At 41.7% G+C, this 288,358-nt stretch overlaps 3 protein-coding genes across 3 annotated transcripts; all 3 read right to left on the reverse strand.

Moving 5' to 3' along the window:
- Positions 1-653: 653 nt before the first annotated feature.
- On the reverse strand, positions 654-142,033 carry PPP2R5E (protein phosphatase 2 regulatory subunit B'epsilon). Its single transcript, XM_080935203.1, has 14 exons — positions 141,903-142,033; positions 139,562-139,725; positions 67,462-67,658; positions 42,896-42,997; positions 35,035-35,127; positions 18,895-19,025; positions 18,676-18,735; positions 17,714-17,822; positions 16,550-16,603; positions 16,389-16,439; positions 14,581-14,700; positions 11,938-12,065; positions 9,492-9,593; positions 654-4,979 (listed from the first exon to the last, which is right to left on the reverse strand). The coding sequence occupies exons 2-14, from the start codon at positions 139,716-139,718 to the stop codon at positions 4,880-4,882; spliced, it is 1,404 nt and encodes a 467-aa protein (XP_080791329.1). The 5' UTR covers positions 139,719-139,725; positions 141,903-142,033; the 3' UTR covers positions 654-4,879.
- Positions 142,034-174,095: 32,062 nt separating this feature from the next.
- On the reverse strand, positions 174,096-211,981 carry WDR89 (WD repeat domain 89). The gene is made up of 3 exons (XM_080910270.1): positions 211,964-211,981; positions 206,102-206,252; positions 174,096-175,992 (listed from the first exon to the last, which is right to left on the reverse strand). The coding sequence occupies exon 3, from the start codon at positions 175,960-175,962 to the stop codon at positions 174,802-174,804; it is 1,161 nt and encodes a 386-aa protein (XP_080766396.1). The 5' UTR covers positions 175,963-175,992; positions 206,102-206,252; positions 211,964-211,981; the 3' UTR covers positions 174,096-174,801.
- Positions 211,982-247,263: 35,282 nt separating this feature from the next.
- Positions 247,264-267,840, reverse strand: SGPP1 (sphingosine-1-phosphate phosphatase 1). The gene is made up of 3 exons (XM_080918762.1): positions 267,124-267,840; positions 255,888-255,977; positions 247,264-249,628 (listed from the first exon to the last, which is right to left on the reverse strand). The coding sequence occupies exons 1-3, from the start codon at positions 267,778-267,780 to the stop codon at positions 249,077-249,079; spliced, it is 1,299 nt and encodes a 432-aa protein (XP_080774888.1). The 5' UTR covers positions 267,781-267,840; the 3' UTR covers positions 247,264-249,076.
- Between the last annotated feature and the right edge of the window lie 20,518 nt (positions 267,841-288,358).

Genomic DNA, 288,358 nt, shown 5'->3' on the forward strand with positions numbered 1-288,358 from the left:
ATCCTAGTTCAGTGATTCTAACTGTAATATGCTCTAATTAGCCAGGAGAGCAAATCCCACAAAAGGCAAATGCTTTGCAAACAACGGACCTCATGGCAGCTTTAGGAGTACAAATGACTTCCCACTCTTCTGAGCAGGCTCCGCGACTGCTTGACCAGCAGGACGTGGTGAAAAGGGTGCTATGAGTTTCTGGAGTCAGGCCTCAAAGAATGGGTAGTTCCCACTTCCGGCTGCCAAGTGGTGGTCCAATGAGGAAGTCCTGTGAATGGGACACCTGGTGGCAGTCCTCGCTCGCTCGGTCAGCCCTGCTGAAGTGACTCTGTTCCTCCTTTAGATATCCCATGTCACACTAAAGGACCCATCTGTCCCCATGCTGCAGACTGGAAGACAGAGGAAGTGGCACACTGTTACAGCGGCAGCTCCTGGGCCACTCCCCACGGTCACACACCCCTAGACAGAACCCTCAAAACTGAAACCTGGTCACCCGCCCACATGCACACACATCTCAAACTCAGTTAAACATATCAGTGTGAGTCAAAAGACCACAGTGACGACAATAAAGACAAGCAGCCAGGCTCCTGCACCCTCCACTGCTTATTTATTAGGGACCCCCCCCAGTACAGAGTCTCACACAGCTGTGAGAGGGAGGGGTACATTGCTTTGGGGAGCACCTTTGCTTAGTCTGTAACCACTTTTGAGAGAGTACATCATTTTCAAAGATGAACACTTTGTTCCAAGTGGGTAAAGCTGCCACCTGCATCCTGCTGTCTGAGAAGTTAGAAGTCTGGTTCGACAGGGGCTGGAAGAGTCTTGGATCTTTTTTACTTTGAAGTGGATCAGAAGGCTTCCCTGCCTGGTTGAGCCAGTCTGTAATTTTCATACGCAACTTTTCATATTGTTTCATTTTTACATCTATGCACAAGCAGATGCTGTTTTGAAAAACAGAGTTAGCACTCACGCACAGCTAACACTGTGGCTTCCTCGCGGGGTAAAAATGAACGTTTGCTGCCCTCTCCTGCCACAACAATGAAATGAGGAGCAGGAGTCTGGAGCGGAGTTGAACTCCTTGAGCCTCAGGGAATGGACATGCCATTCTCATTCTACTCCAATCAAAAACCAGACAGGAAAATGCATTGGTAATATTTATATTTGAAAGTTCCCCATTGATACATGAGGTTTAGATTACAACTTATTTACAGTAAGTGATATTTTTAGAAAAAGGGCTAGGTTGAGAAAGAAAGAAACTCAAGGAGAGGATGGGGAAGAAAGGAGGGAAGAAGAGAGAAGGGGGAACGGAAACCTATACTCGTAGTACGGGGTGTTGGCTTCAGGAGAGATACTACGGCCGCTATGGTGCACAAGCAGCAGCACAAATGAACATTCCTCTAACTCAAGCTCGCTCATCCTCCTCTCAGGATGCACAATCCTTCTCAGGTTCTCAAATCAAATGTAGAGGAATATAAAATGTGTTGCCTATATAGTTATTACAAAAGTCCTTTATGGCTCTTCCCTAACTCTACTCAGAGAAGCAGCTGAGCCAGAATACAAAAATAAAATATTCATGTGCAAATCAAACATCACTGATCATACCTCCTGCCACCTTTCCAAGCAGGTGACCGTCACTTTGTGGAAATGTTGGTTAATAACATCAAAGGATAGAAGCTCTTCCTTTTCTGGGCCAGTGTATTCAGTTAAAAGGGAAAACAAAGCAAGAAGACGACGACCTTTGGACTACTTAATGATGCTAAACCAGCCTCCCACTCACACACCACTCCCCAGCCTCATCCCTACAAAAGCTTAAAACAGCTTTTAGAGGTCTAGGCACACTTTACTTCCCCTTCCATAATGTGACTGAGCCTAGGGTTATGTGTTCAGTATAGGAGGTGTGATTACACGCGCTCCCTAGGTCTGCAACTTCGGCTGTCACAGGCACAGGAGGTACAGAATCAGCCATGACCCTGCCACTCAGGGAAAGAGCCCAAGGAGGAGGAGCTTACCCTTGCTCCCAGTCATATTCAGGGGATTATTCACTTATTTTTATTTTCTTTTATTAAAAAACAGTCAATGTCAGGAAGAACAAAATATAATCAAGATTGCAGCGGACAATAACTAAACAGTGATGAAGGAGCCCTGGGACATGGGCACAGTGATGAGGGGACACTTGATCCAGGGGAGACGGTCACTTAGTTCACACAGCTACTGCAGGCCTGCCGCCTGCAACCTTGGTGTCACTCTAAGTCACAGGATTATATTTTAATTTCTTATTCCAAGGACACTCTTAGTCCCATCCCTGAAACCAATATGGTAGGGATAACGGTTGGAGTGGTCACCACTCTCTAACTATAGTATTTGCTATTGAAAAAATATATTTATATATAGTTCTGGAAACTATGAAGCAAACAAAATATAACACAGAGCTGAGTTTGTCACAGTCAAATCACACTGAGTGACAGCAGGCTTGCCCAGGGGGAGTCAGACAGGGGGCTGCTGCAAATGCAGCAAGTACAACCTTAAATATGTCACATAGTGCAACAATCAAGTTACCCGGGCTGGCTTCTCATCGCCACACACAACATGACAGAGGTCACATTGTCACTTTTGGTTAAAAAGGAAAATGACTGTTTCTTCTCAGAGATTACTCTTTGAGTTCAGATCAACAGCTCTCAGCATGTCTTTAAATAGGCTAAAGCTTAGCTTTAGTCCTCTCAGTTGGGAATGACCAACAGACAAAACTGACAGAAAGAGTGCCAGTGCTGTTCACCCTCAGCTCGAGGACAGGGCGTGGTGCAGAAAGAGGCCCTGACCTTTCTCATGTCAAATAAGCACATGTCACCCCCGGGGATGACAGCAAGCGAAATCTATACTATCAAAGATAAGTGTGATGAAGATGGAAATGGCTAAAATAGAGCTAAAGGAGACGTGCTGTGGGTTTACTTCTTAGCGTCCGTAAGTGACTTGCAGCTCTGTGCCAGCACTTTCCAGGTACTCATATGGAGCACTCCTTAATGCTCCTAAGGACTCCTATTCATTCCACTGAACCATCCTGGACTTGGTGGTATGTATACCTTTAAAAAACAAAAGACAAAGGTACCTAAACGAAAATATCCATAATTAGCTTACTTTTATGTACACATTTGTGACTGACAATTTGGAAACACTTCGTAAGTAAGAAAGGTCAGTGGCTTTTCCCTTCTTTTCCTTAGAAACAACAGAGCTCTATAGATTCTATTTTACATTTAATAGGAAGGAAGAAAATATACAAGCCCGTATTTATACTGTATTTCTACTAAGAGCAACAACAGCTCACGTGTGTTCATGTTAGCTCTAATCACAATTCAACATATGAATACAGAGTCGGCCCTATGCCATGAACACTGTTAGACGGGATGGATCGAGGTGATTGGCTCACTGCTGTCCTGTCTCTACCAAGCAAAAGCTTCCTGGAAATAAACCCCACAACACACATTTGCCAGTACACATCGGGTAAATACATCCTGCCCACCTGTACACTACAACTTACCTACCCATGTGTGGTTCTCTTCCTTTTAACACACAGCAGAGAGCCAGTAAGTACATCTAAGCACAGCCCTCCTTTTCCTTTATTTTTTTCTTAAACAATTTGGTCACGATGCACCTTTGATATAAAAGCATTTTTTAAACTTTATTATTAATACTCAGGACATTAGGAATTTCCAGATTTTTTTCAGTAGCATTTGTAGAACCACTTTTGGTAACAAATACAGTAGTTAGGAATATGCATCCAATTCAGAATGCATAATGTTGATCCTGAATCCTTTCTGACTAAAAACAGGGCTGGCGCTGTGATGAGCTATAGAACAAGAATCTACAAAAAACCACTGGAACATGTTTTGTTTCTCCCAGAGGCTGCATCCTCTTTTGCTGAAATACTTTGTAAGTACACATTAAAAAGTAAGGCAACAACTCCAAACAGTTCATGCTGTTTGCTCAACTTCGTTCCCAACTGGATGCGCAGTCCTGGTGCTTAGCTTCATGGTCCTATCGCTTAGTGTTCTGTCTCTTACTTCATAGGATCCGAAAGGATGTTCTCTGACATTTCTAAGTTGTCTGTGGTCTGGATGCACACTGATGTCTGCAGCCCATGCTGTAGGTGCTGAAGCCTGTGCGTCCCACTGCCTGTTTTCAAAGGATTCAAGACGCTGATTTGGACTCACCATATCTGATACGAAGCCCAACATTCCCTTTGCTACCATGCTTATCACCCCTTATGTTTTACTCCTAATCTGAAAAGTAAAGGAGTACCAGGAACACCTGGTCACTGGGAAGATGTTCGCCCAGCAGACAGACTTTCATCAGGGACCTGTGATTCACAGCCCCATTCCACATGGACACTTGACTCATGAGGATGTGCAAAAGGAAAGGATGTCACATTACAGTCATGTCCAGAGGAGGGCGCTATACAAACTTATAAAGAAATGACAATCTTTCTTCCTTTACTATAAATACATTTAACAGCTTAGCAGAAAGACAAGCTAAATTTAAGATTGTTCACATTTGAAAATTGTATCATACTCTCTGCTAGTGATAAATAAGGAACTCCTGATAATGGAATTTTAACATAGCAATTTCCCCAACAGATCTCTGTAGGCCTTGTTTGTTTGTTTTGAAAGAGGGTTAGAACAATGATTATGTTTGCAAAGTTCTGAGAGTCCATCTACTGTCCACACTTTGAAGTCCTTATGTTTTCCTTTACTTAGAGACAGGTATATACAGTGCTGCTGTAATAATGAGACAAATGTGAAATCTACTGTAAAGTTGCACAATACAGAAAACGGTTGCTCCATCCTTCTACTACATAAGCGTGTGACCCATGGGTTAGTGTGTCGCTGTCAGGTTGTTGTTAAGTTGGAATTATCCCATCACGTCTAAGACCTCTTTTTAACTCCAGATCCTCCAATTTTTTCCACAGTTCTTCACGCTCCTTTTCTTTCTTTTTCTCACTAGAGGAAGAAACAGAAAACAATGTAAACAACCAAGGGGTTTGGTGAGAAACAGCCTTTCCCTCACAGATGCCTGGCAATGGCTGGGAAGCATTTGGCAGACAGCTTCTTGCTGTTTCCTTTTGGGTCTTCCCTTGTATGGCTCTACTCTGACACTCTCTGACATAGAGGCAGGACTAATGAGCAGAGCAGAAAACAGCCTATGTTCTGATTTACATTAACATTCCTTTATCCGTAGATAATATAAATTATAACCCAATGTACAGTTACTAAGAAACAAAACTAGAGATGATTTCTAGTAGCATATCTTAACACACTGTGCTTAGTGGCTTTTAAATGCTCAGGGCCTTGTTAGAACCCAACCTTCTATTTGCTCCCAAATAAACTCTCAAAAGAGAGGTTGAAAACAACACTAACAGAAAATGGACAAGATCCAGAAAATATATTCTCTCCTTTATTTATGTCTATTTCCCATACAATGCATACCGAACTGGTCATTTCTGAAAACACATGATAAAAATGTATTTATGTTTTGTTATATATCTATATATTATAAAAATATATTAATGATCTGCATAAAACCTTGTAGACACTGGTACTATGGTGTATTAAAACTTTAAGTGAGCAAGCATTCAAATTTGGTTAAATACTGATATGTAGTCATTAAATACCAAAATATGGTTCAATACTGACTTGGTTAAATGCCAATACCAGTGCTCTCCAGAATTTCAGACTGCATTGTTTGGCAAAGTTCACCACAATAGATAGGCCAAAACAAGTTCAACAATTTAAATTTGCCAAAGCCATTTCAAAACTTCAGGGTTGTTTTTTTCTTTTTTTTTTTTTTTTTAAGTTTTAATATCAATGAAGTAGGAAGTACATAATCAAAGAACACAAAACTGTATTATAAATTAAACATTCATGCTTATTAAAAATATTTCATCACATAAACTCTCATCTACTAACATAATTCACTTCATTACCTTGAGCTTACTGCAATGAACTGGTGAAAAGATAACACTGTGAATTCACTAGTGAAACAATTCCTAAGCACGGGAGTTCTGCAGCCTCAGACTCCAGGAACTGGTCCTGGCACATGCTACTTCAACAACAGTATGTTCTTTACGCAGAGAAATCCATAAAAGTGTGAACTTTGCATGAAATTCCAATGACAAACACTATTTAGTAATCATCAATACTTTGCAAAGTTATATTAAATTCTCTAACAATAGGAAGAAGGGACTGGAGAGATGGCTCAGTGGTGAAGAGCACACTGGCTGTTCCTCCAGAGGACCTGGGTTCAATTCCCAGCACCCACATGGCAGCTCTAAGTGATTTTTTTATTTTGGTTGAGGGAAGCAAATGTTTGGGAACTTTTTTGACTGAAAGCCAGCACATCCTATGGCAATTCACACTGCCCTAATCTGTAGCTGACACCATGACCCATGACATCATCCTTTTGCCACTGAAGCTGTCACTCAAGTTCACCAGCTCTACAGGGTACGGTAGGGTTTGTCCTGTGCTCAGGCCTTCTCCAGATGAATGTGTGCTGAGTTGCCTCACTGCTTTCATACTGAAACTTACAGTCTCAGACATTCTCATCCTCCCCAGAGAAGAAATCATGCTGCCCACAGCCTCTTCTTCCAGCCCCTGGCAACCACCAGTCTGCTGTTTCTATGAACTGTCTTCTATTGGCCTTTCATATAGATGAAATTGTATGTGAAAGAAAATCTAAACATTACTTATTTTGGTTGATTTTTGGTTTGTGTTGTTTTTTGAGGCAAGGGTCTCAGGTAGTCCAGACTATCCTTAACTCATTAATGATAATCCTGCTCCTGCTCCTCCTGAGTGCTAGGATTACACATGTGCATGCCTAGCTCCTAAGAGTTTACACACCCTGATGTATTTAGTACCGCCATTATTTCTCCCAGTCTCTGTCAGTGGGAATCTTAAGAGCGCAGCACACTGTGGTGCTGGGACTCTTGTCAAAGTCTTTCCCCATTTCCCTGTAGAGCACCAATGCTGCCTTCCCCTGCCCTGCCTGACGATGTTAGAAGCTCACTCCACCTGCCATTCTCATTTATAATACTTTAAAATCTGCTTTGAACCACCAACTTCCTGTCATCATTAACTATAATCTCATATTTGGCTCTTTCATCACAGCTCCAAACATTCATGTTCAATTACTAATTAACAGTTAGTGTCGTTTCTATGAAGAAACCCATACTTTATCTGCTTGGTACAATCTTCTATGTTTATTTGTTTGGCAAAATAGCAACCATGCTTTTTAAAAACAAAACAAACAAACAAACAAACAAAAACTATTTTCATTTAAGGTAGTCCATTCACTACAAGCTACATTAACATTCTAGCTTACGGAGTCAATTTCATTTCTGTCTGTTCTTTGTTCCTTTAGTTAAATCCATTTAACTTTCAAGTGAGTATTTAGCTTAGATATTAAAAGGTTACAAAATAACTTTATTGTGAGAATTTATTAGAAAAATTAACGTGTGTGTGTGTGTGTGTGTGTGTGTGTGTGTGTGTGTGTTGCTCCCACACACTGACATTGGAAACTGAGCATAAGGCCTTTGCATATGCTAGCCAAGCACACCCTACCACTTAGACTGCAGCTCCTTTAATATTCTTAATAAGATTTTGCCTAGATTAACAATCACAGAAATTTAGTCTGCTAACAGACAAATGCTATGACAATTTAATGACTCATCATGGTATTCTAATATACCCTTGGCAGAGCCCTCCAGTTTTAAAAGTGTTTTGTTTTTAATGTGTTTATTTTTGTCTGCATGTATGTCTGAGAATTGTGTGCCTGCCTGATCCTCAAAGAGGCCAAAAGAGCATATTAAATCCTTTGGAACTGGAGGTACAACTTCAGAAGCTGTTATGGGTGCTGGACTTGAACCTGGGTCCTCTGGAAGAACACCAAGTGCTCTTAATGATCCATCTTTCCAGTCTACCTTAGTACCTTAAAAAAAATAATAATGTTTTAAAAGATTTTAATAACTGTAGGGTGAGGAGGGTCATTACAGATTTAGTAATTTTAAACACTTGATAACATGGGTAAATTAACAGTTATTTAGGTTTCAAGTGTAATCCAGAATTGATGTTTACCTCAAAAATGATATTGTAATTACAACCATATTCTGTGATTAAACTGTTCTCCATAAACCACATATCTGTAACTTAAAAACAATCTCTACCATGATCCTTGGTCCTCTGTCCCCAAACTGTCCTATTCTTTGCCCTTTTCCTCAGTAAGATACAACTAACGAATTCTAAATAAGGCAAAGCAAAGAAGCAAGAAAATCATAGCAACTTCCTTCTCATGGGTTCAATAAACCCAAGGCATGGACACCCAACCTGCTTGGGGGACTCTCCATGCTTTATGACATACAAAGTGGGTGTTTGTGTTTATCAGTCAAGCCAGGAAACCAATCCCTAAGAACTCCTGGTGCTTTCCTTAATCTGCATTACGGTCTCTGGTGGTTTGAACAGGAATGGCCTCCATAGGCTCACGGATTTAAATGCTTGATCACCAGGGAGTAGCACTATTAGGAGGTGTGGCCTTGTTGGAGGATGGGCTTTGAGTTCCAAATGCTCAAGCCAGTCCCAGTGTCTCCCTCTGCCTACTGCTTGGGAATCCAGATGTAGAACTCTCAGCTACATCTTCAGTTCTGCCTACACACTGCCGTGCTCCCTGACATGGCAATAGTGGAATAAACTTCTGAAATGTAAGCCAGCCCCAATTAAATGCTTTTCTTTATAAGTTAGTTACTTTGGGGCCTCTTTACAGCAAGAGAACCCCTTTTGTGGAAAGCTGAATATACTGGACAAAAAAAAGTAAAACTTGGGCCACACATGCAGGCTCACACTTTTAATCCCAGCACATGGGAGACAGAGGCAGGCAGATCTCTGAGTCTGAGGCCACCCTGAACTGCAAAATGAGTTCTGAAATAGCCAGGGCCACACAAACCGTGATTATTAAAAAAAAAAAAAAAGACAAAATAATAGTAATTATAATATAAAGATAAAATGAAAGAACCATGTAAAAATAAAGCCTTAAGTACTTCAGTATGTTCTAATACTAGACTATTAAAGTTTATATTCTCTTTATTGCTCTTTCAAGTTATGATGAATCTGTTGGTTTCTAGACTAGAAAATAAGTTCTGGACAATAGTGCCTGGTCTCTCCTGAGCTGGAGTAAAGTACATCAGTCCAATTTTAGTTTAAGTCTGAAGGACTAGTTTTATGCCAGGCTCTTAACCTTGTGGTAGAACAGAAATAAAGAAAAGCAGCAGACTTCATCAAAATCACACCATTACAAAACCATCTAACTTAGTGGTACACTAATGGGGACAGCTAAGGAGCACGCAGAGAGAGCAGGTAAATACAGACTGCTGTTTATGATCTGATGTGCAGATGGCAACTTTAACAGAGTTCAGAAATGATTCAATAGCTTTATGCACAGCAGACAAAAGAGCTTTAAAAAGTTACCGCTGACGATCTGACTTGTATGTGGCTGTCAGCTCATCAAACATAGTGCTGTTCATTTCCATAAATGCTTTCAACACGTTGTACACCAACGCCACAATAGCCCTGTGAGGCAGAGAAGGAGAATGTACCGTTAGTCTTCAAAATGGGATGCTGAGTAGAAAAGCGAAAGAACAGTTTTGCAGGAGTCAGGCCTCCTCTAGTGTATATGCTACAATCAACCTTTTACTGCATTTCCCTTTGACAAAGTCACTCACTTCTAAAGTGCATTCCGATCATCATAACCCTACTGCCCAACCTCTCTCCCAACCTATTACCCTTACTGCCCCCTACAAATCCCTTTCCAACATACATGTAGCACAGGCTAGCCTCAAACTTAATGTGTAGCTGAGGATAACTTTGAAGTCCTGATCCTCCTGCCTCCAACTGTCCAGTGCTGATATTATGGGCATGTATTAGCACACCTGGTTTCCTATTTCCTTTTATACAGTTCATTTCCACATCAAGAGATTTGAGTTCTTTACCATTCCATCTTCCTGAGGGATGGCAAAGTTAAAACCCAACTTTGTTCTTTCAAATTATTGCTGCCCAGAACAGACATGCTTATGGCCAATACATAACAAAAGGCAAGTATAAGATAAAGCTGCTTTAAGGGTAGGAGAGATAGCTAAGACAGGCAGAGGGTGTGTGTGTGTGTGTGTGTGTGTGTGTGTGTGTGTGTGTACACCTATAATCCCAGCATGTGGGACGTAGAGGTAAAAGCACTGAGAACTAAAGGGCACTGTGAACTATATACATATGGATACAACCTTAAGACAAACGACAGACAGACAGACAGACAGACAGACAGAATAGTCATACCCTAAAAACAAGTACCAGTGGCTAAAAAAAATTACTTTCAGAGTAATCATTTAAAATCAGAAGCTATTCCTGTGGAAATGAATATATAGATCACTTGGGCTCAAAGACAGGCTACCAAGCCCCTCCAAGCTGCTCTTCCAGTCTGTCTGTTCCTGCTCACCCTTTCTGCTGACCCAATATTCGTGCTGAAAACTGTCAAGCTGGTGCCAGATGCTCATGGCCGTGGAGCACTGCTCCACAGCTAATGCAGAGCTGCTGGCCGACTCTTACCAAGTACAATACACTCTTGGACAATGTGAGGACTAAGCTGTGACACACATGAAAGATTCAGACTGGGCAAAAAAAGGTGTTTCAAAACTTTCAAGGTTGCTTCCATTTTGCAACAAACTTCTCAATCTACTAAGAAGGCATCACTTAAAACTGAGAGCTTGTGTTAGTAGGAGGGTTCATGTCAGTGGGAGGTCTGGTGTCTGCTTGGTGCCCAAAAGAAGGGAAACTTAAGCTGAGGCTGGAGAATGGCCTTCTTTCCAAGGGCAGCACTGGAGAAGCACTGGATCCTGGGCAGTTACTAACACTGTCCAGAGCTGCTCTGCAGACCCTAGAGAGAGAATCTGCACAATGGGGCTTAACTGTTTTCAAAGTTTTATTAATATAGGAAGCATTATAGTTAGAAATTAGGAAAAAATGTTATTTTACAACTCCATGCAAAAAAATTAAAGCACAGACTGAATTGTACTTAATAATTCTTCAGTGCCACATAAAACTTTATTGCATAGAGAAACACGCAAAGGCATCGCAATATAAAATACTTTAACTCTCCTAGGGCTAAATTAAACTCGTCCTTGAAGATTATGAAATTTATAACTTCAAAATTCCAACAGCTGAGCTGGCTGCTGGGAAATGGGTCTTCCTATCAAATGTAAATCTCTTCAGACCACTTCTTCACAGCCCCCCAGTATTTCCTGATGCTGCCCTTGGTGAAGGCTCTTGGGGGCCCCACTTCCTTTTCTAGACTTGTCTCTAGTACTGTTCCACCAAAGGTCTCTTTTGCCTCCCTGAGCCCGAAGGATTCTGTGTGTCTTTTTACATGGAAGAAATCTGACCCCTGTTTGAAGGGGCTTTCCCTATCAGCACCATCCACCAAACTCCGTGAAGACTATCTGAAGCCAAGCACAGCCATTCCCCAGCACTCAGGAGGCTGAGACAGGAGGATCATGAGTTTCAGGTCAGTATGGCCTGGACAGTAAGATCCTGCCTTGAAAAAATTAACACATTTAATTTGAGCCCTGCCAGTCAACACACATTCTTTGGGACTGCAGCACCTTCCCAAAACACATATGGCTACCTTCAGACAAGTCAGAAAGCCTCTCAAATAAAAAGATATTTTAATTAAACAGCACTACTTTGTTAAAATATTTGTTTGCTTTTCAGAGCCCCAACCTGCACATTTCCAGAGGGATTTTATCTTGTCATGTGTGTACCCTTCACAAGGGCCACAGCATCTGGTGCAGAGTGAGGAAGGGGAAGGGACAAATGGGAGAGTGAGGACAGGAAGGGGAGGGAGGACGGAAGGAAACTGAAGACGTACGGATTCCAATGCTCTTTTGAAATCCTGTAAAGGCTGGAGAACATGATGGGAAGGATGACATTTGAGTTCTCTTCTATCAAACTCATGATGTACTCATTATTCCAATAATAGAGTGCCCTTTCCGCCACCTTCAGGAAAGAGAAAGGACAATTATAACACAAGTTTAATCCTTTCAAACACAAGTATTTTAAAAGGTTCTTTTTAAATCATTCCATCAAAAGTATAATTAAATATTAATAAATCTTTACATTTTTCTAAGATTTATGATCTTTCAAGAAGTTGCCAGGTGGTTCATCAGTTTGGGGAAGAAAAGTTTTCTTGCCCCTCCCAACCTGTTAATTTCTCTTCTCTTTCAGTCTGTGTACATATCTCATCTGTTCCACACTCTTCCCCCACACTCTCATTCTACAATCTCAGCTCTCTACTCTTCCCTACACACAGTAGTCAGCTGAGTTCCTTATTGATCTGGATCCTGTTCTCTGAGCACAATACTCTAACTTCATCATCCTCATCTTGGACTTGCTGAACTCAAATGGCTTATTTATGTGAATTGAGAAATCATGATTTAGGATAAAAGGAAACAAGACTGTACACACTGACCCACTGAGAAATTGGAGTACTTCCAGCTATACCACTTGGCTGGTTTGAAACACTGCTGACTTACTGGTTTCCGGTCCCTGACACTTCTTCAAGGAGCACTCCCACACAGAAGCCACTATGCTGTGTCCACTCATATGTTACTGCTCTTAAACCTTGTAATTGGTGCCATTATTCCAGTTTTATAAATGAGGACTTGGGCTGGAGAGATGGCTCAGTGGTTAAGAGCACTGACTGCTCTTCTAGAGGTCCTGAGTTCAGTTCCCAGCAACCACATGGTGGCTCAGGAGCATCTGTAATGGGATCTGATGCCCTCTTCTGGTGTGTCTGAAGACAGCTACAGTGCACTTACATATAATAAATAAACAAATCTTTAAAATGAATGAGGACTTGAGAAGCTCGGTGGTAAGCCTTGGCGTAAGGTCACATGGAGCAGCCTGCTCTCAACACTTCCCCGCTGTCCCTACAGACCGGATAGCTGGTGGGAATGAAGCGCGTACAGTTTTGTTTGATGTAGACTATGATGGGGGCCGTGGAGCAGAATGAACAACCTGTACATATATACAGGAGCTACCTAAGATCATGGCAGAGTCGGTGTGCATGACTCCAGACTCTTGGCCTCCAGGACTGTGCTGTTAAAACTATTTGGTCTGGAGCATTTTGTTATGTCAATCTGAGCCTACCATACACTCTTTCCCATGGGTGTCTACTTTTTCTTCTTGGTTTGTTTGTTTGTTTGTTTGTTTGTTTGTTTTGTTTTTTGTTAAATCAAACCCAGGGCCCAGCAAGTGCTTGGCAATGCTCATCTACTGAACCTCATCCTCAGTCTAACAAATTACCTTTCTTTCTGTGCACTGAGCATCCAGTAAGCTTCTCTGACACGTTCTTTATGAAAGACCCTTAGTCAAAGAACCTAGTGAAACTAGGTGGTAGATCTTTAGAAACTAAACAGTCCGCTTGTTCGAGCACTATAGATTTAATGTACTGTGCACAATCTCTATACACTGTTCTGAGCTTTTCTATCTGTGTCCAGAATAGTGCTCTACCTACTTTCCCCCCTTTTGTTCTGTGTGTCCTAAGCACTAGCTTAATATACTAGTAAGTCTTTAGATTTAAAACCAGGAACAGTCGGGGCCTCAACCTGGCAGCTTAAAGGACAGTCCACCATCAAATTTGAAGTATGCTTTTGTGCTGTTGATCAGGATCTTCCAACCAGGGGCAGTGTGATGAGTCTGTTAGATTTGCAAGATGGACTTTTGGTAAGACAGCCACCAGGTAAGATAAAGTACTTTGTTCAACTCTGGCCCCTTCTCTCCTGTGTGGGTTTCACAGCACTGCTGTCAGGACTTCCTTGAAAACACCAATTGCACCTCCCCTGTGTTCTCCCTAAACAACCACAAGGAGGCAGAGCGGGCTGTGGAAAGGTCATGGGCTTTGGACTTTTGCAATAAGCCACATTTAAAATAAAAATCCATCGACATGCCTTTGTATACTTGGAACCTAGAGCAAGGCATGTGCAGCCTCAAGAGTGGGACAGTTTGTAGAACAGCACCCAGCCTCTCTCCCCTCCTCCTCACACACTGGAGAAACCCAGCAGCTCACTTCACTTAATTTTACAGCTTATTTTACAGCTTCCAGCTTTGGTAACATATTATGTCTTCTTGCAGGGTATTGTGAGAATTGAAGTTAAAAGATGGGGCCTGTTAGAGGGAGGTGCTCAACATCTGGTAACAATTTGTTAACAAGTAGCAAGGGGCTGGAGAGATGGCTGAGTTACTAAGAGAAAACTGACTACCTTTTGCAGAGTGTCCTGCACCCACACTAGCCAGCTCACAACCACCCAAACTCCAGCACCAGGGGATCTGAGATGCCTCTGGCCTTTGTGCACACTGCACTCATATATGCATAACCACAGACAGACACAGAATAAAAAATAAAAAAAATAAGTCTTTTTTTTTTTTTTAAAGTAGCTAGTCTTCATGAAGTTTGGCTTAATGAGTTCACATGGCACACACCACTCTGACTCATGTTATCTTTACTACTAACCTGAAAATGGGGGCTAGAAACACACTTGGCAATTTGTTTAAACAAAGGTTCTTGGATTTTAACAAATTGTGATGGTTCAATCACATCCAAGATTTCTTCCAGCTCCCCAAGGAACATGACCTATAAATAGGAACAAAACATAAAATATGAGATCCACCACTAAAATTTCCACATGATCAACTTTACTTACAATTTTAAGAAAAATGTATACACATACAGCAAAAAAACAAAACAGAAAAAAAAAAGCAAAACCCAAGTAAACCAGACACTTATTCTATTTGTTTTGGCCTGGGATGACGGTTCAGTGAGTAAGAGTACTTGCTTATGAAAGCATGAAGACCTGAGTTCAAATCCCCAACATCCACATAAAAAGACAGGCCAGACCATATGCATGTCTGCAAACCCAACTGCTATGGAGTGTTGAGGCAGGAAGATCTCCAGGGTTTGCTGGCTGCCAGCCTAGTTCCAAATTTTGTGTCAAGAGTTCTTGTCTGGCCTCCATGTGCATACCATACCCACTGCTATACACAAAGACCTCAACACAGGGCCTTCTGTTAAAGCAAATCACTGGCCTTGCCCTCCAAAGTTCAGGCCTTTGGAACTCTGCCCACTGCTAGCAACCAAGATATTTAACACCTCACCCAACCCCACTTTTAAAAGTAATGGCTGAGACTCCTGAACAAATGTGCATTAGTCCACACCACCACAAGAGAACAGTCACTAGACAGGCAGCTAGCTGTCTTCATTCTGTTACGGTAACATAGTAACCACATCAGCACACACTGACCTGTTTTCTATGCTTACATGCACACACATGCACACATGCTCTTCCTCTCCCCTCTCCCATCTCTCTAGAGCACAGTAAATATCAAGGCCTCGAGGCTGTATGCAAAAGAGAGCTTGAAGATCACACAATGGCGCAAGAGACATAGATTCAGACAGTTGTATAAATAGAATGAAAATGATAAAGATATTACCTATTTATTCACTAAAAATAACATTAGGAAAGCTAAACAGGCAATTAAAATATGAAGGATGACACTTTTTTCGTATCTCAAGGTACAAAGGGCAGTACATATGCCTTTCACCTTATGCTGTTAAGAAACAAAATTTGCTGAAGCTGTATTGACTAGGGTTGGAATGACAGCTGATGTGAGGAAGAGGCTCTTCCTATATATCCCATCCTTTATCAAGATACATACATTCTCTTGGGACATAAAGCTGATAGGTAGCCTCTGTTTCCAGGCTTAGAGAGGGCTTCAGATCTGAAGTGGAGACAGTAACCATTCAAGCTACTGCTTCGGAACTTCCTACAAACACACATGATTAGGTGACTGTATGTGCCTCATTCCTGGGTGTGTCAAGCTGTGCTGTATATTTTGAGACTATACACTGTAAGCCCTCACCTATAGTGCAATTTAACATGGAGACTGGAGCAGGATGCTCAGGAATCTATCTACAATTACAGCAAACCTTCGTGCTATGCACAGCCACTACAAAAGTGACCTCAATAGAGCTAAATAACTGAACACAGGCTTGGTAGGGGTTACAGTGGAGAGAAGCCCAGGTCAGAGTTCAGAAGGCAGAGTCTAGTCTATTGGCACACTCTCATTCAGTGTGCCTGGGTGTGCTACTAAACTTCTTGAAGCCTCACTTTTATTACCAGTAAAAACCGAGAACACTGCCTTGCCATGGAACTACAAAGCCAGGTTTAGATGAGGCATATACTCATGTGTGCTTGGCCTTACAGTGAGAACATGGCAAAGCACTTCCTTCACTACTGGCACTCTTTGATGTTAAGTACTTACCTCTTTTTGACTGCATGTTTTAGGCCAAAATTTCATTAACCCCCTAATAACCTAAAAGAAAAAGGGGAAAAATGGGGCATTTAATGTTTGACATGATTTTAATAAAGATGTTCTTTTTTCTTAAATTTTTTCACATTATAGAAAGGAAAAATAAAGCTTACTGGTTCTGTGAGGGAAGGGTCTTTCTCCAGAAACTGTACTATACAATATGCCAGCTGAACGGGAAGGAAGAGGAAAGGACAGAGCATTAGCTCGACACAATAAAGGAGGAAGCGCACTGTACCACCTCTCTAAAGCTTAACCTCTCCAGACTTGCTTAACCTCACCATCATTTCATCTGAACCCTCAGGAAAAGAACTGGAATCCACCTATGTTGCCCAGGCTAGTCTTGAACTCCTGGGCTCCACATGATTCTCCTGCCTCAGCTTCCTGAGTAGCATCAGAGACTGCAGCCAAAAGCTATGTTTTTCAAGTCAAGGACAAAATAGAAGGCTCCAGAGGAATTTTGTTCTTAAAGAGCACTGAGACTAGATTTTGGAGGCTATTGAAAGGCTGGGAGGTCAGCCTGGAAAGATCTCACAGACATTTAAGACTGGGCTACCTCTCAAGCTCTGGGCTTCAGTTTCTACGGGGAAGCAGGCATTTTGTGAAAACCCAGGCAAGTGCCTGTGGAGGAACCTGAAGAGATCAAAGGTTACACTTGCCAAAGTCAGAATCTGGGGAGTGTTCCCAGTCCCAACAGGAATGCTTTCAAATAACCATGAAATGCTATATCCCGCTGCACAGACTAAAGACAAGTTTTCTAAAGGCCTCAGAAAAATTCCTGAACAGAAAACCTATCCTCTTAAAAACCAAAATTTTGATGGTGTGCTAAATCTGGAACATATGAACTAATTCTTTCCTCAAAATACAGAGTTTCAGATTTAAGAAGGAACTCTGCTAAGAAAAATGTGTTACATTTTAATGCAAACTCAAAAGAGAAGGGAGCCAGAGTCTTAGAATGCTAAACTTAAAAATACCACTCCATCAGCTATGCCTTCCAGTGACACGCTTCCCATACACTGAGTGCAGTGCTCAGGACAGAAGTTACAGTGAGGGTGACACAGGAGCTGTGTCTGTTTGTACTGAGACAACACTCTATATTGTAGGTACACAAACTTATTATTTTGTTTCAGAAGGTGTACTTAAAACTAGGTGTGGTGGATCACCCCTGCAATCCCAGCACTCCAAAGAAATAGGCAGATTTACAAGACTGAAAATTTACAGCCAACCCTGGCCACGGAGGAGACTCTGTATCAAAAACAAGGTTTAGTTGAAAGTTCTACCTGGGCATGGAAGAGTGATAAACTCCTGACAGTGTGTAAAGGGATCAACACTTTCACCAGGAACTGTTTGTGTTCTGCCTTAAGTGGTAAAGCGAAGCCATTGATAATACTGGGAAAGAAGAGAGAGGGTTAGCAATGTTATCCCACATACTGACCCCAGACAAGCTGTTGTTATGAGCTGGCTAACTCTTCATTTATATTTGTCCAAAAACCATAACCAACCCCACCAATGACATTCAAGACTGTTTTTAGTTACTTCAATAGAGATCATTTATTAAGCAGGAATTTTAACAGAAGTAAATTTAATTATGAACATATCCAACAAACAGGCAGATGGTGCCCAAAGCTTCTTATCAAACCCATGTTTTGTCCTCCTTCTGGTCTTCTGAACAACTAACCTTCTCTTAAAGCAGGAGCTGTCCATCTCCAGACTACCTTGCTGACCTGCTCTTCCTATACCAGCCTTGGGAGGTCACTGAGAGGAAGCAGGAGATCCCACCTTTTCCTCCTCTTATTAGAAGGAAGGGCTAAGCAATCGCTCTGCCCAGCGACATCAGCTGATTGGCTCCACCTCCAAGGGCAGCAGCTGCCTACAGCTCCACACCTGGCTATGCAGTCTTTCCAATTCATTACAAACCTGCTTTCAGGAGAACTGAGAAAGGACAGGTGGCCTACATGCTAGGGCTAGAGAATAAGGTGCTTTGCTGCTGTCACTGGCCTAACACCCAATCAGACTCCATCACTGAGTAAGCGGTCATTGAGGGAGAGTTAACAATATATAATTATGGAACAAAGAACAAAGTTAGCCCTTTAGAGTCACTTGGGAAACAGGCTAAGCACAAATGAGAGACCAAGGTACATGGAGCGAGAGCTCCAGGTCAGCCAGCATTCCCTTCTGCATCCTGAACGTGACCTGCAGAATGAGGCTCACCTGAAACCAGCAGTTAATAGCAAATACTTACCTTCCTAATATTTCCAGCAGTTCAGCTACACCATTGAAGTGTTCTGTTTCATAAACAAACCTGAGAAGAGAAAAAAGCGAGAAGAGAGGAGAGGGGAGGAGTAGAGAGAAGGGAAGGGAGGGGAAGAAGTTAGCGCATTGCCTTCAACTACTGCAGGCTTATTTAATGCTTCTGCAAAAACATCAGCTTTATTCTATTGCTTTCCCACCATCAACTTACCTTAGAAAAATATTGTTAATTTGTTTTCGGATAAATGCTCTAAGCCCAAGAAACTTGCCATAAATCCTGTGCAAGACTGTTTTTAAATAGTCCCGTTCTCGAGGATCTTCACTGTCAAATAGCTCCAAAAGCTGTTGTAAACAACAATAGAAGGCTGTCAGAGACGGCTTTAGTAAAGAATTTAGAAATTCTATTGTTCACTATTTACAATCCCTCTGTTTCTTTCTTCCCTTCCCTCTTCAGAAAGCTACTAAATAAAAGTTACATGCAACACAGCAGTAGCCTTTAGGGAAGCCAGCTACACTGAGAAAAGGGTTTTATGTCCAGGAGAAAGATCATGCTGCAGTAGCAATAACAGCAAATGCAGTGTTCATGAGTTTCTAAGCAATCTACACAGGTCAGTTCTGTGAGGTAGTTTTATCCTTGCCTTACAGATAAGCAAACTGGAGCACAGAAAGCTTAATAACTTGCTGGTGATGTCACAGTGAGAAGCATTAGCACTGGGACGTGAATGCCTAAGTCCTCGGCCCTCAACACTACATCACTAACACCTGACTTTTCAGTACAAACATAAATTCAAGTAAAGCCCCTCCACTCTACCAGAATAGCCATAGAATTCTGATAACATGGTCCCAAATCTTATGCCATTAAAAGAGAAAACAAGTTCAGTCTTAAGCGAAGTATCAGGAGCCACTTTGGGTGCAATCTAATTCCTGTAAGAGATCCAAAGTTTTTGTTTTGTTCTTGTTGAAGAGATGAGGATAAAGCTCAATGACAGAGTCCCCCACCACTACACACATATGTATATGTGTATGTATGTGTGTGCATATTCATATATATATATGAACATTATATATAGATATATATGATTAGAGGCATTATAATCCCAGCACTCAGGAAGCTGAAAATTAAAGACCTTAGAGTTCAAGGATAGCTAAATAAGACCTGGATATCAGGCAATCAACAACAACAAAATCAGTTGGTTCTAAAATTTATTTAAGTCACCTAGAAGGGCCAAAGCAATTTTGGTAATAAGATGACTCACAATCTGTTTTAAAATTCAATATAAACCTGTGGTAATCAAGAGAATGCTACTGACATTTGATAGCTATGTAAGTCAGCAGAACAGAGTCCACAAAAAAAAAAATTCAAATTCATGGTCAACTGGTTCCATGGGATGCTAAGACTTTCAGTACAAAAAGAAGGTCTCCAAGTGAAGGTGCTGGGACAAACAGACAGACAGTATAAAATGCTAAGTCAGACCTCTAGAGCTCATACTACATATTCAAATGGACTCAAGATGGATAATCAACCTAAAGATAGGAGCAAATGATAAAGAAAACATAAGAATAATCATCACATCTCCAAATCAAGTGATTCAACTTTGACAAGAAATGAACAAAACAAAATTATCTGAACTGAAAATATTGGGGATAGTTGCACAGTCCTGTGTGTTTACAATTGTTGAAACTGGAGGGCTGGGGAGGTAGGAGATTTTCAGAGCCCATATAAAAAGCTGAATGTTACATGCTTATGATCTCAGCACTGGGAGGAGACAGAAAGATACATGGGGCTCGTTGGCCAGGCAACCAGTGAGCTCCAGGCCAATGACAGGTACTGTCTTCTACAAAAGTGAATAGCACACAAGGAATGAATGACCACCAGGCCTTCACATGCACATACATACATATGTACACACACCTAACCCCCATATATACATTTAGATACATAGATGCAGACCACTGAATTGTAAACTTCAAAAGGGTGACTTTATGTTTCATAAAGTATGATTTCACAAATCTGCTATTTTGTAAAAATTATACTGGGAAAAATTTCTCTGAGTGAAGAACAACAAACTTAGAAACAGTCCTTAACATTATTAATTTTTATTATGTCCATAACAATTACAGTAAAACAAACCAACTCAGTATGCAAATAAAAGCTGCCTGCCTTCATTCTCACAAAAGGCCATACATGTGTGTTTATGCACACATGATTATATATATTTATACATAAATGAGTCTAAGAGATGAAGCTGTGAGGGTGAACCTGACAGAGGAGACAATAATTAAATGGACATCATTTGGTTACATATTTTTGTTTGATGAAAGACATTTTTGGGCAAAATTTGTTAACTAGAAATAAAGTAACTTCAAATATGGCAGGAAGTAAAAATTAAAGAATAGTCTGAACAGTGAAACAGTACACAGTTTAGCTTTACAATGCTCATATTCATCATCTGTTCTGTTTGTTCTAAATTGACTATTTAGTAAATATTTATTGGCGTATATTGAGGGCTAGCCAATGGTCAAGGAGGTGCCAGGGATATAGTGATATGCAAGTCAGATATACTCTGCTTTCAGAGTCTAGTCTAATGAGGATAAAAATAAACAAAGAGCACAAATATCTCAAGATGTTGTACAAATGTATAAGGGATCTACTAACTCCGCTTGGAAGAGGAAACGCAATACATACGGTCTCTGTTTCTGTGTCTCTATCTCTGTCTCTCAAACACACATAGACACACAAACACACACACACACACAAACTGAGACAAGTGTCTATTTATCAGCTTTTGCCACTATAACAAAGTACATATAAAAAAATTAGGTTTTTTTTTTCTTTCAATCTCAATTTAAAGCAGACTGTCTAAATGGTATAACACACACAGCTCCACAGCAAGGTCACCCTAGAGCACACTGATAAGGGGGTGGTCAATTATACAACAAGGAAGTGAATACAACTCCAACCAGAATCGGAGAAAGAGAGAGACTGGTGTCTTACAATCCCTACCAAGAGTATGCCCCAAAGGCCTTGGGGACCTCCCACTCATCTTAAAGGTTCCTTATCATTTCTCCACACTATCACCTTGGCTATCAAGTGTCCAAATGCAAAAGACTGTTGGTGGAAGGCAGATTGGTGGTTCTCAATTAAATCACACCCAAATTAGTACAATGTTCCCAAGGAATATGGAGTAGGCAACAACCTGACAGATGACACTTAGCAATAACTGTCATATCTCTGCCCATTTAGCAATAAAATAAACAAGTATGTACTGAGGTCTTTCCTCATACCATAGATATCCTTGCTGCTGAGCACATAGAGTGCTGGAAAAATTTTCCAGCTAACCATGGGAGGCAACTAGCAAGTTAACAATTTACTTGCACAGGTAAGCATTCTGCTTAGAAAACAAAGACATGTGGCTTTAACAGGCCAGAAAGGAGAGGGAGGGGTATGTGTGCTCTGGACTGACTCATTATCTCTTTATGTAAGAGATACTCAAAATTACACAAGACATCTAACCCATCTACTGCATTCCAGTCCTTGTTTATTGGAAATTATTAACCATTTTAAGTTCTATTTTTAACTGGGTTTCTACTTTAAGTGAAAGGCTTAATGAACAATGTGCAACTGACATGAGAGAAGATTTGTGGGGGTGGAATGTCAGCTAAACTTAAGTCAACTGTGCTTCTTTATTGCTAATCTGAAGTCTAACAACTATACAATTAAACACAGATTATTTAACTAAATATTCCATTAGGTTTTGAAAAACAAACAAACAAAAAGAACAGAAAAGCTGTCTTAGTGAGAACCTTTGCAGAGTCCTGCTAAACACACCATCCTGTGCAACAAAGAAAGATGAGCTTCCATATTCAGCTGCTCCCTGCTGACCTGCCTATACAAGGAAGTTCTGGAAACATTATGGTGGGGCTATGGCATATAGGCCAAAGGGGAGAAGCAGGATGAGGTCTGATTTCCACAACACCATTCTCAACATCTATAGATTACGTCATCCACCATACCACAGTAACTTGTCAAAGAAAACCTAGAGTTTCCAAATTGATTACAAAGCAAAGACAACTATGTTAACATACTGGAGCCAACTTAAGGGGTGGGGGAGCTCCCAGAGTTTAACTTTAGAATGAACATATAAACATCTACCACACCCACTTCACACACACACACACACACACACACACACACACACACACACACACACACACCCCGCCCTCAGCAAAGGGGCCTGGAAAACAGAGCAGACTGTCAGACATTGTGTGGGTTTCCCCAACTTGGAAAATGGACAAAAAGTAGCAACCCCAGTTTCCTCTAGCTCCTTCTAAGGGGTTTCCATCCTCCCAGAGGGAGGATGCTAACAAGGTGCCAGTTTCCAGCAGAGAAGCTACAGGGGCTTAAGAAGGAAGGCACTGAGAGCCAGAGCCGCTTCAAAGTTTGTAGTTGTCAATCTCCTTCACACCCATGTTTCGGTGTTCTAAAGGCTTATGGTCTGTCCAGTTTCAGATATCAAATACTGCTAAATGAAGCATTACTGAAGTAACAGGATTAACCGAAACCTTGCATATGTCAGTGAGGTCTTAGCCAATGCTAAGCTCCCAGTTTGGGGGTAAGGCAGAGATCAGGAGGTCTCCTTTGAGTGACACTTGGATCCTGAGGTAAGACCTATAGGTATAATAATATCGAGGAGTTCTCAGTGGGCTGTCAAGGTCCTGCTCAATTATCCTACTGTGAGCCACTATCCCCACAGAGTGTCACAGCTATAAAGACAACAAGTACACATGCTCACAACCCACAAGCAGGCATTAAGCCCGTCTTGGTAGATGAGCAGGTAATGACAGTTATAAAGAACCAAATGCTGAAGAAAAAAAAAAAAAGGAGTAGGGAAAACTTGCAAAATGACATTCTCAACATACTAGGTTCCTGAAACAAATGAGTAGAACACTATAACACAATAATCACAATATTAGAGAGAGAGAGAGAGAGAGAGAGAGAGAGAGAGAGAGAGAGAGAGAGAGAGAGAGAGAGAGACTGTTTGGAAGTCAAAATGAGAAGAAAATACACATCTTGGTAGAAAGACTATAAATTAAGTGTCAGAACCAGCTCCCTTAGCAGTCAGCAGGGACCGTGGAGGAAGAATGCAACTGGACCACAGGTTCAAAAGCAGAGCAGAGACGAGCAGGCAACCAACCAACCAGCCAACCAGAAAGGCACAAAGACAGGAAAACAATGTGAAGAAGGCAAATTATCTGAAAAAGAACTCAGTGCAATTTTCCCAAGGCATTGTGAGGTGGGGAAGGCATGTGTTCCTCTATAAATATAGTTCATGCACAAGGTATGAAGGTCTCAAAAGTTTCCAGATCTCTTTAAAAAAAAAAAAAAAGACAACAAATTGTACTATGCTCATTTTTTCAATACCAACCCTGGAAGCTATAAGTCAATGAAGCAATTCCTTAAATACCTCAGGATAGATTAGATTACCAAAACAATGTATTCGAGTAGTTAAGGATATGTTCGAAGTGTACATAAATAGTAAAAACTGTTATCAGACAAGTCACGTCCAAGAATTTGCATCTCATGTATGCTTCCCTAAGAAACAGCAAGAGGTGGGGTATAGCAAGTGGGATAAATCGAACTGAACAAACCCATGTCCCCGGAGAAAGGTGAAAGGTGCTCTCAGAATGAGGCCGTGGGCAGAGTTGAGAAAGCAACCAGTACATCACAACAGACAGACTGGCATGTGCACGTGTGTGTCTCCGTGTGTTTGTGTGCGTGTCCATCCTTGGAGAATTAAGGGAGAATTAATTGACCAACAGAAGAAAGAACAGGGTGAAACATCCAGCAATTGTTAATTTTAGGGTTAAAAAAGCTCTGTGCTGGAAAAAGGGGATAGTTTTCTCTCAGAGGGGAGCGACAACTGCACAAATTGGTCTTTATGAGTTAAAGGTGTGGCAGGGAGCTGAAGAAATGGCTTAGTGGTTAAGGCCCTGCATTCCTTGTGTCCACAACATATTCACAATCTTACACAAATATAACGAAATAGTAAAATAAATCCATATTTTAAAATTATTTTAAATATTTTTAGAAGAATACAAAGTTGCAAGGGTGGAGAAGGGATCTGCAAGGAAATGAGATAGAAATATGATCAAAGCACAAAATTCTCAACAAATCAATAACATTTTAAAAAAGAAATACAAACTGATTGTGATGGTGCAGGCCTCTAATCCCAGCATTCGGGAGGCAGAGACAGGAAGATCTACATAGTGAGGCTTCCATACGAGACCTGTCTTTAAAGAAAAAGTCAACCTTACCCTAAAACAAACACAACACAACAAATGAACAATAATAAAAGATAGGAAGGTCACAGTACCTGGATTATCAACAGGACCACGCACACAGTCATACAAATGCAAACAGTATGTTTTGACTTAATTATATTTTATGTCACAACTACAGTGGACCCAGAAGGGGACAAACATACTTTTCCATATAAAGCAGCATTTTTGAGAACAGCATTTTCAAGAAATCTAAGTGTAACTGTCCATGCTTTATAATTTTAGCACTTGGAAGGTGAAGACAAACAGACCCGAGTTCAGAGGAATAGGTGAGATAGGTGGATGGTTGTGGTGACGGCTCAGTGGGTGAAGGTGTTGGCTGCCAAGCCTAAACTCCTGAATTCAATCCCCAGGACCTATCTGGTAGAAAGGAGAAAACTGACTCCAGCACATTATCCTCTGACTACCATGCACTACACGTGTGCATATACAAACTAAGTGTTTTCTATGCATTATTTTACAAAAGAGATGTTCAAGCAGATAATGAATAAGACTGGATGTTCTAAATGTCTTCATCCAAACTGACAGCACCATGATTCAAGCGCCAAGGTTCTGGCTCTACTGGCAATAGCTATTCTAAACTGAAAAGCTTTAGTCCCTGGACCACATGATGTACACAACAAGTGTTGCAGAGCTAGCTCCACCAGCAAGACAAGGTCAGCTTCCATCACTGTCTGTCAATTCTTTTTTATACACCCTCCAAACACTGTGTGTCCTCCATGGGTCTTACCTCAGTACATGTGTCTGTCTCAGCTGACCTCTGCAAACTAGCTAGAGTCCACAGAAGCAGCAAGAACTGCAGCACACCACTAGAAGTTTTTTGGTGTGTTTCTCTCTAGAGAGTCCTGACAAATGAAGCTCAAATATGCAATGTAAGGCAGACCAAATACATGCTCATAGTTAGCAAATAATCCTTCATCACATGTTCTTTCACGTGCTTGCTTTAGCAGAGCATCCTCTCTCCTGTGTCTGCTTCAGCAAAACTTTCCTTCACATGTTTGCCCCAGGAAAACACCATCCAACTGACTTTCCAAAGAACCCTTAAGTTTCCACCTAAAGTGTAGGGTCATCAGGCTTAATAGCAAACCTCACTGGTTCCTTAGAGAGGTCTGGAGTTAAATGCTGAACTAAAGATGAGAAGGAAATGGGCTGGAGAGATGGCTCAGTGGTTAAGGGCACTAACTGCTCTTCCAGAGGTCCTGAGTTCAATTCCCAGCAACCACATGGTGGCTCACAACCATCTGTAATGAGATCTGATGCCCTCTTCTGGTGTGTCTGAAGACAGCTACAGTGTGCTTATATATAATAAATAAATCTTTAAAAAAAAAAAAGGAGGAAATGAGGTGTTCTTCTGTTAAGTGGTGAGGCTAACACCTCAGACAAAAATAAATTCTCTAGTTTTATTTGTTGTAGCCTCTAAGAGAGAAATGTAAACACTCTGAGACATTCAGGGAACTTGTTCGGGAAAATATCTTTGTGTTAGAGTAGGAATTCAAAGTCTCATGGACCTTACTTCAGACAAGAAGCTAAAAGTCATTCACAGCTTGGTTTGGGCCACGTCCAGTTTTATCTTGAGGCTTTAAATATATAATATCAAAAGATCACTTTTGAGGTCAAACTTAATGATTTGTATAATTTGCATAATAATGATGCAACTTTGGTCTAAATATAACTGCAAATGTGAAGTACAAACTGCTAAATAGCTATTTCCAGCAGTAGGTATGTTACGGGGATTCTTGACTTGTGTCTCTTAGCAACCACTGACTGTTTTTGATTTAGAGAGGGTTGAAGGCAATCTTTAGAAACATGCTGCTAAAGAGCCACAGTGATTCACCCAAAGACACAATCCAAGGTTGGCAATCAGCCTGCTTCTAAAAGGAGGGACAGGAACGGCAGTCAGAAGAAACCATTTCCTAAGACCCTTTAAGCAAATGAAAATGATCTTTATTGGTAGCAAATGTTCCATGAGCTGAGGCAGGTCTGCAGGTTACATAAATCTAAAAGCTACACTGCCACAAACATGATGCACTACACAGTAGCCATCTTTGACAAAGATTAGATGATTACATTTTAAAAATGATAGAGATTCTATAAATCTCAACTTTATAAAATTACAATGTTGCTCAAGTAGGGAACTTTCCTGGATGAATAGCAAGGCCCTTCAAATGGAAACACTCAAAGACTCTGCAACAAAACCCAACAAGACAGGCTGTTCTGTCTGGAAATCCATCCATAATCCAGACTTCCAGCTTTTCTTTAAAAGCCCTAGGAGCCTGGACACTGTCTGGCCTAGATGATGCAGGCTAGTGGGAGTGGACAGAAGAGCTAGCACTCCGCCATCACAGCCACACTGCCTCTGTACACATCTAAGCATCCATCCCTGCTCCAAACACACATTCAAATACAACACCAGTCAGTCAGAAGAAATCAGTTGGCAATGTAAAACTGATAAAGAATTTCGAGAGACAGGAAACTACACGTGACATCTAAAAGAAGAAAAAGATGAGCCAAAGGGCATTCAAGAAATTTAGATTAAAAGTCAGATGTCAAATAATCATAAGATGTTTAGCAAATGTAACAGGCTAATAATGGATAACTTTGCAACCTGAAACCATAAAAAAAAAAAAAAAAAAAAAAAAACAATGTAAAATGCTATCAAAACAAAGTTGATCTTCAGTGAATCCGTGGTTGGAGACCGCAGATAAGCAGTGTTCCTGGCCTTGTCGGGAGCGTCACTCATTACATCCTGGCATTGCAAGGAACCTGCTGATAAATATCTGTCTGACATCTACTTTCCAGATGAAGAAAGTGACGGACAGCAAGCGCGGTAGTGCGGCTTGTCCAAGGGCACACAGTGAAAACTAGTAGAGCTGGGCTTGGTGACATGCGTATATTCTCAGCACTCAGGAGGCAAAGGCAGGAGGATGGTCACAGGGTTGAGAACGCCCTGGTCTATCCAGCATGTCCCAGTCCAGCCAGGGTGACATAGTGAGACTCTGAGCTCAAACCAGCCTCTACACTTAACCACCTATCCACTCTGCCTCATGGCAGGGAAGAAGTACTAAACAGAAAGAAAGCTCCAGACTGTAAAGGGGCATACCCAAGTCCTGAAAGAAAGGAAATACAATGTATATCAGTCATAAAATGGCTATAAAAATATAGTTTCAGGAAGGCTAATGTGCAAATAAGCTATGGCTTATGAAAAATGCAAAGAAAATGAGAGTGGACTTGCAGCAGAAACCGCTTTATGTGTGTTATGGCGTATACAGTTCTTTTAAATGCTAACAGGGTAGATGGATCAAAAAACAGGAAAAGACAATCACATCCTTTCCACAATTACCTACAATCTGATATGTTTCCTTCCAGAAGTGTTAATGCATAATGCTATAGTCTAAACATGCCCCCAAACTCAGGTTTTGAAAACTTGCTTTCCAATCCTGCAGAGGTGAAGCCATTTGGGAGGTGTTTAGATCACAACAGTACCCATGAATAGAGTCCTACCACGGTAAGAAGGTGACTTCAGGAGCGCCCCATTTGCACCCTGTACCTTGCAGCCTTCTGTGAGGACACAGCAATAGGATGCTCACCAGATGTCAGCACACGAATTTTGAACTGTCTGATTTCCGGATTTGTAAAAGGGAGTTTCTGCTCTTTAGAAATTGCCCAGTCTCAGGTAAAACTGTTTCTGCCTGAACCACATATCTGCTCTAAGTTTTGCACCAGGATCCAAAAACAATAAAGGGGAAATTCCAGAGTTTTAAACAGTCGTTCTGAGCAGCATAAGAAGGCCTCAGTGTCCCTCTGCATCCTACCCAAACACGAACCATCTGTATCCATGTCGGGGCACTCAGTGGCCGTCGCTCGCCCACCACTGTACCACTGTACTTGGATACAGGGGCCAAGATGCACTGGGAGCTTGAAGCACAACTCTCATAGAAAAGAGCGGTCATTAGAATGAACTAAGACAAAGACACAGACATGCCTTCCCCTAAAATCACAGAGGCAGTCTCAAAAGCTATAGGGCTCTATAATGTGCATGTACCACTTCAAACACATCACAGGTACCAATGTTCTCATTTGTTTTACTAACTAATGAATGTTCTATTACATGAGTGTCTGTAGTTTCGCCAATCAACTCCTTATAAAGACATATTTATTTTTTTCTAACCTTATAATCATCAACACTGAAGCATTTGGTACCTTTGGAGGTACATCTGGCTGGATTGCATTCTTAACTTGACAGAATACTATGAGATTTCCTCTCCAGAACTGACCACTTCAATGAGCAGATGCCATGTGTGCTTGTCCATCACTTACAAGCACATATCTTCTGATGGGCTTCTGACTTACCCAGAAGAGTACCCTCCACCCAAGCCTCTGCTATATCCCTTCTCCTGCCCCAACACCACAATTTAAATTAATATTCCTGAATAGACTTTTTTTTCAGTACTGAGAACTATTTAATTATGTAAAGTACCCTATTAGGTATCTTTCTCAAAAATGTATCCCATGAACTATAAAGATTCTAAATTAAAAAAAAAAAAAAAGAAGAAAAAGAAGAAAAAGAAGAAGAAGGAAGAAGAAGAAGAAGAAGAAGAAGAAGAGAAGGAGGAGGAGGAGGAGGAGGAGGAGGAGGAAGAGGAAGAGGAAGAGGAGGAGGAGGAAGAAGAAGAGGAAGAGGAGGAAGAAGAGGAAGAAGAGGAAGAGGAAGAAGAGGAGGAAGAGGAGGAAGAGGAGGAAGAGGAAGAAGAGGAAGAAGAGGAAGAAGAGGAAGAAGAGGAAGAAGAGGAGGAAGAGGAAGAAGAGGAAGAAGAGGAAGAAGAGGAAGAGGAAGAAGAGGAAGAAGAGGAAGAAGAGGAAGAAGAGGAAGAAGAGGAAGAAGAGAGAAGAGGAGGAGGAGGAGGAGGAGGAGGAGGAAGAGGAGGAAGAGGAGGAGGAGGAAGAGGAGGAAGAGGAGGAAGAGGAAGAGGAAGAAGAAGAAGAAGAAGAGGAGGAGGAGGAGGAGGAGGAGGAGGAAGAGGAAGAGGAAGAGGAAGAGGAAGAGGAAGAGGAAGAAGAAGAAGAAGAAGAAGAAGAAGAAGAAGAAGAAGAAGAAGAAGAAGAAGAAGAAGAAGAAGAAGAAGAAGAAGACTAGGATTTTAATTACAGCTATACTAGCTGGGCATCGTAGTGTCTTTCATCGCAGCACTCAGGAAGCAGAGGCAGGTGGATCTCTGAGTTCGAGGCCAGCCCAGTCTGCCAAGTGAGTTCCAGGACAACCAGGACTAACCAAGACAGAGAAACCCTGTCTCAGAGGAGAGGAAAAAAAAAAAAAAAAAGTATACCAAATATACAAACGAAGTCAGAGATTATATAAACATATTTGTGATGGCAAATTTACTTTAATCTAGCAATATATTGTAGTCCAAAATTCATTCAATGCTCTGTAAAGTTTTACTGTTAAGTTTCACATATATTTAAATTTTTATTTAAAAACGAGGAATATAGTTTAGCAGTAAAACATATGCTTAGCCAATGTAAGGCCTTGGGTTAAACTCACAGCACTAAAAGAGTATTCCAAAGGGTGAAGATCTTTAATTACTATTAGAACCAAGCAGACAGTGAGATGGAGAGGGTCTGAAAGGATGAGTATTTAGTAACAATGAGATTCACTGATAGAAAGAAGCAGCAAGTGAACTGAAGTGTACAAGCCATTCCATAAGAAGCCAACTTGTGACTTAAGAAGACACTGAGTCTCCGAAGCATCAACAATAAGGCGCTCTATATTGAAGGTAACTCTGTATCCATCCTTCCAAATGAACAAAGCAGATCAAGCAACTGCACTGGGCTGTGATGCTGCAGTCTACACAGCATGAATGAGTAACTCGAGCTTAGGAACCAAACATTGTGAGCATGCACAAGAGTCCTTCCTTAGTTCTATGCACACTGCAGAGCAGCTTCCTTCGGACCACTACAGCATGGTAAAGCAGCTCCATTCTTATTTTGTTTTTGTATTCACTGATAGGAAGATAGCCAGGGAAAGAAAAAAGTAAAGAATTACATTTACTTGCAACAAAAAAAAAAAAAAGAAAGAAAGAAAGAAAGAAAGAAAAAAGAAAAAAAAAAGAAAAAGAAAAAACAGGTATAAATCTTGTGGCTAGAATAAGCTTTAACTTAGTAAGTCTCTGGTTGAAACCACCAAAAATATTTGAGATCATAAAGCACCTACAGAAAATAAGGTTTGCTCAAAGAAAACGTACAATAAAAATGTTATTTTGTTTTGTGAAAAATATGAGTATGAAGGCTTTCCACGACCTAAGGCACAAAGCACAGAAGGTTGGACTTTGTCTAGGTGTGAGGAAAGTAAGCAGGGACAGAGGAGGCTGGAGAAAAGACTTGATAGTAATCCCGAGTGGGAAGCACCTACAAGTGAGGGACAGCTAAGGCAAAGCACAGCAAGACAGATGTGGTTGGGATGGGATAATGGCAATTATCAAAGGGTTCCTTAAGCCCCAAAGGTTTATGTACCCTGCCAGAGCCCAAGCTGGGAACAAACCACCAAAGAGCTCAGAAATAGACAAAGAAGTGAAAGGTGTACATTAGTAGACTGGAGAAAAAGCAAGTAGATCAGATCAGGGTGACAAAGGCCAGAAAAATGAAGTGGCCAAAACCTACCAGATACTGAAAGACTCACTGTTTTCACTTAATCTTTTTGTCTAGGAAATAACCCTAGGGAGGTTGGCCAAGCCCTTAGTTTACAAGCACCCAGGCCAGAATCAAACAGCTGCCCTACAAGTTTACTATTTTATGCCATACGGCTAAGGAACAGTATTTCACTGCCTCAAATCCCATCTCCCCCATTTTCCTGAGACAGTCCTTCCTTATGTGTTACTTTCCTGTTGCTGTGATAAAATACTATGACCAAAAGCACCTTACAGATGAAGAGTCTGTTCTGGTTCTAGTTTTAAAAGGATGAGTGTCCATTACAGCAGGGAGAGGTGTGACCACAAGTGGCAGGTGTGGATGCAGACTCAGGAAACTGAAAGGTCACATTATAAACTACAAGTAAGGACAAACTGAAAATTGGAGAGGTTATAAATCTCAAAGCCTGCTGCCCCTGATAACCTACTTCTCCCAACAAAGCCACACCTCCCAAAGGTCCCTAAACTGCTCCACCAACCAGGAACCAAGTGTTCAAATACCAGAGGCTATGGGGACATTTTTCATTCAAACTGCCATACTTCAGCCTGTGAAGACCTCCCAAGGGCTGAGGCTGCAGGTGTGTGGGACTTCTTTAATGATAAAGTTACACAGCTCAAGAATGAGGGGAATGCTATAAGCCCAGGCGTCTAGCCAGTCTCTCTGCCCTCATTATAAACAAAACTGATTTCCAGTCATTACTGATGCATGACTCTGTCACAAAGAGACACTTCCCAAAACCCATTACAGGTCTCCACCAGTCTTGACAAATAGCACAATTCTAATTAATAACTTAAATCAAGTCAAAAGTCAAAAAGGCCATAAATACAAGGCTGTGAATAAAATGGTAATAATAAAGATCCATGAATATCTCCAAACTGAAGAGAGATGATGATACTCCATAGAATGCATGTCCAGTTTCACAATTAGACTGTAAGCTATATAACAAAGACAAAAAAAAAAAAAAAAAAAAAAAGGAAAAAAAAAAAGGAAAAAAGAAACCATAACATGCAGTCTATGAAAGTCAGTCAAGACCAGAAGTTCAACATAAGTTAGCAAAATCATCCAACCTTAAGAAATGTTATAGAAATGTCCCCGTTAAGAAACCGGAGTCATGGGGCTGGAGAGACGGCTCAGTGATTACAGTTCAAATTCCCAGCAACCACATGGTGGCTCACAACCATCTGTAATGAGATCTGATGCCCTCTTCTGGTGTGTCTGAAGGCATTAGTGTACTTGCATATAATAAATAAAATCTTTTAGGGGGGGAGGGAGGAAAGGAGGAAGGAGGAAGGGAGGAAGGAAGAAATCTGAGCCACAAACTTGTTGCCCGGCAGAATGGCTCCCGCAGAGAAAGGTGGCAAGAAGGGCCGTTCTTCCATGTTCTTCCATCAGCGAGGTGGTGACCCGAGAATCCCCCATCACCATTCACAAGCGCATCCATGGAGTGCGCTTCAAGAAAGGTGGTCCTCCGGCACTCAAAGAAATTCGGAAATCTGCTATGAAGGAAATGGGGACTCCCGATGTGCGCATTGACACCAGGCTCAATAAAGCCGTCTGGGCCAAGGGAATAAGGAATGTTCCAAATCACATCCAAGTACATTTATTCAGAAAACGTAATGAGGATGAGGATTCACCAAACTTACGTGCCTATTCAAAGGTCAATGTGGATGAGAACTAACCTGCTGAGTGTCAAATAAAGTGGCAAAACCAAGCTGAACTGGCCTGACCAAGCTCCAGACACAGTGTTCAGAGTTATATTTCATACTTAAAGACAAAAGGACTTCTATAATCTATTGAAGGATTCAAAGTGGAATAAATGAGAAAAGGTTGATAGACTTGACTCCATCCATGATAGAGAATGCACAGGAACAGCTCTAAGTCAATGACACCAATGCAGCGCCAGTGGATTCTATGTGCACAGCAAAACTCAGTAGCTTGCCTGTGTACCCAGAGAAAGAGGTGTACAGTACTAAAGAACCCCCCACTTTTAGAGTGATGATCAGCTCTCCTTCCCTGCCCCCAGCTGGAATCTCAGAACATCCAGAGCACCCACAAAGCCTCGGCTCTCAGCAGCCTGCCTGTTCCTGGTACCAATTGGGTTGGATTCTATGATCCTCCTACACTTTGAACAAAATATTAGCTGTGGCTCAATGAGGATATTCTAAATTCTGAGCCTAGTATAATTAGGGTAGGACATGAGCTCACTATGAACGTTAGTGGCTTTTACCCTGTCAAGGCATATGAGATTAGCTATCTGCCATAATTACGGTTCTTTCTTAAGTTCTGCTTATATGAACATCTTTGTGGAAGATAGGTACTTTCTTCCCTACACAAAGCATCCATATGTCAACCAAAGGAACAGCAGTCCATACAGCACTTTCCACTCTACGCCAGTATCGTATCTACTGTACACTATACCATAGTGCATACATGACTACTGTATACTGTATACTGTATACTATAGTGTCCGGTACATACATGAATAAAGACAACAGGAACAAGGAGGTGCTCATTAAAATTCAGTTTCAGCAAACTATCCCGAATCTCAGGCAGAAAAGAAGATGTAGTTGACACTTTCAAGATGTAAGATGAGAAACCAGGAAACACAGGTTCTCTAGGCTGCCCCAAATGGATAGGCTAGAATTAATCTCTGCAAGGAAATGTTAAAGTGTTGAACTGAGCCATTTCCCAGCAGAGACAGCTACAGTCCTCACACTTTGATTACTTGTGCTCTGCACCCACGAGCACACCTGCTCATTTTGAATAGGAGCCTTTCCTATCCTAGATAGTAAGTTTTAAAGCAACATAAAGATTCACACACTGGGCCAGAAAGATGGCTTAGCAGTAAAGGCACTTGTCACCAAACTTGATGAACTGAGTCCCAATCACAGAACCCACAAGGCAAAGAGAAACAACTCCGGAGGAGCTGTCCTTTGACCTCTCCACTACAGTTCCACATGCACATGAGCAAACAAATACACATACACACAAAATAAATAAACAGATACAATTTTTAAAGGTTCGTACACACTAGTCATGAAATTCTTCTATAATTAAACTTTTACAAAAAAAGAGAACTTACAAAGATTTAGGAATGGCCATTCCTGATGTTTATGGAATGTTTAGTATGGAACTAAATTCTACTACAAATAATTTTTAAAGGTACTGTTACTTTTAATGGGCAATAACAAAAGCTACCATGTAAACATTTATTTAGGATGCAACACAATCTCACCAGCAAAGTTTCTGTCATTTTTAACAATATCCAAGAAAAAGAGATAAAGAGTTAGCAAGCAGATTACATACATACAACTACCAAAAAATTGCTTACCTGTAATACAAATTTCTGATCTATGTATTTTTTGGCAATGCTGGGTTGGAATTCTTGGCTTTCCAAAAATCGTATGAAAAATTCATATACAAGCTGCAACAAAAAGGTTATGGTTAACTTCAAATTAGAATTCATTGAGAATATTGAAAACCATGAAAGCACACTACACTAAAACTGACAGGGTTTAGTTATCCTATCAATCCAGGAATCCTGTCAGCCTTTCTTGTGACTCATAGTCACTGTTATAATTTTAATTTTTAAAACTAAAAGCAAGAAATATAGCTAGACAAAGCAAATAAAACTCTATATTATTGGTGCCGTTTATAGAGAACATTACTGTTAACCCCCCACCCCCGTGTGTGTTGGGGGTAGGGGGTAAAAAAAGTAGGTAGGTAGGTAGTTCTTTCCTTCCACCATGTAGTCCTGGGATTGAACTTAGGTCACCTTGATGGTAAGTACACCTTGACCTGCTGAGCTCACTGTTAACATTTCATGTTCACCCTCCCTCTGAAACATACACCTATTTATATATATATACATATTTGCATTTCTTGATACTTTTGCCACTCAAATAATAAATTATGAATAATCTGTGTCAACAGTATCCAAACCATTTTGGTAAATAAACTGTTACTCATAATTTATACTGAATTCCACTCATAATTATGCAATCTCCTATGCAGATATTTAAGTAGTTTCTATAGTATTTCTCTAGCAAAGTACTCCACAATTCATATCATACAGCACAAATAAATATTTTTAAAGGTAGACTTATCAGATCAAAAGATTCCCAAACACTCTGGACTATTCATAATCACTGCCAGACTTTCTTTAAGAGAGTGTGATTGTTCTTTAAGAGAGATGGTTCAGCGGTTAAGAGCACTGACTGCTCTTCCAGAGGTCCTGAGTTCAAATCCCAGCAACCACATGATGGTTCATAAGCATCTGTAATGGGATCTGATGCCCTCTTCTGGTGTGTCTGAAGATATACAGTGTACTTGTGTATAATAAATAAATCTTGAAAAGAAAGGAAGAGAGTACGTTATCTTCTTCTGAGCACTACAGTGTGTGACACAGTATTCTCATTTGGAAGCAGCAGTCTCACAGACAGAGTCGATCTCAACTGCTCAGATAAACAGTGCAGGACCCATGTTTATTCTCTTTCTTTGTACAATAAACCTACGTTATAGGCCACATCAGACTACAAAGCAACATTACTGAAGCAAAACTCTTAAGAGAGAAAACCTGGGCTCAAAGCCCAGTTCTGTTCCTTCCTGACTGTATAAGTCTAAGAATGTTCATTTTCTGAATTCTTTCTTTCATTTTGCAATGGAATAATGAGATTAAATGTAATGTTTCACACAAAACCAGTGACAAACATGATCATTATCATCTGCCCAAAACAACACTTGCATTTTTCTTACACACTTAAAATTAGCAAACATACCCAAAAGCATTAATTTTATATGCACACACACATACATGTCACATATGTGTGAATATTTGTTTTATATTTTTATAAGGAAAAGCTGATTTAAATAAAAATTAATAATAATAAAATTAAAATATGTATCAATTCATTTTATAGTAAAATGTATGTTAACATAAACATATGTAAATATATTTAGAATAAATGTTCTTTTAGATCTTTATTATAGAGAAAGAAACTGGCACATGCCTAAGATCCCAGCACTGAGAGACTGGACAGGAAGGCTGTGAGTTCAAGGGTAGGCTGTTGACTTGGGAAACCCTGGCTTAAGAAAATAAGATAATACAGAATCATGTTGTTCACATTTTCGGTAACACTCTTTAATACTCAGTATATCAGAAGACAGGTTTATAACCACTTCACTATTCAAGCTGTTGGAATTTATTGTTATTGTTAAAGTATACTTTTTTAAAAATCAAGGTTGGGAGGGAGTACTTTCAAGTCTTCTTACAGAATTATATTCTTCTTTAATACAAACATCAAAACAACCTATTATTTGTGAACAAGAGTTGCAGTGCAGCTTAGAAGTTAGAACACTGAGCAAGAGAACTGGAGCTTAGCTCCAAGGACTTGGGTCAGGATGGGTGGGCACAGCACTCCAACGACAGAAGGTCAAGATGGGGATATCCAGGAGCAGGCTGGCTAGCCAGGCGAGGTGGACCATTGAGCTCTGTTTGACTGAGGGACTCTGCTTCAAAGAATAAGGTTGAAAAACAATGGAGAATGCTTCCCGATTCCAGCCTCTGGACTCCCTGCACATGTATATACTTCCGTTTATATGTATGTGTGTATATAGACATATATGTACATATGCAGACAGACACAGACAGACACAGACAGACACACACACACACACACACAGAGAGAGAGAGAGAGAGAGAGAGAGAGAGAGAGCATAAAAAGTAAAAAAGAAAAAAAAAGAAAAAGAAAAAAAAGAAAAGCCAATGGGTTGTGATAAAGAATCTGAAATGATGCGGATGAACTATCCAACCACAGCACAGTCTGAATGGACCTTGATTGTGTGAGCTCCTAGCATGAGTTATCTTACAGTTAGGAAATACTGGCTCACTGACTCACACAGAGTTCTCAAATATTGACACATTCCATTTCACAATATCTTTATCACATTTTTATTTTCTCCCAAGAACAGTCTAATGCTTGGTATATAACAAATATACTGTAAGGCAAATATATGCTATACTATAAACATATAGACACTATAAGACAGATACAGACTTTCTAAAGCTCAATTTCTCAGTTATGCTTCTAGTATTCAAATTCTATCAGCAATAAAGTGTTATCAATTTGCCTTCATTGTTTTAGAGAAATATCTGACAAATACCTAGGTCTTGACAACCAGTTTCTTATGTGTCAAGCAGCTCGTCTGGCCTGCCATTCAAAGCCATCACAGCATCCTTCCGCAGGATTGCCACGGATCCTTCCACAGAATGTTTTTAAATGTAATTTCAGGGGTCGAAATCTAATAGAATCAGTCACTTTGGGTGTTCTTCAAATGCACTTTTCAGTAAAACAGGCACCTTCAAATTTCAAGTGCAGGCAGGGAATGCAACTGAACACTTGACTAGTCAGACACTTGCCTTTATTTGTGCTAAGTCAACAGCATTTTTAAACACCACTGTTGGACAGAGTGGTAACATACACATCCTGGCATTAGGAATGAAAGACAGATCTCTGTGAGTTCCAAGCCAGCCTGGTCTACACAGGGAATTCCAGGAAAACCAGAGCTAAATAGTGAGACCCTGTCTCAATAAACCAAAACCAGCATCAAAACCCACCATTTTTTATAATGAACAGTACAAACGCTACAATGACTAGTCAACACAGGGACAAGGGCACATACCATAGAACTAAGAAAAAAAGACATAATAGGGACTGGTGGAATGAGTTAGCAAGTAGTGTTTGCTGCCAAACCCATGAACTGAATTCAGTTCCCAGAGAGAGAAGCAACTCTCAAAAGCTGTCTTCTGACTGACCACTCTCCCCCCATACACACAAATAAATAAATGTAATTAAAAACTTTTATTTTAAAATGTGTTAGCCTTTTAGGCCACTAAAAATTAACTAAGGGATCTCTATGGGTCCAGAAATACAACTAACAAATATTCCTATAGAAGCCTGGTAGCTTCAGACTCTAACACTTAAATTTGGTATTCCTGTTAGCATTTTTTTAGGATATATTTAATATGTATATATGAGTGGAAGGCAACTTGTGGAATTAGTTCTTTCTGTTCATCATATTGATTCCAGGATGAAGCTTGGGTTGCAGCTATGGCTGCTGAACCCTCTCACTGCCCCCTTCCCCCATTAGCACTTAATGTTTTTATAAAGTTGCTGTGGTGTGATGCTATGTGCCTGCAGGCCGGTCAAGGAGTTGTAGATGTGGCCTGAGGCGGGGGTGGCATAGAGATATCTCATGTCAAAATAAGGGATGATGGGGAAGACAACTCACAAAATTAGATGGAATTTTTTTCCATCTTGAAACTTTCTAAATTCAAGTAAGAGAGTCTTTCCCAGTGACATGTGAGGGTTCGTGTCACAATATGATTAAATCTTCACTGCCCACACAACCGTACTTCTTCAACACACTTGTTTTTCAACTCTTGTAAGAATTCCAGACTTAGTTAAATGACCCCTTGTCCTGAGGTAAAAAAGATCCACCTCCCAGGCCTGATTCAGCCAACAGGCTTTCTACCTGGACTAACAATTTGATTTCTCTAGTCTGGTCCTGTGAAAGCAGATGTAACATAAAGTAACTTGGAGGAAATACTTCAGATACATTTAGAAATAAGCATAAAGTTGTTCTGCACTTAAGAAACAAACTGACCTTGGAATTTAAAAAAACAAAAAACAAAAAACAAAAACTACCCTCGAGGTTTTAAAGGGAAAACTGGGGTGGTAAAATAAATTACTACTCACGGTCTCATAAGGTCTATGAACAAAAAGCTAACATTCCTGGTTTCAAGTCTCACTGTGATGCACTAAAAGCAATCCTTAACTGTAAACAGAAGTCCTGCAAAATATCATTCTACTGGAAAGGCAGATCTAATGTCAGAAAACCCATAAAACAATAACCATGGCAACTGTGTCACACCAGCTTAAAATACACCAACAAAAGTACTAAAAAAATAAATAACGTGTACAAATAGACTTCTGATATGGTTTAGTCAAATACCTTGTGAACATAGTATTCTGTTGTCTATTTCTAAGTATTTCCAATGATCCATGCATAGAGAGAAGACAGACAGCTTAGTAACCAGTCTTGTGATTCTCTTCTCTACTCTTTTCCAGCAATCACACTTTGCTTTCTCTAAAATGTAGCTCAGAAGCAGCAGCATGTTGTGAATTACAGAATTCACAAAGTGAAAGGATGTATCTCCACACTATGTTTTGGTCAGAAAAGGCCTCAGCTGGTGTAACAATTACAAAGCTGTTAGATGGTGGAGTGGCACACAGCTCTAGAACTCAGGCAGCAGAGGCAGGATGGCCAGTCAGAAGGCAGCCTGGGCTACACTGTGAGCTTAAGGCTAGCTCAAGCATCATGGGGAGACCCTATCTCAAATAAAGGAGGTAGGGGGTGGGAACAGGAGATATAGGCCAAACACTGACAGCTCCCAGCAAGTGCCAAAATCTTGGGTTCGTCCCTAGAACTTCAAGGACAACAAGAAAAATATTGAACTTAGTGCTATGTGATTATGACATCAACAGTCTATCACAAAGGTAGTTTTACTTTCTATGTTTTGTGCCTATGACACACACATTGTAAGGGACTTTGTGAAGAATATTGTATATGGAAGTAAAAGAGTCACTTCTCTGCTTCCCTTCCTGTTCCAGGGAACAATCTTGAATTTCAACAGGTGCAGCAAGCACTTTTACACTGAGCCATCTTGCCTGACTGAAGAGATTTCTTAAACACTCTAAATAATCTTGTCAGTTGAAGCCACGCTCTTGAGAAACGAAAAAGTGACTAGTTACCCAAAGGAAATCAAGGATTCTTGTTAAAGTCTGGAGTCTGCACCAGAATGTCCACACAGCAGGCGAGAATGGAGCAAACCAGGCAAGCACTCTCCTAAGAGTGGGAGGATGTGAGCTGCACCTCAGATTTTTTGCTTTTTGTTGTTTTATCTATTTAGACAGGACCTCACTTAGCCTTAACGGGCCCGGAACATATTTCACAGCTGAGGACAGCCTTGAGCCCGACTGCCCAGCCTCTCTCCCAGAGCGGGATGGCAGGAATGTGCCACCATGTCTGTTTCTGTGATTTTTAAAAGGAAGTTTCCGTCACTTGACCCAACCTTAGTCAGACATATTTCCCTCAGAGCTAAGCATGGACTGGAAAGATTATAGTCTTGAACAAGATGTCAGCACGTATAAAGCCTGCACAGTTTATAAACATCTCTGACTTTGTATCTAAAATCTAAAAGGGCAAAAGTCTCCTGTCACCAGCCCTCACTGCAGCTGTGGCTTCCTATGAGCCCGCAGCCAATATTTCCACAGTAAGGTCCGGGGAGCTGGGATGCAGTCCGAACATTAGTGCAAAGCTTAGAAATTAATTTAGCCTTCCATTTTCTGTCCTTATGTACACTGTTAACTGCAGATTCTTTATAATGACATCTTAACAATTTTTTAAGTTCAGGAAGATAAACTGAAATATTAAGTCTTTGCTGAATTTTAGCAGAACTTTAAGTGAGTGTAGAAAATGCTTTGTGGATGATGAGAATAACCTGATTTTTCACTGGGCTGTACACCACAAAATGGAGGGCATTCTCAGAAAGATGAACATTTTTTCAAAAATTATATTTTCTCTCAGACTAAATTTCAATCAAATTGGCTAGTATCAAGCACTATAAATAAGACACATTTCCTTCAGTGTGCAGCCACTGATAAGCTGCCCTTGACTCATACTCATGCAAGCAACCCTAATTCAACTTAGCAGGTTTAAAAAAAAAAAAAATCAAGCCAAGCAGCATGGCCCATGCCATAATCCCAGCCCTCAGGAGGCAAAGCCCAGCAGATCTCTGGGCTACATACACAGTAGGAGTCTGTTTCCAAAACTGAAAAGAAATGGAGAGAAAAAAATCAGAGTAGTATACAGCCCCGCTGAAACTAAGTCTCAGTAAGAGAAGGAGTAACAGGGTAGAGAAGGGAAATGACAGTTTATTATGCTCATACAAGATGTCATTTAAAACTGTTCTTTATAAAAAGAGAGAGAAAATAAAATATAACAAGATTTCCACCATGGGGGGGGGGGGGCTGATTTGTTCTTTTTTTTGAATTTTGTATCATCCAGAAAATACACATGAAAAGCACAATAGGCCTACAAATCTCTTACAGTATATACACTTCACCAGATGATTAAAGACCACCTAACCCAAGAAATCAAACAGTATTAAAACTGATGTATTTGTGCTACCTTGGTACCTCTAAGAGGACCACACAGTATCTCAAGCCTAAGCACAGGTTATTAAAAATAGCACTGGAAAGAGTCCTGTAACCAGAACCACATACAATGTACCCATAGCAACCTATAGGCACTAACAAAGGACTAGAGAAATCTACACTATAAAACTCTAATGTGGGGAAAACATACACTTGGACCTTTCACCATGTTCAGTGAGTGAGCACCACACACAGTGACTCCCGCTGGGTGCTGATGGACAGGGTTCACTCCTTCTCTTCCACCCTCTCTCTCCTTCCTGGGAGTTTTCACTGTCCTCTGAAGACATTCCAGCTCAATGGAAAGATGGCTTTAGGAGCCAACAAGTTCAAGCATCTCTGTTTTCTTCTTTTAAGGAATGCTGGCCTCAAGAAAGGACACAAAAAATAAGGAGCTGGTATGTGAGTAAACTAAGTAGGCCGCCTAGCACTGGTGCCACAGCTTTCTCTGCTCTTCCTCTTTCTCACTGCCATATGGCTTTACCCTTTGCATAAACTAAGGAAACCCGCTAACTGATATTGCAAAGACAGTTCTACAAAGTCCTCAGGCGCCCACTGATAAAAACAAACAAATAAAACAAAACAAAAAACAACTGAGGTACATACTCTATGACCTAATCACATGTAGCTAACACAAATGTGAAAAGATGGGCAGGATGGTAAAATGGTTCAGATAAGACCTACAGGCTGGACTGCAATACAGAGAGCCTGTGGGTCACAATCAAGCATTCACTGACACCCCCCCCCCCCAGAAGTTCCTCTTTTCTGGTATGCTAATTAGCAAGCACAAGAAACACAAAAGCATTCTTTAGTTTGCCACTAGGTATTCTAATTTGGTCTCTCCAGGAATCCCCTAGCAAAACAGGGAAAAGAATTAATGACGCTTTCTTTGGTAACATAAATGAAAAGTCAAAGTACCTGTAAGTGGGGCCATGATGCCTCGAGGGTAGGTTCATCTTCTTCTGGGTCGAATTCATTGCTGTCACTAGGAGGGAGAGTTCTGAATATATTGCAAGATACCTAAAAATAAACAAGCAGCAATCAGCTCAGCTCCAAGTACCTCTGGCAGGTGCTCTGGGGACACAGTGCATTGGGAAATGCCATGGAACTTCTTTCTACAGGCTCCAGGCTGGGACCACCTCAAGGCAAAGTTGCAAAGCTGCAAAGCCCAAGGGCAGCATATGGCAGTCTCCTGAGCAGGGTTTCTTGTCCTCACTGACATCCCACTCCAGCCCTATGGGGTGTATCCCACCAGAACCCCGCTTGTTTCCACACCAGCCAAGTGTGCTTCGAACAAACCCATTTACACTAACACACAAAGAACTACTAATGGCTTGCAAGCACTTCCTTTCCCTGGCTCATTCACAATTTACACACTTATTGTTAAACTCATAATGAAACTTCTGACATTCACGCAGATTTTTTTTTTAAAATGGGTCTGGAAAGAAATTTTAAAACCTTCTTAATATCCTTTAAAATCAAACCTAATCTTGCCCCAAAGAGTTTACAAATTACTATGGAAGCCATGATGCGCTGTATATGTCTAAATCTCAACAAAACTCACCACTTCTTTGCCATAGGCAATAGCTAAATTAAATGCTGACTGTTAAAACAGCTTAAGGCTGAAAAATGTTGAAGAAGGACAAAGAAGACTCAACGTATCTCCTACTATCACAAGACTGTCATCACAAAACACATTTCTTAAATGCTGCTAATGCTATTCCGGGGTTCCTTTTTCATTTCCTTGCTGGTTCTTCTCCTCCAAACTCACCTAACCTTGTAATAAAACATATTCTCTGATCTGAAGACTCAAATAGGAACAGCAGGGAAATGGATGGAAGGGGAGAAAGGAGAGTGACTGAACATTAGAAGCCACGAAGGACTTTCTACATGGGGGAGAAAATGATGAGCTATACTGCGCTGCTTTAAGTTTTGCTGTTTTGTTTCCCTGTGTAACCTAGGCTGGCCTCAAACTCAGAGATGCACCTGCCTGCCTCTGCCTCCAGAGTACTGAGATTAAAGCACTATGCTGGCTTGCTGTGCTGGTTTGAAAAAGAAAGGAGAAGGGCTTTAGAAGTCCCATAGGGTTGATGTGTTTCCAAGTTCTTATTAGTACCTATGTGTGCATACACTGTTCTAGGCACTAAGAAAATAACAGTGAACAAAGAAAAGCCACCTTTCATGAAAATTCTATTCTAGGTAAAGCTGCAATGTCCCACTTCCCAGTTATGAACACTCAACACAGATGTGTAAGCTATAAAAGGTGACTGGATGTTTTTTTAAGTACAACAGGAGGTTGTAATGGATGGCAAAAAGGGAAGTCACATGACTTGATTTTTCCTTTTAAATCGGTCTAGCAGCTTCAGAGAGTTTAGATAGTATAAGGAAAGAGGTGGCTCAGACTAGGAGATGGCAGAGGATGTGTAGAGAGACAGAAAGGATAAAGAATAGGCAAATGAAATGATAGTTCAGTGGTTAAGCAAACTGACTGTTCTTCCAAAGGTCCCAGGTTCAGTTCCCAGTACCCATGTGGTGGCTCACAACTTTCCATAACTCCAGTATCAGGGGACCTGACATCCTCTTCTGCACTTCACAGGCACCGGGCATATACACATAAATACATGCAGACACACTCCTACACATAAAATTAAATAAATAATTTTTAAAAAAGAAACAAATAAACAAAGGATGGTTTCCCAAGATGAAGACTGGGAAGCAAAAGATGTTTTGTTTTGTTTGCTTGTTTTGGTAGAAGACCCAGAGGTTCAGCTGAAGATGTACTAAAGGCAAGAAATATGAAGCTGGACTTGTAGAACTTATGTGTATGGATACTTAGTGCCATGGTTTGACTGGATCACTTTGGAAGGGTTGCTGTCCACCCCCAACATTTAGAAAGTAAGTACAGCAACAAGTGTACATTTAAAGCAGGGGTAGAAGAATGAACTAGAGGTTGGGGTCTCTAAGCTAAAAGAGGAGACTAATGAGAAGGAAGAGGGAGTAGCAGGAACGCTGTCCAGAGGCTGAAAAAAATGCCATGTCTATGATAGCCAAGAAGTGAGTGCTGTCACAATTCCAACAGAGTCCTGGAAACAGAAGCCCTGGAGCTGAGCTGCTTGTTACAAGCACCCAGCAGTTACAGTAGAACCTGGGGTGTCAGAATCTCCCCAGTGTTCCAGAAGTCAGCTGACAACATTCTATATTTTATCTCAAATAACAGGGGAAATATTAGATTTTTTTTTTTTTTTTTTTTTGCTGTGGGTAATTTTCTCTAGCAATTATGAGATAGATACCTATGCATCTGGAAATCTCCTCAGCCAGCCAGCCACACATATCCCAATTCACGGGGTCCTTTATCCAATAATTATAGCCAGTGATTTTCTTCCCCAAATCATATTTTCATCTGACCTAAGTCACTTACACTTGATACGCTTTGGGGGAACTTTAGAGCTTCAGCCACCACTCAGCAGTTGTCACCTGCAATAACTGCCTTTTCCCTCTCTCTCCATATTTGAGTCAGGAAAGGAAAGAAAGAGGTTAGCTAACTAGACTACTCCTGAGTAGTGTCTACTGGGACATGCCAACTCTGACAAGGCACTGGCTGTGGCCATCTGTTCTTTCATCTGTCTCCCCAGACCTACAAGGAACTCAGTAAGAAAAAAAAGTTATAGGATGTGGTTCTACTTTAACCTAATCTCAATTTAACTTTTCCAGGTGATTTACATACATGCAGGTTATTTGGCAGAACATTAATGGCTGTACAGTGTTCAAAGTCTCTGGTTTGGTCACTTATTTTCTGCTACAACATCAAAAGAACGCCAAGGTGTATAATCATTTCTTTGGTGCTCATTAGCTTACTTCTACATCTCCAGGGAGTTTGATGGTCTGATTGAATAACTCTCCAGCAAAGGAGAAGAGCAGTAATGAATGGCCCAGCTTTTGGCCCAACCTGGAATTCAGTATGTATTAACAAAATGCCATGTACACTGAGAAACAATCTATGATGAGGCTGAAAGGGGTTACATAAAGCTGTCATTTGCAACACTCTCCAAAGTATAAAATTGGAGATAAACTTTCTGACCAGTCAACTAGAAACATACATCAATTCCAGGAAATAGTATGAAACCTTAAATACTGTGTTTGTAGGGAAACATTAAAACTTAGGGGGAAAGTTCCTGATAAGGATTTGAGTGCCTTATGCTAACTGACTACCGCTGTGGCACCAAGAACAAACACGGGTAAAAAGAATACTGTCATCAAAAGAATCAAAAATGAAAGCCTCAGCCCATAAGTGACTCAGGACTGAATGAGTGGGTGGGTAATAGGTAGCTGATAGTTAGGTGGGCGGATCTAAGTGTACAGTTGAGTCCAACAACTATCTGAACATAAAGTCATTCCTGGATGGGGAGTAGAGGTCTCCTTTAAATCACTTGATTTATCTGCAACACTTTGAACATGGGGCCCGATATAGGGAAAGGGTACCTGATAGTCCCACCCCCAAAATGGTGAAAATCATAAATTTGCTTCCATTGAAGCACTTGTGATTACAGTGACTGGCTAATGTCCAGCTGAGTCTTAGCATATGTATACAAGTAGATCATGACCTCCAGCAACCACCAGGATCATGCTCAACCATGCAGAAGTTCTATAGTGAGCTTATGTGGCTAGATGAAAATATACTTATGTATTTCCAAAGGCTCAAACAAACTCCCTCTATATTTAAGATATATGAGGCACTAGATTCCCAGTACCCACTGTGGCTCACAGCCATCCATAACTCAAAGTCTACAGGTTCTGACACTCTCTTCTGGCCTCTGCGAGAATCAGATATATATGCAGTACACACATGCATACAAGCAAAACACATATATAAAGTAAAATAAGCAAATCATATACTAGACATTCTCAGCTTTTTTTATTGTAACTTAAGCTGAAATTAGAATAAAGAAAAAGTGTAAGACAAAAATGTCCTTGAGGGAGTCTCACTTTCATCCCAAAGATATAATGAACACTGAGTACTATAATCCGACTATAAGCTTGAAAGCACTGGCCTGACCTCCAACCTCCAAAGAGAGGAGAACAAGGCTGAGGAATAGAAGGAATGGAAGGAAGCAGTGTAAAAACACATTCAGCTCTCTCAAGGGGCAAGAAAGCAGGGTTAGGAATTAAAGTGCAGACTCTTCCTGTTACGGTATGGAGACTGAGTGTACTGAGCATGGAGATCCTCAAGGTAACAAGAGTCTAGTTCTTACGGTTCCTTCCCTGATAACCTTCCTCCCCCAGGGCCACCCCTGGAGACCAAGGATGAGCCTGACTCATTCCTTCACTGTCCTCTAACTTCCCCTGCCTCTATTACATTCTCGAATTTTCATTACTGTCTCATCTTCTCATTTCCCATCTGTCCCATTCCTCCTGCCCAGCACCCAGCTCCTTCTTGGGTTTTTGGCCTGTCAGTGACACTCCAAGGCACTCACAACTCACAGGCAATGGCTTCCCTGCCTGAACTCCCCAATCCTTGCTCAGATCCTTGGTATCAAGCATCTCCAAACCTCTCCACTCTAATGCTGCCTTCCTTAAATCCCGTGTTTGTTTTTCTGTTCATACTCTGAGACCCTCAAGAACTCCTTACTGGTTTCTGAATGTTTGGCACCTATAAACAGAAATAACTAGGCTTGACAAACAGAAACAGCACATTTAGTTAAGTCTAAATTTCGTAAGACATTTTAAAAGTTGACTGCATGTAATATTTGGGACAATCTTGTTTAAAAAGAATTATCTGAAATTCAAAGTTAACCATATGGTTTGTATTTGCAGTTGCTAAATTTGACAAATGTAAAATTATACTGATGCTAGTCTAGTAAGAGCCTATGCAAAAGAGCCAGTGCAGATGAGGTCTCAGTCGAAGGACTGCTGTGAGGACCTGCCTTTCCAGTAGTTCTTTCGAAACTTAGGCTACTGCTGATCACTGAGAGCAAAACAAATGTCAAAGTCATGGCCAATGAGAAAGAGAATACTACAAAATTCCCATTTATGGCCTGATTAGCAAATGAGGATGTTTCATAGCATTTTTAATCATTTTTGATTAAATAATATTACTCTGAGATTTATAAAAGCAAAATATAACTGTTACTGTTTAAAGTTACTCAATTTATTGTCCCCCCCAACCTCACTGTCCTTACCCTTTTATCATCATAGAAACCTCTAATCTTACAACATGGTTAAGGTTGTTCTTTTGTTATTGTTGTGTCTTGCATATTATAAAAAAAATTTGTGGCTGGCAGAAAGTAACTGCTCCCTAATCAGTCACAAACCTGAATATAAATCAAAAGGGAAGGGCAATACATAGTAATGGTTAATCTTCTAAAAAGAATAAATACTTAGATTTCTTTTAGTTATATGTCTATTAACCCCATTAATATTTATGTTCTGCTAAACTAAGCAGGTGATGGAATCTGGAGACATCACTGTATAATTATAATAAACTGACCTAAATCATTTCTCTGTGCTCTACAATATGTTCTCTGTATAGCTGAGTACCATCATTACTAAACAAAAGCAGATGAACTGGTTGACCTCAGAACATTCTTCCTACTTTAATATGCAAGGCTACCATTTCAAACTATGCAAAACTCAAGCATATCAATAGGAAAAGAAAAGAAAAGAAAAAAGAAAAGAAAAGAAAAGAAAAGAAAAGAAAAGAAAAGAAAAGAAAAGAAAAGAAAAGAAAAGAAAAGAAAACCACAAGAGGCGTAAAGTGAATTCCTGAGATTACATTTAAAAACATTAAGGTTGAAACAGAAAACTCATGCAAACTGTGTCATCGAGGGAGTGTCCACATGATTAAGAGGCATTGCTATTTTTCTGTCACTATTCACAGTAAGACCCCATACAAGTAATCAGTTCAATATCCTGGAGCTTTTTTGCCTAGCTTATTCACTTACTTGATTTCCCAGCCAATAATCTAACATATATTGAAAAGTCACTAAAAGATTTCCTTAGTCAAGCATTCACAATCCAAGTGGGAACCTAGTAATTACAATGTTGAAGCTAAATCAGTACATTATTCACATAACCTTGTATCAACAATGATTAATCCAAATAAATACAGTAATAATGTATCTAGAAGGAAAAAAACCAGGAAAATCTTTGTCAAGTCTCTGTGCAGTCCTGGCTGTCCTCAAACTTAGAAAGATCCACCTGCCTCTGCCTCCCATAGGCTGGACTTGAAGGCATAAACTACCACCACCAGGGAGAAAAAGGGGAAATCTTAACAGTTCATCAGCATTTCTCATAGATGACATTTTAAAAGGCAATTATACAGAAGCAAAAAAATATAAACATGACTTCAATCTCTAAATCAGATTTATCTGAACACATAAAACCATTTTCAAACATACCAAAATGTATACTAATATTGAACTAAGAACTAAAATTCTAACAAATTTTCTAACATTAAAATAATATATATGCATATATAAATGTTTACAGAAAATATACAAAAGTATAAAGTGTTAATTACTTAAAGTAACACCAAGTTAAAGAATTGTTAATGACACAATAATAATGATGAAACCTCTTTTGAATTTTTTTTCTTTTAATTGATTATGGATAAATAGTAAAACAAGAACAAAATACCAAAGCATATTATAATATTGTTTAAAGAATTATCAGAAACCATTAAATATTATAATATCAATGTTAAGTAATATTGCCAGTACACTTATAATTTTCAAGACAAGAATTTTAAAAAGCTACTATTCCAACCATGTTAACTTGAATCAAACAAGACTTCCTAAGTACCTACTTATCCCAGGTACAAGTCTCACCAGCCCAATGACAGAAACACTGTGAATGTGTGTGTGGTCACATCCCAATTTTTAGTATAAAACTACATTTGTGGACAAAGTTCTATGCCTTTGAGGAAACTTCTGCTGACTAAGGCCATTGCATGACTTATGTGACAGAGGGACATGCCTTTATAAGAGTTGTGAGATCTTTGACAACATCCACAAATCTTCAGTAGACTAAAAAGATTTCTGAAGATCGTGTGGTACATCCATCATCATACTTCAAATATGGATTACAGGCTTTCTAGAACACAGCACTATTCTGCTATACATTTTGAAGAGACAGAAAGAACATCCTTAATGATTTTTCAAAAACTCAAAGAGGAATTGATAAAAAAGAAAAAAAACTATTTTTAAATCTCTAAAATTGCCTAATCAGAAAATTTTAATATATAGACATTTCCAAAAGAGTATGAAAGATTTTTTTAAACAAATAAAAACACCACTTAGGCACCTTCTATTTTTCTAGCTTTACAAGGAAGAAATCATTTTTACTTATATTTCTGTTATCAACTATTTCATTTTACCAGGTATCTAGAATATAGATCACCTGGGCTACAGTGAGAATCTATTTTTCAAAAAATTAATTTTTAAAGGTTATTTCTGACTATACTGAGTAAGTTGTACATAATTTTATAGATTTAAAAATATACAAAAATGTGTTTTCATTGCTACTATTTCTCCTGGAAATGTTTAGTAGTTCTTATGGTAAATCAGTACGATTAAATTAAACACATAATTGATTGTTTCTGCAAATAATTTAGCCTCTTTATATACTAAGTATCAAAAGGATGAGAGTCCTGTCAATTACAAAGAAAAGGAGCCATGTCCTGAGAGATCAAGAACAGAAAGCTAAAAACTCAGAATACACATCAAATGTAAGTACAAAAGGAGAAACCGAGCAAAGGCAACAACTGTTTTGCTCCACTGGCCTTGACCTGTTCCATGCTAATAAAATACAGAGACACCCCTAAGACAGGAAAAGAGATGAGATTAGAGGGGGGAAAAGAAAAGATGACATTTAGGTATGACCTTGCCCAAAGAAAGTGATTTTCAATGCCTAATCTATCAAGCTTCATAGAGGGCAATATTTATATAGCAGAAATGGAACAGAAACCCAAGTGTTCATTCAATAGTAGAAAATCTGATCTCTAGCACAAGGCAGAGAAATGTGCACAAAAATTTGGAAAGTATAAACAGTGAAAAAAATAACACATGTAATAATAACTCTCATAAAACTGAAAAATCTATAGCTATTCTTAAAAACTTGGTTGCATGTTATTTACATATTGAATAAAAGCAGACACACTAATATATGTGTGTATACTTATGTATATTTATATGTGTGTATACCATTTAGACAGAGCTGGAAACTGTGTAAAACTAAATAGCGTTATTGTCCGATCCATACCTGTTCTCTAATGCTCTCTGTACCACATCAGTCTTACTTTAAATGGGGCCCCTGAGGTTTGTGGGTTTGTCTGGACGGAAGCTGGCTGGGCTGATTCCTTTCTACCCCAATACCCTGGGAGCTCCCCTTTGAATCTGTTCTCTGGTGCTGATGGTGCTCCAGAGAACAGGGTTCTCTGTAAGCTGGGAAGATGCTTATGGATCCCCAGAAGACCTACTTCTCTCAGCATCGCCTACATTCCCCAACTAATAGTTCTCTCCAGTTCTAGCATCTCTGGGGAGGCTACCTTGTTTTGAGGTAAAATCAGTTCACTACCTGGTTTAGAGAGAGTGAGGCAGAACCAGCAATCATGACTTCTTATATAAATTTTGCTCCAAAAGCACCTGGTTTTACCCCCAGGCATCCTTCTTTGAGATGCATTTGTTTCTGCAGCCTCCTTGTTAAGGGGTGTGACTTAGATCATCTCCAGGGCACCTTTGCTATGGCTTTAGAGCCACCTTTCTCTTCCTCTGATCAATCAAGGTGGTGAAAGAGCTTCATCAGCTACCCAGCTCCCAAATGATGACTCTATGACCCTCCCCATTTTCCATGTTCTCATGTCTTTCTTTTCATAAATTTAGTTGAGACTATAAGTGGTAAAGAAAAGAAACTATGCACATATTCCATCTATTTACTAAAGAGTCAGCAACCAATTTCCTATCAAATTATTTCTTCCATCATCTAATAATTTCTGCTAATTCAATAATTTAATTTCTTTATATATCAGTACCTTTTTTATTGGGAAAGAATCCAATGAAACAGTAAGAAACCCAAATGACAGCTTCTCTAATCTTAGCTAGGGCAAAATGAGAGACACGCATAAGCTCCTGCCCCCCAAGTGAACTGTCTCATTCAGGGTCTGCAGATGAACACAGACTTCAAATGAATGGATTCAAGCCACCCTCTCATTAAATTAAAAAGCACACACATCTTAAGGGGGAGTCAGCACCAGAAGTCAAAGCAGAATCAAGGCTTCATTCTCTGCTTTCTGTCACCATTTCCACCTTGGCCTGTGGATATCCTCAGTTACTCCATTTCCTGTCCAGAACAGCTCTGACATTGTCTCAAACTGGGTCTGCTCAGACCCAAACTGCCTCACCGGCCCCCACTTACACTGGAAGGATGACGTTCCTACCTTCTTACTCTTCCAGTGGGTTGCTATTCTTTTGGCCCTTTGAAGGTGTCCCTGATTTTATACAATTATTAAATTCATCAAACTTCCACTGCCTAAAATGAAAGTATGTTTAAGTCTGAAGTTTTAAAGGAGAAAGTAAAGACTGAGGTGAAACTGGTTTAAAAAAAAAAGTGATGAGTATCCAAACTTAACGATGCTGTGATGAGCATAAGCAATAGGAAGACACTTTCCATAGATGCACTTTTCCATTTACTGTCTCTCTGTATCCATCTGACAAGATCAAAACAACAGAATTCAACTACTCACTCCTACGTGCTAAACTGCTTGCCTCGCCCTCCTTAAACAAGCACAGACCTTCTTCACAGAGACAGAAAAAAGTAAAACCCTATTTCTACCTCACCGGTGACCTCTTGCCCATGTCTGTCTTCCTACCTTGCTCTTTTCTCTGCAATCTAGACCCGCCCCTGACTTTCCTGCTACCCAGGAGTTCAACCACAAACCTTCTGCTATGGTCGGCTTCTATGTCAAGATTAAATTTCATTCAGAACACAGGGCATCTTTTTACCTGATGAAATGGTTACATGGATATTGAATTAATTATCTAGAATGAGATCCTCACACAAAAACATCACAGAGAAATCAACTTCACAGAGATGACTATATTGCATCCTCTGCAGAAATCCAAAAGTAAAAATTGTTGATATTAAATCTTAGAATCCAAAAATAGAGATGTAAACACCGAAGCAGCCAGTGCTCACTCTGTATAAACAAAGCTCAGACCCTTGCACCACTGGCGTCTGCAGACAAGTCCCATCCCCACTGTCCCCAGTCCACCCCGTCAGGCAGCACATGAGATAGGCTTTATTCAACCTGGTCATTTCTGAGAACCAAAACTTACAAACAGAACAACGCTTTGGCTTAAACACCAGGCTCTTTTGAGACCATAAATGCTGAACAACTGCTTTGAACACTAAGATTCAAAACCAGCTTAACACTATAAGAAAATTTTTAAATTTTAAAAGAAGGTCTCTGAAATTTAGAATTGTAAAAAGCACACACAAAACACACTACTCCTAATGTACATTTCTAGCCATGGTACTTGTTCCCACTTGAAACTACAGTGTTGTGCTGGAGAGATGGCTCAATGGCTGCTCTTCCAGAGCACCTGGCTTCAACTCCAAGCACCCATGTGGTGGCTTAGAACCATCTGTAACTCCAGTTCCGGAGGGTCTGATGGCCTCAGTGGGGTACAGTGTGCATGCATAGTCATGCACATAAAATTAAAATATATAAATAAAAACAGTGAAGAAAGGAGGGAGGGAGGAAGGGAGGAGAAACCACTATGGTAATGAAGAAACACTACCAAACTGTCACCATCTCCCCTCTAAGCCTGTGCACCTGTTTCATAGGCTCTGTGACCTTTCATTAGTAAAACAATGTCCTGAACTAGCTTAGGGGTCATCAATACACACCAGACTTAAATCTGACCACATAGATCCTGCCTGTAGATAACAGTTCTCCTTACCTAGAACTACTACCTAGACAGACTAGGAAGAGCTGATGCTGGCTTCATCAGAAGACAGGAGATATTAGCTCCTCTGAAGGAAACCCAGAGAAAGTTCTAGGGTTTACTCATTATTTCAACATCACTACCTTATAATTTTTTCTTATTTCCTACTCTTCTATTAAAAGCATCACAAATTATATATGTATATATGCATATAGCAAGCTCCATTTCCCAGCAACTCTATCACCTAATCTTAACAAACAACTGTTTTTTTTGTTTTTTGTTTTTTTTTTTTTTTTTTTTAAAGGAAAACAACACAGGCCATGGAAAGAAAATGAGTTAGTCCAAACAGTGTCCTACCTCACCCTCCTACAACTTCTGCATGAAAGGCAATTCACAATATTTCAAAACTGTTCTTTAATAAAATCTTTTGTTACCAAGGGCCTAGAATTATCTTCACTATGGGTTGCTCGGCCATTTTATTGAACTCTGCTTGCTCTCCAGCTTATCAAAAGCTCAGAGCAGTACTATTTTTACTCATAAGCATCTTTCTTGTATTTGTGGTCCCATGTGCCCACTCATGCTGGCCTGACATGAAGACACATCCTCTAGCTCTCAGGTGGACACTGGAGCTGTGCTTTCACTCTCAAAGTCACGTATCTTCTGGCCACACTGCAGGGGAACTTAGGGTGTCACTGGATACCACATTTCATCTTGTTTTAGTGTATAAATCAGGTTTGGCTTTAAATATTGGTCAGTAGTTAGCTACGTCCTGGAAAAGACCTGCTCGTTGTTTTTCTGCCAAATTCTTGCCCCTTGCATTACAGTCTCTGAGAACTCCACTCCAGAAGAGAAGTGTTTTCTCTGCTTCTTCTGCTGATCAGCTGTATGCAGGCAGCTTTCTTTTGTCCAATCAATCCTCCCTCCTCTCCTCTCCCTTCGATCAGCCTCTCTCCCATCTCCCAGCAAAGAAATAACCACACTGTAGAAACAAGCTAGAGGTGTTAGAAGGTCTTCATTTAAGACCCTCTTACGCATGCTGCAACTTACCATCTTCTGGATGGCCACTGCTATCCCTGTAAACTGAATATGCACTTTCAAGATTAAATTTAAAAGTTGGAGGGAATTTTATATCCAGCTACTTTGCTGAACTTGTTTATCAGCTGTAGGAGTTCTCTGGTGGAATTTGTGGGGTCGCTTAAGTACACTATCATGTCATCTGTAAATAGTGATGTTTTTACTTCTTCCTTTCCAATTTGTATCCCTTTGATTTTCTTTTGCTGTCTAATTGCTCCGGCCAGGACTTCCAGTACTATGTTGAATAGGTAGGGGGAGAGTGGGCAGCCTTGTCGGGTCCCTGATTTTAATGGGATTGCTTCAAGTTTCCCACCATTAAGTCTGATGTTGGCTGTTGGTTTGCTGTATCTTGCTTTTATTATATTTAGGTATGGGCCTTGGATTCCTGTTCTTTCCAAGACTTCTAACATGAAGGGGTGTTGAATTTTGTCAAATGCTTTCTCAGCATCTAGTGAGATGACCATGTGGCTTTTTTCTTTGAGTTTGTTTATATGGTGGATTACATTGATGGATTTCCGTATGTTAAACCATCCCTGCATGCCAGGGATGAAGCCTACTTGATCATGCTGAATGATCGTTTTGATGTGTTCTTGGATTCGGTTTGCAAGGATTTTGTTGAGTACTTTTGCATCAATGTTCATAAGTAAGATTGGTCTGAGGTTCTCTTTCCTTGTAGGGTCTCTGTGTGGTTTAGGAATAAGGGTTATTGTAGCCTCAAAAAATGAGTTGGGTAGTTTTCCATCTGATTCTATTTTGTGGAATAGTTTGGAGAGTATTGGTATTATGTCTTCAATAAATGTCTAATAAAATTCTGCACTAAACCCATCTGGACCCCACAAATTCCACCAGAGAACTCCTACAGCTGATAAACAAGTTCGGCAAAGTGACTGGATACAAAATTAACTCACACAAATCAGTAGCCTTCCTATATTCAAAGGACAAACATGTGGAGAAAGAAATTAGGGAAAAGATACCTTTCACAATAGTCACAAAAACTATGAAATACATTGGTGTGACTCTAACTAAGCAAGTGAAGAACCTGTATGACAAGAACTTCAAACCTCTAAAGAAGGAAATCGAGGAAGATCTCAGAAAATGGAAAGATCTCCCATGCTCAGGGATTGGAAGGATCAACATTTTAAAAATGGCCATCTTACCAAAAGCAATCTACAGATTCAATGCAATCCCCATCAAAATTCCAACCCAGTTCTTCATTGAGTTGGAAAGATCAATGTGCAATTTCATCTGAAATAACAAAAGACCTAGAATAGCGAAATCCATCCTCAACGACATGAAAACATCTGCGGGAATCACTATCCCTGACCTCAAGCTACAAGGCAACTGTGCTGAAAACTGCATGGTACTGGTACAGAAATAGGCACGTGGATCAATGGAATAGAATAGAAGATCCAGAAATGAGCCCTCACATATATGGTCACCTGATTTTTGACAAAGGAGCTATAAACATTCAATGGAGAAAGGACAGCCTATTCAACAAATGGTGTTTGTCCAACTGGCACTCAGCATGCAGAAGAATGAAAATAGACCCTTTCTTATCTCCTTGTACAAAGCTCAAGTGCAAGTGGATCAAAGATCTCCACATTAAACCAGGTACACTGAAACTATTAGATGAGAAAGTAGGGAAAACCTTAGAACACATAGGCACAGGAGAAAATTTCCTAAATAGAACACCAATAGCTCGAGCTCTAAAATCAAAGATTGACAAATGGGACTTAATGAGATTGCAAAGTTTCTGTAAGGCTAAAGACACTATCATGAAAACAAAACGGCAGCCAACAGAGTGGGAAAAGATATTTACCAACCCCACATCAAATAGAGGCCTAATATCCAAGGTATACAAAGAACTCAAAAAGCGAGATACCAGAGAATCAAACAACCCTATTAAAAAATGGGGTACAGACTTCCTCAAATGAGAAACAAAAATTCTCAATTGAGGAATATCAAATGGCTGAGAAACATCTGAGGAAGTGTTCAACATCCTTAGCCATCAGGGAAATGTAAATCAAAACAACCCTGAGGGCTGGAGAAATGGCTCAGTGGTTAAGAGCACTGACTGCTCTTCCAAAGGTCCTGAGTTCAAATCCCAGCAACCACATGGTGGCTCACAACCATCTGTAATAGGATCAGATTCCCTCTTCTGGTGTGTCTGAAAACAACTACAGTGTGTTCATATTAAATAAATAAATAAATCTTAAAAAAAAAAAAAAAAAACAACCCTGAGATTCCACCTCACACCAGTTAGATTGGCCAAGATCCAAAACGCAGAGGACAATAGATGCTGGCGAGGATGTGGAGAAAGAGAAACACTTCTCCACTGCTGGTGGGGTTGTAAACTGATACAACCACTCTGGAAATCAGTCTGGCGGTTCCTCAGAAAAATGGACATAGTACTACCTGAAGACCCAGCTATTCCACTTCTGGGCATTTACCCCAGAGACGCTCCAACATACAACAAAGATACATGCACCATGACGTTCATTGCAGCCCTATTTATAATAGCCAGAAGCTGGAAAGAACCCAGATGTCCTTCAGTAGATGAATGGATACAAAAACTGTGGTATATTTACACAATGGAGTACTACTCAGCTATCAGAAACAATGACTTTATGAAATTCTTAAGAAAATGGTTGCATCTAGAGAATATCATCCTGAGTGAGATAACCCAGTCACAAAAGAACAGACGTAATATGCAGTCACTGATAATGGGATACTAACCCCAGAAAGCCCTGAACACCCTAGAACCAACCCACAGACTGTGTGAAGATCAAGAAAAAAAGAGAAAAAAAGAATATATTTTAATTAAAATAGAACTGTATCACATCCCCCTTTTTGTCCTACAGCCCCTCCCAGTTTCTCTCCTATCCCCTCAAATTAATAACCTCTTTTCCTATATTATTGTTACATATATACATATGTGTATGTATACAAATACTTAATTACAACCTTATAAAAATGTGTTTGTATACTTTTATGCAAAAATGCTTAAAAATCTGTATATTTATTTTTGTTTTTAAAATAAAGTTAAAAAAAGCTGGAGGGAAAAAGGACACTACAACCTTAAATACAGCGTTCTTACTAAGCACAGCTCTGCTGCCAGTGTCATAAAGGAGGGCTGGAGACAGAAGAGGAAGACGCTCAGTACAGCGGGTGGTTTTGTTGGATATCGATGATTGACAAGTCACACCTTTCAAAGAATATTAAGTATATTAAAAACCCTGAACAACCTTAATTTAAAGCAGGCCAAAAGGAATACGGCTTGAAAACTAAGCAAATAGTTATATCCTAAAAAAAAAACTTTTTTAATTAAAAAAATTGAAATTAATCACAGTTAAAATCCCAATCTCAAACTCCTTAAGAATTCTTGAGGGGCAATAAATTTTTAAGACAGGAAGGGTATGAATACACAATTATATCAAGAAGTATTAATTAGGTGACTTTGGGAGAAGCTGGAAGAAGTAAGAAGCCAGTATGATCAAGACATATTCTAACGATATATGAATTTTTAAAAAATAGTGAAAGTTTTTCCTATTAAAAAGTAGACATTTAGATACTCAATCCACATATCATCTGCCTTTGTCAGAAGCAACCAAATATACAGAAAAAGATTTCAGAATCTTTAGCTTCGGGATTGGAGAGATAGCTCCATGGTTTAGAGCACTGGCTGCTTTCTCCTCCAGAGGTCCTGGATTCAATTCCCAGCATTCACATGAGGGCTCCCAATGGTCTATGACTGTAACCAATCCCCTGTGATCCAATGTCCTTTTCTGGTGTGCAGGTAAAATAGACATACATAAATAAGTCTTAAAACAAATAAACAAAACAAAAAAAAAAAACTTTAGATTTAGAAAGTTCAAGGGGCCAGGCATGGTGATGCATACCTAGCACTCAATAAGAGAGACAGGTGGATCTCTGAACTTGAGGCCAGCCTGACCTACAAAGTGAGTTCCAAGATGGCCAGGGCCACACACACCAAAAAAAAAAAAAAAAAAAAAAAAAAACCCTGTCCCAGGGGGGAAAAAAAAATCAAGAAAGAAAAGTTTAAAAATAAAAGCATAGTATAGAAGCAGCACACACACACAAATAAATATATATTTATATTTAGTATATTATATACATATTTTGAATAAAAATAACTTTATGTAAATATAAATATCAACCTTCCCAAACTGACATTCTGAGCTGCTCCCAGAAGCAAGGTTATTAAATGAAAGTTCCAGTGCCGGGGTGGGCTATGACCCTATAAGCTATTGGTCATGGAGGTACCTGGGACCCCAAAGTAGTCTAGACAACTGTAATTGCTGCTGGTTGCCCATCTGGTAGACCACAAAGAAAGCAAACTAGATCTGGCCTGGAAGCTCTTCCTGCTATCTACCCTTCATAGTATCAGAGGGCATAATGCAGGATAGTAGGGGAGAATTGGCAATAATGGTCTTGCTCAGCTGTAGACCCTGTGTGCAGCATTACTGTCCAGCCCAGAGAAGCCTTTAATGCAATAGTGGCAAGTCTGTCATAATGGTAACCAACTACTTTCTGGTTGGATCTGTTGTTTGCTCTACAGCAAGGAATCCACATCTGGTGCCATAAATCCCAGACAAAAGCCATAGCTGGAGAAGTCATAGGCACTAGAAGAAAGGCATTATTGCTGTTTTGAAAAATGGAGCATGATACGCCTGTTAAACTGCCTTAAAAACAACTGTTTATGCCACCAGAAGCTTTTTAGTCATGGAAGCTTCCATTTGCAGTTATGAGTAGTAAGTAAAGAGATTAATAATTGGTCAAGCATTAAGAATAAATGACTAAGGGCTAATGAGATAGCTCAGTATTTAGAGTACTTGCTGGGTTCAGTTCCCAGCATCTGTATGGTGGCTTATAACCATCTATAACTCCAGTATCAGGGGACCCCAAAACCCTTTTCTGACTTATGCAGATACTAGGCACAAACTGTGTATACAAACATATATATGCAGTAAAACATTAATACACATAAATCTAAAAAAGGGAAGAAAGAAAAAGGGAAAATATACGAGAAAAGAATAAATGGCTAAGACCAGACAGATGGCTCAGTAGTTAGTAGTTTACTCCATTCTTACAAAAGATCCAAGTTTGATTCCCAGCACCTGTGTCAGGCAGCTCACCTGTAACTTCAGCTCCAGAGGATCAATATTCTATTCTGGCTTCCTCATGTGCCTTCATTCTATATATACAAAGCTCTACATGGTCACGTGTGTGTGTGTGTGTGTGTGTGTGTGTGTGTGTGTGTGTGTGTGTGTTTACAATATTGAATACATGACTAAAAGTCTTTCCGTGTGAGCTGTAGGTACAGTTTCAGTGGAGAAAGTTTAACATGCACAAGGTTCAATCCCTAGCAAAGGCAAAGAGAAAGACCAGTTCACAGAGCCAGGCCCAGGTGGTTGCACGGTGAAGACATCATGACAATTGTATTTAACAGCTTCAGTTGCTGATACAAACTGAAAGAGAAAGCTCCTCCCAAAATTCAGTTTTAGATGCTCTCACCTAGACATCTAATGTAGACAGTTAATGTACATATGACAAAATCAAATTTAAGCTATTTGAGACTCTTTCCTTACACACACACACACACACACACACACACACACACAATGCAGTCAAAATCAGAGAGCTCAGTGGCCCTGTGAAATAAATCTGTGTTCTCCAAGTCAACAAATCTTGCTAAGGGAACACTGACCAGACAAGCACAGAACGGCAGCTTAGGGGAACCTGACAAATGGCGAATGCCAACACCTGCCCCTGGCCTTGCCTAGTCAATCTTTCCTGCTCTTTCTAAAATGTCTTTTGCTGATCTTCAATATTTAACCATAAGCTCTCTCCTATGTACCAAGAATTTGTACATTGCTAATCTGCTTCTGGGTCTTCCTTCTGAGGTGTTTCTACACAAGTATCTTGAACTTATTCTCAAAATTTCCCAGTAAGTTCAGTTAGTAAACACCCCTCTCACATACCTCCAAAGTAAACTCTCTTATCAAATGCAAGAATCTGACAAATGACAAGTTCTTACATCCTCCTGTTTCTTACCATTTCCAATGCTGCGTTTAATTAGTCGATGCTACATTAATAACAAGAAGTTCTCTATCATCCAGTCAACAGGATATAACGATAGCAAAGCATCCTAACCTATGTTGAAGCAGACTTTGACGACCTTAATTAAGAATTCCTAATTCTCCATAAAACCATATTATTCTATTAAGAGGCTAATCAGAGCTATGATTTCCAGTTAAATCAAAGAATATATTTTTTAAAATGAGCATTTAGATAACCAAGTAACAGGATATAATGTGAAAGCAGAAAAAAATATTAGCAGTGGCCAAGAAATAATATGAAGGACTCAAGAAAAGATCTCAATAGAAATAAAAGACTTTCCAATATAATTTATACTAAAGCTACATTAATTCTGAAACTTACATAGCCTCAATCACAGTATTCAGAGATTTAACCACTAGGAACAACATAAGCTTAAAACCAAGACTAGTCAAGTCATAAGGACAAAATATAAAATATTAACAGCAGTAACCATATGATAAAGTTGTATAGTTTTTTATAGAAAAAAAAAAAATGGTTAAGATTTTACTCAAATGAAGCCAAGATATTCAAGGTCCTACTGCAGTCTGAGAAATCACTGTGTCACCATGTTCTCAACTTCCTCATCCTGCCCACTTCTCAACCAACTTGTTCCCACCTGGACCATGGCACAGACAGCATGGAGCACATCTCTGTCCCTGTCTCCTGCCTGCCTCCATGTTGACAACAACCAGTTCTACATATACCTTTTTATATTTGGCCTCCATCAACAATAGGAAAAGCTCAACTTCTCAGCTTCCAACCAAAACCTGTTCTCCCTACTGCTGTACCTTAACAGAAGCACCACAAGGACCACAGCTACCTTACACCATGAGGGCCATACACCACAGCCATCTGATCTCCCTCCTCTCCCAAATAAGCACACAGAAAGTGGCTTCCCCTGAAGTTTTCAGTGATCCTCAAAAGTTAACTCTTCCTTCCTTCTCTACCTTTTCCTCCCAGCTCTTGGCTTAGGGCTGCATGTCTTCTTAACATTAACACTCCGCTATTGATCCTGTCTTTACCACACTATCTGTTCTGCTGCCATTAAAATTATCAGTGCAGCATCACTCTTCAACTTCAAGCCGGTAGGGGCCTCTACCGTCTGTAAGGTACCTGCACAAATTGACACTCATTAAACACATTCAGCTGCCAAAACTAACATGTTTTCCATTGTAAGCTCATGCACGCACAGAGAGACACAGGCACACACACAAACACACACTTTTAATGCTATAACAACACAGCACTGTATATCCCCTGTATGTATGTGGTTTCTGAATTCCCTTGTAGCTCAGCCACCTGAAAAATCTTTTTATACCCTACTAAGGCTTTACACATTCTAGATAGTCTGCAAAGGACACCCTACCAAACCTTCTCTCTTCCTTACCTAATAGATAATTCTATTAGTATGACATCTTTTAATTTGTCTACATTATACTTTCTATGATTGGCAGAAAACAACCATCTTTAATAGTCATCAAAAAATAAGCATATAAGCTGGATATAATGTCATATGCACATAATTCTTGGCACTTGCGAAGAAGCTATGGCATGGAGATCATAAACCGAGACTGGCTTAATTTACAAAGTAAGTCTTGGCCAGCCTACACTACACACAAAGGTCCTGTATCAAACAAACTAACCAAAGGCTGGGAATAAAGATCAGTGCTAGAATGTTCACCTGGAATTCATAAATATCATAGGTTTAACACTCAACACCACCTTTTTTTTTTTTAAGTAAAAACATGGCATTAAGTCATTCACTGAATACTACCTAGCATTAACAAAGACAATGCTTTTACCAACAAGAATACATCCCACATTTGGAGTACCCTCCAATAAATTATTTTTTAGAAAAGATATGTGAATATAAAAATATAAAAAACAGAGTTCAAATTTATACATAAATAAAAGTGACTAGGTTATTTGAAGATCAAAAAATTCTAAGGAATATTTTAAATGGATAAATACAACAGTACCAAAAAGATGGATTAGTATCGGTATGGTTTGTATGTATGAATATGTACATGTGTATGCCATAAAGACAAAAACTTCACCCTAGAGACAATACAGAATGGAATACAGCAAGACCCAAAACAACTTAAGGCCCTGACACCTTTTTCCATCAGAGAAGACAGCACAAAAATATAAAACAAACTTACCTATGCAAGCAATTGGTTTGGAAAGTGATTAGTAAACCCTGACAACGTCATTCTAAACAACTTGGGCAGTGTTGATCAAAAGCCATCCTTTTCAAAACTAGAAGGATCTGAGGTATCATCAGCTCCCTCCACTGACAATAGGAGAAACTGAAGCTTGAAAGAAGTCTCATCACTACTTGAGAGGAGTAATAAGTAGAGTAACTTCCACACGTTCTCCCCAAGACTCTTCCCCTATAAACATTCTCTTCTCCACGAGGTAAATTTATGTTATATTGTTGACTGTATTTACACATAAAATGTTTTTCTTTCATTCTAGTAGCCTGTAGGTGGTACCCAGAGTTAGCTTAGATGGTAAAAATAGCTTCCCCAGCTCATATCTTACTTTCTCTCTATTCCATCACCCCTCACAAGTAAACCAACTCTCCAAGAACAGGTCACAACAAGTTGACTGAGCTTTAGGTATGACACCATACCATGTCATTCTGATTCATCCTTGTTTTCAAAACCACCTAGCATATTTCATTAGCATTTCATTAAAAACATTACCACTTCCTCATTCTGGAGAAGTAGTTTCATTTCACAATAACAAAAAAGAGGAGCCAGTAGGGACAATGACTACTCACCAGGCAGGATCATCCTTGAGCTACAGAATTTGAGAGAAACTGAAGCAATGAACAGAATACATCTAGCTGTTAGAGAATGTAAAAATCTACAAACATGGGCTATGCAAATTCAAGCATGTAATAGCAAAGCATAACAAGGCCATTCACTAAACATTTTGCCATGTGTTAAGAGGCTATTCTAAGAGATTTACATACATTATTGCTATCTTCACAACCCTCTCTCTCCCCAAGAGAGTTATGATACAGAGATAAGCAGGACCAGACTTAATACTCATAAGGACCTTAGAGGTAGCAAAATAGGGTAGCCTAGAGGATGGGGGAGGGGGCACCAAGGTAGCCTTTGGTTCTAAGCCTTCTTAAAAAGCAGTATGCAGTTAGTCTGTACATACGTGCTGAAGTACTCAGAACACCAATGTACACACAGAACATCCATTTATTTAGGAAGAGCTCTCAGCATCATTTGAAACTGAAGACCCCAAAGATAAGTAATTCACAGTGATAAAGCAAGTGAGTATGGCCAAAAGTGGCCCTTGAACCCAGGAGGTTTCACTTTCTATTCAAACATAAATTCTATAAATAGCCCAGATTACATAAGTACCATAACAAATGAATAGCTAACAAATTTTATAAATTACATATAAAAATAAATATACACCTGAGAACTCTACGTAAAGCTGTCTTTCAAGAAAGAATGCTACATATTCAAAGCTGCCTAAAGCAAGGCTCAAGAATGTCTTAAAACAAATATAAATAGCTTAAAGACAAAGGGGAATGTAGGCCACAAAACGATGGACTCCCTTAGGAAACTAAAGCTAATTTAGGATAAGCTGATTCAAAAAATGGAAGACTTTTTTACATTATGTTAAATACAAGGTTTACTGACTCAATATAATTGAATAATAGACCATCTTCATGATAATTTTAGAGCCTGAAATCAGTTAGGCTCAGCTAAGAGGCATTCCAGAGCCTACTAAGATATGCAGGACAATTCCTCTCTAGGATACTTAGCTCTTTATTGGAAAAATTAGATGCATGCGTGGAAGAATAAAAGTAGTATATTCCATGAGTCAATTGCCAAGAAGCAGAACTAAAGGAGAAAACCCTGGGTTTGTCAGAAACAGTGGCCCTGTAAGCCAGCCCATTAGGGAAAATGAGAATAAGAATTAGGGGCCAGACCCTACATGAAGGGGCAAAATGGGAAGGGAGGGAAAGCAAATGTTGATAAAGACATGGGGCAATGGGACGATCATTTCTGGCAGGAAGCCGAACAGTACAGCCACTCTGGACATTAAGTTTGTCAGTGACTTACATAAGACCCATGAATTACAGTCCTCAGTATCTATCCAAAGTAGTTGAAAATGTATGCCCTACACAAATGTGCACAGATTTCCAGAGGTGCTTTAGTTATAACTGCCAAAATGTGGGTGAAACTAACTTCGCAGGTAAAAGGCTGTGGCACATTCACACACTGGGATATTACTGAGCACTAATAATATTGAACTGGCTGAGTATGATGGTTCACATCTGCAATCCCAACACTAGGGAGACGGATGCAGGAGTGCTGGGAGCTGAAGGTCAGCCTGGGCTACTAACAAGTTCCAGGCTATCCCTGTGCTAGTGTATTCAACCCCATCTTGAAAATCAAAACAAGAATGAAAGGGCATTAAGGAAGCCAATGTAAAAAAGGCTAATGTGTCCCAGAAAAACTGCTATGAAGTCAGGGACAAAGTCATTGGTTAAGAGAGAAGAGCAGCATGAAGCTCCTCTGTGTGATAGAGTATGATGCTTTTTATCACTGGACTTTAATCCAAATCCAAAGAACATACAGCATGAACCCTGAAGTAAACTACAGTTTCTGGGTGATTACATTGTTCCAATGTAGTTGATAAATTCTGAAAATGTGCCATTTGGGATGGTGATAGCAAAGACCACACACGACTGGAAATGGAGGCAAATAGGAAATCTTTGTATTTTCCTCTCAATTTTGTCGTGAAAAATAAAAGCCCATAATCTTTAAAAAACTTATAAAAGGATAAACTAATGGGTTTACAAGGCCATCTATAGGATAACAGTTAAACACAACACATTTATCCAATAAAATACTGAGTAGCTATAAAAAATGAAGCTCTCTACATACTGAAAACTGCTAAAAGATGGAACATACAGAAAGTGTGTACAGACACAATTAGTGTGTTTACAAAAATAATGCAAATATATCAGTAAATGCTTCCATTCTCACAGAACGTCATAGAAGAAAACTCTAAACTGGGTATCTCTGAACGCACAGGTAAGCTAACATCCAGAGACCATGCTCTGCAAAGCACAGGTTGGCAAGAGAAAATGCTAAATGTTTGGCTGGGAGATTTAGAAAGGACCTACACTCAGAAGCTGGATTGTCCAACAGTGCAACTGCTCATATCTGAGACTAGATCACCTTTCCTTGTATAGCTTTCTTGCCCTCTTTTAAAATGCTTAGCATTGTGTCTGTAGCCTCTGCCCAGAAGATGTTGGACATTCTTTCTTCCCATATAAATGTGACTACCAAAAACAGCTCTGGACACTGCCAAATGTCCTGGGAGGCCTAAGTGCTCCTTGTTGAAAACCGCTACTCAGAAGCAACAATGGAAACAATTAACTTACAAAACATTCAATAATACATTCCTGCAAAATAAAACAAATCCAATACATATATATGTACTGCCATATATATTTGTTTTCATTCCCCTTCAGATGTACATATGGATGCCACATATCAAGCCCTTACAAGCTCATCTGTCAAAGGCATTCCTTGTGCCTGTTCCTCCAATGGGCTCTAAATGATGCTCGGCCCCTTTAAACCTCTGTAGTTGCACTGTTTCCTTTATCCCCCTACCCCATGTCCTCCTGTGAACAACAGCCTCTCAATCTATAATCTTCTAGGATGCCAAGGAAGGCAACCACATCACAGAGACCTAACAGTCAGATTTCAGCTCAATTTTTAAAAAGCTAATGTAATTATTGACACAGTAAGAACATAATTGCTTGCATTATACAAATAATGTTTCTTCCTGTAATTCCTAAGGACCACACACAGTGCTATTGTTCTAACACCATAAAAGGCATTACTCCTGATTTCAAGGAAATTACAAAGAGAACAATTCATTATAAAGCCAAGAGAGGCCTTAACTAGATTTTCTATGTCATAATTTTATTAAGTATGATGCCATTTCAATATGCCACAGTGTAGAGGTGGTGAAAGTTAAGATACTCAACAGGCTTGAATCATTTCAATAAAATCTAAAACTGGTTGATTCTCTTGTGTCTTTGCAGAGATCCACGGCACCCTGGCCTTAGCATCACGCTCTGAGGTCACTCCTTCAACGCTGCAGTCGGTGGGACGGTCTGGGTTTCATCGTCATGAAATCATGCTCTTCAAATCCTAGTGCTGTGCTGACTGCTTGCATCTAGCTCTCAGGAGGCTGGCTTTTGTTTGTGAAGGAGACCTCGGTGACCTCACTGCAATCAATACACCCATGAGTGGCTATAGAAGATGCTTAAAAGTGTCAGCGGCGAAAAAGGAAACTCACCATTCTAACTACTTCAGGGTAAGTCTGCTCTGTCAGACAGCCTCTGCTTATTGTAATGTAGTCCACCAGTTCATTAAGAGTGGAGCGCTTGTATTCTTTCATTTTAAGATCAGATAGCGTGTCCATGAAGTCAAAAATGACACAGCACTGCTGAAGTTTCTTTAGGAACAGTTCAGGCTGCTCTGAGGTTGGAACGTCTAAGAAAAAAAGAGGAAATGGTGTAAGTCTGTCATCAATTTCTAGGCAACAGGAATTCTCTGAAAGTTACTTCAAAAGCAAACTCAAAAGAACAAGACAACAGTGTTCTTTTACCGTCACACACAGGTAGGAGACATGGTAAGCACGTCAGAGGCCTCACTCATGTCTGAAAGCACAACACAAGTGACTCTGTCTGCTGAAGACTGACTAAATCCTAAGAGCCAGCTGCAGGTTAAAGCAACGTTTAGCCCAAAACACCCCAGTGTGTCTGTCCTTATTTCTAAAAAAAAATCACTGAGAAAGGTCAAACGTGCCCTTACAAAGTAAAGCCACAACTTCTCAGTCAGCTTAAATTCCTTTACTAAAAGATTTCAAAGCAGAAATGTCAATCTATTTACTTCATGCTGACATCCTTGGTGTTTAAAGCATAGCTGCTTGTGGGTTTGGTTTCTTATTTGTTATGCTTTTGTTTTATTTTGGTTTGAACCTCTAAGGTTGATTTGTCAAGGAAACTTGGAAAACCAACCAAATGAAATAATGTCAACCACTACAGCAATGCTAGGAGACAGCTCAGCTGGGAAAGTGCTTTCCACACAGCGAGGACCCAGGCTCCAACCCCATCACAGAAGAGCCAGGCATGATAGTGCTCATCTGTGAGTAGCCCCGTGATGGAGAGGATTCCTAAGGCCTGCCAGCCCCCAGTCAGCCTAGTTTGTTGCTGCTCCCTGTGTCCCTTAGGGGATTCTGTCTCAAATAACAGGGTGAAAAGCTTCCGAGGACATACCCAAAGTTGACTTTCTGGCCTGCACATACACAACTACACACACACACACCTGAATAGTACAAAGTGGAGATTGAAGAGACGATTACACTTGTATCTACTTTTGGTCCACGGTCTTCTTTAGCAATTAGGAAAACCTACTAACATCTTTATTAAAATGTTCTCAGAGGACCAGCAAATTAGATGAGGAGAAAAGGGCATTTTCCACAAGCCTGGCAATCATAGTTTAGTCCTTGGAGCCCACATGGCTCTCTGCAATTTGTCTTATGACCTCCACATGTGCTATGGAATGCATATACATGCATGCACAAAAATAATAATAAATATAACTTTAAAACTGTTTAATGTTCTCAGAATAGGCATCTGTTCCCTTTTCAGACAAAGAGCAGCATGGGAGGGGGGGTGCGGTGGATACAGTTCAGCGGGTAGAGCACTTGCCTAGCACTCACTGGGTCCTTGCTCCTAATCCCCAACAGTGCATAAAACAAGTGGTGGCACTAGCTCATTATCCCTGCACTTGGGATGCACTTAGAAAGTGTAAGCAGTGGAGACCAAGATTTCAAGAGCATCCTCAAGTTTGAAGCTAGCATGAGCTACATAAGACTCTCTAAAAGGGGTGTTCGGGTGGTGGCAAGATAGTTAAGCAGTTAAAGATGCTTATTACCAAGCCTGACTATCTGACTCCAGAGTCTAAGATTCACATGGTGGAAGGAGAGAACTGACTCCAAAAAATAATCCTCCGACATCCACAGGTGCTACATGGAATGCACGTGCATGCACACACACTTTTGGTTTTGTTTTTAGTTTAAAAAAACAAAAACTGTCAGAAGTACAGAGAGTGCGTGTGGGATGCTCAGCAACAATACCTATATCAACCTCCCTCCCCAAGGTCCAGGAGATCATTCAGGAAGAGAGGAGGGCAGAAAGATTCTGAAAGCTAGGCATCAGAGAAGACCAGAGCAAAACTGTCTTCTGGACATGGCAGGACCATGTATCCATAAACTCAGAGCAGCTGTGGATATCTGCATAAAACCAAGCCAGTTAACAGTCTACATGGAGTTCGAACCCCTAACAGAGGAGTTAATGGACAGCTGATGGCTTCTAGGGGAGAAAAAGTGGGTTTTCTTTAAGGATAAGGTCCTGGTAGGTCAAGAGTGATTAAGAGGATGGCCCTACACCCAGGAATACTGGAGTAGCACAAACTGAAGTTGACAGAAACATTTTTTTAAAAAGAGCCTAAAGTTAAGGACTGTGTAAACGGGTAGGGATTGATCTGGGAGAACTTGGAGGGAAGAATGTGGTGTGAATATATGTTATGAAATTCTCAATTAATAAAAATACTTTCAATCTATATAGGATAGGTGGAAGTAGTGGCGCACACCATTAGTCCCAGCACTGGGGAAGCAGAGGCAAGTTGATCTCAGTGAGTTCATGGCCAGCCTGGTCTACATAATGAGTTCCAGGACACCTGGGGCTTTGAAGAGATCACACACACACACACACACACACACACACACACACACACACACACACACACACACAGAGGTAAATAGCTCAGACATTTGGCTGAGTGTTGTTTCTAAAAGTGAAGGAGAAATTTGGGGTTGAAATTCTCCAGGTAAACCCTGCCCCTCACTGGCAATAGAACTTGGGAGAATTAGTTGGACCCCTCATCTGCCTTGGGGTATCTGAGTAATAGGGCGAGATGCTCCCCCAGCCCCTCTTCACCTGACTCAGGTGAAAAGCTAACACCAAGGTCATGAAAGTGGGACAACTAGCCCCACCCTTCACTGACTACAGCACCTTGCCTGGACTGCTGTAGCTGGCCCTGGTGGCAAAGGCATTGGGGAACCAGCCCAGGACACGAGCAGAGCGGAGCTGACCCCTGCCCCTTGCCTGCCCTGGTGGTGCATACACAGGACAGCTGGTGAGCTGACCAACTCAACTACCTCCCAGGCCCAAATCCAGGCCGTTGATTGACCCACCCCATTTTCACCCCATCTATGACAAGCAAATAGTAGGGCCAGCCCTGCAAATCCAAAGCTGCAGGATATACATGACACGGAGCAACAACAGGGTGTCCTAGAGGAGTGTCTGTGAGAATCCAGTATGGCTAGGACAGCTGAAGCCAGAGGCTTTGACTCATCGCAATGAACATTTGCAAGTATGTGACACACAGCAGCTTCCATGATAAGATTTTTTTTCTATCCTACTTTATTTTATTAGGGCCAGGGGGGTATGAAGGGACAGAGAGATAAGTGGGATTAGAATGTCTGATATGATACTCACAAAGAATCAATAAAAAGTATTTTAAAAAATATCTCCAACTAGGAAGAAATATGATCTACAATTGGCTAGTCTACTCCCCTCCCCCATTTCTTTCTACTATTTTATCCACCCCACCCAACCCCTATACTGCAGCTTCCCTTGAAAGGCAATGAAAATTACCATCAGTGTGGGGTTTGAATGAAGATGGCCCCAGAAGAACTTCATCTATTTGAATGTTTAGTCCCAGGCGGTTGAAGTGTTTGGAAAGAGTTGGAGGATCAATGTCACTGGAGGTGGGCCTTGAGGATTCAAAAGCCAAAACTATTCTCAGTTCTCTCTTTCTCTCTGCCTCCTACTTATAAAAAAGCTTATTAAAAAAAAAAAAAAAAAAAAGCTGATTGCCGATTGCTCCAGTGCCTGCCTACTGCCACCCTCTGAGACTGTAAGCCCCTATAAACACTTTCCTCTGTAAGCTGCCTTAGTTGTGGTGTTGTCACAGCATGTCATAAGTGACTGACACATTCAGGGTAGGCTCAACTGCCATCTCCAAGTGAAGGACTCATTAACATTGAGAATACATATACAGGTAAGCAGGTGGCATTCTCTTCCATTTAAAAACAGAACTGATTATTGAGATTTCAGATTGAGTTATGCTGCTAGGAACAGCATTTGGGTCTCTATACACACACACACACACACACACACACACACACACACACACACACCACCTCTGCTACTCAAGGACTCCACATAAGTCACCAGCTCAATGGACACTGTGGACCTCAATGGGAGTTTTGGTGCTGGAAAGGGAACAGGAAAAAGGCATGCTCATGTTAACATTAAATGTTAAAATCTCCTGGATGTTTTAATTCATTCAAATTTTGCTACCACAGATTTAACAAAGTCCCAAACTAGACTCCATCTACATGGAGAAAGCTCACAAGTAAATATAAAGTGTAGAGCAACAGTGAATGACAGCTTTTTAAAGAGCAAACTGTTATTCAAGCAAAAACAAAGTTGGGTGGTCACTAAATAGATTTACATATTTAACAATTCAAAACAGTCAGGCAGTTGGCATTTAGAAGCTTTTTAATGGTAAGCAGTTGGAATCCATTCTTTATTCCTGGGAGCTGATCCATCACAGACAAATCTGAAGCAGGCTATCCACGTACTGGAGGAGACATAATAGCTAATACTTAATGGACATGCTGGGTACACTCTTTGTGCTCTAGTCTAAGCACTTAGACACACTAATTCTCATTTAATCTCCACAACAATGTACATAAATACGTGCTATTTTCAACTTAATAAATGAGTAAATCAAGACAAAAATATTCAGTATCTTGCCCAGAATCATACAGCTAAAAACAGTGGAGACACAATTCAAAAGTCTGGCTCCAGAGCCTGGATTCTTCTACACCAGGCAGCATTCATCACAGAAAAAGCCAGAATAAGATACAGCAGCAGGAGAAAGCAGAGAATCACAAATGCACTCCCATCAGCCCCCATTCATGAACTAGCACACTGAGCCCCTCCTTTAGCTGCCTCCAGAGCTTCCCAGGCAGAGAGCAAAGCTTTGCTTTCCATTCTTTATCCTTATTACAGATTAAATTCTTCTAAGAAGGCCTCTCTGCATTAAAGAACGTTAGCAGTCAGAAGAAACCACAAGATGCGGGGGTGTCCTTTAAACAATTTGTATAGTAACAGCCTACAAAAAAAATTTCCCATAACAACTGAAGGCTGAGCTATAAAATCAGTTGAAGATCAAGGACTAAGTCTAACTACAGGAAGACTAAGGAGGGTAACATGAACCCAAGCATTCACAGCAGCCTGGGAAACATGGACTGAGTCTGTCTCTCTGTCTCTCTTTTTCTCTCCCACTCCCATCCCTCTCCCATCCCATCTTCCTGGGTGGGGGTGGGGGTGGGGTGGGGGTGGGGTGGAGTGGGGGTGGGGGCAGGAATGGTCCAAGTGAGGAGCTCTTCCTGTATAAACTGGCACTGGGACTGCACTCTTGAGCTGCCTCAGTCTCCACGCCCTCATCTCCCTAGCCCTGGTGGGTTGTCAGAAGATAGGACTGAGTAAGGACCAGAGGAGTACTGTGTAGTCTAGAAGGTTTCAACAAAGTCGGAGAAGTCTAAGTCTATGGGGACCACTCCCAAAAGCAAATGTACTCTTTCAGGAAACATTTATTTGAAAGAGAGAAGGGGGACTGAAGAGATGGCTAAGTGGTTAGAAGCACTGGCTTCCAGCACCCACATGGCAACTCACAACTATCAGTAATCCTAATTCTGGGGAATCTGAAACCCTAACACAGACATACATGCAGGCAAAACACCAATGCACATGAAATAAAATAAATAATTAAAAAAAGAAGGAAAAGAAGGAAGGGAGGGAGGGAGGGAGGGAGAATAGGTAACCTGCTCTCCTGCACATGAAAAGAGGAAAATCTCATAAATTACAACAAGACAGCAAATAGTCAGTACATTCTGACCACAATGTGTAACAGTTGCTACTACTTCCCGAAACCAAATTACCTGAATATCCTAACACTTCTGAAGGAGCTTAAAACTGAGTGGAAATGTTAGACATTTAGAAATAAATATAAATCATTAAAATATAAGGTCAAATAACTCCCAAGCAGGCAATCAATAGATCCATCCAATGGTATTGCTTGGCCTACGAAATTCATCTATCCTGCCCACAGAAGCACCCCGTGGAATCATAACCAGAAGTAACAAAAAATTAATACATAGTTGTGTAATAGCATGAAGGTCATTATTAGCACAATGACTCTCCCAACCAATGCCAAGGCTTAAAGGAGAGAATAAACTGATACAGTTACAACAGTGTGGTGGGATCCCACCAAAGCAGGTTACATCAATCTGGAAGGCTTATTAGAGTTAAACACATCCTATTGAAGAGGAAAATGCAGTGAGCAGCTAAGTTTGTATACCTTTGTTCATCCTGGATATTCCTACTCTCAGTCCCCCAAAACTTTATAAGAATCAAATCATCCTAAATAAAGTTCATCTGCCTCCTGATAGCTGGTCCCAGTGTGGTTATTCACTGTACATTCTCATAGAATCTCTGAATCCTCCACTTGATGTCTCTGCTCCCACACTGCCTTTGTGGATTGAATCAGCTGATGATCCACAAGAGTGGAGAAACCCACAAAAAATGTCAACTGTCCTAAGGTGTGAACACACTGATAATTTAGAAACCTACAGGATGACATGTAATGAAAAAGTGACCACAATATTCAAAAGAAAGCAAGATGAGATTATGGAATAAGGTTTCTCTTTATATACAGAGTACTCCATAGGATATCCATGGTTACAGCAGCCATAACCACTCTCCTTATCCTAGCCTACAGAAAGGCAAAGACATGAAGAGTTCAAGGTCAACCCCAGTAGCACATCATGTCCCAGGCTAGCCTTAGATGCATGATACCCTGTCTTGACTCAACTGGTAGATGGAAGGGCAAAGAGATAATAAAATACATTAATAAGATCCAGCACAGAATAGACATGATACTTAAATCTGTAGTCTCTGACCCTTCACCCTACCTCTTAAACTTTGTCTTAGAATGAACTAACCCTGATCGTGTATACTATCAGTTTCTCTGGCAACCTTTGATGATCTTCAAAAAATCAGTAAGAATTTTCCTTGTCTAAGGCATGAGTCTACACTTAGAGGAACCTTGAAATAATGTCTCAATTCTAAGAAGATGCTTCATACAAATTAAGTATATTTAACTCTGAAAATCTAATACAAAAATGCACTACAAAGATGATAAAATGCCTAGATATTTGATCCTGGGATCTATCCAAATCATTTTCAGCAATGATACTCTGAACACAGACCCAATCAGCACTTTCTTTGTGTAGCAAGTATTTCAGAAAACCTAGAAAGAATTATATATGTTTCCACTAGAAATTACTTTTGACCTAATAAATCACAAACAGCCAATAATATTTCATCAGAACAAGAAGACAGCCAAGCTATGGTGACACATGCCTTTAATCTCAGCCCTCAGGAGTTTAAGGCCAGCCTTGGTCTACAGAGTGAGTTTCAGAACATTCAAAGCTACACAGGGAAATTTGTCTCAAAAACAAACAAAACAAAACAAAAACAAACAAAACAAGCACACAAGGCAAAATCTAAGAAGACAACTACCAGTTTGTAAGAAGAATCAAATAATAAAATTAGACTTCAGCCTTAGGAACTACAGCAAAATGTAGCATGATCCAGGGTATGTCAAGATACAAAGTAAGGAAGATGAATCCAAATCCAGAATGTTGAGTACTGAATTCTTCACCTCTACTACACTTGTATATTCAAACTGTTTTAATGGGATGGTGACAGGCAGCACAGCACTTCCACTGCTAGGCATTGTTATTCTATAAAAAGCATTTCAAATGATTTCATTGTGTAGCCAAGGCTGAAAACCACAGGTTTTAAAGCAAGAACTTTAAAAATCCTTGCTTCAATCCCTCCACTTCTGAAATTCCTTCTTTCTGTTATGTTACAGCCAGCAGGGAAAACTCTGAGTCTTGTAAGCTAAGGAAGGACCCTGAGAAACATCTATGAGAAGAAAACATTTCTTCTTGGCTTTGGTCATAAAAGCTGAATGTAGAGATAAATGCTTTCAGAACTCTTGTCAACCTAGTGGGAAGCCTACAAATACTCTGTTGATTATTAGTGCCCACTTTTCTATACAGCTTCAAAACATAGCTCGTAGAACAGCTGGTAAAATACAACACTATCAAAACCCTGAGCTCCAAGAAACTGAAATACCTAGACACAATGGAGGGACCAAACAGTAATAAAAAACACTCACTGCTGCAAACATGTACTAAGATTCTAACACTCATTCCCCTCTTAACTCTCAGAATGTCCAGATCCACTATTTCAGTTGAAGAAATTCATGTCCAGAACAGTCAAGTCACTTGTCCAACATCCCATGCTAATTAAAACCTTAGTTCCTCACTGTCTGCCTCCCAAAACAGTCTTATCGAAGGGCCCACAAAGAAAAGGTGGCAATGATGATGACTCTGACGACAGTGACTGTGATAAATGACAGTAACTAAAGAGACTTGTCCACTGTCATGACTAGTGAGTTCTCTAAGTAATCTAAAAAATACCAGTATGTTTTAAAACAAAATAATACAGGTGGCTAAACTTAGTTTTTAAATAATAACATTATCCCTCCCCGTTTAGATAATCACCATGTGTTTATTATTATTCTTTCGTGAACCTCTTTAGTTTCCTTTCCCAAAGCTAACAAACACATGTGGGCTAATTTATAAACAAAACCCAAAGGTCACTACTCTAAGCATACACTGGAGTGGCTTGAACAGCAAAAATTCTGATTTGAGGCTTTTGTGGTGTTCTGACACTATATTTGCAACAGAATAAACAGGAAATAAATAGATACAGATATAAGTCTGTGGACACACACACACACACACACACACACACACTTCTGACAAGTATTTCTGTTTCCAACAGTTTATGAGCTTTACTTTCTAACATCAAGGTAATTACTGAAGCTTGAAACGAAATACTGTTAAGTTCTTCAACCCCTAATTATAGGTATAAATTATTTTCCTGTTACCAGCTCACCACAGGACAGAAGCCACCAAAACCTCTGACTTGCAAGGTTAGTGTTTCTATTACTAATTCATTTCCTGAGAACTTATTTCCAAAGATAGACACCAGCAGCATAGAAGCTTAAGGGCATTTTGCATTTGCTGTGCAATCATGAAAACTGGAGTTGGGATCCCCAAAACCCATAAAAAAGCTGGCCAGGCACAACAGCCATTGGTAATCCCAGTACCCAGAAGACAGAGATAGGGGATCCCTAGGGCAAGATGGCTAGCCAGATTTGAGTATGCATACTGAATTTTATTTCCCTGTGTAAATTAATTTTAAATGAAAATCATATGTCTCTTTAAAAGACACATGAATAGAAGAAACATAAAAAACAAATTTAATTAAAAAAACCACTATTTGTAGTATAGTCCTGAAGTACAAATTTTAAAACTATGTAAAATTTTAGTGATACAAAATTTATAAATGTAAAAAGTAGAGACTGGCTTACATGAAGAGTGTGTGAGTGTCTGTGTGTCTGTGTCTCTCTGTCTGTCTTTGAACCATCTCTTCCTATTAACATCCAATAAGATAGTGCCTCATTTTCTGAAACTGCATTAAAAAAAAATTAAAACACGAGATGCTTTTTAAGATCAACCAGTGGGAGTGCTGGAAAAATATCTCAGTAATTATGATAATTTCCTGCTCTTCCAAGGGACACAAGTTTGAGTCCCAGCATCCACATGGTAGCTCATAATTATCTGTAACTACAGTTCTGTGGGACCTGATGCCTTTTTCTAGATTCTTCAGACACCAAGCATACACGGGGTGCAAAACAACACTCACCAAACATGAAAAGAATTTTTAAAATTGAAAAGACTGAACTGTGAGCTAAGGAAATAGCTGACTCAGCAAGAGTGCTTGCTATGCAAGAGTGAAGATGCAAGTTCCATCTCCAGCGACCACAGAAAAGGCTGGGCCTGACTGCACAAGACATGTACACAGGTCATGAGCTTTGTGCTCATTCATTCATTTGCTCACCAGATAGTCACTGGACAGCCACTGAGGCATATCGCAAAGACCCAAAAGTATAAACAACAAAAACTTCAAAAGTTTACTTTAACAAATGTCACAACTATAAAGTAGAGGGAAAAATGATCAGAGTTAAAGGTTTGCAGGAAACACTTATTCAGTTACATGGCCCAACCCACACAAAATACTTTCCCAATGAAGTAACGCATTATTTTCAACCACTGATTGAGGATCTTTTCTCAGGAGATTATTTCTACAAGGGATAAAAAAGGCCTAAGCATTCCCATTTGTTTTGAGGATTAACATCATTTCAAATCATTTCAGAACGAGATAAACCTGTGTCTGTTTTAACAATGTGAGGCTAGAAACAATGGGAAGGGAGAGCATGGACAGACAGACAGACAAATGGATGGATGGGCAGATAGATGGGTGGCTGGATTACAAGCAGATACCACATGACCATCAATTGAGCTGTTAATTTATATCCTAATAATCCAGACTACCCATAGACACCATAAACTTTAAAAACCGACTTAGAATACCAAGAGGAAAAAAAGCATCAACCTAATGTTACAACGCCAGCTTAGAGATACTCGTCAGCTGGGAGGTTTAAACATTAGACCTTAAGCTCTTAAAAGTGACACAGGACTACGGAGAGTAGAATGACCTCTAATCTCAAAAGTACCAAAGCTTACATTTATAATTAAAGTTCTAATCTGAGCAATGAAACCCAGTAGTGGCATGTAATACGGAACCTAATGATGGAGCTACCCTGTGCTCCACAGGATAACTATTATTTTACATATATTAAATACAAAGGTAAAGGCCTATATTAGTTGACTAAATCCAAAATTACAATTTGAAGTATCAGACTAACAAAAGTAGTATCCACTTGAAATACCATTTTAAAAAAGCATAAAACAGTTTTATTTGAGTATGAAATAGAGAAATTAAATATATGTATTTCAATATGTATGCAAACTATGTGACTGTACCACTCCAAAATAGAATCATAGAAAGCAGTAATAAAAGGAGAGTGCCTGGAAAACACTTTCAGAACAGTAAAATGTGACATTAGCTGGCTCAGATACATGCAGCTAAGTCCCTTCTTTGCTATTGCTTCCTGAGGATAAGCACAGCACTGAAGTCTAGAGCTACACATGCTGATGATGCATCCCTAAGACCCAGTTTTCCCTAAACTCAGTGTTTCTGCTGTTCAATGTTGGACCCTAGGTAGGACCTAGCTAAACATGACACTGGGTAGTTTAAACATTTCCTATTGTTATCCCTAAAACCACTTTCCCTCTTGAATAACTTATTATTGTTTATAACTGCATCTTCCATTGAGGAGCCAAATGAGATCTGAAAAACAAGAGCCAGTTTTATTAAACAGTCAACTAAAGTGTAACTGGCAACTAAGTTCACTATCTCAGAAGTCTGCCAGTTCTAATTCTGGAAACGGATCCTGGAAATGTTTATCATTTCAGACAAGTTAGGCTGAAAACTTGAGGGAAACAAACTTCTTCTGCATTCTTCCAAACAGTCTGAAATTAGAAGACCTGGGCTCAAATCAGATTTACCATGGACCTGCTGAGCAACTGTGAGTACTGCAGGGTGACAGCTAAGACTGCTGAGCCTCTGTCTCTATGATCTCACACATGAATGATAATTACACCTGTCCCTAAGACTAAGGCGGCAGTGAACAAAGGGACACATGAAGCCAACTAGGGCACATAATGCTCAATAAACTTTAGCTTCTAAATTATTACTAATAAACAAAATTAATCTAAAAAAGAAATTCTCAAAAACAGTTCAAAGATTTCACAAAAGATCACAAACCACACAAAATATTTCATATGGTGCTCAATTACAGAAAACTTTAAATGTGTGTTCTGAGGCTTAATGCCAAGTGCTGGTCTACAGAAAGAAAATGGACATGTGAACACTTCTAACCTGTCGGTACAGTTTTCCTTCCCCTTTTTGTTGTATCTAGCCTTTCAAGCCATATTGAAATAAAATAATGTTGAGCTTAGTCATTACAATCCACTGAGATTACTTCAGAATAAAATAATAACTTGGATAGAGAAAGGCGACCGTGAGGAGGCATGTAAGCTAACCCAGCAGTTGGGTGGGCACATGTCAATCGAGCGGGATCTTCTGACACATTTCTTGTCCCACCATGCAGTAAAGGCACTCAGGCTGCATGCACAGATGACAATGTCCCTTGAAAATGGTCACAAGTACAACAAGCTCAGATAGACTGTTCTCAGTGACACTTGTACATGTTAAAAATCCTCCTAGCTTAAATCTGTGCAGCAGACACCAGGCTTACTAGGAAATGGAAAGCACATAAAAATGCGTGTTTCAGACTTGTGAAGTCAGATGCCTTGTGAACAGAGGGCTCGTGGATCCAGAGGGGTCAGAACAGCCTGCTTCAAAAACTGTTCATTACTGAAAATGGCATATCTACACTACATTTAACACTACAAATCAAAGGCACTTGCTACCAAATGAGACACCAAAATAAGCAAGGGTCAGTGAGGACAGGTCAGGTACAGCGGGTGAAGAAAAAAAAAATCCACATTCTAAATAGCCATTTCCTGGTTCAGAATAGTTTCTGAAGGTCCGGAATGAGTCATTCTTTCCCAGTAGTTTCATGTGTATGTAATAATAGTAAAAACTTAGTAAGCATTTACTCTGCTGCAGCCGCCATTCTAAGCAGCTCAGATGTATTAACTCCTTAACTCACTCCACACTGCTATGGACAGATAACATTCTGCATACAGGAAACAGTTACAAAGCACTTCGGTTATTTCCCTACCGACGCACAGCTCAAAAGGCACCCGTACATGGTATACTGCCTCTGCCAAAAGAGTCATGGGAATCATTCTAGCCAGTTTTTAGGATTTTGTTTTTAATCTAAATCTACAGCATAGAGTAAGGGTGGGGGCATGTCTGTGAGAGTTGATGTTTTTAAAAGACTTCAATACAGGATGAAGCAGGCAGGCGGCCATCTAGTTCCTCTCTGAACAACACAGAAAGACAAAATGCAAGGTTGATCAGAATCTCCAGCTGGCTTGTTACTTCCTGATGTTTAAAAGATCTCACTATGGTGTGTTAAGTCTCTCAAAAGATAACCCCAAATTCTCTCTGCCTGCCAGCATTCCCTACTGGCTTGCTTTCAAAGACATTCACAGTCCTTCTTTTCATTTTTTTTTTTTTTAACTTTTCAGAGAAGGGTAATGTCTTATTTCATTTTGTCCTGGAACACCTGACATGTCAGTTCTGCCTAAGTTTTAGTGAGATGAGTCTAGGTGTTCAAGTCTGTTTCCACCAGCATAGCCTAAGGTCTAAAAAGAGACACATAGGTCAATATGTTCAGCTGGAAAAAGAGTTAAAGGAAGCATGAATGAGACAGGGAAGAAGGTATTTAGCATGAATGAGAAAGTGAACACATTACAGGGAACATGAGAAGACCTGCAAACTAAGCATTCTCAATCTGGATTGTGCTATTTCATAATCCTAATAGCCATGTAATTAGGCTAACTAGATTTGATTTCTCTGCAGTAGAGAAATGTAAATTTCAGCAAGGATGCATGATTTCCTCAAAATTGTAACTGGGATCACATTCAAGACATTATCTTATGAATTACTGTTCCTTCCATGCAAATGGACATTATTATATTCCTAAAGAAAGAGATTCCCTGCTAGAATTGGTTCAAATACTAGGACTTCTAAACCAGATTCAACTATTCAGCCACGTGCATCTCTAGATGGTTATCAGTTCAGAAGCACCTTATTCCCTACTCTCTATCAGTTTTATACGGAAGCCATTTTTGCAGCTCATTTATCATAATGTACTCTTTTCCTTAAAGAAAGCACAGATCATTACAGGGGGTGGCACTCATGGTACTTTCAACTTTCCTTAAAATTTCAAGTGCTTTCCAACCTATTAATAACTGAAATTCATAAAGTAATCCATAAGACACTGATAAGTCATGTGGAAGATCGTATTTAAAGCAAAATAACCAAATAAGAAGTTACATTATGATATCTGACCAGTGTCCACAATATTTTAAAATTAAGAACAGAATGAGTCATTATACCAAAATATTCATTTTATTATTTTAATATGCACATTTTCAATACATCTTCATTTTAAATTAAAATGGTTTTTTAAAAGGGCTAATTCTATCAACTCCCATTTAATCTAATGGGGTTATCCTCAGAAGTATTGTTTATGAAGGTACACTAATTACTAAATATGTAGATCAGAGACATGAAGTAACCACACTATCAATAGCATTTCATAAGAAAATCACTGCTGGAGGGCGTGGATTATAACTCAGCAGTAAAGTATTTGCCTCTCATACATGAGCCCTACATTAAATCTATAGCACTACAAAAACAATTTTTAAAAGAAAAACACACACACACAATCATTGTCATTTAAAATAATTAATTAATCTCTTAATTAAATTAAGAGGCATGTAAGTGAATACACACCTAGACTAGGGTAGAAATGACACAGTGGGTAAAGCTACTTGCTACCAAGTAGCAACCTTAGCATAAGAAAAAAGTTGTCCTCTGCCCTCTACAAACATGCCTCAGAACATGTGCACCCACAAACAAACAATAAACTAATGTCTAAAAAACAAAGAAAAATCAAACAACTCCACAACCTTGTTTTATACCTGGTTAGACTGAAATCCCAGAAATGGAAATGGAAATGCTCAAGGTCACAGAGTTACTCTCTTAAGGCTAACAATGAAAGCTGGCCACGGGAGCTCACACCTGCAATCCCACTATTCGGGAAGCTGAGTGAGGCAAGGGAATTAGAAGTATGAGGTCAACCTGGGCTACATAGCCACACTGCAAAACAAAAGCCATGTGTGGAAATGGGGAGGAGGGAGCAGGCAGACAAGCACATCCAGCTCAGGCCAACCTACCCAATACACCATCTAAAAGACAATGTTAGCCGCAGCACTATTAATAACCAGCACTTACTGAGTACTCTCAATACAAGTTACAAATGGCCAACCTGCTTTAATAACAAAAGCTAACAGCAGCTGGCATACATTGAGCCTTTACAATGAGTCAACACTACAGAAATTCATAAAATCACGGTTTACATATGGAGAAAGTAAGGTACACAGAGACCAAGTATGTTACCCAAGGTCACAGCAGCAGTTAGATCAAGAAACACGGAGCTAAAGTCTCTATTCTCACTATCGGCGGGTGAAACGAACTAAATACCTAGAAGCCACCTCAAGCACATGAGAAATACTTTATAAGAAATTGATCCTACAAGTACCACTCAATTTTCACAATAAACATATACATTTAAAAAATTAAAAAGCAAAAGAAAGCTGGCAGTCAGGAGGTGATGGTACATGGTAATCTCAGCACTCAGGAAACAGAGGAAGGTGGATCTATCTGAGTTTGAGCCCAGCTTGGTCTACAATGGAGTTCCAAGACAGCCAGGGCTACACAGTGAAACCCTATCTGGTGGCGGGAGGGGGGGGGTGAAGGGAGAGAGGGAGAGACGGAGGGAGGCAGGGAGGGAGGGAGGGAGACCAATAAATACTGCCATAATAAAAACAGAAAGTATAAGCTTTGGTAAGGAATAGCCAAAGTAGGGGCTGGAGAGAAAGGCTTGTGGTTAAGAATCCTGGTTGTCTTGCAGAGGACCTAAGTTTGTTCCCTAGCACCTGCATGGTAACCCACAACTGTCTGTAACTCTAGTTCCAGCAGATCCAACACCCTCTTCTAGGCAAAATGCCCATACACATAAAATACTTAAAATGAAATAATAAAAATAAATTTAAAAAATATCCAAGTTAAATAATACCAATCGAAGATTTTATTTTAGTTTAATATTTATTAACTTTTTTTCTATTGTTTCACTGCTTTATTTTGAAAGAAGGAAGGGAAAACACCAAGTAAAACAGCAGAGGTGGAGAAAGAGAGTGAATAAGAGAAAGGTGGGAAAGGAGACCTAGACACTGTCTTAATTACTATTCTAACATGGTGGAGAGACAACATGGCCAAGTCAACTTATAAAAGAAAGCATTTTAAGGGAGGCTTGCTTACAGTTTCAGAGGGTGAGCTCATGACCACATAGCAGAAAGCATGGCAGCAGAAAGTATAGGAGCAGTAGCTGACAGATCACATCTCATCCTCAAGTTGCAGTCAGAGAAAGGGAGTTAGACTGGACCTGGAGTGGGCTTCTGAAACCTGAGAGCCCATCCCCAATGACATCAAGGGGCCTCCTCCATCAAGGCCACACCTCTTAATCCTTCCTAAACAATCCACCAATTGGGAACCAAACATTCAAAGATATGAGCCTATGGGGACCAATTTTATTCAAACCAATACCTTATTTATGTAAGTTAGCTGCCAAATAAATGTGTAAACTCAATTTAAGGGAGGTCCCTTCAAACCAACTGGGCAAGTGAGCAGCAATGAGGTTATGGGTCTCTTGTCCATATAATACAGTATCTTACTGGAAAAGCTCTTGGTAAAATGCATTGGGCCTCTGTCAATCTCTGCACTCAGGAAGCAAGAGGCAGGAAGATACCTGTGTGTGTTTGAGGCCAGCCTGATCTACATAGGGAGGTTTAGAACAACCAGAGCTACATTGTGAAACTCTGTCTCTAAATTATTTTAAAATGATTATCTTCATTTCACTTTCATATTGATTACACTTACATTTCAGTGTGTGTAAGTGGGCATGCTCATGCAAGCATGCACGATGTTCACATGGGTGTAGAAGGTAAAATCAATTCTTTACTAAAAATTAAAAAATACTATCACAAATTTTCTAGAAGAGCTATTTCCATTTTTGTGTGATTTGGCTTTGTGCAATAAAGATAAAATATATTAACTAAATGATTTGCACAGAGGTATATCAAAAATCATAATAATTGTCTACCAGACTATTTCTTACTTAGTAGAAAACTACAATCATGATACCCACAAAGTAGAGAGCTGGAAACACACATTCAGAAAGTAAACCACTTAAGTTTTGTACTAGAGAGTTCTGTCACTCTGACAACATTCCTGAGATGGGGATGTGATGGCCCAATGGGAAAGGGCCTGATGCCAAACCTAAGGACCTGACTTCTAACTCCAAGACATGTGTGGTAGAAGGAAGAATCAATACCAATAACTTACCCTCTGACTTCCACATTCACACTACAACATGCTGGCATACATATAATACACACACATATGCACACAAAATAAAAAATAATAATTTTAAAAATTATTTTAGAGGTTGAAGATTTAACTCAATACTCAATAGTAGCATGCTTGCCCAGCAAGTGCAAAGCCTTGGGTTTGGTTCTCAGCTCTTCAAAAAAAAAAAAAAAATCTTATTACTAATAGAAAGAAAAAAGGTTGTCTGAGCTACTTGGCCCTTGTGCTTTGGGCTATAGCAAAATAGTGTACACAGTGGGAGGGCATAGTGGAAGAATTGTATTCTCTTCATAGCAACTGAGAACCAAAGAAGAACAGCCAGTGACCTAACTCCCTGAAGGGAAACCTTTCCTCCTAAAGGCTCCATCCTCTCCCAGCACTGCCACAGGGTGCCAACAAGCCCTCAACACCCAGATATTAAATAACCAGCATGAAAAGCAAAGCAAATACATAAAGCCTTTGGGACTACTCCAGATCCAAATTAATAGCTATCCACACATACATTTACAACGACCATGGTGCTTACTGGGTCTCATAGGACATTAATCCCAGCACTCAGGAGTCAGAGTCAGAACTCTTTGAATTCCAGGCCAGCCAGGACTACACAGTTAAGACTGTCTGCCAAAAGTTTAAAAATGTAAATAAAGTAGTGCTAGGGGTTGAAGTCAGAGCCCTGTACCCACGAGGCAAACATACCACTGAGCCATATCCACAGCCCATATAAGTTTCATTGGAACTGTATTTTAAAATCAAGTTAGTAAAAGTAATTACATCAACTCACACTTTTGTGAAGCTCTTTAATGTTCATTTAGAAAGTACAAGTATCTGAAATCTCAAGCCCACTTTGCCTTCATTTTTGCTGTATTGAAAGCTTCTAGACAACTCCACAGCTTGCTCATGAGAAAATAAAAGCATGTATTGTCAGTACTGTTATAAAAACTGTGACTTAACAGACTGCTGAATCATCTCAGGAACCTCCGGGAGGCCCAATGCAAACTGGATGTCTTATAGTATTGGGGAGTGAATCCAGCCTTGGAATATAATCTGCTCTATTACAGAGCTGTGTGCAGGTCTTCCCAAGCATATACCTGGCTCAGGATCTGGAATATATACAAGATCTGCATCCACTTCTAATTTGCCTCTACAACAGAGTAAATCCCTTCACTTTCCTAGGTCCTAATAAAGTCACCGAAGGAGGAAAAAGCATCTATCTCCTGTCCATCACTCCCTGGTTTCATAATACTGAAGTTGCAGACTTGCACTCAGGGCTCATTGGAAGATTAACTTCTCTTTAAGGGAAGTTCCTAAGTATTACACAGGCGGCAGCTCCTCCTGCCTGCTGCTGAACATGTCCGTCTGTTCACTCGGCACTTGGCTAGAGGAGCCGACTGGTTTGTTGCCCCCACCCTGACTTCCAAGGCTGGTACAATAAAACCAAGAAGTGGCTGTCTACTTAACTCTGTGTAGGCAGCACCCAGCACAGTACTGTTGGCACATGTAAATTCTTCCTGATAAATCATACCCAGAAATGACAGCCCCAGAGAATAGAAAAGCGGAAAGGCTTCTCTGAGTCTGCAGATTACACTCACACTAGTAAAAAGAAACTGTCAGAAGAAAAAAAAAAATTAAAACACATGTACTCCAATATTAAGTTGAGCTGTATGAAATTTCCAATTTTATAAGTCAAGAATCGTCAGATTTTGGTACTTTTCTGTCTCGATTTAACATAATGTTTTATTTTGTTAAGGGTACTGGAACTAGGAGTATTGACAATGACCCTCAAAAACTGGAAGACACAGACAGCACTTCCCAAATGCAAATGTGCCTTGTGCTACTTGGTTGTGTAAATGTTTATACTCAAAAAGCAGAAAAGGATCCCACAGTGAACCCTGACATGCCCACAGCCCAACTCTGGCGATTATCAAGCTTTGCCAATACTGTTCCACATATAACTTTAAGGAAATTCATCTCCAAAGCATTGATTCTGCCATCTGCCTGAACCCTACTTTACCTCTGAGCTGAGTCCTCTTTTTTCAGTTAACCTTTCAAAATCCTCCCTGCTCAAATTTACAAAGAAGACACACAACAAGAACAATGTAATGCCCACCAATCCCCAACCTGAGCACAGTTCGCTTCCTCCCTTCTCTCACCAAAGACAGGACCAGCTGACACCTGTATAAAGGCGGAGAAAATGAATAGCTTACAATTAGAAAACCAATTACTTTGCAAGTCTGGTAGTTTCTCTGCTTTCAACAATATTGAAAGGAATGTCTGTTGTGGTTAAACCTTTAGTCTCTCCCTCCCCCCACCCTCCCTCCTTCTCTCTCTCTTTCTCTCTCTCTCTCTCAGAAAGTTCTGGGACTTTTGAGATGTAGCTGACAGAGGTCACTAAGGCCCTTTTGCTCCAATCTCTCTGGTTTCTGTCTAACAACAGGATATAACCAACTACTGTAAGCTTCCATTATAATGCCTTCCCCACCAAGGTGGGTGGGATCTGCTAAAACAGGGGTTACAACGTTCTGGGGGTTAAATAATCCTTTTATGGGTGTCCCATACCAGATGTTTATACTATGATATGTAACAGTAGCAAAATAGTCAGTTATGAAGTAGCAATGAAAATAACTTTATGCATGAGGAACTATATTAAGTGTTGCAGCATTACCGAGGTTGAGAACCACTACTCTAAACGGAGACAAATAAACTTCTCCTTCCTTAGGCTGCCATTGCCAAGCATTTCTCCCCGGCAATAGGAAAAGTGAACAAGCACAGGGCCCAGCTGTAATCGAAAAACAATTTTGGCAATAGATTTTTTTTAACCTAAGTCCAAGGCCTGAATGACTCTGCAATTGCAGAACTCTTCCCAATCCTGTCTTCTCTCAGTCAGGTCTGTGGTGTCTTAACACAATGCAATATAAGAATTCAAGTGTGGAGACTTCATTCTGAACTGTCCTCTGCCAATCATCAAAACCCATCCATGAACAAAGAACTCTAATTTTAAGGCAAAGCCCTATTCACATCACAATAGTAGTAGAAGCAATTCTATTCAGTATTTTATCATTTTTATCAAAAATTTTAATATCATTAAATCAGTCTGAGTTATTCGGTAATGAAGATTATTTTGTTTATTTCTAGACTCGGTTAACATTACTGCCTTGCTGACTACAGTGGTACGCATGCATAGAATATGCTAAAGCAACAGAGACAGGCAGATCATATGCTGAACCTGGACTTCGTGTTTGGGACAAAATCAGCGTGTAAAGGCACTTGCTACCAAGCTTGATGACCTGAGTGTGATAGGCCAACATGACTGGAGAAAACCAACTCCCACCACTTGTCCTCTGACTTTCACAGATACACAGACACAGACAGACAGACAGACAGACAGACAGACACACACACACACACACACCATGCACAAATATACACACAGAAATACACACATACACTAAATAAATGTAATAAAAATAGTGATCCTTTCAAATCTTTAATTACAAGTTATTTTTATATTATCTTTTTAGATGTAGTGGGCTTCCATGTGGGTTCTAAAAATCGAACCCATGTCCTTTGCAAAAACAAAAAGTATTCTTAACCACTAAGCCAACTCTAGCCCTCTATTTTAATTATTTTTAAATATTAAATAGTTATCAATGAAACTTTAAAAAAGAAAACAGATGATAAAGCTTGCATAGGAAAATTGAGGTAAATCCACCACAGAACCAAAAAAAAAAAAAAAAAAAAAAAAGTGTAACAGGAAACACGTGCTCTCTGTAAATTCAATTGGTTCAATATTCAAGAATAATGAAACAGCTTAATTGGTACATTTCAGTATTTATAACAGACAAAAGCACCATGTTATGCAACACCTGTCTTAGTTAGAGTTCCTACTGCTGTGATAAACACCACGAACAAAAGCAACTTTTGGAAGAAAGGGTTTATTTCAGCTTAGAATTCACACATCAAAGTCCATCACTGAGGAAAACCATGTCATGAACAGAGGCAGAAGCCATGGACGAGTGTTGCTTACTGGATTGCTCCTTATATATCTCCTGGACCACATAACCAGAGGTGGTATATCAATCACTAATTAAGAAAATATCCCACAGGCCTATCTATAGGCTAATCTTAAAGATGTACTTTCTCAATCTCTGATTCCCTCTTCTCAGATAACTCTAGCTTGTGTCAAACTAGCAAAAACAGAACCAGGACACTACCTAAACATGAAAGAAAAAATGTATTTAACAGCAAGGGGTGGGAGACAAATCTTGTTATACAAAATTTAAGTTTATTTGAACAAAACTGCTTGAAAATTGCTGTCATGTGGCCACAAGTGGGCTGGGACTCTGCATATGCCATAATCTAAAAGCATGAACTTTGGGAAGTGGCTAAGCAATTCAACTCTTGAGATTTGATTACTAAAGAAAGGGGACTGGGGATAACTGGAGTGATTTGAAACACAGCTTAAAAATAAGGACATCTGAAACAAGAAAGCAGAGAGTAGAACTGACACTAAAAAGGGGAATTGATCTGAATGATAAAAACTGTTTAACTGTATTAACTAAGGACCAAACAAGGACACAAAGGGCCCTAAAGACCAAAAAGAATCCTGTTATTATCACTTCCCTTACTCAATGACAACTGTGAGCTGGGTCCTGAACTTATAACAGCATACTGTTCTTACATTTTTCTCCATATTTTCTATGTCCTATGCACTGTTAATAGTACCAACAAATCAGCAATGAACAAAAGAGATTCTGCCCTGGTAGAGTTCAGACAGCTAAGTATCAAAAGCAACACTGCAGAATGTCAAAAGGATACAAGAGCAGTAGAGAAAAGGCAAAGGAATGTGGGTGACGGGAGCAGGCTCACAATTCAATACTAATAACACATCAGTGCAGTAAGTACTGGATGAGGAGAAAACTCAGTGGGAATAAGGAGACTCAGGATATCAGAGAGGTGACATCCTAAGCTGACTGTGCAGTGAGCCAAAGAACCTGGCCAGCAGCATAGGGGAAGAAGGGCTTTCTAGGCCGTACAAGGGAACCAAGAGGAGCAAAACCCAGTGTCTAGTAGGTCTAGCTTAGGAGGGGAGTTATAGTCAGTGACCTTGAGAATGGCAGGAAACCCAGAAAGGAAGTTGATGGCACATTCCACCAGCTTCTGTGAAAGGTAACTACAGAAGTACCAGGCTTGGGCAGACTTCCTGGGGGCTCCTGCAATAGGAAGAAAGGGCAGGAGCAGAGTGAGGAATGCAGAGACCAGGACTCAGCTAGGGGCCAAACAGGTGGCATTTGGGCCACAAAAGAGAAGATAGTGCCTTTCCCTAAAATGGGCAACCCTAAAAGAAGAGATCCTAGAGAAATTCAGGACATGCTAAATTTGAAGTGCCTAGCAGTAGCTAGAAATGGAAAACTGAACTGAAGAAAAGCTAAACCTGAAGATGTAGAACGAAGACTATGAGGGGAAGTCGGAAGTCAAGAGTATCAAAATGCATGGGCATTTCCCTCCCTTCCTGACCTGTCTCTGAATTATACCAGTTACAAAGAGCAAAAGAACCTATAGTCATTTCCTTTTCCATAAAGAACTTGCTTATATTAACATTACTATTTTTACGTTCATCTGCCTTAAGCATATATTGAGTCAATCACCCAGAAATATTCACACACAGCTTAAGAATGAGGCAATTACAAGAATGGTGCATTTACAAACTATTTTCAGAAATACAGTTAATAATTCAAGCCAAAGGGGGGGGGGGTTCCTAACCAGGCAGGTCAGACCTAGGGTGTAAATCTAGATCCAGACTATTAGGTTCAGGCCCATCCAGAGTATGATCCAGAAATGAACTCTAACTGGACTATAGGGTGTCTGGCAGTAGGGTAAGAGCCAGCATTCCTGGGGAACCGATTACTCTGGCGAAAAGACATACAGCCCTACACTGACAGGTTCCCACGGTTGCACATCAAAGCCCATGCAGCCACCTATTCACAAATACATTTTCAAGCCCCCTCCTGGCCCTTTCCTCCCCACAGCTACCCACCTTCCTTGTAACCTGCTAGTCTACCATCCCCACTCTGCCACCTGCTGTCCTCACAGGTCCGCATCCTTTCACTCACAGATAGCCTGGGCATGTCCACCCTGTTGCTTTTTCTCTCTGCTTTCTTTATTTGCTATGTAACAGACTTAACCATACAATGAAGTGGTCTTTACTGCCCCTCTCCCACACATGGATTATAATTCCTTCACAATTTTCTCCAACTAGAAAAACACTGTGGAATGACAGCCTTCACTTTTAATATCCTAATATCTCAGTAAGCCACAATAAACATATTTATGTTAATAATTTCTTTGAATTTAAAAAAAAATCTAAGCAGAAAAAAAAAAAGCTACCCACAACAATCTTGTTACTCCACCTTAGAGGTCACACTGGTTTGACCTGGTTTGGGTTTGACAGCAGGATCTCATGTAGCCTAGGCTGGCCTACAACTCTCTATGTAGCCCAAGAATAATCCTGAACTCTGATCCTCCTGCCTCCACTTCCCAAAAGCTAGATTACAAACATCTGTGTCACCCATACCTTGCTTACAGTATTCATTTCTTTTGTGCAGTTTTGGCCTAGATGTTACTCAGTTCACAGAAGATCTGGACTATTATGTTGTTCAGATAAAAGTACACTAGGGCCAGCAATATGGCTCAGTGAGTAAAGACACTTGGTTCTCAAGCCTGATGGTCTATTATTTCTCTCCCAGATCCCATGTAAAGATGAAAGGGGAGAGATAAAGACTTTTCCATACATGTGTGTTCTCATTCTCTCTTTCTCTCTCTCTCTCTCTCTCTCTCTCTCTCTCTCTCTCTCTCTCTCTCTCTCTCTCACACACACACACACACACACACTTTTAAAAAGCATACTAACAACTATGCAATGAGAATACCCTCCTTCCTTGTTTATATGTAGACAAATGATAGGGCATTTCGATTCTGTACCACTTAAGAAGTAATCTGTTACTTCTGTGTGACTGTGTACACATTGACCATATTTCTGATGAAGAATATCCTCAAAGGTATTTTCCTTAAGGAACTGTCCTAATGATAGTCAGTTATAGTGCCTCTCTTCCTAAACCTACTCGACTTTCCTTTCCGCTCCCCCACTTTTCACATATTCTTAAAAAAGTTCTACTAGGAAAGTATTTTTAAAATTGTATTCATGAGTAGAAACATTTGTACAAATAGTAAGTTATCTAACAAATCCTAAAACAAACATTCTGTTCTACAGTTACACACACAAACATGTCTATGCACAAAACTCTACCATGCAGATGAACCAATATTCATATTATGGGTTGCACGCTGTAACATACACATGCATGCACATGCACACTGTGAAAGCCTGGCTAGTGTTCCCCGACAGCACTGCTAGGGTTACCCCAGAACCTCCCATTTTTCCCTCCTTCTTTATCATCCCATAGGCTGATGTGCTAATGAAGGACTACTTCCAGGAGAATGGGTAACCCCCAAAGGCCACACTGCAGTCTTTACCCAGCAGTCTTTCTCATAGCCACACTAATGCAACTCCATGCCCCTATCTACTCCATCTCCCTGCCTATGCTCTAGCCTCTCCTCTGGGCCATGTAAAATTAGGGCAGAACTGCATACAACAGGTGGTGTGGAGTGCATGGACACCAGTTACGGCACCCTCCCCACCTCTTACTCTCTGAGGAGATGTCAACAGACAAGCTCAGCTTGGATGGTATTTCTGTGTTTGTTTACTTACTGGTCTTGGGTGTTTGTTTGTATGAGGTTGTTTGTTTGATTGACTGATTGAGACTGGGTCCCTCCTTGAAGCTCTGGCTGTCCTGGAACTCACTCTGTAGACCATTTTGGCCTCAAAGATCTGCCTCCCTATTCCTCCTAGGTGACAGGATCAAGGGTATGTGCCACTATACTTAGCTTTGAGGTGGTCTTTTTGCAAGCAGACACAGCTGAACTCCCAAAGATGGTCATTGTTTGGTTCAGAGAGGGTGTAGTTCTATACAACAGTGGGGTCCCTGTGTTGCCCAAACTGGCCCTTGAACTGCTACCATCCTCTCACCTCAGCCTCTCAAGTGAGAAATTAAGGAGATGGGTCAGATGCCCAGACTGCTTTAAGTTTTAATTCTTAATGTTTAGGTTCTTAATATTGTTGCTTCATATTCCACAAACTGGTCTTTCAGCTTCCAAACATCTTTAAACACAGCACTAAACCCAATCATAATACATTTTATTTATTATGTCCAAGAATTCTTCCTACAACCATTTACTTTTTGAGACTAGTCTCCCTAAAATATGAGCTAGCCTTGAATTTATCATCCTCTTGCCTCTGCCTCCCAAGTACCTGACGTTAGGCCTGTGTTGTTTGTGTTTGTGGCCTCCATCACATTCTTACTGCGGAGCACTAAAGTAAGACAATCAGAAAAACAAACACAGACACAATATCAAGAGGGTAAACTTCCAGTCGAGACCTGCAATCACACAGAAACTTTCTACTCTGAAACTGTAAGCTCAGTCACTGTCTACTGCTCTGTGGCATGACTCACAGTTCTGAGCACTGCACTGCTGGACCTTCGGACATGTCTATATGAACAGTGCACTTAATGTTTACACTTTCATGCAGACTTTACATGTAACCCAAACCTCTATTGCTTTGGGAAAAGAATAGGATATCTTACTTTCTAACTGGAAATTAATTTCATGAGAAGCTGCCTAAGCAGCTACTGCTTCCAGTTGAGAACTTAAAAATTGCTGTTTCTTTTACATAAATATAAGATGCCCTCTAGAAGTAACCACTAAACAAGCAGAGAACCATGCTATTATGGCTCTGAAGCCTCTTGCAAAGGTTTTTAAAGAGTCATAACAGGTTTAAATTAACCCTATGGAAAGAATCTGGCCTTCTAAAAGGATCTGGCGACCCAAGCCTTTTCTGGACTGCCCAGGTCTCCTTGCTGGAAATGCAATCAGGATGGCCATGGCAGCTGGGCTTTTCTCAGCCAGCCCAGGCCAACAGCAAACATGAACAGTACAACAAGAACAGCTATACAACAGGACCCAGCTCCCCGGTCTTTTGCTTTGTTTTGTGGACTGTTTTGTCGTGTTTTAGATATGGGGTAGAGAATAGGCCTCAGTGTTTGTTTTACTTCCACAATTGGGCAGAAAGGTATTTACTGACTAAGTAATGGCAGCTGATTCTTCCAGCCCAGAAATTACCAGAAGCCTTACCAAAACCTAAAAGTTAAATCTTTAGACTATTTCTATAACCTCAGAGAAAATATTAAGGTGCATTATATCAAACTCTACCTAGCTTTGCCTATGTTAGAGCCAAAAAACAGGGGAGGTCACTGGAAATAGCACCAGTCTCCAGAAGTAGCCAAGGCAGTCAACTGCTGACATAGTAAATGGTAAGTCTGGTCAATAGCCAAACAAAATGTGGTAGGTTGTGTTCAAGTAAAGGCAGCAGACAGCTCTAATGCAGAATGTCCTAATTCCATTCAATCACTATAACCAACACTAAAGGCCACTTATTTAAACAAAAAAAAAAAAGTAAAGTTGCTTCAAAGTTTTGCATGTTTCATTCCATAGCCCACTGACCACACTGCTGTGGGGCACGTGGAGAGGCATCAAGCCACATGCACGGGGAAGCAAAAGTGCTCACTTTTGGCCAGGAGGCAAAAACAGAAGAAAGAAAAGTACTGTGACCTCACAATCTGCTTAGAGGGCACACCAAAATGACCTAAAGGTTCTATCTTAAAACTTCCACCTACCTCCCAGTTGACAATTCTGAGAAAGAAAAGCCTTTAACACAACCTACCTTTGGGAGATGTTTAAGATCCAAACCACAGCACAGGGCTTCTGAACTTCAAGCACTAGTAATAATCTCAACCTAAATAGTGGGAGCCTGCTCTAAATAGTGAGAGCCTGCTCCGGCCTGTCTACTAGCAGATGCCAATAGCACTCCCCTCCTCTCCCACCCTCTGCCTGCTAGCCTACCAGGAATCACAACCAGCTAGACGTTGACAAATGTCCTTTACAGGTCAGAGTAACCACAACAGTCAGTTTGGTCCATGAGTAAAAATGATACAGCAGAAATGCCACAGTAGAATGGACACAGAGGGCCCATCAAGAAGAGATGACTAGTTCTTTTTGGTCAAGAGAATTGAGATTTCTGGCCTTGGTAACGACTCCAGTTGGGCAGGTCAGTAACCTGGCTAAAAGACCACCCCTCAGATCCTGGATTTAAGTAATGCTAAGAGACAGGTAGAATAATTATCTCCTGAATGAAATGATGTGCTTTTCCTTCCCCGAATTCCAACATCCTAGCACAATCACGTAGCTTACATTTGCCTACTTTTCTGAATCACTCAGAAAAGCATGGAGGGGTGCCTGTGTATCTGTGTGTGTCTGTGTGTCTCCCCCACTCCCCTGCAAAGAATGCTTTCTCTAGTACTTTAGGATTCCTTATTCTTTCTCTAAAGCCCCTCCCTGTCCCACCTCATGTGGCTGCTTGTCTGCCATGATGACCTCCATACCAACTTAACAAGCATGGCTCCCCATCCTTTACCCCATCTCTTTCAGATTCACTTCCAGGCAGCTGCTGAAATTTATGGCTTGCTTGGCCTGAGTTGGTGGTGGTTGTTGTTGTTGTTTTAATGCTAATAAATTTGTCCTTGAGCTTCTATAAGTCCATTCTTAAATCTTTTATTGATGATACTAAAAACCCCAAGAAAGGTTTCTGATTTTCCTCGTTATCACTTGACAACCAAAAAAGTACACCCCAAAATTTCCAGTAACTGAGAGAACTGACTCCCAGAGGTTGCCCCTTGATTTACACTTGACTTACACACACACACACACATTAGGAGTTTTAGGTATTTATTCTCATATTTATATGTTTTGCCTGCCATGCTTCGTCTATCTACCACATGTGTAAAGTGTCTGTGGAAGCCAGAAGAGATCCCTGTATCCCCTGGAATGGGATTTACAGATAGTTGTGGGCCGCCATGCTAGAAATTGAACCAGGAACCTCTGGAAGATCAGTCAGAGCTCTTAACCACTGAACCTCCTCTCCAGCCCCCCCCCCCTTTTTTTTTTAATTAAAAAAAAAAAAATCAAAGGTTTGGGGCTAGGTGAGATGGCTCAGCAGGTAAAGGCATCTGACACAAAAACTAACAAAGTTCAATCTAGGAGTCACATGGTCACAGGAGAGAATCAACGGCCATAAATTGTCCTGTATATGTGCATGTATGTGTGAACACTTGTAAGAAATGTTAGTGCATACATGCTACCTAGTGCTTAGGAGTCAGAATAGCGACTTCGGCAAGTTTGAGGCTGGGTAACCTGATCTACATATAAAGTTACACACTAGATTTTTTTTTAAGGAAATAAGAGTAGTCATCAAGATGCCTCAAGTAAAGATACTTGTTACTCAGTACTGGGGCCCTGACTTCAATCCCAGAACCCACGAAAACATGTAAGGAAAGAAGTGATTCCACAAAGTTCTCATTTACCTCCATATGCACATGCTGTACACAGGCCCACACCCATACACCATACACTCATTATAGTAATAAATATCTGCACACAACAGTAAAAACCCCTTTTTAATTTTTTTTTCTCAACAAAAATTAGATGTCACTTTCTAATCTTTCACTCAATCCACAAACCTGAACAAGCCGGAGAGATCAAGTAAAAACAAGCTCAGATACCCCTGCAAACAATAAACTACTCCCTGGTCTTTGTCAACACACATACACACACACACACCAAATTGCTTTTCTAAAAATTTATTCTACAGCTTTTCCACCTATACATACACCAAAACATACATTAAACCATTCCTCCTGATGTTTTGTACAACAGAAACAAATTAGAAATAACCAAATGGTTTTCAGTATGTTCTTACACAGACAAACTATATAGCCACTTAACAAGAAAAAAAATCCTTAAGTGGAATAAAATATCCCCTAGAAGTACTTATAGTGAATATATGACTACCATCTTATTTTCATAAAATATAAGCATATATATAGGGGGAAGGGAGGGAGAGAAATTCTAAAATGGACATTAATTTATTGATGTTTGAACAAACATTTATTTAAGCCATTTGTTTTTTTTCTAAGACCAAACTTTAAACTTCAAACTATCTTCACTGTTCAAATTTGTCTCAGACTTTGATTAGTTTTTGTTATGGCAAGCACCAGGATATGATATCATTAATATCATAATATCCATCATCAATATAATAACATATTTTGGGCTCCCAAAAGAAAGCCTTCTACAGTGCAATTATATATACTGAGTCAACCTCCAAGAACCAAGAACCCTTCCTAGTTGGCCTCTTAATCTTAAGCAACCATCAGCTCCGAATACATACAGAACTTGGGCCTGGCTACATGGCTGGGCAGAGGCCAGCTTGGGCTGCCTGAGAATCAGGCTTTCTCAGTAGTGGAGAGCGGGCAAGCCATGCCTTGACCCTAGACTGAATCCTCAGCATATGTGAGGAGGAGAAGCTTAAAATAGCAGAATGTCTGCATTTCATAAATGTTTAAGAAATAATATATACTTTAATACAATCTTTGCATATGAACTTAAATTTACATGATTTCTTTTTTCTCAATTTACTAACTAAAAGCATCAAAACTGATTGATATCGCTCTTCTTCTCCCACTTAAATCAAAGCCAAATGTCCAAAAGACTGAAAAACCTGACAACAAAAATTTAAATCTCAAGTCTAGATTTGAAATAACTGTTTTATCAAGGCACACAATAAAAACAGTATTCTAAGGGGTTTTTCTGGTTTTAAAATACACACTTGAAAACAAAATGTCAAGCACTCACCATAATAGCTGCGGCCTTTAAACTGCCCAGCACCCCCTCCCTTGCCCCAACTCTAGCCAGTTTAACTGCTTCTAAGTGGAACATTCTAAGCTGCTAACAATGAAATAATCGCTCTCCCTCCTGCTTGTTTTGCTGGTTTTCCATGACATTATGACCTTTATTCGGCTCACAAACATACAATGCCCATCTGACACCATTTAAAGGCATTTTATAGAGATACATAAATATGAACAGCTTCCTTTTCCATTCAAAGAGTGAGGCAAAGGAACTCTGAATACCTCAACCACTCAGAGCCCTGAGTCAGGGCTAGCTCCAAGAGACTGGTGCCCCAACAGTATGCCACAGGCTTCTTCTCTTCCCTGACTCAGCATTATCTCTGTGTGTGAGACACACACACCCAAAAGGAGCTAACAACCACTTAGTGGCATACACCAGAAACCCCAGCATTTGGAAGGCAGAGGCAGGCAGGAGATCAGAAATTCAAGGCCAGCCTGGACCACAGGAAATAAAATAAATAAAAACAAGCAAGCAAGCAAGCAAGCAAGCAAACAAGCAAGCAAGCAATAAATAAATAAATGAATGAATGAATGAATGAATAAATGAATGTATTGTCCTTCTAAGACTAACTTAAACACTGATGTCATTCATAAATTAATGTAGGTATATATAACATAAAAGTAAAATCTAAGGGAATGGCTAATGGAACGGGAAAGGGGAAAGAGGGAGCCAGGGAATATGTTCACATGTATTTACATGCACCTATGAAACCATCCTTATGGAACCCAGGACCAATGCCAACTTTAAAATATAAATTAAAAAAAAAGGGGGGACCTAAAGAATATTGGGTAAGTAACATCTGCTCAGTCTGTAATGGTGAACCAAAAATCAACGCAAGTTATCACAGGACACACTCCTCACATGGCCAGAAGCATTCAGGTACTGCTTAATACTTCCTTTGACATAAACATTAGCAAATATTATTTTTCTGTTTACTTAGAAGATAACACATTTGTTGTTTGGTTAAGTTTTAGGCAACCACTGACTGTGCCAACTTAGTAAGCAAAACTGATCAGCCTATCAGAACAAAGCTACAAATGTTTCTTTCTAACAGCATTTTTAAGTAGGATGAAAGGACTTTCTGTGGTTCGATAGGTTCTTGGGCATTTGAAAACCTATTGGTGGCTGCTTGAAAAGGATCAGAAGATGTGGCCTTGTTAGAGAAGGTGTGTGTGTGAGGGGGGTGTCCTTAAGGTTTCAAAAGCCTTCTGCCATCCCCAGTACACTCTCCAAGCTTCCTTTCTGTAGCTCGGTAGCTCAGGAGAGGAGCAATTTGCTGATCCCCACTGTGATGGTGATGGATTCTTATCCCTCTGGAACTGTAAGGCCCAAATAGTAAAGTCCTCTATAAGTTGCCTTAGTCAAGCCTTGTTTTATCCACAGCAGCAACAAAAGGAACCAATACAGGACGCAAGGGCTTTTTTTTCCATAATTTTTGTTTTGTCTTAGCTCTTTTACAGCAGGCTACATTCTATGAAAAAGCAAAGATTGCTTAAGTTCTCTAAATACTGCTTTCGGTAGAATGACACAGACATGCATACTTGGAAACAAAGGCCTGTCACCACTTCACTGATTTCTTATGTGTTTTAGACAAGGGTGTTTCTTGGACTTTCCAAATGTGAACCTTGAAAATATTTTAGAAGACCCTTAGATTGTAATTCTTATAAATTTCAAGAGTTTTATAAACATAAAAATGTTTTAAAATAAATCTTTATTAATCCCAAGTCACTATATATATTTAAAGAATGGTAACACAGTCATGCTCAACACCTATCATTTATTCAGTCTGTAATTTAAGACTATGTTTTGGATGAATGATGGACCCTTATAAAAATTTTCTAGACCTCTCCAGCTTTTATGGTCCATGACTGACTACAATGTCACAATATGAGATAGAAAACCACCTAGTTACAAGCAAATTCTCTTAAAATATTTGAAATCTTAAGAGAAATTTTATTGTGTCAATCACAAAAGCTTTTCTTCCATAAGACTACAATCCTACTATGTCACAAAAAGTAATTTTTATACTTTCTAGATAATTTAGCACAGGAAGCTTGGGGAGTGTGGGCGGGGGTAGGGGTTGGAAGCAGGGCTGGCTCTGATATAACTCTGACTGGTGCTTGAGAATGCCCTTGACTTCTTAACCCTTATATCTGTCTATATTTCCCAAGTGTGAGCATTACAGCTGTATGCCACCATACCTGCCTTTTGTAAGTCATTTTTACAGAGAAGAAACTACTTATTTTTAAAAGCCTCAGAACACAGAACTGCTAAATTTTTGAAGGTATTGAGAATAAAGTTACCAGAAAAAGAGAATGCACAAAATGTCAGAAACGTAAGAACACACTCCAGTAGGCAACTTGAAGGCTATAGTATCGACAATGAAAAGGGTGCAGCAAACATTTAGATGGCTAGTCCACAGACTTCCCGACTGGCACATGTGGTTGGTAGTACAATGTGCACACACACACATGCATGCATGTCTGTCTGTCTGTCTAGACCTGGAGACAGAACCTAGGGTCTTGCATATTGTAGGCAGATACTCTACCACCATAGCATCTGTATCCCTACCATCACCAATCTTTTGAGACAGGGTCTCAACGAAGTTCCACAGGCTGGCCTAAACCCACTCTAGCTCATGCAAGCCTCCCCAAACAGCTGGGATTCCAGGCACATGCCATTCAGCTGCTTCTTGTCATCACAAGAAATGAACCAAGCAGTTCTCTCTGGATGAGTGCCACAGGTATTCTAGGCCAACTGCCTCCAGTTCCAGCTGTGGAGACTGTGACCCAGAAAGAGTAAACACCACTTACATTTACTCTTCAGAGAAAGCTCAACAGAGTCCTGTTAAGTCCTCATCTCAGATTTGTGGTTCCGAGCTCAGTGATTCCAGTTTTTTTGTCTGGCATGCTGCAATCTATCTTACATGCTTTAATCTAGGTGTGATTCGTATTCATGTTGAACTTTATTTTTAAAATGAATTGCTATTTTCAACAGCTTCTCTGAAGTCTCCATCAATCACTCAAGTGAAACCTTGACCATTTTGAAGGCGATGATGGGAATGTTTTGGACACCATGAATTTTTCTTATAAAACATAAGACATCTTTGATCTTGGAGGAAAAGTATGAAAGAAAAAATGTTTTGTTTTGAAACTACTCTCAAAAGCAACTTTTGAAGAAACAAACTCACTTTAATGAAAGTAAAACCCAGTCTTCAAAAACAAATGCCCTAGATTTACTTTGACTTTAAATCAGATGAGAGCATCATCTCTCATACAAATAAATACACTGAGGTGCCAAATGAGGACACATAATTATACTGCCAAAATGCTGCAGCTTTTTTCTCCAGCTTAAGTCACTGTGACAGAACAGAGGTCTATAATGACTAAATTCTTAACTGGGGATTTAGAACTACAATAGAACTGGTCTGAGTAACTGTTTTTATGTACTTGAAGGTTAATTGGCAACAACACAGAAAGACTAAACATCAACCTGGAAGACCAGGAAATGAATCAATTAGAAATGTCCTAATAGGAGCCAAGGACTGTGGAGTCCTTTCTAAGGTATGAACAGCCCTGAATGCTCTCCGACTCATTTATCTACCACACACACACCTATCATCTCCCACTTTACAAATCAGAGGCAGAGTCACGTTAAATGACAAATGCATCAGTGACACTTACAAGAGGAAAGCCAAGATATAAACCTAGTTACTGCAGCCTGACAGTCTACAGAGAAAAGCCATATAAAGAATGGTGACACTTTTATATAAAATGTGCAGAACATATAAACCTAAGGGTGCAGAAAGTAATGTGGTAACTGCAGAGGCCAGGAATGGGTAGTACTTGATAAACCCTGGTAAACTAACACACACTCTCTCTGTCTCTCTGTCTGTCTCTGTCTCTCTCTGTCCCCCCTCCCCCCGTGTGTGTGTGTCTGTCTGTCTGTCTCCCTCTCTCCTCTCGGTACACCATCAGAGCCTTATATATCTATATGCTACCTATAGCCAGGGCCACAATTTCATTTTGAGATGATAAAAACATCCTAAATTTGGGTCATGATGATGGCTACATTCTCTGAACATTCAAGCAAAACTAAAGAACTGTACATGTTAAATGTACAGTATATGATATATGAACAACATCCCAATTAAATAAAGTAACAATAAATAAAAACAATAATGATTGGGGCTGTGGGTGTAACTTATTCGTTAAAAGCTTGTCTAACATGTGCAAGACTCTGGAGCTGATCCCAGCACTGCAAATTATACTTTTTATATTTTTATAATAGATATATAAAAATGAAATAAATTTAAATATATTTAGAATTATTTACAAGATCATGAGCACATACGAATAGAGACTACTACCACCACAGGAGTAAGAAACTTAAAATACACTACAATGTTTGAAGTGGTAAAATCATCTCTGCAGCTGAGAGGGGGGCTCATGATTGCATCATCTATGGGGCATAAGTTAGGAGGAATGAGAAAGAGGCTGAAGAGATGAACAGCTCAGTCAATAAAATGCTCGATATGCAAGCACAGAGACCATGGGTTGACACCCCCCCCCCCACCAGAATCCACTTAAAATGCAAGATATATGTACTAGTAATTCCAGTCCTGGGTAAGGTGAGACTAGCAGAGCCCTGGAGTTCACTAGCCACCAAACCTAGCCTACTACACAAGCTTCAGACCAATGATAGACCCTATGTCAAAAAACAAAATGGCCCTATAAAATGACAGCATGGTTGACATCTGACTTTCCCACACACGCATGTATAAACATGTACATATATATGTACACGTATATGTACTCACACAGGGGAGGGCAGAGGTTGTCAAAGATGCAAAAGAAATTGTTGCATAGTAAGACGGCTCTCACTATGCACCCCAGGTCAGCCTCGAATTTTAAATGTGGCCCAGGCTAACCTAAACTCATCATTTTATATCACCATCTCAAATGTGAGGACCACAGACTGGGGCCACCATGTCCAGCTCCCAGCGCTCTGTATGTGATGGCACATACCTACAATCCCAGCTCCAGGGAAGCTGATACAGGAGGATGATAAGTTAAAACCCAGGTTGGACTACATAGTGATAACCTGTATTCTGAGGTGGTGGACTACATAGTGATAACCTGTATTCTGGGGTGGTGGACTACATAGTGATAACCTGTATTCTGAGGTGGTGGACTACATAGTGATAACCTGTATTCTGAGGTGGTGGACTACATAGTGATAACCTGTATTCTGGGGTGGTGGACTACATAGTGATAACCTGTATTCTGGGGTGGTGGACTACATAGTGATAACCTGTATTCTGGGGTGGTGGACTACATAGTGATAACCTGTATTCTGGGGTGGTAGACTACATAGTGATAACCTGTATTCTGGGGTGGTGGACTACATAGTGATAAACTGTATTCTGGGGTGGGGGTGGTGTTTACTTGCTTGCTTTGTTTGTTTTAAAAAAGAAACCCTGAGGCTGCTCAGGATACGTAAGAGGGGCACCTCCTCAAAGCTGTCATCTGGTAAGAATTTACCAGAGAGAAAAAAAAGAGAGCCAGCATGCAGGGGGTGACTAACACAGCAGGGACCAGAGGCAGCAGAAAAATCCAGGACACAGAATTGAAGACTGATTTACTCAACAAGATGAATCTCCAGTAAAATAACATAAAATACAGTTTTAAACAACTCATAGAGTTGACCACCACTTGAGGTTCCTGCCAGAGAACTGAGAAAATAAGAAAGGAAATGAGGTAGGACTGTAAATTGTACCCATCACAGAGATGTTTCCATGTTGGGTCTAGTCCCATCTTACTGCTGGACTAATGTGACTCAAAGGGTCTGGCCTCCTGCTGAAGGTCTCACACAGGTAGAAAGTGGCAAACTCCTGAGCCACTTTGTGTGCTGACAACAGTGAGCAGTTATGTTTGCTTGCTTGGAAGCAGGAAGGATGAGAGGATGAAAAGGATGAGAACCTGGCAACTGGAGAAATGTGTGCACATAAACCATTCTCCAAAATGCAGGGGTTGAACACTTTCCTCAAACTACAGCAAAGAAACATTGGGCTCAATTCTTTTAATTTCCCCATAAACAACACAAACAAAAAGCAGGACACCAAAAGAGTTCTCAAACTAGATATATGATTTGGAAGTACTGCTTCAGACCAAGAGTTCCCTGTCTTGGACATCAACAAGGCAGAGTGTGAACCCGAGCTGTGCAACCTACTAGGTAAGCCATCCATCTCATCATGGCCTCACTATCAGTCACTCACAGTGCTGACCTGCTGTTAAGTCTCACCAGGCTACTAAGACAGTTTTGTGGTGATTTAAATAAGAAATGTCCCCCAAAAGGGGAGGCATTTGAATGCTTGGTCTCCCATTGGTGGCACTGAGGAAGGTTTAAGAGGCATGGCTTTACTGAGGGCATCTTAGCGCTGGGATTGGGCTTTGAGAGTTTATAACCATGCCTTACTTCCAGCTGCTGCACTTCAAGCTTGCCTTTGAAGACGTGAGACTGCAGGCTCTTCCTCCTGCGGCCATGCTGCCATTTGCTGCTGTGCCTTCCCACCATGATGGATTCTTGTCCCAGTGGAGCTGTACATCCAAACACACCTTCCTTCTCTAACTTGCTTTCTGGCCTTGGTGTTTCACCACAGCCACAGAAAAGTAACTAATACAACAGTTCATACACCGTGTAGTCTGAATATATTTGGAGGCTGGGGGATAGCTTGGAGATAGAACATAGGCCTAGCATCAGTGAAGCCCCCGGTCTAACTCCAGCACTAAGATGAGAAAAGTGTTTTCAAAATTACTTTAAAGAGCAGGAATTCGTGCAAATGTAGACAACACGCCTTCCTCCACTCCACCTTAAATACACAACAGTGTTTTAATTTGTACTTTTCTGTACTCTCTTTAGGAATGCAAGATTCAGAAAAACTTAGCTCAAAGGTTCTAACTGGGAAGCCTGGGGAATGGCTCAATACCTGCTGCCAACATGATGGTAAAGAAAAGAACAGACCCCCACGGTTGTCCTCTAACTTTTGCCTAAGCATCATAGAATGCACATGTGAGTTCACAAAATACAAGCAAAATGTGATTCTAAAAAGTAAGGTTCTAACTGAAAATTTTACATCAAAATCTTAAACATTTTCATAAGACAGCATTCAATAGCATTTTTATGTCAGTGAGTCTTAAAATATTACTTACAGTTCTAACATTTTATTTTTTTAATTATGTGCCTGTTATGGGCATGTGCATGGGAACGCAAATGTGAGGAAGCTGGTAGTGTCAGATCCCCAGAAGCCAGAGTTACTACAGTTATGAGCCACCTAAGAACCAAACCAAGGTCCTCAAGACAACGGCAAGCAATCTCAGCATTTCTCTAGCCCCTTCCAACACTCCTTGTAACAAAGTCAGGTATGAGACCAAACACCTGTTATCTCAGTTCTCAGGCACTAAGGGAAAAAAAACAGCATTTTTAAGAATATTCTGGAAGGCCAGCCTAGTCCATATACAGGACAACCAAAACTACAGAGAGACCCTATCTCAAGGAAGGGAGGAAAGGAGTCGGGGGGGGGGGGGGGGGTACAGGCTGTGTGTGATATATAGAAATATAGGAAGTTCCAAGTCAGCCTGGGATACATAGTCAGATCCTGTTTCTAAAAGTAGAAAAAGGGAAGAAAAAAATTAGCAACAAATACCACAAATAGCACTTGTAAGGTAGACAGGATATAAGAAGTTCAAGGTTTGTCTGCTAATATTCAGTAAGAATAAGCTACAGGAGACCTTGCCTCAAAATATTTTTTTTGAAAAACAAAGCAACACAGATGGACATCTGTGAGTCTACATAAGGAGGTCCAAGACAGCCAGGGATATGCAGTGACCAGATCTAAAAATAAAACAAAACAAAAAAGCAGTTGAGTGTACCTGTAATCCCAGACAGTCAGTAGGCTAAGGAAAGCAGATTATCTGAATTTATAAGTTCAAGACCAGCCCAAGCAACATCCTGAAGCCTCAGCCTCAAAACACACAAAAATAGCATGCTATCTACAATGTATAATCCATCAATGTTGGGTTTTACTAGTAAAATAGTAAAATGGGGCAATACCTGAAGATAGTCCAACGCATGAACAGACCATAAACCAAGGACTACGAAGTAAATACCTCCAAGAACCACACAGGGAGCCTATCTCTTAAACTGAGCCCTACAGAAACAGAAGAGGGAATTCCTTCTTAGGAGAAATGAGCAGGGCAAAGACACTGAAGCCATCGAGAACACAGGGTGTGTGGCAGCAAGCTGGGGACAGACAGGTCACCTGGTCCATGCAGGATTAAAAAGAAAGCACTGCGGCATGTCCAAATCCATGTCTGCTCTGTGGATCCCAGCCAAGCCATCGGCCGCACATCCCCAGGTGAGATTCCCCCAAATGAGAGCCATGCAGGAGTGCAAAGAGCAACTGAGACCACTTCCCAGGGGATTTTCATTTAGTCACACAGTCATTTAACATCAACTATCCCAGGGCAAAGAAGTGGCATAAGGAATGACAAAAGAAGGAAACTTAAATCCCGTGTGAACACTGCAGGAACCACTACTACTACCCTGGTGCAAAAACACTTCAGCTTACTTACTATATACTACAATGATGTTCATATCTGCATAAATAACATGTCTCCTAAGTGTAATGTAATAATGAGAGTTAGGTAAGGGCCTTATTTAAAGGCCCTTATTTAAGAGGTCCAAGTGTCAGAATATAAGGCAGCCATTTGGGAAAATCCCAACTAACTCAATCAGCATCCTCCCAACACCCCAAAAGTGCTTTGCTAAGAAAGGCCTGCTTTGCCAAGTAAGACCAAAACAAAACAAGCTCTTTGAAGTTCTGATTAAGCATGCAGTTCTGAAATCACTTCAGAGTCCTCTGAGCCCAGATCTGAATACCTCAGTTCATTATTCAGAAATGAGGTCTTTTGGAAGGGCTTCAAGAATAACTCTTCAAGCTACTCTCAAATGAAGAACCTACCACAACATACTACCTGAGCAGACTACTGCACACAAGACCTATATATACTGTACAGAGTCTCCATCAAAGTTCTGATTTCCCTAAATGCCCCTTGGCTTTTCCAGCCAAAAGTTTTCCTTGACACCAACTTTAAAAATTCCCCATCCACGAAGTCCATTAGGTAAGTCTTGAAAACTATTTACTCAGTGTGTAAGGTGCTTGGGAAATATATATGAATGTAGGGGTGTGTGTGCATATTTACTGTTGACTCTCATATCACTGTTACTTAGGCACTCGAGTAAGTCATGCCTTCAGCATTCAGCAAATCCCCAATACAGGGTTACCAGAATGAACAAGTGATACCACACTCTTCACATAAATGTAACTAATGTCAGGAAGCTGGAAAGATTAAGAACTAAAGTAATTAGGAAGTACTTCAGAGGAAGAGGTGAAATCTTACAGTGTTACTAAGATCATCTCCCTGGGTAACTCCCCTGGATGTTTTTTTAAGAAGCCAAAAAGCAGCTTACAGGTGGCTGAAATGAATGGTAACTGCTTGAAAATGAGGCCGGGCATGCACACACTACTATCAAAACACATACACAATAATGAATAAATTGTAACATGCATAAAGCTAGATAACAAGAACTTGATTGCAAATGGAATCCTTTGCCTTTACCTCAGCTCTCCAACCCCTTCTCCACACTCAAGCAGCTACCCAAGGGAACTGTATTCTGGGAACCAGCCCATCGCTGATAAAGCTGGGACTCTTTTCCCGACTGTCTGCAGCACTCCTCTAAGTCGGTCTATGGAAACTGAGACCCAACACTCTAGATCAAATGCCTCCCCTTTAATGTGACAATGGCCACAAAGAAATCCATGCACTGCCTTGGGCATCATTTCTGACCACCTTATACTCAGCCACCATTTTGTGCATGCCAGAAATTCAGCCTTGCGCTAAAGGTGGGAGAAGTATATAAAAAACAGAATGCTGAGTTCAAGGCTAAGGAGACTGGCTCAAAACTTTAAAAGACAAGGTATACTGTAAGGTTAAAAAAAAAAAAAGCTATATACCTTTAGAATCTAAAACAGGAAGCTTTGTAAACTTTGTATAAAAAGCTGCAGGGGGGGGGGGGGAATCCCCACACAAGCATAGTGGTGCACTCTTTAGATCCCAGCACTCGGGGTTGACGTAGGTGGAGTTCAAGGTCAATCTGGCCTATAGCACTAGTTTCAGGACAGCCAGGACTACACAGAGTAACCTTATCTTTGAAAAAAGGAAAAAGGAAAAAGAAAAAAAACAAGGAGAGGAAGAAAAGAAAGGAGAGGGAAGAAGGGAGGGAGGAAGAGAGGGAAGGAAAAAGGGAAGGAGGGAGGGAAAGAGAGAGGGAGGGATAAAGGAAGGAAGGAAGGAAGGAAGGAAGGAAGGAAGGAAGGAAGGAAGGAAGGAAGGGAAGGTATGTATGTATGTATGTATGTATGTATGTATGTATGTATGTATGTATGTATGTATGGCTGGGCTAGTGAGATGGCAAAAGCACTTCTTCATTCCCTGGGACTCACAGCAGAAGAATCTTGTCCTTTGATATGCCCACTGTGGCATGCACACATCTACACTCATGTATCACTAAGCATGTACTTCATACTAGGCAACATACAGCACAATAGACACTTATCTAGACTCAAAATCCAAGGAGGTAATTACTACCTGAAGAGAGGGGTTAAGAGGGCTAAGAAGTAAGGAAGACACTGGGTTAGGATACTCAGCAAAGTGAGGAAGTTACAGGTCTGACTATCTCAAACCTGGGTAACATTCAGCATATGAAAGCTAAGTTAAGGAGGATGTGCTAAAACGCTCTAGGCAGGCATGGTGGTGCACACTGACAATCTCAGCACACAGAAGGTTGAGACGGGAAGAGGATCAGCAATTTAAGGCCAGCCTGGGCCACACAGCAGGATCCTGTCCCAATAAAAAGAAAGAAGGAGGAAGAAAGAGAAAGAAAAAGGAGGAAAGGAAAAAGGAGGAGACAGAAAGGGCCTTCTGTGGCAAAGTTTTAAATGCCAGATTTGTCCTTTACAGAGAGAAAATGGGTGAATGGTTGTAAAGAAGAGCCATAATCATTTAATTTAGGGAACTGCTGTGACAGGGTATGACAACTGAGACAAACCCAGATATTTTCACTCCTCTTACTGTTCGATGTAACAGGGTTGTGGAAGGAAGCCATGGCAGCAGGTACCTGAAGGGGCTGATCATACAGCATCCACACTGTGAGGCAGACAGTGAGGAATGCTCAGCTGGCTTTCTCCTTTCCGTGCCATCCAGTACCCCAGCCCAGATAATGGTGCCACCATGCTTTAGGTGACTCTGCCTCAACTAATCTAATTTAGTCTATTCATTCAGGCTTGCCACTGAAGTGATTCCAGACCCTTACTAAGCATCCAGACTAACCATCAGAGTCCAGTTTAAGATCACTGTTTGAGATTAGTGCTGCAGTAGGCCTTCATCAAAGAGCTTCTTAGGCTGCAGATATGGGTTACAGCACAACCCACAACTACCCAAGTGCCCAAGGTAAGTACAGCCCGCTCCAGGGCTCAGGGAACATCAAGCAAGGTGGGATAGGAAGACTCTACAGAACCAGAAGATGGGGAGACAGGAAGCACGCTTGTGCAACACAGACATCTTCAGGCCCTGACAGAGCCACTGCATCATGAGGTCACTACAGTTGTGGCTACCTGAAGTGCTATACAAGACTGGGACCCAACATTCTATCATAGATGGCTGAGAGGCCCACGAGGCCCACGCCTCCCTATAGGAGTATTACAATTAACAGTCCTTAACTGTGTTGTGTCTTCAGGGGTGTAGCCACTGAGAAGTTAGTTGCCTGTTCTACAACCCCTCACTCATGCTCTGGCAAGAAGATAAACTCAGCAGCCACATACAAAAAGAAGACATTAAAGTAGGAGAAGAACTTGGTGAGAAGGGTTCCAGTAGGAGACAGTGGAGGATGAAGAGGAGAATGTATGTGAAAACAACTAAAATTCCTTATAAAAATATATAAAACTGTCAAAATTTAATAAAAATCACTAACCATGATATTAAATATTCTGTTTCTTAGCCAGCATTCTACAAAAGTTAAAAAATGTTATTAAAAAAAGTGAAAAAAAAATCAGCAAAATAAAAAGTAAAAAAATTAAAAGCCCAAATAGGTAACCTAATAAGTGGAAAAAATTATTTACAAAAAAACAATCTACTCTTATTAGGGACCTGTAGCCAAACATAAAAAGAATCCTGACCCTTGATAATAAATTCAATAACCCATAAACACAGAAGATTGAAACAGATATATCCAAGAAGATACCCAGGTGATTCAGGTAACCAAGAACGAAAAGAAGATGCTCAGCATCCTCAGGGAGTGCCAGTTATCCCAACATGATGGCTAGAAAGGACTAGTTAGAATGAAGAGATAGAATCCCATACATTCCTACTGGTAATGTCAGGTAGTATAGCAGCTTTGACCTGCCTCAAAGGTCCTCAGGTTAGCCAGGAATTCCATTTCTAGGTATTTACTCTCCAAAACTGAAACTATGTGCATGAAAGCTTATATATGAATATTCCTACCAGAATTACTCATAATAGTCAAAAAGTGGAAACAAATGTTCACCAACTGTCATGATTTGAACACACTTGGCCCAGGGAGTGGCACTATTTAGAGGTGTGGCCTTGTTGGAGTGGGTGTGTCACTGTGGGTGTGGGCTTTAAGACCCTCATCCTAGCTGCCTAGAAGTCAGTATTCTGCTAGCAGCCTTCAGATAAACAGGTAAAACTCTCAGCTCCTCCTGCACCATGCCAGCCATATTCCCACCTTGATGGTGATGGACAGAACCTCTGAACCAGTAGGCCAGCCCCAATTAAATGCTGTCCTTATAAGAGTTGCCTTGGCCATAGTGTCTGCTCACAGCAGTAAAACCCTAACTAAGACACCAACTGCTACTATTTTTTTTAAGTGCTACAATAAAATATACTCAACCATAAGAAGGAATAACAACTGTTACAGGGGGGAACCTTGAATTTACAGTGCTAAGTGAAATATGTCAAACACACACACACACACAAAACCCATATTTTACATTATGAAGCCTGTGACACATGCACGACAGGTAAAGCTACATTTTGGAGTGGCAGTGATGGAGATAGCAGGAGGATATAGAACTTTAGAAGAGATAAAAATTGCTTTCAAATTGAGAAGTTGTGGTGATTATACAACCTTGTAAATACTCTGCACAGAGAATATACTTGAAATAAGAATACTGTGTGCTAATAAAGTTTTAACTAAAGAATGTTAAGATAAAAAGCAGCAAAAAAGAAGCCAGAGACCTATAAGATGGCTCAGCAAGTAAAGGTGCTTACCACTAAGCCTAATATCCTGAGTTGGATTCCCAGGACCCACATAGTGAAAGAAGAGAACCAATTTCCAGTTGGTTGTGTTCTTCCCCCTCTCTCTACTCCTCCTCCTCCCCCGTCACTCACATAGATGCATACAGGCACAGCATGTTTTAGAAAGAGGAGAAGAAAGGAGCAGAGGGAGTGGTCGGAAGGAAACTCACTGCCCACAGCAGGACAGGACTAGTCAACAGACACCATCACTTCCTGTTTCGTGTCTCTCACAGAAGCCTGGGAAGGAAACATCTCAGCAGCTCAGAGGAACAAACAGTGGGCACTGCAGGGCTACCACAGGCTTTTAAAAGGTCCCCAATGCATCACAGAGAAGCAAGGAGCTCCCCTCACAGGCCTCACCTGTTAGCCAGTTACCAGCAGAAATACTTTCTGAGCAGAGGACAAACAAGCACCTCCTGCTGGGACAATGGGGGGAGGTGTTGAACACACCAGGCCTTAGAATGAAAAGAAGCTACAGGTTGAGAATCTAACTTGAAAGTCTGAGTTTTTTGTAGAACAGGTTTCACTACATAGCAAGCACTACTTAAGTCTCCTGAATACCAGGATCACAAGTATGTGCCCCCACAGTGGACAATGGAAGTCAAGTCTCTGCAGGCCAAGGTGAATGTTTTGAAATACTGAATTCTGTACAATCTATGACAGGTACTAATCAAAAGCAAGGGCACAAAAAAAATCATCTTTTGTGCATATAAGGTGTGTGTATGACAGAAGTGATGTCCTGTTTGAACTCAGATCCCACCCTCAAGTATCTTATTATGTATATACAGATGTTCCGAAATCAGAGGAGCATACCAAAACTCCAAAAATATCTTAAATCAGAAACGCTTCCAGCCCCAAGCATTCTGAATAAAGGATACTCGATCTGCACTATATTAGGAAATTTCTGAATTTTCTAAATAAAAATAAGTCTTCAAACAAACAACAGGATTACTGTGGCATGTATGAGTCTCTTGTGCCTAAGGGCACTGGAGCAGCTCAGTTGGAAAGGCTTAAAATCTGGGGACTTAAAATGGGAGAACTGCATGCTCCCACAGCTCTAGAGCACTCTTCTTTGAATGATCCTAGCTTGAGTAGCTCCTGGTTGTCCTGGCAATAGCCTGCAAGTATTCAGTCTACTCCCCTTCTCCCCATTGCCCTCTTAAACGTACCCTTAGAGTTCTAGGCCTCTGTTACCAAGTGTGGTGGTTTGAATGAAAAATGTCCCCGTACTCTCAGGCATTTGGACACTTGGTCACCAGTTGGTGGTACTATTTGGGGAGATTATGGAACCTTTATGAGGTGAAGCCTTACGAGAGAAGTTAACATCCCTGGGAGTGAGCTGAGAGTTTATGGCCTGCCCCACTTTGTTTTCTGCTCTGTGGTTAAAGACATGATCTCTCAACTTCCTACTACAACCACCCTATCTTAGGGTTTTACTGCTGTGAACAGACATCATGACTAAGGCAACTCTTATAAGGACAACATTTAATTGGGGCTGGCTTACAAGTTCAGAGGTTCAGGTTATTACCATAAAGGTAGGAACATGGCAGAGTCCAGGCAGGCATGGTGCAAGAGGAGCTAAGAGTTCTACATCTTCATCTGAAGGCCACTAGAAGACTGGCTTCCAGGCAACTAGGAGTAGGGTCTCAAATTATATCCACAATGACACACTTTCTACAACAAGGCTACACTGCTAATTGTGTCACTCCCTGAAGCAAGCATATTCAAACCACCATACACCTGCTGCCATGCCTCCCTGACCCCTCTTACAGATTCTCTCTGGAACCATAAGCCAAAATAAACTCTCCCATAACTTTTGGCTATGGTGTTTTGTCATAGCTTTAAGTGCTGTAGCCTCTTGCTTCTCTGCCTGGTACCAGTCACAATGCCACCCTCAAACACCACAGCATTCCACCTTCTTCTAGGGTCAAGATTCTTAACCTGTAGGTCATGACCCCTTTCGAATAATCCTTTCACAGGAGCTGCCTAAGACATCAGAAAACATATTTACATTATGATTCACAACAGTAACAAAATTGCAGTTATGAAATAGCAACTAAAACAAACTTATGGTTGGGGTCACCACAACATGAGGACTGTATTAAAACTGCCAACATTAGGCAGGTTGAGAACCACTTCCCTAGAGCCCAAAGCATCACCTAAGACTGAGCTCTAGACTGCCCACTTAAGTCCTTGTGAAATCATCACATCTTAATTATTAAGAAAACATGCTCCTCTAAATGTCAGCTACTGTGCAGCTACTACATGCCTGTGGACAGTGGGGCTTTTACAACACCAAGTGCCTGAACTTTAGAACCCCCAGAGCATTGGCAATACCAAGAACACCTGGCCAGGGAAGTTTTCCCAGACAGCACCCTGGGCTACTGAGCCTTCTTACTCACTGTTCTCATCCACCACTCTCAAGAAAAATGGCATTGCTCTCTCTGGTCACATGACTCAGGAAGCTGAGGAGTCCAAAATGACAATTCCCTTTGGTTTCTATGCTAGCTTCAACCATGTCATCAACTGCACACAGCCATCAATTTCCCCATCCTAAGGCACATGACTATGGCAAGGTAGACTCAATGAAGCTGCCAGGTCAGAGTCAGCTTCTCCACAGCTGTCTTCATGTGCATCCTGCAACCAAACACATGAGCTGTGCAAACGGGGTCAAGAGTAAGTCAGGGTCTGGTGCTCATGACACCTTCCAGGCAGAAGCTGACCACATGGCAAGACCTTCATACATCCAAGAAAGCTCTGATGGGCAGGAGTCCTCTACAGAGAGGGATCTAGAATGGCAAGGAAGCAAGCAAGCCACAGCAGGCAACACTCCTGTCTCAGCTCTTTGAGAGTTACACTTCAGACATGAATGTGGATCTAATCAAGAACAATTTAATACACACTTTCGAATTTGCATGTGCTTACATATTAGAGAAATAGTAATATAAAATCAGCAGCATCCAAATCAAAGATCTAATAAATCAAAGGAAAAATTCCTTTGCTTCTTTATAGATTAGCCTTCCAATTCTGAAACAAATAACCCTTCCACTGACTTACACAGAGCCTCAAATCTTTAGATCATCCCAGTGTCAACCAGTTACATTGGCTAGACAAGGTGATATGCCTATAACCTCAACACTTGTGGTGATGAGGCCAAAGAATGCTTTGATTTCAAGACTAGTCTGACTATATAGTGTGTTCAAGACTAACCTGGGATACACAGCATGATCTTGTCTCGAAAATAAAAAGATACCAATAAATGTCTTTATGTTTTAACATTCTGTGAATTGGGAATATCACAAGACCAAGATGCCCTTCTTCCTATTCATTCTCATCCTCTCTTGTTGTTCCAAACAAAACTCTGGCTATTTATTATAAGCACATGCATGCAAGTGGTAATTGCCTGGGGACTAATGGAAATCAGACTTGAACCCTGACAGGCAGCAATGGGAAAACCATTTGAGAAACAAATCACCTTTGAAAGCCAGTACTGTATGCCTGAGCTAGCTAAAGCCCAGAGGAAGTCTTGCCCGGTGTGACCTAGGTGAGTTGGCACACAGCCGAGAAAAGGTGACTTAGGAGCCTATGGGAATTTGACAAGTCCAAGAAGGCATTACTGCAAGTCTGACTTAAGAGCGTCTGCCCATTAGCCACCTTCTCTAAAACATACAACAGATGCACAGCCATGCACTTACATCAGCTAGAGGCATATAATGATTATGTGCCCAAATCTATGAAGGTAATAAATATTTATCAAGAAAAGTCATCAAATTAAAACATTGCTTTACTCTGTCTTCTGGACATAATATGGCTGTTGAACTCATGAACTCACAGCAGCTGCACTTATCTACACGAGACTGGGCCCATCACTCCTTCATGGATGGAGAAGGGGCCACTTCTGTTCCCTGCTTGAATTCATACCATTACAGTAGAGTTCCCCCCTTTTTCACTCTTGAATTTTCAAAGCCCTTGCAGCTTGCTTTGGCTCAAAGACAATGCCAAACATATACATGCAAAATCATGCAAAGTGTTTAGGCCATCTCATGCTGGAAAAGACTAGGCTCATCAACTGGAAAAGGTGATGACCCTCAAAGCCCAGGAATACCTGTAGTCACAGCTGACCAACAGTCACCCACCCATCAGATATTTGGGCAAGACCATCAACTGTCAGCTGGCTGATGTTGCAGGAAGGATCCAGAGGGAACAAGAACACCACACAGCTGGGCCCAGCCCCAACTACCAAGCCCCTGAATGGTGAACTAAAGGAATAGCTGCCATTTTAAACCAAGTTTTGAGGGGTTTGTTAAGCACTGTCACCCAAAAACTGAACATGCCCCAACCTAAGGATAACACCAAGCTGCAAGGGCAAAGTAAGCTGTCATAGGTGGCAATGGTGTTGATGAAGCAATGAGAAATGCAAAACAGCATAGTGCACAAATCACTGCTCAGTTCACTCAAGTGTAGCAGAAAGAAAATCATTAACATTAGAATCTCAAGAAGCAAGGAGAATCAAAATTTTCACACCAAAAGAGTCTATTTTGTCAATGTTCCACACCATTTCTTAAAATAACTAAACACTTTGCCCTCCCAGTGAACACCAAAAGTAATGCCTCTCAGATGGGCATGGTGGCACATGCCTATAATCCTAGCACACAGGAGACAGACAAGGAGAGATCTTTGGGGGCTTAGGGCTAGCCTGGTCTACAGAGCAAGTTCCAATGAGATTCTATCTCAAACTAAAAACAATAATAATAATAGATAAGGCTTCTCTAACTCTATTATCTAGAGGGATAATCAACTAAAGTCTTATGGAAACGGAAGCAATTGTAACAAGCAGGCTTCACTCTGTATTTAGCTTACAGACAGATGAGTAGATGGGTGACAGGTGTTTGCAGGATGGAAAAGATAGGACTGAATACCCAAAGCTCTACAACAGAACCAAGCACTTAACTATACTTAAGTGCTGTGTTATGTCTTACATGAGTCCTACTGTTTGTCTAACTCCTATTGCCAAATATTGCCCCCCACCCAGGTATACTCCCACACTGGGGCATCAAGTCTCTACAGGAGTAGATGCATCCTCTCCCACTGAGGCCAGACAAGGCAACCCTCTGCTACACATGTGCTAGGGTGGAGTGGCTTGTACCAGCCTGTGTATGCTCTTAGGTTAGTGGCTCAGTCTCTGGGAGCTGCCAGGGATCTTTCAACCCAAAATTGTTCCTGTCTAAAAGAAATGCAGAGGGAAAAAATGGAGCAAAAACTGAAAGAATGGCCAACCAATGACTGGCCTATCTTGGGATCCATCCCATGGGCAGGCATCAATTCCTGACACTATTAATGATACTATGTCGTGCTTGCAGACAGGAGCTTAGCAAAGCTGTCCTCTGAAATGCTCTACCTAGCAGCTAACTGAGACAGATGCAGGTAATCACAGGCAAGCATTGGATGAAAGTCTGGGACCCCTGTGGAAGAGTTTGCAGAAGGATTGAAGGAGATGGCAACCTCTTAGGAAGACCAACATTGTCAACTAACCTGGAAACCCTTCTTCTGTTCCCACTCCCCAAAGGAGAGCCCGAGCACTGTTCTTGTTCCCTTCAAACCAGCTCTCTTATCAAAGCTGTACAATACCACACTTCTGATATATATGCATGCTGGGGGAGAGGGGGTTGTCCATCACATGTAAGAATGTATGTGCACAAATTTATTCATCTGTCTGTCTGGGGGCTGGAAGGGTGCTCTACACTGGAGTCTTGCCTACCAGCTGGGTTTGAGCTCCAGCCTCACTGAACAAAACATACTCTTCCAAGCTACCATTATGAACCAAGGAGAATCCTCCCTCCATATGAAATTGTTTGGCAACCACTTACATGAATTGCACCAAGGTCCTTATCAAGGATCTTTCAGTGCCTGCTGTACCCAAAGCACCACGTCTCCTGCTGTCCAGAACATGCCACAACCATAAGCCTATGAAGATTGCATCCATTCCAAATCCTGTAATGACCTAATGGAAAAATACTGAGTTAAAGCAGCATTAGAATGGGTTAGTTTCTGAAACAGCTCACCAGTTATCACAAAAGAGAAGCCAAGAGCTGTGAAAGACCCCACTCTTCAAAAACCAAAGAACAGACAAAAAAGGAAACCTAGCTATTTAATGGCTGAGAGAAAACTGCCTTTTTGGAACCAAAACAGGAATTTTTTGGATGGTTGAATGAAAGTAGCCATCAAAGTTCAGAGACCAGTTTGTCTGACATGTGAAAGTGGGTGTCCAGGAAAAAGGAAAATCCCTGGAGCCAGATTCTGACCAGCACAGCTTCTACAGGTACACTCTCCAAATCACATACACCAGCACCTTCGGGTGCAAAGGACAAGGACAGACTGAAGCTTGTGAAATCAAGCTTCCAGAAAATTAAAGAGCTTTGAAAATAAATGTCCTAGTTTTAAAAAATCTCCCTAAATGCTGTGTAATTTTTTAAAAAATATAACCAAATAAATGTGTCTCTGCTGCCCAACAATGTAGAGAACCCCCTGAGCATGGCAACTTACACCTGTCCATGGTGGCTACGCACAGAAAGATGAGGCAGCACTGGGTGTGTTCAAGGCCAATCTGGCCTACGGAGTGTCAAGTTCCAAACTAGTCTGTGACAGAGCAGAGCCTCTCAAAATGGGGAAGAGGGGACCAGAGAGTGACTCGGTAGTTAAAGCACTAACTGTTCTTCCAAAGGACCTGGGCTCTGTTCCCAGCACCTACAGCTCACAACTGTCTATAACTCCGGCTGCAGCAGAATAACACACCCTCTTATGGTTTCCTCAGGTACTTCATGCACATTTTGCACCAGACACACATGCAAACAAAATACCCAGACCATTAAATTAAAAATAAATAAATCTCAAAGAAAAAATTTAAGCAAACAAAAAATTTGAAACCCCATCAAATCCTTCTACCTAATCTTATGCAAACAAAGGAATGAGGGCACAGATCACTTAAAACTCTTCCTATATAGTAAAAAGTGTAATGATTATGCATCAGCAGGAGACAGGAGACAGAAGAAAGGATTCCTGTAATTGCAAACTCAAACTTTTCCTTTTTAATTGTACCTGTTTAAATCTAAAATTAAAAGCAGTTTTTAAAATTTTCTGAGCTGGGACTAAAAGCTCTGGCTGTTCTTGCAAATGACCTGGGTTCAATTACCAGCACCCACATGGCAGCTCACAAACCATCTGCAACTGTCCTTCTAGGAGATCCAATGCTTTCTTCTGACCTCTGTGGACACCAGGTACACATATGTACTAATAAAAGAGTGGAACCTTTTAGATTCTCAACTTCTATGGTTCAACTGAGAAGGCAGAATAGGAAAGGGGAAGCCAAGTTTCATGGTGGCACTCACCTTTAACCCTAGCGAGAGACACTATGACTTCTAGGCCAACCTGGTCTACATAGAGAGTTCCAGGAAAGCCAGGGTTGTCCCTGGAGAAAGACCCTGTCTCAAAAAGGGGAGAGAGAGAAGGAAACAGAATACCACTCTCCCTCAGGATCCCCTTCCACTCACACTGACTCTAGAGACTGTATGAAGCTGATTCCTTATAGCCCTGTGTCCCATTCCCATTCTCCTCTGGTCCATTTCAAGGAAAGGAGCTAAAAGATTCCAGGTTAGTCCCAGCAGCAATTCTGTGGAACAACAAATCTGTGCCCAGCCTAAGCCACAAATGGGACAGGAAATGGAATTGATTTTATTGCCAAGGCTGCAATGAGGTTACTTAAGGCTTGTATACTGTATCTGCAACTCAGGAAATCAAATAAATGTTAGCTAGTAAAGACCCCACAAGTCTTGATATATACACACTGCCACACTTGTTCATTCAATAAGTGCTTATCCCACATCTCCTACATGTCAGTCTCAGACACAGCTTAAGAGATAGAAAACAAAACCAGAAAAGGAAACTTAGACCCAGGACCTTACACAATGCTTGGCAACCTTTAAGAATCGGGCCTTTCAGAGACTGCACTCTGCCAAAATGTCACCTCTCAGGCTACCCAGAGTAGATCATACTGGTAAACTCCATCTTTAAAGTGACACTCAAGCTTATGGCTCACCTCAGCAGGCACCTCCTGAAGCACTACAAAAATGAATGCATACAAACAGATACTGTAGTAAAATTAGCACTGATTCACACCCAAGAGGGACTGCTTTTCTGCCTCAGCAAGAACAGAGGGGGATCCTTCCCAGGTACCAAGAATACACTGGCAAGAATGGCCTTGACCCTGACCTCGAGGACAGAACCATGACAACAGAACCATGACTACCAAGCACATGCTGGCTGTCAGCTCTGCTGAAGGCACTCTACACATCCCCTCACAGGAGTCCTGCAAGGTGGGTACTCCACCACTCACAGGGGCAAACAGGCTCTGTGGTCACTTGTCCAGGAGAAAGGACAAAATGAACAAAAGTCAATGCCTTTTCTCGGCTTCACAGGAACTGAAGGCAGGTCAAAGATGCATTTATTTTATAATTCTCATTACAAGTAGACATTGTAATAAGTGCAACTTCTCAGAGGGAAGAAAAGACATCTATGTACTTTTGACTAAATGCAGGTTTCAACACTAATCAAAATTACAATGTGCTCAAATCCTACTTTCTCATAAAAATAGCTCTAAGTAAAACTTCACAGATGATGAAAAAGTTTAAAATACATATTCTAGGCCACCTGCTACAAAGATACTTTTGCACAACTCCTAAAAATTTTTTTAAAGATGCTTCAATGTTCCTACTTAACATAAACTGTTAGGATAATAACTATTTCCTTTCTATCAGGATAGCACCCACTAACCACTTAACTATAATTGGCAGCCACCAACAGTGCCCCCTGACATTTCACAATCATGATAACCAGTGTAATGACACACATCTAATTCCCCAGTCTCCACCCACTCCAACGTGCCCTGCCAGCTGGAGAAGACAGGTGAACACAATGCTTTAACACCTGTCGTAACACAGAAAGATTACACTTGGCTAGATTACTCCTTAGGTTCAGTCATGTACTCATTTTGACAGCTTCCAAATGTTACCCAAAAATTCTTTGTAAAGCACCTTAAGCAAATGTTATATAGTGATTTATCATTTTAATTGATGCCGTCAATAAGACTAAATAGATTTTAAAAAGCAAACGCCCACATTTATGAACACAGCACACAAAAAGATATTACTCACAAAATATATATAATGCTTATATATATTACCAGTATTCCTACTGTGAGCTATACTAACTAACTCACAACAATCCTCACAACTGACCATACTCCAGGGGGAAGTTATTAACCACTAATCTTCTCCAAATGAATCAGACAAAATTTCATGACTACCCAACCAAGAGAGACAGCTAACTACTCAGTATTATCACATGTATGGACAGAAGGTAGTCTCAAATAGAAATTATACACTGGGGGAAAAAAGAACATATAAGCAATGGTACAAGCAAGAGGGAGAGAGGGAGGGAGGGAGGGGATATACATTAGCACAAATAAAAAAATAATCATTAACAAAAATTTTTAAGACATATGTTATCCAAATTCAGAAATATAGAAAACTCAGTGGGTAGAACCCTCACAGTCAAAGTCCAACAACCTGACTTAATTCCTGGAGACAACATAAAAGGCCAGATGTGGTAGAGACCATCTGAAATCTCAGCACTCCTACAAGAGATGAAGGCAGAGGCAGATCTGCCTACAGGCCTTCTAGTGTAGATCCAATCAACAGCCTTAAAGACCCTGCTTCAACAATGGGAAAAAGAACAGACTCTCCAAACGTTGTTCGCTGACATCCACACGCACACTACTACACTTACATACCCATGCCCACTAACATGCTTTCTCTATGTGTAACATGTAAAGTAAATGAAATTTTAAAGATTAATGAGTGAATCAACTGATTTAAAAATATATTATTATCAAGTATAGACTCACACTCCCAGGTATGCTATCTGACTAACCATGAAAATGACTAACATCATTCTGAAATCCACTAGCCATGTAGACACAAAAGTGGTCATTTAGACACTGACTATGTCAAAAGATCCAAAAGCTCTAAGGTCCTTTTATTTACCTGGCTAGACTCTTCCAAAGGTTAGAGCTTGAAATGATTTTAGATGATCTCTTTTCCTCGACTAAAGTGTCAAAAATCCAGTTCCATTTCCAGCAGGAAAGCACTCAAACAACGAATACGCACAGAAAAGTCTTGATAATTTTTGTTATAACAGAAAGAAAAAAACTGTAAGAGGTAAGGTGACAGAGTCTCACTATGTATCTTTAGCTAGCCTAGAACTCTCTATAGAGACCAGGATAGCCCAGAAGTAACAGAGATCTGGCTGCTTCTGCTTCCCAAGTGCTGGAGTTAAAGTCATGTACCACAGCTACGACAAGAAAGTGTTAAATCAGCAAGTGACAAGATGAATTCAGTTAACTTAATTTCAATCTGTCATATTTGAAATGTTTCAATTATTTATTTCTAATCTGCACAATAATCTTAAAGCACAAATGTTTACTACCTTGCCTAATTGTCATTTATTGCTGCTTAAGGTCTCACTGAATAAATTTCTGTGGAATCTATTCAGGCTAGTTTTATGTCATCTCGAGGAGTGAACCTCAATTGAGAAAATGCCTCCATCAGACTAGGCTGTAAGCAAGTATGTAAGGCATCGACTAGTGATTGATGGGAAGGGTCCAGGCAATTCAGGGCGGTGCCATCCCAGGGCTGGTGGTCCTGGGTTCTATAAGAAAGCAGGCTGAGCAAACCATGAGGAGCAAGTCAGTAAACAGCACCCTCCATGGCCTGTGCTTCAGTTCCTGCCATGCTTGAGTCCCTTTCTCCTCAACCTGCTCTTTGATCATGGTGTTTTACTGCAGCAATGAAGATCCTAATTAAGACAGTAGCTAACAGGAAATTTAGTTCTTAAAACAAAAGGTGAGTCTAGTTCTAATCCTCTAAACCTTTGCTTTCCAGTTTAATTACTGTATCATGTCCATCACTCCAAGGAGTGGCTCATCAAACAGTGAATTAAAGACTGTGAATGTAGTGTGTGGAGGCTTTTGTCTATAGTTCAGCGCTTGAGAAGCTGAAGTAGAAAAACTGCCAGGAATAAGTCTGAGAACAGCCCAGAACAAGACCCTTTTTCAAACACAAAACAACCACACAAAATCTAAGGGCATATACTATAAGCACTTGCTCTGGGAGCACCAACACAGCATAAAATGGAAACTATAGACTGGATTTAATTTTAGAAAGACAACATTTGTTTGTTTTCAGAATGAAAATTGCAATACTTTTAAAAAGCAAACAACCATTAACTGGCTAGTTTTCAAAGAAACCTCAAGCACAAAAAAAGTGAACAATACAATGTTACCATGACAACTGTTTAAACCCCAACTGTAGTCTAGGGATGCAGCTCAGCAACTACCTACCAGACACGAGTTCACAGGTTTGATCCCCTGCACCATTTTAAAAAAGAGAAAATAGATTTGAATAAATTTCTACCCCAACAATAAGGCTATCTAAAAGAAATATTCCATTTTGTTACTGAACATCCTATCAACCAACTACACACACACACCACACTATAACAAACAAAAGTGAGACACTATTCTGTCTACAGAGAAGAGTCTATAGGTGAGTTAGGCTATTTTGTGGGCATACCCTGAGGAAAAGGGTAGACTCTATAGTCCAGATGATTTGTCACCTGACAACTTTAATAATTTCACCAATGTGGTTTCTGGTCCTAATGGCATTTTCAGAAAACAAATCTCAGGCAAGTGTTGTAATATATGACTATAATCCCAGCAGTTGGGAGTAGAAGCAAGAGGATTAGGAGTTCAAAGCCAGGTTCTGCATCATAGTAAGTTATGAGATCCTGTCTCAAAGAAAAAGAATCTCATCATCTACCTCCATCTTTAGATCTCAGCATAAACATTATGTCCTCCAAGAAGCCCCTTTGTTTTCCAATAGAACTCATCACTGTCGTAGTTCTGTCTGAACTAATCATTACAGATCACTTGCAAGAGCAAAGACACATGCTGTTTTGCTTACCACCGAATTCCAGGAAAATGTCTGGTCCATCACAGGAGTCAACAAAAAATTTTGAATGAATGAGTTGAATTCTACGGTTCACTAAAGTATTTCAATGAGAAGGTAAGGTCTCTGAGAGAAGAGACAGTGAGCTCACTATGCAGACTTCAGTAGTAGCAGCATGACGAGCACGCATCCTGACAAAACTTTTGAAATCTGCTTCAAGGAAGCCTGGCCTTAATTAAGAGTGTAAGTGTAGTCTAGCACTGTAGGGCAAGCAGAGTGACTTAGTGAGGAAAAGCACAAGCCACCAAGCCTGACCAGCCAAATCCCCAGAACACAGGCAGTGAAGAGAGAGATCTACTCCTATAAGTTGTCATCTGATTGCTACATGTGTGCCATGGCACAGGTGTGCACACAAGTTTTTAAAAGTGTGTAAAAATATTAAATATTCTTTAGTGTCTAAAGCATCCATTTCCAAGAACCCTCCACTAAACCAGAAAACCTTAAATTCCATTTTAGCTGAACTAAAATACCAAAACCTAATCTAAATACAATACAGTATAGCTCTGAACAACGGTCGTACAGAACTCAGTCGGATTTTCTCAGTAACCACGTGCTACAATAGGGATCTATCTACTGGAAAAGTTACAGATGATTCTCCCAAGATTCAACTATTTCCCAATTTGAGGCTATTGAGTTTTAAATTTTCATCTTAACTTGCTTTTGACTAAGGTATATTTAAGCTTTCTTAAAACAGCCTACACATTATTCATTTCTTTTTTCAAGTCTTTACAATTTCTTTCATGTATACAATACATTTGTCATTCCACCCATTACCTGTTTTTGTCATCCTCTCTCTCTCTCTCTCTCTCTCTCATTGAAACCTCTTTTCTGGACTGGAAAGACAGACAGATCAGTGGTTTACAAGCGTACTGTGTGGGCGAGGTGTGGTGGCACACACCTTTGATTTCTATGAGTTAAGACTAGACCGGTCCACATAGCCGTGCCAGGACAGCCAGGGCTTCAGAGATGACCTGTCTCAGAAGATTGGGAAAGAAGCCTGTGAAAGCTTGAGGAGCTGAGTTCAGATCCCAAGGTGCTCACATATGACATAAGAGATGGAGACAGGCTCCAGAACAGGCCAGGTGGCCTGATCTACACAGCAGCGAACAAGAGATTCTGACTCAAGATAAAAAGAAAGGACCAGCACCTAAGGTTGTATTCTGACCTCCGCATCAATACATGGCAAGCACAAACCTGCCCTCACAGACAAACACATGGATACACACAAGAACAAAGACTGCAAGTACTATGGTCATGTCTTGTCCAGAAGCCACTATCACATATTAGTTCTAAGTGATACCATCATTACAAACAGTAGCACTTTTGGATGGCTTTGTTAGGATGAGTTCTTAATGACTCTGAGAACATGATGATACCAAGACAGTAGTAAAGCTCTAGGGCAGGGTGCTTACCCAGCATGTATGTAAGATGCTAAGTTCCATGGCACCACAAAAAATACAGTGTTAGAGCCATCCATAAGCTAAAGATTAGTCCCTGGTTTGCTTTCTATTGACGGGACAAAATGCCATAACCAAAAGTAACTTGTGAAGACGAAAAGAGTTTACTTGGCTTACAGGTTCTATCTAGTCCATCACTGAGAGAAGTCAGCAGAAACTCAAGGCTGGGAATTGGGAGACGGGAACTGAAGCAGAGACCGTGGAGGAACATGCTTACTGGTTTGTTCAATCTGCTTTCTTATACAACCCAGGGCCACCTGCCCAAATGTGGCAGTGCCCACAGTGACTGGGTCCTCACACGTCCATCCTCACAGACATACCTACAGGTCAATCTGATGGAAGTATTTTCTCTATTAAGGGTCCCTCTTCCCAGACGACTCTAGCTTGTGTCAGGTTGCCAAAACTAACCAGCATACCCCCAAAGCTGGAGAAGGTGAGCACGAAAACCACAGGACACAGTGGTCAGGCATGTGATGCACACCTGCCATCCCAGCACTAAGTCTGAAAGTTCCAGGCCAGACTGAGATACAGAGTAAAACATCTCAAGAAGCAAACAAAAAAAAAGCCAATGAGATGGCTCAGTAGGAAAAGCACTTGCCAGCCTAATAACCTGAGCTCAAGCCAACATCACTCACTTCTCACCTCCATGTACACAGTGTGAAACACACCCAAACACTAAATTAATTAATTAATTAATTAAAGTTTAATTAATTAAAAAAGACATGAATAAATGTATTCTAATATTCTTGTTGACAGGACAGATGAAGGTGAACTTTTTTAAGATTTATTTTTTCTTTTATTTCCTGCAGAGGCCAGAAGATAACACCAGACCCCCTACAGCTGGTGTTACAGGTGACTGTAATACAATCTGGATGCTGGGACCCCTGAGCCATCTCTCCAGCCACTTATTCTTTCACTTTGGAGAGGCTCCTGTCAGGTATCCAGGATGGACAAGGACTATGTAGCAAAGACTGGTCTCGACTTCCTGATTCTTCAGCCTCATCTTCCCAAGTGCTAAAATTACTTATAACAATAGGAATGTGCCACTGTGCCCTGGGGGAAAGCACAATGATTTTTTAGCACTAACTAATCCTGGAGGCTTTAACCCTCACACAAGGAAATGGAAGAAACTGAGGAAAGCTGGAAGAGGAGAGAGGTAAAAGGTCTTCCCAAGGGAAGAGACAACTGGTTGTCTAGTGCCAAATACTCAGCCCTGAAAACACTGAAAAAGGAATCCTATTGGACAAAAATTCAATTTCAAGCTCCAAATAACTTAGTTCAGCAAACTAAATTACCAACCATACTTGAACCCAAGCCCTTTCCTACAATAAGCTTGTTCCCCAAAGGAAGCAAAGTTGAGTGTTACAGCAAACCACTTGTAGTGTGCCAAGCCTTCCTTCCTGTGTCTGGCACACCTTTTCTAAAACAGAGTAACTCACCTTGGCTTTCTACTTGGCCTTCTTCCAACTCCTGGAATCCTGACCTAGGCCATTCTCCACCACTCTAAGGGCTTTAAAGCTGGCCAAGTCCTGTAATCCCCTTAAAATTTTCAAGGTTCTTCAAGTCAGTAGTAAGATGGCTCACTCAGTGTACCATCCCAACAAAGTACAAGCAACATCTTACATTAGCCCCAGGTCTCACCTGGCTTCATTTATTAATGGCTATAATAGAGAAGGCTGGGCTCCCAAAACACTCACACACACACACACACACACACACACACACACACACACACACACACACACATCCCCCGCCCCCGCCTCAGTAACAAGTCAAAAACAGTATTCCAGCCAAGTGTGAGCTGGTGGATGGCTCAGAGACAGAAAGTGCAAAGCCTAAGTACAGTTTGTAGATATTGATTCTCCAAGTGTCCCCTCTTCCTAAAGGCCTTTGCTTGTGTACCTGCATGTCTGTAGATTTGTCTAGCAGCCAGAATACAAACTGAGTTCTACTTTACTGATGAGAGTAAGCAACTACCAAGATAAGTTTGAGAACCTGCCCAGGTAGACAACTAATTACTAAAATTCATGTACCCATCAATAAGTTTGCCTTTTACCTATAAGTCTATAAATGGAATTACCCTGGAATGTAACTCTGACCACTCTAGGTGCTGATCCTCACAAGCAGTCTGTCTCAAGCTGGCAGTAATAACAATTATTCCATCAGAGCCAGTCCTCCAGTCTGCTCTTAAGCCTAATTCTCACAGCTCTATATGTTCCACTTCTTCCACTTCTTCCTTAAATGGGAATAATTCATATAATGTATTAAAGGAACAAATGCCAACTGAAAAAGACTAATAAGTACTTTCCCATTGCACAGTTTTTCTGATAATTACAACCATTAGTATTCTTCTTTTTCTACAGTATGCCCAGCACTGCCTGAACCAAATACTTCTGGGCATTTTATCTGACTCTCTCAAGTAGGTCCTATTACTTTTCCATTTCAAAGTAGAAAAGGTGAAACACCAGCAAGAAATAAACCCAGATTTCCAAGTACATGTCACAGCCATACTACAATCTTACTACAGGGAAGCACACAAGCAAGAAGGTTTTCATGACGTACTTAGGTCTACTGCAACATGAAAATAAGAACCCATATTCTGAAGAGAAAAAAACCTTCAATTATAAAATATTGAAACAAAATCTTAATTAGAAGGGATAACTTTACAAACCTAAGAACAATCCTAGGCCTTTTCTTAAAAAAATCATCCAAAATTTCTACTGATCTTTTTTCAAGCACTAAAAAATTTAATTTCTAATGATGTCAGTATGTTTTATAATGTAAGTTTTATGAATGAAAAAATTTAGCTATATGAACATCACTTCAAAAGTCCATCGAGTACTTGGATTCACTGTTCTCGACAAGCCATGTGAAGAAAGTTCAGTGATCTGATCAACCCACAGCCAGTCTCAGACCAGCAAAAACCAGCCTCTTTGTACCTTTATCTGCACCTCTGCAGCACAAAGTCATGAACCAAAGACAGCCTCTAAGTCTGTCACAGGGGAGATACAAGTCCTCCTTCCTCCAGAAGACACTGATTCCTTTTGGCCCTGAAACACTTAGATTACCTCAGCACAAGGTCATGTGCAGGACTTTAGATAAGCACTCAAATTTGATCCTTTAAAAATAAAAAGGAGTTGCCAGCACAGTAGCCCATGCCTTTAACCCCGTCTCACAAAAAGAAAAAAAAAAAATAACAACAAAAACCAAAATATTAACAAAAAGGTTTCAAGGCTAGAAAGATGGTTCAATGGTTAAGAACTGTTGAGGACCCAGTTCAGTTCCCAGCACCCATGTGGCAGCTCACAACCATCTCTAACTCAGGTCTCCAGGATGGAGCACTTCTGATCTCCAAGGGCACCAAACACATATATGTGCTTTACATATATCTAAAAGGTTTTATCAAATACGTTTAGAAGTTGGTATCAAGAATAACATAAAATTTGCATTAAATCTTATCTTTAATAAAACTAGCTTTTTCTTTTACTTCACTATTTCAGACAAAAAAAAAACAAGTATCAATCTTACTATTACTTACCAAGCAAACTGTCAGCAATATGTCAACAGGGTACTATTACTAAGAAATAGTTACTGAATGCCAACTATGTAAAATTATTTTAACAGCAATTGATGGAAATAAATAATCTACAACAAAAATTACATTTTAATCATGAAAGAAAATGGACAACAAACAAGGTAACAAAGATCAATTTTCTGATCACAGAAATATTTGGAAGCTGGTAGTGGTGTTCACCTTTAATCCCAGCACTCAGGAGGCTGAGGTAGGCAGGCCACTGTGAGTTCCAGGTCAGCCTGGTCTACAATGTGAGTTCCAGGACAGCCAGGAAACACAGAAACCGTGTGTGTGTGTGTGTGTGTGTGTGTGTGTGTGTGTGTGTGTGTGTGTGTGTGTGTGTGTGAAAAAAGATAGGAAGGTGGATTGTGGGCATGGTGTCTCACAGAAGCAATCCTAACACCCAGGCTGAGGCTACAGGATCAACAGTAGTTCAAGGCTAGCTAGAACTACATGAGCCTGCCAAATATATGTGTGGTGTGTGTATGTGTATATGTATATATACATGTATGTATGTATATATTTTATACATACATATATACACATGAAACATGTAAAGGGTATAAGTAAGAAATTCAAGGTCATCTTCAAGTACATAAAAAGTTTGAACTCAGCCTGAGCTACAAGAGAACCTCCAAAAAGAATGAAAGATAAGGAGGGAAGGCAGGGTAAGAAACTTGAAAGAGGTCTCATTTGAACTAAAACTTGAAGCAGTCAAGGAAGAAAGTTCTACACATAAAGGAACTGGCTCACATTCACCTGGTACTTCAGTATTTATATGACCTGTCTTGGTGACATCCTAGAAAGACCCATGCAATTATTAATTCTTTTTGTAGTTTAAAATGCTTTACACATAAACATGCACGTCACCAACACAATAACAAATACCAAGGATAACTCCTGGCATGCCAGTTTAAGCCAAGGCATTTGTCTAATGAAAGGGAGCAAGAACTGAAGGGATGAGGCTGTGATAACCAGGCAAAAGCAACAAATTCTCTCCTTCAAAATGAAAATCTACACAAGGGAACTTTGCCATTCTAGAAAGCTTTTGAAACTGTGCACAGTGCACAAACTCCCAACTCGAAGGAACCAAAGAACTGCTGCAAATTCTACAAAGTTGGGGGCAAAAACATGATGTCACAAATGGAAATTCCACCTGACCTTATGCAACATTTGGGTTGCAGTCAAAATATGTATATTCTCTAAATATTATCTGAGATTACTCGTGTGCTATATTTATAAGTTATAAATGAAACAAAAGAAATTTATGTTTAGACTTAGGGCTAATTTTCAAGACATCCAGATATAGCAACCTTTGAAGAACACAGATTTAAGCTATATATGTCCACTTAACATGTAGAATATTTTTAAGAAATAAGAAATTTGTAACACTTTTTAAAAATAGGCAAAAAAAAAAAATTCATAGCCTAGAGATACCAAGACCTAAGGAAAAATGTCATGAGTGCATAAAATTTATAATACAGCATCATCTACTTTATTACTCACTACCACAAAATATGCATAAATCCTATACAAAGTTAACATTTGTCAAAACTTGGAAACATATGCACAAATTATACAGTACTTAAACCAGATGAAGTAGTGCAAGCATAATCCCAATTACTAAAGAAGCTAAAGGAGATGATGGATCACAAGTTCGAAGCTAGTCAGGATCAAAAAAAAAAAAAAAAAAAAAAAAAAAAGAGGGGCTGGAGAAATGGCTCAGTGGTTAAGAGCACCAACTGCTCTTCCAAGGACCTGAGTTCAATTCCCAGCAACCACATGGTGGCTCACAACCATCTGTAACAAGATCCAGTGCCCTCTTCTGGTGTGTAAGAAGACAGTGACAGTGTACCCCATATATGAAATAAATAAATAAATCTTTTTTAAAAAAAGTAAAATATCTGAATCTCTGGTGGAAAAAAAACTGGAATAATAAGACCTTGTGTTTAGAGCAAGCAAACCCATTATTAAATCCTAACTACATAAAATTAGCCACAGTCCATACTATATTACTATAATTTCATATGCACCTCCTACTGCTCCTGCTGTGAACTGTGAGTTGCCAGTATGCCAATATCTGCTTAAAGCTGTGACATCTGCAGTAAGTAGTCCATCTTCCTGGTTAATTACAACAGGAATAAATTATGGTCTCCTATGTTTCTCATGCCCTTTGCATCACAGTATATAACTCATACAACTCATAAAAATGTATGACAATCAACAATCTGTGTTAGGACTTCTGGTCAACAGCACACTAATAGGAAAATTTTGGAGAAATGAAATTTACAATTTTGGAGAAATGAAATTTACAGTCAGAAGCAAGAGTAGACCAGAGAGCCCTGAACAACCCTACCACAGTCACATCTCAGAGACAGCCATTCACTACCATCCAACTGTGAGCAACAGGACCAAAACCTAGCAGCCACCAGCCCCAACCCTCAGCACTGCTCACAGAGAGCACCACAGACAGCAGCACAGGGGTAGTGGCTTGGTAGCCTCATGCTGGTAGCACCTGCTGGCAGCATCAAAAGGTTTTATTAAGAAAATATGTAGCATTCATCAACAGAATGAAGCTAAGGCTTCATTTTTGGCTTCAGATATATGTCTACCATACTGCCAGTCTAGAAGAATAATCTCAGAAAATAATAGGGCCATACAAACACTAGCATTTCACATTACTGATGATGGAGAGTGGGAAGATATTCATTTAGCAAATCTTACAGACCATTGCACACGTCCAGTTCAAGCCAGTGACCTCACTGAAGATTCTACCCATGCACAGGGCCAGAAGAAGCACTAGAATTATGAAAGTAGGAGAGAAGAATGAGGAAACTCTCCTAAAGGAAGGAAAAAGGCTCCTACCTTACTATGTGCAGAGACACCCTTCCCATGATGCTCTACCACAGTATCCCAAGCTCTTGTGTTGGGAGAAGTGATGGGCGAAGCTGACAATCAGGCTGCAGGAAAATAAGGTAAACCAGAGAGACAGAATATACAACAAAGGAGAATAGTCTGCAGTTCTGCAGGGGCCATTCATGCCAAAGACAGCCTAAAGAAGGTGGTAATGAAGAAGATAAGGAAAACCAAGATGAGACCCCCCCCCCAAAGTCAACAGTTCCCTCAAAATTCTATCACATCACAATTTCCAATGCAGATACTCTGATAACCTTAACCTACCAACAGCAAATAGACAAAAGCTGAGAACATGTCCAGCTGGGAGGCTGAGAAGAGCAAGGCTGCATAAATGTTGAATCACCACCTCTACCATCTGGTCATCCAGTAAGAAAAAAATAAACATGAAATTCCAGTATCAAGACAAAAGGTTTTGATTATTTTTACTTAAACATGTCTCTTTTTAATAGTAACCATGTTGAAGTCTGTTTTTCCTCAATCCATTTTCAAGGGTCTTTAAATTGTTTCCTATTTAACCAATTTAAAATCTTAAGGTTTCATTTTAGATTTATTGTAAGTGTGGGGCAATGGGCTGTGAAAGGTACCCTGATTCACAGTCCAGGTAAGTGGAAGCCCCAGGGACTCTAAGGAACAGTAGGTAGCTTCCTAATCTCCTTGGAGATCAGGCCCCACTCACCAACTACAGCCTCCCAAAGCCCCCTGTAGAGAGGTTTGAGTAGAGTACATCATGCCCCAAGTTCCTCCTCCACAGGTGAGGATGTGACCACACTTCCCATAGGCTCAAACCACACCCCCAAATATGTAGATGAGGTATTCCCAAGCTCTCAGGCCAAGCCAATAGGAAGTACCTGTGGTCAGACCCTAAACCATCCTAAAACTGTATTTAAGAATCCTATCCAGGGGCTGGGAAGATGGCTCAGTGGTTAAAAACACTGACTGCTCTTCCAGAGGTCCTGAGTTCAAGTCCCAGCAACCACATGGTGGCTCACAACCATCTGTAATGAGATCTAATACACTCTTCTGGTGTGTCTGAAGACAGCTACTGTGCAAAAAAGAATCCTATCCAGAATGATTAAAGGTAGCACTGCAGCTTGGGAAGAGATCTGCTCTCCCAGAAATCGCCACCAGAAGGTAAGGAAACGGGGGCCAGGCAGCACCAGCAGCACAGGCAGCAGAAACGGTTCTCCCCTCCCTGCTCCAGTCCTCTCCCCTTTGCCTGAACCCACACACCTAACCAGAAAAGAAATCTCCGAGTAAGGCCGTCTGGAACACAGGTCCACATAAAAGTATCTCATCTGCAGCAACACAGGTCCACATAAAAGTATTTCACCTGCAGCATCATGTGGCCCACAGGAGTCAGAAGAAGGCACTGGATCTCCTAGAACTATGGATGGTTATGAGCCACTACATGGGTGCTTAACCACTGAGCCATGTTTCTAGGCAGGTTAGGTTAGGTTAGGTTAGGTTAGGTTAGGTTTGGTTTTTGAGTCAGAATTTCACTGTGTGTCTGGAAACTTACTCTGTAGACCAGGCTGGTCTCAAACTCAGAGACCTCCCTGCCTCTGCCTAAAATGTGCTACAATTAAAAGTATACACTACCATGCCTGGCTAAGAATTTCATTTTTAATTTACAATAAAAAGTTTACATTTGGACTTTTCCAAAAAATAAAATTAAATTGCTGAACTACTAATAAATGGTAAAATAAACTTTAAATAAATGTTATACTCAGATTTTTCAAATGCACAGGGAAGCTGGAGATGATAACCTCTAATCACTGCATTCAAGAGATACTGTAGACACAAACATTCCAAACTCCACAATCTGAAACACTTCTGCTCAACTGTATTTCAATGAAGGAATATTCAACCCATACTCATCCGACACCATAGAAATGAGTATGAATTCAATCTGGTTTGAAGTCATAAATTATGAACACTCATTTTCTATGTCTTTTGGCCCACATAACTGTATGATAATCCTCTATGCCACAGAAGTAAATAGTTAGGCTCAGTGGTTAGAGGTACTGTCTGCTCTTGCAGAGGACCTGAATTCAGGTCCCACACTCACATTGAGTAGCTTCTGTCTCAAACTCCAGTCTCATGGAATCTAACAGCCTCTCTGGCTTCTGAATCTTGTGCATAGACACTCACGGACACACACATACACACACACATACACACACACACACACACACACACACACACACGTATATAATTAAATAAACCTAAAAAGAAAAAACACTTACTTAAAAGCAAATAAATTGAGTATAATCTTTCACACATAAAAATACAGTTTGACACTTGGCTTTAAGCAGAATCTTTACCATTCCTTTCCTGAAAGAAAAATATTACCATGCTCCTTCCAATGGTGCAGAACAATTTTAGTGTGTGTTAACTTATACATGTTCTTTCAGCTCAAAGCAAAACTCATAGCCATTTTTTAAACCAAACATACACACAAGTTTAGCTACCTACAGAACACAAACCATCAATCTACGATACAAACAGATTAATGATTCTCACTCTTTTTTATATCAGATTATTTCTTTGAGAACCTGAAAATACTATGAAATTGTCCCATTTAGAAATAGGTAAGAGGGACAGGCAAAATGACTTAACAGGCTTACTGTCAAACCTGATGATCAGAGTTCGATCTGTGGAACCCCATGGTAGAAGGAGAAAACCAAATCCCACGAGGTGTCCTCTCACCTCCACACATAGTCCATGGTACACACATGATCATATATATACATGCACATGCATGAGCAAGCACATAAAACAAAATCTTTAAAAAAAAATAAAAGGCTTACTGGACAAGATGCCAGTATGACGATATAAAGCCAAATGTCCAGAGATGTTCAAAACAGCTACTCTAACAAATTCAAAATATTCACAAATTAAATTCTGGCATTGAAAAAAGTTTGTAAGTGCAAAACTATGTGTTTTGAAACACAAAGTTTGAAAACCTTGATTTTAAGTTTTTGCATCAAGAACATCTTAACACTGACATACTGTTCATACTGCCTTCTGAAATGGCAGGGCTAACAGGTGGTACTCAGTGGACCCAGGGGAGAAGGTTTAAGGAACTCCCTTGTCCAGGTCACAACTAGTGGACAAGCACCAATGCCTGCGGCCTAGCAGAGCCTTTTGCATAACACCCTGTCCAACGTGCAAGTACACTGGCTTTGCTACAATACCAGACTGCAGCCTTAAGGAAACGGTTCTTTTCACAAACACATTTGAGTGTTCCAGCCCATTACCAGACCTGCAATTATTCTGCACATCCTACTCTATACTCATAAGGTAGATGTACAAGATAAAAGAATCCACTCATTAGGAAGCACAAAACTAGCTCTAGATGGTAATTTGGAAGATCTTACAAGGTGTCACTCTAAAAATAAAATATGGAAGCTTCATCTTTGGGACTGAAGTTTACGTTTTTAGGGGGCAGAAAGATGGCTCAGTGAATAAAACACTTGCTAGAACTCCAGCACCCACATAAAATCCAGGCAAGTGGGTGGCCCACCTGAAATCCTAGCCCTCAGGAATCAGAGACAGAGGATCCCTAAAGCAAGCTAGTCAGTCAGGCCAGCCAAAGCATGGAGCTCTGAGCTCAAATGAAAGACCCTATCTCAATACATGCAGTGGAGAACCATCTAACTTACAAGAACTCACAAATACAGATACTGGCACTCGTGTGCAGAAATAAGTGTTTCTGTGAGGCTGGAAAGTGGCTGAGGAGTTAAGAAAACCTGGGTTCACATCTCCACACCCACATGGTAGCTCACAACTGCCTGTAACTTAAGTCCAAGAAGATCCAATGCCCTCTTCTGGTTTCTGTGGGCACTGCAAACACATGGTGCACAGACTTAAATACAGGCAAAACAACCATACACATAAATAAAAAGGAAAGGAGTATTTTTAGAAACTGGGCTATAGCTCAGTGACACAGCACTTGCCTGCATGCTAAGTCACCATCATTCCTGAAATATTTGAAAAATCTGCAAAATACTCTGAAAAAATAACTGTGAATCCAGAAATAATGACACTTTCATTATAATCCCTTCAGAGAGGTAGAGTTTTTCAAAATGATTTCACTCAAATCTAAACTTGTAAATGGTCTAAGGAGGAGTAAAGAAAGAAGTAAAGACGTGGGACAGGACAGGGTGAGGGGAACCAACCAATCACTACTGCTGATTTACCTAAGCTCTTGAGTTTGCCTAACCAGAACAACTGACAGGCCTGCCTCCTGGAGCACAGATACAAAGTGCATCCACTACAGCTGTAGGAAGAGGCTTCTTTCTCTTCTAGTTTTTCTGAAGCAGGGTCACATTGTGTGGGCCAGGCTGCCCTCGAACTCAGCTCTGCCTCAGCCTCCCAAGTGCTGCTACTATAGGGGTATGTGCCACTAGTGATGTAGTTCAAATCTTGGCACACATTTTGACTTTATTATAGATAGATAGGTAGGTAGGTAAGCAAGCAAGTAAATAAACAAGCACTAAACTTTTACTGGGATTTTCTTACCAGTAAAATGGGTCCTTCAAAAGTCTTAGGTCACCCAAAAAAAAAAAACTCTGAGAAGTGTAAAAATAGAGAAAATTTAAATATGTCTAAACGGTCAGGATATCATTTCATTAGACACAGCTAAAGTAAAGGTAAGCCACTATATACATATGCACAGGAGCCCATTCTAATGTTGCTTTCTACAGAAAAAAAGAAAAGAAAAACCACCAAGGACTCAAGCTTCAGAAGACCAACTGTTACAAGAAAGGCAAAACAGAAACTTTCTCTTAGTTTTCCATTACCAAGTAATCATACCCTCCATGTGGTATACACACACTGATTCAGGCTAAACACTCACATACATACAATCAAAATACATCATAAAAACAAAATTCGCAAAATCTGATCACAATGCATAGTATATTCAAGCAAGCCTTCTGAATTAGTCAGGGAAATGCTATAGAAAATTAAGACCATATCTACTGTTTAGTATTTATATACAGTTAATTTTGGTTTATTCTATTTTCTCCTAAAATAATACTTAAAAGAAATTCTTCCTTTATGTTTTTTCTATTCAGTACACTACTTCCCAAAAATTGATGAACACATAAGGCAAAAAAACAGAGCCAATCCACTGTGAGGAGCACAGAATTGGGTAAGTAACTCAGTCACTGCGGAAACCAAGCACACACACTCTCAGTCTACACTTGATTCCACTCTTCTCTGGCATCCTCCAGAGAGACACTGAAGCCTAAGTAGAAAGCCCTTGCTAGGCCATGTCCACATCATGTTAGGTATGCAGCAATCACTGTCATGCTGTCTGGACCTCGATTAGTGAGTAGAGTCTGGTCCAGCTGCTCTCTAATGCTCCTCTGCTGATAAATATGCAAAGGTACAAAACCTATTCTTAGAAAAGTTTTAGTGCTACCAGACATAACTTTAAAAATTCAGACAAAGGAGCTGAGTACAATGGAGCTCAACATTAGAGCACTTGCCTAGCATGTACAGGGGCCCTGGGTTCAACCCCCAACACGGAAGGAAAAAAACTATGCATTTATGTATTTGTCCAATAATCTTATAAAGAATGCTTGACATTACTAAGTAGAAAGTAAATGCATATCAGAACTCCAGTAAGCAATGTCACAACCTTGGTGATGCTAGTAAAGGTGTGTGGGGGGGGGGGTTGATGGTAATCCACTGGCGAGGTATGGAGGAGTCAGAAGTCCTGTACACTGATAATGAAAATATAGCTCATATTGAAAACTACAAAAGCAAGGCTATGAAACCTAAACATTATGAGCCAGCAATTCTATAACTATCTATGTGCCCAAAAGAAAGGAAAAGTAGGGTCCTTCAACAGGAACCTACACACTTATGTTTTCATTATTCCCAACAGCTAGAATGAATGGATGGATAGATGGATGGATGGATGAATGGATGGATGGATGGATGGATAGATAGATGATAAACAATATGTGATAGATAGATAGATAGATAGATAGATAGATAGATAGATAGATAGATAGATAGATAGATAGATACTGCTCATTTTAAAGAAAGTAAAATGCTCATCCATCTATAATGTGAGTTCCAGGTCAGCCAGGGCTATAAAGCAAGACTGTCTCAAAAAATGGAGGAAAAAGAGGAAGAGGAAGAGACAAGGGAGGAAGGGAGGAATAGATGGATGTGTACTGATGAACTAGTAATCCAGGTTGGCTGGTTTCCTCTCATCTACTAAAGATGTAGTTGCTGGGGGCTCGGAGGTAATAGAAGGGTACAGAGAGCATGAAAAGATGGTGGATGAATGGTTGTAATAGATAACTCAACAATAAGAACATACTTCCTGCCACTGAATTGAAACCTTAAAAATGGTTAATGAGCTGAGCCTAGTGGTGCAAACTTTTAATCCCAAGACTGGTTCATGGAGCATTTATGTCTATTTTAACTGTGCATGATTACAGTGGGAGGAGAGAAGATTAAGATAACATGCACTCAGACTTTTCTCCTACAAGCCTCGTTACACCTTTCCATGAATGCACAGTTAATTCGAGTGACTACGTGAGCCCTACAGAATGAATATAGTGATTCTCTAAACCTAAATGTTTAACCTGGGCTTGCTGGAAGTTATCCCCCAACACAGACATCAATAGCTATCCCATGTCTTCTACAGATTAAATAGGTTGAATATGTCTCCCGACCTTTGCATTTATTCCCTAGAATTTTCCTTTATATTTTTTCTATAACTTCATACAAACTATTCTCATTTTTACTAGCAAAATCTTAAGTCAAAAACCTTCTACCCAGGTATGGAGACACATGCTAAGAAGGCAGAGACATGCAATCTCCGATTTTCAGGCCAGCTACACAGTCAGACACTGTCTCAAGAAAGAAGGGGGGGTAGACAGAGAGAGGAAAAAAGTATTCTCTCCCTCCTCTTTCCTACTTGGCAGACAGATCGTCCTTCCCCCCTTTCTTTTCTCAGTGCTGGAACTCAAACCCAAAGACTCAGGATGCTGGGCAAGAGCCCTCCTGCTATGCACCTTCTACCTCATACACCATCCTTCCATTCATCAACATGAATATACTTTCAACCACTTTCAAGTACAAACACTGCAATCTTACTTATGAATTTCTCCTCTTTAAAAAAAATGTTTCCAGTGGTACAAGCCTTGGATCCCAGTACTAGGGAGCCAGAGGCAGGTGAATCTCTGAGTTTGAGGTCAGCCTGATCTACAGAGCATGTTCCTGGATAATCAGGGTTATACAGAGAAATTCTCTCAAGAGAAAAAAAGAAAGAAAAAAGTGTTCCCATAGGAAAATCAGACACCTGAAAAACCCTCAGCCACAAATGAGGATCACATCAGCCATTCTTATACCTTCTGATTCCACACACTGCTATGGAAGTATGCCTTTAGCCAACTGTGATGGCACACATCCGTGATCCCAGAATTCAAGAGAAAGATAATAAGATCACTGCAAATTCAAGGCCAACCTGGTCTAGGCTACATAGCACAACTCTATCTCAAAAATCAGGAGGAAAAGGAAAGGGGAGGGGAGAGAGAGAGGGAGGGTACACTTACCAGGCTCTCTGGTCTCTAAGCTACTAAAGTTCTTTATATTGTTTGTGCCCCCTTCTTTCTTATCCTTAAATACTTGGACAAAAATTCACCTTCAAAGATAGAGTCTGATGTCTATATTATACCAGCTATTAATATATTTCCAATAATTCCTTTTCACCAACAGGAAGCACACATTAAAATTAAAAGACAGAATAACCACATACCAAAATAAAAATAAAAGGTACAATTCAGAGAGAAAGAAGAAAGACTAGTGCTCACATCAAAACCTCACTCTTAAGACAGGCCTGGTAGTACACACCTCTGATCCCAGCACTTGGGAAGTAAAGGAAAAAGATCAGCAGCTCAAAGCCAGTTTTAAGGCAAAGGCCACAGGGTTCAAGGCAGCCTTGGCTACATAAAACTGTGTCCAAAAAAAATGAAAATCGTTCTCTAAATGTACTGTATCATGCAAATACAATCACTATAAACTTATACATGTACTAGGTAAAAATACAAATGCATGTTTGTATTTCCAAACTCCACTTCTTTTAATGCAAGTTAGTACCTGTTTTACTGGGGTCTACTTTCCAACCAAGAAAGTGCAATTAATACATGTCAATAAGCAAATCAAGAACTGAAACAGATACGGTCAATGAGACTGTTCAGCAGATAAAGGTGATTGCTGCCAAACAGAACCACCTGAGTTACTCCTGAAACCCATGTGGTATAAGTAGAAAACCAACTCCCACCAACTGTCCTATGATTGTCACATGTGCATAATGTGCAAGTATACACACACACACTCGCACACACACACCAATGTTGGGAGGGGGAAAAAGACATTTCTGCCACTTAGTTTTCCAGCTGAATTCACCTACAGAATGGTAAGTCTCTTTGAATGAGCCCTTTAATAAGATTGGATAGACCTGGTCACATACCAGGAACCTGTGGGCCTGAAATCTCTCCACCCTTCACAGATATGAAACACTATGAAGATACTGAAGGATGAGGAAGGTAAGAAAATTCACCTACTCATGGTCTTACCTTTCAGCAGTGGCAGAGGTGTGAGCTCAATGGGCTTGCCTTGAGACCTAAACTGGGAGGAGCTTTGCGACCTCTTCTGTCTGGCTTTTCTGACGGACTTCCGAGAAAATCCGTCTACTTTATCCACTGATGGAGGAGTAGTTGGTGCTGAGGACATATCCCTACTGAAGAGAAAGAGATAACATGAACATGCTTCCATGGTGAAAGTATTCTTGCAAGTTATATACATCTTAAAATTCCCATTATACAATATTCGTGAAAATGGGAATATGTACCGAAAAAAATTTAAAAATCAATTACAAAAAGTCTTGCTGCTGGGCAGTGGTAGTGCATGCTTTAATCCCAGCACACAGGGGGCAGAGGCAAGTAGACCTCTGAGTTTGAGGGCAGCCTGGTCTACAAAGTGAGTTCCAAAACAGCCAGGGCTACCTATTGTCATTTAAAAAGATGTTCACCTGGACCTCAAGTCTCTATACTGTCTGCCCATTTTAATTGCATAGCTCTTTCCATCTTGGGATTCCTCAAGTCATTTTGGAGCTACTCTGATGCTGGAAAACATCCACAGAAACATTTTCCTGACATATTTAATATTATGAATGGGCTAAAATCCTCTTGCACTTCAAGAATCTAAACAAATGAAGCCAGGTGTAGCAGCCAGTAACCCCAGCACTCAAAGGCAGGAAAGGTTATAAGTTCAAGGCTAGCCTACACATAACAAGCTCGACTCCAACCCTGGGATACACAGTGAGAGGAAATCCTGCCTCAGGAAAAAAAAACGAGACAAACCACCCCAGTATCTGACAGTAAGGTGATTCCTGACACTAAGTGTACTTTCCACTGACACTTTCTAAACAGGACCTTTGGTGCAATGTGCTGTGCTGGCTGTTATGAACCACCCCGTGCAAATGAGGACAGGCTAGATTGCTTGAATGAGAACGCACAAAAGGCATGATTAAAATTATTTAAAGAAGGCTTTTCAAATAAAGCCATCTGAAGTTATTATAGTTGACTAAACAAAACTAGGATAAAACCCAACACCAAGTTGAACTGAAAACATAACTTCACAGCCTTCCAAGATGGAGTTTAAGTTCAAATATTGTGTTCCATGAAACCAACAGAGCTGACCAAACGTCGCTCTGCAATTTTTTTATATTCTGAAATTATTCAAAGGAAGGATAGATGCTCAAAATCCCAAGCATTTGAGCTCAGTCTCCTTCACCAAACTAAACAGATGCCAGTACCATTCGGGCTCCATACAAGATTAATGGCAGACAGGAGCGACAGAATGCATTCAACACAGTGCTCCGATCAGCTACTCAAGTGTCATACCAACACCTAAGACAATTGCTTTTTTTTAACTTCCACAGAGTAAGTTGTCTCCCCAATATGTAAGACTAAACAGAACCTGGATTACCTGGATTCAATGAAAATAACATAAACATGGGAGGGGGTGGACAATATTAAGATTTAGTCTGGAATTTTGAGGACTTCTTGGTTCTTTCATTAGAAAGTTATTGTTTTCTTTTAACTCTAATTTGGCTTTAAATATAATGTGACATATAAAAAACGGAATAGTAAATTATAAATACTATCGAAAATATCAGACCTCAGCAAGAAGTTCCACATCACACCGGTACGCTGTAAATTTAGGGACGAATATTGCAATCTCATCTGGGAATTATTTAGATTTCATTCTAACCCTAGCAACACAGATTTCTGTAAGCCTCGTTGCCCCATCACTCATTCTATCTCTGTTTCTCTTCTCTCATCTCCAACGATGATCTATAGGTAGCTTTCCTTTTCATCATTTGCCTCTTATGCGCGCAGCTCTGAATAAATGTCAAGGATCTCAACTCTAAAGCATTGCAGAACTGATGATAACCGCGGGGTCCCTGCAAAGCCCAGTGAAACAGGTTTCACCTGGGCCACTGCGCCCAAGGCTTTAGCATTCTGCAAAGAGCAGGCAACTGGGGCTTTTCCAAGGGGAAGGCATGAAATCAGGGAAGTGGCCTGTTTGTCCGCAGGTATGCTCACATAAACCCCAAGCCCTGGAGAAGCTGCGCGGCCACGGAATCTTCCTCCCTACTCCCCCGCCCCCGCCAATGGAAGGGGGGGCAAGAAAACGCCTCAAAAGCGGGAGGGAAAGGGGCTGGCGAGGCCGAGTAGAAGAGAGGTGCTGGCCTCCAAAGCCTCTGCAGGTAGATCAGACAAGTGGGCCGGGCGCTTGCTCCCGCTCACCCCACCCCACCGCAACCCTCGGCCACTCCGGTCTGGCCTTCCCGAGCCCGCCACTCCGCAGGTTCCCCGGGAGGCAAGCCGCCGGACCCGAAGCTGAAGTTACCTTGAAGCTCCTGGGGAAGAATCGGAAGATGATCTGTAGCTGCGCGGAGTGGGCTGCGAGCTAGGGGCCGCGGCGGGGGCGGGCGGCGGCCCGGGACGCACAGGGGGAGGTCCGGGCAGCAGTGGAGAGCCCGGGGCTACTACGGCCGACCAGGGCGACGTCCCTCCGGTTCCGCGGTAGCGGCAGTGTTTCTAGGCCTCTCGGCTGGCCCCGAACCTCGGCGCTCCGGCAGTGGCAGCGGCGGCCTCACGAGCCTTCCCCGCGGGCCCGTCCCATCAAATCGGCACCGACCCGGTTGCGGCTCGGCCGGCGGCTCTTCGTTCACATTCCCGGCGGGCGGCGCCTCTGCTCGTTGCACCGGACCCGGCGGCGGCGGCGACGCGGGGAGGGGGAGGAGGGAGGAAGCCTGGGTTTGCAGCGGCAGCAAGCGCAGGAGTCGGGAGGAAGAGTTGGAGCCGCCTGAGCCGCCGCTGCCAGAGCCGCCGTTCGCTACCCGCGCAGGGTCCCCGTCAATGCCCCTTTCTCTCTCCTATTGTCAATATCACCGGGCGGCTGAGTCCATGGCACAGGCGCAACCTAACCTCCTGGCTAGCAGAGCCCGCCTCTGACGCCCGCCCACTGGAGACTTCAAACGGGAAGCGAGACTTCATTGGCCTCCGCGCGCCTTCACTCCCAGGCTAGCATGTTCGGCTGAGAGCTGATCGGGGATTGGCGGCGCGGGGGGGGGGGAGGCGGAGAAACAGGAGGGTGTGAAGAGACCGGTCCGTGGATTGGGCGAGGCACGGGGGACCCGGATGCTACCGCCAGCTCGGGCGACCGAGCCGCCGCTTCCGCCAGGGCACCTGAACTGGGGAACTGCGGCGTCTGCTAGGCCTGAGGGGAATGCGGCGGGTGCGTCCGAGACTGGAGCTTCCGCCTGACGAGACCCGGTGGACAGCGACCGTCTTCATCCTTGATTCCGAGGGCCACAGTGCGGCAATACCTGTGCCTCAGGGTTCATCCCGCAGAGCCCCACTCAGCACGGAACCCACGGTCCCCTTTGCCCTGTGTAAACGCGGCTCTGGAAGCCGGCCGAAAAACCCTCCAGTGGCCTTCGCTCAACCGGTGGGAAGCCTGGACACTGGTTGGACTCTCACCTGGTCTCCCCTAAAAGTCAGTTTTGAGTATCAGCTCCTTGATGCCCCAGCCAGTCTCCGCAGGGGCCGTGCTCCGGTAGTTTATGCAGATGGCAACCCTGCAGTCCCCCATTCAGAATACCCGCATTCGCCCTTTCAGGACTCCGAACTACCCAGCTCCCAACTTGACAGATTTTAATTGACAGTTTGATTCTGAGTTTAAACAGAAGCTTACCTCTAACTAGAACGAGTACTAATATACATAAATATTTTTGCATCATTGGTGAGCCCTAGGCCAAATGGTACATTTCCAAAGAATATTCTTAGACTATCAATTTGAATGCAGTCTACATAATAGTTGGAGAAAAAAAAAAATCCTTCAGACTAACTACAAGGATCAAAAACCAGTTGCAGTTGCTCAAAATTTGGAAATCTAGGAGGGGATATACAGAACAAATAATAATGCTCATAATCCATAAATCCAAGATAACCACTGTCATATGGATGTAGCTTTAGTATTGTATTTCATATATATATATATATATATATGCTTCATCCTGTAGCTGAGCTTTTCCTCTCAGTATCGAGTTCTGTACAGTTACGGAATAGACATTTATACAGCTCTGTTCCATACCCACGAGTAACAACAATGCATTTTCGTTTCTGGTGTGTTGCAAATTTCTACCCAATTGGGTCAAAAAATAATAATTCTTTGCTATGAAAGAGAATGTTCCTGCCCTGAACTGAAATGGGAAAGATGGCTTAAATAAAAGCAGGCTCCCCCTATTGACTCCAGAAGATAAGCAGCTGGCTGAGTGTCCATCTTTACTCTAATAAAGTTCACTACCCCATACTGAATGATTATATGGGATTCCAGTCTAGTTCCTACTTCAAGTAACGTATATTTCCATACTTCAACCTTTAGAAACGTTTAATAGCCTAACCAAGCAGAGCCTGTTTTCTGATCGGTAAATGCAAAATTAAAACCAAGAAAGATTTTGAAGCCAGCTCAATTTCCCTTGGCAACAGTTGAACCGTTAAAAAGTAGTGCACGTTTGAAATGCTCACAGCTGTTGCTTAGAACATTTCACATTTTGTAGAGTGAAGATTTTGCTTGCAAATTATGGATGACTATGAAGACAATTCATTTCAAAGTCATTTCATTTTCTATAAAATAGCTGAGCAACTGAAATGAGAAGGTCTTTTTTAATATGGAAGCATCCTTGCCTGTGTGAGGTTTGTTCTCTGGGTCAATAATCTCAGAAGGAGATCTATAGATCCCAGGAAAGTGGGGCATTCTCCAAGGATAGTGCAGGGCAATCAATTTGCAATGTAGAAGATAAAATGAGGGCACCTATGCTTAAGTTTAAGAGGCGGCATTAAGGTCAATATTCTATATACAGAAGGAATGGCCCATTGGCTAGAGCACTATAGATGTCCTCAGGGAAAAGCAGGAAGTACCCACCCGCAGAGGATAGCAGAGAGGGTCTCTTCTATTTGTTATGACATTCTGTATGCTAAACAATACATTCAGCAAGTGTATTGTTTAGGTTTAATTAAACTAAACCTACAAAGCAGACAAATGACCTTACAAGGGTCTCACAAGAGAACAACAGAAAAAGCAAATACTAGAAACATCTATTATAAAATCTTTGACAACCCTCCTTCATAGTTAAAGTGACAATCTAATAAGTCCAACCATATTTTAACTCAAATTTCTCAAAATAATTAGATGTACGTTCACATCCACTATTACCAGCAGTGAGCCATATCCTAAGAAAAAGTGTTGTGACCAAGTTAGAAGGTAATGAAGCTGATGTGTGCCTATTTTATGAACAAATGTACATATATTTAGAATATGTGCTCCCAAAAAATGTGTGAAGGACGATACATGAACAAAGAAATTTGGTAACTACTATTTCAGAAATGAACAGAGAGACATTATAGCCATGAGGAGGCCACTATCAAGTGACAAAATTTAGTTCATTGTTACCACATGAATGTATCCACGATCCAGATCTCAAAGCTGAGCTTGTGGAGATCTATCTGTTGGCAGCCTGACCCCATGATTAGAAGGCACAGGATATCAGGTGGTAGCTACGTAGTGACAAATTGAAGCATCATAGAATGGGTTATCCCTCACTCATCTTCAAAGGTAAATTAGTCTCATTTGCTGGGGGTGAGGGGGTGCAGAGGGGGGGAGCAGGAGTCCACGAAGCTGGTTACAGACTGAGATAAGACTGGGAAAGCTATGGCAACAGCTGCTTAGGACAACAGTGACAGGTGTAATCTACACAGCTACTATACTCGAGGAACTAATGTCATGTTTCTTTGCACTGCATTTATCCACTAGGAAACACCTTCAGCAGTGACATTTTCTTGAATTATAATTTTAGTACTGCAATTACATTTTCAGATGTGCTTCAAAAGTCATAGCTCCTTTACAGCTTTCCATGTGGCTAACGTGGCTAACCATGGCTCAAGATGTAAAGGGTTATGTGTTCTCATCTCTACATAGCAATCTGAACTGTAATCCAAACTGATAGGAGTGACTAAGAACCTTTGCACTGTCTCATTGGGAGTTTCTGTGACAAGGAAAAGAAAAAAGAAAAGGAAGCTTTATTATGGCTGGTGGGGGGAAAAGGAGGGAGGGGCTGGGGACATGACTCTATCCATAAAATGCCTGCCCTGAAAGTATAAGACCTGAGTTCAGAGCCTCAGCACTCACATTTACCAAAAAAAAAAAAAAAAAAAAAAAAAAAAAAAAAAAAAAAAAAAAAAAATCTGTGTGTTGTCACATGCATCTGTAACCAGTGCAGGAAGGACAGATTGGTGGACTCTCAGACCTCACTGGCCAGCCAGTATAGCCAGATGGTGAGCACAGGGTTTGGTGTGAGACCTTGTCTCAAAAGATAGGAGGAAGCAGCAGAAAAGACCAAATGTTGACCTCTGGTCTTTACAGACACACACACACACACACACACACACACACACACACACACATGTGCACATAAGAAAACAAGCTTCAAATATACTTTATTTCCCAGAGAATGAATACAAAATAATATACCAAGCAATACTTTTGCTTATGAAGTCAGTTTGCACAATTAAATGACACTGAAGCTATACCAAGTTATAATCGTAATAAGAATACAGACTCTGAGGTCAGACATCATCCAGCTCTGTCCTAGCCTTGATTTCCTCACAGACAGATAAGCAGACTCAGTCTTAACTCTGAGCTTAGTCTCCAGACTTAAATAGTCTGTATTTACTACAGGCATGTTAGCTGCTCAGTTATTATTAACACAGCCATCCTCTTTAGACTTTTTATCCATCTACAAACTTTTATGTTTTCCCCTCCTGCCCTTCCTAATTTTATTCTGGCATTCCTCCTGTGACAGGAAGAAGACAAGGATCTGGGGAATTAGAGAAATGCACTTCCACGCTAAGTGATGGAGCTGTGTGGGAGCATTCATTAGCAACAGCAGGGTTGCACTTTACAATATCCATATATTTCTGAAAGTTAAAAAAAAAAAGAATAGCTTTAAAAAAAGATCAGTTGATCTCTACCTTCATTTCTAGGAGGTTCAAACTACTTTTGCTCTAAACTTTTTCTCTTTCTCACTGCAACTCCAAGAACTTTACTAGGGAGGCTAAAGTGCTGGGCATGGTGACTCGGACCTGTCATCCCAGCCTTTGGGAGGCTGAAGGGGGAGAATGGTGAGTACTGACCAGCTCTGTTACACAGTGAGAATCTAGATCCCATCTGAGATACTGTGTGAGGTTTTCCAGGGGTGGGGGAGGGCATGTGAAAAACTTCACTCCATATGGGGCACCAGGACAGGACAAAGAAATTATTCCAGGGGAGAAAAGAGAGACAGTTCTCTCTAAGGGTGTGGCCCCTGATAGGTCAACCATGTTTCAGTGGTTGACCCCACATCCATCAGTGTAAGAGCAGCACAAGTCAGATTTATTGTGTTATAAAAATAAATATTAAAAAGAGGACATGCAAATGGGATGAAAGGGTAGAGGGTGGGCAGGGGATCTAGAAGGAGATGCAGTGAGGGGGGAGGGGAGTGAGTATCAAATACATGGGGCACGTGTATGAAAGAAGCAAGAAAAAGATCATATTTGTAAAAATCAGTCCATGGTACAAATCAAAGCCTATCTCGCCAGGACCCTTGCACCTCCACCTTTTCATTAAGTCATAAGGCCACGCCAAGTGTTTGATCACATAGCATCTACATTTGGCCACTTATACTCCTTAAGATGTTTGCACCACCATGTACTGGGAAAGGCCCATGGGGCCCCAGTGCTTCTAGTAATTTATATACACAGCTAATGGTTGGTGGAAGAAGGGAGCATTGTTTAGTTTTTAGTGGTATAGTCTCTGCTAAGAAGGCCATACTCCCGTCAATTCATCCTTAATGAAACTCGCCGAGTCCATGAGAAGACAAAACAAACATGAAATTAGAAGAAGGTCTAGTTGGGGAAAGAATATAGCAGGAATGGGGGAGGGAAAGGAAGGCAAGGGTGGGAATGTGTGTGAAAATAATCCAAATACTTTATTCCATACATTAAAATATCATAGCAAAATCCATTTTGTATAATTAATACCTGGTAATAAAACAATTTTTTTCTAAAGAAATCAGTCTGCTCTTTTTCTGGGACATGCCATCATGGACCACATTCATACCAATTGTGAAGAGCCCAGCACACCACTGAGGAGTACTCCCCACATCTGGGTAAATGCCTTCCACACCAAGAAGTGTGTGAGTGAGATCACCATTTTCTCCAGAAAGAATGATTTAGCAGATCCAGGGAGGTCCTGAGAGAGGAGAAGAGGGAGGGGAGATCATTATGTTCCTGAGGTCTCAGCCCTGGGTGAGGAGATCACTGAGGTAGATCCTGACACCAGGGAAGTGCTGAATCTGGCAGTCCCTCCTCTCTGGGGGTCACTCAGCCCATGCTGGGGATGAGTTTCAAAACATGGTGTGGCGATCTCTGAACCTGGTCTGTAGTATTTTCAATAAACGTGCGGACAATTTTAAGAGCGTAAATTAAGTAAAATGTAGAACGAAATTAAGTTTTCCACCAAAGTCTAGCCTAGTAAACTAGTGAGTTTATTGGGGTTACCTACAGAAGTACAGGAGAGGGGTTGTTTATAAGAACTTGGTTGACTCAGCAGCTACATCGCCAAAAAGCCCACCCCAGCATAGGTGACAACACACAACAATGTTCTTAGAGCCACCTGCACAATTTGCAGACAGCTTAGTCAGAAGCTCTCCTCTCTCTCCCCATCAACTGTCTATCAGCTATAACCTTACAGAGAGACTGTGAGTCTCCTAACTTTCAGGAGCTCCCTGAACCTAATGAGTTGGATTTTCTTTCTAGACACTAGCTCTTTCATCCTCTTCCCTCCTGGAGGAAACCTTCAACCTAGAAACAGCTACATAACGCTCAATTACACAGAGACTGTCTCAGAAGAAGAACGAAGACCCTGTTTCTAGGCATACCCTGACCTTTAGCCAGAACTTTAGTCTAGCCTACCTTAGTATGATGGATATCTACTTCCCTCCCTGACCTTTCTCTCCATGTGAGGACCACACCTTCCTTCACTTCATGTGATCTTGGAGGAGTTGTTGACCATAATGCTTGGCTCTTCCCTTCCTCTAGAGAAATGGGTACATGACTCAGACAGCAATTATATTGCCTTCAACATTTGCTTTTTTACATGTTGAGATCATAAACCATAGAAATGATTAAAGTTGGAACTACCTTACAACTGTACCTTGCAGAAAGCCAACCATTTGGGAAAAAAAAAAAAAAAAAAAAAAAACACTTGTCAATCATGTTTTAACATTAGAACTGCTGGATCCAGTCATGCCTGAAGCTCACTTGAGTTATACAGACCAGTAAATTCCCTTGCTTACTTATGTAACTGAGTTAGGTCTTGGTAAGTTACTCCCCAAAAAATTCAGGTTATGGACACAAACAAGGCTGCAAAATACCACAAGCCTCAGTTTACCTTTAAGCCTTAATTGTAAGGTTTTCTGCACATTGAAATAAGCAAAATATTGAGATGAAATCAAATTTTACACATGAGGGAATCAGTTAAAGTGACCCAGCCAGAATGTTTTTCTAGTATAATCATCAAGCCTAATTTACTCACATTTTTTTTTTCAAGTTAAGACTCAAAGCAGACGTCTTAAGAATTATAGACTTGGGGCTGGAGAATTGACTCAACAATTAAGAGTCCTTGGGGGGCTGGAGAAATGGTTCAGCCGTTGAGAGCACTGACTGCCCTTCCAAAGGTCCTGAGTTCAATTCCCAGCAACCACGTGGTGGCTCACAGCATCTGTAATGGGACCTTCTTCTGTCATGCAAGCATATGTGCAAAGAGATTACTCTTACAAAGAAAAAAGAAAAGAGTACTTGTTGGTCTTGCATAGAACCCAGGTTTAACTCCTGGTACCTACATGGTGCCTCACAACCACACCTATCTACAGTTGCCAGGCAATCCAGTGTCTTCTTTTGGCTTCTTCAGGTACCAGGCACACAAGTGTACACATAATCTATACACATAAAATAAAAATATTTTATAAAGTAAAACTATAAAAATAATGCTTATAATTTTGTTTACTTATTTTTTCTGAGACAGGGTCTTACCATGCATGTATCACTCTGCAGATCAGACTGGCCTCAAACTCACAGAAATCTGCCTGCCTCTGATTCCCAAGCACTGGACTAAAGACCTCTGCCACTACACCTGGCTCATGCATATAACCTTGTATGAAAATAGTAATAAAAACTACACATGCATAGCTAATTAGTGTACCTTTGTAGGCACCATTTAATGAACTCTGTTGGTATAATCTTTGCATTTTATCATTTGAAAACTTAGAACCAAGTTACCAATTTTAGAAAACTATTAACCAATAGACTCATAATTGGTACTCTGCTCTTCCAAAGGCCAAACATCTTCCCACTATATCAAATAATCTCTGACTATGTGCAAGTGACACATGCAAGTAACTGAAGAGAAAGCTAACACAATTTTCATCTTATAGAGAAAATACTAAGATATGGAGATGAAAGCCTAAATAAGAATTGTAACAGAAAGAAACTAGAAATACTGGGTCACACCTTCTGTGGTGGTTTGAAGGTGTGTAGCCTTGTTGGAGTAGGTGTTTCACTGTGGGTATGGGCTTTGAGACCCTACTCCTAGCTGCCTGGAAGCCAGTCTTCTCCTAGCAGCCTTCAAATGAAGATGTAGAATTCTCAGTTCCTTCGGCACCATGCCTGCCTGGACTCTGCCATGCTCCCACCTTGATGATAATGGACTGAACCTCTGAACCTGTAAGCCAGTCCCAGTTAAATGTTGTCCTTCTAAGAGTTGTCATGGTCATGGTGTCTCCGTATAGCAATGCAAACCCTAAGACACCTCCCATCAACCTCAACCTGAACTCCCTTATATTCTTTGAACACTATGAGCTAGTGACTTCAGCAGACAATTTACGGTCTTGATGTGCTGGATCGTCTAATAACAATTCAGTGGGTTATTCAAAATTAGCCATGTGAGTAAGCACTAGTGTCCCACCCCAGAGACTCAGAAACAAGGGGTATGTTTTGTTCCTGAGGTCATCTATCTGTTTAGTGCCTGGGCAGGAGAAAGACGTTAGAATCCCCATTTTCTTGCCTCCCCCTCACTAGGCTGTATACAGTCTGCATGATGCTCTCGCAGCTCCTTTCCCTCTATATTTCTTTTTCTAAAACTACAAAGAAGCCCTGTTCTGTCTCTGGTGAGAAGAACTCTCTCGGCTGGTAGGGCAAGATCACAGAATGTGTCCAAATCACCCTCCTTCTGCTGAGTAGAAGATTTTCCCGAGAAGTGGAGTCTAAAGAGCTTTGAAAAGACAGAAGCTGTGGTCACAACCAGTATTTGAAAAATGTTCTTTTTGATGGTATTTCCAGGTGAAGAAAGCATATATTCTCAGATTTGAAAGGTGGCTGACCCATTTAACAAACCCATTGGCCAAAGGAACAAAGCATTTATGAGAAAGTATTTTTAAAATAAGCACAGGCAGCCCGAGAGATAAGGCTCAGTGCTGAAGGGCTTGCAGTGAAACCCTGATGACTTGAGTTCAGTCCCCAGAACCCACCCGGAAGGAGAGAACTGGCTCTGCAGGTTATTCTCTGACTTCCACACACATGACATGGACTCAGACACACATGCACACACATACAAATAGACAAAAACATGCACACACGTGCACACGAACACACAGACACAAATACACACAAACAACACACACAAGTAATCGAGAAACAGACATTGGAAGAGACTCATTGGAAACATAAAATGCTTGCTATCTTGAGCCTGAAGAAGAAAAGAGTTGTAATTAGCTAAAATCTGCTGGCTTCTACTGTCACCAGTAAGCAATGGTCAGCGGTCACTCTCAGGAGTCACTGCCATCCTGAGATGATCAGCACATTTTGACAAGCCCTCTAAGCACTTAATCAAGAGAATGTTCTGCACTAGGTTTTCATGGTTTTTTTTTTTCAGCCGTCCATTGTGTATTCAGTCCAAACGCTTACACGCATGCTCCCTGCTCTTGGGCGACGCAGTTCCGAATGTGACACGTAAGTACCCTCACTATCGTGCATCTAGAGATCAAGGGCTGATGGCTTATGGAAACCCAGTGCAAAACCATCTGAGTCGGAGAGAGAAGTGGAAACAGGACAAAGAGGGAGATAGATCATACAGGCTTGGAACACTTTTTCGTTCTGGCTGGGCTCCACCCTTTGTATTCTGTTTAAGGTTTCTTTTTACTTTTAAACTATTATCATATATTATTTGTACAAAATGATAGGATTCACCAAGCCATTTTCTCATATGTACACAATACACTTCTATTATTTTACCCCCAGTTTCAATTTATCTTCTCCCAACCTCTACCTCACTGGTCCCTCCAGACCCTGATTTCATACTCCCCTCTTTCTCCCTTTCACTCTCAGAATGTTGGCTTGCTTGTTTTTTTTTTTTTTTTTTTTTTTTTTCTTTTTTGTTTATTCAAGAAAAGGTTTCTCAGTGTAACCACCCTAGCTGTCCCGGAAGTCCCTCTGTAGACCAGACTGGCCTCGAACTCACAAAGATCCACCTGCCTCTGCCTCCCAAGGCCTGCACCACCACCGTCCAGCTTCAGAAAATGCTTTCTATTAATTTTAAAAGTTAGCACACCGAACAATGTGTCTCCCCATGACATTTTCACACATGTATCTCACCGTTACTTTTAAATTCCAGATTTCACACATGAGAAAAAAAATTCAGGATGTGTCTGTCTGAGAAAACCATAGAAGGCCTCCCAGATAAGTTCTAGTATCTGAAGGCCAGGCTAAGCTCCTTCAACTCTGTTGGACGCATTTGCTGCTGAAGGGAACATTACCGATCTCTTTAGCATGTACTAGGAACCACACACAAAGGTTCTCACAGAGCGAAGAGCTCCCCACACTAAATCCTCCAAATTAACCCTTCGGTGCTGGGAATGAAAGCCTATTTCCTCACTTCCTATGTTTAGGGCTGTGGAGCTATGTGGTAGAATCTGGTGTTTCTCTCCGCAGCCAAGAAAGACTTCCTTGAGCTGGCGTAAGCAGAAGGGGACGGGTTATGAGAATTAGGAACAAGCAGGGTTCTTGTTCTGGCAGCAGGCTGTGTAACTCCTCGGGCCCCTTTTCTCTCTTCCCCTGGTGTGACTGGACTTCAGTCTTCGCAGCAGGATAGTGTTACACAGCATGGCTCAGCAAACTCTTAACTTCTGCACCGTCTCCAATGCAGACAGCAGCCAGAACTTGCGATGGCGTCTTCTGATACCCACGCCTGACTCGGTCAGCTGGACGAAGGGTATTGGAGTTGTACTGTACAGATGGAGTATTGAAGGGTTTTCTGGGATTCCCAAGTGTGTTGGTGGGTGGGGAGAGAAAAACCAACAGCCCTGAAGTGCACGTGATCGCTGTCTACAACATCTTTATTTCCTCAAATTAAATTTATAGTAGAATGTATGGCCGAAAATATGTTTTAAGTTATTGAGGAGGTTCTGCTGGAATACCAATCTCATAAACCACTTTCTTATTCCTCTAAATCTACGGACCAAAAGTCGGGAACCACTCATAACTCTTTTAACTATACAGGTCACATAGTCAAGATTATCTTTTACATATTTATTAATCTCTCATATTTCTTTTCCTGCAAACTATTGATACTTTTTGCTTATTTTTCTAATTCCAGTTTTATTGTACTTGTGATTTATGTCCACAATTCTTAACATATTAATTTCACATAGAATATACTCTATTTCCTCTGAGACTCTTTTTCATTTTGAAGTACAAATTCTCAGAAAGTCTTTCTTTTAAAAATTCATCCCTCTGGAAATCTTTTATACAAAAATATTTTTTAAGGCTCACCAGGGACATTCATTGTAGAATTTTAATGACAAATAGAAACAATTTAAGTATGTATCAGTTGAAGGGTAGTTAAATTATAGTTCAGCCATACTGTGGGAGGTAGTGCCATCATTAAATATAAGGGCACTCACTATCTGCCATATGGAGAAATGTCGATGATATAAAATGGAGGAAAGGCAACTCAGAATAATGAATAAAGTGGTCTCTTGTTTGTATTTGTGTATGGAGTAAACAAATAGACATTTATAAAAATAAACCTAGATGCTTAAAGGATATTACTGAAAATGTGTAGCAAAGGCTCTGTCTGGATGAATTTACATGGAACTGCTACAGGAGAGTAACTTTGGGAATGGGTTGGAGGTGTTAGTGGCAAAATAAATAGTATTTTAATTGCTATAAGGTTATTACTTTTGTATTTTTTCAGGAAATGACTTTGACTTACAAAAATAACAAGAGCTGTGTTATATAACCCACCATATAGCTCTAGAGATGAACAGGATGTAGTATATAACCTCCCATCATATTCCTTTTCTGCCCCAGGCAACAAAACCTGGATCTGATGCTTTTTATCCCTGTGATGTCATGATTCTACTAAACACACAACATAGAGTTTTTGTATGAGCTTCTGAATTTTGGCTTTCAGTCAATGCAGAGGCTTGAATAGGAATGACCCCCACAGATTCATGTGTTTGAATGCTTGGTCCATAGGGAGAAGCACTACTAGGAAGTGTGACCTTGTTGGAGGCAGCCTGTCACTGCTTTGAGGTTTCCTGTGTTCAAGCTACACCCAGTGTGATACACAGTTTCCTGTCTGTTCTCAGCAGTAAAACCCAAACTAAGACAGTCCACAATTGTTTTGTTTTAGGGCATCAGATCCTCCAGAACCTAGAGCTCCAGACCATTTTGAGCTGCCATGTGGGTGTTGGAAACTAAGAGGAGCTCCTCTGTAAAAGCAGCAAGTGCTCTTAACCTCTAAAGCATCTCTTAAGTTTTTTCCGTTTTGTTTTTGTTTGTTTGTTTGTTTTCTGAGACGGGTCTTCTGGAGCTCTTCTGGAGCTCACTCTCTGGACCAGGCTGGCCTGGAACTTGCAGATCAGCATCCTGCCTCTGCCTCTGGAGTGCTGGGATGATTAAAGACTTTGAGACCAGTGCCTCCACTGCCTGGTCCAACATTGTGTTTTGAATGTAACCATACTAACAAGAACACTAGAGCTGTTCCTTTTGTTGCTACTTAGTATCGGTTCACCAAGGTTCTGCAGTTCACTGGTCTCTTGTTTTGCTGGCTTGGGTATTTCCCCGCATCCTACTGTTCTGAACCGTTATGCTGTCCGAATTCCTGGACTCGTCTCTCAGACCTTGAACTTTCTCGAGAGTTAAGTTTCTAAAAGAAGAAGCAGGAGAGTTGCTTTCCTAAATGATTACACCAATTCAAAATCCCACCAAGATACATGAGATTTATTTTTTAATGATTTATTTATTCATATTTGTATAGCACATATGTGCTTACATGGGTTTATGTGTACCATCTGCATGCAGGTGACCATGGAGGCCACAGGAAGAGAGTAGGTCCCCTGTAACTAAGGTTACAGGTCTTTGGGAGCCACCAGATGTAGGTGCTGGAGACAGAACTCAGGTCCTCACCACCGAGCCTTCTGTCTAGCCCTGATATGAGATTCTATTACTGCCACAACAAAAAATATAAAAGCTTTAAAATAATTCAAAGTAAAAGAAAGTTTATAAGCACAGAAAGTAGAGATAAAGTTATATCATTCTCTGATTTATTTTATTTTTTTATTAAATTCTAATCTGCATTAAGCTAATTTTAAGACACTGTATTGACAAACAATCAGTTGTCACACTGGCGGTAAGTGACCGAGTCCTTTGTTGCATACTTTCCATCTTTTTCTCACATGGTCATTGGTCCAGCCATATTTTAGTCTTATTTTATGGAGTTCACCTTGATAATCCCCTAGGATTTTACAGTAATTGTCTCAGGCCCACAAATGATTTTGGTTTACATGTACATTTAACTAATGAACTCCTATTCTGAGCCTCGGCCTGCCGCTGGTGTCCACGCTGCACCACACCTCCGCATCACCATGCATGGGCCAGTATCCTCCTCCCTGGACCCTAAGCTTTCTTCATTGCCTTTTCCCCCCAGGAACTTTTGTTCATGCATGATGTTTTCTCCTGGAAAATTCTGAACTCTTACTCCCCCCACCACCACCTCCTCCTCTACATTTTCTTCCTCATCCTTATATCGCCGCCGTTGTCGTCGTCATCCGCATCAGTTTCTTCTCCCAAAGGTTGGCTAGGGTCACAGGTACTCCAAAAGTCCTAATCACGAGTAATGTTACTGTCCTACTTAGGGTTTCTATTGCTTTACTAAAACACTATAGCCAAAAGCAACTTGGGGACAAAAGGTTTTATTTCATCTTTGCAGCTTATGTTCCATCTTGAAGAGAAGTCAGGGCAGGAACACAACGGATAAAATCGGGCTCATGGAGAAGCGATGCTCACTGACTTGCTCCTCACGACTGGCTCAGCCTGCTTTCTTGCCCAGCGTGGCACCACCCACAATAGCCTACGCTCTCCCACATCAATCATTGATCTAGAAAATGCCTCACACACGTGCCTATAGGCCGATCTAATGAAGGCTTGTTCTCAACTGAGGTTTTTCTTCACTCAAGGGTTGTGTCGAGTTGAAAAAAGCCAATCAGCACACTCTACCTTGCCCTGGTACTCACTGTTCTCGTGTGGCTGTCTTCCATCTTGCCGACTCTCCGCTTTCTTGTTTAATTCAACAAGGAGAGCGAGCCGACTGCTGCCGACTCAGTAAAGCAGGAGCAGCAGCCTCTCTAGGCATTCCACTCTCGATCTCTGTAATCCGGGAGTGGAGAGAGTAGGAAGGTGAATGAAAGAGAACCAGTGCTGAGGTTTCAATGGCTTAAGAGCCCGGTGTAGCCAGACGCACATCCTCAAAGGCTTGTAACAGAGGAACGCGTCCACCTTGCCCCCAGTGTTCCCTCCATGGGAACTTCTCTGTTGTCGCCGCACTTACACGCACATCACTGTTGGACAACTCTACATTGGCTGGAATGATCTCTATGTTGCAGATCCGGACAAGAGGTTTAGAGGTTGCTGGCTGAAAAGATGGCTCAGTGGTTAAGGGTGCTGGCTTTTGTTTTGTTTTGTTTTTCCCCAGAGGACCCAGGTTCAATTCCCAGCACTCACAGCTAGGCAAGCACTCTATCAACCGAGCTATGTCCTCAGCCTTGTGGCATAATCTCACATTTTTATCTCTATTTTTAGTCACAGTGGGGAAAAGTACGCATAGAGCTATGAACGTAAGTCAGTTCATAAGCCCTGGGTTCGGTCCCCAGAACTGCAAATAAATGAAGAGCTTAAAATGCACGTAAAATGTAATGACTTAACCTTTTCCTTGTAACTAGCGCACATGTCTGAGGCTGACCTCCAATTTGCTGTAGAGCTACAGTGGGCCTTCAACTCCAGTCTTCCCGTCTCCACCTCCTAAGCGCTGGACGCTCCCATTTGTTAAGTTAGTACTGATTAACATGTTAATCACATCGTGAAACAGATAATCTTACAAAGCTAAAACTCCAGACCCATTAAGTATAACTCCCAGTACTTGCCCCAACCCCACCCTGAAAACCAGCATTCCCTGTTTCCACGTTATTGACGGGTGAGGGGGGGATCACACAATATTGTCTTGCATTTGACTGAGTGTGCCTCAGGCTTCATCCATACTGTACCACAGGACAGGACTTCCTCTTTGTGTTTATCTTTTTTTTTTTTTTTTTTTGGATACAGGCTCTCACTACATAGTCAAGAATGGTCTCAACTCCAGGGTCCAAGCAATTCTTCTGCTTAGCCACTCAAGTAGTTGGACTCCCCATATGCTTCGATCTCCCCCTTTTGGAGGCCGAATAATAATCGTCCGTATGTATATATCTCATTTGGTTTCTTTACTCACCCTTCCTTGGAGAATTGGGTCACATCCACCTTTTGAACAGCTGTAAATAAATAAGGCTGCCATAAACGTGGATGTAGGCTTATCTTCCCAAGATCTTGCTTTTAGTTCTTTTGAATAAATGCTCAGAAATGGGATTGTTAAATCATATGGTGATTCTATTTTTAGCTTTTTTTTTTCCCCCTTTGAGAAATTATGTCCGCTTTTAAACAAATAGCCCCATCCCCACAGACTCTCCTGCAATATGTTAACAGACTGCATATTGCCTTCCCTCTAATTAAATTGAAAATAGCAGTCATGCTCATATATAACCATTAAAATATGTTTAAACTTCTTACTTAAGATGCATCAATTACACTGTTGGCAGCTGCAGACGCTTCCATTTCCTCCCAGTCTCGGCTAACAAGCTGTTCTTCACATTTAACAACCCCTTCTCCTGATATCAGGGTCACGGGAACACAAGCCACGGGACAGAAGAACCCATGCTCCGGTGAATGAGATGGTGGCTGGCCTATAATAGGCACGGAATAAGTGGCAGAGCACATGACTACAAGCCCACATTGCTGAGTGCAGCTTGGATGGTTGTAGCTCTTCTTGTTCCAGTAAGCAGGAAGTCGCACAGATGGCGAGAGACGTTCAATGGAATGAGTATTGCTGAAATGACGACACCATGCCTAAGACACACCCAGACTAAAGCTCTGGTACTGTGATGTCATCATCACAACCAGAAGGGACATTAAAGCTTGCTAACATGGTAAATTAGAACGAGAAAGCCAAGAGGATCCAATAAAGGGGCTGGACAGCATTTTTTTTTTCCAGTTTTAGCAAGAGGCAGTGTGGACCATGTGGGAGGTCACTGGATGCAAAGCCACCATCAGACCAAGTGGCAGAGCCCTTGCTGACCAAGTTGTTGTGCACAGGCTGGCTGGAGTGCTCTGGACAAGTGGGGTATGGAGAGAGACAGGATTCCACACACCAGAGTGGCTACAATCTCTTAGGGAGAGCAAGTTCTCCTATTGCCCCTACAGATTTGTACTTGATGAAGAATCTTAAGACATAAAGTAGAGGAAATAAGAATCATTTAAATCATTGATCATCATTAAAAATTAAACTTAGGGACTGGAAAGATGACTTGGCCATTAAAAGCACTGGTTTAATTCCTAGCACCCACAGAACAGCTCACAGTTATCTGTAACTCCAGGGGATCAATACCCTCTTCTTGGCCTCTTCAGATACCAAAGACATGGCATACAAATAGACATGCAGGTGAAACACCCAAACACATAAAATAAAATAAATCTTAAAAAATTCAATTTAGACTGAATTTTTAAAAACTCCCATGGATTTATAAAGGGTGTAGATCCTGGAACAGCATACTTTGTGGAAGTTATACTATAATGTATGTGATATGTCTACATACCCATGTGTGTTCGTGCATACACAGAGGCCCGAAGTTGATGTTGGATGTTTTTCTCAGCTGCTCTGCCCTCCAGTTTTTGAGGTGGGGTCTCTCCCGAAGCAGAAGCTTACAGTTTAGCTAAACTAGCTGACCATGTGCTCTCCGGGGATCTGTCTTTCCCAGCCCCTGGATTTTTGATCACAGACACATGCCAGAACTAGGTTTTTATAGAGGAGCTAAGAAATCAAAGTCAGGACTCTGCTTGGTGCCAATCACTTTACTGACTGAGTTGTTTCCACAGATTTTAACAATTAAATTGCATTCTGCCAACTGAGCTACGAATTCAAACCCAAAAGCAAGTCTTTTCATTCTAATTTTTGTGGAGTTTCTACAAAGCAATATATGAAAGGCCTCACTGTTATTCAGATTTCATAGTGTAAATGTTTGTTTGTTTTAGAGAGATTCTGGCTGTTCAGGGTGGCCTCAAACTCACAATGCCCAGTGTCTTAAATGCACTTCTATTCTTTTTCAAAAATGATTTATTTATGTATATTAATACACTGTAGCTGTCTTCATACACACCAGAAGAGGGCATTGGATCCCTCTTATATTACATTGGATCCCATTACAGATGGTTGTGAGCCACCATGTGGTTGCTGGGAATTGAACTCAGGGAGCAGCAATGCTACTAACCGTTGAGCCATTTCTCTAGCCCTTCTATTACACTTAGCCCTTCTATTACACTATTGTTAGCCCTTCTAAATATACTTCTATTCAAATGAAAAAGCTAAACCAAAGAACATCAAAGGGCTGGAGAGATGGCTCAGCAGTGAAGAATGCTGGATGCTCTTCTAGAGGACCTCAGTTTATTCCCGAAATTCACTCAGGCCATACACACAGCAAGACACATACTCTTACAAATAAGTAAAAAAAAAAAAAAAAAAAACCTTCAAAAAAAAAAAAAGAAAGAAAAGAAAACATTTTAATAGGCCTGTCCCTCCCCTCAAGGAATAAAAGACAAAGTTAGTTTGCTCAGTAATTTATGTGAAGTATTTTCTCATCCCAGGTACTTTATGGTGGCTCACAACCACCTGTAACTTTAGTTCCACAGGATCCGATGCCCTCTTTGGGCCTCCTTGGGCACCAATGCATGCATGTGGTGCATAGATAGACGAAACACCCAAACATAAATGTAAATAGAAAACCTAATAAGCCTGCCAGGTTGGTGCATCTCTAAGACAATGGTGGTACAAGTGACTTGAGGGTTACAGAGATGGAATCATACAAGATAACCAACCAGAAAGTTCCCTGGCACTGGGAAGCATCAGGTAGATGTAGTTGGTGTCATCCTGTCCATCAGCCCTATGTGTGATTTTATCTAGTGGCCACTTGCTATCAAATTTGACCTTAGTGATTGTCTTAGTTAGGGTTTTACTGCTGTGAACAGACACCATGACCATGGCAAGTATTATAAGGACAACATTTAATTGGGGCTGGCTTACAGGTTCAGAGGTTCTGTCCAAATATCATCAAGGCAGGCACAGTGATGGAGAAACTGAGAGTTCTACAGCTTCATCTGCTAGTGGAAGACTGACTTCCAGGCAGCCAGGAAAAGGGTTTTAAAGCCCACCCCCACAGTGACACACCTACTCCAACAAGGCCACACCTACTCTAACAGGGTCACACCTTCTAATAGTGCCACTCCCTGGGCAGAGCATATAGAAACCATCACAGTGATGGTGGGGGGGGGGGTGGCAGCTGACAAGGATCAGAGCATGTAGTAAACACTTGGCCCATCTTGATTCGTTTAATTTTTTTTTAGACACTTACATGGTTATGGAAGATCCATTTTTCCGTTTGTATTTTTGTTTTGGTTTGGTTTTTTGTTGTTTTTGGAGCCAAAAGCTAGGGAAGTGATACACTTTGTCCTTTCAAATGGCAGAAATACTAGGTAATACAGGCCAGGTAGCTCAGCAAGTAAAAGTGCCTGGTGCAGAAGCCTGACAAACTGAGCTTGAGCCCCCTCCCCCCACTCCCACTTCACAGCAGAAGAAGAGCCAGACTTCTGAACGTTGTCCTTGTCCTCCATACACGAACACCAATCATGGCGCACTTGGAACTGCATTTTACCTATTTCCTTATTTGGGTTTTTTCATTTCAAGACAGGGTCTCATTAGGTAGCTCTGGCTGTATTGTGACTCACTCTGTAGTCCAGGCTGGATCTCAAATTCACAGAGACTCTCCTGCCTCTGCCTCCTGAGTGCTTGGAATAAAAGTGTGCACTGTTATACCCGGGCATGCCACACACACACACACACACACACACACACACACACACACACACACACAAAGTCCTAAAGTAAAAAAAGTCAAATCCCAAGCAATCTAGCAACAAATGTGCACCTTTTCCTTCTTTCTTTCATCCCGCACCCACCCTCACCCCACTCCTGACCCCTGACATCCTGGCTCTTGCTCTCTGTCCTGTTTAGTTCTATTGACAACTTGAGACAAGCTGGGTCATTTGGAAATAGGGAAAAAAAACTCATCCATTGGATTGTCCCTGATGTGAGCCAGCCCAGCCCACTGTGGGTGGTGCCACTCCTGGATAGGCAGACCCTGAGTCTATAGGAAATCAAGCTAAGGAAGTCATGGAAAGCAAGCCCGTAAACAGTATTCCTCCAAGGCCTCTACTTCAGTTCCTGCCTCCAGGTTCCTGCCTGGAGTTCCCAACTTGGCTTTCCTCATTCAGGATATGAAAGCCATTTCTTCCCAGGCTGACTTTTGGTATTGTTTTTAGTTAGTTTGTTTGTTTGTCTATGCTTTCTTTTTCTTGAGACAGTGTGTCTCTAGGTAGTCCTGGCTGTCCTGGAGCTTGCTATGTAGACCATACCAGCCTCGAACTCATGAAGATCCTCTTGCTTCTGCCTCCCGAGGGCTGGGATTAAAGGGTGAACCACTATGCCCAGTCCCAGGTTGCTTTTGGTCACAATATTTTATCACAGCGATAGAAACCTAACTAAGATTCCTGCACAGACTGACTTCTCTCATCATGGTCTGTTCTGAGAGGGGGGGGGGTGGGTGGTTCTAACCTAGGGCCTTATTCATGCTAGGCCAGCCATTTACCACAGACCTGCATCTTCAGTCCCAACTCAGAATCAACGGTTGGTGGCTCTGTGACACAGGCAGCAGCAGGCAGCCCGTCCTATCAGGAGGACCTAATTTTAGCAGACTGCAATAGTATGGCTAGACCGGTGGTGGTAAGGCTAGACCGATGGCATGCCTGGTACTGTAATTTCAGTTTATCAGTCAGGACCAAGTAAACTAACTGCCAAGGAGAAAGCAAGCATTCCAACGACAAGCCACACCCTTAATTCAGTTTTTGGGCTTCTTAATTCTTTACCTTTGGCTAACGCTGATGGTGGCCATGGCCTGATGCTCCATATAGAAGAAAAATCAGATGGATATAAAAATGTATATAGCATGTCACATTCATCACAGAGGATATGTGACTGAAGACCAATAAAAACAGAGAAAGCAGCACTAGCCTAGTGCTCACAGATGACACCTGGATCTGAAACAGCCTTTAAGGCTTATTAAAAATATAATAATAACTTAGTGCACCTTTAAAAAGAGTTACTGGGCAGTGGAGATGACTCAGTGAAGCGTTTGCTGCCCAAGCAGGAGGACTGGAGTTCAGATCCTCAACGCCTACATAAAAAGGCCGGCGTGATGATGCGCGCTATAATCCGGCACTCACAAGGCAGAGACCGGAGGACCCTGCAGTCTAGCCAGCGAGTCTAGTAGAAACCACGAGTTTAAGGTTCAGTGAGACTCGGTCTCAAAAAATAAAGCAGAAGATGATGGAAGAAAACGCCCAACCTCTACCTCTGGAATCCACATGCCCCCACACACATGTACATGTGTCCATACACACCCACACTAACAGGTACACACACACACACACACACACACACACACACACATCTAAAGAGTTACCTGGCAGCGAGGCAGAGCTGAAGCAATCCAGTAAACCCATGGCAGCCTCTGCGCTCAGGAATCACACCTACTAGGAGAAAATACCGGGTTAAACCCATTGCAGCTCCGGGTGGAGGGGAGGGGGAGGGGGTATTTGTGTGGTTTTAAAGTCAACTTGCTCCAAATCAAAATCAACCTGAGGAAGATCCTCGCACCAAGAACTATCCTGACTGTCTTGACTGAGGTAGGTCAATATAAATAGGGTGTGGCTACAGGACGAACACCTCTCTCCCCTTTTGCTGGGGTGACCTCTACTGAGTGAGGTGATTTACCCTGTCACTGCCTGCCTGCCTGCCCTCTGCCGCTGCCACTGATGCCGCTCCTGCGGCGGTGGCCACTGATGCGGATTCCTTTACTGTTACCAGAACGAAGTGCCAGCTTTGGACACTAGCCTTGCGGACTGAGCAACTACCTGCCGCCGCCACCCAGTCCCCTCCCCCAACCCCGCAGAGATGGGGAGGGGGGAAGAGAGGGAGAGAGCAGTCAAGGGACTGATGCCGAAGAACTCACCCCCAAGGATCTGGTGTGCTTCTGTGGTCCTGACTCTTTTAAAGCCGAGTTAAGGAATTTCTTAATATGTATTCCATAAATTCTGTCCCTCTAGAGAACCCCAACACAGGTCTCAGGGACAGTCTTAAGTTAAATCGGTAAGGATTTCATTCCGTTCCTGGTGCCTGTGAGGTTTCTCTTCTAGAGAAATGTAGGTACAGAATGCAGCTTCGTGCATACAGCCTTAACTGAATCAGTAAGGAAGCCCCAGGCTCAAGCTGGAGCCACACAGCATTGGCCCTAGACTGGGGAAGACAGAGGGAAAGAAAAGTCCGGCACAGACACCGCTGCAAAATGAATCAACAGGGACGTGGGAACAGGCACCAAAGAGCCAGCAAGCTTCTGAGGGCCTGAGTTGGATCCCTAGGACTCCGGACTCAGGTGGTAGGAAAGAACCAACTCCCACAGTTGTCCTGTGACCTGCACATGTGCACTGTGGTGCATGCTCACACGTGCACGTACACACATAAATAAAAATTTTTTTAAAGAGCATTTTTTCCACAAGTAATCATATGAACAGTTTCGGCAGTTACCCAACAGTAAGGAACTGTGGGGAAACAGCTTAGAGAGGCACTGTCTTCCAAACTCAAACGGTTAAAAATGAAGGCGTTAGAGATGAGATGAGCCGTCCACAGAGGTAGCTCGTTCAGCCTACGGCATGCTTTATGAAGGTGTTTGCAGAGAAACATGGGAAGACCGGAGTCCCAGGGTCAGGCAAAATTAACCACATTCTTGATGCCTCTGCACTTTGCAAGTATCGTCCCTTCTGACTATTTTATTTTCTGTTACCCTTTCCTTCCCTTTCAGTAGAATAAACTGGTTTTTCTCTTAAAATGCAGTCCAAGGGTCATAGTCCCACACTCTGTGCCTGAAACAGAATGAATCGGTTCCTCGTCCCTTCTGCCTGCTTCTCACTATCCCCGAGGACTGGTCCAGCACACTGGAGGGTAACACCGCCTACCCTAGTGCCTCCCCACTATGTATTTGCGCTAGTTCATTTCCAAGGCTATAACAAAATGACTGAGCCTGGGTTATCCTTTTTTTTTATTTTTAAATTAATTTTTATTTATATGAGTACACTGTTGCTGTCTTCAGACACACCAGAAAAGGGCATCATATCTCATGGTTGTGAGCCGCCATGTAGTTGATGGGATTTGAACTCAGGACCTCTGGCAGAGCAGTCAGTGCTCTTAACCTCTGAGCCATCTCTCCAGCCCCTGGGTTTTCCTTTTTAGGAGACCGAAAGGCAACCCTGAGCAAGGCCTTCAGTGTGGCCTCTGGTTTGGATCCTATGGAAGGCAAGATCACAGTGGCAGAGCAGGGCAGGAAGCCATAGAGGACCAGGCTCAGGTTTCTTTCTTTGTTTCTTTTTTTTTCTAAATTCATTTTATTTGCATTGAGGTCTTACCAACATCTATGGCCTGTGTGAGAGTATTGCATCCCCTGGAACTGGAATTACAGACAGTTATGAGTTGCCAAGTGGGTGCTGGGAATTGAACCTGTGAGTTCAGGTCCTCTCAAACAACAGCCAGTGCTCTTAACCTCGAAGCCATTTCTGCAGCCCCAAGGATCACTTTTTAAAGGAACCCACTCTCAAGGACAAAGGAAATGCATTAACGCCCTTAAAGAACTGCCCTGTTAACTAACTAACTAACTAACTAACTAACTAACTAACTAACTAACCCTTAAAGAACTGCCCTTTTATTTAACTACCTTCTGTCAAACTACCCATCAGTCATTTAACTACCTTCTAATCTTTTGAGGCAAGCTCTCATGAACCCTGTAGTCCAACTACCCTGGAATTCACTATGTAGCCCAGGCTAGCCTTGAATTTGCAACTCCATGACTCAGCCTCCCAAGTGAGATTGTACCCTACTGTGGTCTACTTGCTAAAGTTTTCATCACAATGTTAGCTTTCTGTGACTGTAATGAGTGTCTAAAATAACTCGTTTATAAAGAGAAAGGGGCTATTCTGCCTCATGATTTTAGAGGTTTTAGTCCATGGTCAAGGTGGCCTTCCTTTTGGGGGACTATGTGTTGTAGAACAAGCTATTCCCCTCATGGTGGTTGAGAAAAGAGTCAGAAGCACTCTTGGGAAGCAGAGGTAGGCAGATCCCTGTGAGTTTGAGGTTAACCTGGTCTACAGAGTGAATTTCAGGACAGCCAAAGGCTACACAGAGATACCCTGTCTTAAAAACAAACAAGCAAACAAACAAAAACAGCGAGCAAGAGAGAGAGCAAGAGAAGGAAGGAAGAGAGGGAGAGAGAGAGACAGAGAAAGAGACAGAGAGACTAGCATCCACAGTCCCTTTCCAGCACTGTTGCAATAAATGCCCACAAAGCCTGGCCCTGTAAACTCCACCACTTTCAACTAGCATTAAGCTGAGGATCAAGCCTTTAAGGGCATGAGCTTCCGGAAGAACATTCCATCCCAAACTACAGCAGTCGCTTCTCTACACCAACATGCTGAGGAGCGGCTTCCGTACATGAGCCTCCGGGGACACACACCAATATCTGGAGAACCACCGCAAAATTTGTCTCAACAGATCAACTAAGCAGACTGGAAGAGTGGGGCACAGATAAACATGAAATAAGGTGTGCCAGAATCCTCACATAAGAACGAACGGTTTGCAGGATTGGCATACGGAACACTGGAGTAGCTCTGAGGTCACCATCAGAATCTATAAGCCACAGTATTTCTAGGGTCTTTGAGAGAGAACTCCAGGCTGTTTGCTGGGTTGGATTTTGTTTGTCTGCGACAAGGTCTCACCAGGTAGCCCAGGCTGCTCTGGAACTGAAACTACAATGCTCCTGCCAGTTTCCCTGTGACATCACCCTGTGCTTTGTGGTAACTGCTGTTGTTAAATGTAAGACAGTCAATTCGGTAGTGAGGCAAGGGCACAGACAGAAATGTCTGCTTTGTAATAAAAATCGTGTACAAGATTAGGAGCCAACCAGGATAGAACAAAAGAGGAATTAAACTAGGTAGGGATCCAGGAACTGCATGGCAGAGAAGGAAACAGTCCATCTGGGTCTCGAAGCAGAGAGCAGTTCATTTAGTGTCTGTTTGATGAGATTGAGGGTTAGATGGACGCCTAATAAACAGTATTTCTTAGTAAGTTTGCAAGGGTATTTCCAGCAAAGGCTAGCAGTTGAAGGAGCAGAATAGGTATAGAAAATCTGCCCTGATCCAAAATGAACAGAAACGAGGGACAGGACAGAACAAACTGGCAGAAAAGAAAATGTTCCCCCCCTTCCCCCCTCCTTTTCTCCCTCCTTACCTTTTCTTCCCCTCCCTCTCCCCCAGCTCAGAACCAGGACACAATTTTTACTGTCACTTGGCATCAGAACTCCGGCTCCTTGGCCTCTCTGACCTTAAACTACTACCACCACACCAGTTTCTTAGGTTTTGGCTTCAGACTAAGAGTTAGGGCATCACACACACACACACACACACACACACACACACACACACACACACACACACACACGGTCCTCAAGTTTTCATACTTGAAGCAAACCATGCTAGTCTCTGCCCTCCCTTCTAGGGAACATGCTGTTGGTGGGCTCTCAGCCTCCACAATAGTGAGTCAATTCCCAACTACTTATGAACTGACCTGCACATCTACCATCTACCCAGCCATCTATCCATTCATCCTATTGGTCCTGGATCACTCCACACTCCTGATAATACATGACAGGGCCAACGACACTCAACTAGTGTAACTCTCGGTAAGTTCTTACAAAGCTCCACAGTCCTATAACCAGTTAGGTGTGCTCTAAGAGTTTGGGTCCTTTAGAAGAGCAGCATGCTGGAGGCCATCTCCAGCCTAATGTCGTGTGTGTGTGTGTGTGTGTGTGTGTGTGTGCGCGCGCGCGCGCACGCGTGCGTGTGTATCTCTACATGAAGAACATTAACAGGACGGAGCATGGCAAGCACGGTGCTCGCAGGTCCTCCCCCTCCCCTTCCTTCTCCCTTGTTAAACCGTAGATTCATTTCTAAAGCTAGCCACCAAGGTCTATTCACTTACTTGGCCCCTTTCTCGAGGCAGATGACCAAGGTACAACTATCCAAACATCAAGGTCTACCAGTCAAAAATCCCCATTTGGCTAACCTAATTAATATACCCAACCAGAAGTATCCAGCACCTTCTAGCTCATTCTATCATAGACCTCCCTTTCCCCTCTGAAAAGTAACACCTGCAAAACTATTTGCTGCTGTTTGTCTTATTCAGATTCAGTCACCATGTCTCTTCTTTGTGTTTGGAAATGTATGTTTGGGTGTGGTCTGTGCCTAATACTGAGTCCAGAGGGGAAAACCTGAGGTACACGGAGACCTTCACCATGTAGCCCTGGAACTCACTACATAAACCAGGCTGGACATCTCACGGATATCCCCCTGCCTCTGACTCCTGAGTGTTGGGATTTGAGGTATGTATCAGCACCATGCCTGGCACGGTTTTTTTTAAGATAATAAAACTAAGGCAAAAAGTAGCCACACTGTTTTCATGATGTACTCAGGGAAATGTAAGTGGCTTGGTTAGCTTTATTTACAAGGTGTCATACAAGAAGAATGGGGACAGAGCTAGAAAGAAGATCAGATCCCAAATGTATTGCCTCATGCGTTGCTGAGGGTACTCCCACTCTAACTTTATTACCTTATTTATTTACTTGTGTGTACGTGTGCAGGCACACATATCTAGAGATCAGAGGACAACTTGGGGAAGTGCGTTCTCTATGACATGGAGTCCAAAGCACATCACCATGCTGGATGACAAGTGTGTTTTTACCCACTGAGCCATCTCTGGCCACCTCTCTAGCTTTTTAAATCGGCATGTAGTTATACATATGTATGTGTGACAGTGTGATATTTCCATATGGGTGTACATTGTTTAATGATCAAATCAGAGTAATTAGCATATTCATCACCTCATTCATCCTTCTTTGTGAGAACACCCGAAATCTCTCCTAGCGATGTGATTTATTCTCATAGTAAGCTTTGGTTAGCCGACAAGTGATTGGACAGATGGCAAGAAGATGTTACAGGTTTTGAAAAAGCACATAGATTTTATTTTAAGGAACTAGTTGTAAAAAGTATTTATTCTTGGTGATCCTATATAAGTGATCTGGGGATATAGAAGATGACAAAGTTGTTTTGCAATATATCAAAGGACCATCATCAGATAATCTTCATTGAAATATCCACAATTTTACACAGAGTATTAAGAAAAAGAAAAAAAAAAAAAAAAAAAAAAAGCCGGGGAGGTAGCTCAGTAGTAGAATTTCCATAGCCTGTGTAAGGAAAACTGGTTAAGTTGAACTTCAAGAGGAGAGATGGTGGGGGCTGGAGAGATGGCTCAGAGGTTAAGAGCACTGACCGCTCTTCCAGAGGTCCTGAGTCCAATTCCCAGCAACCACATGGTGGCTCACAACCATCTGTAATGGGAGCTGATGCCCTTTTCTGGTGTGTCTGAAGACAACTACAATGTACTCAACACACATAAAATAAACAAATCTTTACTTAAAAACAAAAGGAGAGGAGAGTTCAATGGTTACTAGCTGGATAGAGCGCTGTGGTAGTTTGAATAGGTTTGGCTCCCATAGATCCATGTGTTTGAATGCTTGGCCATAGGGTATGGCACTATTAGAAAGTGTGGCCTTGTTGGAGGAGGTGTGTCACTGTGGGTGGACTTTGAATCAAGTCTCCTCCTTGCTGCCAGCACCATGCCATGTTTCCCACCATGATGATAATGGACTGGACATCTGAAACTTTAAGCCAGCCACCATCAAATCTTTTCCTTCATTAGAGTTGCTGTGGTCATGGTGTCTCTTTATAGCAATGAAACTCTAACTAAGACATTACCATATATCTGTAATCCCAGCACCAGAGAGGTGGACAGAGGTGCATCTTTGGAGCTTGATAATAAAGTAGGTTCAGTAAGAGACCGTCTCATGACACCTACTATGTACCTTAAGCTTCTATGCGCACATGCATGCACAGAAATACACATTTATAAAACCTCTGGGGCCTAGGATATATATAGCTCAGTTGATTCGGTGTTTACTTAGTAAGCTTGAAGCCCTGGGCTCAATTTCCAGTAACCCTCAAAACTGGGCATGGTGGTGAGTGCCTGTGATCCCAACACAGAAGTGAAGACTGGAGAATCAAGAGTTCAAGATCCTCTTCTGCTAAAATATTGCACTCCGGGATAGCCTGGGCTACCAGAGACCCTGGCCTCTAAAGTCAACTTGACTGCTCCAGGTTCTAGTTTGCTCTCTTGCAAACAATGTGTCACTTGATTGCTGAACGGCAGGGTAGATACTCAGAGGCCTGCAAAGCAATGGGCTTCATTTCTTAAGTTTTAGTTCTGATAAATAGAAAATATAAAGCGCAACTCCTAGGAAAGCTAACAGGAGGGGCTGGAGAGATCGCTTAGCACAAACTGTTCTGTTCTTCCAGAGGACCCGGGTTCAATTCCCAGCCCCCATGTGGTGGCTACAGACCATCTGTGTCTCCGGTTCCAGGGAACCCGACTCCCTCCTCTAGCCTAGGCCTCCCAGACACCAGTCATGCACACGCTATACAGGCATACATGCAGGTAAAACACCCATATAGAGAAGATAACAACGATATTTTAAAAGTAGACAGAGAATCTGAGCTCATTTTTTCTGTCCCTTTGGCAAATCTTTCACAGAATTCATCACTGCCATCAATGCTGTGTTCTGTCTTTTCAGTATTCAGTTACCAGCTCACTGGCAACGTCATCTCTCACATCCTCACGCTACACTAATTTACAGGTCCGATCAACTCCACACCTCCAGACAAGATGAAAGAAGGCGAGAAAGAAATAAACTGGATGTGGTTAAACACACCTGTAATCACCACAGTGGGAGAGAGAGGCAAGTTTGAGGAGCCTCATTTACATAGTGAGTTCTGAGCCTGCCAGGGCTACAAACTGAGGTCCTGTCTGTGGGAGAAAAAGAAGGAAAAAGGAAAGAAGGGAGTCAGCGAGTCTGTCCAACGAGATGGCTCAGTGGTAAAAAGCAATTATCACCAAATCTGATGACCAGAATTCAATCTCTGGGATCTACACCAATAGAGAAAACTGGCTGTCCTCCTCAGACCTACACATACACACAAATACACACACCACAATACATAAACAAATAAATGAAACGTATAATAATACAAAAGCAGAAAAGGAAACCAGACAAGGCCACCAGGTTCCTCACCAGACAGTGTAGCTGTGAGGTCAAGGGACATCTTTGTTCTGGAACAGGCAAATCAGTCACACAGCCACCAGCAGTCCATGAGCTTTCCCGGATACCTCCAACAGTTGATAGCAGCTTCCCAATTTTTGTAATTTCAAGCAGTATAAATTAAGCCAGGTGTGTGGTAGTGTGCACCTTTAATTCCAGCAGTTAAGAGGCAGAGGCAGGAGTACCTCTGTAAGTTCAAGACCAGCCTGGTCTACGTGAGTTCCATGATAGCCAAGGCTACATACAGAGTGATACTGTCTCAAACAACGAACAACAAAATACTTCATGTCCTCACTTTTAAAAATTCTTATTTGTATTTATGTAGGTGTCTGGGGTATATACCACATATATATGGCAATGAAACCAGATGCCCTCAGAGACCAGAAGAGGGCATCAGATCCCCTGGAGCTGGAGTTGGAGGTAGTTACCAACCACCCGACAAAGGTGCCGGGAACTGAACTTGGGTCCTCTGCCAAGCACTAAGTGTTTCTAACCACTGACTTCTATTCCCAGCCCTTGTGCGTTTGTTTGGGATAGGGTGTCACTATGAAGCCCTCGATCACCTGGTTTCAGAGTTTGGCCTGCTCCTGCCTCCTGAGCTCTGGGGCTAAAGAGCCGCCATGCCCAGCACTGTCCTTTAATCGCCTGCTGTTTGACTATCTTTCTGGAACTGGCCCTTTCATAGTCTTTGCTTATTTGTCTCCTGGCATTATTTTCTTCACATTAAAGGTAATTCATAAAAACATTAATTATGTAAAGTAACAGGACAATGTGATATTTTGATGTATGTATGCATTGTACACTGTTTTGTTTTTTTGTTTGTTTGTTTTGTTTTCAGGGTAGGGTTTCTGTGTATCCCTGGCTGTCCTGGAATTCTCTCCATAGACCAGGCTGGCCCTGAACTATCCATTTCTACCTTCTGAGTGCTGGAAGGAAAGGTGTGCGCCACCACCAACTGGCATTCTTTTTTAATTTTATTTTATTTGGGTTTCCAAGACAGGGTTTCCTTGTGTAATCTTGGCTGTCCTGGAACTAGCTCTTTAGACCAGGTTAGCCTGGAGGACCATCTACCTCTGCCTTAGAGGTGGAATTCAAGGCAAGTGGCTCCTCACCCTGCTCGTGTTTGGTATTCATTTATGGTGAAATTATTAAAGAATCTTTCTTCTACTTTTTGTTTTTCAAGACAGGGTTTCTCTGTGCAACAGAGTCCTGGCTGATCTAACTCTGTAGACCAGGCTATCCTCAAACTCAAACAAATCTGCCTATCTGCCTCCCCAGTGCTGGGACTAAAGATGTGCATTCCCATGCCATTTTTTTTTTTTTAAAGAAATGATTCTGTGTGTACACGTGCATATAAGATGCCTGTGTGGAGATCAGAGGACAACCTAGGGAAGTTGGTTCTCCCATCCATCACATAGGCCCTAGGACTAGAACTCAGGTTGTCAGGCTTGCTGGCAAATCCCTTTACCCACTGAGCCATTGTGCCAACTCTCTGATTTTTTAAACTTATGTATTTTATGTGTATGAGTATTTTGCCTACATGTATGCCTGTGTACCACATGCTTGTCTGATACCCATGGATGCCATAAGAGGGCATCTGATATCCTAAAACTGGAGTTACAAACAGTTGAGCTGCCATGTGGGTGCAGGGAATTGAACCCCGATCCTCTGGAAGAGCAGCCAGTGCTCTTCAGCTCCAAGTCATTTATCCAGTCCCTCTTCTCTTCAAATCACTCTCTTGTGCAACAGCACACTAGAACTTCTTACCCACCAGTCAACACTACAACTCCACAGCCTCTGGAAAGCCGCAATCTCATCTCAAGCTCCAGAGACGGATGTCTTGAGGTCCACATGAGCCTATGCAATGCATTTCTGAACCTTGCTCCACTCAGCACACTGCCCTCCAGTTCTAGCTGTGCTGTTGTAAAGAACGGGATTTTTCTCTTATGACAGAAAAGCAGCTTTCCATCTGATTTTGTACCATATTTTGTACCCAGTCGGTACTCTGTTTCTTGTGCATTTACATTTTTTTATATAGAAAAGTGTGAAGCTGAAAAACACGCTAAGAGCCGGGAAGGTGTCTCTGCATTCATTAACAGCACTTTGATTTCTTTATGTCCGTCACTGCCACTGACATTCTAATGTTATCTTGACACTCTTGAGATAAACATAATTGGTTATGTTTTTAATACAAAAAGTTCATTGTACTGTAATTATAGATCCCTTTCCAATGTTTACCTCGTTTTGAAGTTAATACAGCCTTAAATTCCATCTTACCAGTTATCAGGATCTATGCTCTAATGCTGTCTTCTCTGCTGTAGTGGTTTGGATGAGAATGGCCCGTCCCTGACTCACCCCCTGAAGCTGTCAGCAAAGACCCAATCAAATGTTTTCTTCTGGGGCTAGAGAGATGGCTGAGAAGTTAAAAGCACTAGCTGCTCTTTCAGAAGTCCTGAGTTTAATTCCCAGCAACCACATGGTAGCTCATAAGCATCTATAATGAGATCTGGTGCCCTCTTCTGGACTTCAGGCATACATGCAGGCAGAATACTGTAAATAATCTAAAAAAAAAAATCTTTAAAAATAAACAAATAAAATGTTTTCTTCTATATATAGCCCTGGTCATGGTTTCTTCACAGCAATGGAACGTCTAGTATATTTTTCCCCCAACAACTGTGAAATATAATGTACATACCAAAAACTCACCCACTGAAAATGGAGGGGAAGAGCTGGTTACAGCTGCTGCACAGATTGTAAGCTGTACTTAAGACAGGAGTAAGAAATTGCTGTGTGCTACCATACAGAAAGGGGCTATGGACAGCAACAGGCCCTACTGTGTACTGTAAGGAATGATAAGTGTTTGAGGCTGTGGGATCCAGAATATCTCTGGGCAGGTTGGGAGAGTGGCACCTTGAAGTGAAAGGTTGCCCCAGCACACGGAGGACCAAGGAAAAGGCAAATGCTGCTGCTATGGTTCTTGCTGGTGAGTGTGCCCATCTCAGTCACAGTCATGCTTTGCTTCTTCTGGCCTCTGCAAGAAGGTTCCAAAATAAACCCTCTTTTTCGTGACCATTTTTCTGGGATGTGTAAAAAGATACCTTTAAGCCTAATACAAGATACCCAAACCTTAGAAGTATTAACTTCTTTTATTAAGAAACTTTACAAAAGATTTTTTTTAAATAAAAATGACAAAATTAGCAGTAAATGTTACCTACCCTGCCCCATGGTAGCCTGGCAAGTGGAGGCTGCTGGGAAGTCTAAGGACTATGATCCCTGGGACCCACAGGAGAGAAAGAGAATATATACACACACACAGGCAGTAAACAGGGCTTTAATTATATAATATTTTTGAAAGGCTATTTTGAATTAAAATAGCCCTGCTGTTGTATTTTCATTTGCCTGTCTTACTTGAAGTCTTGAAATAAATCTAGTACGGTGATTTCTTTTTTGTCAGCAAAGTACCTGGGTGCTGGCTAACCAAGTGTAAATACAGTGTATTGAAGTACAGATGCTCCTGGCTGAGCGACAAAAAAGTACAGATACAAGTAATTACCAAATATATCTTTCTCATTTTAGGAAAATATTATACTTCGTTCTAAAATAAACTTCTGCTCAGACTCACGATAATACTTCACTACCAGTGACCGGAGGTGATGCAGAAAGTATAGTGGGAGGCAAAAGCTCTTCCAGTGACTGACAGTCTGAGTATAAACAGTAAGTCATTTCAAACAGAAGTGACTTTAAAACCCATAACCCAAACCACCCATTTCTTCCCCTCCCCGGTTATCTACTGAAGATTCCTTTTCAGAGCTATTTCTTCAAACCTAACATTCACTAACTCAACAGATGGGTTTCAGAATGTGGCTTGTAAATTCCCTGTCAAGTCACTGATTTTTATACTCAACTGCAGGCTTTAAAAATATTGTAGAATATGTCTGAACCTGAATTAAATAAACCATTCTCAATATCTGTCTGGGGGAAGGGGGATCGCTAACTGTCTGCTTTTACAGGTAAGTTTTAAAAAGATGTGCTAGAGGTAGCAAAAGATGATTTAAAACCGGAAGAGCTTTTCAGAGTCCCAGCATGACGTCACTGCTGTTTCCTTTTCTTGTACAAATCGCTGCCGTGGACTCGAACTCGCTGCTGCACAGAGGATGCAATTTTCAAGCTGTCTTTCTTTGTGGAAGTCTTCTCCACAGCTCCAGGTTTCCAAAGCAACAACTGTGCATCTTCTCCTCCGGTCAGCAAAGAGTCCTCGGACATGTTCCAACAGAAAGAACGGACGGTGGCTGCGTGCCCCCCATGAAGGCTGGTCACATGGGTAAGTCCTGTCTTGCTGCAGCTCAGTAAGTGAACCTTTCCGGTATTGGTTCCTCCAATAACAAACAATCTGTCCATCTTCTCATGATAAAGGCCACCAATCAGGTAGTCCAAACGATCTTCTTTCATATCAGTTATTTCTCTTACATCCTGGATGTTCAAACATGTAATTGGTTCATCTGTATCCAGATGATTAAGATCCCACCAACAAAACCCTTCATCGTGTGTCATGCAGTAAATTTGCTTATAATCTTTTCCACACCAACCAATACAGCTCACTGATGAAACAGAGTTACAGGTGGCGACCAATGCATCCTCTTCATTATCAACACTGAGATCAAACACATTTACCAGACCGTCAGTTGACCCGGAGACAGCCATGTTGGGATCGCTGGGATGGAAACGCACTTGAGTGATATCATCACTGTGTGTCTCTGAATAGGCTCCAAGTGGGTCTCTAGTAGACAAATCCTGAGATGTGAACCTTGCATCCCAAAATACCAACAATGCATCATCATCAACTTTTTCTGCACCAGCACAAATGACATGATCTCTGCAGTTGACATCAAAACTGATAAAACTATTGGAAGAGTAGCCCTTGAACAACTGCACAGGCTTCTTACTGGCTAACCGGGCATCCCAACATTTTACAGTGCCGTCGGTACTTGCAGAATAGACATTGTCACAGGAATTCGCAAATCTGACTCCATTAAGAAGCCCAGGAGAGCAACTAAATTCTCGTAGCAGATTCAGCGTCTCTCTATCATATATTCTTATCGACCCATTTGAACACAGAACAGCAACTAAGCCTCCTTTTTCTGCGTGTGCAATCTTTGATGTGTCTATGCCAAGCAGGTAAGTGGGCTCTTTCGGCTCCGAGGACCGTCTAACAATATGCAGATTAGCAAGCTGGTCCTCAATCTTCTCCATGTCAGTAGAAACATCCACGGATATAAAACTCTGTAATAAAGATATGGAAATTAAAATTAAACCCACAGTTTCTCTAAAAGTGCATCCGAGTCAAAACTCTTTGGAGTATATGCTGCTGAGCTTCTACTGTGTAGTACTAGGGCCTGACTTACTCAGAAAAGCACATCTCCTTCCACCTCTTTTTCCCTCCGATGCTGTGCTGCGTAATCCCTGGGCGTGCTTCTTTTTCTCTGACGCTCCTAACACTAAGGCCACTCTGTTGTGCGGATACTTCACAAGCTCCACTGCAAAGCTGTGGCTTTCTCTCCCCATCTCCTTCTCCTAGGAAGCTGCTGAACATGTTAGTTTGCCTGTCCTTGATAGGTTATGTCTCTGCCACCGAAATGAGCCAATACAAGCCAAATTAGATTATATTAAAGGTAGGTTTATTGGGAAGCTGCTCTCGAGCAAGTTCACTGGCCCCAAGGATTGAAGACAGGGGAGTCGCCATGGGAAGGGGAAGGGAAAGAGAAAAGACACTTACAGGCTGTATGAGAAGAAAAAGAGAAGAGAGAGACACCAAAATGTCTGGATTATTTACGGGGAACCTCTGGAGGAAGGGCAGCCCAACCCCTGGGCTGGAAAGTTCAGGGTTGGGGCAGGGTATGAGCTGAGAGATATTGGGAGAACCTGGAGGCCAGGTCTGCTTTGGTATGTAAAATATGCACCTCAGTCCCTTGCTTGTCCCAGAGTCTGAACAGGGTCTGAAACACTAATATAACTGTCCTGTAACATTTTGGAATGAAACATCTGAAATAATTCTTCTCTAATACTTTAATCAGTTCCCTTCCAGGATGTATAAAACTCAGTTGCCTTTCATCAATCAGATCACTCTTTTTTAATTTTGGATTTTCAAGACAGGGTTTCACTGTGTAGTGAGGCTGTCCTGGAGATCCTTATCCTCCTCCGGATTGCTGGGATTAAACGTGTGTGTCACAACCACGTGGCTCAAATCACTCATAATACAGAACTTACCACATTTTATGCTAATGAGTTAGAAAGCAATAGTTCTGCACTCAAACACAATTACCCCACTCCTATCCGCCGCATTTGGAATCATCTGTCCTCAACTGTTTCATGTGACTTTTAATTTAAATAGAAATGTCTAGGCAAAAAAATAATTCCCCCAAAATATTTATGACTTAATCTTGGGTCCTGAGACCATATTAGGTTACCGACAAAGAAGACCTGAGGTTGCAGATGGAATGAGGGTCACTAATCAACCTAATTTAAAACTGACCTTAAAATAGGAAGATTATCCTAGATTATCTGAGTAAGCCTAGCATAATCACGAGTGTTTGTAACAGTAGAAGTGGGGAGGGCAGAAGTACTTAGGAAGTGGGGAGATACAATAAAGGGGACATACCTGGGCTGGTTGCTGCTGGTTCTGGCTAGTTTGTTTTTAATTTATTACAAGTTAGTTATCTGGGAACAGAATTTTAATTGAGAATCTGTCTCCATCCAAGTGGTCTACAGTCAAGTCTGCAGGCATTTTCCTTTCCAATGATGGATGTGAAAGCGTCCCACACACCCACCGTGACACCATCCCTGGGCAAATGTTCCTGAATGAGAAAGCCATGGGAAACAACTCAGTAAGCAGCACCCCTCCATGGCCTCTGCATCAGCTCCTGCCTCCAGGTTCCTGCTCGGACTTCTCTGATCCGTAGAGGGCTGTAAAATGTTATTTTTGGTCTTGGTGTTTATCACAGCAATAGAACCCTTAACTAAAACTGTGTTTCCAGAGAACTGTTTGGTTTCCTGTACCCACTCAGGACAGCTCACAACCACCTATAACTCATGTTCCAAGGGATCCTATACCTTCTGGCCTCTCATACACTCACACATAGTATATGTGTACACACACGGACATATAATACACATAATAAAACATTTAAAGAGGTAGACACATATGCCAAGGAATGTAGGTGAACTCAAGAAACTGAAAGGAGCAAGAAAACATTTCTTCCCAGAGCTTTCCAGTAGATATCGATCTCAGAATTCTGATATTTGGAATTATAAAACAATGTACTTGTTCTTTTTTGAGCTATCCAGTGTACAGACACTCGTTCCAGCCCTGCGGGAAGCTGAGAAGCATGTTTGCAGTGGAGAGTGCTGGAGAAGTACTTCCAGACAGCAGCAGCTCCTCCATGACTGGGATTCGAACCTAGATGATGTGGCTCCAAAAAACATGCTGTTAAACGCTGCACTGGATTGCCTCTGTAAAGGAGAACAAGCTCAAGGCCTGGAAATACGCATACTTTTTGCTTTTATTTTCTTGTCTATTTTTTTTTTTTTCAACACAGGGTTCTCATGTAGCCCAAGATGACTCCAAACTCACAATGCAGTAGAAGCTGGCCTCTGCCTTCTAGGCGTAGTCCACCACATCTAGTTCTGTCTGAATTTTTCCCATGGTACTTCTCACCAGTGAATATTGTAACTTGTCTTTCAAACCAGCATTTTCTTTTGGTTTTTTTTGTTTTGAAGACAGGGTCTTACTACATGGCCCTGGCTGGCCTGAAACTTTTGGTGAATCCCCGGTCCTGAGTACCACAAAGTCCTAGAATTACAGCAGCCAGTAGAATTCTGTCAATATAGCCAGCTCCCACATTCTCATGCTTAAGATGAATTTTATCTGGTGCTTTGGTGAATGCCACACTTGTCCCTGGCCAGAACCTTTTCAGCCTAGCCTGTCTCCCACATTTTCTGCATGAATCAGTCCTTCCTATTCAGGTCACGGTGTACATAAGTCATCCCCACTGACACCTGCTCATCATCCATCCTAACAAGGCCCCTCTGGTTCCCTAACACACTGCCCATACTATTCAGTTTGACATTTATTGATTTATTAATTTATCTTGAGACAGGCTTAAAAAAAAAGATTTATTTATTATATATAAGTATACTGTAGCTGTCTTCAGACACACCAGAAGAGTGCATCAGATCTTATTGCAAATGGTTGTGAGCCACCATGTGGGTGCTGAGATTTGAACTCAGGACCTCTGGAAGAGCAGTCAGTGCTCTTAACCACTGAGCCATCGCTCCAGCTTCAGAGACAGGCTTTTTTATACTAATTATGTACAGACCTTGTCATTGCTGCTAAGACAATTTAACAATTAATTATATAATATTTATATCCAAAAAGGAGCCATTCTCTGGTGTTGGTATCTGCAAGGAATCCTCGATTACATTACCTCCTACTGAGAGACAGCTATAGTCCCTGAATTCTCAATATAAGAGTCATGAATTAAAGTGATAATTTTATAATTTAGTACTGATACAATCTAATTGTAACAGAATAGGGAAAACAGTGGACAAATGCTCTCGGGCTTGACTGATGTTAGAATAACATGGATGCTGCTGGCTGTTCTTAGCTTCATAATAAAACCAAACGTTTACAGCTGCAAGTCATTGATTTTTAGCTTCTATAATATTAAACTTATCAATACTTTAACACTATTGTAATTTTATTTTTGTTTATTAATGTCAAATTCTTTCCCCCTTTTATTAAAATCGATTCTCATACAATGCATCCTGCTTTGAGATCCCCTTCCTTTGCTCCCCCAGTTCCTTCCCGTCTCCTCTCCCACTCAGACCCCATTCCCACTCTCTCAGTGGAAAAGAACAGGTTTTTAAGAGATCAAAAAATAAACTATAGTAAGATAAAACAAAAACCATCACCCTGAAGTTGGAGAAGGGAACAGAAGGGAAAGAGCTACAAGAAAAGTCACAAGACCCAGAGACCCACTTGTACACATGTACACACTCAGGAGTTCCATCCAACACAAAACTAAAGGCTATAATACACACAGGAGGCCCTGGTGCAGCCCCCTGTAGGCGCTATGCTTGCCACTTCAGCCTCTGTGCAGTTCAAATGAGCTCTGCTCAGCTGATTAAGAAAGACTTGTTTTCCTGGTGTCCTCAGTCCCTTTGAGCTCCCACACTTCCTCCTCTACTTCCTCTGGGCTCCAGAGACAGTCTTTCTGTGTAACCCTAGAACTTGCTATGTAGACCAGGGTGGGCTCAAACTCAGACATCTGCCCACCTCTGCCACCTGTGTGCACCACCACACCCAAGACCTACATTATTCAAGTTTTTTTTTTTAAGATTTATTTTATGTGAGTACACTGTAGCTGTTTTTTTTTCCCCAGACACACCAGAAGAGGGCATCTGATCCCATTACAGATGGTTGTGAGCCACTATGTGGTTGCTGGGAATTGAACTCAAGACCTCTGGAAGAACAGTCAGCATTCTTAACCATCTCTCCAGACCCTATTATTCAAGTTTTAAATGTCTAGTTATAAAATACTTCAAATGTACAAAGAGATGTGGGGAAAAAAACACCCAAATATGTAATACCAGATGCTAATGTCTTTCATATTTGCTTCAGATATCTTAATTATATTTATTTATGTGTGTAGTAGTGGTGGAGTATGTGTATTTCATAGCTCATACGTGAAAGTCACAGGACAACTTGTGACTTCTACCATGTAGGTCTTGGGAATTGAACTTAGGAATGTCAGGTCTGGTTGGCAAGCCACTTTAAAAGCTGGGCCATTTTGCCAGCTCTCAGATTTTAAAAAAAGGAAGAAGAAGGAGGAGGAGGAGGATGAAGGAGGAGGAGGAAGGATGAAGAGAAGGAGAAGGAAGAAGAGGAGGATGAGAAGAAGAAGAAGGAAGAAGAAAAAGAAAAGAAACAAAAGAAAATTTAAATTATTAAATTAAAAAACTAAATCTTTATTCCTATAAGAATATTTTAAGTTCCATTTTTGGAACTACTAGAGGAAGGAGAGAACCAAATCCTACACGTTGTCCTATACCTCCATGAGCACAGCACCACGGCAGATGCACGCCAACACTAATACAGCATAAACAAACACAATGAGCTGGTAGGTGTTTGACTAGCAACCACAAAGCCCTGGTTTCAATCCCCACCAATGTATACATCTCATTGTGGTAATGCATGCCTAAAATCTCAGCACTTGGGAGAGGGCAGCACTCAATGAGCACAAATGATTGAGATGGAGACAGTAATAAAATATCTGTACAAAGCCCCGGTTCCACCCCCAGCTCCGCACATACAAAAAGTCATCAAAAGACTCAATGTATAACTGCTTCAGCTTCCATGTTAAGAACAGTTCTAAAAGGAAAGAAGAAAGCTAAAAAGATACAGTTTGCATCTGTGTATTTGCAGGGAACCTCTGTTCACTGAAATTTACAAAATAATGTTTATAAAAGTATTTTAAATAATGCACAAAAAGGGAAAGGGAAGATTTTAAATGTGGGAAGGACAGTATTACTTAGCCAACTATTTTACCATGGCTGGCCATTAAAGGACACGTTAAAATGTGCATTAATTTAGAAACAGACTGCCTGAAAGAGATGTGGTAGCACATCCTGTTGTAGGGGTGTATGGTGGGGCGTATGTGGCAGCGCACCTTGGCATATGCCGTCCAAGGAATGTCACAGAGGTCACACCCAAGTCAACAGATCAAACGCAAGATCATGAAAGAGATTTACTGGGCAAAGGGCTGCCTTGGAGCAGGAAGAAGAAAGAGACAGGGGTCAAGGGAACAAAAGGACAGACAGAGCAAGTGTTACAGACAGAGAGATAGACAGAGTGACAGAGTGGGACTTGACGGCAGGGACCTTTTAAAAGTGCACATATGTCATATTTAGAGGCTGGTGACGACGTGTGTGCTCGTGCTGAGTCGCTGAACCGGACTGGGGAACACCTGATCTTTAACACCTAATCCCACAATTCTGGGCTGAGGTAGGAGCACCTAGGGGTAAGGACTAGCCTCAGCTACATGGTGAGTTCAAGGTCTGACTGGGTTACAGGAGACCTTATTTCAAAAACAAAAGGGGAGGAAGAGAAAGCAGCTGTTGGTACACTATTAGAAAGAAAACCTTGTTCATTCCAGTGAAGTGGCCGTTCCTGAAGTACCTCACATTACTAAGAGGCTATGTGAAGAGCAGGAATAGTGACTGCCTCTATCATATTGGTCAGCATATTGATTGTTGTATTTAAGAGATCAGACTAGGGCTGGAAAAATGGCTCAGTGGTTAAGAACACTGACTGCTCTTCCAGAGGTCCTGAGTTCAATTCCCAGCAATCACATGGTGGCTCACAACCATCTGTAGTGGATTCTGATGCCCTCTTCTGGTGTGTCTGAAGACAGCTACAGTGTACTCATATACCTTAAAATAAAGAAATAATTCTTTAAAAGAAAAAAAAGATCAAACTAATCCAAAAAATTAGGAAGTTTAATCTACCTTTTGAGCTAACAGCAAATTTAGATTAGGACTACCCACTGCTACATGCAGGCAGGTCAGTAATATGGTATTCCGTCCCTTTTCTGGTCTGTCTGGATCTGTCTCAGTGTATCAGCCCTCTACAAAGAGTTAATGCAAAGGTTCTAAGGCCTGGAGTGGGGAGGCAGGTAGAGAAGGGCCCAAATGGATACTACAGCAAAGTAAGCCCAAGAACTAGCAATGTAGACGTTTCCTATGATATATACATATATGAAAGGAATTTAAATTAAGTCACCATAAAATGGGGGGAAAATGCTCCAAATGGACATCTTACATCACTAAGTAAACCTCTGGTCAGGAATAGGCTCCAGATTATTAAGTTATTGACCAAAGGGGTCCTATGGGCCACCCCACCTTCTCCAATCAGGCTATTGTCAAGGTTTCTGGTTACTCTCCATGCTGGTGTCCAACTAGAAACTCCACCCCTTACTGAGCAGCATTCATGGTACTGAGAGGTACACTACATCATACCAGAAGTGAAAGTGGTCATGAACATTACCCAGTTACAAACCCTGTGACCTACAACAGAGACCTGCCTGCAAGATAGACTAGGGCACTAGTGGCACAGATGCTACCAGAGTAAACAACCACTTTCTGGTTGGATTTAGGGCCTGCTCCATGAGAAGGAAGCTGCACCCGACGCTGCTAACATGGCCAAGAACCTGAGCCTCAGGTCATGGGTGTAGGAAAAAGATTATTAGTACTAGTCTGCTAGAGGAACACAGCAATAAAATATCTCCTAACATGTTGCTACACCTATTGATCAGTGTATTGCTGAGTCCTCATCAAAAAGGCTTCTTGTGGTAGATGGGAGTTAACAGAGAGACCTACAACTGAGCAATGAGAAGAATCTGAGAGACTTTGGAGTACTCAGCTAAAGAAGATGTCTTTGTCGAACCCCTCCATATGAGACTGAAAACTGTGAAAGCAGTGACAGAAAGATGACAAGAGTTAGAGGTGATGGAGACTCCAAGGGAACAGCACCCCAGACACTACAGCTCTAATAAACATACAAGCTCAGAGACTGTGATATTACACATAAGACCAGCACAGGTTCAAAGCAAGCAAAATCCCAGCACTGAAAAGGGAAAGTAGACCAAAACCCTCCCCTGACCCAAGAAACTATATGCTACTTGCTGGAAAAGGGGAAAATATGTTTGCTCCAAGGGAGTGTCACTGGATATATTGACCATATTATTATTATTATTGTTGTTGTTGTTGTTGTTGTTGTTGTTGTTAATATTATTATCAATTGTTTTTCCCAGACAGGGTTTCTTTGTATAGCCTTGGCTGTCCTAGAACTTGCTCTATAGAGAAGGCTGGCTTTGAACTCAGAGATCTGGCTGCCTCTGCCTCTTGAATGCTGTGACTGAAAGCATGTATGCATCTGCACTATTTTTGTTTTATTGGTGTTCTTTCTTAGTTTGTCTGCTTTGATTTTTATTGTTCTGTTGTTTCTTCTGTTTTTGTTGATGTTTCTTTTGGGGGAGGCTTAGGGAGGTTTGAGAAATAGAAAGAATATTAAGTTGGGTAGGTATAGGGAGAATCTGGAAGAAATGGGGAAGAGGCAAGAATATGACAAAAATATATTGTATGAAAAATTTTAAATACAAAATTAAAAGTATACACTGTGTAAAGTTCTCAAATAAAAAATCAAATGTAACAACAACAAATCTCACCTAGTAATGTTGGAGCTCACGGGATATCTCAGTGATCAAGAGCACTGGCTACCCTTCCAGGGGACTCAGGTTCAATTCCCAGCACCCATGTGTCTCACAAATATTTGTAACTTGTTTCACAGGACACAGCATTCTCTGTCCCAGACCCCACAAGTCTCATGATCCACATCTTTACAGGCACCACAACAAAACTTCAGAGTTTGAGCTCAGGGTTTTCTCTTCTCACACATAAGCACAGTAAACTTTGGGGAAAGGTTTCCATGCTGCAATTATCAAGAAGCTTTAGCTGCACTACAGAGAAACTGGCTAGCAAAGTCCAAAGCACCCGTGAGCTGTAAAATAACAGTAAGTTCTACTGACAGATAAATAGTGCTCAGGGCAAGAACTTGAGAGGAGGTTTGTAAAAGGCATAAGGAATATTCTATTGGTGGAGGATGCTAAGTACAAAGGACCTCCTTCATAAGGATGGGTGCCATTCACCAGAGACAAAGCTTTAGGATCTAAACAGTGCTTGGATGTTGGATGTTTGGGGGGACTCAGGTGTAGGCTGGAACCTAACAGAACAGCAAACAATGACCAGGTTTATGACCAGGTTGTTTGACCACTTTTACGGTGGCATTCCAGGTGACTAGACATCATTCAAATAGGCTCCTGTGATTGGCAGTCTTGACAATCTTGGCTTTTCCGATGCTTACTCTAAGCTCTGCATCCTATAATTCTCCACAAAAATCAAGCTACCCTCAAACGTATATATATATATAAAGGAAGTAGATAAGACAAGTGTTAGTGGCAAACTAAGTATATCCAATGGTATTTCCAAGCTACAAAACTTATTTTCACACACAGATACAAACAATATGACAGTTTAATCTATTAAAGGAAAACACATACAAAAAGCCCTTAAGGCTTAACACATAAATAAATATGCAAGTAAGTTATATGTGAGATAAAGTCTCTTAGGACTATATAGTTGATCCTCAGTCATACATACTAAGGAATCATTCCAGAATGAATATATTTACTTCAATTTATAGGTCCCATGGGTTCTTCCCCTATATTCCACTTCCAAGTCCCCAAGAGATCTCTTTACTTCTTACTCTTACAAGTGAACCAAACTCATTCTTTCAAGTGCTCCCTTTAGCAGGAGAACCCTCCTCTCTCTATATATATACACTTATATTTCCAAATGTCTGCACTAATTTCTTCTCATATATGCCCTGCTATGCCTCTAAGTTAAAGTGATCATTTGTTGTCCTTCTAGCAACAATCTGTCTCTCTTTTCTTTTCTCTTCTGAGATAGGATCTCATGCATATCATGGTGGTCTCAAATTTAACACGTAGCCAAGCCTAGCCCTGAACAGCTGAAGCTCCTGTCTGCACCCCCCCACAACTATTCAGATTATAAATATTTGCCACTATGCCTAGCTTCCAAACAAAATTTTTTGAAAATTCTATTCTCCCCATTTTGGTCAGTGATCTATAGGTTATTTAAAGTGGTACCTATTGTAAGGTCTACCACTCATTCAACACCCAAATTACACTTTTGGACCACGGGCTCTTTAAAGTATGAGATTAAGCCAACACATTACACATACTTTAAATATTGGTTTTTATTATTTTGAAGATTATGTGTATATGTCAGTGTATGACTTACACAAGAGTACAAGTGGCCACAGAGCCAGAAGGGAGCACTGGACCCCCTGGAGCTGGAGTCACAGGAAGTTGTCCGACAAGGATGCTTGTGACATACTTGCATCTTCTGTAAGAGCAGGTATGTGTTCTTAAATTACTGAGCCATCTCTCCAGCCCGGATTACATCTACTTCAAAATCACCAAAATGGTCCTGAAATTTTTGCATTGTCCTGCCTTACCTTTTCAGCCCAGCTTTTGGTTGACGGTTCCTTACTAAACCAACCAGCGAGCGAGGAATGTGTATCTTCACAAAATACCGCGGCGGATGAAGAGCCATAAGAATAACAACGTCAGAATCCAGCCAGTCCTTACCTCTGCCACAGAATCAACAACCGAAAATACAAAGACAACCTTCATACAGCGCACCCAACAGCTCAGCTTAACAGAAACACAGTAGCTTAATCGGGCTGGTGACATAGCTCGGTTAGGAGAGTGTCTGTCTAGTTCAAAGCCCCGAGTTCAACACCCAGCAGTGCATTCACTGGCCTGGTGGTGGAGATGGGGACAGGAAGAGCAGGAGCAAAAGATCACCTTCAGCAATAGAACAAGTTTGAGGGAGGCCTAGGATACACAATCTCTGTCTCAAAAAAAATACAATGTTATTTCTTAAAAAAAAAAAAAAGAAAGAAAGAAAAAAGAAAAGAAAGAAAGAAGGAAGGAAGGAAAAGAAAGAAAAGGAAAAAAAAGGGCCACATAAAGAGAATGGATTTCAGGACAGGCAGGTGAAAGCTGCCCCCTGTTCCTTTCCCAGCACTGTTCCGTCCCAGCACGGAACGAGGGACGCACTGAAACGAGCATTGGAAGAGTTTGATTGGCTAAAAGCATCTCTTCTGGACCAGTGAGATAGCTCCGTAGGCAAAGACTCCTGCCACCCAAACTGAAGACACGAGTAAGCTCAGGAAGTATAAAAACAACTCTCCAAGCTGTTTTCGGCTATCCATACACATCCTGCGCCATGTGTGTGCACATACACACACTGCTGTCCACACATACCCTGTGCTGCGTGAGCGTGCACACGCGTGTACACACACACACACAAAGAAATGTATTTTTTAAAACACAGATTTTTTTTTCACCCAAAGGAAGTTGTTTGTCCATGAGCCACAGGATCCAACAGCCAGCTGTTGGAATTCTGTAAACCCCACCCCACAGCTGCCTGGCAACAGCCAGGTATGCTCCGCCCCACCATTACCTGGCACTATAAAAGGGGCTGCTTGATCCCTCCTCTCTCTTGCTCTTTCTTCCCTTGCTCTCCCCCCTTTGTCCCTCCTCTCTCCATTCCTCCCCCCGACCCCCGTCTCTCCACGTCCTCATGGTTGGCCTCTGCTTCTCTACTCCTCTCTCTTCTCTCTCTGCCCCTACGACCCTCTTAACTCTCCTCCCCATGCCCTGAATAAACTCTTATTCTATATCGTCATGTGACTGCTCCCACAGGGGGAAGAGATTTCCAACATGGGTCTCCCAGAGACATCCTCCTTTCCCCCGTGTCTCACCGCACCTCCATAGAGCATATTCATCCCCCCTCATCTTTTTCCTAACACTAGCCAAAACCAATTTAAATTCATGTCTCACTGTACTGGGAATGGAGAGCCAAGACTAGTTCATCTTGACAAATAATTCACTTAGTTCTGATTAAGAAACAGTAGAAGGGCTAGAGAGATTGCTCGGTGGTTAAGAGTACTAGCTGCTTTGCCACAGGCCTTGGGTTTGAATCTCGTGCCCACATGGTGACTCATTACTGTAACTATAGTTCTGGAAATCCAAGACTCTTTAGCTTCCAATGACATCCAGCACAAATGTGGTATACATACACACATACATACATACACACATAAATACATACATACACATACATAAATACATACATACACACATAAATACATACCTACATACACACATAAATACATACATACACACATAAATACATGCATACATACACACAAATACATACACACATACACACAGGCAAAATAACATTCATTCACATAAAAAACAAACGAGCCATTTTAAAAATTAGAAAATAAAAGAAACAGTAGAAACCTAGCAATGCTCATCACAGAATTCTTCTGTCCCAGTAGCACTGAGTGGGTTTGAGCCTCAGGAGGAAATCCATCAACTCATGCATAAAAAGTCCATAGCTGGGCAGTTTGAGGCCCTAGGAGGAACCTGCTGCTGTTCTCTGCTAAATGGACATGTTGCTAAATTGCCTTCTAAGTAATACTGAGTTCCAGGCCAACCAGAGATGCATACTGAAACTCAGAACAACAAACCCAAATGACCAAACACCTCTGTATGAAATGCTTTAGCAGCACCTCCAGGACATGGGGGCACAAGCCTGTAACCCTGACACTTGGGAAACGGATCAGGAAGAACAGGAGATTAAGGACATCCTTGGCTATACAACATATGGGAAGCACATGGGGTCTTATCTTGATAAAACCCGCTGCCTGTGAAATTCATATCTACTATCTGCTAAAAAATTAAATAGATGAAAATGCACATTAGGCTTTGATTCTTTCCAAGTTTTTACTTTTTTATACGTAGAAGTGTTTTGCCTGCATGTATATAAGTGTACCACATGTGTGCGGTGTCCTCAGAAGTCAAGGAAGCACTGGATTCCTTTGAGCTGGAGGCATATATAGATATTAGCCACCCTTGTGGGTGCTGGAAATAGAATCCAGGTCCTCTGGAAAAACATCGAGTATTTTAACAGCTGAGCCATTTTTCTAGCCTCGCATTAGGCTTTTTTAAGAAACCTTGAGTTAATTCTATACAATGACAGAGGAGAAAAGAATTATGACAGAAAACCCATGTTCCAAGGCAAAAATGGTCACTATAGTATCTGCCCTTTAATTTTTTCTTGTGTCCTTACATATTTATTTATTTATTTGAAACAACAGGGTCTTGGGTCTCTCAGGCTGGACACAAACTCAAAATGCACCTTTCATCCAGCACAATCATGGTACTCAACGTTAATAGAAATGGAAAGTCAGCTGCACATATTTTATTTGAGAATGGACAGAATGATGGAGGTCCTCAAATCCCTCCCTCCCACCCTCCATGCAGCATCAGTTTCTGGACTTGCCGCTGGCTCCAGGGCCAAACCCTAATTACCCTAACCCAATACCAGCCATCCCCCTTCTTCCAGCAGTAACCGGCTCAGAGGTTTAGTCTGTACAAGCATCCTCAGCTGACAAGTAGCCTATCTACAGAGCACCACCTCCAACATGAAGTAAAGTCGGATGATGAAAGCAACTTTATAAATGTTCAACGTTTCCTGACTGTTTAGGCCAGCTACCTCGGAATTTCAACAAAGAAAGAAGCGACTTTGACATTTATTATGATGTTGATGACTCAGGAGCGCTGAGCTGGATTCTGATTTCATAGCCTAGATTGGCTAGAACTTGTGATATAGCCCAGGCTAGCCCCACCCTTGAGTTCTGCTGCCACAACTGCCCTAGTATTAGTAATGTTTACAGATAATCCAAGTCTTGGGTATGTTGCTGATGTAAGACAGCTTTTGAAAGAGAATCAGGAGCAGAATTTCCATAAGTCAAACTTAATCACTATTAGAGGGAGGGACTGTGATCTTTTATTCTCCCAATTTCTACTCCTCCTTTAACAGTCTGAAATAAAGGGGGGAGGGAGAGAAGGAAGAATCTTAGAAGGCTCTTTATAATAATGGCTCCCTGGTGCTAAAGAAAAAACAAAAACAAGCCACTAAAATGATATGTTTTTAAAACTTTACATAGAATTCCATCCTGTAAACTTCTGAATATTCTAATATATACATACTTTTTAATATATGATACAATCAACATGGTTCAAAATTCAAGACTCTAAATCTATTGTTTTATATCTTCAAGCCCCTTTCCTTTCCCCAGGAGGCAGTAAGTATCACTAGTTTCTTATGAGTATTTTCAGAAGCTGTCAACTTGGAATTTAATGTAAATATTACAGGGAAGTATTTTTAGCTCAATAAAGACCTGCCAGTGTGTTCCAATGAAAAAGCAACAGCTTTACAAAACAACTTTCAATTCCAACTCTGCTCTGGCACAAGAAGCAAACAGCACAGAAGAATCTCCTTTCCCTAAACACTTGCAGGCATTACTGAGCAAGGCAAAGTAAAACCCCAAAAGTTCTTCCTGAAGAAGTCAGCTGAGGGATAGGTAGGGAGCCCCAGGAAACTCAGGCATAAACATCCACATACCAGGGCGGACCAAAGGGAGGCACTGCAAAGGCTACTGTTTCTTCAAGGCTCTTAGGCAAAAAGTGAGAAATGAGAAGAGGTCCACAGAAAGCCATGACTTGGGACCTAGCAGGGTGAGACACGGTGCAGGATGTTCACTGGGATCTCAGCAGAGACACGGGGGTCCCGGCTGTTCTTAGGCTCAGCTGAGACTTTTCGAGTGGAAAAGATGCATGGCACATCTGTGTCAGATGGTGCAGGACAGATAGGACTTCACCTTCTCTTTGTCTACCTGCTGGTTGGTCACAGAGGACTTAAGAATGATGGCAGAGCCCACAGAAAGCACGAGCCTAACTGAACAGAGCCTAACTTCATCAACTGTGCACATATATTATGTTCAATGTGGTAAAGACAACCAACAAAAGCCCAACCCCAAACTACAACCTCTTTAACTTTTAATAGTACCCATCATATAATATAATTTAGACCCAGGGCTGAAGAAATGCTGGGCAAGGGATGACAGGCTTGGGGAAGCAAAACAGGAAGATACATGGGGCGCAAGGGCCAACCAGCCAGTACAGCCCAACTGGTGAGCTCTGGGCTAGTGAGGAACACTGTCTCAAAGCAGGTGGCTGGTCTTCTCTAACCTCCATATATACAAATACACTCACACACATGCACACACCCTCATAAACATGACTATACATCTATATACAAAGAGACTCGTTTAAAAAGAGAAAAGAAAAGAAAAGAAACCCTGGGCTGGAGAGATGGCTCAGTGGTTAAGAGCACTGACTGCTTTACCAAAGGTCCCGAGTTCAAATCCCAGCAACCTCATGGTGGCTCATAACCACCTGTAATAGGATCCAATGTCCTCTTCTTGTGTGTCTGAAGACAGCAACAATGTACTCATATAAAATATAAATCTTAAAGAAACGCAAGCTTTCAAAAACTACAACCTTGGGTTAAAGATGTAGCTGAGTTGGTCTAAAGTCTGCCTACTGTGAATGAAGACCTTAAATCGTAGCACCAAACATACTTGATGTGCCTGGCTCACAGGTACGATTACTCAGGAGCCAAAGGAAGGAGGACCCAAAACCTAAGGCTATCCTTAGATTATATTGAGTTCTAGGCCAGCCTAAGCAACAAGGCTAGGCAACAAGTCTCAAAACCAAAACCAAATGTAAAACCATATTGTACTAATAGCTCAACTGCTGGTGGCGGAGGTGCAGGCCTGTAAATCCCTGCACTCTAGAACCGGAGGCAAAGCTACAAGTTCCTATGAGTTCGTGTTACACAGTAAGACCCTGCCTTGAAAAATAAGTGGAAGCAAAGCCTAAATGCCAAGGTAGAGTCCATTCCTGTTCTCATGTCCTCTCATCCTCCCTCCCTCCCTCTTATGCACTGGATCCAATTTATTTGAACTAAATACATTTCTTTTTAATTATAGTATTTCTTAGAAAAGGTGTATAACATACTATCCCATCTTTAGGGGGAAAAGTGTTTATGTTAGGCTGATCTCAAACTTGCTAAGTAGCAAGGAAGGCCTTGAACTTCTTTCTGATCCTCCGGCCTTTAAGTCTCTAACAGCTGAGAAATATAGGTGTGGGCCACTACAAGCCAATCAGGTACTACTTACTACCAGCAAAATTATACCATCAGCCCACAGTGAAGTTACTTCTATTCCTACTCATTCAGCCTATATGTATCCATGCAACATATGTATTTCAACATAGCTCAAAGGAATCCAATCCTTTCTCACCTCTAAACTCTCAGCATTCACATAAATGCAAACAAGCAAAACACTCGCATATATGATGTGCTTATAAAAAGATAAGAAAAGATATGTCCCGGGTTTCGGCACCAATGTTAGGAAAAAGAATTAAGAGAGTGGAAGGGTATCTTCCACAGAGGTGAGGTATGGGGGAAGAGGATGCCTCTGGTGGGCCCACACCTATAGTATAGAATAGACTTTATTCAGGGCATGGGGAGGGTGTAAGGAAAAGATGACGGGGCACCAATGAAAGGAAAAGTCATGGGGCACCAATGTTGTGAAAAGATGATGTCCCGGGTTTCAGCACCAATGTTAGGGGAAGGATGAAGAGAGTGGGAGGCATATGGCCCATGGAGGTGCGGCGAGGCCTGGGGACAAGGGAGATGCCACTGGGTGGTCCATGTTGGGAATCCCTTCCCCCTGAGGGACCAGCCACACAACGGTACAGTACAGAATAGAGTTTATTCAAGTCATGGGGGAGTTAAGAGGGTGACAGAGGCAGAGAGAGAGAGAGAGAGAGAGAGAGAGAGAGAGAGACAGACAGACAGACAGACAGACAGACAGAGACAGAGAGACAGAGACAGACAGAGAGAGAGACAGAGAGAAATAGAGGAATAGATAAATAGAGGCCGGCCATGAGCACGTGGAGGGAGAGGGGGGCAGGATAGGGGTGGGAGAGCAAGAGAGCCAGGAAGCAAGAGAGAGAAGAGGGGCCAAGCAGCCCCTTTTATAGTGTCAGGTCACTGGGGCGGAGCATACCTGGCTACTGCCAGGTAATTGAGGGGTGGGGTTTACAGAATCCCAACAGAGGGGATTAAGAAGGTAAGTTAAGAAGGTAGTAGGGGCAGAGAGAGGAGTAGAGGAGGAGAAGAGGCCAGCCAGGGTGGGGAGGGGACAAAGAGGTAGGAGCAAGAGAAGCAAGAGCAAGCGAGTGAGAAGGGGTGAGCAGCCCCTTTACAGTGTCAGGTAACTGGGAATTTGGAGAGGATCCTAACACAATCTCTCTCTCTCTTTTAAACATTTCCCAAGGTATCCAGGTTCTCAAGTAATTCTTCCATACAAAAGTCACCCTTTAAACTAAGTCTACAAAAGCCAGCTTCCTCCAGCAAATACAATTAACTGCATTTTCTTTCCAGAACAACCAGCTGCCTTATGTTGGAAGTTAGAAGTACTACACATTTACTATTTCTTCTAATTCTAAAAAGATGCTTTTAAAAATGAAGCAAATGCCACCTTTAATAACTGCAAAGGACTGGAAGGCAGGAATGAGATAGAAAAAAAACATAGGAAAACTAAAAACTATTCTCTCTCACAAAGTCTGGATACACAAATTTTGTGGCCAGTCTCACTGTATGTTAATGTTATTTTAAAAGCCAGCTACTTAGTACATGTAACAAATAAAATGTTATAGTTAGAAACTGATAAGCTCCAATAACACCATATCATTCAACTTCTAAAGAACTAACTATTCGGTCAGAGAGATGGTTTGGGGGTTAAGAGCACTGACTGCTCTTCTAGAGGTCCTGAGTTCAAATCCCAGCAACCACATGGTGGCTCACAGACATCTGTAATGGGATCTGACACTCTTCTGGTGTGTCTGAAGACAGCAATAGTGTACTTATATAAATAAATAAATAAATCTTTAGAGTTACAGGCCACCTGATGTGGGTGCTAAGAAATGGAGTCCCCTGAAAGAACAGTATAACTCTAAACTACTGAGCCATATATATGCATGCATGTATGTATGTAAGTAAGTAAGTAAAATCATACCCCCCCAAAAAAAGAAATCATGTAGAATGGTTCTCAGCTCCACAAGAGCAAGGTTTGTATCACTAGGGGAAGAGCACACAGAGACACCTGCTTGCCTAAGGTAGCCAGGGCCTGATGGAACTCAGAATGGGACATGACCAATGAGAAAACATCTCAGGCCTGACATTATGTGCAAGACAGAAATAGCCCACAGCTCAAAGAATTTGATCTATAGTAGACTAGGTAACTATAGCAACAGCAAAGCCCAAACCTGATTAGACTTCACAGTCTGACAGAGTACTTAGAAATGTGCATTCCCCAGGGTAAATACTCTTATTATTTTACACAGTGACCAGAATCCGCTTTTAAAGAGAAAATTGATCTTATATGATGGCTCAGGCCTCTAATCCTAGAACTTCAGTGCAGAGGCAGGAGGATCAGAAGTTCAAGGCCAGATGTCTTAGTTGCTTTTTTATTACTGTAATAAGACACCATGACCAGCACAACTCATGGAAGGAGTTTATTACAGGGCTTCCAGGTGGAGGGTGAGCCCATTATCATCATGTTTGGAGCAGGAAGGAAGGCATAGCACTAGGGCAGAGGCTGAGAGCTTGATCCACACACAAGTCCTAGGAAGAAAGAGAGCTAACTGTAAATGGCATGGACTTTTGAAACCTCCTGAAGTCCCACCCCTAGTGACACACCTCCTCCAACAAGGCCACACTCCTAATACTTCCAAAAGAATTCCACCAACTATGGACCAACCATCAAAACATATGAGCCAATGGGGGCCATTCTCAGTTACACCACAACTGAGCAGGCCTGGTTATATATCAAGTCAGAGCCAGCCAGAGTTATGTGAGATCCTATATTTTTTTTAAAAGGACAAAGAAAAAGAAGGGAGTTGAAGATGTGTTTCCAAGGGTAGACCGCATGCCCTGGTTTTGATCCACACTACACCATAAAGCAGAGAGCACTGTGAAGAATGCCTGTAATCTCAGCACCCAGAAGGCAAAGACAGGTGGGCCAGAAATTCAACCCGGCCAGCTAAGCAGACAGAATATGGTGGTTTGTATATGCTTGGTCCAGGAAGCGGCACTATTAGAAAGTGCGTCCTTTTTGGAGTAGGTGTGACCTTGTTGGAGGAAGTGTGTCACTGTGGGGGTAGGCTCTGAGACCCTCCTCCTAGCTGCCTGGAAGCCAGTCTTTCCCTGTATGCCTTTGGATCAAGGTGTAGAACTTTCGGCTCCTCCGGCCCCACATCTGACTGTACACTGCCAAACTCCCACCTTGATGACAATGGACTGAACCTCTGAACTTGTAAGCCAGCCCCAGTTAAATGTTGTCCTTTGTAAGTGTTGCCTTGGTCATGGTGTCTTCACAGCAATTGAAACCCTAAGACACAGGCTAACAGCAGATCTTCACCTCTCCCTCCATTCCTTCAAGTTTAATCCTCCATTCTCACCCCCAGTTGTGTAGGAACCACCTGCTGAGGACTTTCTGACTGCCCCATTCCCAGGGGACTAAGTAGAACCCAGTGGAACACCCTGCTTTCCTCCCTCAACACTCCCTCCTAGCCCATCCACATTCCCAAGTGTAAGCTGCCAATACCTAGGGGTTTTATTGCTGCAAACAGACAATATGATCACAACAACTCTTATAAAGAAGATTTCACTGGGGATGCCTTACAGATTGAGGTTTAGTCCATTCTTGTCATGGTGAGAAACATGGCGGTATACAGGCAGACAGTGTTAGAGATGTAGTTGAGAGCTCTACATCAGTAAGCAGCAGGAAAAGAAAGTGACACCGTGCCTGGCTTGAGCTTCTAAAACGTCAAAGCCCTTTCACTGAGACACACTTCCTCCAGCAAGACCACACCTGCTCCAACAAGGACACATCTCCATTAATGCATTCCCTGTGAGTCTATGGGAGGCATTTTACCTGGAACCTCCAGAGGCCACACATCAGGTAGTATCTCAGAAGAATTTCCTACCAGGAAACACACAGCCACCACACTCTCCTAAGATCAAGAGAAAACAACCGAAACCAAGGAACAAAACACTCAACATAGACAAGGCCAGGTATCAGCACCTAGAATTACAGTCTTCCTAAACCCAGATACCTAGATGCCAGTATGAAAACACAACCAATAACAGACAGGCCAATGTGCCTCCACTACAGTCCAGCAGCAATACAGCTCTCTTCTCTTTTCCACCCTCTCCACCCCTTTTCTATTACCCCTTCAACCCCATAACACTAGATGAGAAAAAAAAAAAAAAAAAAAGAATAGAGGGGGAAAGAAAAGCTCCCAGAATAAAGTCAGGTCAGAAAGAGGGTGACATAGTTAGAATACTTCCTCAACACACAATAATCAAAGCACTAAATGTATACAAAACACCAAACAAAAAGAATATTAAAAGCTGCAAAGAAAAAGGCGGACCTATTAGAATAATATCTGACTTCTCAATGGAGACTTTAAAAGCCAGAGGGGACTGGAAAGATGTTCTACAAACTCTAAGGGACCACAGATGCCAGCCCAGATACTCAACAAAACTTCAATCAAGGGCTGGAGAGAGAGCTCAGCGATTAGGAACACAGACTGCTCTTCCTAGAGTTCAATTCCCAGCAACCACATGGTGGCTCACAACCATCTGTAATGGAATCATGTCTGAAAACAGCTACAGTGTACTCACATAAAATAAATAAATCTTAAAAAAAAACTTTAATCACAATAAACAGAGCAAATAAGACTCATCCATAGCTGGTAGGAGTGAAAACCCGCAAAGCCACTATAAAAATAGGTATAGCAAATTCCTCAGAAAGATGGAAACTGATCTACCTCAAGATTGAGCTAGATCACTCTTGGACATACACCCGAAGCAAGCTTCATCTTGGCAGAGACACTCGCTCAACCATATTCACTGGTGCTCTCTACATAATGGCTAGAAAGTGGAACCTAGATGTACCTCAACAGAAGAATGAATAAAGAAATTGTTACACATTTACACAACAAAGTACTCAGCCTTTAAAAAGGTTTCATAATCATGAAACTCAATAGACAGAACTAGAAAAATCATCCTGACCCAGAAAGACAAACATGGTGTGTATTTTCTTATATGTGAATATAAGCTATTAAATCAATGATAACCAAGCTACAATCCAGAGAACCACAGAAGTTAGGTACAAAATAAAGGACTGGGGGGAGAGGGGAACCAATATATCCAATTAGGAAAAGCTAAATAGACTGGTTAGTTTCTGGAAAAAGAGGGTCAAGTTGTGAGGGGAAGGAATACAAGAAGAGACAGCTAAAATTACAGGCCATTTGAAGGTTATTATGGAGACCTAACACGACAGAAACTTCCTAAAATCTATACATATATGACGGTAATTTAAATAAAATCATCAAATAATGGGGAAGACCCCTAACTGGATATCTTTTGTCATCAAATAAAACTTCTAGTCCTGGAATTGAGTTACATCTAGTTGAATTGTTGGCCATGGAATTCGCAAACAACCCAGGCTGTTGCCAAGACTATAGTCTGTTCTACACAAACTGATGGCAAGGCTCCACTGCTGAAGACAACACTTAGACAATTTCCTGAACATGGAGAAGCTGAGCTGATGCTTACACAGTGAATTCTTATGTTCTAGCATCTATGATACAGAAAGGTACTCTGCATGCTACCTAAAGAGAAATGTAAGTAAGAAGCCAGCCACAAAACTGTGGATTGACAATGATGTCCTGCCTGCAGGATATACTACTGTAATGTAATGGTAGCACAAAGCTTTTGTGAGTAACCAATACCTGATGTATTAGTCAGGGTTCTCTAGAGCCACAGAGCTTATGAAATATACATATATTCCATATAACTTACAGGCAGCTGTCCAGATAACTGGACAATGGCCAGCTGTGAATGGAAAGCCCACGAATCTGGTAGTTGCTCAGTCCTATAGGCAATAGTGTCTCTAGCATATACAGAACTACATGCTAGAATCCTGAATAAGTAGCGTCCAATGCCAGTGAAGGAATGGATGTGCTAGCAAGGCAAGGGAAGCAGGCAAAGAGCAAGAGCTTCCTTCTTCCTTGCCCTTATATAGGTTTACAGCAGAAAGTGTGGCCCAGATTAAAGGTGCATCTTCCCACCTTGAGATCATGGTCAAAGGTGAGTCTTCCTATCTGAGAGGTCTGGACTAGAAATGGATTTGTCCACTTCAAATCAAGCATAAAATCCCTCAAAGATGTGCCCTCCACTTCTGGATTGTAGTTCATTCCAGATTTAAGTTAACAGTCAAGAGTAGCCATCACACTTGATTTGACTTAAGACCTACTTCATGAGATGGAACCCGCACCCAACACTGCTTGGATGACCAAAACCCAGAGATTAGATAGTCTAGAGACCTAAGCCAAATACTACTGGTCTAAAAAATGGGGGGAGGGGTTAGCAATAAAATTATTCCTAATACAGTTTGCCATCCTCGTAGATCAGTGCCTTGCTCAACTATTATCACAGAAGCTTCCTCCTGCAGCAGATGGGAACCCATGGCCAGGCACTGTACAGAGAATCAATGACCTTAGAACACTCAGACCTAAAAGAGATATCTCCATCAAAACCCTCTCCATAGGGCTCTGGGAAGCCCTTAGGAGAAGAGAGTAAGAGCCAGGATAGATGAAACCAAGAAAACAAGGCCTTCTAAATCAACAGGAGCAATGCTCCTATGAACTCAGAGACTGAGGAGGTACGCATGGAGCCTCACCAGTCTAGTGAGTCCTCTGCATATACAGTATATGGTTTAGTTTAGTGTTTTTAAACACTATAACTATAAACTAGAATGTAGATTCCAGTTTAGTGTTTTTATGAGATCCTGGAGGGTGTGAATGAGTGAGTCTGATTCTTGTGCCTTCTCTTATTTCCTTCCATTTTGTCCAATTCCAATGTATTGGTTTTGTTTTATCTTATTATATTTTACTATCACCATCCCTTAGAAGCCTGTTTGTTTTCTAGTGAGAGACAGGAAGGGAGTAGACCTGGGAGAGAGAGGAAGCTCCAATCAGGAAACATTGTGTGAGAAAAACAAAACCTATTTTCAATGAGAGGAAGAAAAAAAGTTTAAGGTCATCGTCAGCTACACAGTAAGTTCAAGGGCTGCCTAAGCTGAGCGCCTATCTCAAAAGCCAGGCTAGGGCAGAGGGCAGTAAGATCATTCAGAGGAGAAAGGTTCTAGCCACAACAATTTAGCAACCTAAGCTGCATCACAAGAACCCACTCAGAGGTGGGACAGAGCAAGCTCCATCGTGGTGTCCTCTGATCTCCACACACGTACAATGGAACACAAGGCCTTTCCCCGTAATAAAAAGTGAAATTGTTCAAAGAAAAAATGTTTTATTTAACTGGTTACAAGGAAAAGTATTGTCTTAATTCTTGTCTAACACCGGAAACTGCTGAATACACAGTTAGAAGTAGTCTCAAGAAAGAACGTTACATAATCCAATTTTAAACTCCTATACTTATATACCAGAAAATGTATTTAAAAAGAGAGATTCAGGGTAAAGGTTGGGAAACACAATCCCATGATAAAGTCTAGGGGCTTGAGAAATGGCTGAGTGGTTAAGGACACTTCTTTGCTTACAGAAGTCCTGGGTTCATTTCCCAGCACCTACATAGTGACTCCTAACTGTCAATAATTTCAGTTCCAGGGAGTCCAAGACCCTCCTCTGGCTTCTGCGGGCACTGTATACAAATAATGCACTTCAATATGTGCAGACAGACATGCATACGCATGAAATAATGAGATATGTAAAAAGTTACTAGAGAGTAACCAGCAGTTAAAAGCACGGGCTATTCTTCCAGAGGACCCAGGAAGGGTATTCCCCATACCCACATGGTAATCAGTTGTAACCCTAGTTCCAGGGGATTCAATGCCCTTTGACCCAGTGATCTGGGCCTTTCTGCATCAATCATCATCAATCATAATAAAATATACCACAGGCTTGCCACCGGCCTATCTGATGAGAGCATTGTCTCAACTGAGTTCCCACTTCCTAGATTACTCCAGTTTGTGTCAAGTTGACATAAAACTACCCACACAATTGGATACTTGCCAGGTGAATTCAGTGTCAATGTTACTCTAAATGTTACCCTCAGTAACCAAGTAGAAAGATGCTGCAAGGCATTTCTGTTGATGGGTACTTAAATGTCCACTGTTGACCAGTGTCAAGGCTTCTGGAAGGGAAGGGACTTATAGTCACGTTACCACCTCTCCTACAATGGGCTGTTTGAGAAACAGTAGCAACATGGGGCGATCACCTCTAAGGCCTGCAACTTGGACAGAACCACCAGTAAGCACGGCTCTTCAGGCAGCGTCTCAAGATATTGACACACTGACAGCTAGTGAAGTTGCACTTCTAAGTAGGATCACTATAACACTCTAAGCTAGGAGAATGTTCTAAAGGAGAACGGAAATCAAAGCAAGAAGTAGGGGGGCTGGAGAGATGGCTCGGTGGTTAAGAGCACTTGCATATCACATGGCTCCCAAGTGTCTGTAACTTCAGCTCCAAGAATCAGAGGCCTCTGGCCTCCATGGCCACCTACACTCCTGAACACACACTTATATATAATTACAAATAATAAAAAACATATATTTAAAAGTTACCTTTAGTCTCTTCTAATATTTGTGCAATAAAGTATTAAACATTTGTGTTATAAGATCAGAATCTAGTAAGTTCCAAACTCATTCCATTTTCTTCTGAACATGGTAAAAAGAACTTAACAGAGAAATAACAAGAGGTGTAATTCTTGAACCATCCCATAAAATCCAGATATCTTTAAAAAAAAAAAATCTTTATAGATCTGATGTGACGGATCCACGTAAAACAATGCCTGCTGACTAACAGTTGCCTGCCCAGCCTGCGCTGCTGGTCACTACTGCCCTTCACTAACATCGCCTGCCCGGCCTGCGCTGCTGGTCACTACTGCCCTTCACTAACATCGCCTGCCCGGCCTGCGCTGCTGGTCACTACTGCCCTTCACTAACATCGCCTGCCCGGCCTGCACTGCTGGTCACTACTGCCCTTCACTAACATCGCCTGCCCGGCCTGCGCTGCTGGTCACTACTGCCCTTCACTAACATCGCCTGCCCGGCCTGCACTGCTGGTCACTACTGCCCTTCACTAACATCGCCTGCCCGGCCTGCACTGCTGGTCACTACTGCCCTTCACTAACATCGCCTGCCTGGCCTGCACTGCTGGTCACTACTGCCATCTAGCAGCAGATTCGATGAGAGAACGTAGGGCTTACTCAGGAACTGGTCTCCAGACAGCGTGTTCAGAGTAACAAGTGTTTCTGATGTGGACTTCGACAACCGAAATTGAACTGAATTTTTCTCAGGAGTTTCTTTCTCCATGGTCAATATAAATTAATTCCATGTGAGCCTCTAGACTTTTTTTTTTAACCTCAATTTCAATCTTTCTTTAAAATTCCAACCCCATTACTCCACAGCAGTGGTTCTCAACCTGTGGGCTGTGACCCTTTGGGGTCCCGTATAAGGTATTGTGCATATCAGACATTTATATTACAGTTATGGAGTAGCAATGAAAATAGTTGTATGGTTGGGGTCACCAAAACATGAGGAACTGTATTAAAATGTTGGACTCTGGGGATGGTTGGGAACCACTGCGCTAGAGCCTGCTTCAATCCCTACAGACACTTGGATGTGCCACCAAATTTTCAAATATATCCAAAATGGGCTTTCCTAGATTTTGTCTCTATTAACTTTAAGTCCTACACATCTAGGCTCAAAAATCAGATCACCTTTGACGAAGGAGAAGACAAGAGTAAACCAGTTCATATCAACATTTACCTGCTGTCATCCTTGCTCAGTCACCTCTCATCTGTAGCAACCTCACTCTAACACACAGGAAGGGGGACAGGAAATACCTAGACCAGTGGCTCTCTCAGCCCACCTAACACTACTGCAAGTCCAATCTAGAGCTCACTCTGTAGACCAGGCTGCCTCCCAAATGTTAAGATTAAAGGCATGTGTCATCACATCTGGCCAACCACCTTGTTTGTTTTTTTAATTTATGTGTATGTATATGAATATGAGTACACTGTAGCTGTCTTCAGACACACCAGAAGAGGGCATCAGATCTCATTACAGAAGGTTGTGAGCCACCATGTGGTTCCTGGGAATTGAACTCAGGACCTCTGAAAGAGCAGTCAGTGCTCTTAACCACTGAGCCAACTCCAGCCCACAAAGTTTTTAATAATGATAAATACCATGATATGTTCTTTGTTGTTTTTATATAACTACAGGTATTAAATAAAAGTTTAAACTCACAAATGACTGTATTTTATAACCATCAACATTCTAGTAGGTAAGATGTGTTACTCAATAAAATATTTTTCCAACAAGAATTACAAAAATGATTGCTACTCTTTCCCAAGAATCCCATCTCCAACCTATACTTCAAGATTCACTTCAAAATCTACTGGTTACAAAAAATTCCTATTAATTCAGCACAAAGTGAATTCCAACTTTCTCTAAATACCAATATATTTTGTGATATTCATGCAGTAATAATTGTATGCCAAGTAAATTGAAGTTATCTGTATTTTACACATTTTAAATTGCTTCTGCCTACTAAAGAGTATAAAAAATAAGAAACACATTTTTCAATCCTTTTTTTGTTTGTTTACAAGGCAGGGTGTCACTATGCAGCCCTGGCTGGTCTGCTACTATGTCCCTTGGCGAACCCTGAACTCACAGCACTCTTCCTGCCTCTGCCTCCTAAGCACGGGGATTACAGGTGTGTCACTTCATCTAACTTCCAATCTTTTTGTATCAGTCATTCTATCCATCTGCAACTAACAACCCTCCTTTCCCAGTAGAGGAGAACAAAGAGACAAAGGTCTACTCACATATATGTAAAACAAAGGCAGATTTAACAGGAAGACCACAAAACCACCCTAAAGACTCAACTCCCTTCCCACCATTTTGTTTTTAAAAAAAGTAGGTTTCTGCACAAGAGATACATGAAAAGCAACAATACTGCTAAGCCATCCACAATCACAGCTTTGAGGACGTCCCTTCGTGCCAGCCTTCATTCTCTTCATTCTCCATGCCTTAGGTTACTATTGTGACCAAACACGGCAACCAAAGCAACTTAGGGAGGACACGGTTTATTTGGCTTATGCTTCCATATTACTGTTCATCAGCAAAGGAAGTCAGGACAGGAACTCAAGCAGGGCAAGAGCCTGGCTAATAAAGCCGAGGCAGAGGCCATGGAGAGGTACTGCTTACTAGCTTGTTCCTCCTGGCTTGTTCAGCCTGCTTTAGTACACAGCCCAGGACCCCCCTCCCAGGGGTAGCTCCACAATGGATTGGATTTCCCAATCAATCACTAATTAAGAAAATGCCCTACAGGCTTGCCAACAGCCCACTCTCACGGGAGACTTTTTCTCAGTTGAGTCTCCTTCCTCACCCTGACTCTAGCTTTCCTCAGGTTTGACATAAACTAGCCAGCACACTCCAGCAAGGCAGGATTGAGGAACTAAGGGATTGGTCAGATTTCAATATTACACATTTCTCTTATCTTAAGAGTGCATTCAAGAAACAAGAATGTATTCTCTAGCCACTTCAAGAAACTCAACAAGTATTCAAAATGCTACTTTTATTTGACAGAAAGAATAGGATAATCTTAAATTTCCAGAATGCAGTAAGTACTTTGACATTATATTTTTATGTAAAACACAAACCTACACATTAATCATTTAAGATAAAAATAGCCCAATGATTCATACAATGTTTTACTGGAGGATGGCTCAGAGGACTGTGTTTGTCTCAAATTCCTTTCTTAGTTCTCAATTAACTGGAAAATACTTCATAATCTCAAAAAGAAAGTTTAAAATAACTTCAAAAAAATAATTCAGTGCTACATTGAGGCTAGAAGCATCACAGATGGGAACATGTAAAGAAAAATAGGCTCAACTTTTTATTTTCTTTCTTCCTTACTGGAAAACAGATTCCTGTTACGAATGCTGACAACTTTAGGTCTGAATAACACAGGACTACAGTTCCAAAGAGAAAGAGGAGGGCTCTAGAGAGACCATGAACACGGGCAAGGGAGAGACGTTATTTCAGTGGTGGAGTGGGTATAACAGATTCTCATGCTCCTGGAAATAATCCTCATTAAAGTCACAGACATGAAACCAGAGGTGGGTCTAGTTGTAAGGAGGGAGTCATCAGGAGTGGGATAAGAGAAGACAATGAGGGAAGTTAAACATGGCTCAGATATGTATATAAAAATGTTATAATAAATCCATCAACTTTCCTAAATATATGCTCACAGAAATATATTAACACAGAAGGAAATGAAGGCACCTCCAAGAGCTCACACCCATGAGCTGAATCAGCAGATAACAGGAGCTGGTTTTAAGGAAAAACGGCTGTACAGGACTTACCCTTGCTTAGTTTTGCTAGGGGGGTAGGGCGGGGGGGGGGGGGGGTGTGAGGATGAGGATGGGGACACCACCATGATGACAACAGGACAACTAGCAGCAATCCCTGGATCCTGTTGGTTTTTTTGTTTTTAATTCCCACACAGGGCTATTTACTGGCTCTTGTGTGTGCATCAGTGATGCACTAAGTTCTTGCTGTACACCACGTGCTGTGCTAAATGTCTTTCATACTTCGTATCTTGGTCAACCTTCTGGCAAGTCCGATGAAGTAAGTACATTTAGTGTGAGTATTTTTCTTTGATCATTTATTTGTCTGTCTTCTGAGACAGGATCACTAACTACGGGCTGCCTCAAACGTGCAGTGATCCTCTTGCCTCAGCCATTCAAGTTCTTGGTTTACAGGTGTGCACTACCACATCTGGGCGTTACATCTGCTGCTCCCAGTTTATAGTTAAGTGAAAGTTAAAAAGTAAAGTGAGGCCGAACATGACCACACACTTTCTGGCATCGCAGGTACTTGGGTGTAGGAGGACCACCACAGTTAAAGGCCTGCCCAGTATATTCAGTACCAACCTGGGCAACTTTGTGATACCCTATTTCATACCCTGTATGAAAAATACCAGATATATGTATGTGTATGTATGTATATATATATATCACAAAGTCCTGGGTTCTAGTCCAGAAGGTTGGGGCACTCAATCACAAATGAAAAAATCAGAATGGAAATGTGATTCTAAGGGCTAACCCTACACTTCTCCCCTCTTAAAGTAGCTACTGGAGTCTGAGCTTTACCCTATACGACAGTCTCTCTACAGTCCCGGCTATCCTGATACTCACTATATAGACCAGGATGGTCTCAAACGCACAGACATCCACTGCTTCTGCCTGCAGAGTACTGAGATTAAAGATGTGTGCCACCATGTCCCGCAATCCCTAAGTTCTTAAAACACTTCCTAATAGTATCTTTCAAATTGTAAATCTTACTTTATTTTTTATATGCCTCAGAAAAAAAATTTTTATCAAATGGCAAAACTATATATAACACAAAAATCAGGAAAACACATAAAGTAAAAGAAAGGAAATCATACATATGGTAAAAGTCATTCTTAAACTGGTAGCTAAACAGCAATAAAATACTATTTTATGACTGCCTAATCCAAACTATCAGCTGTTACCGATAAGTCAATGATGAAATTAGAATACCGCACCAGTGACAGTTCGAGTGGATGCAGCTGCTTTGATCAACAGTTTGCAATACTGGGGAAACAAAGCACTCTACAGGCCTGCTATCTGTGAACTATACTATCATTAACTCAGCACTCACAATGCAGACATGTATTTTACAAAGCACTTGAGTTTGTGAGTACACTGTAGCTGTCTTCAGACACACCAGAAGAGGGCATCAGATCCCATCACAGATGGCTGTGAGCCACCATGTGGTTGCTGGGAATTGAACTCAGGACCTTTGGAAGAGCAGTCAGTGCTCTTAACTATTGAGCCATCTCTCCAGCCCTTTACAAGGCATTTGAAAACGTCCATTCAAAAGTCAGGTGTAGCGGTACACATCTTTAATCCCAGGATTTGGGAGGCAGAAGCAGGCAAAGCTCTGAGATCAAGGTCAACCTGGTCTACATAGAGAGTTCTAGGACAGCCAGGGCTAGAGAGTGACAGTGTCTCAAAAACAAAGCAAAACTAAACTAAAACAAATAAAGGCAAATCAATTTTGAGATGTAATTAAGTCGGAAGGCCAGAGAAGCAGCTCAGGGAGTAAGAGTGCTTCCGACAAGCCCGGTGCCCTGACACAGAAAATAAAATGTGAAAGAAAGGAAACTAAAACCGGCCAGCGTGTGAAGTATTCTCTTCGAGCCACTTATGTCATATTAATAATTAATACCATCAAGTAAGTCAAGGGGGAGGAATTTTATTCAGTTAAGTGTTTGTCAAGTACAGGTTTAAGCCTTTCAAATATTCACCACAAATAAGAGGTGCTTACTGCTATTCAGTCTCACAACTGGGAAACTGAAGCACAGACCGAGCAGTTAAACATAAACAGAGGAGACAGTAATGGCTCAGGAGTGACCCAAGCAGTCTCACTACAGCCCTGTGTTCTTAACCACCAGCTCTGCTGTTCTTCTTCATTCTGGTTTAATTTTTATTTATTTTGAAACAGGGTCTCACTATGCAGCCCTGGCTAGCCTGGATTCAATATGTAGACCAGGCTAGCCCTGCACTCTGGCAGTTATCTCACCTCTGCCTCTGGAGTCCTGAGATGAAATGTATGCGTGACTACACCCAGCCATAAACTTCTTAGAAGGGACAGCAAGGGGTTGGAGATGCAGCTCAGTGCAAAATCACTTATTCAAGCATGTGTGGGACCCAGGATTCCATCATCAGCACATCTAAAAAGACAAGGAACAGAAGGACCGGGATGTAGTGCAGAGGTAGACGGCCAAGCTAGCCCACAGGAGAAGATCTTGGGTACAATCTTGAGCAACAAGAGAAAGTAAGCAAGAGAGAGTGAGAGAATGTGTGTGTGTGTGTGTGTGTGTGTGTGAGAGAGAGAGAGAGAGAGAGCATGCTCACACTGAGGCAGAAGGAAAACAAATCTGAAGCCAACCAGGACTACGGAAAGTTTGTCAGATAAACACCAAATAGAGACCAGCCATCTTTATGCCAATACACACCCACTGAGTCCTTGAAGACAAGTGACTTTCCTCCCTCCCTTTACCTAGCATTTTAAAACCTAAAAACCTACAAAAATTATTAAAATGTTAAGTACTAAATTACTTTTTAAAACTTATAAACATCCAGAATATGTAGCACTGCTCCCCGTTCTTTCATTTTGTGCATCATCTGCCTGGAATGGTGATGTGTGACTTCAAGGAACATGAGGTTCACATCTATCCCTAGGCCAAGGCTGACTGCAACGTTCTAGCCAGAGGGGGAAAATGGAAAAGGGGTCCTGGATGAACACCATCTGCTGAGGAGAGTCTTCCTGCCCATGGTCCCAACACGCCCCCCCCCTTTACTTCAGGGACTCATAACAGTGGGGCTGTTTGTTATTCCAGCACTCCAGAGGCTACCGCAAAAAAAAAAAAAAAAAAAAAAAAAAAAAAAAAAAAAAAAATAGTTCAAGGATAGCTTGGGTTACATAGTAAAACAATGTTTCAAGGAGAGGAAAAAAATAGGAGCTTGATGGTCTAGCAGGTTCAAAGTCCTAGGTTCATTACTCAGAACCGCGTAAAACCTGAAGGGGTTGATGAATGCCTGTAAACCCAGCGGGTCATCCTTGGCTACAAAGTAAGTTTAAAGTCAGAGGGAAAAAAGCAAAAAAGGCCAGGTGATGTTGGCCCACACTCTTAATCCCAGCACTCCTGGCACTAAGTGGCAGATTTAAATTCTAGATTACAGAAAAACCAGGGCTACACAGGAAAACCCTGTCTTGGAACACAAGAGATAGAGGCAGACAGACAGACAAAAGTTGGACTGGGATACACAATCCAACCAGCCTTGATGACACAGGCCTGCAGTGAGACACTATGTAAAAAAATAGTTTAATATTAACATTCTCTTCTGTTCATTATGTCACATTAACAATTAATAACATTGAATAAAGTTATTAATTAAATTAAAAATGAGAAAAACTGAAGAGTCTGATCAAACCACTGGCTCATCAGAACCAAAAGAAAACTGGGACAAAGGGCTAACTGTGGTAACTGTGGTGCCTATTAACATACCAAAGGGCATGCTGGCCTCTAGGTTCCCTCACTGTGAGGCCGGCTCACAATGCTGCCTGTTCTGCTGGGATTAAAGGTAAAAGACTGTGCCCAGCACAATGGAGAATTTAGAGGATTAAGAAACTAAGGCCTCTGAGGGCTAGTTATAAATTGCTGGCTAGAAGGGGCACTGTGGTAGTAGACCGCCAGGATAACAGATCAATAGCTAGGCACACAACCAGGTTAGTTATCCATAGCTATGCCATAGACTTCTAACCAATAGAATGTGAAATAATCTAGGCTATTTCCAGGCCTGACCCACATAAACTTCTCTCACATGTATGTCTCCCCGTCCTTTTCCCCTCCTAATCAAACCAAACAAACACAAACACATGAAGTTTTTATATGACAATTGCCTAAATGAAGCTGAGCTTTCATACATTTATCCCAATGTATCTATACTAATACTTAGCAAAGCAACACACCTGTCCCCCCAAAACTATGAATTCTAGCAAGAGATAATGTCTTTGTGTGAAGTCATTAGAGCAAAGGAAAGAACCCCAGTTCTCCATAAAGCTTACTATATATTCTCAGAAGCAACAGGGCTCAGAGTGGTTGAGTTTTGTTACTGTTGCCTTAACATGGGGTCTCACATAACTCAGGCTGCCCTCAAGTGTAACTGAGACTAGAGTTTGGATTGTATAAAGCTTCTAGCTTCCCTCCTACCCTCAAACTCCTCCTTCTCCATGCAATACACCACCATTCCCAAGTGATCTGGTTGTCTGAAAGGCTGGTTTCCTTATCATAAATTCCCATCACCTGAGACCACACTACGTAAAGTGGGGCTACATACAAACCTATGACTAAATAGAAATACAAACCTATGACTACATGAAACTGGGAAACCACAGATTAGCAAACTTTCCCAAGAACAGCAGTGTTATGATCTCATAAAAAATTCAAAATAGCATCAATCAAAACCATCATGAACTGCAAGTTACATGAATTCTTAAGATGACACTTGGCTGAATGATTTAATTCTAATTTTACAGCAGAGGATTATTCATTCACCTCTGCTGTTCAAGAGAGGTCCAGGTCTTTCACAGCAGTTTGAAGGTCTACCTTACCAGTTACCTAACAATCTTTTTCTCTTAACGTCCCCACTATAGAGTCAGCTATACTACAGGGTATTTCACCCTCCAGAGTCTGTGGAGGGCTGAGTAATGGCTCCCAAAGATACTGAAGTCCTACCTACTCCCTACAACACATCAGCATTTCTCACTATGACAAAAAAGGCTTCACATTTCTAACTAAGCAGAGTGGAAAAAATAAAACCGGTCTATCTGGGAAGGCTCTATACATCAGGTTTCCTCAGAGGAAAGGAGAGGAGGCTTGGTTACAGAGGAGGAGGCAGATGGTGATGGAAGCAGCCACTATTGACTATTCCAAGAGGAAGGAGCTACAAGCTGAGTCCATATGTAATCCCAGGACCTGGAAGCCTAAAACAGGAAGGTTACCATGTATTCAAGGCCAGTGAGGGCTAGAGCGTGAAACCATCTTTAAGAAGAAAAAAGAGCCACAGCCTAACCAATAGTCACTAGAAGCTGGAAAAGGCTAGAAACACAGCTTCCTCCCAGAACACCAATAGGCTTCAGGAGGCCTTTGATACCTTGCCCAGTAACAATTTTTTTAGACCAACTTGAAAGAGAACACATTCATGCTGCTTGTTTTTACCTATGTGCACGTCTGTGTGTGCCTGTGTGCTGGTGCCTGCAGAGGCCAGAGGCAGCTCCAGATCTTCTAAAGCTGAAATTAAAGGCCTCATGAGCTACCCATTAGAGATGCTGGAGACAAAACCTAGATCGGTCCTCGGTAAGAGCGGAAAGCTTTTGGGGGTAGGGAGATAGCACAGGGTCACTCTTTGTAGCCTTGGCTGTTCTGGAACTCACTAGGTAGAAAAGGCCGGCCTCAAACTCAAGAGATCTACCTACCTCTGCCTCTAGCATGCTGGGATTAGAGGCAATACCACCATATCCTATACAGAAAGCATTCTTAATCACTGGGCCATCTCTCTGGCCCCGAGTTTCTTCAGTCTTAAGTCACTAAGTCTGTGGTAATTTGTTATAGCAGTTATATGAAACTAATAAACCCTCTCAGAAATTTAGCAGTACTTACTATGGTGGTGTATGCCTATAATCTTAGCATTTACGGAGCTAGGCACTAAATTTGAGGCCAACCTAAGATAAAATGTTGAATTCAGAACACCCTAGGGTATTGTGTGAGAGCCTGTCTCAAAAATGACAGGGTCAGTGGGAGTACTCATCTGACAACCTAAAGTTGGTCCTCTGGACCTACAAGGGGAAAGTAGAGAGCGGATTCCCAAGTTGTCCTCTGGCCTCCACAGCTGCAGTGCCATGTGTGTCCCGTGCGTTCATCTACATTAATTATGTGTGATTCAAGTAGAAATGTTTTGTTTTGTTTCTTTCTTTTAGCAGAAGAGAGTGGGAAAGAAAAAAAAAACAACAAAGCAATGTCTCACACCGGATGTGAGACACTGGCCTTTATCCCCAGCATGCAGGAGGCAGAGGCAGGTGGACCTCTGAGTTCAAGGCTAGCCTGGTTAACAAAGTTCCAGGTTAGCCAAAGCTAAGTGGGTTGAAGTCCTGTCTCAAAACAAAACCAACAACAAAGATATATATATATATATATATATATATATATATATATATATATATATATATATATATATATATATATATATATATATATATATATATATATATGCAATGTCTTCAGTTCTATTTATAATAAGTAGAAGGTGCAGATTTGGTTGATGTGAGGGCCTACAATTCCAGCACTTGAAGTTGCAGGAAACATAGTCATGATTTTAAATAAAAGTAAAACTCCCAAACTACATTAATGAGAAGTGAAAGAATCCTCAACAGCCATGGGGGGGGGGTTGACTTACTTTTGCTTTCTGTTCTATAAAATCTAAGGTTAAAAATACAAACCAGACACTTCTCCCTTCTGTTCTCTAGATAATACTGTCCTGATCCTAAGATAAGCTAGTAAGTGGTCCATGAAGGGATATCTCACATTTATACTGTTAACTAGAATACATGTTTTTGTGGTCCTTAAACAAGAAGCAGAAACAGGTAGAATTGATACCAATAACATAGACTTCAAGTCCACATCTTCTCTGAATTATCACAACACTAAGCAGCAACTTGGTACTGGTCTTAATTGTGCACTTTAACAACCTGAGGTTCACACAAGCTAAGTTAGGAACCAGACCTTTAGACTGATGCCTTCCTATTAGTTCATCTTACCTGGATAACAATAATCAATTAACCGGTCTCCAGGTATACTGTTTAAGATTTTTAAACTAACTTCAAGTTATGAAAAAAAAAAAATAGGATGGGCTGGAGAAATGGCTCAGTGGTTAAGAGCACTGACAGCTCTTCCAGACGTCCTAAGTTCAAATCCCAGCAACCACATGGTGGCTCAGGAGCATCTGTAATGGGATCTGATGCCCTCTTCTGGTGTGTCTGAAGACAGCTACAGTGTACTTAGATAGAATAAATAAGTCTTTTTTTGAGAAAGACATTTCACAAAAATGAGATGCTGATAGCACTGCCTCTTGGGTGGTTTTGTTGTGAATCAGGGGTTTTTGTGTGTGCATGACAAAGTTTTCCTAGGAAGCACTGCCTAATCTGAAACTGAGATCCTCCTGCCTCTACCTCCCTCCCAGTCAGTACTGGGATACCAGGTGTGCATCACCACACGAGGCCAGCACCTAGCTCTGTGGACAGCTGTGTGGACTAGATAATACGACACGCGGAAGTCACGTTGCATAGAAGCCTGCAGCACAGCACATACTGTACGACTTGGCTTCGCGAACCGAGTGAAAAATCTGCTTTTTGACATGGAAAAAGGCCGGAGCCAGGAGGTGGATGTGGACTGAATGAGAGGAAGGATAGGCAAGAGCGAGCAGGGCCTACCTACCCTTCCTCGAAACTGAAGCAGAGACGTGCAAGTAGCATGGACCACATCCTGACATACAGACACCCACGAGGCCCCTGCGCATGCACGTGCTCCCTCTCACACCACCCGCCCCCCTTCGCGCTCCCCGCCCAGGGTTCTCCACGCGCATGCCACCCAGTGGCCGCCGGTCGAGAGAGCTGCCCGCCCTGGATAACCCGCCCAGCCCAGGAGTACCTCGGCAGCAAACCCCACACTGGCGCTGGAGGAAAAGCACACTCTGCCCACGGCCGGCTGGAGCTCCGCCCTCCAACTATGATTGGATTAAATTATAAAGGAAGCTGAAGCAGATTAGTTCATAGCACAGAGGCGGACCATAACCAGTCAGGCTCCAAAACGCAGGAGCGGCGCACCTTCGCTTTCTACTTTCCAATTGGACGAGAGCTGAAAGTCTACGCATGCGTGAATCGGCCTACGAGCCACGCCATACAACACCGCCCCCTAGGTCAGGTTAACGGAAGTCCCTGGTTCCCAGCTTCCTGGATGTGTTGCCAATAAAAGGCAAGAACTTCCCAGGTCTCGTGTTTTTACGCGGATGTGGCTTTGCGGCTTCTTCCGGCGCTTCTTTCGCTTCCTCAGACTGGGGAGGAAAGTTGTTACGGGAGTGGGGTTAGGCAAGGACTTCGTGGATCTGAAATAATCACACGTGATCCCAAAGCCTAGCGATACAGGCCAGTTTGAACGAGCTGTACCCAGCCTTCACTCCAGCATGAGTATGACTCAAGGTTGGCATGAGCTCAGTTACAAAATCTGGAGAGATAGTGTTGCCTCGACCCCAGGGAACTCTGGGATTTGTAGTCCATAAAAGTTGGGTCCTGTCTCATCTGTTGTTTTGTTGTTGCTTTTAAATTTTAGTTTGATGCAGGGCTGATCTCAATTCCAGTGGAGTCATGACATCTGGCCCTACCAATAGGTGAATGAGCTCTGTCCTTGGGCATGAGGAAGTCCAAAATCTAGTTTAGGTAGATTCTACCCTCTTTGATTATAGATCAATACCTGTGGTATAACATTCATGAGACTGTATGGGTTCTCCTCCAGTGTAAACAATTAAGAAAATATGTACTTGGCTAAGCGGTAGTGTGAGCAAGCCAGATAGTCTCTGGGGCCTGGAAATAAACTTGGCTGTTGGAATTAACATGCTGTGTATGTCCACAGGATTCTGAGTAAGGGGAACTAACTAGGGGATATCTTGGGTTAAACAGGCATCCTTCCCCTGGAAGTCCCCCGGGATGAGTTTAGGTTGGTACCATTTACAGCTATTAGAGTTGGAAGTAGAGATTATTATTTGATTAGTTGCAATTCCTAAGTAATATGGCGTCCAGGCATAGTCAGGAGCCCTGATCTATGGTGGGTTGAAAATAGTTAAGGAACTGATATACTCTTCTTATAACCTGAACACGGAGGAGCTGGGTTCTACTGCTTTCTGGACCTTGGTCTTTGAAGTTACTAAAGGGAATTCCTGGGAAAATTGGAGATTGGGGGCTTGTAACCTGACTCCCTAGGTTTTATGGGTTTTCCAGTAATAATTTTTGTCATGCCCTAATCTTTCTATCACAAGTAGGTAGTAATGGTTCCTTTTTTATGACTATGAAGGGATCAATGTAACCCCAGGAGAACTCAGTTTTGCTATCCATCCAGGAACAATGGCTTGAGGAAAAGGGGCATCAACTGTGCAGCCATACTACTGCATAGATTGGAGCTCCTTCTCTTTACTGGTGAACCCTAGCCAGGGATGTGCTCCTCCTCCCCAGGAGCAAGTGAACCATGCCCCAGTAGCCTCTGGTTGAAACAATTTACAGAAATCTACCTGGAAGGTAGTTTGGGTCTCAGTGTAAAAATTGGTTAAGAGCTCCCTGATTCTGGTCTTTTAACATTTTATACCCAATGCCCTGGCTTATGGGAACTTGGGAACCTTCCCCAAAGGAGAGAAAAGGACAAAGTAGGACAACCATAAGAATAGGGCCTTTGTCAGTCTTTAGGGGTTTGGAGGACCTGGTGACAATCCATTTGTCATTGTTTTCTGTAGCCTCCTTGGGCTGAATATGGTGGATTCATGGGGTGACCTTTGCTGTTCCAGTCTGGATCCTCTTTACCCATATAAGGTCACCAGGCTGGCACTTGCAGGCAGACTCAGACGGGACAAAGAAGCAACCTCTTCAACAGTCTGATGAGTCTTGTGGGGCCTGTAAAAACTTGAGGAGGCAATGGTTAGTAATTTCTGACTTAACTTCTTGATATGGGTGCATCTGGCCCTTAGGAGAGCAAAAGGTAGAAAGAAAACTGGCCTGATTTTTGCCATTAAAGATTTATAAGTATACTGTAGCTGTCTTCAGATGCACCAGAAGAGGGCACCAGATCCTATTACAAATGGTTGTGAGCCACCATGTGGTTGCTGGGATTTGAACTCAGGACCTCTAGAAGAGCAGTCAGTGCTCTTAATCACTGAGCCATCTCTCCAGTCTTCAAAGCCATACTTTAAAAGTTTTGTTTTTATTCTTTTTACCTGTCCTGAGCTTTGTGGCCTGTCTAATTCATATATAATACTTTTCCCAGATTTGGGGATATTTCAGCTATGAAGTCCAGACCTTGTCAGATCCCAGAATATGGGCAATCCAAAGTTAGGGACCAACTCCTGGAGAAGCTTCTTAGTAACTGATGCAGTCTCTGTGCTGGCCGGGGTAGGACTCTATCCACCACAAGAAGTTAGAATGCTCTTGTATACCCAAAGCCAATAGATTTGATTTCAGTAAAGTCCAGTTCCTAGTCCTCTCTGAAGGAGTTCCTGGGCCTGGACCTCACCCTGGGCTTTTCTTCCTCTTGTGACCAGAAGACTGGAGAGGCATGGATTTTAAGTATAAGATTAAAGCTACTTTTGAGAGAGAAGAGAACTCAACAGAGGTGTCAAATACTAAACATTGGTGTGCTGGCTAGCTTATGTCAGCTTGACATAGAGTAGAGTCTTTGGGCAGGGGAGCCTCAGTTGGGAAAATGCCTCTATAAGATGGGCTGCAGGCAGGCCTGTCAGGAATTTCCTCTTAATAGTGATTGATGTGAGAGGGTCCAGCCCATTGTGGGGCTATCCCCAGGAAGGTGGTCCTGGGCTATATAACACTTAGCAAACCATGAGGAGCAAGCCAGTACACAGCACCCCTTCATGGCCTCTGTATCAGTTCCTGCCACTAGGTCCCTGCCCTACTTGAGTTCCTGTCCTCATTTCCTTTGCTGATGAACAGTGATAAGGAAGTGTAGCCCAAATAAACCGTATCCTCCCTGAGTGGCTTTGGCCATGGATTTTTATCACAGCAGTAGTAACCCCGATTAAGATGGTTGGTTCAATCACTGTGCTTCAGTGTCTTGAAATGTATATTAGTTACTTCTCTATTGCTGAGATAAAGCACCGTGACCAAGGCAACTTACAGAGGCAAGGGTTTCTTTGGGTTTATAGTTCTTTCAGCAAACCTTCCTAGAGCTGTGAAACAGTGCCAGCAATTGAAAACCAAATAGTCAAGTATCAGAAACTATCACACTGAAACCACAGCATGTTCCATCTTAAAGCCAGGTGTGGTGGCGCTCACCTTTGATCTCAGCACTCCAGAGACAGGTAGGAGGGCCTCTGTGAGTTTGAGGCCAGTCTGGTCTACAAAGGGAATCCAAGACATCATAAATACAGGGTTAGCCTGAGCTAATAAAACGGGGTTAGCCTGAGCTACCTGAAACTCTGTCTCAAACAGCAAAGCTATGATCCACACTTTAGCCTCAACCTATGGGAGGCTCAGGCAGGAGGATTATTGGGAGTTCAAGGACAGTGTTAAACTCAGTCTTGAAAATAAAAGGGGTAGGGGATGACCTCCCAGTAAAATAATGGTAATATTTGTGTGTGTGTGTGTGTGTGTGTGTGTGTGTGTGTGTGTGTGTAGAATCCAGAAGTCCATCTCAGGCATCCTTAGGTGCCATCCAACTTTGTTGTTGTTGTCTGTCTTGTTTGTGGTGTGGTCTCAATAACTTGAAACTTGTCAAGTGGACTAGACTGACTAGCCAGGGAGCCCCAGGGATCCTCCTGCCTCTGTGTCCCCAATGCTAGGATTAAAAATGCATCCCATCATGCTGACTTCTTTGTGTGTGTTCTGGGGATCAAATCCAGGTCCTCCTGTTGTAGGTCGATCACATCACCAATAGCTATCTCCCCAACCTCGTTGTTCTTTTCGTTTCGCAGTCTCTCTGTCTTGGTGTCTTAAATTCTGGAATTAGAAGTATGTGCTCAAGATGACTCTTGAGATGCAAGAAAATATTTAAATCCATAGGCTGAGCCAGGTGGCCATGCCTTTAATCCCAGCACTCAGACTGGCCATGGTAGCATGTACCTTTAAACCTGGCATTTGGGAGGCAGAGTCAGGAGGATCTCTGAGTCCATGGCTAGCCTGGTCTATAGAGTGAGTTCCAGGATAATCAGGGCTATACAGAGAAACTCTCTGTTTTCAAAAACAAACAATAATAATAATAACAACAACAACAAAAGAGGCTGGGGTATCTCTGAATTTCAGGGTAGCCAGAAGTACACAGCAAGATACTGTCTCAAAAATAAAAATAAACTATATAAAAATATATTAAAATCATATTTGTACTTATATACTTATTGTTGGTATCTTAACATTTTGCTTTTCTTTTTATTTTTTAAATTTAAGTGTATAAGATGGCTCAGCAAATAAAAGCACTTGCTACTGAAACTGAGGGCCTGGACTCTCTCCCCAGGCCTCGAGTGGTGGAAGGAGAGAACAGACTGCTGTAAACTGTCCTTTGATCCACATGTGCACTGTGGCACACAAATGAATGCTTTGGGTTATATATTTATATTTATATGACTTCTTTTTTATTATTTTATTTACATATGTGGATGGATGGATGCCATGTGTGGCTCACGGAGGCCAGCAGAGGGAGTCGGATCTCCAGAAGCTGAAGCTCCAAGCGGTTGTGAGCCTCTCAGTGTGGGCGCCAAGAACCAAACTGGGTGCTCTGGGAGAGCAGCAAAGGCTCTTGACCACTAAGCCATCTCTCCAGCCCCAAATAAATGTAACTCTAAAATACCAATGACATAATAGCAGAAACTTTTAATCTGTATGTAATACAAGATGCCTGTACTAGAGGAAATGATGAAATGTTTGTTTGTTTTGAGACATGGCTGTTTTGGAATTTACTACATAGAGCAGACTAGCCTGGAATTCGTAGTAAAAATCCTCACTGTGCTCCCCGAGTACTGCAATAATACATTTAAACCGCCAACCCTGGCTAATGCTGTCTGTGAAATATGTGACTTGAAAAAGCACTAGAGAGGGCTGGAGAGATGGTGAAGCAGTCAAGAGCTCTTGTTCCTCTCGCAGAGGAAGGACAGGGTTGAATTCTCAGTTCTATGTGGCAGCTTAAAACCACCTATAACCCCAGGTCCAGAGGCTCCACATTCTCTTCTGACCTCAGAAGGTTACAGACATGCATGTTATGTACAGACATGCACCAGTGCAGGGAAAATGTATTCATACACATAAATACATGTTCAAAATAAAACAAAAATACACTGGAAGTCAGTAGTTTGGGTCATGACAACTGCAAGTTAAAATCTCAGGTGGGTGTGTTGCCTCAATTCTCTGGAAGTAGAGCCAAGAGGATCTTGAGTTTAAGGTCATCCTTGTTAACACAATGATTTTAAGGCCAGCCTGGGCTACATGAGTGCCAGTCTCTAAAATCAAAAACAAACACCCTCTTTATCATAAAAAATATACCTTCATATATAAGCACAAAATATTTGTATCTGGTATTATTAAAATAACTATATGAAAACAAAAAGGAACTATATCCTAAAATGATACTTCCAAGTTTTCATGATAAACCAGTGTCAGGACAAAACCAAAGAAATACATCAGTAGGAGATACATAATATTTTTAAAAGAATTTGCAATCTGTTGGAATCTGGCCAGGCTCATCTCAAACTAGCAAAGCAACCATTAGGAACAGGCTGTGGGATTCTTGTGGGTACTGCTACTACATTGTATTATTTTTTGTCAGCTTGATACAAACTATATTATCTGAGAAGAGGGACTGTCACCAAAGACAGTGCCTCCATCAGATTGTCCTGTAGAGCATTTTCTGGGTTAATGATGTGGGAGGGACCAGCTCACTGTTGGCAGTGCCTGAGCAGGTGGTCCTGAGAAGAATAAAAAACTGAATGTGAGCTTGGGGAGGCAGGTTTCAGCATTCCTGCATGGTCTCAGCTTCAGTTCCTGCCTCCTGGTCCTGTCTTATCGTGTGGAAGGACAAGTATTTACACATAGGAAACCTGGTGTCGGGCCATAGACACAACACCAAAATCCTGCCAGCATTTAGCTCTCTGCTAGGTACAGAATTAACAGCTGAAAATACAGAGCCAAGTCTTAATAGAACATGAAAGGTCACCCCAACACCATGGGATTTGATGTCCCCCTCTGGCCTCCATGGGTACCCAAATGTATAAGACTTTCCTAAGTCTGAATTGTTTGAGATTTAACCACATTACAGCCATCTGGTGATGGGCATGTGGATTCATGTCTAGTGACTGAGGATTGTGGGCAGGCTGACACTAGTTACCATAAGGAAGAACTAGTCTTGGAACACATTCCAGAGAACCAAGTTTCACAACCGTCTTATGGCTGTGGGTGGGGCCTCTGGGAAAGTCAACAGGATTGCTCTTGAAACCAGAGATTAGGTGGCAGGAACATGTGTGCCAGGTGCCTGCTTCCTTTGTACTGGTTGTCACTGTAGCAAGGTTCTTTTCAAGGAAAGAATCCAGGAGGTGGCAGTTCCTGAGTGACTTTCAGGGGGGAAAAGGGGGATATATGACCGAGACACATGTTTACATTCTTGAAAATTTCAAACAAGTAATAAAATATATTAAAGTTGGGTGTTTTGTCTTTTTAAAAGGTGGTATTAACCCTCTTCAGTTATAAGGCAAACTTTACCTCATCAAAACTACTTCCTGGAAACCTCCCACAGCAGTTCAAAAGGACTGACTTAGCACCCTGCGGGAGGCAGAGGTCTATGGGGCTTCACAGTGAGACTGTCTTTAAAATGTAAAACTTAACAAATTAGCTGGTTTATGCTTCACTTTCTTTTTCTTTACTGGGAAGTTAAAGAATGAACAAACAGCTAAATAGAGGGGAAAAAAAAGGAAGGGAAAGGAAGGAAAGAAGGAAGGAAAGAAGTGGGGCAGGAAGGGAAGAAGGAAGGAAAAGACCAGAGCACTTGGTATACTAGTGTTTGGTCTGCCCAGTCTATTTAACTAACAATCAGGGATGGAAAGATGGCTCAGTGGTTAATAAGATTGCTTCCTGTTCTTGAAGAAGATGGGGCTTAAGTTCCCAGAACCTCATGTTAGGTGCCTCACAACTGCCTCGAGAGTGAATAAAATCTTAAAAAAAAAAAAAAAAAAAAAAAAAAAAAAAAAAAAAAAAGCCATGAAGTAGTAATGAACACCTTTAATCCCAGCACTAGGGAGGCAGAGGCAAGTGGATTTGAGTTTGAGGCCAGCCTGGTCTACAGAGTGAGTTTCAGGAAGCCTTGGCTAACAGAGAAACTGTCTCAAAAAAGTGTGTGTGTGTGTAAGGGGGAAAAAAAAAGAATCAACCATGGCCACACAAACCTGATGAGCAGAGTTCAACCCCCAGAACCTACCATAGAAGGAGAGACATTCCTCCAAAGACACTGACCTCCACGCATGCTGTGGTACATACGCAGCCCACCTTCAATATAATAATGTTTTTAAAAATGAATCAGAACTAGGCTTGATTGCAGCATTTGAGAAAATTCAGCATCATCTTCCTTGCCCAGTGCAGTATTGTAGACCTTTAATACCAGCACTGGGAAACCAGAGACAGGTGTTCAAAGCCAGCCTGGTCTACCTGGTGAGCTCCAGGATGGAGATACACAGTGAGACCCTGTCTGAACAAAAAGGAATTAATGCCAAATGTGATGGATAACTCTTGTAAATCTAACACTCAAGAGGCAAAAGGATCACTAAGAGTTCAGTGCCAGCCTGGGCTACATTAGTGAATTCCAGACTAGCCTGAGATACAGAGTTCTAGACCAGCCAGAGATTTACAATCTCAAAGCATGTCTCAAAATTAAATTTAAAAAGCCCATGAAGCTTTATTTTAAATCCTAACACAACTCGAAGCTTGTCTTCTGCATTTATATCTCAACCTACATCCTAACATGTCCTATTATGTCATTTATAAACAAACCTCAAATGCTTATCTCTTGAGAAAGAATCTTGGGGACTGGAGAGATGGCTCAATGGTTAAGAATGCTGACTGCTCTTCCAGAGATCCTGAGTTCAATTCCCAGTAACCACATGGTGGCTCACAACCATCTGTAATGGGATCTGATGCCCTCTTCTGGTGTGTCTGAAGACAGGAACAGTGTACTCATATATATATAAATTTAATAAATAATTCTTTTAAAAAGAGAGAGAGAGAAAGAAAGGATCTTTTGTAGCCTATGCTGGCCTCACACTCACAACAGTTTTTGCCTCCTAAGAGTGCAAGGTATGAGTCACCATGTATGCCTTGTTATACGTAGCCTGTATCTCTAAGTGGTAAGTGATGTGTTTATTAAAAAGATAAAAAGGAGGGGATATGTTTTATGGATAGGTGGTAAGTTATGGGGGAAGGGGTTCTTCTGAAGGCCAATGCTGCGCCATCCCTTCCCCCGAGGGACCAGTCACATGACAGTATAGTATGCAATAGTTTATTGGGGCATGGGGAGGAGAGTTAAGAGGGAGTAGAGATAGAGAAAGAGAGAATATAGAGGAGTAGAGGCCGGCCATGAGCATGTGTTGGGGGGTGGGGTGGCGTGGAGGGAGTAGGGGCAGGAAGACAAGAGAGACAGGAGGAGGCAAGCAGCCCCTTTTATAGTGAGTCAGGCATACTTGGCTGTTGCCAGGTGACTGTGGGGCAGCTTGGAGAAAATGCCAACAGTAAGATTGTAACGCAATGAGCACAGGAGTTGGGATTGTGACTGGGTGTAGAATGGCTCGTACCTAATGTTCACAAGAATTCAGTTTCCAATACTGGGAAGAAAAGGAATCAAACAAACATGGCCAGGGAGATGTCTCAGTGGGTGTCTTAGGACTCCCACTGCTGTGAAGAGACACCAAGGCTTACACTCAGAAGAGCAGTCCAATATCATCATGCCAGGAAACATGGTAGCCTGCAGACAGACCGGGTGCTGGAGAAGCTGGGAGTTCTACATCTTGATCCAAATCCAGACAGAAGAGTCTCTCTTCTGCCGGCAGCCAGTAGGAGGGTCTCCTCCATAGTGGGTGGAGCCTGAGCATAAGAGCAGACCTCCAAAGCCCACCCCCACAGTGTCACACTTCCTCCAACAAGGCCACACCTCCAAACAGTGTCATTCCTATGGGCCAAGCATATTCAAGCCGCCACAGCGGGTAAAGGCTACTGCTGCCAAATCTGGTAGCCTCAAGTTCAGTGCCTGAAACTCACATGGTGGAAGGAGGAGGCAAGCCCCTGCAAGTTATCCTCTGATAGCCACGTGGGTGCCATAGCATGTGTGCGCACACTACACTCACACACTAAATAAATACACGTCCAGCTGGAGAGATGGCTCAGCAGTGAAGAGCACTGACTGCTCTTCCAGAGGTCCTGAGTTCAATTCTCAGCAACCACATGAGATCTGTAATGGGACCTGATGCCCTCTTCTGGTGTGTCTGAAGACAGCTACAGTGTACATACATAAAATAAATACATTTTTTTAAAAAATGAATACATCATTTCTTTAAAAAATTGTAAAAAAAAAACCTCACAGTAGTCAGATTTTAAAAAAAACAAACACTATTATTCAAAATGTCATTGTAAACAAGTTATCTCTCTAAACGTCACATTCATAGTCAGGTCACCGTACCTAATAGCAGTGTGAATAAGTTACCTGGTACAGAGGTGGCCTTCAGGATTGTGAGTACACATTCCAACCTTTGTTCCTGCTGTAAGGCTGACTCAGGCTGTACCAAGGGCGACAAAAACAAGCTCATGTTTGCTGCGCTTAACTTCTGGAGTTATTCTCAAAGAAAGCAAAGCAAGTTCAGTGCTTTAGTTAACACTAGAACTAGAACTGCCTTGAACACAAGGAAAAGGAGTGGAGGAAGGGTGAGCGTGCTGGGGGTGGTGGTGCAGCTGCAATCCCAGCCTTCTGTCTTTTGAAAGATTTTATTTATTTTTAAACATGGGCTCTCTCTATATAACCCTGATGGATATGCCTGGCTCTGCCTCCTGAGTGCTGAGGTTAAAGGTGTATACCTCAATTGGCACAAGATTTTTTTTTTTTTAATTTGTTTGTCTTTCAAGACATGGTTATTCTGTGTAACATTCCTGGCTGTCTTGGAACTCACTTTGTAGACCAGACTGGCCTTGAACTCACAGAGACCTGCCTGCCTCTGCTGGGATTAAAGGTGTGCACTATAATACCTGGCTTTTTCATTGGTTTTTATTTTGTGTTCCTGTGTAAGTGCCTGCACATATGCATATGCACCACATGAGACCCGAAGACCAGAACTGGAATTATACATGGATGTGAGCTGTCATGTGGGTACCAAGAACTGAACCTGAGTCCTCTGTAAGGATAGCAAGTACCCTTAACCTGTGCTATTTCTCTAGCCATATATTTTCAGGGCTTCTGATACTTTTGCCCAAGAGTCAAATACCAATGACATTCCATCTATCTATCTATCTATCTATCTATCTATCTATCTATCTACCTACCTACTTACCTACCTACCTATCTATCTAGACAGGGTTTCTCTGTATAGTCCTAGCTGTGTAACTTGCTCTGTAGAAGGGGCTGGCCTTGTACTCAGAGATCCACCTGCAACTGCCTCCTAGTGCAGGGATTGAAGTCATATGCCAGCACACTTGACTTAAAGATTGGTTTATCTATGCATTTTATGTGTATGGATGCTTTCTCTGCTTGTAGGTTTACACACCAGAAGAGGGCATCAGATCCTATCATAGACAGTTGAAAGCCACCATGTGGTTGCTGGGAGTTGAACTCAGGACCTCTAGAAGAGCAGATAGTGCCCTTAAGCTGCCAAGCCCATCTCTCCAGCTGTCTTAGTTAGGGTTTTACTGCTGTGAACAGACACCATGACCAAAGTAACTCTAATAAGGACAACATTTAACTGGGGCTGGCTTGCAGGTTCAGAGGGTCAGTCCAGTATCAGCAGGGTGAGAACATGACAGTGTCCAGGAAGGCTTGGTGCAGGAGGAGCTGAGAGTTCTACACCTTCATCTGAAGGTCGCTAGCAGAGTACTGGCTTCTAGGCAGCTAGGATGAGGGTCTTAAAGCCCACACCCACAATGACACATCTACTCCAACTGGACCACACCTTCTAATAGTGCCATTCCCTGAGCCAAGCATATACAAACCATCATACCACCCTCTCTTTATTTATCTTTTTATTTTAAATGATTTTTTTGTTTGTTTAGTAGGGATTGGGGGTGTTGGGGGTGTTTTGGGTTTGTTTTGAGAAAGGATTCTGATATAGCCTAGGCTGCTCCTGAGTTTCTGACTCTCTGACCTGTATTACTAAATTCTGGGATTATGGGATGAGACTGCTGGCTGATCCTTGCTGGAGAAGTACTTAAAGTAATTATTGGTTGCAGTTTTCTAAGCATTATATTAAATGAATCTGCTTGCCAGACAACAGAGCATCCTAAGATGTGCTGAGCTTCCTAAACCTGGACCTCATCCTGACTGCCAAGACCTTAATATAGGAACAACAATAATAATATCAATACCGCAGCCAAGCTGTGTTTGCTTTTATTCTAAAAGGCATACTGAAAAGTGTGTCTTCTGATGAGAGGGAGGTAAGATCCAGCCACAGAGAGAGCTGACAACTTGAATAAATTTGTAATCAGAGGATCACAGTTGATTACAGGTGATTGCTGTCAGGCTCCGGAAGTGAAAGCTATTCCTAGGTTTGAAAGCCAATAAAGGGACCATTAAGTGCACGCCTGTCTCAGTCCTAAACATTAATCTAATGGATTAGCATTCCCAACCCTTACATTTAAGTATTAAAAATTAATAAATGCTAATTATTGATTTGTGTTACAAAGTGTAGTACCTTTGATAATCATCTCGCAGGTAAACTCACAGCATGCAATGATTTCCTTTCAAAAATTAATCTTCCATGCTTGAAAACTTATTTGACTTGTTTAGAACAAAAGCTGCAGAGAAAAGAGAACCGCTCCTTTCAAAAAGCAAATCGTGATGTTGGGTGTAGATCTCTGGCGGAGCTCATGCCCCATGTGCCAAGACCCTGGGTTCAGCCCCAACTCCAGTAGGAAAAGAAAGCGAAACATAAACACACACTAGGTATAAATGGGCTATGTAATACTTTTTGCTCCCAACCCATGGGAAAATGCCCTGAACAGAAATAAGTAAATCTCAAGTTCTCATACTTGACAGTTGAGATAAGGAACGGGAAAGGATTTCAAAGCTTTGCTGAGTCTTGCATTTGCTGAAGATAGTTCCAGAGATAAATCACTCTGTAAGAGGAAATGGTCAAGATGGTTTTTTGTTTTGTAGTCCCTCCCTAGATAGCCCTGACTGGCTTTGAGTCAAAATCGAGCTTCTGCCTCCTGACTGCTGGGATTCTGAGCCTGTGCCGCCAAGGCTGGCCTTCACTGTTTGTTGTGTGTTTCTAGGAGTGGAAGCCATTGCCTAAGCATACTAGGTTCTACCCAACTTCTGATCTTTTCTAATGTACAAGACGTCCCCTGCTCAGAATTAGGAAACCGGGGGTTAAAAAGAAAAAAAAAAAAGAGGAATAGAAACCAATCTGCAAAAAGAATGTTAACTGCTACTTTTTCTTTTAGAGAGGGCACAGATTGGCCTTAAACTCACTCACTGTGTATGTAGCCCAGGCTGGCATAAAATCACAATCTTGGTTCTGAAGTACTGCATCTTTTGTGTCCAGAAATTTGCAGAAAATGTTGTCTTCCTTAGGGTTTCCATTGCTGTGAAAAGACACCAGGACCAAGGCAACTCTAATAAAGGAAATCGCTTATTTAGGGTTAGCTTACAGAGAGTTCAGTCCATTGTCATCAATGATGGGAAGAATCATGAAGGATGCTTCAATCCAAGCAGACATGGGGTCAGAGAAGGAGCTGAGAGCTAGAAATCTTGATTCCCAAGGCTGCAGAAGATGACTATCTGCTACATTAGGGATAGCTTGAGCACAGGAGATCTCAAAGCCTTCCCCTAGGATTCACTTCCTTCAACAAAGCCACACTTCCATAAAGCCACACCCACTAATGGTGCCAACCTATTCGCCACGCATCCAAACACATGCCTCTATGATGCCCATAACTATTAAAGCCTCCTCAAATATGTTCCATTTGAAATATGTATTAGGCAAGGCATAGGGATATATACCTTTAATCCTAGCACTCAGGAAGCAGAGAGGTGGATCTCTGTGACTTAAAAGCCAGCCTGGTCTATGTAGTAGTGAGTTCTAGGACAGTCAGAACCATGTAGAGAGACCCTGTCTCACCAAAAAACAAAAACAAACAAACAGACAAAGGTCTCAATATGTAGAGGTGTCTCATCAGTTAGTTAAAAGTGTTTGCTGCTTTTGTGGATGACCTAGATTATACTCCCAGCATCCACATGGAAGTTCACAACTGTTTGTAACTCCAAGCCAAAGGAATAAGAGGCCCTCTTCTGACTTCCTTTGACACCACTCACGAAGTGCACATACATATATGTTATGGTTTATATATGCTTGGCCCAAGGAGTGGTGATATTAAGAGGTGTGGCCTTTTTGGAGTAGGAAGTGTTGCCATGGGCTTTAATACCCTTAACCTAGCTGCCTGGAAACTAGTGAAGATGTAGAACTCTCAGCTCCTCCTGCACCATGCCTGCCTGGACGCTGCCATGCTCCCACCTTGATGATACTGGACTGAACCTGTGAGCCTGTAAGCCAGCGCCAATTAAATGTTGTCCTTATAAGAGTTGCCTTGGTCATGGTGTCTGTTCACAGCAGTGTAGCCCTAAGACAATACATGTAGGCAGAACACTCATTCACATAAAATAATAAAATCTAAATATTTTTAAGGCAAGTGTGTGTGTGTGTGCATGTTCAGAAGGACATGTTCAGAAGTCCTCAGAAGAACTATCTACTGCCTTTAAGACAGGAAGTCTCACTGGCTCACCACTTAGGCATCAGCAAGCCACAGGGGTCCTCCTGCCTCCGAGTGCTTGGATTACAAATACCAGTACTGTGCCAACTTTTTAAGTGGGTTCTAAAGATCAAACGCAGATTCTCATGCTTGCAAGGCAAGTGCTTTCCTGGCTGAGCTCTCCCTCCCAGCCCTCTTCCTCCTTACACAGAATCAATTCAAACAGTGTCTACCAGCTATTCTATGCTACATGTATCCTAGGTCCCGGAGAGATAGTGTTAAAGTCCCTGTTCTCATTCCTGAGAACCACATTACATTCAAAGGGGTTTTCTGATTAACTTTGTGATAGTGTTCACTGTCGTCTACACCAGAATCCAGGAAGTATCTGAGGGATCCTGTGATTTGAGAACAGTGGCTGAACTTGGAACCCCAAACAGATTACCATTTAATGGCTGTGATCTGACATTTAGAATCACTGAGAAAACTAATCTCTGGAGTTGTCTATGAAGACTTGTCTGGATTAGGTTCACTCAAGTAGGACAGTACACCCCATGGCTTGGGGTCTGAGACTGAATAAAAAGGGGAAAGGAGCAGAGACAGAGCTGATCTCCGGGAGTTCCAGGCCAGCCAGGGCTACATAGTGATACCCCGTAAAAACAAAATGAGGCAAACAAACAAAAGTCATCTGTCTCTCATTCCTAACTGGATGCAATGTGACAGGCTGCCTCCTCCTATGCCTGCCACCAACGCCCACCCCCACCCTGCCCCATGGTAGGCAGTATCCCTGGAGATACAGTTACTATGTAACCCAGGCTAACTAGCCAAAATAACCCCTGAGTTGCTTTTGTCAGACATTTTGCACAGCAGCAGGACAAGTAGCCAATGCACTTACAGAGAGAGCACTAAAGTACAGAACAATGCAGCACTTACTGTAGACATGCTAAAACACGCTGGCTGGAAATGAGCCCTGGGATAATGACCACTGAGAAGGAAAGTACCGGGCGTGTGGTAGAGCACATCCGTAATTCCAGGAAATAAAGGCAGCTGGGTCAAGAGGTCAAGTTCATCCTTCGCTTTATATTGGCAATCAGGCCATCCTACATAAGACCTTTTGTCAAAAATAAAGTGACACAGAGAGTGAGGGTTTGAAGAGTGATGGAGTAACAGGTTTGTTTTGTGAAAACCCTTAGGAGATCGCATGTTTGTACATGGTGTGTGTGTGTGTGTGTGTGTACATGAGCTTTTATATTTTATATTATATATAACATATATATGGGATGTGGATATGGGGATATTATATACATACAATTATTGTGTGTTTTACCTGTATGTATGCATGATATGTGTATTCAGTGCCTTAAGAGGCCAGAAGAGGGCATGTAACCCCCTGGAACTTGAGTTACAGATGGTTGTATGTTGTCATGGAGTACTGTGAATCAAACATGGACCCTCTGAAAGAACAGCCAGTGTTCTTACTGGCCGAATTGCCTCTTGTGATGGCTTATATATGCTTGACCCAGGAAGTGGCCCTATCAGGAGGCATGGCTTTGTTGGAGTAGGTGTGTCACTGTGGGTGTGGACTTAAGACCCTCACCCTTGCTGCCTGGTAGTCTTCCACTAGCAGCCTTCAGATGAAGATGTAGAACTCTCAGCTCCTCCTGTACCATGCTTGCCTGGACTCTGCCATGCTCCCACCTTGATGATACTAGAGTGAACCTCTGACCTGTAAGCCAGCTTACAATTAAATGTTGTTCTTTATAAGACTTGCCTTGGTCATGGTGTCTATTTACAGCAGTCAAAATAAAATACCTCTCCTCTCCAGTTCCAAACTCTTCAAGTTGTTTTCATCTATCTATCTATCTATCTATCTATCTATCTATCTATCTATCTATCTATTATTTTAGATAGAATGAGTGTTACTGATCTCAGTAATCATCTGTACATGACTGTGTTAAAGCTGGATGCTCACTGTTTTAGCCCAGTTCTTAGGAAGCTATGCTTGAGACGTGGGTTCTTATGCCATTGAAGTTCTTGAGAACGGTCTCGGTTGAAACATTTAAGAGAGAGGAAACAATGGGATGGGGAAGAGACTCAGCAAAACATGCAAGATAAGTCAGGTTTTCTTAGTTAAAGTTCGGGTGCTATGAAGAGACAACAATGACCATGGAAATTCTTATAAAGGACACCATTTAATTGGGGGCTGGTTTACAGTTTCAGAGATTTAGTTCATTATATCCATGGTGGGAAGCATAGTGGCAGGCAGACATGGTAGCTGACAATTCTACATCCAGATCTCTATGCAGCAGGAAGAGAGGGACAGAGAGCAACTAACTGGTCTTGGCTTGAGCCTCTGAAAGCCCAAAGCCCACCCCCCAGTGATACACTTCCTCCAACAAAGTTATACCCACTTCACCAAGGCCACACCTTTTTATCCTTCTCAAGTAGAACCATTCCCTAATGACCATGCATTTCAATATATGAGGGAAGGGAAGGGGCATTCCCATTAAAACCACCACACAGGTCTTTGCTAAATTTGTCCCCAGAAGGTTGGGACTCAGATTTATCTTGCCTTGAGGCAAGCCTCTGCAGTCTATAATCATTCAGTTCTCAATCTATAGGCTGCCAAGGAGGTAGGAAAGTAGAGGACACACAACCTTCCAACTGAGTAGCTCCCAACATTCAAGGTCAGTTCACCCAAGTTGAGGGAGATGAGCACACACTGATACTTACTAAGGGTCACAGTCTGTGGAGACCTGGGTAATGACCATGAAGTGAGATTTGGGCAGAGCACTAACATTGGTTTTGAGAGGTTAGGTTGGTTAAAGCTCGACAGTATAACTGATAAATCTTTTACATCATGCAGTGTGCCCATAACCTGATGGCAAGAAACAAACACAAAACCCTCACAGTCTTACCCTTGGATGCCCCTCACTTGCATAACCAGCTGCATCTAGTGAAGATGCAGGCATCAATCTGAATACTGAATATTAATGACCATTAGTTTTCCCCTTTTACATTTAGAAAGAAAACACAAATAGAAGCTCTAATATTGTCTTGCTGAATCTCAACAAGTCATTTTGGGAACCCCTCTTGAAGGTCAGTATACTACTCTTTAATACTCTGGGAATACAACCTAAAAGTTTGTGAGACTGAAAACGCTGATGTACATCTCTCCACTCTCTCTTCTAATGTTGTAGACAGTCCTTGGCTCCATATTTTCCCAGTGTCCTCACACAACACACAGACACCTCCACACTCACCAGAGTCTCCCTTTCCAGCATTGTCTTCTCACATACAACACACCCACAATCAGGCCAGTGGTGGCAGTCCATTGCCTGTAATCATCGTACTAGGGAGGTGGAGGCAGGAGGTTCAGGACTTAAAGGTCATTCTGAAGCTGTATAACAAGTTCAAGGTCAGCCTAGGCTACATAAAATCCTGTCTCCAAGAAACAAACAAGGGCCAGAGAGATGGCTCAGTGGATGAAGGCACTTTTACCAAGCCTGACAGCCAGCGCTTGATCCCTGGGTTCTACACACTGAAAAGAGAGAACTAGCTCACAAAAGTTGTTCTCTGACATTCACACTTATCACATGTCACCACCCCCACAAATAAATAAATATAACAAATATATAGACAAATTTTTTTAAAGAAGCCAAACAAAAATGTTTTCCAAAATCAGTAAAAAAATAAATATAAAAAAAAAATAAATGTGCCAGTAGTTCATTGAAATGTAAAAACACTCATAACATAAACTAAACTAAATATAATACATAAAACTATACATAACACAAACATAAACTAAAACTATGATATAATACCATGTTTTCATTTGTCAGAGGACAAAGTGTTTTCACAATACATTGTGCTGAATGAATAATTTATGGAGGTTAGTATCAGCAGTAACTATTAAAATATAGAATGCATGTCTTTTTACCTTTTTAAAGATTTTTAAATTTCTTGTTTTTAAGTGTGTATGTGTGTGGGGGGGGTACGTACATGTGGGTGCCCTTAGAGACCAGAGGAGTCAGGTCCCCTTGGAGGTGGAGTTACAGGGAGTACTGAGCCATCTGATGGGACGCTGAGGATCAAAGTCAGATCCTCTGGAGAGCAGTAGGTGCTCATTATTGCTGAGCCACCCTGCCAGCCCCACGTTTATTCTTGGACTCAATAATTGTTTCAAACAACTTAGAAAGCAATATGATTGGATGCCTGCAAAATGAGCACGTAGCACTATTTGCCATGGTGAAAAACTAAACACAGCACTATAAGGAATGCATGCTTTGTATGAATAGATCCAAATGTTTAATGTTAACTGAAGAAAAGCAAATGTAAAGCATTTTTTCTATGTCCCACGCTAGCTAGTAGAACTAGGATCCTTCTGGAAGGCGTGATAAGACTCTGCTAATGTGGTTACCCATTCCTCAAAGAAACTGCTTGACTGACAATTGGGCTTAGAAGGGAGATTTTGCTTTTTTTAACCCATACCTTCTGAATCATGATCTTGAAGTTCTTTCTTTCTTTCTTTCTTTCTTTCTTTTTTTTTGTTTTTAAGAAAGAAGGATGGTACTGAGAGTCCAGCTCAGCTCAGTGATAGACTCCTACCTAGAATGTGTCAGACCCTTGATCTGATTCCCAGCCTTTCAAACTAAAAAATAATGAAGCATCTGGCTGCTGCTGAAAGGATCTGCAACCTTCCATGTTACATACCCAGAATTCTAGTCGTTAGGATCTAGGAACAGAGGCTGGAGAGATGGCTCAGTGGTTTAGAGCACTGACTGCTCTTCCAGAGGTCCTGAGTTCAAATCCCAGCAACCACATGGTGGCTCACAACCATCTGTAATGGGATCCAATGCCCTCTTCTGGTGTGTCTGAAGACAGCTGCAGTGTTCTTACATATAATAAACAAATAAATCTTTTTAAAAAAAGAAATGTCAAAAGTAAATTTAAAAAAAAAAAAAAACCTAGGAACTGAATGGCTTACTACTTCTCCACATTTTCCTCCTCCTCTTTTTCTTCGTCCTTTTCCTCCTCCTCTTTGTCTACTTTCTCCTCTTCTTTCTCTTCCTCCTCTTCAGGTTTTATTTTCCAAGCTGGAAAAATGGCTCACGAGTTAAGAGCACTGGTTGCTCTTTCAGAGGACCCAGGTTTGATACCCAGCACCCACTCAGAGGCTCATAACTGTAGCTATAGGTCCAAGGCATTTGATGCCCTCTTTTTGCCTACGTGGGCACCTCACACATGGTGACGCACAGATAAGCACGTAGGCAAAGCACCTGCGCACACCAAAGAAAAATGATTTTTAAAAATTAAAAAAAGGATTACACTTCTGTTTTTATGTGTGTTCCCAAAGGACAAGAAGAGGGCTCGGATCCCCTCAAAGTGGAATTTCAGGTGTCTCTTGCAGTGCTGGGGATTGAACCCACAGCTTCCAACTGAGCTACACCCACAGTCTCAGCTTCATTTTATCAATAACCAAAAGTTTGCTGAATGTTTAGTTAAGGAGGGGAGTTAGGAGGTTTGTTTTTTTTTCTTTCTGTTGTTGCTATTGTTGGGGTTTTTGATTGTTGTTTGTTGTTGTTTTTTTGCCTGTGTAAAACTTTGGCTATTGTTAAAATAGTGTTGGTGCTAGGAAGACTACAGTGAAGCACTGAGGGTGGGGGCTGGGCATACCTGTAGAAAAAGCACAAATACATGAAAACGCCCTTTCTTCCCCCTCTGCACAGTCTTGTGGGACTGAATGCAGGGAGTTAGAGTTAGTGGAGAAACTAAGGTAACGCCATGTTGTCCTGACTCCATTTTGTGTCTGCTTGGAAACTTCCCAGCCCGCAACACCAGCCAAACATAGCAAAGCCTCCACACCCCACCAAGGCCACACCTACCTTGGCAACATTTTTGGGATATCCATGAACCTGACTGTGGTCTAGATGGATTATTCAAAAATATTTAATGTTTATACAAACTAAACATAAACTAAAATAGCTGAAAGGAGTACGAATGAAAATTGTCATATTGTGCCTGAAATAACTACTGTGCTTTATCTAAACAAATGTTGTAGGGTTACTCTAACCCTCATCTAACATTGATGTAATTATAATTTTTGTGGGTTTACCTTTAAAAACACCACTTAAATTTTGACACTGAGACCCTGAGGCATAACCCTAAGTCTTGGTTGTCAGCCAAAATTAAAGGACTGTTATGCTTTTAAAACAAATTTATGTGTACTAGTGCTTTGCCTACATGTATATGTGTGTACCATGTGCATGCATGATGAACGCAGAGGTCACAAAGGGGTGTTTGACCCCCTGGACCTGGAATTACAGAAGGTTCTGAGCCCCCATATGGGTGCTGGGAATTGAACCCAGGTCCTCAACATGAGCAACAAATGCTTGAAACCACTGATTAATCTCCCTAGACACTTAGAACTCATCTTAAAAGAATTATTTATCTATATTTTATGTGCATTGGTGTTTTGCTTGCATATATACTTGTGTTAGGGTATCAGATCCCCAGGAGCTGGAAATGTAAACAATTGTAAACTGCCATGTAGACCTCCAGTCCTTTGGAAGAGCAGCCAGCCCTCTTAACTGCTAAGCCATTTAGCATCTCCAGCCCCTGGCCTCAGAACTCTTAAGCTCTTTTTTTTTTTCTTTTTTAAGATTTATTTATTTATTTCATGTTCGTGAATACACTTTCTGTCTTCAGACGCATCAGATTTATAGATGGTTGTGAGCCACCACGTGGTTGCTGGGATTTGAACTTAGGACCTCTGGAGGAGCAGTCAGTGCTCTTAACCATGAGCCATCTCTCCAGCCTCAACTCTTATGCTCTTAATTGGCTTCATCAGCATGATTGTATATTTCTCAAGTGGATTGTTTCATTAGATTGCCAGTAAACTATGATAAAGCTTTAATGTGGTTCCCTGTGATGATGAAGTCATGAAAAGAAGGAACACAGAAAGAAGAAAAAATCGTAGCATGTGAAATCTAGTCACAATATTCTTGTTTAATACAGTTTTGTTCATACTAACGTATCCACATTTATCTTTATTGACAGGTTGTAACATGAAGGTTGAAGGCAAACTGCCCATAACAGCACTGAGCTAGTTTTTATTTTTATTTTATGCACATGGGCAGTTTGCCTGCAAGTCCATCTGTGTACTGCTTGTATGCAGTGCCTGTGGAGGCCAAAATAAGGCAACAGACCTCCATAAGTGAATATACAGACTGTTCTAAGCTGCTCTGTAGGTGCTGGGAATCAAACCTGGGTCCTTTGGGAAAAGAACAATTAAATCTCTAAGTATCTGGGCCATCTCTCCAGCCCATGGGTTAATTGTTTTAATAAAAACAATACCTTAAAAATTTGTCAGAGTCCTTGTGTAGTATTCACTATGAAGGGTCTCAATAAATAGGCTGGAATGGCCTATAATTCATTATATAGACCAGGCTGGCCTCATAGAGATTTGCCTGCCTCTGCTTCCTGATTGCTGGGATTAAGGGCTCTAACCACTCTACAACTGGTTATTTTGCAGTATTTTTTAAAATGTGGTTAAAGTCAGACTAAATTGTTTGGGTAAAACAGAGATTAATGGCATGCTGTATTAACACACTTAAAATCTGCCAGTGTGGATATATTATGCAATTTCCTTTTATTAAAAGTGTTTCACACTTCAGTTGGCACTAGCTGTTCCAGGCCTAGCAGTGGCTCTCAGCCATATGCAGTATTGATAGATACTATTTGGGGAACGAAAAAAAAAAAAAAAAAAGGAATGGTTCCTTCAAGGTAATGGTGATCTTTTAGCAACGTGCAGAAAGGTGATTGCTTATCAAAGCTAAGTACAATTAAAATCTTCCCATGGCTCTCTGATCTCATTGCTGAAAGTAATGTGTCCCCGTTAAATAATTCAAGTGGACCCATATTTAGAACCCAAACTGTTGAATTTTCTGGCAATTTTTCCAAATGAACACTAGCATTGAATTTTTTTAATTATTAGATCAATTCATTGAACGTGTGAGTTTTATGCCTGCATGTGCAGCTGTGTATCACATTCATGCTTGGTGATTTCAGAGGTCAGAAGAATTCACTGAGTCCCTTGGAATTGGAGCTACAGATGGTTGTGAGTTTCCATGTGGGTGCTGGGAATCAAACCTGAGTCCTCTGAAAGAGCAGCCAGTGCTCTAAACTACTGAGCATCTCTCTAGTCCAATAAACAAACAAACAAACAAATAAACAAACAAACAAATAAATATTTTTAATTGTATTATGAGACAGAGTCTCAAAGCATAACACAGTGTAGATTCAGACGTGTGACCCTTCTGCCTCTGCCTGCTAAGTTCTTAGATGATCACTGTTTCTAGCTCTGTACCATTTTGAGAAAGGTTTTTTATCTGAGGTAAACATGGACATCAAGAATTAAACTGAATTAAGCCAAACCATCAGAGCCAATGAGATGGCTCATCAGGTAAGGATGCTTGCTGCCAAACTTGATGACTTGAGCTCAATCCCCGGTACCTAGAAGGTAGAAAAAAAAATTGAGTCCTGCTGGTTGACCTCTGATCTACATACACACATATAAAATTACAGAATAAATTAATTAAAATGAAATCAGACCTTTATATAGCTTTATATAAGAGATGTTAAACCAAGAAGTTAAATAAAGTAATAAATTGTTAATATGTTTTAGTGAGAGAAAAATATTTGAAAAATAGGGGATCTGGAGAGATGGCTCAGCGGTTAAGAGCATTGACTGCTCTTCCAGAGGTTCTGAGTTCAATTCCCAGCAACCACATGGTGGCTCACAACCATCTGTAATGAGATCTGATGCCATCTTCTGATGTGTCTGAAGACCGCTATAGTGTACTCAGATAAAGTAAGTTTAAAAATAAAAAAAAAAAATCACAAATACAGTATGCAGAAGCCATCTTTCTTGCTAACTACAGGGATGGGTCACACAGAAGCCATAACCCTTCACAGGTCCAGTCTTCCCAGTGAAGCATGGTAGCATATGCGTCTTATCCCTGCGTCTAAAAGGCAGAGGCAGGAGGATGACAAGATCAAGTGCAATCCTGCTATGAGGGGAAAAAAAGATAATTCCAGAAAGATGAATGTTTTGGCAGATTTGACTGTTGTGTTGTGTTGTGAGAGTTTTGTTTGTTGAAACAGGGTTTCAGTGTGTAGCCCTGGCTGTCCTGGAGCACCTCGTGTAGACCAGGCTAGGCTAGAATTCACAGAGATCTACCTGTTCTAGGACAGCCAAAGCCAGAAAGACCTTGTCTCAACAAACAAACAAACAAGGAAAAAAGAAAGAAAGAAAGAAAGAAAAAGAAAGAAAGAAAGAAAGAAAGAAAGGCAAGAATGGTGAAAGATAGAATAAAAAGAGAAAAGGAAGAAAACAAAGAAACCAATAAAAGTAGCAGGACCAACTCTTAGAAGTGCTCGGGGTCACCCTGAAGCCCTGACTGGAGAACACAGAAGAGGATTTTGTGTGTGCTTTCAAGTCTGCCCAGTTGTCATTTTCGTCTTAAGAAAGAAAAAGAATGTTTTTGGTTTTGTCTTGTTTTGTTTTTTAATATCTCGCAGGCATGGCGGGGACAGAAGAACCACTCCCATTTGGTGATGGGTCTCAGGGTGGGGCCAGCTCGTCTGTCAGGGAGAGCCGCCTTGCATGCCGGTTGCATTTCTGCAGTGTGTAATTCTTGCGGTGTGAATGAGGCAATCCTGGATGTTTGCTGCTTGCTTCTGGGCAGTTAGGATGAGCCACTGTGCCTGTGATTTTCCACCACGCAATTCCCATCACACAACTCTGTGGGACCTGTGTTGAGGCTGATTTGGTTAGCTCCTTCTGCCCCAAGAACTGAACGAAACCTCACGCTTACACCGGATCTTCTTCGGTCTGTTCTCCATCCTGTCTTCCCACAACCTTCCCAGCTAATGGAGCAACAACCTTGGGAAGTTGACCGCAGGCCTCTTTGGTTAACTTCTTCAAGCCGAGTAGGGGTACGCTCACAATATCTAGTTTTTCTTGCTCTGGCAGGGGTTCTGGGGGAGGAGGGTGTTCCTTGAAAAGAGAGCCATGCTTAGGATTTCATAGCGGATCTGAGTCTTCTGACGCAGTGATCTTAAGGAAAGTGGGACGTCTGGTGGAACCTTTGTCACTTGTGATCTAGAACATGGAACGGTTGGACGCCATCTGTTGTTCCAGAGAAATCTTCAGATGAATAAGACGGACGCAGTCAGTCGCCGGAGAGCCAGCTGGAACAGAAGGGAAGAAAATAGAAAGCCTTTTCCACAGCATGAGCAGGTGTGCCTGGAAGCTGTTGCTGCTGCTTGGTGCGTGCTGAGGGCAGAAAGAAGAAACCAGTCTTCTCCCAGGCTGAGCGACAGAGCCAGCTTGTCCCAGGTGTTCAGGTTATACTAAAGTGGTGCCTCGGGCAGAGACCCTCCCTGCAAGAAAAGGCTCTTTCTCCTGACATGTCTGTTTATGAGGCAGGGTCTCTCACAGCTCAGGAATTTAAGAGTTGTCTGGGAAAACAGGAAGGGTTTTTGGATGTCACTGGGGATTTGTTTCAGTCAGAAATAGAGTCCCCAGAGACTCGATGTAGTTCTCCAGGGTCCTGGATAGAGAGAAAATTCCTAGAGAAGGCAGCCCTCTGGCAACACTAGGGCCAGAATCCCTCAGACATGTCCTTGCCTGAGCAGTAAGACTACAAGAATCATGGGGAGTGAGAAGGGTAGAGACGGCCTCTTCCCACGCAGGCTAGTGTGGGAAGAGGTAGGCAGGTGGATAGAAGAAGCCAACTTCTGGAACAGAGTAGGAAGAACACAAGGTTGGGAAGAGAGCGCAGGGCATGGAAGTAGCAGCCTGCCCTGGTGTCATTTCTTTGGGGTACACTGTCTGGACCGTCGGTCAGCAAGTGAGGTCTGGTAAGCCCACCCCAAAATCCCATACCTCACTCTTAGCACCTACAACCTCATAATTCTCTATTTGAATAGTCATCCTCTGCTGCAACTTGTAGATTTCCTAACATGCATGGTGACAGATACATGAGTCACAATGAGTGCTAGCAGAATTCCCAGTGCGCTAGGAAACAAACATATAAATATTTATTAAGTGAACAAATGAATAAATGGTTGAAATATACATATATGTTGTACTGGGTTAAAAAGGTTTCATATGGTAAATATGTATGACTGTGTAGATTCAGCTATATATAGGAAACCAAACAACCTCCTCCCCCCCTTTTTTAATTTGACAAAAGGTTGTTCTGGATTATCTAGATTGTAAAATTAGATGCTGGTGATGATTACACAATAATGTGACTGCCATAAACTGGAATGGATGAATTCAAAAGCTGAGTCATTAGCCAGGCATGAGCACACATGTAACCCCATATCCTTTGGAGGCTGGGGAGCAGGATCACGATTTGAAGCCAGCCTGGCCTATAAATTGAGCTTTAGGCCAGCCTGAGCGTTATAGCAAGAATTTGCCTCTAGCCCTAGTCCCACCTGACTCAGATTGATCTGAGCAAAAGTCATCTAGAAATCTAAGAATATCCACAATATAGTTTGCAAATAGGTCTCAGGCATATTAACATTCTTTACAAAGCTAGAGAGGGTACCTGCAGCTTTTGCAATCAGATGACAAATCAATTAGGTCAGGTTAAAAGGTCTAGAAATAGCCAGGCAATGGTGGCGCATGCCTTTAATCCCAGCACTTGGGAAGCAAAGGCGGGTGCCTCTCTGTGAGTTCGAGGCCAGCTTGGTGTGCACAGTGAGTTCAGGAACTGAACTAATATTCATGTGAGTACATGATAAAGGTGACATCTAACATCAGAAGGAAATGGATTGTACACAGGTACCTTTGGGGATAGGATAATCAGAAAATGCCGAGGGGCTGGAGATTGGCGACTCTTCCAGGGGACCCAGGTTCAATTCCTAGCATCCACATGGCAGCTCACAATGGTCAGTAACTCCGTTCCTGGGGACTAGTCAGGTCCACTTCTGACTTATTCAGGCATCAGGCATTTAGTGGTCCACATACATACATTCAGGCAACACACACACACACACACACACACACACACACACACACACACACACTATATGGTTCTAAAAAGATTCTTTTTAGAAGATCATGGTTTAAAGAAAAACTGAATTTGAATTGTCTGCTTCTTTCAAAAAGTTATTCAACCTGAACAGTCGGTTTCCATTCATGGAAAGCAACAATGTGTGTTAATGCAGTGTAAAAATCTATATGTTGGCAAACTGCTTACCTAACATGCTCAAAGTCCCTGGGGTTAAATCTGCACTAACATGTACACCAGGCAAGGAGGTAAATGTCTGTGATCCCAGCACAGGAGGCAGAGGCAGGAGGAGTCAAAGTTCAAGGTCACCCTCCAGGACTTGGTGAGTTTAAGGCCAGCCTGGGTGGCATGAGACCTTGTCTCAAAAGAGGATGGGAAAAGGTGAGTTCCCTCCCACCAAACCTCTGTTCCTCTTCTCAAATGCACTCCCATTGGTCAGCCTTTCAGACAGCTGTCCGGAAATCCTATTTTTCTGCACACACATACAAATTATAGAGTGAACAATGAATATTTATAGAGATGTGGAAATACACAGCAGGTTGGAGAGCAAAGTAGAGTGGTTTTCCCCATTGGTTTTTCTTAGAAATACTTTTGGAACTAATTTCATGATACACACACACACACACACACATCCCTACTTGTGACTGCATATAATAGTCCTTTAGCCTATTGTAGTAACACATACCTATAAGCCCAACACATGAGAGGGTTCAAGACTAACCTTGGTTACATAGAAAGTTCAGGCAAGACTGGACTACATCAGACTTTGGAGAAAGAAAAGAAACAAAGTTGGGTATGTTGACAGAAGCTTTTATAATAAATTCCAAAACAGCTCTGGCTACATAGTGAGAGATGGTTTAAAAAACAAACAAACAAACAAACAAACAAAAAGACTGGAGATGTAGCTCAGCTGGCAGAGCCTTAACATGCACAAGGCCCTGGGTTCACTTCCTAATACTGCACAAACTGGTTGTGAAGGCACACAGTTGCAATCCCAGCACTTTGAAGGTGGAGGCAGGAGGGTCAGGAGGAGAACAAGGTCATCCCTCAGTGATTGTTAAGCTAATCTGAGATACACAAAACACTGTCTTACCAACAGAACAAGGAGACTATTCCTTTGGAATAATATTATTCAATACATGTCCCATAGAAAGGGACAGTACAATGAAGGAGTTAGACAAAGCAAAGTAGTCATAAGAAAGAAATGAATGGGGCCGGGCAGACAGGCCAGGCAGTGAGGGCCTGCCATGCAAGCCTGAGGACCTGAGTTTGGATCCCAGCACACGTGTAAAACCAGGCATGGCAGCACCATGCGTAACCTGGCACTCTCAGGCGGAAACAGGTGAATACCTGAAGTCCAACAGCCAGCCAGCCTCTCCCACCAGTGAGCCTGCTTCAGAGGGAGACCCCGGCTCAAAACCTGAGGTAGAAAGTGGCACGACAGACCTAATGCCGACCTCTCGTCTCCACGTGCACATAAGTGAATGTGCACCTGTGCGTGTGCATACATGTAGAATTTTTGAAGTAATTTTTTAAAAAATTAATAAAATCATAGTCATCTAAAGCAAATAAAAGAGTAACACTTTGGCAATAAAACAATTTTAGCCTGAGGCATTTTTTAAAAAGATTTATTTATTCATTACATATAAGTACACTGTCGCTGTCTTCAGACACACCAGAAGAGGGCATCAGATCTCATTACAGATGGTTGTGAGCCACCATGTGGTTGCTGGGATTTGAACTCAAGATCTCGGGAAGAGCAGTCAGTGCTCTTAACCACTGAGACATCTCTCCAGCTCAGCCTGAGACATGTTTAACATTAAAAGAAACAAGAAAGTGTTAATACTTTAATTCAACCAGTGTTGGTCATGGATAAGGAAAGCAGAGGTCTCTCTACACCATCATTGGTGCTTTCTGAGTCAGGGTCTTACTCTTTACCTCAGGGAAGCTTAGAACTCACACTAGAGCCCGAACAGCCTCAGACTTATGGTAAGTCTCCTGTCACGAAGCATCTCAAGTGCTGGGATTGCCAGAGCATGCCATGATACTTGGCTTTGAGAAGTTTGTTCTTTGAGAAAAGTAGCTATGGTTCTCCATCCACGTGCACACATCCAAATGAAAGCTCTCTTTGTTCTGTCAAGAACACTGAAATTGAAGTTTTTAGTCTAGAAATGCCATCTATAGAAAAAGAATGAAATCTTTTTAAGACTTGACAGCATCTCTCAAAAAGAGTTTCTAGTGAGTACATATTGAAGAAATATTTATTGGGTGGGACCTTGGAGCTAGTCCCAGCCTTAGCAGAGGCAGGTGGATCTCTGAGTGCAAGGCCAGCCTGGTCTACACACAAAATTCCAGGACAGCCAGGGCTACAAAGAGAAACTCTGCCTCCCCCAAAAACCCCAAAATAATAAGAGTAGTAATAATAATAATGTCTTGGTGTAGTGGTTTGAATATGCTTGGTCCATGGAAAGTGCTACTATTAGGAGGTGTGGTCATTGTCTAAGTAGGCTTTGAAGACTCCTTGTGCTCCAGCACTGTGTCTGCCTGGATGCTGCCATGCTTCCTGTCATGACATCTGAACTATAAGCCAGCCCCAATTAAATATTATCCTTTATAAAAGATGCCTTGGTCATGATGTCTCTTCACAGCAATAAAACCCTAACTAAGCCACTTCTGGTTAATGTGCCACACATATTCCCAACCACACTGGACAGTCCTTACAATGGGAAGGTGCCATCTCAGCACGCCCCACACTTTGTGAGCAGGAAGAACTGGATACCTAGCATCAAAGGTTAATTTCCAAGCTTGAAAGAATACTTTAGGCCGTTAGCACTTGACCTTGGAGTTAATAATTAACAAGTCATCCTCCTGTTATTGACTTATTTCAGACCTGGATGAACTGCCCTCACCTCTGCACAGCCCTAGAGCAGACGAGATTTTGTGTCAACTCAATAGCATAACAGAAGTCTAATTTTACAGTGTTAGTTTACTAACTAGTAACTTTCATTCTGTAACAGAAATAAATATCCTGTCTTAGGCACAAAAACTTTTCTAAAGTCAAACATTTTAAGTCCAATAGTTTAAGAAGAAAATAAACTCGATTGTATATCATTTTGAAGGGGCTCTCATGAGGAGAGGAGCAGTATATACATCTCACATATGGAAATCAGAGGACAGCTTCAAAGTCAGCTCTTCCCTCCCCCATTATGTGAGTTCCACAAGTAAACACTCAGCTCTCTGCCCTTGCCCAGTAAGCACCTGTACCACACTGAGACATCTTAATAACCCCAGGTTCATTTTATTATTAAAAAAAATAAAGATATTTTATTTATGATTTTTTGAGACAGGATCTCTCTATTATGTAGCTTTGACTGACCTGGAACTCACTCTGTAGCCCAGGCTGGCCTCTAATGCACAGAGATCCTCCTGCCTCTGCCTTCCACATGCTGGAATGGAAGGCATGTGCCAGCAGGTACAGCTGGATTTACTCATTTTTATTTTATGTGTATGAGTGTTTTGCCTGTATGGTTGGATGTGAGCCAAGTGTATGCCTGGTACCTGAGGATATCAAAAGAAGGTATCAGATATCCTAAAACTAGAGTTGTGAGCCACCATGTGGGTACTAGGACCAAACCCAGGTCCCCCTGAAGAGTAGCAAGTGCTCTTGGCCACTGAGCCGCTTCTCCAGCCCCATGATGGTTCAATTTGATTTAGAGGAAATTTAACTCATTAAATATACATTATTGATAGTTAATGAGATGAATAAATTTGACCTTGATCCTTGGGATGGCTCCACCTATTCTTGGGTATGTCTTCCTTCATTCGTTAAATATTTCTTGAAATATTCTCATACATCCAGAGGAGTGTTTTCATGATGTTTCTAAACATAGTCAAGGTGACAGATTGATCATTGCAGGGTTTCCTACTACCATCTCTTAAAAACCTGGTTATTCTATTCTTTATCTCAGCCTGGCCTAACCCAAGGTGAACTTTAAATTCCCGAGCTTCCTAGGGATCAATGCTAAGGGATTTGGAGCTTTCAAATGTGCACTCTGGAAGAAAGGAAGGAGGGAGGAGAATTCTGCTGCTGCTTTACAGAAGAGACAGTAAAGGTGATTCATCACAAAGGGTTGCTGAAATTCACTTCCCCTCTGTCATAAATATAGATTAAACTTAAATAAATCTTAGAAGCTTAATAAATAGTCTCGCCTTCTTTGGTTGCTTTTGTTTTTCTGAGATAGGGTTTCTCTGTGTAGCCCTGGCTGTCCTGGAACTTGCTATGTAAACCAGACTGGCCTCGAATGCGGAAATACATCTGCCTCTACTCTCAAGTACTGAGATTAAAGACAGGCACCACCACCGCCCAGCCCTGTCTTACCTTCTTAAAAGCTATTAAAAAGGTAACGTACTTGTGCCTGTTGGATGTATTCCATACTACATGAAATGCTTTGACGACACCATTAACTGAAATGATCTCCGAAGCGGATATTTTAGAGCTGTGGTTCTAACCTTCCTAATGTTGTGACTCTTTAATACAGCTCCTCATGCTGTGATGACTCCCAACCATAAAATTATTTTCATTGCTACTATGATGAAATAATGAATTTCGTAATGTATTTTGAAATAAATCTCATAACTGTAATTCTGCTCTTATGAATTATCATGTGATTATCGGATATGTAGGATTTCTGATAAACGACCCCTGTTAAAGGCTCATTCAGGTTTCAAAGGGGTGTGACATACAGATTAAGAACCACCACTTTAGAAGAAGAATAACAACAAAAGACACCCTACAAAAATAATCTTAGTGAGACTAGAGTGTGGTGGTGGTTCAAATAAGAGTGGCCTGCGTAGGCTGTATTTGAATGCTTAGGGAGTGGCTGGCACTATTTGAAATGATTATCAGATGGAGCCTTGCTGGGGTAGGTGTGGCTTTGTTGGAGAGTGTATCCCTGGGTGTGAGCCGTGCCAGGACCAGTGTCTTGCTTTCCCTGCTGCCTGTGGCTCCCCTGCAGGGTTCTCAGCTCCTTCTCCAGCTCCATGCCTGCCTGTGTGCCACCATTTTCTCACCACACTGATAAACCTCTGAAACTGTAAACCAGCCCCAATTAAATGTTTTCCTTTATAAGAGTCATGATCATGGTATCTCTTCACAGCAGTAGAACGCTATGACATACATATAGTTTATTTAAAAAAAAGTAACCCATCTGCAGTCATACGTTTCCTTTAATTACAGAGGTTTGTATTGGCTATACAGGCTTTGATAAGGGTTCTTTTCAAACAGGTGATGCAAGAACCACTGCCCCAGGAGTGAAAGATCACAGATGATAGCACAGAGGCCTAGAGGGTCAGAGCAATGACTTTGCTCTTTCGAAAGATCTGGGTTCCATTCCTGAATCCTGGCTAACAACCACCTGTAACTCCAGTTCCCAGGCATCTGACACACTTGCTCTTCTGGCCTCTTCAGGCACACACATAATGCACATAAATGCATGCAGGCAAAACACTCATTTATACATATAAAATGAAAATGCCTATAACATTTTGGCTGGGCGTGATGATACATGGTTTTAATCCCAGCACTTGGAGGCAGAGGCAGACAAATTTCTGTAAGTTTGAGGCCACCCTGGTCTACTGAGTGAGTTCCAAGACAGCCGGGACTATACAGTGAGACCCTGCCTCAAGAAAATCCAGAAGAAAAAAAAATAATAATAAAGAAAAAAAAGGAGAGAACATAAAACTTTGTTCATCTAAGTGCATTTTAAAAACACACATAAAAAAATCCAATTGTAACTGCTTTGTGATATTTATGACTTACTTTTATTTCTTGTGTATAAGCATTTTGTCTGTCTGTAAAAGCATCTGGACACGCCTGGTGTCTGCAGGAGTCAGAGGAGGGCCTTGGATTCCCTGGAGCTGGACTTTGCCGAGGATTGTGAGTGAACATGTGCGTGCTGGGAACCGGCCTTCAGTTTGATTTCCAGACAGAAGACATAACTAGGGCATGACAGTTTAGAAATGAATACTTATAACCTCATCGCAGCAGAAACAAGACTCAGAAGTTCAAGGATATCTGCAGCTTCACAGGGAGTAAGAAGCCAACCTTGCCTGGAAACCCAATCTCAACTAAGTAAATTAATAACAACAGGTGATTAAACTGATAGAGTGTTGTTTTGTCAAACATCTAGAAAAATTTGCAAACTGCTTTATGGCAGCAAACATAAAAATCAGATTTAAGAGACGAAAGGTACGTTCAAAGAAAGACTGCCCCAGTATAGGAAGATACTTCAGTTTCTGTGGTCACATAGAAGCACTTATGGTACATGGATCATGATCTTCATGTGGGTACAAATGTGGATGTGTACATGTGGAAGAGAGAGGTCAATGTACTCAGGTGTCATTCACCTTGTTTCCTGAGACTGGGTCTCTCATTGCCTTGGAGCTAGCCAAGTAGGCCAGGGTGGCCAACCGTCAGGTCACAGGGATCTGCTTGCCTCTGCCTTCTCACTGGTGAATTACTCATTTGTGTCACAATATGCATTTTATTTTTTAAGCATGGATTCTGGGGAACCAACTTGGGCAGGTCCTCATGCTTTCACGGAAAGCACTATACCAACCAAGCTTATTTCTCCAGCTCAAAATATACACATAGTTTGTAGTTATTGCAACGGGCTGTTTTGGAGGGAAAGATATGGCTCAGTGGAAAAAGAGCACCTACCTTGCAAGCATGAAGACCTGGATTTGAATTCCCAGCACCTATATAGCATGGCTGCCACCAGTGCCTGGAACTCTTAGCTTTGCAGGGAGAGATGAGAGGATGCTGAGAGCTCAGGGGTCAGAGCCTAAACCATGGGCTTTTGGTTCAGCGAGAGACTCCATCTCATGACAGTGAGTCTCTATGAGTCCAGATGAACTAGATGTATGGCTGGTTTTTACCCCAATGCATGCAGGAAGTCCTGTGGTATTGTAAGTGTAGCATCATAAAAAATAAACCTTAACTTCCTTCCCAGGGCATGCCTGCAAATCCTAGAGGAACCCTTCTTTGCAGAGCACAAGGACTTTTACAGCTGGTTGCAAAGATCCTTAACCTCAGGAAGAAATTTCTCATCCTCTCTGGTTGTGGGTGTGTCTTTGAGTTTCTATCCAACTCTCTAGGAACATTTGAAAGGCAGTGGAGTCAGAGCTTCCCCTCACTCCTCTTCCAAAGAACTGCAGTTACAGCAGCCATAGTATGTCACCAAAACCCAAAATTAAAATAAAATCTTAGTAAATAATACTTAAAACCTGGATTTTTCTCCTATTACAAATCAAAAAACAGAAAATTTGAATGTCTTTTAAGTGATAGTTCTTATTGTCTTCAAATTATAGCTAAGCTAGCTTGACTAAGTATTTTTTAATCAGTATCCTAAGCCATGCACAGCCCTTTGAAGACAGAGGCAGACCTGAGATCAGCCTGAACTAAATAGTGTTGAGTTCCAGGCCAGCCTGGGCTACAGGGGATCATGTACTTATGGATAAACAAACAGGATATTGCCCATGGTTACCTGCTAATACTCTAAAGTTCTTCTAAGCTGCTCGAAGATCCCAAATATCCCTAAAATTCTTCATCACTCTATAACTGCACACCACCTCAAGAGAGTGAAAATGATTTTTAGGAAACTATAATTTTAGCCAGGCCTGGCAGTGCACACCTAATCCTGGAACTCAGAAGGCAGAGGCAGGAGAAGCTCTGAATTCCAGGTCAGCCAGGTCTACAGTACAGCCAGGACTACACAAAGAAAGCCTTTCTTGAAAAACAAAACAAGACAAAAACAAACAAAAAAACCCCAACAAAACAAAGAATAAAATGCTAAAAACAAATTTTATCAAATCTTTGAGAATCTGAAGAATGCTACAAATGTCCCTCGCTAACAAAGGTGACATCATAGGAAAGACAATGAATTGTTTATTTCTGGTTTTTTTAAATATTAGGATTAAACCCCAGGGCCTTATGCAGCCATGCAAATGGTCTGCCACTGACCTGTACCCCACCCCGGAGTCCAAGGCTGGCTTCCCATTTGTTATGTGTTCGAGAACTCAAGTTCCTTATTCTCCTGCCTCCAGTTGCTGACTTCTGGAATTACTGGAAAGGGCAATCACAATTATGTGAGAAATATACTGAATTTAAAAAGTAATAAATTGTGGCTAGAAAGATGACTCAGTAGCTAAGAGCACTTGTTTTGGCAGAAGACTCAAGTTCAATTCCTGGCACCCCCATAGCAGCTCACAACCACCTATAACTCTAAAAGACCTGATAGCTTCTTGTGGCTTCCATAGGCAGGCACTAGGCACACACACAAACTACTGATACACATTTAAAATTTAAAAAATGACAAAGGCTGGACATGGTGGTATATACCTTTAATCCCAGCACTCAGGATGCAGGGACAGTCAGGGTGCTATCTGTGAGGTCAGGCCAGTCTGGTCTACATAGTGAGTTCCAAGATAGCCAGTGCTGAGATACCTTGTCTCAGAGTAAACAAATCAAATAAGATGTCAAAGCCATACAAGACTTAAAAGCATTTTCTTAGAAAAACTGTAGCGGTATCCTGAGAAATAATCAGACTTGCTCTTGTCCCTGGCTGTCAGCAGGAGTCAGCTTTCTAAACATCTGTGCAAGATGCAGGACTGAAGCAGTGAGGGACATAGCCATGGTTCTTCAGGCTGCCGGGTGTGTGAGCCTAAGACAATTCACACTCACAGGGCATGTGAGGATGCTCTCAGTTGGACGCTGCTGGATGCAGAATTCTATATTTGGAGGAAAGGCCAACTGAAGGTGAACTATAAAATTAAATGTTTACTTCCTTAAACACTTTTTGAAAATCTCTTTACTCTGAATTGTTCCTCTGCATGTTTGCACATACGCGTTGTAGAGCTGGATCCAGCAAGCGTATTAATAGCAGAGTGAAGCTCGGAGTGGAGGCGTTACCTGTGGTTCCAGTGCTTGGGAAGGAGAGAAAGGAGCAGGAGCTCCAGGCAGCCCGGGACACATGAGATCCTGCCTCAAAATATAATGAACCATAAATTTAAGGGAAAGTTTGACTCTCAAGAATTGTTCAGTGTACCTCAAGGTGGTGGTGTATACCTTTAATCCCAGCACTCAGGAGGGAGAAGCAGGCTGATCTCTGTGAGTTCATGGTCTACAGAGTGAGTTCCAGGACAGCCAGGGCTACACAGAGAAACTCTGTCTCAAACACCTCCCCCACCCCCGCCAAATAAAATCAACAGACATGTACATAACAGGCAAACGGAAGAAAGACCCTTTCCACATTGGTCTTGGCTTTTATTTTAAAATACATTTAGCATAGGACTGTCATCAAACAAAAACATAAACACAAAGAAATAGAATATTTTCTAATTCTTTTTAAGCTACACACAAATATTAATAGGCTAGCAGACCCAAAGTGTGGGACCCTTTTATAGCTCAATTCACAGAGCACATCTGTTGCAGAGTCCCCACTTCTCACAGCTTCCAAGCTCCCCGCGTACCGAATCTTCTCTGAGCACCAAGCACCCCACTTTCTTCCCCTGGTGGTCAATTGTACTTCAAATGTACTTGCTTAAAGTTGATCGGATTCTGTTTGGGCAAAAACTACCAGGCCCCTAAGCTTTCAATCAGAATTATAAAAAATATGAGCTCAAATACTTACGTTGTCCAAAATAGAAATGTTTTCCTTCTAAATAATCAGATTATTGCACTAAAGTCGTTACCCCCACCCCTGATGTTCATTCATATGGAAAGTTAATTCTCTTCTTTACAAAAAGCTTACCACAAGTAAATGTAATGTTAACTTAATTGTAATCACGCTTCAAAATATAAAGGCACAGACAGGAAAAAAATAGTTTAATACCACACTCAAATTTTCCACTGTAAAAATAATTAGTTGGGAAAATAATAAGATCTAAGCTACCGATCCTTCACGTTTGGATTTTAGAGTCTACCTTAGGTTGCTAAAGAGTAGGGTATTAAAGGTTAACAGTGGGAAATCCAATCCTTCTCAAATAATTTAGAAAAATGGCTTGTGTACATAGAAAGGGTGCATATTGTCTCATCTGTAAATTTCAGTCACATTTCCGCTCACTGGAAATATTTACTTGTACTATATACAATCAAGACAATGCACATAGATATATACTGTTCCTATAACTTGCAACGCACAGAAAAATACTTACAAAAATGGAAATACTTATCCATTTAGCTTTCCAATAAATTAGTGAGAAAAATTAGCGATTCCACGTTTCTTTCTAAAACACGACCAAAGAGTTATGGGCCGTTTACTTCTAATTCTGTTAGTTTGATATATATTTTTAATATATTTGCCTGATGATGTGGCTTAAGATAGAATTAGAGTGTCACTTTTACATCACAGTATACATGGTGTCTCTTAATTCAGGAAAAGAAAGGCACAGTTAGCAAGCAATAAAATTCAGTACCTGAAGTATTAAATTGGTGACCAAAATGGTTGAGGAAACAAAAACGTACATTCAACACAGTGTACAGAACTTTAAGAAAGAAAGAAATCCAAAACAGCAAATTTCCCCCAAAAGTTGGTCCATTAACAATTCCTCTCATGTTCAACATCATGGATAACATGAAGGGAGATGGCAGTGTAGGAAGAGGCAGTAAATCAGTGTGTGGTAGCATATGGGTTTCTGTCTGGTAATTACCAATTCAACTAGGAAATGGCTCCCATAGGAAAGAAACACATTAAGCCTATTTGTTAATAACAACATGCCTGCTTTCATTCCAAAAACCTGGACACAACTGCATATTGTTATTGATTTTTCAATACACCCCACTGTTCTTAGGTAAATAATCGGATATATAATATATAGTAGATACACATTCGCACACCATGTACCTTAATATATATTATATATAACTACAATTTGTAACAGAACAGAACTCTCCAAACATTTTGTGAACATTCTAAATGGGCGTGTTGTTTCTCAGTACTGAGAGAGCTCCGCCCACCTAAAACAGCATCTGATGTGCAATGACAGAATGCACTGGCTGCAGAATTTACTTCTTAAATTCTTGCAAAAGCCTCTGATCCAAGTGTTACCTAGAGAATAGCTTTAGATATAGCTGGTAGCCTCCTTTCTTATCATAAACAGTGTTCCTCTATCAAGAGATACCGATAAAGGAAAATATGTAGGGAATCAAAAACGTGATGGAGAAACCTACTGTCCCGTAGGTAATATACCGGTATGGCAGCTCCACTTCCATGTGCTGCCTTGCTTGGCGAATGTCCTGACAAGAAATATTGAAGAATTTACAGGCTAGAGGAATGGAGATCTTCTTCATGATATCCCTTACGAACAGTACAAATAGCATTCCTATGATGACCCGCAATATGGCTTTTCCAAACAGAGTTATAGTAAGATGGGGTATAGCTAAGGGTAATGTGTGCAGAGAAGGGTCTAAGGAGAGACCCAGGTTATAAGCAGTGTGCGAGCCACATGCAATTCCAGCACCACTTCCCAGAATCTCAGCAGTGTCTCCTCGGGATGTGCTCCAGGTGTCAAGGGTGAAAGAAAAGATGCCCAAAATTAGGTGAAGGCCAATGATGATGAGTGGGGCGTATTTGTAAGTTTGATTGAAGTTGTCAATCAGGTCCACGAATGGGTAGAAGATAAGAAGAATTAAGATGGTGTACAAGAATCCAGCAATGACGTCCTAGAAAGGATAAAAGTACAGTTAGTAGACGTTAAGCCTTACCAACTGACCATATAACAGCACTAGAACGTAGGCTGGGCCTGCAGCCTGGTGGGTAGTGCTTGCCTAGCATTCATGAAGCCTAGGTTTGGTTCCAGAACGGCAAAATACGGCATATTGCTACACACCCATAACCCCAGCACTGGGGAAGAAGAGGCAGGAAGATCAGAAGCTCCAGGGTTATACAAAACCCTGTCTAAAAAACAAAACAAAATAAAATGTTAAAAAAAATATTGCACTGAAACTTTTTTAATAATAAAAAGGATTGTTTATTTATTTAGCTTTTTGAAATAGGGTTTCTCTGGGTAGCCCTGGCTGTCCTGGAACTCACTCTGCAGACCTGGTCTCAGATCTCTGAGGTCTTGAACTCAGATCCACTTGCCTCTGCCTTGTGAGTGTTAGGATTAAAAGTGTGCGGCACTACAGCCTGGCCAATAAAAAGGATTTATTAATAAAAGACTACTTTTATTTTTCTATTTTTCCATTAACTACATATATCATGTATGTGAATTTAGGTTCTGAACAATGTTTGCTACAGTGATGTCGACATGCAGAAAAAAAATGATGTGTGCTGCCATGAAGTTTATGTTTTGGGGAGGAAACCTGGAAATAACAATATTAGCAAGAAAACATTTTTTCATGTTTTAGGGCTGGAGAGATGGCTCAGTGGTTAAGGGCACTGACTGTCTTCCAGAGGTCCTGAGTTCAATTCCCAGCAACTACATGGTGGCTCACAACCATTTGTAATGAGATCTGATGCCCTCTTCTGGTGTGTCTGAAGACAGCAACAGGGTACTTATATATAATAAATAAATACATTTTTTAAAAATCCAGCTTTAGATAGTTATAAGATGTTAGCACTATAATCAAAGTCTCCATCTCCTAATGGCTTTCTTTTTTTAAAAACGAACTGTGAGTTGGAGGCTAGTTTACTACATAAAGAATTCTAGACCACCAGAGAACCACAGCAAGACCCTATATCAAAAAAAAAAAAAAAAAAAAAAAAAAAAAAAAAAAAAAAACAGCTTTAAAACAAACAAACAAACAAAGGGCTGGTGAGGTGGTCAGTGGTCAAGAGCCCCTGCAGCTTCCAGAGGACCTGGGTTGGGTTCTTAGCACCACCACACACACAATTAATCCTTTACGAAAAAATGTGTTTTAACAAATCGAATTTTGGGGCTGGACAGTTGGCTCAGTGGTTAAGAGCACTGACTGCTCCTCCAGAGGTTCTGAGTCCAAATCCCAGTAACCACATGGTGGCTCACAACCATCTGTAATGGGATCTGATGCCCTCCTCTGGTGTGTCTGAAGACAGCTACAGAGTACTCATATAAATAAAAGAAAATAAATTAAAAGGAAAAAAAAATCAAATTTTGGCCAGGCAGTGTGGTGGCTCATGCCCTTAGTTTCAGCACTCAGAAACAGAAGCAGGCAGACCTCTGTGAATTCAAGGGCAGCTTGGTCTACAGAGTGAGTTCAAGGACAGCCAGGCAAGGCAATACAAAGAAAACATGTTTTGAAAAAAAAAGAATTTTGAAAGCTATGTTTGGTAATGACTGAAGAAAAATATAGTAATTTACTTTTCTGAGGACAAGGAAAAAATAATTAGGAAAGCACATGAAAACCAATGGTTTGCTTTTTGACCCATATTGATAACAAAGTATGTCATGTAATAATGAAGTTTTCCTAAAACACCAACTAATGAGTTTGCACGGAGAGACCATGGCCCCAGGTGCACATGCAGCAGAGGATAGCATTCTCTGGCATCAATGGGAGGAGAGGCCTTTGGTCCAGCAAAGGCTTATTTTCCAGTGTAGGGGAAGGCTCTGAGGTGGGAGAGGGTGGTTGGGAGAGGGAGCACCTTCATGGGGGCAGTGGAACGGGGAGGGGGATGGGATTAGGTGAAGGGGATAACATCTGAAATGTAAATGCAGAGAATTTCCAATATAAAAAGGATAATGAAGTATTTCTTATACATTATGTCTAGCACATTATTAGAGTGCTCTTAATACTAATGAAGATAACAACTTAGGCTGTGTTGTATCTGAGTATCTGTAAGGCTTCTGTGGGGTATGCTCTACCTATAGCCCATGATAGTTCATACTTAACAGTGAAGACACCAATTATGTCTTTAAAAAATCAAACAATATATTATTGACTAGTAATGATAGTCATAGTCATTGTACAGAATTATTATTTGTAATACTTGAAAGTGGTACCAGGTGTTACTTTGAAAAGAAAAATTGCCAGGTGTGGTAACACACAACTTTAGTGTCTTTACCCACTGATCCATCTTGCTGGCCCTTGTAACTATACTTATATGTGTGTATGTAGTGTGTGTGTGTGTGTGTGTGTGTGTGTGTGTATCCCTAGGTGCACTACACTCATGTAGGAACCCTTGGAGATCATGGAGGGGCAAAAGACCCTGTGGAATTGAAGTTACAGACAGTTGTAGGTGGTTACATGGGTGCTGGGAATTGAACCCTGGTCCTCTGTAAGAGGAAAAAGTGTTCTTAACCACTGAGCCACCTACCTAGCCCTACCCTGTAGCTATTTTTTTAATGAATTAATTATTTATTTATTATACACATATAAGTACACTATGGCTGTCTTCCTTCAGACACACCAGGAGAGGGCATCAGATCTCATTACAGATGGTTGTGAGCCACAATATGGTTGCTGGGATTTGAACTCAGGACCTCTGGAAAAGCAGTCAGTGCTCTTGACCATGAGCCATCTCTCCAGCCGCAACCCCCCACCCCGTAACTATTTTTAATAAGATAAATCATATATTCTTTGGGAGCAATGTTATTGAACAATTAGGGTTCCCTGCCATGGTAGTACAGGACAGTAATTACAACTACTTGGGTGGACTGAGTAGCTAAGGCAGGAAGGCTGACTGTTCAAGGTTAGTTGTGGTTTATAGGAGTTCAGTTGTGTGGGCAACCTGGCTAAGATGCTATCTCAAAAAAAAAAAAAAAAATCTTGGCATATAGGTATCCTGGCTATGTGTGAGGTCCCTAGGTTTAATTCTTGGTACTGAAATAAATAAAAGCAAAATAAAGTAAAATCAAATACATAAACAATCAGTCCTGCCCATTCAGGAACTAAAAAGCAGTATTAGGGCTGGAGAGAAGGCCCAGCAGTTAAGAGAAAGTACTGTTCTTGCAGAGGACCCAAGTTTGTCTCTCAGCCCATGTAGGGTAGTTCATAACCACCCAGAACTCCTGCTCCAGGGATCTGATGTCTCTGGTCTCTGCAGACTCCCGGAGTCGTTCATACATGCCCTCCCCACGTATACATAAGGAAAATAAAGTAACTCTTAAATAAAACTAATGTCAGTGTTCTTACTCCAGGTGACTCAAGAATGGATGCAATCCAGTGTATAGAGAGTGTTGGGATTCTGTAAACCCCACCTCTCAGTTACCTAGCAACAGCCAGGTATACCCCACCCCTCAATTACCCAGCAGTGGCCAGGTATGCTCCGCCCCAGTGACCTGACACTATAAAAGGAGCTGCTTGACCCCTCCTCTCTCTCTTGGCCTCTCTTGCCCTTGTGCTCTTGCAGCCTTGCTCTCCCTCCCCCGCCCTCTGTCCCACGTGCTCATGGCCGGCCTCTACTCCTCTACTCCTCTACTTCTCTCTCTGCCTCTACCACCCTCTTAACTCTCCCATGACCTGAATAAACTCTATTCCGTACTATACTGTTGTGTGGCTGGTCCCTCAGGGAAGAGATTCCCAACATGGACCTCCCAGAGGCATCTCCCTTGCCCTCAGGCCTCGCCGCACCTCCATGGGCCATATGCCCCCCACTCTCTTCATCCTTCCCCTAACATTGGTGCCGTGACTCGGATCGTTATCCTTTCACAACATTGGTGCCCTGTGACTTTTCCTTTCATTGGTGCCCCGTCATCTTTTCCTTACAGAGAGTAAACTGAACTCAGCAGGAACAGCCAGTCAGTTGCTAAACATTCGGGTTCTTTTCTCTTTTTTGAGATAGGGTTTCATTATGCAACCCTGGCTGGTCTGTAACTCAGGATTCAGACCCGGATGGCCTCAAATTTGGAGATTTCTTTTTTCTGCTTCTACTTCTTGAGTACTGGGATTAAAAGCATGTCTTGGCTTGCCTTCCTCCCTTCCTTTATTTCTTCTTTCTTTTTTTGAGATCACACGTTCAACAATCAGATTCCTATTCCTCTTGGAATGATAATAAACTTAGAGATAAAAGTACATTATTCCTCAAAAGTATTAGCAATTCACTTGTCTTCTTTCTTTACTAAAAATGTATAACCAGGTCTGGAGATGTGTTCAGCTGGCAGAAGACTTGCCTCCAGGACACAAAAAGTAAGATTAAAAACAGTAATTTTTTTTAGATACCATACAATCCCAGCGCTTGGGAAGCAGAGGCAGGATCTCCTGGTTTGAGGCAAGTCAGGATTACATAGTGAAACCTCAAACAAATCAAAACCACACGAAAACAACAGCAAAACAGTGTAACCATTTGGTAGCTTTTTAGAAGTGGGACTGCTAATTGTGGAGGTGGGAAGGAATCACAGGGCCCAGAACAGAGTTCAGGAAGGCAGATATCACATAAAAATTCCGTAGTCTGATAGTGAGAACAATGCCAATATTCCTACGGCCATGAAGTCAGCTCATGAGATGGTCTACAAGTAGAACATTGTCAGAACACAGCCCAAGAATGGAATCCGGTGAGAATCCTGAGTGCTTGTGAGAAAAATCCAAGAAAACAATAGTCTTGTGACCTCAGTTTCTTCAGAACTGTTCATGGAATGTGTTATTGAGCTTCTCCCAGGCGCGGTGGACAGGGGTGAGCTTACTTCAGCCATTGCTGGCCATGTACCTCTATGGAAAATCATGATTTTGCCCTGTGAAATGTTTCCTTGTGATTACATACAGCCTGAACCCCTGAGACTGTTACTTGGGTGTCCTTTCTCAGCCCTCAGGGTATAAACTGCCTGATGCTTTGCGTAAAGTTACCTATTACAAGAGACTTTATTCTGCCTCATTTTCAGGCTTAGTTCTCCCAGATTCATGTCGCCAGCTAGAGCAGTAGGTAAAAAGACTTTCAAGGAAGGAGGAGGAGGAAGAAGAACAACTCAGTTTGACCTATCAGAAAATTGTTAGGATTTCAAACCTTAGTTCACATTTTGCCATCTTTTCTTTCTTTCTTTCTTTCTTTCTTTCTTTGTTGTTGTTTTTTTTTTTTTTTTTTTTTTTGATCCTTTATTTCCAAGCTAACGGTCAATAAATCCCTAGAACATCCTGTGAGATGCTCACCGCTGAGAGACAGGGCACATTTGACCTAAGGAACCCACAGTCCATTGTGGGATGACAGGCAAGAGACAATTCCAGTTTAGGGTAAATGGGGGAAGAGGCACCTGGTCACTCTGGAGAAGGAGAAGGAAAATGTGGGAAAGGTTGTGAGGAACATGTGCAGAGACAGGGAGGCAGGCAAGAGAGAAGAGAGGCAACTAAGCAAAGGTTACAGCATTCCTGAGACTTCTGAGCATCCTCAGCATTAGAGGAAAAGTGAGATACAAGGCCAAGACACTAGTGAGCCACAAATCATTACCCTGTCAGTTCAGCAAATGAGGAAGTCCCACAACTGGATTCTCTTTCAGGGTTCAGGAGAAAAGCTGTTTTCTTTTTCCCTATCAGAGGTAGTTTGCTTATCGGGAGCTAATACTCCATTAATCTCTCTCACCTTGCAAAACTTCTACGTAAATCTTTTAATCTCCAACACTTAGTAAAATCCTTGTTTAGACAAAGCCCTTCCCCAGATTCCTGGAACTTGATGGCCTGGAGGGGCTGACCCCTTCCCAATTTCTTCATTTTCTTTGAACCAGTTCTTTGAAGAAGACTAGCCCAAGCAGAAAGGCTGAGACTGCCCCAGCCAGTGGGGAAAAGACAGACACCATCTACATACATACAGCAAAGTAAAAGCCAAATGAGCTTGCTAGCTGCCTTGGTTTCAGCACACGGTTTTACAAAGAAGCCGCCTTGCCAGGCGACTGTTTGCTTTGTTCATGTGTTCCTTTGTACTGACACTATGTCATACTAATCACTCAATTTCTAAACTTTTCTGCCAGCGTCAGGAAACATTTTTATTTTATAGTTCATATTTTTAGACTTTATAGGTATGTACACACACACACACACACACACACACACACACACACGGATACACTGTTTTCCTTACCAGGATGGAATGCATTCCCATGTAGACTCTACTTAGGCAAACTAGAGAACTCCAGCAGGGAATGAGAATCAGCCCGTATATAAGAGGATACTAAAGGAGAGAAAAGAAAGGTAAGTTAGATACAAACAAGCAAATAAATCACTGTGCTATTAAACCCTATCAAGAAATCTATGCTTTCCCCTCTCCACTGTTTTCCCAGTGCCTAACCAAGGACATTAACAAAACACTTTTGCAAGAATGACTTAAGTTTTTTGTTTGTTTGTTTGTTTCTTGAGACAGGGTCTCTCTGTGTAGCCCTGGCTGTCTTGCTTTCTAGACCAGACTGGCCTCAAATTCACAAAGATCCACCTGCCTCTGCCTCCTGAGTGCTGAGGTTAAAGGTGTGCACCACTGTTAAAATTGTGTGTGTGTGTGTGTGTGTGTGTGTGTGTGTGTGTGTGTGTATACACTTTAACCCAGGGGCAGTTCAGGAGCTCTGGAACATCACCCAAATCCAGTCTTTGCAAGGACTTGGACTTCCCTGGGAGGAAAGACTGGCACTCTCCCATCCAGGAATGGCTGCCATCTGCAATCTGCTGTGTGGTGTTTTTCCTCCCCATTGGAGGAATACTTAGTAATCAGTTTTCTACTTCTGCATTCTCCACTAAATTTCAAATGGTAATCCCACTGAGGAAAATTTGGGTGTGAATGGAGCATGGTGATTGCACAGGCCTGTAACTTCAGCAACAGGGTGAAAGAGGCAGGAGGATCATTATGAGTTTGAGGCCAACATGGCCTACATGGTGACTTTCGGGACAGCCAGAGCTATATGTTTAGCAGAAACATAAAACGGGGAAAGGCACAAACAGGCTGCTCTTGGACTCAGCAATACTAGCAACAGAGCTGGCTTTGTGTCCTGTGGTTGGAGAGAAGAAAAACAGGACTGACAGGGAGCACAGTTCATGTGGGAAGAACATGCTCTGGTGGTGTGTGCCTGATGGTTTCAAGGTCCTGAAGGAAACTGCAGACAAGACAGTGGTTGGAGAAGGACAGGGAAAGAGTAGAATACTCAAAGGACTGAGGCAGGGAGACTGCTGCAATAAGAAGCCAGCTTGGGCTACATAGTGAGATCCTGTCCTTACATTAAAAGGGGGGGCGGTAATAAAGTGCAAATGGGTAAGTGCTCTACATTACTTCTAAGTGCACACAAACATAGCCCAACAAATTATATGATAGCCTAAATGATTTTTTTTTTTTTTATGGCGCTATGGATGGATGGAACCCAGGGTTTTCCCATGCCAGGCACACCTCAGCCTCCCAACGCTGGGATCATAGGCGTGTGCCACCACACCTCCCTCTACAGATACATTTGCTTGTTTGGCTGTTTCTGGTCTTACTCAGCCCAGGCTGGTCTCAAATTCACTGTGTGAGGACCAATAACCTTGAATTTGGTCCCCCTGCCTTTGCCTCACAAGTACTGGGAGATCAGACGTGAACAGCAGCCTGGCTTAGATACTTTTAATCTCATAGCGCTGTTAACTTTTACATGGGTGACCTTGATAACCAGGAGACCCAAGTCAACATTTCCTTCGGTTATTCTACAAAACGGCTCTATTCGGTCTGATATGCCTCCCGACTGCTTATCGTACAGGATCAGAACTGTCTGGTACACTGTGGCGCCTTCCACTCTCGCACATGGGGGGAGGGCACAAAAACAGCTGATAAAATGACTTGCAATTAAAGCAATTTCAAAAACTGTCTTTAAAAATAATGTTTTTTTTAATTCTTTTTTGAGACATTCAGGGATTGAACCAATGGCTAAATGCCAGGGAGTACTCTATCGATGAATTACACTCTGACCTTTTAAGTACAATTTGATCTGTTCCCAATAACTGTAACATGGAACAAACACAGACAGCAGAGGGAAAAAAAATCCATTGTGAATTCCAGTAAGCATATAGCCTCCCACAGAACAGTGCAGTGGTGGCACATTACGGACAGATTTTTCTTGCAAAGCACATCAGTAGTATGTGAGAGATCATACACAATATACATGTTCATATGTACACATATACAATATACATATATACATACACAATATACATACATATTTAATGACTAGGCAAGTCTAGGAGTCCGTAGTTAGCACAGAAATGTGGATAAGGATTCACATATCAAAACTGTCAGAGGTGGTTTACAGCACACAGTGCTGTGAGTGGCAGACACAGAGGGGCTTGGCATCTTTGTACAGAGGAACGATGTCTACCACGCTCACCAGTCACCAACACACATACTCAGACACACTATCTGCCATTTACAAAATCCATGTCGTGGGAGTCTCAAACAGGAGCCACAAAAATCAACTTAAACTGTCTTGGAAGAGAAAGAGGAGTTGTAGCAATGCCAGAGTATCTCAGAGAACCCCAGCGTGGAAGAGACACCAGCTGTGTGTTGCTCGGCCCAGGATTGCCTCCTCCTCCCACATAAACGCTGCCTCTTTTTTTTTTCTTCCAGGAACAGGCTTCTTTCTGGGCTCTCCAGCCCAAAAGGCAGATGATGACTTCTGAATGTTTCTTCACAGGTTCGGGAGACTTACTTATGCGTCCTTATCCGGCCTATCTGACTTGGGGAAGAGATCTATCTACCTGATAGTCAAGCTGGAGGTTTACAGCATTGGAAGCTAGGCTGATTCTGTTTCTGTTTCTTCAGCTGTGGGACCCTGCGCCACTTAACATCCTATTTCAGGTTCCTCCTGTCTAAAAGGAGGTAATTAGTATTTAGGACAGTAAGAAAAGCCTACAGTGTAAAAACCATCATCTACTTGGGAAGCTGAGGCAGGAAGACTGATAGTCAAAGCCAGTGTGATCCACACAGTAAATATATTAGCAAGAACTTGTCTTAAAAAGAAAAAAAAAAAAAAAGAAGGAGGTCACAGGTACCTCAGTAGTAGAGGGCTTGCCTAGCACATGTGAGCTGATTTAGTCTACAGCACCGTGTATGAATTAAGAGTGTAATGATACGTGTCAGCCATGGTGCCCCAGAGAAAAAAATCTATAGAACATGTCTGTACATTATATATAGAAAGAAATTGACATTGAGGAGCTAGCTCGCGCCACTGTGGAGGCTCACAAGAACCAAACTCTCAGGCTGAAGGTCCATGGAAGGACGTTGGTGTCCCTCCAGTCTGAAGGACTCTGTTAGCAAAATTCTCTCTCCTGGGGCAAGCCTATCTACCTGAATTCCAAACATGGACGGATGAAGAGAGCCGACTCTCACCACGTTGTCCTCTTACTCCCACAGACAGACAAGACACACCAAATAAATATTTTAAAAGTGAACCCACTTTTGAATGGCAGACAGAGCCAGCTGGATCTGGATTCCAAGCCTGAGCCTACAGATCAGGACTACTCAGAAAAACCCCTGTATCAAATGATGATGATGATAATAATAATAATAATAATAATAATAATAATAAATTTAAAAAAATTTACTATTCCAACTTCAAATTGCTTTTTTCTCACCTTTTTGCTCTTTTCATTTTGACTTGTCTATGTAAGAAATGTCTTTTTTCCACTCCAGGGTAGCTTCTTCAAGGGCTAATATTTGCTAATAGTAGGCATATGGCAACCTAGCATATGTAACTAAGTCTTACCCACCTTGTAAAACATTTGCTTACACAAATGGTGATGACCTCAGAGCAGCTTTTCTCCTTTCCTTTACTGCCCTTTATTCAGAGTCTTTTAAAACTAGCCAGTCTTTATAACCACTGTGGGTCAGACCCCAGCCAAAGGGGAAAGAAACAACATCACCACCTGCCTTGAAATAAAAGCCAAGTGAAAATGGGCCCTTAATCCCAGCACTGGGCAGAGTTGGGCACTGAGTTTAGAACAGCTGTGAGTTCTAGGCCAGACAGAGTTACATATTAAAACATTGTTTCAAAGAAACCAAAACTGTACAAAACTAAGTGAACTTCTGCATACTTTCCTTTTCTTTGTGTGATTCTTTGGGTAATACCAAGAATATTTATTTCCAACAATTAAGAAATTAAGCATGATTCTTTACCTGGGCATGGTAGAGTTCTTTAATCCCAGTACTCGGGAGACAGAGGCAGGCGGACCTCTGAGTTCAAGTCCAACCTGGTCTACTACAAAGTTCCAGGACAGCCAGGGCTACACAGAGAAATGCTATCTTGAAAAACCAAGTGTGTGTGTGTGTGTGTGTGTGTGTGTGTGTGTGTATAATCTGCTTTAATAAAAGTTTACTAGAAATAAAGGTACTAATTTTATCTAAAAAAAAATCTGCCCATGGCAGCCTAGTAAAAAATAACACGAACATAATATTAAGCAAAGCAATAAGCATGACATATGATGTGGTCTTAATTATATTAGATACAAAGTAATGAACTTGGTATACAATACAGTCCCAATCATTTCCAAATGATAAGAAAACACACATGTCAGACCTCTGCAAAGTCTGAGTTTTCAGTGCTTGTGCTGAATTTACCAATGCGTATGGACTCTCAGAACACGAGCTCTCCTACTTTCACTTCTGGCTTTGTCTAAGGCGTATTCTTTTTAAGGTGTTGTCTCATCTTATTGTGCACAATAAGTCTAGTGTGGACACTTAGCCCTGACCAGGCAGACCTAGCAGCTCAAGACAGTCTCTACTCTCTGAACTTGTAAATAATGCAGAGCCAGGTGAGGCGGACACATGCATGTCCAGGCACAGGAGAGAGGGCAGTATGAAGGCGTACAGTGTGCTTTGAGGCAGCCTTGTTCTACAGCCTGGCCCCAAGCCCTTAGCACTTCCTTATACTTGGTTTCTACAAAACGCTCCAGATATTCTGCAAATCAACTTCCTCCTTTTGCTTAACCTAGTCAAGATGCCTTTCTTGAGAACCCTGCGTGCAAACACTGAGTTTCATACACCTCTGATGCCTGTGCTTCCTCCCTTCCTTCTCTCCAACCCCCCTACCCACCCCTGCCCCTTAAAAGGGACTTCCTAATGTCTAGCACCAAATTCAAAACATCAGCCAGCTTCTGCCTCTTGAGTGCTCGGTTTAAAGATGTGCACGCCTACCTCACCTTAGATATTTCTAATATACCTTCTTTTTTTAAAGTCTGTCTGTGTGGGTGCATGTGCCTATGAGCATATGGAGAGCAGAAGGGAGTGTCACTATCCTCTGCCTATTCTTTGAGGCAGGGTCTCTCCCTGATCCTAGGGCTTATGTTTTCCTCAGTGAAGGCAGAAGCCAGCAAGCCTTGGCAATCCGGTTTCTGCTCCCTCCAAGAGTTTGGGGTTACAGGTATGCTTTGGACACCCAGACTATGATGGGAGTGCTAGGATTCAAAATGTGGTCTTCATGACAAAGTAGCAAATGCTCTGAAATGCTGCACCATCTCTGCAATTCCCTAAGATATCTGCTTACCTCTTACTGCCACTCTTTAAATGCTGATATGTGTGTGTGTGTCTATGTTTCTCTCTGCGCCTATATGTGCATGTGCATCTACATGTGGAGGCCAGATGACAACCTTGGATGTTGTTCTTCAAGAGAACCAGTACATTTTGTTGAGATAGATCTCACACTGGCCTGTCACTCACCAAGGGAACTACAGGCTGGCCAGGGTGTCCCAGGGATCTACTTGCCTGTCTTCACAGGGATTTCTACAGCTTGCACCACTGTGCCTGGCATAGTGTTTGGGCCATTTTTCAAGCCCCTGTGCCTGGCTTTGACACACAGAGTCCTTAAATGTTGGTTTCTTGACAGGTATTTTGCTGGACCTGAAGTTCTCATTGAGTGTCTTCTTTGAGGACAGTATTCTGTTCTCAGGGTTCTACTTGGCAGTTATGTGCTGGTACCAAGTCTGTGCTCATCTTCCATGGCGAGAACTGCCTCCCTCATCGATTCGGGTGGTTGTTTTAAGGATACCAAAGACAAAGACACACACACACACACACACACACACACACACACACACGCACGGGTATGTGTGTGTGTGCATATATGTATGTGTATATGTATGTATTTTGCCTCTTTACAAATTAAACTGGAAATTTCGACATAATCCTTTTTCCTTTTTTCCTCCTTGATGACAGATCAAGACTACCTTTAAAAACCATGAAGTTCCCTAGGTTTGGTACTAGTATACATCTTTAATCCTAGCAAAGACAGAGGCAGGCAGGACTCTGAAAGAGTTCCAAGGCCAGTTTGTGGCAAACAATGAGACCTTGTCTCAAAAGTAAACAAATCTATCAAACTCAAGATAAGTTTATAGAGGCCAGGGGTGGCGGCACTTGCCCTTAATCCCAACACTCAAGGAGGCAGAGGTAGGTGGATCTGACTTTGAGGCTAGCCTGATCTACAGAATGTATTGCAGGACAGCCAGGGCTTCACAGAGAAACCCTGTCTCAAAATATAAAATAAAAAATGTAGCACTGGGGGAAAGTCTATTTATGCTTCATAAGCCATTTTGCTGAAGCTAGTGCACTTCCAGGTCTAGAAGCAGCACAAATAGAAACAAAAAAAGCAACAATAAACAGAGTGGATGTGACCAGTTCCTATAAGTTTTAGCTACAGACAAAATTTTGAGATTCACATAATTTTCCTGCCATAAAATATTCTTTTGGCTCTTTCTCAATTCTTTAAACATGTAAAAATCCATCCATACTTCACAGGCCATTAAAAAAAAAAAAAGACAGCAAACTGCGGTATAGTACAAAACCCATGCTTAGCACATGAGGACCTGGGTTCAGTCTCAGATACCACTTAAAACCAAAACACAACAGAACAAGGCCAGGCAGCAGGCCGCCGTTTGCTCATGAGAGCTGACAGGGAGGCGGATTCCTATTGCCTCTTCCTTGAGTTGGCAAAATGATCTCTGTGAACGGCTCTCCCTGTCCCCAGTGACAGCCATCTAAGCCCCTAGGTAGTGCAGAACAACCACATTTGTTTTCTCACATTCACATGTGCCATAGGAATGATGACATCGTTTGGGGAACCTGAACTCTTCCTCTTCTCCTTGAGATGGATGGAACCCCAGTGTTCCAGCACTGGCTCTGTTGAGGGCTTCACTGCCACTCACACTGACAAGCTGGATGGCTTTGTACTGCACTGTTGCCAACTGAGAGGCGGCAGGCCATGCGTGCTGCTGGACCACATCAGTGACAGCTGGGTATGGTGGCAACTGTCTGTTCAAGTATGCCCAGACTGAACAAGCTTATCTTGCCTAAAGGATATCTATTTTATATTTATATAATGGCTCAGAATGGAAGTGCATAGTTTCCTGCTTCTAATAAAATACTTAAAAAAAAAAAAAGAAAGGAAAAAGAAATGACAAACTGGCAAATTTTTATTTGTTGAGACAAGAGTCATCTTGATTAAAGCTCCTTATTCAAAGGGACAATAAAAATATTTCATTTTAATGAAAGAAGTACAACTGCCATTATTCCCAGTTGATACAATTTCCTGTATCAGGAACATGTGGGAATTTCTGTACAAATTATTAAATTAACAGAAAGTTCAACAGGGATATCTTAAACCAGCTCAATGTGTAAAATAAGCTATTGCATTTTTACATCATGATAGTAACAAAAATGTAAAGTAATTAGAAATCAACCTCCGTGTTTAGCCTATATGAAAAAAACTATGACATTTACTTGTGAGCAATTAGAAAAAAAAATAATGTGTCCGCCATATTCATAGCTCAGAAGATTCGCTACTGTAAAGCAACCGATTCTCTAAATTAACCTACAATTTCATCACAATGTCAATAAAGCTCACAGGTTTTCTACGCAGTTAAAGAGCTGACTTTAATAAGATGTTTACTGAGAGTTGGGTATGGTGGCACAGACATGTAATCTCAACTACAGGGGAGGGTGAGACTGAAGGGTTCCAGGCTGGAGTCCAGCCGAGCTGCAGAGTGAGTTCAAGGCTAACCTGGGCAACTTAGAAGACCCTGTCTCAAAATGACTAAATGGACAGAGCCAAAAGCCTAGGTTTCAGCATTCCGTATCATGGAACAAACAAAATAAGCTAAAAGCAAAGATTCAGATTAGCCATCACAACCTTACAGGCAGACACTTCACGTGAATAGGCTCTGAGATTGGTCTTAAACAGTGACAGGAAGTACAATTACGAGACGACACAGAGCAGACTGTTGTACCAGTGATACACACCGGAACCCAGTCAGAGCCACACACATCAAGGATCCTGATGCACAACAGATGTGGCATTACAAATACATAAAAAATATATGATAGACTACTCAAAATTGATACAACCACAGTTAATTACCTATGTGAAAGAAATTATACTAGATATAAAAATAAAACTAACGAAAGGCGAGTAAATGCTTCCATTTGTAGCTACACGTTCTCTTTGCAATTAAATAGCTTAATTCCTAGAACCAACAATAATGATGGTTTTAGTTGTTTACATTTTTATTATGTTTATCTGGGGGAGAGGGGTACAGTGCCATGAGCATCCAAAAATGGGGCTGGAGAGACGGCTCAGCAATTAAAGAGAATTTACTGCCCGAGTAGAGGACCAGAGTTTGGATCCTTGCACCTAAATCACAAGGTTCAGATAAATGTAACTCCAGAGAATTTAATGCTCCTTTCTGATCACCAATGGGCACCTGAGCACATACATGTACACACACATGTAGACGCGTGTGTATACACATGCTAACACATAAACACAAAATAAATCCTTTCAAGAAATAAAATAAAAATGTAGCAACCCAAGCATTATGACACATACCTGCCTGTATTCAGCACTTAGGAGGGTAATAGAAAAAGATTATAAGTTTAGGAGTGGCCTCCTCTATACGGAATTCTAAGCTAGCTAGGCTACACAATCAATCAATCAATAAACAAACAAAAACCCAAATGGCCATCAGCTGATGGAAAAAAATGTAAAGGTAACACATGCATCTAATGAAACACTATTCACCAATAAAAAAGAACCAAGTCCTGGGTACATACTACAATATGATCTTTACTAAGCTGCTGGGAAAGTAAACTATAAAAAAAAAAAAAAAAATGTGTACCCATGTATGAAACTGTTAAAAGAATCCTTAAGGGCTGGAGAGATGGCTCAGTGGTCAAGAGCACTGACCGCTCTTGCTGAGGTCCTGAGTTCAAATCCCAGCAACCACATGGTGGCTCACAACCATCTGTAATGAGATCTGATGCCCTCTTTTGGTGTGTCTGAAGACAGCTACAGTGTACTTATATATAATAAATAAGTAACTCTTAAAAAAAGAATCTTTAAAATGCTAAGTAAATGCCAGGTGGTGTTGGGCTTTAATCTCAGCACTTAGGAGGCAGGGGAATCTCTGAGTCCCAGACAAGCCTGGTCTACAGAGTGAGAAGTTCCAGGACAGCCAGGACTACACAGAGAAACTCTGTCTCAAAAAACAAAACAAAACAAAAGCTAAGTGAAAAAAAAATCCAGTTAAACTGGCTTTATAGTCCACAGTTCTTCCAGTATGGAATGCTCACAGTAGGAAAAACTATACACAGAGTGGGTGGATAGTTGCCTAGAGATTGGTTTAATACTAGACTTCCATCACCCTGCCTAGCTGCAATCTCAAAGCCCGTTTCAAATATTGAATTAAATAAGTAGGTTATATATAATTCCTGTTTGAGGCCAGCCTGAGCTACATAGTGAGTTCCAGGCCTGCCAGAGCTACAGTGAGATCCTGCCTAAAAACAAAACTAACAAAAACTAGAATATAAGTTTACCCTGATTATTCAAGAGGCCTTGAGATGTTAAAATATTGACAGCTACACCCCATAAACAATTCAGCAGAACTATTTTCAGACTTCCTGTTAGCATGTGTCCTGAATAACTAACTGAAGAGCAGAACCAACTCATTCTCTCTCTTTACTCTCCCACCCCATGACAGCGTTAGCAGCCGCCCATCAGTAGGACAAACAGCAGCACACACACAGTAAACGGCATGCCAAATACACTGGCAATCTCACTTTCTGGAATAGTTAGATCAGATGGGAATTTTTATATATGTTTTTCACTCCAAAAAGGCAGCACTGTTTTTGCAAATGTGAACATGGTTAACCAGGGGTTAAATAGGAAAGAACTTTCTATGTTATTCTCCCCTCCTAATTCCGTCATTCTTCCTGGGTGCATGCCTGATTTCTGTCACTGTAAAAGAGATGAACTGCACAGTAGAGGGGGCTGGGATGATACAGGCAAGTCTTAGCCATACTGAAACTCAACGTGGGTTGTTAGCCTATAATGGAGTTTTACAACAGTTGGCATTTCTAAGTCTTGTGCAATGAAAGGGAGTTAAAAAGAGGCAATTACTTTCCCTAGATTCTCCAAAACTATGCACTTTATTCTTAAGAGATGGTCAGAATCACTAACAAATCATACAATTTAAGATAGATAAAGCAAGACCAGTAGACAAATATATTTTGCTTCAATGTGAAAGGTAATTAAACTGTAAACTCAAGTTATCACTTGCAAACAAACCCTAGGAAGCTCAAATTAGGGAAGCCAAAAGAAGCAAGCAAATGAAAACAATGGCGACCATTAAAAACTCTTGATGGTCAAATTTCCCCCGATGTCATTCGCCATTATAACCAATCGGGCTTCTCGGAAGGCAAAGCCGTGCTAGGTTACAGCTACCGCCCTTAGAAACAGTGAAACAAACTAACAGCTGCTTCTCCAGACCAGAGAGGCAAGCGAAGTCAAGTGTCTCAGCAGATCTGCAATCAATCCTTTATGCACTTATGCACGACCTCACCTAGATTCTGCTCCTTTACCTTTCAGCTTCTCTTAACTGTCCTCAGTTCCGTGCTTAGAATGTGCCTGTGTTGAAATTATACTACTGTTTTGAAAACTCTACCTAATTTAACATCGTAAACAGCATGCATTGCAGTGAAAACGGGTCTCAGTTACCAAGTGTTTCATTTTAAGGAAACCGCATCACCACTGTGCATATTCGAACTAAGTTTAAAAACTCAGTCCAAGTTCAAGGATTAAATGCGCATAAAGTGTTTCCTTAGGCGTGGGGGTGTCTAAGAAACTAAACTGTATTACAAATACAGTTTAATAGTTAAGTAAGACCCTTCATTCTTTAATTTTCTAAAACTCTGACAGGGCCTGCTTGTGGGTACTGTGAGAACCTGTGGGTAGGGGTTTTGGACTGAAAGAACCAATTTTTTTAAGGGTGGGGGGAGTTGAGAGAGCTCTGGAAACTCGTCCGTGGAACTGAGGGGCACAGCGTACCTGCCAGCGGCCATAGGTGAGCAAAACCATGGCGATGGGGATGGCGGTGCCGGACATGGCATGCGTGGAGGGCATGCTGTATTCCGAGTTGTAGAAGACCTCCAGCTTGATGACGGGCGGCGAGGCTGGCCGCGGCCAGCGGATGATGTCCTTGGTGCACTGGCCCAGGTACATGACCAGCACCCAGATGATCACTAGCCTCCGGCCCACAAAGGGGTCGAGATTCCAGATCCAGAAGGGGAAGAAGATGATGTAGAAGAGCTCGTTGCCCAGTTCGGTGCCGAAGCAGAACAGGTAGTAGAGCGGCAAGTTGCTCACTTTGGCCAGTTCGCCCTCCTCGCCCGTCAACGAATTGCGCCGCAGCGGGCCCGCTCGGCGGGGCCCGGTCCGGCCGGGCTCGGCCGCCACCCCGTTGCGCACGCCGTTCGGGGCCCCGCAGCAGTCGGGCTTGGCGGGGCTGGGGCTGCCCTCAGCACCCGGCTGCCGTGCCCGTCTCCTGGGGTCTCCCGGGGTTCCGCGAACCTCAGTGTCTGCATCCTCGCTCGCCGCCGGGCTGCCGAGCGGCACCTCCACCCCACACAGACGCTGGAAGCTCGCCACCCGCTGCGGCTCCTGCAGACGGATGGCCAGCAGAGCCAGTCGCTGCCCTAGGGACATGGTCGCGGGCCACTCGGGAATTGATCCGGCCACGCGCTCCCCGCCAGCCTCAGCAGCCACGGTGCCTAGCTCTACTAGCTCGAGGCTGCCGGCGACCGCGCCAACAGGCCGCAGCCGCCGCCGCGCGCGCCCTGCGCCCCGCGCGCCCCTCCCCTGGCGCGCTCACGGAGGCCCGCGCCGCGCGCGCAGCTCGGAGCTGTCCCCGAAGCCCCGCCTCCCGGTGCTCCAAGCTACAGTGTGAGGAACTGTGCGGTCCTGGGCAGGGCTGATGACCCAAGAGCCGCGTGCAGGTTTTATTAGCCTGGAACCAATTGGGGCGTGATGAGTGGAGGCGAAGTAACCGCCGTGAAAACCAGAATCGTCCGACTCACGCCATTAATTAGCAACTAATTTTATAGCTGTCTCGGATGGTTGATGTCCCGAAAGCCACGTGCCAATTGGCTGGCGGTGGCAAGATTAGAAAGTCGGTAGATAATCCAGGACAGAGCCTGTTTGTGTGACCGCTGACACAGCTGTGGTCTGCAAGAGAAAAGCCAGTCGCCTACAAAGTCAAACCAGGTTGTCACTTGTCACATACGTATCTTAAGCGAACTTATGTGTAAACTTTCCTGAATAAATTCTAGCACCAAACAAGATTGCTCAGAGAGCATGATTAGTGGGAGACTGCAACGTGGCGAATTCTGAGGGTATTTTTTGTTTGTTTTGTTTTTTTCATCGTTTACTTTTCGTGCGTTCCGGGTTTTGTTTTTATTTTTTGAACCAAGGTATATCATTTAGCCGAGATTGGCCTCAACCTTGCTGTGTAGTTAAGGTTGGCCCTGAACTGTTGATCCTACTGGAGCACCCTCCCAAGACTGCGGCACCATGCCAGGTTTAAACTCTGAATCGGATGGCAGATCTAGAATCTTAACATCACTGTCTTGCAAGTCACAGACTTGTCTCTAACTTCTAGATTAAACCGATTTTATTAAAAGATTTCGAAGTTTTAATTCCAGGAAGTTATTTCAGGCGAGGCAAACGAAAGTCTATAATTAAAGACTGAACTACTTCCAAGAAAGAGGCTGGAAAATGCTCCATGCTGGTAAGTCATTAGAAATGTTTTAATTTCCCAAGAAAGACTGCTCCCAACTCCTTTCATCCACTTGGTGCAGTCATAAAGAGGACTAGTCTCTGGGCCTCCGCTGAGGTTGGAACAGTTGAGGGACACAGACTAATCTCAGTGCTCAGAGGCTGACATGAGAAGATTTGGAGTGGGAGACCAGCTGGGACTACATAACAAGATACTGTTTCAAAATAAGTAAAAGCGTTTTCAGCCTAGTAAAGGAGACAATGTCTGGGAAAATGAATACTGGGCCCAAAGAATGGTAAAGTAACCATGGTTTGCTATGGGTGTCACTACTGATCCAGCAAGCAGGAAGCTCCGAGAGTTTAATCCCAGCAGAACATACACAGAGCAATGTGATTAGCTGATCTTTCTGAATAATATAGGCCATTATTATAAACTTTAGCATTTGGTGAAAATAATCTATAATAAAACACACTGTGCTGGCCAGGAAATTGCTGTGTACACCAAGCTGGATTCTACTGGATCTGATTTCCAAGTACTGAGTTAACAGGTGTTTGCTACAACTGAGCATTTTGTTTGTCTTGAACCCCCAGACCAGCAAACTGTAGGGTTAGAGGATGAACCATCACACATAATTTTTTGTATATCCCCACTCCCACCCCTAAGGTCTAATTACATAGCCTGGATGCCCTGGAATTTAGCTGTGTAAACCAGGCTGATCTCAAACTTGTAGCATCCTCTTGCCTCTGCCTCAGGAACACTACCCTTGCTTTCTATATTGCTAGCACCCAATATAAATATTAATAATTGAAAGAATAAACATGAATGCATGAAAAAGAAACCCATGCTACAAACTGGGTATGGTTTTTGCCTGCCTGTAATCCCAGCACTTGGAAGTGGAGTCAGGAGGGTCAAAGTAGTTTCAAACAATAAAAAGGGGAGAAGTGGTCATTTCTAAGATACTCTCCTTGTAGAAGTTGAGATAGAAAAGTGGGTTTTGTGGCACAGACATTTAGCAGGGAGTGTCTCTGCTTTTGGTTAGTCCTTTTCTGATTGTTTTTGGTTTGAGCCTAGTGCAAGGGCCTAAAATAAAGATCTTGTGTAACTTTTCTTTACCTTTGTGCTTGTACACCCTTTTTGTTGTGTCTCAAATACAGTTCTCCAAATTTTATCTGGATTTCTGTGGCAAATCCCACTCCTTCTCTATTAGGAACAAGCACCTTTTGTTACTCCTCTCCTGACCCAGTGCCTTCCACCTCCTTTAGAGCCTTCAAACAAAGGCAACTTTTGTAATCAGGGTCTTGTATACATTGTAAAAACTCTGTGCTCTGTAGCCTCTTTTGGAAGCAAAAGAAAAACACTTGTAGAAATCTGGTGAAACTTAAATGGAAATTGGAAATGTCTGTGTATTCCATTTAGAAGTAATTTAACTCCACAAATGCACACTCTTAGGGTTGATAAGATGGTTCAGAGCAGCAAGGGCCTGCTACCAAACCTGAGAACCTGAGGTCAGTCTCAGGGAGGAGAGAAATGCCTTCTTCGGGTTTGTTCTCTAACCTCTAACCTACACATACAGATTAAATATTATTTAAACATCTTTCATTGACAATCTTTAAATTGCCATGATCTACAGAATGATAGTGGGACTTTTAAACAGCCCAACAAGTCCACCGTTTGTCTATGTAGCCCCAGGGTTTCTCTATGTAGCCCCAGCTGTCCTGGAACTCACTCTGTAGTAGACAAGGCTGGCCTTGAATTTAGAGGTCCACCTGCCTCTGCCTGGGATTAAAGGCAGGTGCCACCACACTGGGCTAAAGAATCACACTTAATTTCTAGGTGTTGGAACCACATATTCTTGGTATCACACAAAACACACACACACACACACACACACACACCTGTCTGGCCTGGAACTCACTGTGTAGCTGCTCTAAACTCAGAGATAGCCCAGCTCTCCTGAGTGCTGGGGTTAAGGGCTTGCTTCAACAAACACAACTTCACTTGGTTTTGTTGTTGTTTTGTTCTGTTTTAATTTTTATTTCAAGGCAGGTAGTGATGTTCTTTTCCCGTGAGCTAGGGTCTGAATCCAGTCTTTCAAAACTGGCTAGTTTTAAAAGAATCTGAATAAAGGAAGTAACGAAAAAGGGGGAAGGGTCCAGCTGCCCAAGGCCATCACCCTTTGTGTAAACAACTGTTTTTACTAGGTGGGGGAGATTAAAAGATTGTTGGGATCTTTTAATTAAAAAAAAAAAAATGTTGAGAATGAAAAGGGTGTTGGTTACAGGTGGCTGTGAGCAGCCCTTTGAATGTGCTGGGAATGAAACCCAGGTCCTCAGCAAGAGCGGTTTTCACTCTCCACCCCTGAGCTGTCTCTCCAGCCTATCATTCTTCTTTATTTTTTAAGTTCGGACACTCATGCTATCCTACCTGCAAGAAAGTCTGAGGATAATTTTGTGGAGTCTGTTCTTCTCTTCCACATTATGTGGGTCCCGAGGATTATGAATTTTGTTTCTTAGGCTGGCATCCTAGGGCTTACCAGCCCTTACCCTGAGCCCTTACCAGCTAAGCCACTTCACCAGCCTTTATTTAAAGTAATAGAAAGTGGTAGAGATGGAATGGGAATTGTCTGCTGGGTATTGGTAGGGTCTTGTTTGCCTTTCCACTCCTGCTGAACAATCAGAACAAAGTTCTAGGCAGAACTGTAAGATCAAAACATTCATAAGATTCACATGATAGCTAAAAGCCTTCTCTTGGAATATATCTGAGCTCTGCATTTTTCTCTCTGTCTCATCTCAAACCGCTCGCTTCTAACTCAGACCTAGCATATGCCAAGGAAGTGCTCTACTAGTATGATAAATCTCTCAGCCCCTGACAGGCATTCCTTAACCATAAACTTCAGAAGCCTCCATTAAGCCTTCCTCTAAGAAGAAATTGAACCCCTAGAAGGTTTGTGGTTTGTTTGTTTGTTTGTTTGTTTGAGACAGGGTTCTTTGTATAGCCCTGGCTGTCCTGGAACTCCAAGACATCTGTAGCCCAGGCTGGTCTCTGCCTCTCTAGTACTGGGATTAAAGGTATGGGATACCACCTCCTGGCCTTTTGTTTGGTTTTGTTTTGTCTTTTTTTTTTTTTTTTAATGTATGTAGCTCAGGCTGTCCTGGGACTCTCAAGGGTCCTACTTCAGCCTCCTCCTGAGCCCCAAGACTGCAGGGATATATACCAGTATATCCTTCTTCCTAAACAGCTTGCAAACAAACTAGTATAAATGGGTTGAATGAATAGGAATATAAGTGGATTAAGGATTAAATAATATTATTGCATGTTGTTGTTTTAGACTAATGATCCACTTGTTTCTGATAGATCAAGCTCAGAATCCAAATTCAATCACCCATATCAAAGTTCCACAACCAAAGAGGAACTAAGTGGTCACCTGGCCTTTGAGGAAATCAAAAGAGAAAGATATCTAAAGGCCTGGATCTCACCTGGAAATGGATCAAAGTTAGAATGATAATGAATTGTCCTGTGCCCCAATCCTTGCATAATGATTGACCAAGCTGGGTTTGGCAGCACCGGCCTTTAGTCCTAGCACTCCAAAGTCACAGGCAGATAGATCTAGGTGAGTTTGAGGCATGCCTGATCTACATAGCAAATCCCAGGCAACCAGAGCCATTCAGTGAGACCCTGTCTCGAAACCAAACTAACAAACTTAAGCCTTTGAAATTCCTTGACACTAGTTGATCAGTTATTTTCCCATTGCTCCCTTCCTGCTGGATAAGGAAAGTAACTTTGGTGCGATTGGTCTGAATTTTACTGGGTTTGATTCAGCTTTGACTGTGAAGCTGTCCTACTCACTGTGACTTGTCAGAACACCTCTTCTGTCTGTGCTGCGAAGCATTTCCGGTTGATTAAACTAAACCTGCCTTTTCCCTTTGGCATCCCATAACTTAATTTACTATTCCATTGTTTTAAAGAACTAAACGGTGGGCTGTATGATGGTGGCACATGCATTTAATCCCAACACTTGGGAGGCAGAGATAGTCCTATCTCTTGATTTTGAGGCTAGCCTGGTCTACCAAATAATTTCAGTTGAGATATAACTTTTACACAGAAAAAAAAAAAAAAACCTGTCTCCAAAAAAAAAAAAAAAAGATGGAGAGAAATAAGAAAGAAAGAAAGAAAGAAAGAAAGAAAGAAAGAAAGAAAGAAAGAAAAAAAGAAAGAAAGAAAGAGAAGGGGAGAGAGGGAGAGAGAGAAGACCAGTGCTAAGACTAGGCCTAGTGGCACAGGGCTTGTAAGTCTTGGAAGGCCATAACATAATGATCCCCAATTCAAGGCCTCTCTAGGCTGTAACGTTCAAGGCCAGCTGGTATAAAGAGAAGGAAAAGGAAGGCTAGGGCTTTAGCTAGGTGGGAAAAAAGGAAGCTAGCATGTGTGGGACTTTGAGTTTAATCAGTACTGAGAGGTGAGGGAGTAAAAGAAGAGGAGGGAGGAGAGAAAGAGGACAAAAAGAACCCTGTGCAGATCTCATCAAGTTTCTAGATGTACCAATCCACCGGGTAATGTTTAATTCATTAATCAGTCACTTGTATTCAATATAATTTCAGAACTATTCACTTACCAGCATGGGGCATAAATTTTACTTTTAAAGTCATGAAAATGCAGAGAATTAAAACTGTGATTGAAGCGCATTTTTGGTTGATAAGTTCAATTTACTTGAAGTCCAAAAAATAAAATTGTATGGAAGTGATGCATGGTGGTATGTGCCTGTCGTCCTGGGTGTTCAAGAAGTTAAGGCCAGGGGAAACTTGAGGCCACTTCTATGTCAACAAGGACATCATAGTGCATGAAAGAGGAAGGAAGGAAGGAAGAAAGGAAGGAAGGAAGGAAGGAAGGAAAGGAAAGGAAGAAAAAAGGCACAGTCAGAAGGAAATAGGAGGGGGGACTAAAGAAATGTCTCATTGTTAGAGCACATGGCTAGGTCAATCCCTAACATCACAAAAAATAAGCAAAAATTGGGATGGCAAACTATTGGTCTATGATGACACTGGCCTATAATCCTAGTATAATAGGCTCCCAGACCTTAGCACAAGTGACACCATGTCAGACTTCTAAGCCCAGCACAGAGGCCCCAACACCTGTCAAAATGGGAACAAAGACCTAATCCATCAAAGATCCAGAATCTAGGAAAGTCCCTAAATGTACTAACCTTGATTTTTGGCTTTAGTGGATCTGTTTTTTTTGCTAAATATTCTTACCAACTAAAGTGTGTCAACCAGGATATGTTATTTTTGTACACAAAAGACAAAAAAAAAACCTTCATGATTTGCTGGCGTTAAGATTTTTATATTCAGCTCTAAGAGGATTCATGTGTGTGTTCTGGTGGAGCTACGTGCAACACTAGCAGTTGGGAGTAAAGCAGGCAGACTGAGTTAGATAGTCCTTGATTATATAACGAGGTCTAGCTTATCTAATAGAGGCCCCTATCAAATAAAAGAAAGAGGGGGAAAGGGTCTTGTGGGAGAGGGCTGGAGAGATTGCTGCTTAATGGTTAAGAGCACCATTGCTCTTATAGATAACCTGGGTTTGGTTCCCAGCATAAACATGACTGTACATTCCCATCACTAGCTCCAGTTCCAGGGAATCCAATACCTTCCTCTGGCCTTTGCAGGTAGCAGGCATGCATGTGGCAAAATACATACATGTAATCAAAATACTCATATAGATATCATAGTTTGTACTTAGAATCCCAAAACTCTGTAGGCAGGACCACTGTGAGTTCAAGATCAACCTGTCTCAAAAATACATAAACAAATAAATAAAATAGAAAAAGGTTAAAAGTAATTAAATATGTGATATTGTGATATTATTTGGCTAGATATATGTAGGCTTACAGTGTTTTAGAGATTCATGTATCCAAAAGCAATGACTATAAAAAATTAAAAGGTATTTATAAAAATACTAACCACACACTACTAAATCAATAAAATAATGAGAGCTTAAACATCTATGTCATATCAATTAAAGATAGGGGATTACAGAAAACATATAGATGTTATCCAGAAGATTTTAGCCCCACGAGCAATTAATTAATAGGGATCCTGCTGAGAGGAGCAGGCGCTGTGGAACCCGAGGCTGCCTGTGGTTGCAGAGCACCGGATATCCGGCATAAAGTACTATCCGCCACGCAGGACAGGAAGGTGAAGTCACGACATCGGTGCAAATATCCTCTTTGGGATGGGAAATCGCTCTTCTTAAAGTCTGAAGCAGACAAATATTTCCCTGATGAGCACTCTTTGAAACCAAATGATCAAATCTGAGCTGAAGACGACTCAAGGGACCAAGTAATGAACTTGCGGGAGAATTTGAAGTTGTATATTGTGCTGGTGGCTCTATCCAGAATTCAGTTAAAGTGGATTTACTGTGATTTCACGAGTGCAGTGGCTGTGTCATGCAGACAGACAGACTTCCTTGTGTTCTGCTTCTTCCTCCCCACCTCCTACACTTCCGTCTTCTGCAGAGGCTTGGTGGGGCAGAGTGACGTATATGGGTCTTATCTGGTGCCCGGCATTCCCCAGTTACCGCTGCTCAGCACTTTCCCCAGTTAGGCGTCTCTGCAGAAACCACTGCATTTGTGTATGAGTAATTCTATATGATGACTTTGTAAGTGAAAAAGAACATGACTGATAAACTCCCATATTAGTAAGATAAGCAATTTGACACACAGTATGAGTTCAAATTGTATGGAATCATCTAGTGTGGTATTTTTTTTTTTTTTTAATCTGTAGAGCTGCAAACTAATTCTTGTAGTAGGTCTGGTCACTAGGAAATAAAACCTGATCTGAAATATGAGTTATATAGCTAATCTTGGTCATTTCTGCCAATCCTTACTAGCATAAGGGCCACCGTGGTTACCAGAGTAAGTTAATGAAACCATAAATGTGTTTTATAAGAACTAAATTTTTTTTTTTTCCTTTAAGAGCTGAGGACCAAACCCAGGGCCTTGAGCTTGCTAGGCAAGTGTTCTACCACTGAGCTAAATCCTCAACCCCTAGAACTAAGTTTTTTTGTATTTTGTTTTTGGACTGGAGAGATGGTCTAGTAGTTAAGACACAAGAACTGCTTTTGCTCAAGATCTGAGTTTGGTTCCCAGCATTAACATCTGGATGCTCACATCTGCCTGTAACCCCAGCACTAAGATAACATTCTCTGTCTTCTGGGAGCATCTTCATTCATAGCATACACACAGAGACAAAAACATAACTTCTTTTCCTTAAAGATCTACTTCTCTGGACTGGGAATCTCAGTGGTCACAGTACTTCTCTTCCATGTGTATTACCCAGAGTTCAATACCTAGCACCACACAAGGAAAACAAACAGATTATCTCATTTAAAGTCTTAAAGTCAAACTCAATGTAATTCTCAGTGTAACCTGGCCTTTATGGCATTAATGGTTGACTGACAATCTGGCTATCTAAGAAGCGTGAGTCATTCATTTGAGTCAGGCACACACAAGAGACCATTATTATATGGCCCAATTTTATGGGAAGTGTTGGGGGCAGGGAAAAATTATCCCTCTTGTGCTTGAGGTCTTCTTGCCTGTGCTCAAGAAATAAAATGTCAGAGGAACAGAAGAAGAGCTTACGCATTCTACCAATTTTGCATGTCTACAAAGGGGAGCAAAGAGACAACTAAGTGACCAGGACAGAAAGTAGTCATATCCTTTAGAGACACTCTAAATAATGAAGACATGACAAGACAAAGGGATTCCAGCCAGGAAACGGTAAGTTGTACAGAAGTCATTGGGCACTAAGGGGAGGGATGGAGTGGGGTGAATGATAAGAATTATTGTGGAAAGTCTGTTTGCTTCCCAGCACGGATTTGCAGTGGCCTCTGGTAAGAGATGTCTTCCTTCCTGCCGGAGAGGACGTAATCTCAAGGGAGGCTTCACTGTCAACCTTAGGAAGAAACAGATAGGGCAAGTCTTCCTTTCTGCACCCGGTGCGTCTCAAAATAACTCAGAGCTGTGTTTGGGGGCATGCCCTTGAGCACGTCCATAGTGTATGTTTGTTTTTAACTGTGTCATTTGGGAGTTAAATGTGTCTTGTCCACACACACACTATTAGTGAGATAATGTCAAATTTGCTGAGCCATCTCCCCAGACTATTTTAGTTTTTAGGATGAGGGTCTTAGCGTAGTCTGGAAGTGTGGTAGCTCACACTTGTGACCCAGGACCTGGGATCAGTTAGGAGTTCAAGGCCAGTCTCAGCTACATTGTGAGTTTGAGGCTGGAGCCACATGACACAGGACTATCTCAGAAAACAAACTGAGGTAGGGGAGAGTCTCTACCACTGGGCAGGCAAAATACCCACACACATAAAATAAAAATAAATCAATCTTAAAAAGCAAGCAAACAAACAAAACCTTAGCCAGGCACCGGTGTGTAGTAGTGAATAATCAGTCTGCTTTAGGCCCGGGTGGGGTGTAGAGCTCTGAACGCATGCTCGCACGGGCCAGTTAATTTTGATATGCCTAGACTAGATCAATGGCTGGGAACTTCTAAACCTCCCATAGCTAGGACACATACCTCTCCAGTATTCCTATATTTCATCTCTGTTACCCCGATACAATTGGGGAAGTGGCCCCTAGGGCCACTTTTCCGGATTCTTACATGTTGGTGGACCTTTAAGTCTGCTCTCTTTGTTCCTCCATCATGGCTACTCTGCCTGTTCTTCTTCCCCTTGGTCCCTTGCTTGCACAATCTAAAAGTCCTGCCTTTGTCTCCCTGCCCAGCCCTCGGCTGTGCGGCAGTTTGGTATTACCAGTCAAAGCCAGCTGGGGGCAGGGACCCTTAGTATCTGGAAGCTTTTGGGAGCCGAATTAAGATGAAGCATTAGAACCAGTTACCAATAGTGTTGGCATACACCTTTAATCCCAGCACTTGGGAGGCAGAGGCAGGTGGATCTCTGTGAGTTTGAGGTCAGCCTGGTCTACATAGTAAGTTCTAGGACAGCAAGGGGTTCCCAGAGAAACCCTGTTTCCGAAAGGGAAAAATAAAATCAACACTAACAACAACAAAAACTCTTCTTATTGCCTACTCCCTTAGCATCCAGAAAGAGTTTATTATGTTGCAGAACTAGGCACCTTGGGCCTGGAGATGCTCAGTGGTTAAGAGCATCGACTGCTCTTCCAGAGGTCCTGAGTTCAAATCCCAGCAACCACATGGTGGCTCACATCCATCTGTAATGAGATCTGATGCCCTTTCCTAGTGTATCTGAAGACAGCTACAGTGTATATAAGAAAGCAAGCAAGCAAGCAAGCAAGAAAGAAAGAAAGAACTAGGCACCTAGTACCCCAGGGGGAAAATTAAAAAGGGATGATTAGCATTGTGTGTTGGTTCACAATGTAGTCCCAGTGGTTGACAGGGGCTTCTGGGCCAACCTATACTACATGAGATAGTCTCAAAATGAAATCAAGAGAAGTAGGAATCTAGTAAAATGATCTAGAAAAAGAAAAAGACAAGAGAAGGACGGAGTAACTAGTTAGACCTGTATACAGAGCAGCTAAGAGCCTGACCTGTGCTTATTGGAGATGGGTCACAAGACCCATTCCTCCAAACTCCAGTCACCATTCTCCGGGCTTGAACTCTTTGTAGTAAGTTGTAGATTTATAAAGGGTGGGTTGTTTCAGCAGCACAGCTACCTCTCAGTCACCTGTTTCGTAAGTGACCCCTCTAAGCCATGCATGGTGGGGGATTACCATGAGTTTGAGGACATCAGGGGACACGGATCGAGACTCTCGTCTAAAAAAATAAAAATCAGGATGAGCCATCAATCAAACCCGACCTATTAAAATATTCACCTGTAACAGAGCCCGACCTTAGCAGTACTGACTCCATGATGGAAGAGCCATTCAGCCTGTAAAACTCAGCACATAGGCAGCACCAACCTGCCAATACTAAAATAGACCTAATCCATCAAGGTCCAGCGATCTGGGAAAGTCTCAAAATGTACTAAACTTGCTTTTTAGTTCCTGTAGCTCCACTTCTGACTAACTAGTCTTGTCAGCTGAAGTGTGTCAAGTCAGAACATGGGTTTTGTGCTTAAAAACTTAACCTTGAGAAAGGTTCAGTGCCACACCGAGGTTCTGAACACTCAGTGTACTTGCTAGCGGGCTAATAAAGACTTTCTATTGGCTTGAACCCATGTCTGAGAAGTCTACTCCGGTGAATACCCTACAACTTTACCTACAGTATGTTTTCTTGTTTTGTTTTGTTTTTTAAGAAAGGGTTGCTCTGTGTAGCCCTAACTATCCAGGAACTCACTCTGTAGACCAGGCTGGCCTTGAACTCAAAGATCTGCCTGCCTCTGCCTCCTGAGTGCTGGGATTAAAGGTGTGTGCCAACACCCCTCCCCCACTTCCCTTCTTGGTTTTCCCACTGTCAATATATATATATATATGAAAAGCTACCAAAGTCTAACCTCAGATGCCATAAAAGGTGCCAGCTTCACTCCCGAAGCTGGAAGCTGCAGGAATAACTAACTTCAGCTATCTTTTGGCAAGTACAGTACTGTGCTCTGAGCAATTTGGGGCAAGTGACCAAAGAAAGGAATCCAGGACTTAAAAGAGGATTAGCTTGGCGGAAACCGTCGGGCTTCAAAGACCTCTTTCATGCCCTTCAGTTCTTGGAAGTATGAGCCGCTGGTTCTGTTCGATGTGTGGAACCTGGACTCTTATTTCTCTTTTGATTCCCTTGCTTTGCAAATGGCAGCCTTTGCTCCCCTCCCTCAGCCCACACAGCAGCCTCTGTCCCTGTCCCCTGCCTCTACTGGCTTGCGTGTCTGGCCCTTACAGGTACGTGTGCTCATCAGGAGCTCCTCACCGCTGAATAATTACGGACAGAGAAAGATTATCTCGGTTCATAATTTGGAGGTTCTAGTTCAGAAATGGGGAGACTAGGCATGCCGGACAGTCATGGTAGAAAGCAGGGCAAAATGCTTACCTCATGAGGAGGAAACAGCAGAAGAGAATGGGGCCACGGTCCCACAATCCTCCTTTCCAGTTTGTTTTTGATTTAACAGGTTTGTTTTGTGTGCTGGTGAGGGAGGGAGCACAAATCTGGAGGTCAGAGAAAAACTTTCCAAAGTCACTTCTCACCTTCTGCTTTGTTTAGATGAGAGCTCCCTCCCTTCCCCACCTCCCCTCCCCTCCCTCGGCCTGACCAAGCCTCTCCTGCCTTAGGCTCACACCTCACCACAGTGGTGCCAGGGTTACCGATATATCTGGCTGATTATCTGGGTTCTGGGGATCAAACTCAGCTTGTTAGGCTTATGTGGCTACTACTTATACTGGTCTCCAGAATTGCCTTTAATGGCGAGCTCCCAGTAACTTAAAATCTTCCCATAAGGCCTGTTCTCCTAATAGTTGCACCATCTGGCCGTTAGCACCAGCCTGAGGACCAAATTTTTAAGACATGGGCATTTGGAAGACATTCAAGATGGACGATGATAACGCCCAGGAGGGCTCCCACACTCCTCCGTCTTTCCTCTCCAGGTCTGTCCTCTTCAGTTCCAGACAGCTACGGCTCTGCACTAGAGACCCCACATTCTGTCCTTTTTGCATCTCATCGACTTCTACAATGCTTTGAGTCCCCTTGTTTTGAAAACACAACTGAGAGCCGGCAGTGGTGGCACATGCCTTTGATAATGGCATCACTGCACAGGGACAGAGAGCAGGAGACACTATGAGAAAACATCAGACCGGTACTGAAATGCTAGTACCACGGGGATTTTTGGTTCAGGGGTAGTCAGATTAGTTTAGTGGATTAAAGTGAATAAAGCTGCTCAGTTGTGTGGCCTTAAAGCTTGATGAGTAAATAGCCAGCTGAGTTAAACACTTATGGAAAAGCCCTTTTTTTCAGTCTGGGCCCCTAGCCCATCGGTGGTGCCATTCACTTGAGGCTGAGCCTGTCCCCTTCAGTTAATCCTTTCTGAAAGCTCACACCTCCTAAGGTGTCTCCCAGGTTATTCTCAGTGCAGTCAAGTAGATAACTAAGATAGACCATCACTCACACCTAGAGCTCGCTGTAGCTAAAGATGACCTTGAAACCCTGACCATTCTGGTTTCGCCTGGAATACTGGGATTACAGGCATGCGCCTTCACATCTGGTTAAGTGGTGTTGGAGATTGAACCCAGGGCTTTGTACATGCTAAGCAAGTGCTCTACCCACTGAGCTATAGACCCAGACCTAATATAATATTTTTTTGAGACAGGGTCTCACTATGTAGCTTTCTAGGTAAATCAGGTCTGTCTCTGTCTCTCAAGTACTGGAATTAAAAGTATGTGCCATTATGCTTGGCCTAACATAACACATTTTACTTTGTTGAACTCCATTTTTAAATATTAGTAATTTTCTTACTATTTAGTAATTAATAGTAGTATTTTTAATAGTATTTTTAAATGATTTTTCCCGTCTTTGTATCTAACTGTTTTAGCTGGGGTTTAGCGCATGATTTTAATCCTAGTTAGTACTCAGGAGCAGAGGAGGTTGGTGGATTTCTGTGAGATTGAGACAAGCTGCTTAACACAGTGAGTTTTCAGGACTACCTAGTAAAACCCTAACTCAAGAAGGAGGAGAAGGAAAAGGAGGAGGAGGAGAAAGAAGAGAAGGGAGGAGAAAAGGAGGAAGAGGAGAAAGAAGAGGAAGAAAAAAGGGAGGGAAAGAAAATAAAAGTTATTTAATTTTTTTTGTAATTTAATTTTTTTATTTCATGTGTGTGCATGTTTTGCCCACACACATATATGCACACCACATATGTGTCTGATGCCTACAGAGGTCAGAGGAAGATCTTAAAGGCCCTGGAACTGGATTTAATGTGTCCCATGTGGGTACTGGGTACTGAATCCGGGTCCTCTGTAAGAACAAGTACTCTCGTCAGCCATTTCTCCAGCCCCAAAAGCTATTTTAAAACTTAATAAGGCAGTTGGATGTGGCTGTGGCAGGACGTGCTATAACACTCCAGAGGTAAAGGCAGGAGGGTGAAGAGAACACAACAAACCTGACTACAGAGTGAGGTAAACAACAGCCGGGGCCAGAGAACACCTCATCCCAACCTTCCTCCCCCGCCCCAGAGTTAATGAAGCACATAATGGAAGCTTATTTTAAAAAGCTATTCTAGAGCACCTTTTAAAATGTGGTTATATATATTAGGATTGTTGTACCCAAAGCATTAGACTTAAGTTTAAAATAAAGAGTGCATTTGTCTCTGAGACTTGCTATTATCTTCCTGACAGATAGGCTTTGTCTGAGCTGAGCATATCTTGGTTTTGCAATATCATCACAGATTTTGGAATCCTGTCCCTCAGAAGACTTTCACAACTATGATATATATCATATCAATGCTTTGTCTGGGTGACATTCTTGGGGTTATCAACTCACACTAGAAGATAGTGTCCTCTTTCACAGGTTAGGAGGCTAAGATAAGGGAGGTCTTATCAGCAAAATAGCTCTAATTACATAAGAAGTTTTAATTGCTATGACAGCTGTTTCAGCCAGCAGGCTTTTGGCTACAGTAACAGAATGTCCTGAGTGACTTTTTCTTTTCTTTCCTTTTGTAGTAACTTATCTTTATATGCATTGGTGTCTGGCATACGCATACACGTCTGTCTGAATGAATGTGTCAGATTCCCCGGAACTGGGGTTACAGACAGTTGTGAACTGCCATGTGGGTGCTGAAAATTGAACATCCAGGTGCTTCTAAACACTGAGCCATCTCTCCAAACCACCTAACCGAGTGGCTTAAATATACTTACATCTCTTACAGTTCCGTAGTCTTGAAAGGCAAGATCAGGTCATGGCCCAGGTGATGCACAGATGTCTCCTCTCTGAGCCCTTGGATGGTAAAGAATGAATGAGAAAGAGGACCCCCTGTTCTTCCCTTCTCTCCTGTCCTCCCCTCCTCTAAAAAACAAAACAGAACAACCTTGTTTCTATACTGAACCCTATGGACTCCCCCAATACCCATTTGATATTTTTTCTTAAGGATGATACAATGTAAAGATATTATAAATAATGGAGAGATAATTTTAAACATGTTATATATGTATATGTTATATGCAAGCATTAGATCATTTGACATAAGAGATTTGAACAGCCTCAGAATTCCATCTTCAAAGAGGACCTGGAACTAATCCCTTTCACATACTAAAAGATGACTGTATTTTGAACATAAAAGAGTTATCAGAGCTGGAGAGATGGCTCAGTGGTTAAGAGCACTGACTGCTTTTCCAGAGGTCCTGGGTTCAATTCCCAGCAACCACATGGTGGTTCACAACTATCGGTAGCTCCACTTCTGGTGTGTCTGAAGAGAGCTATAGTGTACTCATATATATATATATATATATATATATATATATATATATATAATAAATCTTTTTAAAAAAGAGTTATAAGATCCAGGCCTGGTGGTATAGGCTTATAATCCTAGCTACCTGGGAGGCTGAGGCTGGAGGATGGCAAGTTTCAGGCCTGCCTGGGTAGTAGAGCAAGTTCAAGAACAGCTGGAACAACTTAATAAGATCGTTTCAAAATTAAAACTAAAATATAGATCTGGAGATGAAGCTTGGTGGTGGTAGATCACATGCTTAGCATGTGAAAGACCTTAGGTTCGAGCTTCCTTCACCCAGGAAGTGCGCACGCACGCACGTGCACACACACACACACACACACACACACACACACACACACACACACACACAACTATCAGGTCCTGATGTATTCCTGTCATCCAAAGAACTTAACTTAGGGAAGCCTGGGGTATGTGATTCAGTGGTAGAGCATTTGCCTAGCATACACAAGACTATGGGTTTAATCTGCAACACCACAAAATAAAATAAAACTGACTTTACTGATGATGTTTTAGCTAATGAATCTTTGCTGACAATCCGATTAAACACATCTAAGTAAGTATGTCCATGGTGGGCACTAAGGAAATTACAAAGATTAATAAGGTGAGCGTGTAGGAGAGGTAATCTGCTAAGGCTTGAGATCCAGCATCCTAACAACTTTGTTTATGGTCTAAGATAGGAGACATAGCCTTCTCCCCACACTAAAAAGAACACCTAGTACTTTTCCTTCACCATCAAAGCGTTCATAGTGTGTGTGTTAAATTATACACACCAAGCCAAAGGGAACATACTGACCTATATGCCAAGTATTATCTGACACTTACTTGATGCCCTGGTTCATGGGAGGATGGCAGTAACTTTCTGTTTCAATAGTCATCAATTTGATTGAGCTGATAACAGAAGATCTGTGAGTTCCAAGTCACAGTGATAATGCTGATCCCCTCTTCCTTGATAAACAGGAAAATCCAGTTGCTCACCTAGAAGCTTGCAACAAATCAGAGAAACAAATCTCCGAATCACTGCAGCTCTTCTGAGAATGCGCCTGTCTTTCCTTCTGTGTCTGCGCACATGCCTTTAAACTTAAGCAACCTCCCTTGTAAACCGTGTAAACTTCTCAGTAAAAATCCTCCTTTCCTTCCTTTTCTTCTTTTCATATCGGGGAGCAGACACAGGGCCTTACACGTTCTTGGCATAAGTGCTTATGGCATCCTGTAACTACCTACGTAGAGCATGCTGGTCTTGAATTCACAGATACTACCCTGCCTCGTCCTCCTTGAGTGCTGAGATTAAAGGCATAGGCCACCAGTAGTATTTTGTTACTCTGGAAATGTCACCAGGGGTGGAGGTATGTGCTGTTAACCACAGCTCTCAAGATGGGTCTCTGTGGGTTCCAGGCCAGCCAGGGCTATTTACTGAGATCCTGTCTCAAAGATAAGCAAACAACAGAAAACCTTGAAGATTTCAAATCACGTAGACTAGCAATGATGATTCCAAAATCACTAGTAATAGAGAAAGTTATAGATTTGGATTTTTGGGGCTGGTGGAGATCTCAGAGATTTATTACTGATAGGGAATTCTGCCCACTGCTCTAGCACAGGTGACACATTTCAAAGTCCCCTGAGATCTCTGTGCCAGAGATTTCATATATATACGCACATATAAGCATTCTTTCGCAGTTAACCACACTAAAATGTACTAGATCGCTTAAATCTAGAAAACAAGCAATTATCCCAATACGACTGATAAGCCACTTACAGAATTTTTACTTAAGAGATGTAGATATGTTTAGTTTGTGTTCGAGTGCTTTGCCTGCACATGTATATGTGTATCATGTGTGTACCACATGCTCTCAGAGGAAGTTCTCCTTTGTTCCAAACTCAAGAAAATGGGGCTGGGAAGATGAACTTGGTGGCACAATGGCTAATAGCCCTCTGTAAGTCCAGTTCCAGGAGGTCTGAAATCTTCTAGTCTCCTCAGGCACTGTATATACATGGTACACATACATGCAGGCAAAGCACTCAGCCGTGTACTTTGTCTATCCGGGTGGTGTTTGGTGTCACCCACCTGCCTCTGTCTCCTGAGTGCTGGGATTAAAGACTAACTGCCCGGCTAACACTCACACATGTAAAGTAAAAATAAATAAATCTTTTGAAAGGTTGTAGAAAATCTAAGAGCCCACACTTGAGGCTTTTAATACCCAGTAAGGCATAAGGCTAAGAGAATTTACGGCTTACCGTTTCTGATAATCTCAGGGGTTGGCTGACTCCACAATTCAAAGGAGAATGAAATCATATTTTCTCTCTCATTCAGGAAAAAAAAAAAAAAAAATCAGTATTGGTGGAAATTTCTCCAGATCTAGTTAGTATCATTTTCTTACATTTATTTATGCTTGCCACACAGGTTAATTTAATCAATCTTCCTCCTTTCTCGTTCTTTCCCTCTTTCTTTCTTATTTTCTTAAATTCTTCCTTCCTTCCTTCCTTCCTTCCTTCCTTCCTGCCTGCCTGCCTGCCTGCCTGCCTGCCTTCCTTCCTTCCTTCCTTCCTTCCTTCCTTCCTTCCTGCCTTCCTTCCTTTCTTTTCTGGGTGGTGGTGGTTCATACCTTTAATCCCAGCACTTGGGAGGCAGAGGTAAGTGGATCTCAGAGTTCAAGGCCAGCCTGGTCTACAGAGTGAATTCCATACAGCCCAGGCTACATGGAGAAATCTTATGCTCTAGATTTAAAAATTTTTTTTTTAAAAACAAAGTCCAAGAAAGGAAATAAAGAAAGAAAAAAAAAAAAAAAAAAAAGAAAAGAAAATCAGGTCAAGTTAGGCTGGGTAGTGCACACCTTTAGTGCACACTCAAGAGGCAGAGGCAGGTGGATCTCTATATATTTAAGGCCAGTCCGGTGTACATAGGAAGTTCCTGGTCAGCCAGGGTTTCACAAAATTGTATTGTATTTCTCTCAAAATACAATAAGTATATGTTAGTGACTTAAATTTCTGCAGTCTTAAGAAGGTGGAGAAAGACTAGCTGCTGTGAAAGGCTTGGAGATAATCTCCCATTAATAGTGAAATACTTAGTTTTATTCTGTAAGATCTTGGACAAGAGGTCCTTTTTCACTACCCCCCCACCAAAAAAAAGCTACAACTAACCCCCCCAACCAAACAACCAAACAAAAAGTGTGCTGGTGTCTGTCACAATGGTATCTACATTCATAATAATCCCCTTCTTGCACAGTTAAAGGATTTGTTTGTTTGTTTGTTCTTTGTTTCTTATTAAGGAAATAAGTTTTTTTTTTTTTTTTTTTTTTTTTTTGTTTTGGTTGGGTTTTTGAGACAGGGTTTCTCTGTGGAGCCCTGACTGTTCTGGAACTCACTTTGTAGACCAGGCTGACTTCGAACTCACAGAGATCCACCTGCCTCTGCCTCCTAAGTGCTGGGACCACTATGGTTGACTAAGAGCAGTAGTGTTTTCATTCATGGGTTGCATGCATATTTATAAATAACCCATATACATAATTCCGATTATATGGGTAGTAATTAGCACCCTTAGCACAGTGCTGACATGTGGTTATGCAAGGTAAAGGTATTCTTGCCAGGTAGGTCTGCAAGATTGCAGCATACTTTAAGCATGCTGAAATCCTGGGCCTTGATTTGCATGCAGAGAGTCTTTACTGAAGGATTTCACAGAGAGCTACCCAACTCTCCAACTATTGTCAGTTTTCATTTCTCTTTATTCTACTGTTCTTTTCTGCCCCTGTGTTTTCCTCTGTCTGGATCAGCCTTACCTGGGTCAACCTTAGACGGGTCCTGCTTTCATGGCCGTCAGTTCCTCTGGCAGTGTGCACATCTCTCAGCAGTAGATCCTGTGGCACAGGGAACTCCAAAGCTGAGCCACCTTTCCAGTCTCCTCTGTCTTTATTGAGATAGGGTCTCTCACTAAATCTGGAGTTGCCTGCTTTGGGCTCCACTGGCTGGCAGCAAGCCCTACCAAGGTCTGTGTGCTAGACTCACAGTTACTTCTCTGTTAGCCCAGCTTTTACATGGTGCTGGGGATCTGAACTTGGTTCCTCATGCTTGCATATCAAGCACTTTACCCATACTAAACTGTCTCCCAAGCTCTGAGGTTAAATCTTTCCTTCTTTCCTTTTGTTTTTGTCTTTTTGAAACAGGAGTTTGCTGTGTATCCCTGGCAGTCACTTTGTAGACCAGGCTCCTTGTGATAGAATCAGGGCTTGAATCTGGACAGACCAGACCAGACTAATACAGTTCCACGTGGAAGAGGTTTATTGAGGATGACAGAGACAGAAGAGACAAAAGAGAAAGGGGGGCAGGAAGGGTCTGCCTTTTATTTAAACTGTGACGTAACCACTTGCAGGTAAAGGTGGGAGCTGAGCCAAATGTACACCGGGAATGTATGGCCATTTCCATGGCAACAGATGTTCTGGTCCCTGTTACCTGTGGGTGATGTCACCACTGGGTTTGGAAGTGTAAAAGTCAGTTCCTGATACCAACAAGGCTAGTCTTAAACTCAGAGATCCACCTGCCTCTGCCTCCCAGGATTAAAGGCTTGCAACACTACCTCCCAGGTCGTTCTCAGCCTCTGGGTCTCCACCCCTTCAGGAGTCAAACAACCCTCTCACAGGGGTCCCCTAAGACTACCAGAAATACCAGATATTCACATTATGATTCATAACAGTAACAAAATTAGTTATGAAGTAGCAATGCAAATAATTCTATGGTGGTGGTGGGGGTCACCGCAACATGAGGAAGTGTATTAAAGGGCTGTAGCATTGGGGAGATTGAGAGCCACTGGATTAGCAGGTAAAAATGCTTGCTGCCAAGCCTGACAATCTGAGTTTGACCCATGTGGTAGAAGGAAAGAGCCTATTCCTAAAAGTCTGTCCTTTGACCTTTACATGTGTGCCATGACATGTGCCCCCTCCCAATAAAAAATAAATGTAAAAAAAAATCTTAAATAATACAACATGGCAGTAGAATTATATTTATTTTTGTTTCTAAAACTTTAAGCCTATTTATCTACCAGCTAAAGATAGCTTTCTTGGCTCTTTACAAATTCCACCAGAAAACTTGGAGGTGCCAATAACTGAAGAGAAACAGGAAGCCT

The sequence above is a fragment of the Micromys minutus genome, assembly GCF_963924665.1.
Source record: "Micromys minutus genome assembly, chromosome: 1".
Lineage (NCBI taxonomy): Eukaryota > Metazoa > Chordata > Mammalia > Rodentia > Muridae > Micromys > Micromys minutus.

What these genes read in the sequence shown, in the direction of transcription:
- PPP2R5E (XM_080935203.1), bottom strand. Translation starts at nt 139,718, where the DNA reads ATGTCCTCAGCACCAACTACTCCTCCATCAGTGGATAAAGTAGACGGA. An exon ending in ACCCTGAAGTAGTTAGAATG is followed by an intron (nt 42,998 to 67,461) that starts GTGAGTTTCCTT and finishes GTTTATTTTTAG; the next exon opens with GTATCTTGCAATATATTCAG. An exon ending in ATCAGAAATTTGTATTACAG is followed by an intron (nt 19,026 to 35,034) that starts GTAAGCAATTTT and finishes TGTTTACAACAG; the next exon opens with CTTTTGGAGCTATTTGACAG.
- WDR89 (XM_080910270.1), bottom strand. Translation starts at nt 175,962, where the DNA reads ATGGAGAAGATTGAGGACCAGCTTGCTAATCTGCATATTGTTAGACGG.
- SGPP1 (XM_080918762.1), bottom strand. Translation starts at nt 267,780, where the DNA reads ATGTCCCTAGGGCAGCGACTGGCTCTGCTGGCCATCCGTCTGCAGGAG. An exon ending in TCACCTATGGCCGCTGGCAG is followed by an intron (nt 255,978 to 267,123) that starts GTACGCTGTGCC and finishes TCTCTCCTTTAG; the next exon opens with TATCCTCTTATATACGGGCT. An exon ending in TGGGAATGCATTCCATCCTG is followed by an intron (nt 249,629 to 255,887) that starts GTAAGGAAAACA and finishes TATCCTTTCTAG; the next exon opens with GACGTCATTGCTGGATTCTT.